This window comes from Coregonus lavaretus (assembly GCF_964263955.1).
Source record: "Coregonus lavaretus genome assembly, contig: HAP1_SCAFFOLD_57, whole genome shotgun sequence".
Taxonomy (NCBI): domain Eukaryota; kingdom Metazoa; phylum Chordata; class Actinopteri; order Salmoniformes; family Salmonidae; genus Coregonus; species Coregonus lavaretus.
In genome coordinates this window covers 58,788-347,145 of record NW_028160194.1, presented here as the reverse complement: position 1 = coordinate 347,145, position 288,358 = coordinate 58,788, and the positions used below count along the sequence as shown (strand labels likewise).

At 43.4% G+C, this 288,358-nt stretch overlaps 1 protein-coding gene across 1 annotated transcript; it reads left to right on the top strand.

Moving 5' to 3' along the window:
* The first annotated feature begins 163,372 nt into the window (after positions 1-163,372).
* LOC311122031 (protein NipSnap homolog 2-like) lies at positions 163,373-164,431 on the top strand. The gene has a single exon (XM_084196454.1). The coding sequence runs from the start codon at positions 163,423-163,425 to the stop codon at positions 164,281-164,283; it is 861 nt and encodes a 286-aa protein (XP_084052580.1). The 5' UTR covers positions 163,373-163,422; the 3' UTR covers positions 164,284-164,431.
* The last annotated feature ends 123,927 nt before the right edge of the window (positions 164,432-288,358 follow it).

Here is a 288,358-nt window from a genome sequence, read left to right as displayed (position 1 = left end):
GTTGGTTGAGAGAATGCCAAGAGTTTGGAAAGCTGTCAAGGCAAAGGGTGGCTACATTGAAGAATCTAAAATACAACAGATGTTTAACACTTTTTTGGGTTACTACATGATTCCATATGTGTTATAGAATAGGTCTGATGTCTTCACTATTACTCTATCAAAGTTAAAAATACACCTACAAATACACACAGGCGAGAATCTGTATTTCTGCACTGATTGTGGGAAGAATTTCACAACATCAAAGGCTCTGACAGTTCATCAGAGAGTGCACACAGGAGAGAAGTCTTACGCCTGCTCTGACTGTGGAAAGAGTTTCTCTCGACTGGCGGACTTAAAAATACATGAACGTATACACACAGGAGAGAAGCCTTACACCTGCTCTTACTGTGGAAAATGTTTCTCTCGACTGGGCGACCTAAAAATACATGATCGTATACATACAGGAGAGAAGCCGTACTCCTGCTCTCTGTGTGGGAAGAGTTTCTCTCAGCTGGGCCACTTGAAAACACATGAACGTATACACACAGGAGAGAAGTCTTACTCCTGCTCAGACTGTGGAAAGAGTTTCTCTCAACCGAGCCACCTAAAACAGCATGAACGTATACATACAGGAGGGAAGCCTTACTCCTGCTCTAATTGTGTAAAATGCTTCACAACATCAGCTGAGCTAAAAGTTCATCAGAGAACACACACAGGAGAGAAGCCTTACTTCTGCTCTGTGTGTGGGAAGAGTTTCTCTCAACTGGGCAACTTAAGACAACATGAACGTATACACACAGGAGAGAAGCCTTACTCCTGCTCTGACTGTGGGGCGAGTTTCTCTCAACCGGGCAACTTAAAACAACATGAACGTATACACACAGGAGAGAAGCCTTACTGCTGCTCTGACTGTAGGAAGACTTTCTCTCAACTTAGCCACTTTAAAAGACACCAAGCTATACATAAGGGAGAGAAGCCTTACTCCTGCTCTGGGTGTGGAAAATGTTTTAAATCATCAGCGGAGCTAAAAGTTCATCAGAAAACACACACAGGAGAGAAGCCTTACTTCTGCTCTGACTGTGGAAAATGTTTTAAATCATCAGCTGAGCTAAAAGTTCATCGGAGAACACACACAGGAGAGAAGCCTTACTCCTGCTCTTACTGTGGAAAGAGTTGTTCTCGACTGGGCGACTTAAAACTACATGAACGTATGCATACAGGAGAGAAGCCTTACTCCTGCTCGGATTGTGTAAAATGCTTCACAACATCAACCAATCTAAAAATTCATCAGAGGGTGCACACAGGAGAGAAACCTTACTACTGCTCTGACTGTGGGAAGAGTTTCTCTCAACACATTAACTTAAAAACACATCAACGTATACATAAAGGAGAGAAGCCTCAGTTGTCTCAGACAAGCTAAAATTAAAGTCACTCCATCACTTAATTCTCACCTCATAAAGGAAGTGGTAACAGTGAATTTGATAACATTAACACTCAATTGTAATCCTATTGTTTCTCACTGTGAGAGAATTGTGACACAATTTTAGTGTGTTTTGTTAGGTTCTACTGTAAAGATATTGAGATGACCATGGATTTGCCCTTAGGGTTGAATACACTCAGTGAGGTCTGATAGATGACTGGGTGGTACTGCTTTCCTCTGCAGTTTTCTGTGGGAATGAGCTAGTTCGGACACTCATCGGTACAACACAAGACATGCAGCAAGAGGTTTCTTCACAGTCCCCAGGTCCAGAACAGACGCTGGGAAACACACAGTATTAAATAGAGCCATGACTACATGGAACTCTCTGCCAGGTAACTCAAACTAGCAATAAAACCAGATTCAAAAAAACATAAAATAAAATAAACCTTATGGCACATTAAAAAAATTACAACAGGAACTTTTAGCTCAGCTTATGTTGTGAATTATTTTACACATCTCATATGTATATACTGTATTCTATAATATTCTATTGTATATGCCGCTCTGTCATTGCTTGTCCATATTCAGTTGAAGTCGGAAGTTTACATACACTTAGGTTGGAGTCATTAAAACTTGTTTTTCAACCACTCCACAAATTTATTTTTAACAAACTATAGTTTTGGCAAGTCGGTTAGGACATCTACTTTGTGCATGACACAAGTCATTTTTCCAACAATTGTTTACAAACAGATTATTTCACTTATGATTCACTGTATCACAATTCCAGTGGGTCAAAAGTTTACATACACTAAGTTGACTGTGCCTTTAAACAGCTTGGAAAATTCCAGAAAATGATGTCATGGCTTTAGAAGCTTCTGATATTCTAATTGACATAATTTGAGTCAATAGGAGGTGTACCTGTGGATGTATTTCAAGGCCTACCTTCAAACTCAATGCCTTTTTGCTTGACATCATGGGAAAATGAAAAGAAATCAGCCAAGACCTCAGAAGAAAATGTGTAGACCTCTACAAGTCTGGTTCATCCTTGGGAGCAATTTCCAAACGCCTGAAGGTACCACGTTCATCTGTGCAAACAATAGTATGCAAGCATAAACACCATGGGACCACGCAGCCGTCATACTGCTCAGGAAGGAGATGCGTTCTGTCTCATAGAGATGAACGTACTTTGGTGCAAATCAATCCTAGAACAACAGCAAAGGACATTGTGAAGATGCTGGAGGAAACGGGTACAAAAGTGTCTATATCCACAGTAAAATGAGGCTTATATCAACATAACCTGAAAGGCCGCTCAGCAAGGAAGAAGCCAAAACCGCCATAAAAAAAGCCAGACTACGGTTTGCAATTGCACATGGGGACAAAGATCGTACTTTTTTGAGAAATGTCCTCTGGTCTGATGAAACAAAAATAGAACTGTTTGGCCATAATGACCATTGTTATGTTTGGAGGAAAATAATGTTATGTTTGCAAGCAGAAGAACACCATCCCAACCGTGAAGCACGGGGGTGGCAGCATCATGCTGTCGGGGTGCTTTGCTGCAGGAGGGATTGGTGCACTTCACAAAATAGATGGCATCATGAGGAAGGAACATTATGTGGATATATTGAAGCAACATCTCAAGACATCAGTCAGGAAGTTAAAGCTTGGTCGCAAATGGGTCTTCCAAATGGACAATGACCCCAAGCATACTTCCAAGTTGTGGCAAAATGGCTTAAGGACAACAAAGTCAAGGTATTGGAGTCGCCATCACAAAGCCCAGACCTCAATCCTATAGAACATTTGTGGGCAGAATTGAAAAAGTGTGTGCGATCAAGGAGGCCTACAAACCTGACTCAGTTACACCAGCCCTGTCAGGAGGAATGGGCCAAAATTCACCCAACTTATTGTGGGAAGCTTGTGGAAGGCTACCCGACACGTTTGACCCAAGTTAAACAATTTAAAGGCAATGCTACCAAATACTAATTGAGTGTATGTAAACTTCTGACCCACTGCGAATGTGATGAAATAAATAAAAGCTGAAATAAATAATTGTCTCTACTATTATTCTGACATTTCACATTCTTAAAATAAAGTGGTGATCCTAACTGACCTAAGACAGGGAATTTTTACTAGGATTAAATGTCAGGAATTGGCTAAGGTGTATGTACACTTCTGACTTCAACTGTATGTGAATAAGGTATTATTGTTTTTAATAAATGTGAAAACATTTCTAAGAACCTGTGTTTGCTGTTGAGGATGATATGGCTCATAATTTTCACGACTTTTGCCCCTTTTTAGCTTTCGACTCTTACCAACTTTTAGAATAGTTTCCCCCCCTTTTGTATTGTTCAGCCTACTGATATGTAAACATATGTCACCTGGTCCAGCCAGAAGAGGACTGGCCACCCCTTTGAGCCTGGTTCCTCTCTATGTTTCTCCCTGGGTTCCTGCTTCATAAGGAGTTTTTAGTAGCCACTATGTTGTCTCTCCTGGCTATCAGAAGATGAATGCACTAGCTGTGGGTCTCTCTGGATGGGAGCATCTGCAACATGACTAAATTGTAAATGTAGTGCATGATGATGTATTTGATGTATTTTTTGTGTTTCCTGTTTGTACCCCAATAAAATACTACATTGTACTGAATGTATCAGATATAGATGATGTGATGATCAGTTTTCACCATTAGTCTGTTTTTGGGCCATTTATGAATGTGTTATTCAATGTGTTTCTATTGGATATAGTAGTAAAGGCCAAATTCATTTTTAAATATATTTTTTTATAACTAAAGGGGTCCTAAAATTCAAAATCAAAGGGAGCGTTCTAGAATGTTAGCCTCTCTTTACTTTACTGATCAGTGTTCACCTGGTCAGTTTTGGTGTGTTTTGTTAGCTTCTACTGTAAAGATATTGAGATGACCTTGGATTTGCCCTTAGGGTTGAATATCCTATTTGAGGCGTCTCACAATGGAGTCTGATGGTTGACTGGGTGGTACTGCTTCCCTCTGCAGTTTTCTGTGGGAAATGAGCTAGTAGACACAACATACACTGAGTGGACAAAACATTAAGGACACCTGCTCTTTCCATTACATAGACTGACCAGGTGAACCCAGGTGAAAGCTATGATCCTTAATGATGTAGTTGTGGTGTATTTATTATGGATCCTCATTAGCTTTCAGCAGAAAACAAGAAACTGCAGTGGGCTAAGGAATGAAAACACTGGACACTGGAGAATTTGAAAAACATTGCCTGGTCTGATGAATCCCGGTTCCTGCTGTTTCATGCTGATGGGAGGACTAAGGTATGGAGGAAACCACGAGTACATGCATCCATGCCGTGTGTCAGCATTGCAGGCTGGTGGTGGTAGTGTGGGCTGTGTTTTCATGGCACACATTGGGCCCCTTGATAAAAGTGGAGCAACGTTTGAATGCCACAGGATATCTAAACATCGTTACCAATCAGGTGCATCCCTTCATGGCAGCAGTTATCCATCTGTAAATAGATTTCTTTCAGCAGGATTATGCCCCATGCAACAAGCCTTGTCCAGGAATGGTTCCAAGAACATGACAGTGAATTCCGCTAACTGCAGTGGCCTGCCGAGTCACCAGATCTCAATCCAATTGTGCATCTGTGGGAGGAGATGGAATGAGCTATTTGGGGTAGAGATCCACTCCCAGCCAACTTGACAGAACTGTGGGAAGCATTGCAGTCAACATGGACCAGCATCCCTGTGGAACGCTCTCAACGCCTTGGACAGTCCATGCCCCGACGAATTGAGACTGTTCTGAGGACAATGGGGTGTGCAACTCAAAATTAGGCAGGTGTTCCTAATGTTTTGCACACTCAGTGTACATCAGATAAAGATGGTGTGATGATCAGTTTGGGTGGATTATTTTATATTACTAAACAACTTTGTTTAATGATAAACAGGCTATGAATTGACTACTTGTGTTTTATAAATTGTCTTTTAAAACTAGATTCATTATTTTATTAATTGATTATGAATGTATTTGAATAACTGTATTGAAGTTAATTGATCTGGCGTGTTGGGCCAGTATCTGAAAGGTCGCTGGTTTGAATCCCGAGCCAACTAGGTGAAAAATCTGTCGTTGTGCCCTTGATCAAGGCAATTAACCTCTATTGGTCCTGTAAGTCGCTCTGGATAAGAGCATCTGCTAAATGACGAAAAATAATGTTTGTACATGAATTTATGCTGGGCAACTTCTTCTCTTGTGTATAATTAAATGAAACAAACTGTTTTAAGTGAAATAGTTAGTGTCTATTTCAATCTTATACCAACCATCCCTATGCCTGGTGTAGGCCTAGAACCATAGAGAGAAGATACGGCCAGATCTGTCATAACAGCCTGGAAGTAAAGCTGCACTGGGAGACACATTTGAAATGGAATACATTGAAAACATGCAGCAGGGTGGAAAAAAATCACAATTTAAATATATTGTCGGAAGGGCTGTGGTCACCATTCATGTAATACATTAAATATATACATCAGACGGTATTGGGGAGCTATTTCATAGGGTTTTCACAAGTACATTATTTTCCCATTTCAATCTTATACCAACCAGATTTAATTTACAATATAGGGGGGTTGGCAACTAGGTTTGGCCTCAAGGCAATGTGTTGCTGAGCTTGTAGCTAGTCTGCGGGCCAGAACATAATTAGCCTATTAACAAATAGCCTATAGCTGCCCAATTCATAGTCCTACACAGTGAAGCTACACTACACATTTAACACGTGGTTAGTGGGCTAATCAATTCAATGACCATAACATAATAATGGGCTAATTATGGATGACTAGACTGAAGAGCCAAGAAGAGACGAAGCACGAAGACTTAGGACGAAAACGCCGTTGATATTCCAGTCATCAACGTCGTCTAAATGAGCACACCGGGAGAATTTCCACCCCCAAAAGCTATTTTCAGAGCTCAGTGCAGATGCACTTCCATGGCGGCCGGTGACCACCATGACTTATGTTTCTTGTGTTTCGGATCCCAGCATGCCAAGGAAGGCGTCTGCAGTCCCCCGAATTGCGCCTCCTGCGCCCTCCTTTCTTTAAAGGAGAGGAAGCAGCGTTGGGCGTTTTTCAGGGAGGACATCCCCCTTGAGGATGTGTTGTCGATACTAGCCTCTGCTTCAGAGGCGTCGTCCGACGGCGCAGACTCGGGGGAAGATGGGGATTTTGAGGAAGGGTCTGGCATTCCAATGGAACAGTCGGACCCCGTCCCTCATACTTTCAAGCCCCCCTTTCCTTTGGAGAGCGAGAGGGCTTGTAGTCCTTATAGCGAAGGGGATACGAGCTCTGAGAGATAAGAAGCTCTCTCTTTCGCTGCAGCCTCTCTGAGAGCGGATTTTCCGGGTCTGATTGAGAGAGCTGCTCAATGGCTGGCAATAGAGCTGCCCCCTCTTCCCTCCGCACCGGAGGTTGATATGATGGAGGGCGGTCCTTATTCCAGGCCAAGGAAGGCGGCAGAGCCAGTGGCTCCTGCCATGCCTTCTTTGGCTAGGTACGTTGGAGGCTCGTGGGAGGCACCTTTAGCGGCGCGTTCGCCTGTAAAAGCTTATCTCCCATTCACGAGAGTGGAAGGAAGGCTTCAGGGTCAGGGAATCCCCAGGTTAGAGAGCGCCATGGCGGCGTATCTCGTACCGGGTTCGAGCCCTTGGCCCTCTTCCAAGAAGGCCACGTTGCCATCCCAGAAGGACCGACTCACAGCGTCGCTGTTAGAGAAGTCTTTTTGGTTGGGAGCCCAAGCTGTAGCAGCAGCTAACAACATTGCCCTCTTGGCGACCTCTCTGTCCCGTTTAACCACGGGTAAGACAGAGATGGCACCGGAGGAGGCGTTCAGAATTTCTGGCGCCATACTCCACCTTACAAAGGCGTCCGCAGTCTGCGCGGGGAGATCCATGGCCACTTCGGTGGTCGGGGAACGACACCTCTGGTTGTCTTTGACTTCCATGAAAGAGGCAGACAGGACGTCTCTCTTGAACGCCCCCCTCTCTGACGACGGCCTCTTTGGGGTCGCAGTCAAAGAGGCGACGGAGCGTTTTTCGAAGTTGGAGGAGGAGAAGAAGCAGTTGGCCAAGCACCTGCCGTTGGCAGGACGACTCGGCCCCCCTCCTCCCCAAAGGCCATCTACAGTGAGGGAAAAAAGTATTTGATCCCCTGCTGATTTTGTACGTTTGCCCACTGACAAAGACATGATCAGTCTATAATTTTTATTTATAAGTTTATTTGAACAGGGAGAGACAGAATAACAAAACAAAAATCCAGAAAAACGCATGTAAAAATTTTTATCAATTGATTTGCATTTTAATGAGGGAAATAAGTATTTGACCCCTCTGCATAACATGACTTAGTACTTGATGGCAAAACCCTTGGTGGCAATCACAGAGGTCAGACGTTTCTTGTAGTTGGCCACCAGGTTTGCACACATCTCAGGAGGGATTTTGTTCCACTCCTCTTTGCAGATCTTCTCCAAGTCATTAAGGTTTCGAGGCTGACGTTTGGCAACTCGAACCTTCAGCTCCCTCCACAGATTTTCTATGGGATTAAGGTCTGGAGACTGGCTAGGCCACTCCAGAACCTTAATGTGCTTCTTCTTGAGCCACTCCTTTGTTGCCTTGGCCGTGTGTTTTGGGTCATTGTCATGCTGGAATACCCATCCACGGCCAATTTTCAAAGCCCTGGCTGAGGGAAGGAGGTTCTCACCCAAGATTTGACGGTACATGGCCCCGTCCATCGTCCCTTTGATGCGGTGAAGTTGTGATGTCCCCATAGCAGAAATAGCATAATGTTTCCACCTCCATGTTTGACGGTGGGGATGGTGTTCTTGAGGTCATAGGCAGCATTCCTCCTCCTCCAAACACGGCGAGTTGAGTTGATGCCAAAGAGCTCCATTTTGGTCTCATCTGACCACAACACTTTCACCCAGTTCTCCTCTGAATCATTCAGATGTTCATTGGCAAACTTCAGATGGGCATGTATATGTGCTTTCTTGAGCACATATACATGTGCTGCAGGATTTCAGTCCTTCACGGCCTTACCAATTGTTTTCTTGGTGACTATGGTCCCAGCTGCCTTGAGGTCATTGACAAGATCCTCCTGTGTAGTTCTGGGCTGATTCCACACCGTTCTCATGATCATTGCAACTCCACGAGGTGAGATCTTGCATGGAGTCCCAGGCCGAGGGAGATTGACAGTTATTTTGTGTTTCTTCCATTTGCGAATAATCGCACCAACTGTTGTCACCTTTTCACCAAGCTGCTTGGCGATGGTCTTGTAGCCCATTCCAGCCTTGTGTAGGTCTACAATCTTGTCCCTGACATCCTTGGAGAGCTCTTTGGTCTTGGCCATGGTGGAGAGTTTGGAATCTGATTGATTGATTGCTTCTGTGGACAGGTATTTTATACAGGTAACAAACTGAGATTAGGAGCACTCCCTTTAAGAGTGTGCTCCTGATCTCAGCTCGTTACCTGTATAAAAGACACCTGGGAGCCAGAAATCTTTCTGATTGTGAGGGGGTCAAATACTTATTTCCCTCAGTAAAATGCAAATCAATTCATAACATTTTTTACATGCGTTTCTCTGGATTTTTTTATTGTTATTCTGTCTCTCACTGTTCAAATAAACCTACCATTAAAATTATAGACTGATCATTTCTTTGTCAGTGGGCAAACGTACAAAATCAGCAGGGGATCAAATACTTTTTTCCCTCACTGTACCTCCGCCCCTCTAAGTAGACCGGGGTCTACGACGAGGCGGCGTAATCGGCGTCATCCGGCGGCCACGAGCAGCAACGGAGCGGGCTCGGCCCTCCCAGCAGCTACGGTAGCCCCACTACAGCCGGCGAGGGAGGTGACGAGGACGCCGACCTGGCCCTCCAAGGGAGGCAAGAGGAGGCGTACGTGACGGGACGCGGGGGAGAGGATGGAGGACGCATCGATGGTGTCGAACACGCCCACTGTTCCCCCCCCACCCTTCGGTTGAAGGGACGGGTGCTGATGTAAATGCTTTTGTTGATGTGTTTAATAAAGAGTTGGCTCCACCTGACTTTGTCAAAAAATAGCCTCTTTTCCATAATACGTCCGAGAGCGTTCAAATCTCACCCTCTCTTCCTTACCACTCTAAGAGCCGTTCAGCCCACCGGGGGTGCGTTGCTGAACAGGCACTAAGAGTAGGTATCCAGAAGACCTCAATCAGGTCGTCACATCACACTTCACGTATAAGAAGTGCTTTACATAGAAGGCAGCAATCCCGGTCAGATTCTGACATGAGGACGCAGCCGCTATTTGGGGATCGCGCACTAGTACAGACTAAGGTCTCCACTAGTACGAGCCAGACCCATGCTACGTTCACCAAGGTGCCCAGAGTATCGCCGCCCCCAGGCATTGTAACACAGCAGCTATCTGGGAACGGCGCATTATCGCAGACCAAGGTCTCGGTTAATGCGATTCAGACCCATGCTACGTTCACGGAGGGCAGGATTACTAGCGTTATGGGTATAACCAAAGTATCAGCTCCCCTGACAGAACGAGCCAGTACTCACCACACTGAGCGTGAATCAACCCACCAGGGGTGCAGAGTTGAACACACACAGAAGGTGAAAGTTAAGAAGGTATCAAGGCGCCGCCTTGTTTTACCTCATAGAGACCTCATACTACAGACTTCTAGGAGTACTGTAGTGAAGGGCTCTGATAGCGAATTGCAGTCACCTAAGATGATGCAATCGCTTGCTGGGGATGGTGCCCTGCCGCAGGCTGTGGCCTCGGTCAGTGCAATTCAGACCCGCGATGCGTTCAAGGAGGGCAGGAATACGACGGTTACGGGTTTAACCGACGTCCCTACTCCTCTTTCTTTCTCAGAACGCATTTCCTCTCCCTTTTACGGGAGGCCCACCTTGGGCTGTTCCACCACTTCAATGTTGGGGAACAGTGGCGGTAAGGGCCATAGAAGAATACAGGTCCTTCCTACTGGATGCACCACAGCTTCGCGCCCAGCCACTTTCTCTACATTGCTGGCAGTGGCGAAGAAGCTGCACCCTCTCACGCTGGCTAGAACAGACGTTGCAGAAGGGTTATGCTCTCCAATTCCACCGGACCCCACCCCCGTTCAGGGGAGTGGTGGAGACGGTGATGAAAACGCCAGACAAAGTGGCCGCTCTGATGACAGAGATTACAGAACTTTTGGCGAAGGAGGCGGTGACAGTAGTTCCCCGGGAGCAAAGGAACAAAGGGCTATATTCGCCTTATTTCCTAGTGCCCAAAAAGACGGGAGTGAGGCCGATTTTGGATTTACGCATTCTCAACGAGAGCATAACCAAACGGCCCTTCCGAATGCTAACGACAAAACATCTGCTGGAATGTGTCCAGAGAGGGGACTTTTGTACGAGCATAGACCTAAAGGATGCGTACTTTCATGTGCCGGTTCAGCCGCGTCACAGGAAGTTTCTGCGGTTCGCCTTTCAAGGGGTGGCGTACGAATACACGAGGATGCCATTTGGGTACGCCCTGGCACCTCGCACATTTTCCAAGTGTGTGGAGGCGGCATTGGAACCGTTGCGTCGTCAGGGAATATGGCTACTAGCCTACCTGGACGACCTACTGGTTCTCGTCCCGTCAGCAGAGCTGGCGATCACTCACACAACACAGACAGTGATGCATCTCACAAGTCTGGGGTTCGCTGTGAATTGGAAAAAGAGCGCGCCCTAGCCCACTCATCAGATTGTCTACCTGGGGATACAGCTAGACACTGTGAGGATGAGGGCTCAAATTTCGGACCCCCGAAGGGTAGCCTTGTTGCTAGCCCTAAGGAAGTGTCGTCCGAATCACACGGTGACGGCGCTGTCGATCATGTCACTTTGGGTCTCATGTCGTCAGCCCACTCTGTGGTTCCGCTGGGACTCCTGCACATGCGCAGGACGCAGCGATGGTTCGCCCAACCAAGACTAGACCCATTGCGTCAACGTCATTGGTTGGTGGTGGTTCCCCTCTCGCTCAGTGCAGACCTAAACTATTGGAGAAACTTGCGCGTTCTCACGCACGGAGTCCCGATAGGAAAGGTGTCCTCTCACATCCCAGTATTCACGGATGCGTCCCTGACGGGATGGGGAGGGACATGTCAGACACAAGCGATAGGAGGTGTGTGGCCTCAATCAGGTCGTCACATCAACCTCCTGGAGTTGGAAACAGTTCGACTGGTTCTGACCCACTTCGCGTCTACCCTTCGGGGTCGCGATGTGCTGGTCTGGTCAGACAACCGGACCACAGTAGCCCACATAAATCGCCAGGGTGGAGTCAGGTCTCCTGCTCTCCATCGGGCGGCAGAGGAATTGTGGCTGTGGGCTCAAGAGCACCTTCGCTCATTGAGAGCAGCACACATTCCGGGCTACTTGAACATAGGAGCAGACCTCATGTCAAGAGGGGGTCCTCGAGACGACGAGTGGTGTCTGCATCCAGACATTGTTCTCCAGATTTGGGAACAATTCGGGAGAGCCGAGGTGGACCTATTCGCGTCACGCGTGAATGCGCAATGTCCTCTGTGGTTCTCTCTGAGGGAACAGGACGAACCGCCACTGGGAAGGGACGCCTTTGCGCACCAACCGTGGCCGAGAGTTCTCCTGTATGCATTCTGGGAGGTAATGCCTTCTTCAGCACAATGGATTTGACGTCAGGGTATTACAACGTGCCCCTGCATGAAGAGGACAAGAAATACACTGCCTTTTCCTCCCCTTTAGGTCTGCACGAGTACAATCGGTTACCTCAGGGCCTCTGCAACAGCCCAGCTACTTTTATGAGAATGATGCTGACCATCTTTGGTGACCAAAAACGTTCTAAGTCTCCTTTGTTACTTGGATGATCTGATGGTTTTTGCTAAGACGGAGGAAGAGAGTCTGCAGAGACTTGAGATGGTTTTTCAGCGGTTGCAGGAGCACAACCTTAAACTGTCTCCATCTAAGTGCAAGTTTCTGAGGAGGTCTGTAAAGTTTTTGGGCCACATCATTTCTCAGGAGGGTGTAGCCACTGACCCTGCTAAAGTTCAAACCATTTTGAATGTGACTGAGAGTGAAGCTGAGAGTGAAGCTGATGGTGTCATACCATCTCCTATCAAAATAGGTTCTTTCCTTGGTATGGTAGTATACTATCAGCACTACATTGAGAATTGTTCCATGGTTGCTAGGCCATTGTTTCAGCTAACTACAGGTCAGAAGAAGCCTAGGAGAGGCAAGGGTAGGAAGAGTGATGTATGCACTCATAATGATGTATGCACTCACTAACTGTAAGTCGCTCTGGATAAGAGCGTCTGCTAAATGACTAAAAATGTAAAATAAAAATGATATCCAGTACATACAGTGGGGAGAACAAGTATTTGATACACTGCCGATTTTGCAGGTTTTCCTACTTACAAAGCATGTAGAGGTCTGTAATTTTTATCATACGTACACTTCAACTGTGAGAGACGGAATGTAAAACAAAAATCCAGAAAATCACATTGTATGATTTTTAAGTAATTAATTTGCATTTTATTGCATGACATAAGTATTTGATACATCAGAAAAGCAGAACTTATTATTTGGTACAGAAACCTTTGTTTGCAATTACAGAGATCATACGTTTCCTGTAGGTCTTGACCAGTTTTGCACACACTGCAGCAGGGATTTTGGCCCGCTCCTCCATACAGACCTTCTCCAGATCCTTCAGGTTTCGGGGCTGAGATCCCCAAAGCCTACAAGAATTCTGATAGTGAAACTCCACTCAGCTGGGATGGTGCTGTGCCTGATGTTGTTAACTTGGTTGAAGATGCTTTGTCAGTCTGGTCTGTGACAATCTACCAGGATTCTGATCAGTCGTCTGACACTACTAGTGTTGAGTCGGAAATTGAAAGTGTGCTGGCTCCGGATATGCTGATCTGTAGTACTCCCCAACCTGAGGTTAGACCTTTGAGCACGGTTGGTGCTGTCCGTGACATTCCTGCTAGGTTTTTGGGTGAGGGTGTTCGGACTAGACTAGGTAGATTTATTAATCCAGTGAATAGGCTAATCCAAACTATGTCTACACAGGAAATGAAAAAATTCTTGGTTTCTCAGTGACGGTAGGATATTGCCTACCTTTTCTTTGTTGTGTGTATGTGGTAATCTAAGTGGGTCTTAGAGTGATTTGTGGGTTTGTATAATATTTTTGACAATTCATGTAACTTTGTGTGTAGTTCATCAGCATAAAATGTATTTGGCATTTTTTGTATAGGGTTGAATAAGGGATTAGCTACCTCTTATTTTTCCTAATCCTTCACGGGATAGCTTTCCAGCTGATCAACCATTTGTGGGTCAAGAATTAAGGGACTACACTGGGTTACTCTGTCGCCCTGTGGGTGTGAATTTATTTTTTTCTTTCTTTGCTTTGTTACCTTCGAGGTAATGTGTGTCACGATCGTCTATGAAGTAGGACCAAAGCGCAGCGTTGGTAGCGAGCATATTTATTATTTTAACGTACACACGAACAAAACAACGAAAACGTGACGTCTATGGTACACAATGAAACCACACTAACAAAATCCCACAAACACAAGGTGAACACAGACAGTTTAAATATGGCTCCCAATCAGAGATAACGAGCCGACAGCTGACACTCGTTACCTCCGATTGGGAGTCATTGACCAAATAAGGGAAACACAAAACCAATGACAACCCAACCAAAACAAAACACAACCAAAACGAACACACCCTGGCTCAAAATACAAAGTCCCGGAGCCAGAGCGTGACAGTGTGTTTTGTTTTGTGTTTATAATCTAGTGTAAAACAGTAGGGGTGAATGTAGTAGTGTGATGTTGTTCCCCTAGATTATGCACCAAGTTGCACACAAGGACAGTTCAACTAGGCCAGGTCAAGAGGGGATGTTAATAAGTTAATAATAATAATAATAATAATAATAATTCAATGTGGTTTTTATTTAATTACAGCTGCATAGCTAATGTAATTTTTTGGTGTACAAACATTTTTATATATATATATTGTAAATACACCTAATTGTAAAAGTTGTGTATATTTTGGTTTGGTCCATCGCGGGTTATCTGTATTTATGTACCCTCTTATTGTTCTCTTTTGCCTGACCTTCAACTAGCAAGGTATGTTGTCCTTGGCACCGTAATTTGTCAACATAAAACTGTGGTAAAGTTACACAAAGTGCTGTTACGCAACTACAGGTTTTGTTACAATGTGGACAATATAAAGATGTATGTTAACAACTTTCACCAAGCTCGCTAATTAGGGTACCTATTGTAACTCGGGAGTATTTGGGGCAGTGTTTGAGTGAGTTTCTATGTGCTCACGCAGGTGCCCGAGAGCTGTGGCTGCACCAAGGGCTAACCTATTGTGTGTTGTCTCTTCGTGTACAGGTATGTCTTTTATTTTGTCAGAATTATGTTGTATATCATTTTACTTGTATTGTATAGTGTGTTGTTAGGCACTGAATGTGTGCATGCAGCACCTGTTCTCTTTTGCCTGACCTTCAACTAGCAAGGTGCCCGAGAGCTGTGGCTGCACCAAGGGCTAACTTCATTTTTTTGTCTCTTCGTGTGCAGGTCGAATAAAAATTATCCAACCATCAGAATTCCAGTTGTGGCAGTGTCCTAATTAAAAGTACACAACGCAGAACGAACCACGCTACATATGCATAATGATGTAGTAAACAACATCGCTCTGCGTGGGAACTTTTGGTGGGGGGGAAGTAGCCTTTATAAGTCTCCATGGTGGGTAAAGACCATCACTTCGTTGTCTTGTTGGGAATAGTAATAATTTGTGACAGTACGCATTGTATTAGTCTAACGATTGTTTTTAATTTAGTTTCTCACATTAAACAGACATTTGAGAAGGATTTGAGAAGCGAATTGCTTGCAGTTGTACCTATGAGACACAGACACACTAAAGCTGTACAGTGTAGTTAGAAAAGTCAATTTACATTATTTGCAGATGTGTTCCCTTTTATTTACAAATCGAAAAATGTAACATTTGAAATGAATGTGGCAGAACAGTTAAGCATAGAGTTCCTGTGGAAGTCTTCTCCTTCAGTCTTTTTGCCTCCTATGCCTCGTTTCCTATTAGATGGTATTTTCCCAATGCCAAGTTAGCTTAGTGGGTAAGAGCGTTGTGCCAGTAACCGAAAGGTCGCTGGTTCTAATCCCCGAGCCGACTAGGTGAAAAATCTGTCGATGTGCCCTTGAGCAAGGCACTTAACCCTAATTGCTCCTGTAAGTCGCTCTGGATAAGAGCGTCTGCTAAATAAAAAAATTAATTAAATTAAAAATTAAGTTCACCTGAGACAGCCGCTATCCAGTGTCATGTGTTGCTGAATTACAGATCTCGCTTTCCCAATGTCGCTGCTGTCCATGGTGCTGAAATATCCAATCTCGGCTATTTGCATACATAGGACCATCCACACTTGACACCACACACACAAGTTAATGCTAATATCACACACACTTTTGAACATTGCACAACCTGCAACAAGACACTGAAACAGCAAGTTTGTTTGTTTCTGAATAAAGATGCGAAGAATGAAATCAATGTGTGGAAGGAGATTGGACAATGTATAGGCATTCCCTATAGCTGTATTTGACTGGAGCATGATCAGATTGCTTTGTTTCATCCAGAATGGAAATTTGGTCTGAGAAACTATGCCCATTATAGCATGACTATTTCAGACAGAATTCACTTAATATTGTCTGTAAAAATATAAATAAGGCAATGTTTATATGACCCCCTTTCAAACATTCACATATTTATCATTTTCTTGCAGATATACAGTGCATTCAGAAAGTATTCATACCCCTTAACTTATTCCACATGTTATTTTCTTACAGCCTGAATTCAAAATGGATTCAATTATAATATTTTCTCTCACACAGCTACATACAATACCCCATAATGACAAAGTGAAAACACGTTTTTGAAATTTTTGCAAATGTATTGGAAATGAAATACAGAAATATCTCATTTACATAAATATTCACACCCCTGAGTCGATTAAAGCTGTGTCTTTCTGGGTAAGTCTCCAAGAGCTTTGCACAACTGGATTGTAAAATATATGCAATATACATTATATAGACAGCCATTTTATTTTTTTTGCCATAAGTTTTCAAGCCGAATTAAGTCAAATCTGTAACTAAGCCACTCAGGAACATTCAATGTCATCTTGGTAAGCAACTCCAGTGAATATTTGGCCTTGTGTTTTAGAGAGTGTGCGGAAAAAGTGTGACACCACTCCGGCCCCCAAGGACAGGAATTGTCCATCCCTGATCTATATGGTAGGAACAGTACCAGACCTGAATGAATGTGTCTGTTTTGAATATTCACGGAGACAGAATGATGTGGTTGATAGCAGAGACGTCATGCCCAAAGGGGGCACAGGGTCACCTGCCCCCTCAGATTTGTGATGTTTAAATTTGTCTTGTTATTTTTTCGCTGTCATACTACTAACCATGAATTTGGCTTTAGCTAGCCCAGATAGGATCCCATTCTCCCAACCTAATAACTACACTGAACAAAAATATTAACGCAATATGTAAAGTGTTGGTCCCATGTTTCATGAGCTGAAATAAAAGCGTGAAATATTTCGTTCGCACAAAAAGCTTATTTTTCTCAAATTGTGTGCACAAATTTGTTTACATCCCTGTAAGCGAGCATTTCTCCTTTGTCAAGATAATCCATCCACCTGACAAATATGGCATATCAAGAAGCTGATTAAACATCATGATAATTACACAGGTGCACCTTGTGCTGAGGACAATAAAATGCCACTCTAAAATGTGCAGTTTTGTCACACAACACAATGCACAGATGTTTCAAGTTTTGAGGCAGCGTGCAATTGGCTTACGGACTACAGGAATGTCCACCAGAGCTGTTAACAGATACGTTTATGTTAGTTTCTCAACCATAAGCCAAGGCGGCTTTAGAGAATTTGGCAGTACTTCTAACTGGCCTCACGACTTCAGACCACTTGTAAAGCAGCGTATGGGCGAGCTGTTGGCTGTTGTCAACTTGTGAATGCTCCATGGTGGCAGTGGGGTTATGGTATGGGCAGGCATAAGCTACAGACAATGAACACAATTGCATTTATCGATGACAATTTGAATGCACAGATATACCGTGGGATAGTGTACGTGCACAAAGTGAGTTTGTAACATGTATATCATTCTTACTTGTTGTTCTTTATATTTACTACCATTGCCTATTGTAAGTTGCCTCTCTGTGTTTTACTGTGTTGTGTAATACTCCGCAGGTAGCATTATGCCATTAATACAGCCCTTCCTTTGTTAATAGCGTTGTTGCTCTACTTGTGCTATCAGTTATTGTGCATATTCATTAGCCCTGTTATCTGTCCATTACAGGACCACTATCATTCCACTACCTTTCCATGTCCATTTCATCCGTGTGTGTCAATAAAGTATCCTTGAATGTAACTCTGAGGTTGCCTTATTCCCCTCTTACCGGGGGAGGTGAAAACGCAACCTGATCTCAGAACATTTCGTATTATTCTGTATGTACAAAGCAGTGATCAAGCAAAGGGTGGCTACTTTGAAGAATCTCAAATCTGAAATATATTTTGATATGTGTAACACGTTTTTGGTTACTACATGATGCCATATGTGTTATTTAATAGTTTTGATGTCTTCACTATTATTCTACAATGTAGAAAATACACAAGACACAGAGGAGGAGAAACTATCCAACACCCTGGGAGAGAGAACGAGTGACCTCAGTCGAACTCACAGCCAGAAAGATGGGTTAGATACAGGAGAGGAGGAGGTTACCCCGGATGCCATCACCCCTGCTCCTGTGAACAAGGAATGAGAGGGGAAGCCTTCTAATAAGGCCAATGGGCAGGCGGAGCGAGAGGTCATAGTGATAGTGATTCACACCCAGAGAGAGACAGACAACCCATACAACCTCTTGGCTGAGATTAACCACACAGAGGTAGAGGCAGAGGGCCTTCAGGGCAAGCCAGTCAGCCTGCCTGCTCTGATCCTCAAGTCAATTGTATTTAAATTCATATTCATTAAAGATTTTTAGTCAAGACTTGAAAAGTGCCATTTATTTCAAATGATAATTATTCAGTGTCTGCAACCCTCAAGAACCAGGATGAGTCTGGGTCCCCCTTTAACTGGGCAAACACAACTTGCATATTGTCATAGACTAGGCCGAAACGTTAATCTTTTAACCTTGCTTAAATAAAACAATGCATTTTTAATAGTGAGCAAGAGTTTTCAATGATGATTAAAGTTTTTTTGTCGCGCCCTCCACTTTTTTGTCAAATAATACATCTAAAAAAATGTAATAAGTTAATTATTAAAAGCATTAAAATTGGGATTGGGATTTTTCCCACCTATTTATACAACCTACTCCACAAAGTTTAGAGAAATGTTCTGAAATTAATTAAGAATTAAACAGAAGAAAATCAGAATTGAAGGCAACTATATTGCAAAGAATTTAATGGCATATGGTTCAATCCTGTTTCTGGTCTAATGAATAATTAATATTGTTCCTCCTCTTCCTTGTGGCAAGCGCAGCAGCACACTGCCCTCCAAAGCCTGCAAAAAAAACGCTGGACTGCCCCTTTCCTCGCCCTGCATGGAACATCCAGGGTCACATCCTTGGTGACGTGTGGAGTGACGTCCAGGGTGACCACAGCAACATCCTCTGGAAAGGGACAAAAGCGGGACAGAATGTAAATAAATGCAAACCGTAGGTTCTAAACACTGGCCAGTTGAATGGGATCTTTTATTTCAGCTCATGAAAAATGGGACCAACACTTTACATGTTATCATGATGAACGGCACCTGTCAGAGTGCTTTCTATAAGTCTTACTCACCTGCTTGGATGTCAGATGGCAGAGTGGCGTAGACGGCCACCATGAGAGGCTTTTCTTCAGGTGTGACGTCCACAATCTCCAAGAGTGAAGAAGCAGGGTATGCATCTGTGTTAGGGGTGAGGTCCACAAGCTCCAGGTGGGAAGAAGCAGGATGTGCCTCTGTGTTTGGGGTGATGTCCACAAACTCCAAGTGGGAAGAAGCAGAATCTGCCTCTGTGTTTGGGGTGATGTCCACAAGCTCCAGGTGGGAAGAAGCCGGGTCTGCCTCTGTTATAGGAGTGATGTTCACAACCTCCAGGTGGGAAGATGCTGGGTCTGCCTCTGTGTTAGTGATGATGTCCACAACCTCCAGGTGGGAAGAAGCTGGCTCTGCCTCTGTGTTAGGGTTGATGTCCACAACCTTCAGGTGGGAAGAAGCCGGGTCTGCCTCTTTGTTAGGGGTGATGTTCACAACCTCCAGGTGGGAAGAAGCCGGGTCTGCCTCTTTGTTAGGGGTGATGTCCACAAGCTCCAGGTGGGAAGAAGCCGGGTCTGTCTCTGTGTTAGGGGTGATGTCCACAAGCTCCAGGTGGGAAGAAGCCGGGTCTGTCTCTGTGTTAGGGGTGGTTTCCACAACCTCCTGATAGGAAGAAGCCGGGTCTAACTCTGTGTTAGGGGTGATGACCACAAACTTCAGGTGGGTAGAAGCCGTCTCAGCCTCTGTGTTAGGGGTGATGTCCACAAGCTCCTTGTGGGAAGAAGCCAGGTGTGCCTCTTTGTTAGGGGTGATGTCCACAACCTCCAGGTGAGAAGAAGCCGGGTCTGCCTCTGTGTTAGGGGTGATGTCCACAACCTCCAGGTGGGAAGATGCTGGGTCTGCCTCTGAGTTATGGGTGATGTCAACAACCATACGGTGGGAAGAAGCAGGGTCTGACTCTGTGTTAGGGGTGATGTCCACAAACTTCAGGTGGGTAGAAGCCGTCTCAGCCTCTGTGTTAGGGGTGATGTCCACAAGCTCCTTGTGGGAAGAAGCCAGGTGTGCCTCTTTGTTAGGGGTGATGTCCACAGCCTCCAGGTGGGAAGAAGCAAGGTGTGCCTCTTTGTTAGGGGTGATGTCCACAACCTCCAGGTGAGAAGAAGCCGGGTCTGCCTCTGTGTTAGGGGTGATGTCAACAACCATATGGTGGGAAGAAGCAGGGTCTGCCTCTGTGTTAGGGGTGATGTCCACAACCTCCAGGTGGGAAGATGCTGGGTCTGCCTCTGAGTTATGGGTGATGTCAACAACCATACGGTGGGAAGAAGCCGGGTCTGACTCTGTGTTAGGGGTGATGTCCACAAACTTCAGGTGGGTAGAAGCCGTCTCAGCCTCTGTGTTAGGGGTGATGTCCACAACCTCCAGGTGGGAAGAAGCAAGGTGTGCCTCTTTGTTAGGGGTGATGTCCACATCCTCCAGGTGAGAAGAAGCCGGGTCTGCCTCTGTGTTAGGGGTGATGTCCACAACCTCCAGGTGGGAAGATGCTGGGTCTGCCTCTGAGTTATGGGTGATGTCAACAACCATACGGTGGGAAGAAGCAGGGTCTGACTCTGTGTTAGGGGTGATGTCCACAAACTTCAGGTGGGTAGAAGCCGTCTCAGCCTCTGTGTTAGGGGTGGTTTCCACAACCTCCTGATAGGAAGAAGCCGGGTCTAACTCTGTGTTAGGGGTGATGTCCACAAACTTCAGGTGGGTAGAAGCCGTCTCAGCCTCTGTGTTTGGGGTGATGTCCACAATCTCCAGGTGGGAAGAAGCCAGGTGTGCCTCTTTGTTAGGGTTGATGACCGCTATCTCTAGGTGGGAAGAAGCCGGGTCTGCCTCTGTGTTTGGGGTGATGTCCACAAGCTCCTGATGGGAAGAAGCCAGGTGTGCCTCTGTGTTAGGGGTGATGTCCTCAACTTCCAGGTGGGAAGATACCGGGTCTGCCTCTGTGCTACGGGTTTTGTCAGCAACCTCCAGGTGGGAAGAAGCCGGGTCTTCCTCTCTGCTACGGGTGATGTCAACAACATCTAGGTGGGGAGAAGCTGGGTCAAACTCTGTGTTAGGGGTGAATCCCTCAACCTCCAGGTGGGCAGAAGCCGGGTCTTTCTCTGTGTTAGGGGTGATGTCCACAACCTCCGGGTGGGAAGAAGCTGGGTCTGCCTCTGTGTTATGGGGGATTTCCACAACCTCCAGGTGGGAAGAAGCCTGGTCTGCATATGTGTTAGGCGTGACAATTAAAATCCTGATTGGCTCTACTACTACAAGGCACCAGGATGTCATGACAAAAGGCATCTGTCAGAGTGCTTTCTATGAGTGCTACTCACCTGCTTGGATATCAGCTGGTAGTGTGGCGGAGAAGGCCACCACTAGGACAGGGGGAACTCGCAGGGTGTCTGCAGTAGGCTGGAAGTAGCTTTTCACCTCGTCCGCCACAAAGGCACAGACAGAGCTCATAAAAAAAGGGGTCTTGAGGTCATCCAGGGAGAAGGACTGGCTGATTCTCCCGAGGATCGACCTCACAGAGTCAAAAGCAGCAGCCCGGGAGAAAGGGGTGTGAGGAGAAGAGGCCTTCAACGTGTTGGAGAGCTTCTCCCCTACGGCCACCACCATACTCACAGCCATCCCGCTTAGGAGGATGGGGTGATCTGAATGGCCTTCCTCTGGCTGAAGCCACAGGGCCAGGAGGATCCTGGGCACCAGCTCCACCACCACCTGGGATGGGCTGAGCAGGTTGCTACAGGGCTTATTGGACAGCTTGTCCAGAATGCTCCTCACAGCTCTCTCCACAATGATGTGGACCTTGGGGTCGCTGAAATCAACAAAAAGCAGCAGAGAAAGCTAAACGATGTGCAATGTTCACACAGAGAACACTGCCCTAGTTATTTTCTGCATAGCTCCAGATGTGTAGATGAATGGAGCAAGCTGTATGCAGGGCAGTACATGGAACTCACATGTCAGCTCCAGCTGGAGAGGTGGTGTGCATAGAGCGGCGGAGCTTGCAGACAGCCTTGTGCTCCATGTCAATCATTTTTAGGCAGGTGTTTACTTCCCAGGTCTGCCGTAGGAAACAGGAAGTCCCATTAGTGTAATTTCACAACAGATATATTCTGCTGTACTGACTAGTTGTTGAAAGGCTAGAAAGGAGCTCACTGACTGATAGTCTAAGTCTCTAACTCTCATTCTCTTACCAGCCGAGCGAGTTCGTTCCCCTCCTCCAGGGTTTCCTTCCACACCCTTCAAATAAAACACAAAGCATTTCAACTTTCCTGGCTTCCTATTTATCTGTTGTTTATTTTACCCACACCTCCTGGAGTGCTGCTGGTGACAGAGAATGGCAGTGAAGGTGAGAGCTGACGTGGTACTCACCTCTCCCTAAGGGATTTTTTGCCCTGAGACACCAGCCAGTCGCTCATGTGCTCCATGGTGACATGGGGCGAGACCTGGCCTCGACTCTGGAGCAGCAGATAGTGGACCATGAACTTCTTCTGCAAGATGAGGTAAGGTGTGAAACCGTGCCACTAAAGACCATATAATGTGCTTTCAGAAGGGCCTCTCGCAACATTTCACAACTGCTCATGTCTCACAATTTGCAAGTGATATTAAAAACTCTTATGACCATCTTCTCTAAACTGTCTTGAAATAAAACTCTTGTTTTGGGATTAAATCTATCTCTTTTTTTCTGTGGTTACTGTTTTTGTGGGATGAATCTTACCTGTTTATTGTAATATGCTTCCTCCCAGCAGGCCTGCAGAGTCTGAAAATAAAGGCTGCTTCTACAGAATTCCTTTGAAGATAATTAAAATAAGTATGCTTTATTAGGTACATTATGCACAGGCATTTACAGTATGCCAAAAGGAATATCTCCTAAGATTACCTTAGTGGGACCATAAGTGAACTCAGGAATGCTCCCAACCCTATCCATGGTCAGAGGGGGACGAAATGCAGCGCTATAAATATACGGGATGCTCTAGAGATAACAGGAATGACTTAAAGTCGCGAATGATCAATGCCTGTGGAGTCGTCCAATATGCTGCGCTGAGAATTGAGTTGTAGGCGATATTTGGTTATGTTTGGCGCAATTTACATGTTTACATTCTATTGCCATGGAGAAATTGAGTTTCTAGAACCTGTTTTCTTCTATGTCTTTATTTCGTGAAATATTAAGATCTTTATTTTGTCATAATGTGTATATGAGGACGTTGGAGCCCGTTCCGATTCATGACGCGGTTATCCAGGTGCATGTTGCATAGACCTACTAATCCAACCTTGGCTTACAAGTTAAATTAAATTAGTATATATGCCTATACAAATCTATTGACCACATCCATTTAAATCAATGATTGTCAATTGAAAATGTGGTAGTTGTGTTATCCTGTTGTGCATGTCAGGGCTCCTCTTAAGCACGTTATTCCAATATTTCCTAGAATTGATGCAGGTTACACTTTTGCAAAACTACTAGGTTAAAAATAAGAGCATGAATGACAATAAAGGTATGACTTGAATTATACGTGTAGTAGTTGTAATATTCATATGTGTCAGCATACTGAATTGTAATTGGATGCATTCTACTGTCATATCATACTGTGCTATGATTGGTTAAGACCACCCAGGTGGTGAGGTCATTCTAAAAGATGATCATGGCCGGAGACACATGGACATGCCAGTTATAGCTAGTTAATAAAGAGCTACGTTTATAAATATCCTGTCGTCCTGCATTTTATTATTTTGTATAAAGCATACAAAACAAGACATGGTGTCAGAGTAAAAGGACTAAAAGATGGATTTTGCTGGAGTTCCTTCACCTCGAATGGATTGGGGGTCTACAAATCTACCCAATGCATGGCGTAAGTTCAAACAGCATGTGGAGCTGATGTTCACGGGTCCTCTGAAGGAAAGAGGAGAAGAGGAAAAGTGCAGCTACCTGCTCCTCTGGATCGGTGAAAAAGGGAGAGACATTTACAACACATGGACACTTACCGAGGCTGAATCAAAGGTACTGAAAACATACTACGATCGTTATGAAGCATATGTTGTGCCAAAGACCAATACAATTTTCGCTAGGTACAAATTCCATGAGAAAGTACAAGGCCCTAGCGAATCGTTTGAACAGTTTGTCACTGAGCTGCGTCTGCTTGTGAAAGACTGTGATTATGCAAACAAGGATGAGATGGTCAGGGACCGTATTGTATTTGGAATACACTCACCGCGAGTGAGAGAGAAACTTTTGAATGTTGGATCAGAGTTAACGCTGGACAAAGCTATCGACATAGCCAGATCTCACGAGCTAGCACAGGTTCAGATGAAAACCATTTCAGGCGGCAGCACGAGCGCATCACGTGAACAAGCAGTGCACGCAGTCAGGCAGACATCAAAGCACACCTCCAGTGCCCAGAGAGCATGTTTCAGAGCGGAGACAGACAGAACTCCAAAACAGAGCGACACAGACTCCAAACGCCCCAAAACATGTGGATATTGTGGATACAAAGTGCATGGCGAACAGGGGAATTGCCCAGCTAAAGGCAAACAGTGTACTAAATGTGGAAAATGGAATCACTTTGCAAAAGTGTGCAGAGTTTACCGTGGAAAAACAGTACATACAGTGAGTGAAGATGAAATGTCAATCAAAGAGTCAAATGCTGATGAACTGTTTATTGATTCAGTGACACAGAAAAGTCAGATATCAGAGACAGAGCAAGCCTTTGCTGACATTGAGATAGGAAGACAAGGCACAGAGCTAAAATTCAAACTAGACACTGGTGCACAAGTAAACATTATTCCTCTGAGTAAGTACAGAAGCTTGACATCTGAGTGTGAGCTACAGCCCACCACGCACAGACTGACTGGTAATGGTGGTGAACAGCTCCCAGTAAAAGGCACATGCACTCTCAAATGCAAATACAAGGAAAGGGACATGATGTTGGACTTTTACGTTGTTGACACTCGAGCACCTGCAGTGCTAGGTCTTAAAGCATGTTTAGACATGGACCTTATCAAGCTAGTTTTATCAGTGACAGCACCAGTAGAGATAGAGAATGTCATGGAGGAGTTTGCTGATGTTTTTACAGGAATAGGACTATTCCCAGGAGAATGTACCATTCACCTTGACCCAGACGCAACCCCTGTGGTCTACCCACCGAGAAAGATTCCACTTGCTCTCCGCGCCCGTCTGAAGAAAGAGTTGGAGAGCATGGAGCAATCTGACATCGTCACCAAGGTTACAGAACCGACGGATTGGGTCAACGCGTTAGTGGTGGTGGAGAAACCACGCACAGGCAAGCTCAGAGTATGTCTCGACCCAAGAGACTTGAACAAGGCTATCAAACGCCCCCATTACCCCTTACCGACGCTAGATGGCATCACACACAAGCTAGCGGGCGCACGCTACTTCAGTGTCATGGACGCCAGATCAGCCTACTGGGCTATCAAGCTCACAGAAGAGTCATCTAAGCTCACAACGTTCAACACACCGTTTGGACGCTACAGGTTCCGTCACCTGCCTTTTGGGATTATCTCAGCTCAAGACGAGTTTCAGCGAAAGATCGACGAGGTGTACGAAGGCCTCGACGGAGTCGTGGCAATTGTGGACGACATCCTTGTCTATGGTCGAACCAAAGAGGAACACGACAGAAACCTCAACGCGATGCTGCAAAGGTCCCGCGAGAGAGGAGTCCGGCTCAACCCCGAGAAGAGCACAGTCGGCGCTACAGAGGTCAGCTACTTCGGACATCTTCTCACAGCGAATGGAATCAAGCCAGATCCGCAGAAGATCTCAGCCATAAAGGAAATGGAGCCACCAAAGAACCGCGCAGAGCTGGAAACAGTGCTTGGCATGGTCAACTACTTAGCCAAGTTCGCACCCAGCCTCTCCAATGCTAATGCACCCCTGCATCAGCTGCTAAAGCAGTCCAGTGAGTTCCTCTGGGACAACCAACACGACATCGCTTTCCAGAAAGTGAAAGACTTGATCACGAGAGAACCAGGACCAATCCTTGCCTACTACGACCCCAACAAAGAGCTCAGACTCCAGGTGGACGCGTCAAAGTATGGACTAGGGGCAGTGCTACTGCAAGAAGGAAAACCCATCGGCTACGCTTCCAAATCTCTCACAGACTGTGAAATCAACTACGCTCAAATTGAAAAGGAGCTGTACGCCATTCTGTTCGGATGTAAGCGTTTCCATCAGTATGTCTATGGACAACAAGTCATTGTGGAATCAGACCACAAGCCCCTCGAGTCAATCATGAGGAAACCGTTAGCCGCAGCCCCGCCAAGGCTACAGACAATGATCCTTCAACTACAAAAATACGACTTCACAATCACTCACCGTCCAGGCAAAGACATCCCTGTTGCAGACACACTCTCCAGGAAGTTTCTTACCTACAAGGACAGCAGCCTCAGTGAAGGCATGGACATGCAGGTGCACACCGTGTACAGCAACTTACCAGTTAGTGACACAAAACTGAAGGAGATCCGAGCAGAAACAGAAAAAGACACACAACTCACACAGCTGAGGAAAGTCATACAGTCAGAATGGCCTGAGGAGAGGAGAAAATGCCCTCAGAGCGTCTCAGAGTTCTGGAACCATCGTGACGAACTATCACAGATCAACGGAATAATTTTCAAAGGAGAGAAAATCATCATTCCTACCAGTCTCAGAGAAGAGATTTTGACAAAGATCCATGCTGGACACATGGGCATGGAAAAGTGCAAACAGAGAGCACGGGACATTTTGTTTTGGCCCGGAATGTGCAAACAAATAGAGAAACATGGTTGGTAAATGCCCCACCTGTCTTGAACGACGCCCCTCAAACACCAAAGAGCCAATGTTACCTCACCGTATCCCAGACCGACCCTGGCAGGTCGTGGCAACAGATCTGTTCACGTGGAACAACGAGGACTACATTATAACAGTGGACTACTACAGCAGATACTTCGAACTCGACAAGCTTCACAGCACCACATCTGCAGCTGTGATACACAAGGTGAAAGCAGCCTTTGCCAGGCATGGCATTGTAGAGACTTTAATATCTGACAATGGGCCCTGTTACAAATCAAATGAGTTTGAATCCTTCACAAAAGCATGGGAGTTCACACACGTCACCACAAGCCCACATTACCCTCAAAGTAATGGCCTTGCTGAAAAATCTGTGCAGATCGCTAAATCACTCATGGACAAAGCAAAAGCAGACAAGAGAGACCCCTACCTCAGTCTCCTTGAATACCGCAACACTCCAGTTGACAACTTCAAATCAACAGCCCAGCTGTTGATGAGCCGCAGACTTCGCTCAATCCTTCCCAGCACCAACCAGCAGCTGCAACCTGAGGTCGTCAGCTACAAGGAAGTGCATGCAAAACGTGCACAGAGACAACAACAGCAAAAGCGATACTACGACAGGTCAGCCAGACCACTGCCACCACTGAACGACGGAGAGTCAGTTAGAATCCAGGAGCATGGCTACTGGAAGCCAGCAGTCGTCATCCAACCAGCTGACACTGAACGTTCATATCTCGTTCGCACCGCAGAAGGAGCGGTGTACCGCCGCAATCGTCGTCACCTACTGAACACAAAAGAACAACACACTGACGATATGAACTGTTCCCCTGAAAGAGAACGGGGTGGACTAAACACAGACACAACACAACATACACCATACTTACCTGCAACACCACAAGAACTGTTGACTGACACAGAAGCATGCCCAGCTTCATATCACACAAGGTCAGGAAGAGAGGTCAAGCCTAGAGCTGTCCTAGACCTGTGAAATGTCAAAGGGTGTAGGCAGATCGCTGCCCTGAAAGAGTTCCAGACTGTAAACTTGTTATTGAAAGTTAACTTGAAATGCTTTGGTATGGTATTTGTTTGATATGTTGAGATGTCATTGCTACAGTGAAAAGCTGAGTTGCTGAGAAATGTTTGTTCTAAAAGTAACAGTATGCTGAATCATTGTTTGTCTGTTATGTTGATGCAGTTGGTGCAGTTTAAATGGTTACTTACCTCGAGTTCAAACTACAGAGCATATATTCAAAAGAAACGCTTTATTGTTCTACATATTTTTTCTTTTTTTTAAAGAAGGGGGATGTAATATTCATATGTGTCAGCATACTGAATTGTAATTGGATGCATTCTACTGTCATATCATACTGTGCTATGATTGGTTAAGACCACCCAGGTGGTGAGGTCATTCTAAAAGATGATCATGGCCGGAGACACATGGACATGCCAGTTATAGCTAGTTAATAAAGAGCTACGTTTATAAATATCCTGTCGTCCTGCATTTTATTATTTTGTACAAAGCATACAAAACAAGACAATAACCTCTATAATACTTATTAGAAACGTTATGAATGTGCCTGTAATGTCCCAAACAGGCTATGACATGCAGTACCTCTGGAAGACTTAAGGGGAATGTTACAAATGTCTCAGTTACGGTCCTTGTTACCTGGGTTGTTGCGATTTTTGTGGGACTGGAGAACAATTTTACATTTACATTTTATGCCAGGAAAGTAAAATAACGTTATTACCTGGATTCCATGCTTTTAAAATGACTGCTATTCCTGAAAAGTATAGAACACTTTAGTTTCCGGTTCTTTTTGACTTTCTTTTTCGGTTGAACAGGTTTCAACCCTAGATTACAGCACATGTAGAAAACTGCTGGACATTACATTCAGGCAGCTTCAAAATAGTAGTGCAACCGTCAACTTCTCTCTCTCTCTAATGCATCCGTACTGTCTGAAGTGAAGTATGTTGATGTAAACGAACTCAGAAATCTCAAATAAATTGATTATTTATTAAATTATCTTGATGAAATTATGTACATTCAATCACACAGACAAACCCAAAGTCTCTAGTTAGCTATGTGACTTGTAAAATAGTTTTTATCACGTTCTTCACTCACTCGGTTTGACACAAAAATAACACGTAGCTAAAACCTTTACCAAACTTGATAATACCTTGACGTATTTGTGACCTAGCATGTTATGAAATGTTCTTTCTAAATTAGAAAGCTGAAACGTGCTATTACATAACTGTAGTAATACATTTGAAACGGACACAACAGCTATTGTCTTGACAGCACAGTTTTAGCTCTTTTTTCTTTATCTGAAGAATGGTGCCCGCCTGACCACTGAGGTATAAGAGGTAGAGACTGTCTCCAAGATGGCCGACCGTTGTTTTCAACGTAATCTACTCACGTTCGCATCAGGCCAGGGTTCTGGTTGGGAAGTAGCCATCCTATGTACCTAGAGGAGACTGGCGCTAGGGTACTAGGGGGTAACTCGCCCCCCCCTAAGAACAATGTCTAATTGCTGACACAAAAAAGCAACATTTGGGGGGGGGGGGGGGGGAATTATGTGGATGAAGGTCATGCTTAGGCTAATAAACTATAAAGGGAAATAAATTGCTACAGTTTACACTTTTTGAGTTATTTAATTAAATGTTTTTTTTTAGAAAAGGGGAGTTTTTTAAAGTCGTGGGGTAAGTGCCCCCCATCAGAATTGTCCATTTAAATAAATGTAGCCTATTTATTCATTACTACATTTAGCTAACATTATATAGTTAATCCAGAGATCCTTACCTTTGCCTCGATTCGGCAGTCTTGTCCAGATCATCATGGCATTTGTAGTTCTTTAGGATAGCCACATTAGCAGCTAATTAGCATTTAATTTTTGGGAGGTAAATGCAGGTGAATATATTTATCAAAGTCACCTTGTCCTAGAGAGATTTACACTGTTATCAAAACGTTACGCCAGGGTAAGCCTATCTTCCACCCTATGTAAAGCTGGGATATATAAGATACCCCGTAAAAAAAAAAAAAACACTCTAAAATGTGAAGTTTTGTCACACAACACAATGCCCAGTGGTGTAAAGTACTGAAGTAAAAATAATTTAAAGTACTACTTAAGTCGTTTTTTGGGGTATCTGTACTTTACTATTTATATTTTGGACAACTTTTACTCGACTACATTCCGAATGAAAAATATTACATTTTAGTCATTTACAGTTAGTGATTGCATACATTTTCATACTATCCCCCCGTGGGAAACGAACCCACAACCCTGGCGTTGCAAACGCCATGCTCTACCAACTGAGCTACACAGGACATACATCCCTGGTCATCCCTACTGCCTCTGATCTGGCGGACTCACTAAACACGTTTAATTTGTAAATGATGTCTGAGTGTTGGAGTGTGCCCCTGGCTATCCATTAATAGAAAATAAAATAAAAAATGGTGTCATCTGGTTTACTTAATATAAGGAATTTGAAATGATTCATACGTTTACTTTTACTTTTGATAGTGAAGTATATTTAAAACCAAATACTTATAGACTTTTACTCAAGTAGTATTTTACTGGGTGACATTCAGTTTTACTTGAGTCATTTTCTATTAAGGTATCTTTACTTTTACTCAAGTATGACAATTGGGTGCTTTTTCTACCACTGACAATGCAACAGATGTCTCAAGTTTTGAGGGAGTATGCAACTGGCATGCTGACTGCAGGAATGTCCACCAGAGCTGTTGCCAGATAATTTAATGGTAATTTGTATACCATAAGCTGCCTCCAACTTTGTTTTAGTAAAACTGGCAGTATGCCCAACCACCCTCACAACTGCAGACCATGTGTATGGTGGTGTTCTTCCGAGTGGCGCAGTGGTCTAAGGCTTTATATATATTTAATGTATGCACTAACTGTAAGTCGCTCTGGATAAGAGTGTCTGCTAAATGACTTAAATGTAAAAATGTGTGTGGGTGAGTGGTTTGCTGATGTCAATGTCGTGAACACAGTACCCCATGTTCGTGTCAGGGTTATGGTATGGGCAGGCATAAGCTACGGAGAAGGAACAAAATTGCATTTTATCAATGGAAAATGTAATGCACAGAGATACCATGACAAGATCCTGAGGCCCATTGTCCTGCCGACATCACGTCATGTTTCAGCATGATAATGCAGGGCCCAATGTCACAAGGATCTGTACACAATTCCTGGAGGCTGAAAATGTCCCAGTGCTTCCATGTCCTGCATACTCACCAGACATGTCACCCATTGAGCATGTTTGGGAGGGTTGGATCGACGTGTACCACAGCTTGTTCCAGTTCCCGTCAATATACAGCAACTTCACACAGCCACTGAAGAGGAATGGGACAACATTCCACAGGCCACAATCAACAGATTGATCAACTCTATGCAAAGTAGAAGTGTCCCGGAGGAGGAGGCAGCGGCAGATACCCTGTTCTCATGTAATGGTGTAGGGCCCAGTGATGCCAACTTAGCTATTTTGTTGCTAGATTTAGCAACTTTTCAGACTACCCTGCAACTTTTTTTTCAAACAGCACCTAGCAACAAATGTAGCTACTTTAAAAAATTTATTTTGAACTTTTAGCAACTTTTGAAAAGTGACTCAAACACTAAAATGCACACGTTTTCCCTCTAAATGACACTAAAACGATTTTATCTGTCACACACTCAGTCACAACACACATGGCTGGCTGCAAAAGTGCATTGTGAGTGACGTCAGCAGCAGGCGCTCAGCTCGTGCACAGGCAGCAGCAGGCCAGCCAAGCAGCACAACAACCTGGAGAGAGCTGGAGAGAGATGCCTAGCGCACACATCATTATTTGAGTTAAGTTGCTTGTTCAATAAAATAGCATATATACCTTGTTATTAGCTTGTACCTATAATTGTTGATCAGTCAGGTAGCATGTTAACGAACTACCAATACGCTGCTTGAAACTATAATTGTAACAGTTCTGTTCCCTGAACCGGTTCCAATCCTAGAGAAATGATGTGGATGAAGGTCATGCTTAGGCTAATAAACTATAAAGGGAAATAAATTGCTACAGTTTACACTTTTTTAGTAATTTAATGAAATGTTGTAATCTGATCTCGGAATGCACGGACCGTTAGTAGTGAGGGAACAGGAAGTTCCGGGCAGGCGGCACCATTCTTCACAATAAAGAAAGCGCCAGAACTGTGCAGTCAAGAAGATAACCTTTGTGTCCGTTTCTATTTATTACTAGAGGTATGTAATAGCACGTTTAAACTTTCTAATGTCGAAAGAACATGTCATACCATGCTAGTTAACACATCCGTTAATGTATTATCACGTTTGGTAAAGGTTTGATGTGTTATTTTTGTGTCAAAACGAGTGAGTGAAAGAACGTGATAAAAACGATTTTACAAGTCACATAGCTAGATATTTTGGGTTTGTCTGAGTGAATGTACATAATTGAATCATGTCAGTTTAATAAATAATCAATTTATTTGAGATTTCTGAGTTCGTTTAGCATATTATTGGTTTTGTGTAAAATTCCCAAGCTGGTAAAATGGCGGCTACTCTCGGTCAGCGTCGACGGACTTCAGTGAGGACAGTGCGGGTGCATCAGATAGAGACAATTTCACGGTCGCACTACTGTTTTGAAGCTGAATGTAATGATTATCAGTTTTCTACATGTGTACTAATATTCAGACACATTCTGTTGTTTCTGTCTTTATCAATAAATGCTGCTATGTTGTGAACAGGAAATACAATTGGTTTTTGATTGAAGTAATACAGTGAAGACAAGGTTCTTCAGGAAATTAGCACATAGTGCTGTCAAAAACAAGCTGTAACCTTGTACTAAATGGATTTTGAGTCATTTATGCATTTATCTACTATAGGTTAGGTATTAGCTCAAAAGTATTGTGGAGCTCCTGCACCTTTAATATAAACAGTACCGGCACCCAAAATGAGTATTGGCACCTATTTCAGTCCAAGTCAAACACTGAATTAGATAATTGAACAAGAAAAAAGTGAAAATATTTTTAGAGAATAAAGAAAGTGCCAGAACTGTCAACACTAACTTTTGTGTCTGTGCTCTCTATATTACTACTGGCCGATTCAGATTAAGTCTGAGGCCTGTAACATCAACAGTGAGGAGAAACCCAGCCTGTCTCTCTCCTTCCACACCTACAGTCCAAACCTACAGTCACTGGGTCCTGATTGTGACAGTGGAGCCCAGTTTACTGCAGGATCCAGAGATGGCATCAGTGAAGCTGGAAGACTGCAGTCAAACACTGGAGCTGAATGTCAACATTAAAGATGAAGAAGAGGAGGAGAAGATTGGGAAATCTGTTTCTCAGGGTAAGAGCAGGTTCTATCTAACTAAGTTTGTTGGACATGATTTGGAAAGGCACACACCTGTCTATATACAGTGCATTCGGAAAGTATTCAGACACCTTGACTTTTTCGACATTTTGTTACGTTACAGCCTTATTGTAAAATTGATTAAATTGTTTTTTTCACTCATCAATCTACACACAACACCCCATAATGACAAAGCAAAAACAACAACAACTGAACAATCATATTTACATTAGTATTCAGACCCTTTACTGGCCATTCAAAACAATAGTATCATATCCACTTCCTGCTACATTGGGAAGCAATATGCAAGAAACTAAAAAGTAGTCTACATGAGAATATGATTTAAATGTTGACGAGTAACATGAATACTCCCTTTTACTCGGGTTCTGAGTCCTCCAAGGTTCATTTTTATTCGTTTTAGAAACACTTAAAATAAGGGCTGTTTTGTGTAGGCTTACCCTGGCGTGACTTTTAGCAATATATTCAGCTCTATATCCTCTCAGATTATAAAACTCTAATTATCATCATAGTAGACATCATGCAAAACAACAAATCACTGCAATCTCCTGCACGTCATCTCTAGCTGACACCTTTGCTAACAGGTATTGTGTCAATTTAAAACTTGCACAAGACAGTTCACAGAATTGACCATTTAAATAAATGTAGCCTATTTATTCATTACTAAATTTAGCTAACATTAGATAGTTAACCCAGAGATCCTTACCTTTGACTCGATTCAGCAATTTTGTCCAGAATATAATGGCATTTGTAGTTCTTTATGATAGCCACATTAGCAGCTAATTACCATTTCAATTTTGTAGGGGTAAATACAGGCAAATATTTTGACAAAAGTCACCTTGTCCTAGAGAGATTTACACAGTTATAAAATCAATAAAAAAAGTGGAATGCGGGATTGCAGTGGGGGATGCACAAACCTTCTGGAAGATCTGATGAAGGAGAAGATGGTGGACATGGACAAAGGAGAAAAGTGGAATATGTTTTGAGTGAATATGGAATGGAAGATCACACAGAACTTTTAGAAGAGCTACAGGAGGAAAGTGAAAGTGATGAGAGTGAGGATGAATTAACTGTGGTGGCAGGTGCAGTGATGACCGCTGAGAAGGAGCTGAGTGTAGAGGGAAGCAGTGTGGTGAGGGAGGTTATCGTCTAGTGTATAAAGAGGGATACGTCCTCCAGTAGCTCAGAGATGGAACCTGGCGAGAGTGAGGATGAATTACCTGCGGTGAGGAACTCAGAGTTCGGGCCTCGTTCCAAGGATGATAAGGATGATTCTGGCCCAGTGGGAGTGAGATTTGTAGTGAGTGGTATCGGTGGAGAAAGTTCTGTGTGTTAGTTGTGGGGGTGCTAACGGGCTGGAGATCTGAGGTGTCAGGTGAGAGAAAGGCAGATTGAGGTTGCCAGGGTTACACTAGTACAGAACGTGTTGTATGCAGAAGCAGTGAAGAGAGTGGTAGAGGAAGATGGGTACAGGGTGAGGGATCTTGAGAGGATTCCTGTGAGTAGGCAGAGACCAAGAGAGAGATGGGAAGAATATGTGCTTCAGTAAGGTGGGAGTTTTAGCATTTATAGCAATGGTTGTCAATTGTACTGCAGAAATCGATCTAAAGTCACAGAAAATAGAGGCAGTGGTGGCAGCGGCAGAGAACTACTTGGGATTGCGAGGATTTACAGCAGAACAGCTGCAGGGGGTGTTGAGTGGTAGTGGTCTGGCGTAGGACTAGATGGGGTTAAATAGTGGAATGGGGTGGTCGGTTTTTGTCGTGGAAAATCGCCACGAAGGGACTGAAAGTCAAACTTAAATGAATAATCATTTTTTATCAGCAAGCTGGAGAGGTTCCAACAAATTTAAAAGCACCATAATACACGTCGGTCGGGAGCTTTGCCGGGGGAGTCCCGTTAGTTGTCCTATATACTGCTTACACAGACAAGTTATATTTGCATGATTTAGCTTATTAATAATTAATTCATCATTAACATTTAGTTCCTGCATGTGACCGACCAATACCTCACAAGGCTTCTTCTCTCCAAGCTGAGACCTTGAAACTGAGATATCCCTTTTGGTTCCCAGAACAATGTTCTGGGCGTACTGCCAATTGGTCTGAGGAGGTCAGTCACCTGCACGAACCAAGAACATTTTCCCTCACATTTTTTAGAGCGGGCTAATACTTGGCAGGGACATTTTGTATTAATTACTGTATCAATGAATTTAATGTATGTAGTCTGTGAATGGCCTCACACACCAGTACAGTAGGTGGTAGTGAGCATTTCTCATTTGCCAAGATAATCCATCCACCTGACAGGTGGGGAAATATCAAGAAGCTGATTAAATAGCATGATCATCATTACACAGGTGCACCTTGTGCTGGGGACAAGAGTAGCTGCATGGCAGCATCTAATGGGGATCCCTAACAAATACAAAAATGCCACTCTAAAATGTGCAGTTTTTCACACAACACAATGCCACAGATGTCTCAAGTTTTGAGGGAGCGTGCAATTGGCATGCTGACTGCAGGAATGTCCACCAGAGCTGTTGCCAGATAATGTTAGGTTAATTTCTCTACCATTAGCTGCCTCCAATGTTGTTTTAGAGAATCTTGCAGTATGCCCAACCAGCCTCACAACTGCTGACCACCGTGTATGGCGTTGTGTGGGCGTGCGGTTTGCTGATGTCAATGTTGTGAACAGAGTGCCACATGGTGGTATCAGGGTTATGGAATGGGATGGCATAAGCTACAGACAACTAACACAATTGCATTTTATCGATGGCAGTTTGAATGCACAGAGATGCAATGACAAGATCCTGAGGCCCATTGTCCTGCCATTAATCCACCTCCATCAATAAAATGTCCCAATTCTTCCATGGCCTGCATACTCACCAGACATGTCACCCTTTGAGCATGTTTGGGAGGGTTGGGTCAACGTGTACCACAGCTTGTTCCAGTTCCCCCCATTATCCAGGAATTTCACACCGCCATTGAAGAGGAGTGGGACAACATTCCACAGTCCACAATCAACAGCCTGATTAACTTTATGCAAAGGAGAAGTGTCCCGGAGGAGGCAGCGGCAGCTACCCACTTCTCCAGTGCTTCATTTGTAAATTGGGTGGTGCCGGAACCAAAAGTGAGTCCGAGAAGGGGGTGACCTGGGGGGCTCTGAGGTACCAGAACGGATAAAAACAAACAACCTTTATAACAAAGCATTGCATGCATTATCATGGCTTTCGCGTACGGGCATAGAGCAGTGGTGTGGAGCCGCTAGCAGAAGTTACACACATGGAGTACATTTTTTGTAGCCTAGAGTCCGGGAAAAATGTGTTCTTTTTATAAATGGATTTCATGCAGTTCTACATCATTTTAGATGACTGGAGACTTTAGCAGAATCTTTTTTAATACCTCACAAATGACCAAAATGACAGGCTACTTTGACACTGAGAATCTGAGATCAATAAAAACGACCTTGTCTTGAATCCATCAATAGCCGAGGCCCCTAAGTGTGCAGAGAAACACATTGTGCAATATGAGGAGGAAGATATAGTCCTAAAAAAGCTTTCCAGTTTCACTGACTCACCCAATGATGTGCAGCTCACTCACCGGCCAAAAGCTTATCTCTCTCTTGCTTTACTTTTTTAAACAATGCTGTTCGTTCAATAGGCCTATTTAGAAGTTGATAACTTGGGAACATACAGACATTAGTATTTTATTTCCAGCAGGATCCATTTGCTTTACAACCTGTGTTTTCCAGCGATTGTATTATAAATATTTGCTAAAGGCCTGTTTTGGCTGCATGCTGTTAACTGACAGATTTGCCACACGTTAGGCATGCCTTGTGATTTGGCTACACACAATCCACAGCTAGGCTATTTTTAAAAATTAGCTATGGATCCTCTGTGGCGAAATTCTAGTCTTACTCCTGGTGTAGTATTGGGAATTATTTAATATCTTTCAGAACAGACTGCAGAGTGCTGCAGCACCTCCAGCACACTTCCCACTGCTATTATTCTATTAGGAGATAAATGATGAAGTGCAATGCTGGAGAGAAGAGAGTTGCCGGCTTATGTCTATAACAGCACAGAGAGGGAGAGAGATCATAGAAAGTGAATGTCATTGTATTTCTGTGAGAGATACAGGCGTGCTTCTCTCTCTCACCACAGCAATGGCCACGCCTTGGTCTAGGCTACAATGTTGCGCAAACCATAAACCCAGGACGGCCCAACATTAACCAATTCTTAGAATATCATGCACGTTTTCACATTATGTTTTTTTAGGGGGCATGACAATTACAGAGGAATCTAAATGTAATTACTCTGATTGCTTTTATTAGGATTTTTACATTGCAAACAGTGGAAATTATTTTTCTTGCCACAAGAGGTAGGCTACCTGATTCTGGCAAATGGGTTCCGGAACCATAGACTACAAAACTGAGAGGTACCGGAGGATCCAGTTCAAATTAAGCACCGCCCTTCTCATATAATGGGGTAGGGCCATCCCAAGGATCCCTGAACGCACGGACGGTTGCACCAATGATTTTTTATAACTAAACCAAGATAGACCACAGCTGGTCGTTTCCAAAGGGAACAGATGAGTCATAGTGGGCAGAGCCAAGCACGAGCTAGCGAGATCCTATTGGCGTGTTCTAGCAAACATCTGCATATTTCTGTTAGGGAACGCCTCCTCTGTGAAGCGCTCGTGTGCAATAACTCAGTTCGCCTTTGCGTTCCTTCAAAATTACGTGATTTTAAGAAACATTTGCAACAATGGGAACACTAAAATAGCACATCCTAGATCTGAATGAATGAAATAATCTTATTAAATACTTTTTTCTTTACATAGTTGAATGTGCTGACAACAAAATAACACAAAAATGGGGAACGGGCGGGCTAGTCCATAGCATCAATGCCTTCCTCTTGCAGGAACTGCTGACACACTCCAGCCACATGAGGTCTAGCATTGTCTTGCATTAGGAGGAACCCAGGGCCAACCGCACCAGCATATGGTCTCACAAGGGGTTTGAGGATCTCATCTCGGTACCTAATGGAAGTCAGGCTACCTCTGGCGAGCACATGGAGGGCTGTGCGGCCCCCCAAAGAAATGCCGCCCCACACCATGACTGACCCACCGCCAAACCGGTCATGCTGGAGGATGTTGCAGGCAGCAGAACGTTCTCCACAGCGTCTCCAGACACTGTCACGTCTGTCACATGTGCTCAGTGTGAACCTGCTTTCATCTGTGAGGAGCACAGGGCGCCAGTGGCGAATTTGCCAATCTTGGTGTTCTCTGGCAAATGCCAAACATCCTGCACGGTGTTGGGCTGTAAGCACAACCCCCACCTGTGGACGTCGGGCCCTCATACCACCCTCATGGAGTCTGTTTCTGACCGTTTGAGCAGACACATGCACATTTGTGGCCTGCTGGAGGTCATTTTGCAGGGCTCTGGCAGTGCTCCTCCTGCTCCTCCTTGCACAAAGGCGGAGGTAGCAGTCCTGCTGCTGGGTTGTTGCCCTCCTACGGCCTCCTCCACGTCTCCTGATGTACTGGCCTGTCTCCTGGTAGCGCCTCCATGCTCTGGACACTACGCTGACAGACATAGCAAACCTTCTTGCCACAGCTCGCATTGATGTGCCATCCTGGATGAGCTGCACTACCTGAGCCACTTGTGTGGGTTGTAGACTCCGTCTCATGCTACCACTAGAGTGAAAGCACCACCAGCATTCAAAAGTGACCAAAACATCAGCCAGGAAGCATAGGAACTGAGAAGTGGTATGTGGTCACCACCTGCAAAACCAGTCATTTTATTGGGGGTGTCTTGCTAATTGCCTATAATTTCCACCTGTTGTTTATTCCATTTGCACAACAGCATGTGAAATGTATTGTCAATCAGTGTTGCTTCCTAAGTGGACAGTTTGATTTCACAGAAGTGTGATTGACTTGGAGTTACATTGTGTTGTTTAAGTGTTCCCTTTATTCTTTTGAGCAGTGTAGTAAAAATAAAGAAAAACCCTGGATTGATTAGGTGTTCTAAAACTTTTAAATGGTACTGTATGTGAATTTGGGAAAATCTGCTATAGGTTAAGTACCGGCACCTCAAATATCTAGTGCTTGAGCTCATGTTCCTCTTATAGAATATTAGCTCAACAGTATTGTGGAGCTCCTGCACCTAAATATAAACAGTACCGGCACCTATTTCAGTCCAAGTCAAGCACTGAATTAGATAATTTAACAAGAAGAAATATAATATATTTTTAGAGAATAAAGAAAGTGCCAGAATTGTGAAGACAATAACTTTATGTGTCTGTTTCTCATTGTTACTACAGGACAACTAGAATTAAATCTGAGGCCGGTAACATCAATAGTGAGAACAAACCCAGCCTGCCTCTCTCCTTCCACACTGAGTCCAAACCTACAGTCACTGGGTCCTGATTGCGACAGTGGAGCCCAGTTTGCACCGCAGGATCTAGAGATGGCATCAGTGAAGCTGGAAGACTGCAGTCAAACACTGGAGCTGAATGTCAACATTAAAGATGAAGAAGAGGAGGAGAAGATTGGGAAATCTGTTTCTCATGGTAAGAGCAGGTTCTATCTAACTAAGTTTGTGTTATTCATTCCAACTTCTCACTGAAAGTTGCAGTTGAACTGTTTCATGATGATCAGTTTGTATGAAAAGGTAGATGTTATTTTGTGCTACTGAGACTTGCATGGTTTGACACCAGTATTGCCAGCATGTGTTTTATTCACTGGGCTATCTGGAGTGCTCAGAGAGTAGACTAAAGAAGTGAAGTAGACAAACTGCCAGTGTTTTAAAGTCTATTAAATTAGTCTGTGTAGTTACTAACCCTTGTGATAGTGAGTGGAGGATGATATGGCTTCTACATCTGCATTGCTTGCTCTTTGGGGTTTTAGGCTGGGTTTCTATAAAGCACTTTGTGACAACTTCTGATGTAAAAAGGGCTTCATAAAATACATTTGATTGACATGTATATCACACCAACTGACTGGTTATTCTGATGTTGTTCACACAGGAGACCATGTTGAGACATTCTCTACATCCAGTGAGCAACAGCAGGAAGATCACAGAGCTAAGAGGTCTCACCATTGCTCACATTGTGAGGAGAGTTTCTCAATTCTATCAAAGTTAGAACTACACCTACAAATACACACAGGAGAGAATATGTATTCCTGTACTAACTGTGCGAAGAATTTCACAACATCAAAGGCTCTGACAATTCATCAGAAAGTTCACACAGGAGAGAAGTCTTACTCCTGCTCGGACTGTGGAAAGAGTTTCTCTCAACTGGGCCACTTAAAAACACATGAACGTATACATACAGGAGAGAAGCCTTACTCCTGCTCTGACTGTGTAAAATGCTTCAAAACATCAACTGAGCTAAAGGTTCATCAGAGAACACACACAGGAGAGAAGCCTTACTCTTGCTCGTACTGTGGGAAGAGTTTCTCTCGACTGGACCACTTAAAACAACATGAACCTATACATACAGGAGAGAAGCCTTACTCCTGCTCTGACTGTGTAAAGTGCTTCAAAACATCAACTGAGCTAAAAGTTCATCAGAGAACACACACAGGAGAGAAGCCTTACTCCTGCTCTGACTGTGTAAAGTGCTTCAGAACATCAACTGAGCTAAAAGTTCATCAGAGAACACACACAGGAGAGAAGCCTTATTCCTGCTCTGACTGTGTAAAGCGCTTCAAAACATCAACTGAGCTAAAACTTCATCGGAGAACACACACAGGAGAGAAGCCTTACTCCTGCTCTGACTGTGGGAAGAATTTCTCTAAACAGGAAAGCTTAAAATCACACCAACGGATACACTCAGGAGAGAAGCCTTACTCCTGCTCTGACTGTGGGGCAAGTTTCTCCCAACTGGGCAACTTAAAAATACATGAACGTATACACACAGGAGAGAAGCCTTATTCCCGCTCTGACTGTTTAAAATGCTTCACAACATCAAATGAGCTAAAAGTTCATCAGAGAACACACACAGGAGAGAAGCCTTACTCCTGCCCTGACTGTGGGAAGAGTTTCTCTCGACTGGGCCACTTAAAACAACATGAACGTATACATACAGGAGAGAAGCCTTACTCCTGCTCTGACTGTGTCAAATGCTTTACTACATCAACTGAGCTAAAAGTTCATCAGAGAACACACACAGGAGAGAAGCCTTACTCCTGCCCTGACTGTGGGAAGAGTTTCTCTCGACTGGGCCACTTAAAACAACATGAACGTATACATACAGGAGAGAAGCCTTACTCCTGCCCTGACTGTGGGGCAAGTTTCTCCCAACTGGGCAACTTAAAAATACATGAACGTATACACACAGGAGAGAAGCCTTATTCCTGCTCTGACTGTTTAAAATGCTTCACAACATCAAATGAGCTAAAAGTTCATCAGAGAACACACACAGGAGAGAAGCCTTACTCCTGCCCTGACTGTGGGAAGAGTTTCTCTCGACTGGGCCACTTAAAACAACATGAACGTATACATACAGGAGAGAAGCCTTACTCCTGCTTTGACTGTGTCAAATGCTTTACTACATCAACTGAGCTAAAAGTTCATCAGAGAACACACACAGGAGAGAAGCCTTACTCCTGCCTTGACTGTGTAAAGTGCTTCAAAACATCAACTGAGCTAAAAATTCATCAAAGAATACACACAGGAGAGAAGCCTTACTCCTGCTCTGACTGTGTAAAGTGCTTCAAAACATCAACTGAGCTAAAAGGTCATCAGAGAACACACACAGGAGAGAAGCCTTACTCCTGCTCTGACTGTGGGATGAATTTCTCTCAAATGGGCCATTTAAAAAGACACCAAGGTAAACATAAAGGAGAGAAGCCTTACCACTGATCTAAAAACAACAGCTAAGCTAAAAGGCCATCAGAGAACACCCACAGGAGAGAAGCCTTACTACTGCTCTTAATGCGGCAAGAAATTCTCCTGATTGGGCAACGTAAAAACACACCAACGGTTACACACTGGAGAGAAGACTTATCACTGCACTGACTGTGAGATGAGATTCTACAGATTGGGCCATTTTAAAAAGACAACAACATATACATAAGAAGTGGTAGTGGATTGGATCAAATGAAGAAAGCATAGAACACTCTATTGTAATCATATTGTTTCTCACTGTGAGAGAACTGTGCAGAGGAAAGGGAGTGTTGTAGAATGTTAGCCTGTCTTGACTTTACTGATCAGTGTTCACCTTGTCAGTTTTGCTGTGCTTAGATAGCTTCTATTGTAAAGATATTGAGAGGACCTTGGATGGGAGGACTAGGGTATGGAGGAAACCCCGAGTACATGCATCCATGCTGTGTGTCAGCATTGCAGGATGGTGGTGGGGGTGTGTTTTTATGGCACGTATTGGGCCCCTTGATAAAAGTGGAGCAACGTTTGAATGCCACAGGATATCTAAACATCGTTACCAATCAGGTGCATCCCTTCATGGCAGCAGTTATCCATCTGCAAATAGATTTTATGCCCCATGCCACAAGGCTTGTCCAGGAATGATTCCACGAATTTGACAGTGATTTCAGGTTACTGCAGTGGCCTTCCGAGTCACCAGATCTCAATCCAATTGTGCATCTGTTGTAGGAGATGGAACGAGCTATTCGGAGTAGGAATCCACTGCCAGTCAACTTGACACAACTGTGGGAAGCATTGCAGTCAACATGGGCCAGCATCCCAGTGGAACGCTTTCGACACCTTGTAGAGTCCATGTCCCGACGAATTGAGGCTGTTCTGATGACAAAGACTATCAGCTGTTCAGAAATGACCGGTCCAGAGAGGGGATGCGAGGAGGGGGCGTGGCTATGTATGTGAATCACAGTATGCAGGCAAAGAGAAGAATAACTGACCTAGAGAAAGAAGAGTTTGAGTGTCTTCAGCTCCGTCCTAAACAACACCCCAGCTCAGTTTCATCTCTGGTAGTGGAGTGCTCTAACATCCACCATGGGCACATGACAAAACACTGCAGCAGAACACTGTGGATTATCTCATAATCACTGTCCATGTGATCAGGATGTCCTCTCCCCAAATGGGTCTCATCCTGTGTGGGGACTTTAATCAACTGCCCATCAAGAAGCTGACAAACTCCCATCCAGACATGAAACAAATGGTCAAAGACAAGACCACAGAGGGGACTCCATCCTAGATCTGATCAACACAACCCACTGTACTTACTCCTCTCGGATCCAGTGATCACAAATGTCTGCTGTTCTCTCCAAACACAACATCAGGAGGGAGAAGAGAGGTGCAGCGGAAAAAAGGACATCTGGTAACCCAGAACAGAAAGGAGACCTTTGCACGATGTATGGCCAGTACTGACTGGTCTGCCATATATGAGGTGGAGACATTCAACTCCTGCATTCAAACTGCACTTGATGTATGCATGTCAATAAGAAATAAGAAAACAACAATACTGGACCAGCCCTGGATGACTGAAAGAATAAAGCTGCCATCAGGAAAATTCAGAATATTTTCAACAGATGGGGAGAAACAATGACATGGAGAAAATACAGAAACACAGTGCAAATGATTATCAAGGAAGCAAAGACAATCTTCTACAAAACTGAAATCCAGGACCTAAAGAAGAAAAACCCTAAGGAATGGTGGGACTTCATTAACAATGGACTGGGACCAAAGAAAACATCAGGAGGGAGAATACAGGTCGAGGGAATTGAAGACGACGACGTGGCTGATGTTTTGAATGGCTTCTTTGCTGAGGCATGGACAAGCACCACACCTCTTGCCATCTTCCCCCTGCCCATGTCTACAAGGCAGGTTGAGCTGTGCAGCATTGGCCAGTTAAAGCAAGCTCTGAACAGACTCAGAGCACGTAAAGCATGTGGGCCTGATGGAATTCCAGCCTGGCTACTAAAGAGCATGCAGAAGATCTAGCCCCTGTCATCAAACACATTGTTAACACTGTCCCCTGCCAGTAGGAGGTGTTATCTGAGTGCACGATTCAGTATGACTACCTCCCAAAGTCCAGCACTACTACCGCCCTTGTGAAAGCCACACACTCCTGGCTGACATCTACAGACTCCATAAACCCAACAATGGTGAGGGTGTTACTTGCTGATGTGTCCAAAGCCTTTGATGGAGTAGATCACGCATAGTTCCTGCAACATCTGTCTGACATTGAACTGTGTCCAAGGTTACTAGCCTGGCTCCACAGCTACACCACCGAAAGAGGGCAGAGGGTGATGGCAACTGGCACATTTAGCCCTTGGTCAGAGGACCATCCACAACCTGCACCACTAATCCTAGGAAGACAGGAAGTACCAGTGGTAACAACAACCAAGTATCTTGATTTTAATCTAGACTCTAACCTCAGTGGTGACATGTGGAGCAGACAGTGAGAAAGGTCTCGAAACGCCTTTTTGACTGTTCTGGAATACGGTGGAGTGCTGTTAGTTGGATGAAGTAAAAAGCAGCAGGCCCAACTAGACAGGGTGCAGAGGAGGGCCTTGAGGATCATCTCCAGAGGTGGAGCAGTCCAACCACAGCTCCAGTCACTGCAGAGCAGGCGAGAACAGGCTGCAGTGCACCTGGTGAAGGACATGCACACTCTTGACCATCCACTGAATGACCTGCTCCCTCCAAGAAGAGGTAACTGCACCACCAGGCTCCTGAGAAACAGCCACAAACTGTCCTGTATAACTGCCCGTACAAACCGCCTGCGAAACGCCACTCTACCCACTGCTTTTTTTAAATCACATTTTAATATTTAAATTTCCATCATGAAAAATGGCCTGTAATGTTTCAAGTGTTCTGTATTCTACTTATGTCACATATTGTGTTATGTATTTAACAGGTAGCCTAGCGGTTTAGAGTGTTGGGCCAGTAACTGAAAGGTCGCTGGTTTGAATCCCGAGCCAACTAGGTCAAAAAGCTGTCATTGTGGCCTTGAGCAAGGCAATTAACCCCAATTGGTCCTATAAGTCGCTCTAGATAAGAGCATCTGCTAAATTACAAATATGTAATGAAAAATCATGTTTGTACATTAATTTGTGCTGGGCAACCTTTTCTCTTGTGCATAAATATAACAGTGTTTAAAGTGAAATAGTTAGTCTATACAGTGCATTCTGAAAGTATTCAGACCCCTTGACTTTTTCAACAAAAAAATAAGTTACAGCCTTATTGTAAAAATTATTTTATTTTTTTACAAACAACAACAACAACAAAAATCCCTCATCAATCTACACACAATACCCCATAATGACAAAGTGGAAACAGGTTTAGACATTTTTGCAAAACCTTATTTACATTTGTATTCCAGACCCTTTGCTATGAATCTCGAAATTTAGCTCAGGTGCATCCTGTTTCCATTGATATTCCTTGAGATGTTTCTACAACTTGATTGGAGTCCACCTGAGATAAATTCAATTGATTGGATATGGTTTGAAAAGGCACACACCTGTCTATATAACATCCCACAGTTGACATTGCATGTCAGAGCAAAAACCAAGCCATGAGGTTGAAGGAATTGTCCGTAGAGCTCCGAGACAGGATTGTGATGAGGCACAGATCTGGGGAAGGGTACCAAAAAATGTCTGCAGCATTGAAGGTCCCCAAGAACACCGTGGCCTCCATTCTTAAATGGAAGAAGTTTGGAATCACCAAGATTCTTCCTAGAGCTGTCTGCCCGGCCAACTGCGCAATCGGAGGAGAAGGGCCTTGGTCAGGGAGGTAACCAAGAACCCGATGATCACTTTCACAGAGCTCCAGAGTTCAGCCCGCTTGGAGTTTGCCAAGAGGCACCTAAAGGACTCTGACCATGAAACAAGATTCTCTGGTCTGTTGTTACCAAGATTGAACTCTTTGGCCTGAATACCAAGCGTCACTTCTGGAGGAAACCTGGCACCATGCCTACGGTGAAGCATGGTCGTGGCACTATCATGCTGTGCGGATGTTTTTTCAGAGGCAGGGACTGGGGAGACTAGTCAGGATCGAGGGAATAATGAACGGAGCAAAGTACAGAGAGATCCTTGATGAAAACCTGCTCCAGAGCGCTCAGGACTTCAGACTGGGGCGAAGGTTCACCTGGCCCAGCCAGAGCCCAGACTTGAACCCGATTGAACATCTCCGGAGAGACCAGAAAATAGCTGTGCAGCAACGCTCCCCATCCAACCTGATAGAGTTTGAGAGGATCTGCAGAGAAGAATGAATGAAACTCCCCAAATGCAGGTGTGCCAAGCTTGTAGCATCATACCCAAGAAGACTCGATGCTGTAATCGCTGCCAAAGGTGAAAAATGTCTAAAAACCTGTCTTTTGCTTTGACATTATGGGGTATTGTGTGTAGATTGATGAGGGGAAAAAATGATTTAACCAACATTAGAATATGGCTGTAACGTAATAAAATGTGGAAAAAGTCAAGGGCTCTGAATACTTTCAGATTGCACTGTATATAGCCAAGCTATCATTGACTAGGTATTGGCACCCCATGTATATAGCCAAGCTATCATTGACTATGTATTGGCACCCCATGTATATAGCCAAGCTACCATTGCTCATCGTGTATTAATTCCTTGTGCTACAATCTTTTTCCTATTATTATAATTGTTGTATTGTGTTCTCCATCGTTGGTCAACATTTCACTGTTAGTCTACACCTGTTGTTTACCAAACATGTGACAAAATGAAATGACTACGTATTTAGTGAATTGTCTTCTAAAACTATACTGAAAAAATATATAAACTTGACATGTAAAGTGTTGGTCCCATGTTTCATGAGCTGAAATAAATGATGATGTCTACATTTTGAGGGAGTGCGCAATTGGCATGCTGACTGCAGGAATGTTCACAAGCTGTTGCCAGAGAATTGAATGTACATTTCTCTACCGAGAATTTGGCAGAACGTCCAACTGGCTTCACAGCCGCAGACCACGTGTAACCGTGCAAGCCCAGGACCTCCACATCTGGCTTCTTCACCTGCAGGATTATCTGAGATCAGCCACCCGGACAGCTGATGAAACTGAGGAGTATTTCTATCTGTAATAAAGCCCTTTTAGTGGGGAAAATTATTCTTATTGGCTGATGGGTGGGCCCCTGTCATGTGAAATCCATAGATTAGGGCCTAATGAATGTATTTCAATTGTCTGATTTCCTTATATGAACTGTACCCCAGTAAAATTGTTGAATGTTGTGTTTATATTTTTGTTCAGTTAGTTAAAATCTTACAAAACAACTGATGATGATTATGTTTGGAAAACTGCATTGATCTGCCAATGAAAAATAATGTTTGTACATTAATTTGTACTGGTCAACCTCTCCTTCTCTTTTGTATTCAGTTCTTCCATATTAGATCTGACAGTATGAATGGTTCTTATGGTTGTATTCAGTTCTTCCATATTAGATCTAGTGTATAAACCTCTAGTTAGTTACTTACAAGCCACAACACGCATGTAAAGTTGCTGTAGAACTGTTTCATGGGGTGTGAAAATATATGTAATCAAAACTACTGGATATCTTTAGAAGGAAAATTGTTCTACAATTTTCTTACACTGAAAATGTGGGATAGTTTTTGTAGGTCGGCAGGATAAAAACTATATTGAATCTCTATTAAGATTTAAGCTAGCAAAATGTAAAGGGGTGTGTAGACTTTCACTGTGACTGTACCTTGCAAAAGTATTCATCCCACTTGGCGTTTTTCCTATTTTGCTGCATTACAACCTGTAATTTAAATGGATCTTTATTTGGATTTCATGTAATGGACATACACAAAATAGTCCAAATTGGTGAAGTGAATAGTTATGCACGCTCAAGTGCGTTGTTTCACAATAAAAACAATTATGAATCTTCAAAGTGGTAGGCATGTTGTGTAAATGAAATGATACAAACCCCACCCAAGAAATCAATTTTAATTCCAGGTTGTAAGGCAACAAAATAAGAAAAATGCCAAGGGGGGTGAATACTTTCGCAAGCCACTGTATATGTACAGTGGGGGAAAACATTATTTAGTCAGCCACTAATTGTGCAAGTTCTCCCACTTAAAAAGATGAGAGAGGCCTGTAATTTTCATCATAGGTACACGTCAACTATGACAGACAAAATCAGGAAAAAAAATCCAGAAAATCACATTGTAGGATTTTTAATGAATTTATTTGCAAATTATGGTGGAAAATAAGTATTTGGTCAATAACAAAAGTTTCTCAATACTTTGTTATATTCCCTTTGTTGGCAATGACACAGGTCAAACGTTTTCTGTAAGTCTTCACAAGGTTTTCACACACTGTTGCTGGTATTTTGACCCATTCCTCCATGCAGATCTCCTCTAGAGCAGTGATGTTTTGGGGCTGTCGCTGGGCAACACAGACTTTCAACTCCCTCCAAAGATTTTCTATGGGGTTGAGATCTGGAGACTGGCTAGGCCACTCCAGGACCTTGAAATGCTTCTTACGAAGCCACTCCTTCGTTGCCCGGGCGGTGTGTTTGGGATCATTGTCATGCTGAAAGACCCAGCCACGTTTCATCTTCAATGCCCTTGCTGATGGAAGGAGGTTTTCACTCAAAATCTCACGATACATGGCCCCATTCATTCTTTCCTTTACACGGATCAGTCGTCCTGGTCCCTTTGCAGAAAAACAGCCCCAAAGCATGATGTTTCCACCCCCATGCTTCACAGTAGGTATGGTGTTCTTTGGATGCAACTCAGCATTCTTTGTCCTCCAAACACGACGAGTTGAGTTTTTACCAAAAAGTTCTATTTTGGTTTCATCTGACCATATGACATTCTCCCAATCCTCTTCTGGATCATCCAAATGCACTCTAGCAAACTTCAGATGGGCCTGGACATGTACTGGCTTAAGCAGGGGGACACGTCTGGCACTGCAGGATTTGAGTCCCTGGCGGCGTAGTGTGTCACAGATGGTAGGCTTTGTTACTTTGGTCCCAGCTCTCTGCAGGTCATTCACTAGGTCCCCCCGTGTGGTTCTGGGATTTTTGCTTACCGTTCTTGTGATCATTTTGACCCCACGGGGTGAGATCTTGCGTGGAGCCCCAGATCAAGGGGGATTATCAGTGGTCTTGTATGTCTTCCATTTCCTAATAATTGCTCCCGCAGTTGATTTCTTCAAACCAAGCTGCTTACCTATTGCAGATTCAGTCTTCCCAGCCTGGTGCAAGTCTACAATTTTGTTTCTGGTGTCCTTTGACAGCTCTTTGGTCTTGGCCATAGTGGAGTTATGAGTGTGACTGTTTGAGGTTGTGGACAGGTGTCTTTTATACTGATAACAAGTTCAAACAGGTGCCATTAATGCAGGTAACAAGTGGAGGACAGAGGAGCCTCTTAAAGAAGAAGTTACAGGTCTGTGAGAGCCAGAAATTTTGCTTGTTTGTAGGTGACCAAATACTTATTTTCCACCATAATTTGCAAATAAATTCATTAAAAATCCTACAATGTGATTTTCAGGATTTTTTTTCTTCTCAATTTGTCTGTCATAGTTGATGTGTACCTATGATGAAAATTACAGGCCTCTCTCATCTTTTTAAGTGGGAGAACTTTCACAATTGGTGGCTGACTAAATATTTTTTCCCCCACTGTATATGAATTTGTACTAGTCAAGCTCTTCTCTTTTGTGTAATGAATTACCAAAAAACTATGTTTCAAGTGACATATTTACTGTTGTTCTGAAGCTGAACAAGACAGGAAGTTTAAATGAGCATCACGAAGCTAAATCTGACCTATTCACTAACATGTTTTGTCAGCATAAGCAGCTGTGAGACATGCTAGAGTACTGTAACATTACTGATCTACTGAATCATTGTAGTTGTTGGGGGTTATCTTTACAGTAAATATAATGGTGGTGGATAAGCCTTCAATGCAAGCTGCAGGGGTTGCCTTTCAACAAGATGATCCTGACATTTTAAAGGTTAAAAAGGTGGACTTTGTGGCCTTTATCGCAATGGTGATTAACGGCACTGCCAAGGTGGAGAAAAGATCTAGGAAGATAGAAATCATTGTGGTTGCGGCAGAACGGTTCCTGGGGCTGAAAGATTTATTGGCAAAAGAGTTACATGGAATATTGTCAAAAGCCGTACCACCATCTCAGGTCTAGAGACTGAGAAGGGAGATATGGAGATTTAAAGGAAGGAAGAAATGGGAGTTTTGTTTGTTTTTGCAATGTACTATTTTTATTAGGGTGGAGTAAGTTAGTATCACTATTAAGTATGGATGTATTTTTTATTTCATTTATTTTGTGGTTTCAAACCGTCCAGTTGGTGGCGGCAATGCAACTTTTGGAAGTAGTCTGCCATAAAACCCACAGAAGAAGAAGAAGAAGATGGCGCTGTTGCATTGTGGTAGTTGGGGAACAGGAACTTCCGGGGGGTCGCGCAACATTCTTCAGAACAAAGAAAATGACAGGACTGTGCTTTCCGTTTCTCTTTATTACTACAGGTATGTAAAAGCACTTTTAAACTGTCTAATATCGAAATAACGTCATAACATGTTAGATAACAAATCAGTCAATGTATTATCACGTTTTGGAAAGGTTTTGTGTAATTTTTGTGTCAATCCGAGGGGTTGAAGAACGTGAATATTTTAAAGCACACTGCGCGGAGTCCATTACATGTTTTCATTTGTGAGGCTTTTCAGGTTCGTATATAGGTCAGTGCGTTTCGCCTGGGCATGTTCAGTACAAAAACGTTTTGGAAAGTTGCAGATAGAAATACCCTGAATAGAATTGACATGATTAATTAGAATCAGAGGCTTGTTTTCTCTACATAATACATTTGTATCTGATCGTGGCCAACGTCTCCGTCCTCCTGCTGGACGCAGCCCTGGTACCCGCTTGTCCCTACGTATGTGAAGCTAGTCATAATAATGATTAGCCACAATAGTGGAATTTGCGGTTCGCCCTCAAAATAAAAGTCCCTAATTGAAAGTGATGCAAACTGATAAAATAGTGGAATCATGTCATATTTGGACTAGATAACGCTAAACATGGTTTTATTAGTGTCTTAGCTCTTATTGCAGGACTTTAACTGTGAAAAATCACCTTCCCAGTCAATCTATTGTAGTGCAGCGGTCTAAGGCACTGCATCCCAGTGCTATAGGCGTCACTACAGACCCCCAGGTTCGATTCCAGGCTGTATCACAACAGCCTTCGACTGTTGAATAGCTTTCAGTGTTGACCCCATTTAGTCGACTGGTCAATTGTTTGGTCAATAGATGGGCTGTTGGTCAACCAATATTTTTTTAGTCAAGCAGTGGCAAATATACAGTACCAGTCAAAAGTTTGGACACACCTACTCATTCAAGGGTTTTTCTTAATTTTTACTATTTTCTACATTGTAGAGTAATAGTGAAGACATCTAAACTATAAAATAACACATGGAATCATGTAGTAACCAAAAAAGTGTTAAACAAATCAAAATATATTTTAGATTTTAGATTCTTCAAAGTAGCCACCCTTTGCCTTGATGACAGCTTTGCACACTCTTGGCATTCTCTCAACCAGCTTCACCTGGAATGCTTTTCCAATAGTCTTGAAGCAGTTCACACACATGATGAGCACTTGTTGGCTGCTTTTCCTTCACTCTGCGGTCCAACTCATCCCAAACAATCTCAATTGGGTTGAGGTCGGTTGATTGTGGAGGCCAGGTCATCTGATGCAGCACTCCATCACTCTCCTTCTTGGTCAAATAGCCCTTACACAGCCTGGAGGTATGTTGGGTCATTGTCCTGTTGAAAAACAAAGGTTGCCTACTTTGAAGAATCTCACAACAAATATATTTTGATTTGTTTAACAATTTGTTGGTTACTACATGATTCCATATGTGTTATTTCATAGTTGTGATGTCTTCACTATTATTATCCTATGTAGAAAATAGTAAAAATAAAGAAAACCTCTGGAATGAGTAGGTGTACTAAAACCTTTGACTGGTACTGTATGTGAATTTGGGAAAATCTACTATAGGTTAAGTACCGGCACCTCAAATATCTAGGGCTTGATCTCATATTCCTCTTATAGAATGTTAGCTCAACAGTATTGTGGAGCTCCTGCACCTAAATATGAACAGTACCAGCACCCAAAATGAGTACCGGCACCTATTTCAGTCCAAGTCAAGCACTGAATTAGATGATTGAACAAGAAGAAATATAATATATTTTTAGAGAATAAAGAAAGTGCCAGAACTGTCAAGACAATAACTTTTTGTGTCTGTTTTTCATTGCTACTACAGGACGACTACAATTAAATCTGAGGCCGGTAACATCAATAGTGAGGGCAAACCCAGCGAGCCTCTCTCCTTCCACACTGAGTCCAAACCTACAGTCACTGGGTCCTGATTGTGACAGTGGAGCCCAGTTTACTGCAGGATCCAGAGATGGCATCAGTGAAGCTGGAAGACTGCAGTCAAACACTGGAGTTGAATGTCATCATTAAAGATGAAGAAGAGGAGGAAAATATTGGGAAATCTGTTTCTCATGGTAAGAGCAGGTTCTATCAAACTAAGTTTGTTGTTCGTTCCAACTTCCCACTGTGCATGAAAAGTTGCAGTAGAACTGTTTCTTGATGAACTGTTTCAATAAGATGGTATGTTATTCCATGCTACTCAGACTTGCATGGTTTGACACCAATTTTGTCAGCATTTGTTTTATTTACTGGGCTATCTGGAGTGATCAGAGAGTAGACTAAAGAAGAGAAGTAGACAAACTGCCAGTGTTTTAAAGTTCTAGGAAATGAGTCTGTGTAGTGTCTAACCCCTGTTATAGTGAGTGGAGGATGTAGCTCAGTTGGTAGAGCATGGCGCTTGCAACGCCAGGGTTGTGCGTTCGTTTCCCACGGGGGGCCAGTATGAAAATGTATGCACTCACTAACTGTAAGTCGCTCTGGATAAGCGCGTCTGCTAAATGACTAAAATGTAAATGTAAATATATAATTTTCATGACTGATGAGCCTTTCAATTGTTTAACTTGGATCAAACATTTCGGGTAGCCTTCCACAAGCTTCCCACAATAAGTTGGGTGAATTTTGGCCCATTCCTCCTGACAGACCTGGTGTACCTGAGTCAGGTTTGTAGGATTCCTTGCTCGCACACACTTTTTCAGTTCTGCCCACACATTTTCTACAGGATTGAGGTCAGGGCTTTGTGATGGCCACTCCAATACCTTGACTTTGTTGTCCTTAAGCCATTTTGCCACAACTTTGGAAGTATGCTTGGGGTCATTGTCCATTTGGAAGACCCATTTGCGACCAAGCTTTAACTTCCTGACTGATGTCTTGAGATGTCGCTTCAATATATCCACATAATCTTCCTTACTCATGATGCCATCTAATATGTGAAGTGCACCAGTCCCTCCTGCTGCAAATACCCCCCTTTTTCCTCCAAACATAACGATGGTCATTATGGCCAAACAGTTCTATTTTAGTTTCATCAGACCAAGGACATTTCTCTAAAAAGTACGATCTTTGTCCCCATGTGCAGTTGCAATCCGTAGTCTGGCTTTTTTATGGCGGTTTTGGAGCAGTGGCTTCTTCCTTGCTGAGCAGCCTTTCAGGTTATGTCAATATAGGACTTGTTTTACTGTGGATATAGATACTTTTGTACCTGTTTCCTCCAGCATTTTCACAAGGTCCCTTGCTGTTTTTCTGGGATTGACTTGCACTTTTCACACAAGTACGTTCATCTCTAGGAGACAGAACGCCTCTTCTTCCTGAGCGATATGACTGCTGCATGGTCCCATGGTGTACTTGCGTACTATTGTTTGTACAGATGAACGTGGTACCTTCAGGCATTTGGAAATTGCTCCCAAGGATGAACCAGACTTGTGGAGGTCTACGATTTTTTTCCCGGAGGTCTTGGCTTATTTCTTTTGACTTTCCCATGATGTCAAGCAAAGAGGCACTGAGTTTGAAGGTAGGCCTTGAAATACATCCACAGGTACATCTCCAATTGACTCAAATTATGTCAATTAGCCTATCAGAAGCTTCTAAAGCCATGACATCCTTTTTTGGAATTTTCCAAGCTGTTTAAAAGCAACAGTCAACTTAGTGTATGTAAACTTCTGACCCACTGAAATTGTGATACAGTGAATTATGTGAAATAATCTGTCTTTAAACAATTGTTGGAAAAATTACTTGTGTCATGCACAAAGTAGATGTCCTAACCGACTTGCCAAAACTATAGTTTGTTAACAAGAAATGTGTGGAGTGGTTGAAAAACAAGTTTTAATGACTCCAACCTAAGTGTATGTAAACATCCGACTTCAACTGTAAATATTCAGACTCACCATTGAGCTCAGGTGGATCCTGTTTCCATTGATCATCCTTGAGATGTTTCTACAACTTGATTGGAGTCCACCTGTGGTATATTCAATTGATTGGACGTGATTTGGAAAGGCACACCTGTATATATGAGGTCCCACATTTGACAGTGCATGTCAGAGCAAAAACCAAGCCATGAGGTCGAATGAATTGTCCGTAGAGCTCCATGAAAGGATTTTGTCGAGGCACAGAACTGCAGGAGGGTACCAAAACGTTTTTGCAGCGTTGCAGGTCCCCAAGAACACAGTAGGACAATCAACAATTACAGAAATACAATTGTTCTCATTATCCAATTGTATTGCAACAATCTCAGGCGGGTGTTTATGGTCTGTATCTGAGCTCTCGAGCATATCATACCCCAGTCCTCTGCTGAAATATTTATTGTATCCACTGAAGTCTCTTACTATCAGAGTTGTCTTCATGAGTAGCTACCATTTTCCAATATAATGATGTAATTTGACCTCTCCCATAACGCATATTAACAGAGAGCATTTCTAAAGTGGTCAAAGTAGGTTGTAGGGCAGATTGTTTTAGACTGGAAAAAATAAAGCTTCTCAATTGTAAGTATTTGAAGTAGTAGTTAAATCTTCCCTTTAGTTCTTCAAATGACATTAGCCCTTTTTTTATTGTATAAGTCCATTACTTTAAAAATACCTTTTCTTCGAAGTTTTTTAAACCCCAAGTCATTTTTACCAGGTATGAAATTGTCATTTCCCCAAATTGGTGTAAAACTGGATAATACAGGGGATTCACCCAGATATTGCTGTACTTCCTGCCATATAGTTGGTGTTTTTAACAAAGGGATTAGTAGTCTTCTTCTTTAGTTTCTTAAAGGGAGCAGAGTACAAATATCCATCCAAAGTGAAGCCTTTTGTTGTTTCTTGGAGAACCAAAACATTGCAGCCCAGTAATACCACTGTAGGTTTGGAAGTTGCATCCCCCCTCTGTCATGGGGCAAATAAAGAAGAGAAAGTCTAAGCCTTGGTTTTCTGTTGCTCCAGATAACATTTGAGAGTATCTTTCAGATATTTTGGGAAAATAAAGGTGGTGGAGCCAGAGGAATTGATTGAAATGGATAAAGACATTTGGACAGAATATTCATCTTAATGATATTTATTCTACCAGTAATAGATATAGACAATGATGTCCATCTGTTGATGGATTCTGTTACACTCGTCACCATGGGGACATCATTTTCTTGAGCTCAAGGAGCTAAATTCTGGTGTGATTTTAATACCAAGATATGTGAAACCTTGTTCTGTATTCACAAATGGATGCTGTACAATTGGATTCAGTCTCTCTTGTTTGTTTAGGAAAAGTTTTTAACTTTAAACCCCAAAAACGGACATGTTATTAATGAAATTGGAGAGGGAAGAGATCATTATTTAGATCTGTTAGGAATAAGAGGGTATCATCTGCATACAGGGCCAATAGCTAAAAGAAGGATGTCCGGCCAGTCCAGGACTTTCTCGTGCCCCAGAAAAGCTTAAAAGGTTGTGAAATCAAGTTGTTACTGGCAACTTCTGCAGTGGGGTATATCATATCTTAATCCATTTTTACAGAAGTAGTTCCCAAACCCTAATTTCACATTTTGTTGGGGATTTATCAGGCTTCAGAATAAGAGTGATTAAAGCCCTCCTTAGAGAGGAGGAGAAGCAACCTTGCTGAAAGGATACAGTGCATTGGGAAATTATTCAGAACCCTTGACTTTTTCCACATTTTGTTACGTTACATCCTTATTCTAAAATAGATTACATTGTTTGTTAACCTCATCAATCTACACACAATACCCCATAATGACAAAGCAAAAACAGGTTTTTAGAAATTGTACCTATTTTTCTTTATACGGAAATATCACATTTACATAAGTATTCAGACCCTATACTCAGTACTTTTGTTAAAGCACCTTTGGCAGCGATTACAGCCTCAAGTCTTCTTTGGTATGACCCTACAAGCTTGGCACACCTGTATTTGGGGAGTTTCTACCATTCTTCTTTGCAGATCCTCTCAATCTCTGTCAGATTGGATGGGGAGCGTCGGTGCACAGCTATTTTCTGGTCTCTCCAGAGATGTTAGATCGGGTTAAAATCCGGCCTCTGGCTGGGCCACTCAAGGACGTTCAGAGACTTGTCCTGAAGCCACTCCTGCGTTGTCTTGGCTGTGTGCTTAGGGTTGTTGTCCTGTTGAAAGGTGAACCTTCGCCCCAGTCTGAGGTCCTGAGCGCTCTGGAGAAGGTTTTCATCAATGATCTCTCTATACTTTGCTCTGTTCATCTTTCCCTCGATCCTGACTAGTCTCCCAGTCCCTGCCGCTGAAAAACATCCCCACAGTATGATGCTGCCACCACCATGCTTCACCGTAGGGATGGTGCCAGGTTTCCTCCAGATGTGATGCTTGGCATTCAGGCCAAAGAGTTCAATATTGGTTTCATCAGACCAGATAATCTTGCTTCTCATGGTCTGAGAGTCTTTAGGTGCCTTTTGGCAAACTTCAATCAGGCTGTCGTGCCTTTTACTGAGGAGTGGCTTCCGTCTGGCCACTAACATAAAGGCCTGATTGGTGGAGTGCTGCAGAGATGGTCGTTCTTTTGGAAGTTTCTCCTATCTCTACCGTGGAACTATGGAGCTCTGTCAGAGGGACCATCGGCTTGTTGTCACCAACGCCCTTCTCCCCCGATGGCTCACTTTAGCCAGGCGTCCAGCTCTAGGAAGAGTCTTGGTGGTGTGTGTGTATATATATATGTGTGTGTGTGTGTGTGTGTGTGTGTGTGTGTGTGTGTGTGTGTGTGTGTGTGTGTGTGTGTGTGTGTGTGTGTGTGTATATATATACACACACACTATGGTAGTGGGGGAATAGGATGTTCCGGGCAGGTATTCTTCAGAATAAAGAAAGCGCCAAAACTGTGCAGTCAAGAAGATAACCTTTGTGTCTGTTTCTGTTTATTACTAGAGGTATGTAATAGCACGTTTATTTGATATTTCTGAGTTCATTTAGCATGTTATTGGTTTTGTGTAAAATTCACGAGGTAAAATGGCGGTGCCCTCTCGTTCTGCTTCAACGTACTTCAGTGAGGACAGTGCCGGTGCAGAGAGAAAATGTCACGGTCACACTACAGATTTGAAGCTGAATGTAATGATTAGCAGTTTTCTACATGTGTACTAATATTCAGACACATTCAGTAGTTTCTGTCTTTATCAATAAATGTTGCTATGGTGTGAACAGGAAATACAATTGGTTTTTGAGTGAAATAATACAGTGAAGACAACGTTATTCAGGTACATATTACATAGTACTGCCTAAAACAAACTGTAACCTTGGACTAAATGGTTTTTGAGTCAATTGTGCATTTATGTGAATTTGGGAAACCACCTATAGGTTAAGTGCACTTTAGCAGCAGCACATTTTAGCAGACGCTCTTATCCAGAGCGACTTACAATTAGTGAGTGCATACATTTTTCATACTGGCCCCCCGTGGGAAACGAACCCACAACCCTTGCGTTGCAAGCGCCATGCTCTACCAATTGAGCATGGCGCTCAGTTGGTGTACCTGCACCTATGTCAGTCCAAGGCAAACACTGAATTAGATAATTGAACAACAAAAAATATAATCTATATTTTAGAGAATAAAGAAAGTGCCAGAACTGTCAAGACAATAACTCTTTGTGTCCGTTTCTCTTTATTACTACAGGCCGACTAGAATTAAATCTGAGGCCGGTAACATCAACAGTGAGGACAAACCCAGCCTGCCTCTCTCCTTCCACACTGAGTCCAAACCTACAGTTACTGGGTCCTGATTGTGACAGTGGAGCCCAGTTTGCACTGCAGGATCCAGAGATGGCATCAGTGAAGCTGGAAGACTGCAGTCAAAAACTGGAGCTGAATGTCATCATTAAAGATGAAGAAGAGGAGGAGAAGATTGGGGAATCTGTTTCTCATGGTAAGAGCAGGTTCTATCTAACTAAGTTTTTGTTTATTCCAACGTCTCACTGTGTATGAAAAGTTGCAGTAGACCTGTTTTATGATGAACTGTTTGTATGAAAAGGTAGATGTTATTTCGTGCTACAGAGACTTGCATGGTTTGACACCAGTATTGCCAGCATGTGTTTTATTCACAGGGCTATCTGGAGTGATCAGAGAGTAGACTAAAGAAGTGAAGTAGACAAACTGCCAGTGTTTTAAAGTTCTATGAAATGAGTCTGTGTAGTTACTAACCCTTGTGATAGTGAGTGGAGGATGATATGGCTCATCATTTTAATGACTTTTGCCCCTTTTTAGCTTTTGACTCTTACCCACTTTTAGAATAGTTTTTGATCCCTTTTGTATTGTACAGCCTACTGATATGAATACATATGTCACCTGGTACAGCCAGAATATTTTTAGTAGCCACTGTGCTTCTACACCTGCATTGCTTGCTCTTTCGTGATTTTAGGAAGGGTTTCTGTAAAGCACTTTGTGACTTTGCCGATTTGTAAAAAGGACTTCGTAAAATAAATGTATATGTACATTACCAGTCCAAAGTCTGGACACACCTACTCATTCCAGGGTTTTTCTTTATTTTTACTATTTTCTATGTTGTAGAATAATAGTGACGACATTTAAAACTATTCAATAACACATATGGAATCACGTAGTAACCAAAAAAAGTGTTAAACAAATCAAAATATATTTTAAGTAGCCACCCTTTGCCAGCTTTGCACACTCTTGGCATTCTGTCAACCAGCTTCATGAGGTAGTCACCTGGAATGCATTTCAATTAACAGGTGTGCCTTGTTAAAAGTTAATTTGTGGAATTTCTTTCTCAACATCAACTTTTCAGAGGAGACTGCGTGAATCAGGCCTTCATGGTCGAATTGCTGCAAAGAAACCACTACTGAAGAACACCAATAAGAAGAAGAGACTTGCTTGGGCAAAGAAACACGAGCAATGGATATTAGACCGGTGGTAATCTGTCTTTTTGTCTGATGAGTCCAAATTTCAGATTTTTGGTTCCATCAGCCTTGTCTTTGTGAGACGCAGAGTAGGTGAACGGATGATCTCCACATGTGTAGTTTCCACCATGAAGCATGGAGGAGATGGTGTGGGGGTGCTTTGCTGGTGACACTGTCTGTGATTTATTTAGAATTCAAGGCACACTTACCAGCATGGCTACCACAGCATTCGGCAGCGATATGCCATCCCATCTGGTTTGCACTTAGTGGGACTACCATTTGTTTTTCAACAGGACAATGACCCAACACACCTACCTACAGGCTGTGTAAGGGCTATTTGACCAAGAAGGAGAGTGATGGAGTGCTGCATCAGATGACCTGGCCTCCACAATCACCCGACCTCAACCCAATTGAGATGATTTGGGATGAGTTGGACCGCAGAGTGAAGGAAAAGCAGCCAACAAGTGCTCAGTATGTGTGGGAACTCCTTCAAGACTGTTGGAAAAGCATTCTAGGTGAAGCTGGTTGATAGAATGCCAAGCGTGTGCAACGCTGTCAAGGCAAAGGGTGGCTACTTTGAAGAGTCTAAAATATCAAATATATTTTGATTTGTATAACACTTTTTTTTGGTTACTACATGATTAAATTTGTGTTATTGAATTGAATGTCTTCACTATTAATCTAGGTAGAAAATAGTAAAAATAAATAAAACCCTTGAATGAGTAGGTGTGTCAACTTATGACTGGTACTGTATATTACACCAACTGACTGGTTCTTCTGATGTTGTTCACACAGGAGACAATGTTAAGACATTCTCTACATCCATAGAGCAACAGCAGGAAGATCACAGAGCTAAGATGTCTCACCATTGCCCACATTGTGAGGAGATTTTCCCAATTCTATCACAGTTAAAAATACACCTAAAAATACACACTGGAGAGAAGCCTTACTCCTGCTCTGATTGTGTAAAATGCTTCACAACACCAGCTAAGCTAAAACGGCACCAGAGAACACACACAGGAGAGAAGCCTTACTCCTGCTCTGACTGTGGAAATAGTTTCTCTCAACTAGGCCACTTAAAAACACATGAACGTATACACACAGGAGAGAAGCCTTACTCCTGCTCTAATTGTGTAAAATGCTTCACAACATCAGCTGAAATAAAACGTCATCAGAGAACACACACAGGAGAGAAGCCTTACTCCTGCTCTGACTGTGGAAAGAGTTTCTCTCAACCGAGCCACCTAAAACAGCATGAACGTATACATACACGAGAGAAGCCTTACTCCTGCTCTAATTGTGTAAAATGCTTCACAACATCAACTATGCTAAAGGTTCATCAAAGAACACACACAGGAGAGAAGCCTTACGTCTGCTCTGACTGTGGGGCGAGTTTCTCTCAACCTGTTAACTTAAAACAACATGAACGTATACACACAGGGGAGAAGCCTTACTCCTGCGCTGACTGTGCTGTGAGTTTCTCTCAACCTGGCAACTTAAAACAACATGAACGTATACACACAGGAGAGAAGCCTTACTGCTGCTTTGACTGTAGGAAGAGTTTCTCTCAACTTAGCCACTTTAAAAGACACCAAGGTATACATAACGGAGAGAAGCCTTACTCCTGCTCTGACTGTGGAAAATGTTTTAAATCATCAGCGGAGCTAAAAGTTCACCAGAGAACACACACAGGAGAGAAGCCTTACTTCTGCTCTGACTGTGGAAAATGTTTTAAATCATCAACTGAACTAAAAGTTCACCAGAGAACACACACTGGAGAGAAGCCATACTCCTGCTCTTACTGTGGAAAGAGTTGTTCTCGACTGGGCGACTTAAAACTACATGAACGTATACATACAGGAGAGAAGCCTTACTCCTGCTCAGATTGTGTAAAATGCTTCACAACATCAGCTAAGCTAAAAGTTCATCAGAGAACACACACAGGAGAGAAGCCTTACTTCTGCTCTGACTGTGGGGCGAGTTTCTCTCAACCTGGCAACTTAAAACTACATGAACGTATACATACAGGAGAGAAGCCTTACTGCTGCTCAGGTTGTGGAAAATGCTTCACAACATCAGCTAAGCTAAAAGTTCATCTGAGAACACACACAGGAGAGAAGCCTTACTCCTGCTCTGACTGTGGAAAATGTTTTAAATCATCAACTGATCTTAAAGTTCATCAGAGAACACACACAGGAGAGAAGCCTTACTCCTGTAATTACTGTGGAAAGAGTTTCTCTCGACTGGGCGAATTAAAACAACACAAACATATACACAAAGGAGAGAAGCCTTACTACTGCTCTGATTGTGGAAAATGTTTTAAAACATCAGTTGAGCTAAAAGGTCATCGGAGAACACACACAGGAGAAAACACTTACTTATAAACACATCAACGTATGCATTAAGGAGAAAAGCCTCAACAGTTGTCTCAGACCAGTTAAGAGTAAAGTCACTCCATCACTTCATTCTCACCTCATAAAGGAAGTGGTAACAGTGCATTTGATAACATTAAGAAAGAGTAACACTCTATTGTAATCCTATTGTTTCTCTCTGTGAGAGAACTGTGCAGAGGAAAGGGAGCGTTATAGAATGTTAGCCTGTCTTTACTTTACTGATCAGTGTTCACCTGGTCAGTTTTGGTGTGTTTTGTTAGCTTCTACTGTAATGATATTGAGATGACCTTGGATTTGCCCTTAGGGTTGAATACACTCAGTGAGGTCTGATAGATGACTGGGTGGTACTGCTTTCCTCTGCAGTTTTCTGTGGGAATGAGCTAGTTCGGACACTCATCGGTACAACACAAGACATGCAGCAAGAGGTTTCTTCACAGTCCCCAGGTCCAGAACAGACGCTGGGAAACGCACAGTATTAAATAGAGCCATGACTACATGGAACTCTCTGCCAGGTAACTCAAACTAGCAATAAAACCAGATTCAAAAATCAATAAAATAAAATAAACCTATGACACATTTAAAAAATAACAACAGGAACTTTTAGCTCAGCTGATGTTGTGAAGCATTTTACACATCTCATATGTATATACTGTATTCTATAATATTCTACTGTATCTTAGTCCATGCCGCTCTGTCATTGGTTGTCCATATATATACTGTATTCTATAATATTCTACTGTATCTTAGTCCATGCCGCTCTGTCATTGGTTGTCCATATATGTATATATTCTTAAATTCCATTCCTTACTTAGACTTGTGTGTATTGGGTATATGTTGTGAAATTGTTAGATATTACTTGTTAGATATTACTGCACTGTCAGAGCTAGAAGCACAAGCATTTCGCTACACCTGCTATAACATCTGCTAAACACGTGTATGTGACAAATAACATTTGATTTGATTTGAAGAGACAGATTTTTTTCAGATGTATTTTATATTGTATTTTGCATTGTATTATGCTTGTGATACGTGGTTGGAATACCACTGTGATATGTGGATGTCTCTCCTGGCTATCATAAGATGAATGCACTAGCTTTCTGGACGGGAGCATCTGCGACATTACTAAATTGTAAATGTAGTGCTTGATGATGTATTTTATGTATTTTTTGTGTTTCCTGTTTGTACCCCAGGAAGAGTAGCCGCTGGGGATCCTAATAAAATACTACATTGTACTGAATGTATCAGATAGAGATGATGTGATGATCAGTTTTCACCATTAGTCTGTTGTTGGGCCATTTATGAATGTGTTATTCAATGTGTTTCTATTGGATATAGTAGTAAAGGCCAAATTCATTTTTAAATATATATTTTTATAACTAAAGGGGTCCTAAAATTCAAAATCAAAGGGAGCGTTATAGAATGTTAGCCTCTCTTTACTTTACTGATCAGTGTTCACCTTGTCAGTTTTGGTGTGTTTTGTTTGCTTCTACTGTAAAGATATTGAGATGACCTTGGATTTGCCCTTAGGGTTGAATATCCTCTGTGAGGCGTCTCACAATGGAGTCTGATGGTTGACTGGGTGGTACTGCTTCCCTCTGCAGTTTTCTGTGGGAATGAGCTAGTAGACACAACATACACTGCTAAGGACACCTGTTCTTTCCATGACATAGACTGACCAGGTGAAAGCTATGATCCTTAAAGATGTAGTTGTGGTGTATTTATTATGGATCCCCATTAGCTTTCAGCAGAAAACAAGAAACTGCAGTGGGCTAAGGAATGAAAACACTGGACACTGGAGAATTTGAAAAACATTGCCTGGTCTGATGAATCCCGGTTCCTGCTGTTTCATGCTGATGGGAGGACTAAGGTATGGAGAAAACCATGAGTACATGCATCCATGCTGTGTGTCAGCATTGCAGGCTGGTGGTGGTGGTGTGGGGTGGGATTTCATGGCACACATTGGGCCCCTTGATAAAAGTGGAGCAATGTTTGAATGCCACAGGATATCTAAACATCGTTACCAATCAGGTGCATCCCATCTGCAAAATATATTTTTTCAGCAGGATTATGCCCCATGCAACAAGCCTTGTCCAGGAATGGTTCCAAGAACATGACAGTGAATTCAGCTTACTGCAGTGGCCTGCCGAGTCACCAGATCTCAATCCAATTGTGCATCTGTGGGAGGAGATGGAACGAGCTATTCGGAGTAGAAATCCACTACCAGTCAACTTGACACAACTGTGGGAAGCATTGCAGTCAACATGGACCAGCATCCCTGTGGAATGCTCTCAACACCTTGGACAGTCCATGCCCCGACGAATTGAGGCTATTCTGAGGACAAAGGGGGGTACAACTCAATATTAGGAAGGTGTTCCTAATGTTTTGTACACTCAGTGTATATCAGATAAAGATGGTGTGATGATCAGTTTTCAGCATTAGTTTGTGTGGATTATTTTATATTACTAAACAACTTTTATTAATTATAAAAAGGCTATGAATCGACTACTTGTGTTTTTTAAATTGTCTTTTAAAATTAGATTCATTATTTTATTCATTGATTATGAATGTATTTGGATAACTGTATTGAAGTTAATTGATCTGGCCGCAGGTAGCCTAGCGGTTAAGAGTGTTGGACCAGTAACTGAAAAGTCGCTGGTTTGAATCCCGAGCCAACTAGGTGAAAAATCTGTTGTTGTGCCCTTGATCAACTCAATTAACCCTAATTGGTCCTGTAAGTTGCTCTGGATAAGAGCATCTGCTAAATGACTCAAATGTAATGAAAAACACTGTTTGTAGATTAATTTGATCTGGGCAACATCTTTTTGTGTATAATTAAATGAAACAAACTGTTTTAAATCAAATAGTTAGTGTCTATATATGAACCAAATGTTATCCCATTCACATTCTCTCAAACAAATGACCTATACTGTATATACAAGACACAACATTACCTCTTTGTTTACCCTGGCCAGAGGGACAGGGCCATAGTAGGCTAGACTATGTAGCTGCTGTTGTTAGTAGCCTGCAGTTTCCATGCAATACAGCATGTCAGATCGCTAGTGTTTAGGTGTATAGGCTTCTACATTAATGCAAGAGTTTTTGCTTGTGTCTGTCGGGAGTGATGTGTTATCAGGCTTGCTAAATAACTACAGGAGGGAAGTGGAGAGCGCTCCTTGAGCTTTGTGCCCGGTCCACGCGACATGGTCAAGAGACGCAAAGAGCCAGCATTAGCACTCCGATGTGAAGGACAGCTCTTACAAAAATGTACCATCGTAGTACAATGAACAACAACATTCCATGGTACTATGATGTTTTTTGGGACACTACCAAGGCAGGAAAATACTATGGCACTGGTGCAAATACCATGGCATTTTCCTGCCACTGTAGTGACCCAATAAACATGATAGTACCGTGGTATCTTTTTCATTGTAATACCATGTCAGGGAAATACCATGGTAGCTGCACTAGTACCATGGTATTTTCCTGACATGGTACTGAACAAAAAACACAGATTTTTGTAAAAAAAGATACTGGGCCAAGAAACATGGAGAGAAGAAACTGCCAGATGTGTCATAATAGGACACACATTTGATATGGAACATTGGATACATTCAGCAGGGTGGGAAAAAACACAGGAAAACACGTTTTAAATGGATTGTCGGAAGGGCTGTGGTCACCATTCATGTAATACATTAAATATATACATCAGACGGTATTGGGGAGCTATTTCATAGGGTGTTCACAGGTACATTATTTTCCCATTTCAATCTTATACCAACCAGATTGAATTTACAATATAGGGGGGTTGGCAACTAGGTTTGGCCTCCAGTCAATGTGTTGCTGAGCTTGTAGCTAGTCTGCAGGCCAGAACATAATTAGCCTATTAACAAATAGCCTATAGCTGCCCAATTCATAGTCCTACACAGTGAAGCTACACTACACATTTAACACGTGGTTAGTGGGCTAATCAATTCAATGACCATAACATAATAATGTCCATCTGATTACAGTGGTAAAATCACCAATGTCTATATTAATAGTCCTAACTGTTCTATTAAAATATATTTATCATATTTCTCCAGTATCAAACCAGTATGTCTTGTTTGCAACGAAACTGTCGCTGTTTGCGAAGAGTTCAATCTGAGATGTTATTATGCATCTAAGCATGGTACTTTCAGAAGTAGATTTTCCACCCAAGACATGAGGCCGAAGTCCGACGCAGAAAGGAAGGTAGGCCTAAGGAGTGAACACCCTATGTGTTTTACTAAACTTTTTCGCTGCCAGACTAAGCTCCGGTGGCTGATAGCCAGGTGTAGCAGTGGTAAGGATTCACTCCATGGTGTTGAAAGGAAAGCTCAAACTTTATGCTGGACTAACAATAATTATGTTACAAATGGTTTAAGCGTTCCGATATTGTCACTAATCTGTATTTAGACTGTCTGCTACTTCAGGTCTAAATAGGGGTATAATCTATACCTTTTGACCGTGTAGGACTACTGAAACCATTGTAAGACAGACTTTTTGTTAGCCTTTAAGGCGTCAGCATGCTTTCCAGCCGGAAGAGTTTGTGCATATATTATGACAACATTTTGTGAGGTTTTCGTTTTGGACTTTCGGTAAGGGTTTTTTCGGCTTTTCGGGAACACAACATATTTTCCTCGAGGCAAGTCGGTAGCCGAAGTCTACGCCCCTTCGTTGGTGATTGGTCAACAGTAGGGATTCTTCATTAAAGTCTCTGTTGTCATTAAACTTGAGAAGACTTGTTTTCATGCAGGTTTTTTCATTGAGAAATACTGAAGCAAACATGTTAGTTAGATGTAAAATTGCACGACTAAGATTTCCTCTGCAAAAACATCAACATTAAAGACAGATTTCTTGAGTTTTCTGACTATTTTGAGGAAGTGGCTATAGACCCTTTTCCAGGACATGACACACTGACGTCACAAACAGATGCGTGCGACTCTTGGAGGCAGTAGTCTAGATTTACATTTGTATTTCTTCTAAACAAAATAACTTTTTTGGGTTCTCATAGGCTTAGAATTATGTTTTGATAATTGCTTGAACAATCGCTAAAATTATATTTGGTTGTGATCTTTGCAAAATAACAATTTTGGATGCAGCAGTTGTTAGCTACAATGCTAACGATGATTGATATAGGCTATAGCAAAAGCTAGCCAAAGAGTCATTTTACTGGTTGAAGTGTTTTTTAAGTATAATGCAGTTGATTTGTGATGATGCCACAAACATTATATTAAGCAGGGCATTCATACGAGCCTTAAAATCCAATTATAATCCAAAGTAGTGTGAAATACACTCATAAGCAACATGTAAATAGAGGCTTTTTTTGCTGGCGTTCTATAAGAACTCCCCCTTGTTCTGCCACCAACTCGCGCCCATGCCCCTCTTGCAGCAATGTTTGTAGACACAGAAAGGGGTCTATGGTGTCTCAAAATGGACAAACCGTACTACTGCCACTATTTTCTCGTTTTTCAAGCAAAGGTCTTTTAAGGGAGTATGCGAGCACAGTCGTTCAGTTGGCCTATCCTTCTTAAGAGATGACAAAATAAGTTTTCTTTATAAAATAAAATAATGTTTATTTATAGCACATGCTTAGAGAAAATGCACCTCTGACTAAGTGTAACTCCAAAATAACTCTAATTAAAGGGATAGTTCAATCAAATTACAAATGTACACATTGGTTTCCTCACCATGTATACAATCCCCAAAAATGTGCACGTCAGCAGTGAAGTTCTCAAGATGGAGGACTTTCAGTACAGCAGTGTTCCCCAATCCTGGTCCCAAAGGGGTGTACTTGTTTGTTTTTGCCCTAACACTCACATACCTTATTCCATTCAAAGGCTGGAGTTGCTTAGTTGAATCCACTGTGTGAGTGTTAGGGCAAAAACTAAAAAGCGCACCCCTTTGTGTCCCCTGGACCAGGATTGGGAAACACTGTAGTACATTGCAACAAGTGTGATGATGCAAATTGTATGTTATTATTATTTTCCTCATTTGCATCATCACACTTGTTTCTCTGTACTGAAAGTGCTCTATCTTGAAAACTTGATTTCTAACATGCAACATTTTTGGCGTTGTATTAACAGTGGACTAATGAACAAAATACAACATTATCGTTTTTTTTTTAAACATCCCTTTCATAGCACCTACCACTCCATTAAAGGAGTAGTTCACTATTTTACAACTTGAAGTCCTATATGTAAGGTTTGTATAAAGGGGACGTCGGTGTGTACCCAAGATTCAAAGGTATGAAGGAGAAGAATCTCTGATTTTAGCAGCGCCATTTTTATGCCTTCGCGGCATTGAACTGTGGTTTTTCAATGTTTTCCTTCCCCTGTCGAACGGATAAAATATTTGTGGATCTTTAGAAAATGTCTCCTGTATCTGCCGTTTCCATCACGTTGCAATGATTTCTTTGCTAAATGTTTTTTTTTGTCAAATAAACCTAGGCCAATGGAAACCTGTCTACTGATGCCATCTCTAGATCCTGCAATGCAAACTAGGCTCCACTGTCACAATCAGGACTAGGTGACTATAGGTTTAGAATCAGTGTGGAAGGAGAGAGGCAGGCTGGGTTTGTAATCTGTCAACTCTGGATAGGATCCCAGTCCTAAATAGAAGTCTGAGATCAACTTCCTGGTCCCCTGTGAATGCCACACCCCCTCCCATTGTACCGTATATATGAACACATTTTGAACAATGGCTGCCTAATATGCTGTGGTCCTTACTAACACAATTGGAAAGGTTGTGGTTGATGTGGGCCATCACAGGTGAGTACTCAGGTCTTTCACTCTGAGCATAAATATCAATGACTCACCCTCAAATGGACCATCAATACCAGAGTTCCACAATACTATTTACATAATCAACTGGACATCACAACAGCCTGAACCTCAATATAGTCCAGGGCATATATTGAACTCTAACAATGGGGGATGGAAAGGGTCTGTTGAAATGAATACTGTAGTGGTGTGAGAAAGGTAACACAAGCTTCCTCTCTGTCTCCACTCCCCAATAGTAAGTGGGTCATTTTAAAACACATAAAAATGAGAAAAAAAAGACAAATAATATATTTTTTGTTTTATTCATTTTATATATCATTGTATATATCATTTTGATATTGATGTTTTAATTTTCATGTGTTGCTTTGCAAAAGATACTGGTTGGTGTTTTCTTTTCTTCCAGAAGTATGGGGGGATGTGTAGAGGGGATTCAAATACTCAAACATGGACAATATGAATGAACTGGAGGAAGTGGAACAAGGAAGGTGTGGAAATGTTCAGATTCCATCATCAACGTTGCATTAAAAGTCGACACTGCTGTGGAGATGCAGTGTAGTGGACTACATTCCAGTGTCTGCAATTATATATAGACATATTTGTATGTGTAATACATAATTTGTGTCATATTCTTTCTGTATTAATTTTTGAAGAATTATGTTTTCTGTTGTTGGGTACATGTGGGGACCTCAGATGTTTTTGTTTTTTTCATGGATGCTTAGGGATATTGGGTCTAGGCAGGGACAGAGAGAATCCACAGGAGGGTCCGATGGGTCGACCAGCCTGAATATGGACATTTTTTATTGTACTTTGTTTTCTGAGGCTTTCATGTGTATTAAATTGCATCATAGTTTAAAATGCATTGATAAAGATGTATGAATTGATCTGGAGTACTTAGGTGGTCGCCTGGGGCAGAGGGGCCATGAGAGAATTTTACTGTCTTGATTGATTGATGGATATTTGGAAAGAAAGCTGCCAGACAGGTTTTTCGCTCTTACACTCCATAACGATTTGTTTACACTTCATAAAAATGTGTCACACTACATACATTTTGTTTTATTGTTAAAGTTACACAAGATTTGTCATAATCCTATTATTTTTGTTTTCGAGACTTAATTAGTCTTGAAGGGGGGAAATATGTAGTATCTGAACATTCCAGAATTTGGCTCTGCTTGCGGAGACATCTGGAAAACATTACTATAGGGGCCCCCTAAGACAGAGGAGAGTATGTTATGTAAAGGCCAGGGATTGGTCTATAGAAAACCACCCATATTATGTTACATATTATAAATACCATGGTTGGAACAAAGGACGGGGAGAGAATAACATATTAGAGATTGGGTCAGTTGTTCTCCAGATGTCTGCAGGAGTCTGTAAATTGATACTGAAATCTTTGATGTAATAAACCATTATAATCAAGGACAGTATCAACGTATTTCTTGTCATCACAGCATGTCAGCATCGTTGTCTCGGACACTACATTACCTAAGAAGAAAACCTGTCTAAGTCCTTTATGCTGAAAATAATCTATTCATATGCATTATAGAAAATAATGGGGACTAGCAAATTGGATTGTCCCAATGGTGATGTGTAGAGGTGTAGTGACATGTTTTGACTAGATACATAATATAGAAGAGAAATTGGCTCAGTTAAAAATGTTTCTAGTCAAAAATGTATATTTGGGTGCCGTGTTCAAAAGGCATATTTTGTATTTATATTGCTTTTTTTTATTTTACTTTTATATGAACATTTTCCCCAGTGATACAACACAGTGCTAAAGGTTTTAAAACAGAGGCAGCCGTATGACTGTAGATTACATCACCATAATCAAGCACTGGGAGAAGCGTTGCTTGAACAATCTTCCTTCTACTTTCCAAAGTGAAGCAGGATTTATTTCTGTAAAATAGTTTTTTGGGCAACTGAGCAAATTGTAGGTCTTATGAGCGTAAACTTGAACGCTGTGAGACTTTTGCGCAACTTCCCGCGCGCGTTTCCAGTGAACACTGAGGCTGTACCCTTACAGTTTTAGATAGCTTTTTATTTCTATGATATAGCCTACAGTAGCCTATATGTGGTGTTCAATGCAGGCCCACATTGCATTATACTTTTAAAAACGTTTTTACATTATGAAGGGCTTGACATGAATTCTTGATTTTTTTACTTGGTTTGTAACACCATGGGCCAAATAGGTGACTGTAAATTGTATTGTGTTGTATGATGCAAGAAACCACTTTACAAAATAATATTAATTATTATTCCCATACAGAGAATTAGACAATGTAGGCTTATTGGCTTATTTGCATATTCAAGCCTGTCTCAAAATACAACACTGCCTCTTTAATTAAGACATAAGCTTTTTATCTGACTGGCTTTTCAAAGACAGCTTGAAATGTAGCCTACACGTTTTGTTCTCTTGTAGGAAGCAGTAATTCCCCATTGCTGACCTATACTTATGTATAATTGGGCTAATAACTCGCTAACTAACAAAGAATATCAAAAAATGTGCAGACGCGCGGCTCTGCTGTCTGATCTGAACTGCGCATTCACTCGCGGGTGATTGAAAGACCGCTCCTGGGCTACTCCCGTCAATAGAATTCTACTCGGTTCGGACTGGCTCTGCCTACAACAAAATCACAGACTCAATCTTGCAAAGTTATATATGTTTCAATCTCTTGCGTCTCTGCGCGGCATGGCTTCTCTGCAGTCCTGGAGGAAGTGCGCGCAGTTTAGATGGAATATTGCCTGCAGCACACCTTTCATATTATTGATTAATCTAGATTTGATAACGTCATTAAGCAAGCACACATTGTGTCCGTTAGATAGTTATTGAGCCAACTACAAGATGCCTGATCTAGGCTTATTTTCAGACAACCTTAGAAAAAGTAAGAAATGATCAACTGTATCAAATGCCTTCGACAGGTCAATAAATAAAGCAGCACAATGATTTTTATGGTCTAAACCACAGGTGTCAAACTCATTCCACGGAGGACCGAGTGGCTGCGGGTTTTCACTCCTCCCTTGTACTTGATTGATCATTTAAGGTCACTAATTTGTAAGGAACTCCCAAACCTGGTTGTCTAGGTTTTAATTGTAAGGAAAAACCAAAAACCTGCAGATCCAAGGCCCTCCATGGAATGAGTTTGACACCCCTAAACAATATAGCACCTCATCTAGTGTAGCCGCTGAAAAATATGTCCAGGTCTAAAACCAGATTGGAAGAAATGAAAACCACACTCTGTGGAATATTCTTTCAGGTTTAATGTCTTCTTTTTTAGCAGCAGAGGTCAAAACAAATGGAGGCGGCCTTCCTCAGTGTTTGGAGAACAACAGGCATCCACCATATTGATAGATGATGTCATATTGTTGTACTGATTATTTATTTCTTTACAATCAATCATTATTTACATTCATTATTTACAATCATTTACATGCATCCCAATCATCATTCACAATCATTATTTACAATCATTATTTACAATCATTATTTACAATCATTATTCAAAATCATTATTTACAATCATTATTCACAATCATTATTCAAAATCATTATTTACATTAATTATTAATTATTTTCTAGAAGAAAAAGATAATAAACAAAGAAAAGCCTGAAACCTAACAGGAGTTCATCATTAAGGCCTCTAGGACTCTCTGTTGATCACAGGAAGAAACCTAACAGGAGTTCATCATTAAGGCCTCTAGGACTCTCTGTTTGTAGCCTTGTAGGAACCATCCTGATCTCACTGATACATTTAACTTAACAGAATGCAAGCTCAAGAGATCAGGACGGCTCGTACGAGGCTACTCTGTTTGTAAGTCATGGATATAATATTTATCTCTCTGTTTGCATGTCATGGATATAATATTTCTCTCTCTGTTTGTAAGTCATGGATATAATATTTATCTCTCTGTTTGTAAGTCATGGATATAATATTTATCTCTCTGTTTGTAAGTCATGGATATAATATGTCTCTCTCTGTTTGTAAGTCATGGATATAATATGTCTCTCTCTGTTTGTAAGTCATGGATATAATATTTCTCTCTCTGTTTGAAAGTCATGGATATTAAATCAAATCAAATGTTATTTGTCATATGCGCCGAATACAATAGGTGTAGACTTACTTACAAGCCCTTAACCAACAATGCAGTTTTAAGAAAACAGAGTTAAGAAAAATATTAACTAAATAACCCCCCCCCCCAAAAAAAAAGACAAAATATATAAAAGTAACACTGTAAAATAACAATAACGAGGCTATATACAGTGGGCACCGGTACCTAGTCAATGTGCGGGGGTACAGGTTAGTCCAGGTAATTTGTACATGTAGGTAGGGGTACAGTGATAATAAACAGCGAGTAGCAGCAGTGTAGAAGCTGTTAAGGAGCCTTTTGGATCTAGACTTGGTGCTCCGGTACCGTGTGCCGTGTGGTAGCACAGAGAACAGTCTATGACTTTGTCACGATCATTTTGTTATCTCAGGGTGTTGAAGTCAACTACTTCTCAAGCTTTGAATAATTCCCAGAGGTTGTAAGGCTCTAGTTAATAATGAATTAAACAAAGTCCCATTTCTGCATTAGATCAGTATTTTATTCATGAGAGCTCTGAAAATCATCCAATGCACAATGTTTTTTATACCTCTACTACGCCCCTAAGTGGGCCAATGAGAAAGCTCCTAGCCCATATTTAGACAGCTATCATATTTCTCTGTTAGCTTGCACAGCAACCTATTGTTTCTTCCTGGATCTATTTCACACTCCAGCTGTGTTCGTGTGGTTGCTTTTCTGGTTCCTCCAGTATCAGGTCACACATACACAGACTTCCTTTACTGGTTTCACAAGACACAAATACTCTGTTGCTGGGCAAATATGCATCTTATACAAGCACATATGATTAACTCTCTAAGCTCTCTCACTGTCCTCACCCTAGGTAGGGGACATGTTTTTCAGTGTCTAGTTTCACATCCTGTTTTCTGTTATTGGTTTCACAGTGGCACTCTGCTTGCATAGATATAAAAATGAGTCAATGCCCTAGTTGTACTTCTAACTAAGCTAAACACTATCAGATTATTGTCTTATGATTCTAACACATTTCACACAGTTTCGGGGTGGAATACTTTAGTCATTACCTTAAACATACAAATGCTTCTATCAGACTTGGGTGACTGGAGTCTTTGACAATTTTTTGGGCCTTCCTCTGACACCGCCTAGTATATAGGTCCTGGATGGCAGGAATCTTGGCCCCAGTGATGTACTGGGCCATACGCACTACTCTCTGTAGCGCCTTACGGTCGGATGCAACTGCCAAGCAGTTGCAATACCAGGCGGTGATGCAACCGGTCAGGATGCTCTCGATGGTGCAGCTGTTTAACATTTTGATGATCTGGGACCCATGCCAAATCTTTTCAGTCTCCTGAGGGGGAAAAGGCATTGTCGGGCCCTCTTCACGACTGTCTTGGTGTGTTTGGACCATGATAGTTTGTTGGTGATGTGGACACCAAGGAACTTCAAACTTTTGTGTTCGGCCCTCCTTTTCCTGTAGTCCACAATCATCTCATTTGTCTTGCTCACATAATAAAATGTAATTGTTCAATAATGTGTAATGTGTAATTGTTAAATAATTAAATGTGTTGTGTTTTTAAATTACATTTACAAATAAAAAATATGTGATAATAAACAAACAAATCTAAACTAACAAATGTCAAATCATATTTGTCGCCGAGACGCCAGTCAATTTGAATTACGTTATTGTGTATTCTACGTAATGACGCAGTTTTATGTTATAATGAAACATTTATGCACTCACTAACTGTAAGTCGCTCTGGATAAGAGCATCTGCTAAATGACTAAAATGTAAAATGTAAATGTAATGATGTCATCACGCAATGACATCACAACGTCATTTAGCAACTTTTAGCAACAAATTGACCTGCCTCTAACAACTTCCCCTGAAAATTAGTTGGCAACACTGCAGGGGAGTTGCTCTTTCAACTTTCAAATTTCTCTTTCCAACATACAGTGGGGAAAAAAAGTATTTAGTCAGCCACCAATTGTGCAAGTTCTCCCACTTAAAAAGATGAGAGAGGCCTGTAATTTTCATCATAGGTACACGTCAACTATGACAGACAAAATGAGAAAAAAAATCTGAAAATCACATTGTAGGATTTTTTATGAATTTATTTGCAAATTATGGTGGAAAATAAGTATTTGTTTTTAAAATAAGTTTTTATTTTATTTATTTTTTCTCTTAGACTTTCCAACATAATAATAGCCACATGGGCACATCAGGAAATATACCACACATTTTGTTTTACAGGAAATTCTACCCATGACATACATTTTATTTCCAGTATGAGGGTAAAGAAAGAAATCCCCCTTGGTCATCGCATTACAGTTCTCACAATGATTTGAGGGGAGAGTGGAAAGGAAATGCTGAGGGGGAACATATTCATCTGCTCTTACTAGGCTGTCCTTTAGGTTTCTAGCATGTTTAAAAGAGAATCAAGAGATATTCTGAAAAGACCGGCCCACAGAGGGATCCCAGTCCTAAATAGAAGTCAGAGATCAAACTCCTGGTTCTCCCCTGTTCCTTCCACACGCCCTCCCATTGTACTGTATGTATGAACACATTTTGAACAATGGCTGCCTAAAATGCTGTGGTGCTTACAAACACAAAAGGAAAGGTTGTGGTAGACGTGGGCCATCACAGGTGAGTTCACAGCTCTTTTACTCTGAGCATTCATATCAATGACTCACCCTCAGATGGACCATCAATGCCAGAGTTCTATAAGACTGTTTACATAATCAACTGGGCATTTCAACAGTCTGTCCCTCAATATAGTCCTGGGCATATATTGTTTATCTTACTATTGTTTAAAATGCTAACTTTTTAGCATTTGTGGCACAAATCCACTGCAAGGCAATGGTACGTATACAGTCACAGTGAAAGTCTACACACCCCTTTACATTTTGCAAGCTTAAATATTAATAGAGATTAAATATTGTTTTTATCCTGCCGACCTACAAAAACTATTCCACATTTTCAAAGTGTAAGAAAATAGTAGAACAATTTTCCTTCTAAAGATATCCAGTAGTTGTCACGCCCTGGCTCGGGGGACTCTCGTATGTTGAGCCAGGGTGTTAGTTTCTATGTTTTGTTGTGGGTCTAGGTTATTGTATTTCTTTGTTTGAGTGACTCCCAATCAGAGGTAACGAGTGTCAGCTGTTGGCTCGTTGTCTCTGATTGGGAGCCATATTTAAACTGTATGTTTTCACTTTGTGTTTTGTGGTTTCTTGTTCCTTTTGGTTTGTGTATCGAAGGACTTCACGTTTCGTTCATTGTTTTGATCGTGTGATCTAGTCAATAAATAAATATGTTCACCCGCAACGCTGCGCCTTGGTCTCCCTCCTTAAGCGATCGTGACAGAAGTTTTGATTACATATATTTTCACACCCCATTAAACAGTTCTACAGCAACTTTACATCTGTGTTGTGGCTTGTAACTTGCTAGGTAGCAGTTTAAGACATGGTTTGAATCCTAATCAACCCATCCAATGTGAGTACATGTTGAAGTACAGTAGATTAATAAAGCTACAGTACTGCAGCTGGTGACAAAGCTGCGTATATTGAAAAAGCTTGTTAGTGCATAGGTCAAATGTATCTTTGTGATGCTCATTTCAGGTCTTTTTTCCAGCTTCAGACAAACACTAAATATTTCACTTAAAACATAGTTTTGTTGTATTTAATGATAGAGAAGAGAAGAGTTTGACCAACACAGATTCATGTCCAATCTTTGAGGATGTATCTACATTGTTAGAGTGGTCACATGCCAATCTGTTCCATATAATAGACAATATTTGGAACAGTGGAAAGCTGCATGTCCCCTTGGTTGTTGCTAAGCAGGCATTCTTCTTCTATGGTGTTTATTGGTGGTGTTCAGACCAATTTTAAAGGTACATCACTGCCACCTTCTGGGCTGGAGTGAGATAGACACATGTGGTTCTGTCCTGGTGAGATCACAGGGTCAAAGAAAACTTGGTATGACTGTAGTCACTCCAGGCACTCAGCCCATGAGAACCATTCATACTGTCAGATCTAATATGGAAGAACTGAATACAACCATAAGAACCATTCATACTGTCAGATCTAATATGGAAGAACTGAATACAACCATAAGAACCATTCATACTGTCAGATCTAATATGGAAGAACTGAATACAACCATAAGAACCATTCATACAGACAGATCTAATATAGAATAACTGAATACAACCATAAGAACCATTCATACTGTCAGATATAATATGGAAGAACTGAATACAACCATAAGAACCATTCATACTGTCAGATATAATATGGAAGAACTGAATACAACCATAAGAACCATTCATACTGTCAGATCTAATATGGAAGAACTGAATACAACCATAAGAACCATTCATACTGTCAGATCTAATATGGAATAACTGAATACAAAAGAGAAGGAGAGGTTGACCAGTACAAATTCATGTACTAATGTTATTTTTTCATTGGCAGATCAATGCAGTTTTCCAAACATAATCATCATCAGTTGTTTTGTAAGATTTTAACTAACTGAACAAAAATATAAACACAACATTCAACAATTTTACTGGGGTACAGTTCATATAAGGTAATCAGACAATTGAAATACATTAATTAGACCCTAATCTATGGATTTCACATGACAGGGGCCCACCCATCAGCCAATAAGAATGATTTTCCCCCACTAAAGGGCTTTATTACAGATATAAATACTCCTCAGTTTCATCAGCTGTCCGGGTGGCTGGTCTCAGATTATCCTGCAGGTGAAGAAGCCAGATGTGGAGGTCCTGGGCTTGCACGGTGACACATGGTCTGCGGCTGTGAAGCCAGTTGGAAGTTCTGCCAAATTCTCGGTAGAGAAATGTACATTAAATTCTCTGGCAACAGCTCTGGTGAACATTCCTGCCGTCAGCATGCCAATTGTGCACTCCCTCAAAATGTAGACATATGTGGCATTGTGTTGTGTGACAAAACTGCACATTTCAGAGTGGCCTTTTATTGTACCCAGCACAAGGTGCACCTGTGTAATGATCATGCAGTTTAATCAGCTTCTTGATATGCCACAACTCGCAGGTGGATTGATTATCTTGGCAAAGGAGAAATGCTCACTAACAGAAATGGAAACAAATTTGTACACCAAATTTGAGAGAAATAAGCTTTTTGTGCGTATGGAAAATATCCGGGATCTTTTATTTCAGCTCATGAAACATGGGACCAACACTTTACATGTCCAGTTTAAATATATTTTCAGTATAGTTTTAGAAGACAATTAACTAAACACGTAGTCATTTCATTTTGTCACATGTTTGGTAAACAGTAGGTGTAGACTAACAGTGAAATGTTGACCAACAATGGAGAATACAATACAACAATTATAATAATAGGAAAAAAGATTGTAGCACAAGGAATTAATACACAATGACCAATGATAGCTTGGCTATATACATGGGGTGCCAATACCTAGTCAATGGTAGCTTGGATATATACATGGGGTGCCAATACTAGTCAATGGTAGCTTGGCTATATACAGTGGGGAAAAAAGTATTTAGTCAGCCACCAATTGTGCAAGTTCTCCCACTTAAAAAGATGAGAGAGGCCTATAATTTTCATCATAGGTACACGTCAACTATGACAGACAAAATGAGATTTTTTTTCTCCAGAAAATCACATTGTAGGATTTGTAATGAATTTATTAGCAAATTATGGTAGAAAATAAGTATTTGGTCAATAACAAAAGTTTCTCAATACTTTGTTATATACCCTTTGTTGGCAATGACACAGGTCAAATGTTTTCTGTAAGTCTTCACAAGGTTTTCACACACTGTTGCTGGTATTTTGGCCCATTCCTCCATGCAGATCTCCTCTAGAGCAGTGATGTTTTGGGGCTGTCGCTGGGTAACACGGACTTTCAACTCCCTCCAAAGATTTTCTATGGGGTTGAGATCTGGACTCTGGTTAGGCCACTCCAGGACCTTGAAATGCTTCTTACGAAGCCACTCCTTCGTTGCCCGGGCGGTGTGTTTGGGATCATTGTCATGCTGAAAGACCCAGCCACGTTTCATCTTCAATGCCCTTGCTGATGGAAGGAAGTTTTCATTCAAAATCTCACGATACATGGCCCCATTCATTCTTTCCTTTACACGGATCAGTCGTCCTGGTCCCTTTGCAGAAAAACAGCCCCAAAGCATGATGTTTCCACCCCCATGCTTCACAGTAGGTATGGTGTTCTTTGGATGCAACTCAGCATTCTTTGTCCTCCAAACACGACGAGTGGAGTTTTTACCAAAAAGTTATATTTTGGGTTCATATGACCATATGACATTCTCCCAATCCTCTTCTGGATCATCCAAATGCACTCTAGCAAACTTCAGACGGGCCTGGACATGTACTGGCTTAAGCAGGGGGACACGTCTGGCACTGCAGGATTTCAGTCCCTGGCGGCGTAGTGTGTTACTGATGGTAGGCTTTGTTACTTTGGTCCCAGCTCTCTGCAGGTCATTCACTAGGTCCCTCCGTGTGGTTCTGGAATTTTTGCTCACCGTTCTTGTGATAATTTTGACCCCACGGGGTGAGATCTTGCGTGGAGCCCCAGATCGAGGGAGATTATCAGTGGTCTTGTATGTCTTCCATTTCCTAATAATTGCTCCCACAGTTGATTTCTTCAAACCAAGCTGCTTACCTATTGCAGATTCAGTCTTCCCAGCCTGGTGCAGGTCTACAATTTTGTTTCTGGTGTCCTTTGACAGCTCTTTGGTCTTGGCCATAGTGGAGTTTGGAGTGTGACTGTTTGAGGTTGTGGAGCCTCTTAAAGAAGAAGTTACAGGTCTGTGAGAGCCAGAAATCTTGCTTGTTTGTAGGTGACCAAATACTTATTTTCCACCATAATTTGCAAATAAATTCATAAAAAATCCTACAATGTGATTTTCTGGAAATGTTTTTCTCAATTTGTCTGTCATAGTTGACGTGTACCTATGATGAAAATTACAGGCCTCTCTCATCTTTTTAAGTGGGAGAACTTGCACAATTGGTGGCTGACTAAATACTTTTTCCCCCCACTGTACATGGGGTGCCAATACCTAGTCAATGGTAGCTTGGCTATATACATGGGGTGCCAATACCTAGTCAATGATAGCTTGGCTATATACATGGGGTGCCAATACCTAGTCAATGATAGCTTGGCTATATACATGGGGTGCCAATACATAGTCAATGGTAGCTTGGCAATATACATGGGGTGCCAATACCTAGTCAATGGTAGCTTGGCTATATGCAGTGCAATCTGAAAGTATTCAGATCCCTTGACTTTTTCCACATTTTATTATGTTACAGTCATATTCTAAAGTTCGTTAAATCTTTTTTCCCCCTCATTAATCTACACACAATACCCCAATAATGTCAAAGCAAAAGACAGGTTTTTAGACATTTTTCCTAATTTATTAATAAAAAACGGAAATATCTAAGTATTCAGACCCTTTACTCAGTACTTTCTTGAAGCACCGTTGGCAGCGATTACACCATTGAGTCTTCTTGGGTATGATGCTACAAGCTTAGCACACCTGTATTTGGGGAGTTTCATTCATTCTTCTCTGCAGATCCTCTCAAACTCTATCAGGTTGGATGGGGAGCGTTGCTGCACAGCTATTTTCTGGTCTCTCCGGAGATCTTCAATCGGGTTCAAGTCTGGGCTCTGGCTGGGCCAGGTGAACCTTCGCCCCAGTCTGAAGTCCTAAGCGCTCTGGAGCAGGTTTTCATCAAGGATCTCTCTGTACTTTGCTCCGTTCATTATTCCCTCGATCCTGACTAGTCTCCCAGTCCCTGCCTCTGAAAAACATCCGCACAGCATGATACTGCCACGACCATGCTTCACCGTAGGCATGGTGCCAGTTTTCCTCCAGACGTGACGCTTGGCATTCAGGCAAAATAGTTCAATCTTGGTAACATCAGACCAGAGAGTCTTGTTTCTCATGGTCAGAGTCTTTTAGGTGCCTCTTGGCAAACTCCAAGCGGGCTGAACTCTGGAGCTCTGTCAATGTGATCATCGGGTTCTTGGTCACCTCCATGACTAAGGCCCTTCTCCTCCGATTGCGCAGTTGGCCGGGCGAACAGCTCTAGGAAGAATCTTGGTGATTCCAAACTTCTTCAATTTAAGAATGGAGGAGGCCACGGTGTTCTTGGGGACCTTCAATGCTGCAGACATTTTTTGGTACCCTTCCCCAGATCTGTGCCTCGACACAATCCTGTCTCTGAGCTCTCTACGGACAATTCCTTCGACCTCATGGCTTGGTTTTTGCTCTGACATGCAATGTCAACTGTGGGATGTTATATAGACAGGTGTGTGCCTTTTCAAACCATGTCCAATCAATTGAATTTATCTCAGGTGGACTCCAATCAAGTTCTAGAAACATCTCAAGGAAGATCAATGGAAACAGGATGCACCTGAGCAAAATTTCGAGATTCATAGCAAAGAGTCTGGAATACTAATGTAAATAAGGTTTTGCAAAAATGTCTAAACCTGTTTCCACTTTGTCATTGTGGGGTATTGTGTGTAGATTGATGAGGGATTTTTGTTGTTGTTTGTAAAACAAATAATCATTTTTACAATAAGGCTGTAACTTATTTTTTGTTGAAAAGGTCAAGGGGTCTGAATACTTTCAGAATGCACTGTATAGACTAACTATTTCACTTTAAACACTTTGTTATATTTATGCACAAGAGAAGAAGAAGAGGTTGCCCAGCACAAATTAATGTACTAACATGATTTTTCATTACATATTTGTAATTTAGCAGATGCTCTTATCTAGAGCGACTTATAGGACCAATTGGGGTTAATTGCCTTGCTCAAGGCCACAATGACACATTTTTGACCTAGTTGACACTCTTAACCGCTAGGCTACCTGTTAAATACATAACACAATACGTGACATAAGTAGAATACAGAACACTGAAAACATTACAGGACATTTTTCATGATGGAAATTGAAATATTAAAATGTTATTGGGAAAAAAAAGAGTTTTTGGGAAAACCATTTAAGAGCTGGAGTTATTATGCAGTCTGATAGCAGTGGGTAGAGTGGCGTTTCACAGGCGGTTTGTACGGGCAGTTATACAGGACAGTTTGTGGCTGTTTCTCAGGAGCCTGGTGGTGCAGTTACCTCTTTTTGGAGGGAGCAGGTAATTCAGTGGATGGTCAAGAGTGTGCATGTCCTTCACCAGGTGCACTGCAGCCTGTTCTCGCCTGCTCTGCAGTGACGGGAGCTGTGGTTGGACTGCTCCACCTCTGGAGATGATCCTCAAGGCCCTCCTCTGCACCCTGTCTAGTTGGGCCTGCTGCTTTTTACTGCATCCAACTAACTGCACTCCACCGTATTCCAGAACAGTCAAAAAGGCGTTTCGAGGCCTTTCTCACTGGCTGCTCCACATGTCACCACTGAGGTTAGAGTCTAGATTAAAATCAAGATACTTGGTTGTTGTTACCACTGGTACTTCCTGTCTTCCTAGGATTAGTGGTGCAGGTTGTGGATGGTCCTCTGACCAAGGGCTAAATGTGCCAGTTGCCATCACCCTCTGCCCTCTTTCGGTGGTGTAGCTGTGGAGCCAGGCTAGTAACCTTGGACACAGTTCAATGTCAGACAGATGTTGCAGGAACTTTGCGTGATCTACTCGATAAAAGGCTTTGGACACATCAGCAAGTAAATCACTCACCATTGTTGGTTTTATGGAGTCTGTAGCTGTCAGCCAGGAGTATGTGGCTTTCACAAGGGCGGTAGTAGTGCTGGACTTTGGGAGGTAGTCATACTGATTCGTGCACTCAGATAACACCTCCTACAGGCAGGGGACAGTTTTAACAATGTGTTTGATGACAGGGGCTAGATCTTCTGCATGCTCTTTAGTAGCCAGGCTGGAATGCCATCAGACCCACATGCTTTACGTGCTCTGAGTCTGTTCAGAGCTTGCTTTAACTGGCCAATGCTGCACAGCTCAACCTGCCTTGTAGACATGGGCAGGGGGAAGATGGCAAGAGGTGTGGTCCTTGTCCATGCCTCAGCAAAGAAGCCATTCAAAACATCAGCCACGTCGTCGTCTTCAATTCCCTCGACCTGTATTCTCCCTCCTGATGTTTTCTTTGGTCCCAGTCCTTTGTTAATGAAGTCCCACCATTCCTTAGGGTTTTTCTTCTTTAGGTCCTGGATTTCAGTTTTGTAGTAGCTTGTCTTTGCTTCCTTTATAATCATTTGCACTGTGTTTCTGTATTTTCTCCATGTCATTGTTTCTCCCCATCTGTTGAAAATATTCTGTATTTTCCTGATGGCAGCCTTTATTCGTTCAGTCATCCAGGGCTTGTCCAGTGTTGTTGTTTTCTTATTTCTTATTGGCATGCATACACCAAGTGCAGTTTGAATGCAGGAGTTGAACGTCTCCACTGGGATGCTGGCCTATGTTGACTGCAATGCTTCCCACAGTTTTGTCAAGTTGACTGGCAGTGGATTTCTACTCCGAATAGCTCGTTCCATCTCCTACAACAGATGTACAATTGGAATGAGATTTGGTGCCTCGGAAGGCCACTGCAGTAACCTGAATTCACTGTCATGTTCGTGGAACCATTCCTGGACAAGCCTTGTGGAATGGGACATAATCCTGCTGAAAAAATGTATTTGAAGATGGATAACTGCTGCCATGAAGGGATGCACCTGATTGGTAACGATGTTTAGATATCCTGTGGCATTGAAACGTTGCTCCACTTATATCAAGGGGCCCAATATGTGCCATGAAAACACAGCCCACACCATCACCATCAGCCTGCAATATTGACACATGGCATGGATGCATGTACTCGTGGTTTCCTCAATACCCTAGTCCTCTCAATATCTTTACAGTAGGAGCTATCTAAGCACTGCAAAACTGACAAGGTGCACACTGATCAGTAAAGAGATGCTAACATTCTACAACGTTCCCATTCCTCTGCACAGTTCTCTCACAGTGAGAAACAATAGGATTACAATAGTGTTCTACGCTTTCTTCATTTGATCCAATCCACTACCACTTCTTATGTATACGTTGGTGTCTTTTTAAATTGCCCAATATGTAGAATCTCATTTCACAGTCAGAGCAGGAGTAAGGCTTCTCTCCTGTGTGTAAACGTTCATGTATTTTTAAGTTGCCCAGTTGAGAGAAACTTGCCGCACAGTCAGAGCAGGAGTAAGGCTTCTCTCCTGTGTGTATACGTTCATGTTGTGTTAAGGTGCCCAGTTGAGAGAAACTATTCCCACAATCAGAGCAGGAGTAAGGCTTCTCTCCTGTATGTATACGTTCATGTATTTTTAAGAGGCCCATTTGAGAGAAACTCTTCCCACAGTCAGAGCAGGAGTAAGGCTTCTCTCCTGTGTGTGTTCTCTGATGACGTTTTAGCTTATCTGATGTTGTGAAGCATTTTACACAGTCAGAGCAGGAGTAAGGCTTCTCTCCTGTGTGTATACGTTCATGTATTTTTAAGTTGCCCAGTTGAGAGAAACTCTTCCCACAATCAGAGCAGGAGTAAGGCTTTTCTCCTGTGTGTTTACGTTCATGTGTTTTTAAGTGGCCCAGTTGAGAGAAACTTGCCCCACAGTCAGAGCAGGAGTAAGGCTTCTCTCCTGTGTGTGTTCTCTGGTGAAGTTTTAGCTCAGTTGATGTTGTGAAGCATTTTACACAGTCAGAGCAGGAGTAAGGCTTCTCTCCTGTGTGTGTTCTCTGATGAAGTCTTAGCTCAGTTGATGTTGTGAAGCATTTTACACAGTCAGAGCAGGAGTAAGAATTCTCTCCTGTATGTATACGTTCATGTGATTTTAAGTGGTCCAGTTGAGAGAAACTTGCCCCACAGTCAGAGCAGGAGTAAGGCTTCTCTCCTATGTGCACTCTCTGATGAACTGTCAGAGTCTTTGATATCATGACATTCTTCCCACAGTCAGTACAGGAATACAGATTCTCTCCTGTGTGTATTTGTAGGTGTATTTTTAACTTTGATAGAACTGAGAAACTCTCCTCACAATGTGGGCAGTGGTGAGACCTCTTAGCTCTGTGATCTTCCTGCTGTTGCTCTCTGGATGTAGAGAATGTCGCAATGTCACCTGTGAGAACAACATCAGAAGAATAAGTCAGTTGGTGTGATATACATGTCAATCAAATGTACTGTGGGGAAAAAAAGTATTTAGTCAGCCACCAATTGTGCATGTTCTCCCACTTAAAAAGATGAGAGAGGCCTGTAATTTTCATCATAGGTACACGTCAACCATGACAGACAAAATGAGGGAAAAAAATCCAGAACATCACATTGTAGGATTTTTTATGAATTTATTTGCAAATTATGGTGGAAAATAAGTATTTGGTCAATAACAAAAGTTTCTCAATACTATATACTATATTATACCTATGATAAAAATTACAGGCCTCTCTCATCTTTTTAAGTGGGAGAACTTGCACAATTGGTGGCTGACTAAATACTTTTTTCCCCCACTGTATGTCTTCCATTTCCTAATAATTGCTCCCACAGTTGATTTCTTCAAACCAAGCTGCTTACCTATTGCAGATTCAGTCTTCCCAGCCTGGTGCAGGTCTACAATTTTGTTTCTGGTGTCCTTTGACAGCTCTTTGGTCTTGGCCATAGTGGAGTTTGGAGTGTGACTGTTTGAGGTTGTGGACAGGTGTCTTTTATACTGATAACAAGTTCAAACAGGTGCCATTAATACAGGTAACGAGTGGAGGACAGAGGAGCCTCTTAAATAAGAAGTTACAGGTCTGTGAGAGCCAGAAATCTTGCTTGTTTGTAGGTGACCAAATACTTATTTTCCACCATAATTTGCAAATAAATTCATTAAAAATCCTACAATGTGATTTTCTGGGGGGAAAATTATCCATTTTTCTGTCATAGTTGTTGTGTACCTATGATGAAAATTACAGGCCTCTCATCTTTTTAAGTGGGAGAACTTGCACAATTGGTGGCTGACTAAATACTTTTTTCCCCCACTGTGTTCTTTTTACATCAGATGATGTCACAAAGTGCTTTACAGAAACCCAGCCTAAAACCCCAAAGAGCAAGCAATGCAGATGTAGAAGCCATATCATCCTCCACTCACTATCACAAGGGTTAGTAACTACACAGACTCATTTCGTAGAACTTTAAAACATTGGCAGTTTGTCTACTTCAAAAGTTTTATTCTACAATGTAGAAAATAGTACAAATTAAGAAAAACCCTTGAATGAGTAGGTGTGTCCAAACTTTTGACTGGTACTGTAAATGCATAAATGACAAAAGCCATTTAGTACAAGGTATTTCTGTATTTCTATTGATAGTCTCCATTCCTGGTAAGGTCCTAATGGCAAGGGACTTTAATTGCACTCTTGATCCTCATCTAGATTGCTCCTCTGGTTTAGACACTTCCCACTCGCAGAGTAGAAAGAAATTACAGCATTTCATTAAGGATTTAAATCTATGTGAACCTTGGAGGACTCAGAACCCGAGTAAAAGGGAGTATTCACTTTACTTGTCAACATTTAAATCATATTCTCATGTAGACTACTTTTTAGTTTCCTGCTTATTGCTTCCCAATGTAGCAGGAAGTGGATATGATAGTTTTGTTCTGAGTGACCATTCCCCTGTGTCATTATTCTATAGGGATACAAAACTAGTAAAAGGATCCTCTAGATGGCGTTTGCATCCCAGATGGTTACAGGACCCAGACTTCTTACATTACGTTGGAGTGCATATAGATGTTTATTTGACATTAAACACTGACCAAACATCAGCGAGTACCAGATGGGAGGCTTTCAAAGCACATATTTAGGGGCAAAGTATACGTTTTACCAGTTTAAAATCAAATAAAAATCAGAAAATGAGAGATGGACAGCAAAATCAGAGAATTGGAGAGGGAAGCTTTTTTGGATAACTCAGTAGAAGTAAACAAGGAATGATTTGGTCTTAAAGCTCAGTATGAAGAACTTCCCACCTCAAAGGCTGCAAACAGCTTAACTAGGCTGAAACAGTCCTTCTATGATCAAGGTGAAAAACCTGGTAAATTGCTGGCCTGGCACAGTAAGAAGTAAAATTCAGCCTTTAATGCAATTCATAATTTACAAGGACAATTATCAATGGATCCTGTAGAAATAAACCAAACATTTGCTTCCTACTACAACACACTTTACAACTCTGAATCTCCTGAGAACTGAATTAGTCAGGTCTTGATTTTCCCTCTACTTCAGAAGACACTAAATTGGATCTGGAAAAGGAATTGGATGGTGTTGAAATATCTGATGCTATTTTCGATATGAAGGGAGGTTAAGCGGAAGGTCCAGATGGGCTCCCAATAGATATTTAAGGACAAACTTCTAGGTCCACTTTTGGATATGTACAGTGCATTAGGAAAGTACTCAGACCCCTTGATTTTTTCCACAATTTGTTACGTTACAGCCTTCTTCTGAAATGAATTAAATAAAACAATTCCTCATCAATCTACACACAATACCCCATAATGAAAAAGTGAAAAGAAGTTCTTAGACATTTTTGCAAATGTATTAAAAACTACAAAAATATATTGTTTACATAAGTATTATAATAAACACCCTTTGCAATGAGACTGAGATGAATGAGATCAAGGTGATCATGGTTTAGACCAGGGTTCTTCAATTCCGCTCCTGGAGGGTCGAAACATTTCTGTTTTTTATTTCTACTTGGTAGTTAATTGCACTCACCTGGTGTCCAAGGTCTGAATTAGCCCCTGATTAGAAGGAGAGGATGAAAAACAGAGGTGTTTCGGCCCTCCAGGACCGGAATTGAAGAGCCCTGGTTTAGACACTCGCAGAGTAGAAAGACATTTTGTAAATGTGATCGTTCAGATGTTGTTTTTGCAACAATTGAACAAAAACCAGTTTTGGCTTTATCATTATGGGGTATTGTGAGTAGATTGATGAGGGAAAAAAACTATTTAATCTATTTTACAATAAGGCTGTAACGTAACAAAATTTCAAAAAAGTCAAGGGGTCTGAATACTTTCCGAATGCACTGTATATAGACAGGCGTGTGCCTTTCCAAATCATGTCCAACAAACTTAATTGGATAGAATCTGCTCTTACCCTGAGAAACAGATTTCCCAATCTTCTCCTCCTCTTCTTCATCTTTAATGTTGACATTAAGCTCCAGTGTTTGACTGCAATCTTCCAGCTTCACTGATGCCATCTCTGGATCCTGCAGTAAACTGGGCTCCACTGTCACAATCAGGACCCAGTGACTGTATGTTTGGACTCAGTGTGGAAGGAGAGAGGCAGGCTGGGTTTGTCCTCACTGTTGATGTTACCGGCCTCAGACTGAATCGACCAGTAGTAATATGGAGAGCACAGACACAAAAGTTAGTGTTGACAGTTCTGGAACTTTCTTTATTCTCTAGAAATATAATTTTTTCTTGTTAAATTATCTAATTCAGTGCTTTACTTGGACTGAAATAGGTGCCAATACTCATTTTGGGTGCCGGTACTGTTTATATTAAGGTGCAGGAGCTCCACAATACTTTTGAGCTAATACCTAATCTATAGTAGATAAATGCATACATGACTCAAAATCCATTTAGTACAAGGTTACAGTTTGTTTTAGACAGCACTGTGTGCTAATTTCCTGAAGAACCTTGTTTTCACTGTATTACTTCAATCAAAAACCAATTGTATTTCCTGTTCACACCATAGCAACATTTATTGATAAAGACTGAAACTAGTGAATGTGTCTGAATATTAGTACACATGTACATTACATTTACATTTTAGTCATTTAGCAGACGCTCTTATCCAGAGCGACTTACAGTTAGCACATACATTATTTTATCAAACCCACAACCCTGGTGTTGCAAACGCCATGCTCTACCAACTGAGCTACATCCCCTGCCGGCCATTCCCTCCCCTACCCTGGACGACGCTGGGCCAATTGTGCGCCGCCCCATGGGTCTCCCGGTCGCGGCCGGCTACGACAGAGCCTGGATGTAGAAAACTGATAATCATTACATTCAGCTTCAAAACAGTAGAGCTGAGCGCCTGCTGCTGACGTCACTCACAATGCACTTTTGCAGCCAGCCATGTGTGTTGTGACTGAGTGTGTGACAGATAAAATAGTTTTAGTGTCATTTAGAGGTAAAATGTGTGCATTTTAGTGTTTGAGTCACTTTTCAAAAGTTGCTAAAAGTTCCAAATAAGTTTTTTAAAGTAGCTACATTTGTTGCTAGGTGCTGTTTGAAAAAAAAGTTGCCAGGGTAGTCTGAAAAGTTGCTAAATCTGGCAACAAAATTGATAAGTTGGCATCACTGGGCCCTACCCCATTACATGAGAACGGGGTGTCTGCCACTGCCTCCTTCTCCTCCGGGACACTTCTACTTTGCATAGAGTTGATAAATCTGTTGATTGTGGCCTGTGGAATGTTGTCCCATTCCTCTTCAGTAGTTGTGTGAAGTTGCTGTATATTGGTGGGAATTGGAACAAGCTGTGGTACACGTCGATCCAGCCCTCCCAAACATGCTCAATGGTTGACATGTCTTGTGAGTATGCAGGACATGGAAGAACTGGGACATTTTCAGCTTCCTGGAATTGTGTACAGATCCTTGCGACATTGGGCCCTGCATTATCATGCTGAAACATGTCGTGATGTCGGCAGGACAATGGGCCTCAGGATCTTGTCATGGTATCTCTGTGCATTACATTTGCCATTAAGAAAATGCAATTTTGTTCCTTCTCTGTAGCTTATGCCTGCCCATACCATAACCTGGACATGAACACGGGGTACTCTGTTCATGACATTGACATTAGCAAACCGCTCGCCCACACACCACCATACACTTGGTCTGCAGTTGTGAGGGTGGTTGGGCATACTGCCAAATTCTCTAAAACAAAGTTGGAGGCAGCTTATGGTAGAGAAATTACCATTAAATTATCTGGCAACAGCTCTGGTGGACATTCCTGCAGTCATCATGCCAGTTGCATGCGCCCTCAAAACTTGAGACATCTGTGGCATTGTCATTGGTAGAAATAGCACCCAGTTGTCATACTTGAGAAAAGTATAGATACCTTAATAGAAAATGACTCAAGTAAAAGTGAAAGTCACCCAGTAAAATACTACTTGAGTAAAAGTCTAAAAGTATTTGGTTTTAAATATACTTAAGTATCAAAAGTAAATGTAATTGCTCAAATATACTTCACTATCAAAAGTAAAAGTAAATGCAGAAATCGTTTCAAATTCCTTATATTATGTAAACCAGACGACACCATTTTATCTTTTAAATTGTATTTATGGATAGCCAGGGGCACACTCCAACACTCAGACATCATTTACAAACTAAATGTGTGTGTCTAAAGGAAAGTAGTGGGCGTGTGGAAAGGAGTGGGTGTGTCTAAAGGAAAGTAGTGGGCGTCTGCAAAGGAGTGGGTGTGTCTAAAGGAAAGTAGTGGGCGTCTGGAAAGGAGTGGGTGTGTCTAAAGGAAAGTAGTGGGCGTGTGGAAAGGAGTGGGTGTGTCTAAAGGAAAGTAGTGGGCGTCTGGAAAGGAGTGGGTGTGTCTAAAGGAAAGTAGTGGGCGTCTGGAAAGGAGTGGGTGTGTCTAAAGGAAAGTAGTGGGCGTGTGGAAAGGAGTGGGTGTGTCTAAAGGAAAGTAGTGGGCGTCTGCAAAGGAGTGGGTGTGTCTAAAGGAAAGTAGTGGGCGTCTGGAAAGGAGTGGGTGTGTCTAAAGGAAAGTAGTGGGCGTGTGGAAAGGAGTGGGTGTGTCTAAAGGAAAGTAGTGGGCGTGTGGAAAGGAGTGGGTGTGTCTAAAGGAAAGTAGTGGGCGTCTGGAAAGGAGTGGGTGTGTCTAAATGAAAGTAGTGGGCGTGTGGAAAGGAGTGGGTGTGTCTAAAGGAAAGTAGTGGGCGTGTGGAAAGGAGTGGGTGTGTCTAAAGGAAAGTAGTGGGCGTGTGGAAAGGAGTGGGTGTGTCTAAAGGAAAGTAGTGGGCGTCTGGAAAGGAGTGGGTGTGTCTAAAGGAAAGTAGTGGGCGTCTGCAAAGGAGTGGGTGTGTCTAAAGGAAAGTAGTGGGCGTCTGGAAAGGAGTGGGTGTGTCTAAAGGAAAGTAGTGGGCGTGTGGAAAGGAGTGGGTGTGTCTAAAGGAAAGTAGTGGGCGTGTGGAAAGGAGTGGGTGTGTCTAAAGGAAAGTAGTGGGCGTCTGGAAAGGAGTGGGTGTGTCTAAAGGAAAGTAGTGGGCGTGTGGAAAGGAGTGGGTGTGTCTAAAGGAAAGTAGTGGGCGTGTGGAAAGGAGTGGGTGTGTCTAAAGGAAAGTAGTGGGCGTGTGGAAAGGAGTGGGTGTGTCTAAAGGAAAGTAGTGGGCGTCTGGAAAGGAGTGGGTGTGTCTAAAGGAAAGTAGTGGGCGTGTGGAAAGGAGTGGGTGTGTCTAAAGGAAAGTAGTGGGCGTCTGGAAAGGAGTGGGTGTGTCTAAAGGAAAGTAGTGGGCGTCTGGAAAGGAGTGGGTGTGTCTAAAGGAAAGTAGTGGGCGTCTGGAAAGGAGTGGGTGTGTCTAAAGGAAAGTAGTGGGCGTGTGGAAAGGAGTGGGTGTGTCTAAAGGAAAGTAGTAGGCGTCTGGAAAGGAGTGGGTGTGTCTAAAGCGCTATAGGTTAGATGGTTTTGATTGAGCTGTGTTTTTCTCGTCCATTTCTTACCATGCAACTACTGTATTTTTTCTTATAATGTCATTGATTGGCTAAATGGAAGGCAGTACCCATACAACATGATGATTACATCACCAGGTAGGTACCTAGCCAGTAGCCACATTGCAACATGGTGGACTCCCAGCAAAGGACTAGCTAGCTAGCTAGATAATTCAGCCTAATGCTATTTCAACATGTTTTTGATGACATCATTTATGTAAAGATTTGCCAGTGGATATCTGTATTGGTAGACTCATTAATTCCTGTTAAGCTATAAACCTTTTTCTGAAGTGATGTCATTCTTCAGATTTCATCACTCAATTATCTAAGGTTAGCTAATGTCACCCATATAGCTACTAATGTCACACATTGCATTCATCCTAGCTACTGTACTATCAACTGGCTTGCTATATTAGATAGCTCTAGATGCGAGGGGAAACTTAATATATTTGTATTATCTATAAAGATTATAAAAAGGCCATTAGGTAGCTAGCTAGGTTGAAACTGCTGGGGAATAGCTATCTAGATAGCTAACTCCCACTATCAACTGAGTTCATCAATGTATCTAAGGATATATTTCTAGAAATAAACAATATATGTTCTAGTCATATTTTAAAGACGTAAGCACATAACACCCAGACAGATGTAGAACTTCAGAGACCCGAGCATCAGAAAAATCTCCCTGTTCTTCAGGTTTATTCTGGAGTTTATTCAGGAAGGCACACATGTTAGATAAAAATACAGGTAACTAGGGTCTCCTGAGTGGCGCAGCGGTCTAAGGCACTGCATCGCAGTGCTTGAGGCGTAACTACAGACGCAGGTTCGATCCCAGGCTGTGTCACAACCAGCCGTGACCAGGAGTCCCATAGGGCGGTGCACAATTGGCCCAGCGACGTCCGGGTTAGGTTTGTCCCAGGGGAGCGTTACTTGGCTCATCACGCTCTTGCAACTCCTTGTGGCGGGCTGGGCGCCTGCAGGCTGACTTCAGTCGTCAGTTGAACAGTGTTTCCTCCGACACATTGGTATGGCTAGCTTCCGGGTTATGGGCGTTATGAAGCGCTGTTTGGCAGGTCATGTTTCGGAGGACGAATGACTCGACCTTCGCCTCTTCCGAGCCCATTGGGGAGGTGCAGCGATGAGAAAAGATCGTAATTGGACATCAAGAAATTGGGGAGAAAAAGGGGCAAAACAATTTAAACACTTGAGTAAATGAGGGGTACAAAGTATATTGAAAGCAGGTGCTTCTACACAGGTGTGGTTCCTGAGTTAATTAAGCAATTAACATCGCATCATGCTTAGGGTCATGCATACAAAAATTTGCCCCCATATGATGACAATGCCCCCATCCACAGGGCATGAGTGCCTGAATCGTTTGATGAAAACTATACAAACCATATGCCATGGCCGTCACAGTCACCAGATCTCAACCAAATTGAACACTTATGGGAGATTCTGGAGCGGCTCCTGACACAGAATTTTCCACTACCATCAACAAAACACCAAAGGATGGAATTTCTTGAGGAAGACTGGTGTCGCTTCCCTCCAATAGAGTTCAGACACTTGTAGAATCTATGCCAAGGTGCATTGAAACTATTCTGCCTCATGGTGGCTCAACGCCCTATTAAAAGACACTATGTTGGTGTTTCCTTTATTTTGGCAATTACATGTAGATCCACACATGTTATTGTCTATATCATGCAGAATTGTCATCTCATTTTCCTTAGGAAGCTCGTTCTATAATACAGACGTTGGTGATTTCTGTCAGGTAGTTGCAAAAATCTGGTAACTTTCCCCAAATTCCCTTTTTTTCCGGAAAATCCGGTTGGAAGGTTTCCTGAATCAGGAGGGAATAAACAGTAAATCTGGAATCTTCAAACAGGATTTCTGGAAAACCTGGGGATTATGGGAAAGTTTTTTTGCAAACAGGATTTTTGCAACTCTAGTCCCAGGAGACTGAACTGTGGGCACGTTTTTATTCCTGCCTAGCACAAACATCTCATTCAACTAATCATGGTCTTCCATTTAGACCACAATTAGTTGAGTGAAGTGTTAGTAGAGTGCTGGAACCTGGACACTCCTGTGTAAACTGTGGCTGTCTGACTACAATTGTCTAAATACAGGTGCCATGTTTTCTTTTGTTAATCCATGCAGGTTTGTCATCTCATAAAGAGTGGAGAAGCCCTATGCACCATAAACCTTAATACTGGAGTAACTTCCTGTCAGAGAAACTGTGATTAGAGGGTTAGACAGGAGGCCCTGGACCAATGGGAGGTCACGGGTGAGGGCTTGGGGGTCAGAGAGAGTGGGCTAGTATGTTTAACATGGCCCAGTGCCCCGGGTGGGTGGAGTTTGCACATTTTAGACCATTCCATTGGTCCTTATGTGAAATCTCCACCAATCTGGGCCACCGAGCCATGCAAAATGAACTGGCCCAGTAAGAGGGGACATTGCAGACATGAAGATAGAACTCCCCCAACACTCCTCACATTGAGTTGCTGCATCTGATTTAAAGGCCCCCTTATAGTCCTCAATAATCAACAATGTAATACTTATTACAGGTTAACTCTCTTGCTTTCTTTCAAGCACACTCAGTACTTCTATCCATCCCTCTCCAGGTGCTAGAGACAGAACATTCCAAGGACCTCCAGAGCCTTCTGACCAATTACCTGCCATCTCTCCAGAGCACAGAGAAGTAGGCTCCATTTGTAATAGTATACTGATGCAACGTCACTAGTGCTGTCTGTGTAATACAGCAGATAATCAAGGCCTTCACTAGTGCTGTCTGTGTGATATAGCAGATAATCAAGGCCTTCACTAGTGCTGTCTGTGTAATATAGCAGATAATCAAGGTCTTCACTAGTGCTGTCTGTGTGATATAGCAGATAATCAAGGTCTTCACTAGTGCTGTCTGTGTGATATAGCAGATAATCAAGGTCTTCACTAGTGCTGTCTGTGTGATATAGCAGATAATCAAGGTCTTCACTAGTGCTGTCTGTGTAATATAGCAGATAATCAAGGTCTTCACTAGTGCTGTCTGTGTGATATAGCAGATAATCAAGGTCTTCACTAGTGCTGTCTGTGTGATATAGCAGATAATCAAGGCCTTCACTAGTGCTGTCTGTGTAATATAGCAGATAATCAAGGTCTTCACTAGTGCTGTCTGTGTGATATAGCAGATAATCAAGGTCTTCACTAGTGCTGTCTGTGTAATATAGCAGATAATCAAGGTCTTCACTAGTGCTGTCTGTGTGATATAGCAGATAATCAAGGGTCCCTGGTTGGGTTTACTGTACTTCAGAACTCATGCTCTCTCCCTCTAAAAGTCTCTCAGACTTGAATAAAAATGTGTTCTTCCCCCTGTCCCCAAGTGTGTCTGCTTGGCCATGGAACTCCAGAGCAGCATATCAAAAAACATGCCACCCTGATGTCAGCAGGCCGTTCCCTGAGGAAGGATGCAACGGTCAAGGCTTTCAATGGTCACATTTGGGGGATGACTAAATGCAAAATAACTTTTTCATAGCATATTGGTCTTCACATTTTTACTATGGTAACTTAAACAACATGCATACTTTATCAACCAAGACAACACTTAGAGCTTATAATTCAAAAGTTCAGAAATCAAATCTCATGTCCAAGGGTGAATAACAATTTTATTCATGTATATCAGACATGACATGCGTCAACTAAAAAAATACACTGAATGTACAAAACATTAGGAACACCTGCTCTTTCCATGACAGACCGACCAGGTGAATGCTTTGATGTCTTATTGATGTTACCTGTTAATTCCACTTTAAATCACTGTAGATGAAGGGGAAAAGACAGGTTAAATAAGGTTTTTTAAGCCTTGAGACAATTGAGACATGGGTTGTGTATGTGTGCCATTCAGAGGGTGAACCGGCAAGAAAATATTTAAGTGCCTTTGAAAGGGGTATGGCCTTTAATGTAAAACCGTGTGTTTTAATAAATTATTCTAAAGATGATACTTTTAAAATGTTTCACTATTTTAATTTTTTATGAAATTCACTGAGGGGGATGGTCCTCCCCTTCCTCCTCTAATGAGTTTCCACTGATTGCAGGGAATACTGACTGGAGATGTTCCGCCCTCCAAGGCCCCTGAGCCTGTGTAGGGATGTGATCTGGATTGGACTGTGACTTTTTATATATTTTTATTTTGTGTGACGTAGTTTGTCCCCCTTTTCCGCAATGGACAGTTATTTTTTCTCTGGTTTACTAACCGAACAGTAGGTGGAGGCATACACATTACGTTAACGTCATTATACTAGATAAGAAGAAGAGGCAGTTAGTCCATCAGTCCAATAGATGGCGATGTTGCACTGTGGTAGTGGGGGAACAGGAAGTTCCGGGTTGGCGCGCCCCATTGTTCAGAATAAAGAATGCGCCAGACCTGTGTTGTCAAGACGACAACTTTGTGTCCGTTTCAAATATATTACTACAGGTATGTAATAGCACGTTTAAACTTTCTAATATTGAAAGAACATGTCATAACATACTAGTTAACACATACGTCAAGGTATTCTCCCATTTGGTAAAGTTATGGGTTATTTTTGTGTCAAACCGAGTGAGTGAAAGAACGTGATAAAAACTATTTTACAAGTCACATAGCTAGAGATTTGGGATTTGTCTGAGTGAATCTACATCATTTCGTCAATGTAATTTAATAAAGGATCAGTTTGATATTTCTGTGTTCGTTTTTCATGTTATTGGTTTTTGTGTAAAAATGTATAGTCTTACGAGCTGTTAAAATGGCGTCGTCCGTTCTGATGTTCGTTTAAAGTCCACGTAGAAGATAATGGCCCCTATCAGATATTTATGTAGTTGGTGCAGTATATTATTTTGCTGTAGTAAATATACATTGTGTGGTCGGGGTTGTTCGAGCCCTGAATGCTGATTGGCCGAAAGCCGTGGTATATCAGACCTACGCATATGTTGGTAACCAGTTTTATAATAGCAATTAGGCGACTCAGGCATTGCATCGTGCCTAACAGCCCTTAGCCGTGGTATATTGGCCATATACCACACCTCCTCGGGCCTTATTGCATAAATATTCATGAGTTCTAATTTAGAAAAGTATTTATTAGCTTACAATTGTACAATTTATGCTTCCCGCATAAACCCACGAAGACGGCCAGAAAGGCCCTAAAGTAAGATCGTAATTTTGATGACTCAAACAGTTAGCCTACTGTAGCCTACAGTCCATGGTAAACTGGTCCGAACCAAGTTGTACTATACGTTTTAGTATTTGATTTGGAGAACCTCAAACCCAACTTTTAGAACAATATTACAGTATTATAAAAATGGATTTATGAGTTTGTAATTTGGGAATGTTTTCTGGGGGTGCTCTAAGTTACTATTATATGCGTTTCAAGCATTGAGAAATAGCTGCTATATGCCCTTTAACAGACTTCAGTGCAGTAGCTCTCTAAATCCCTTCTCCGTATGTAGAGTTTTCAGCCATTACATTCGTCCACATTTGGCTCTGTGTAAACTACAATTCCGATGCTCTGTTTTAACGTTGAGAAACGTCAATAATCATCGCTTTCACAAACGTATGCTAATATGCCCCTTATCTTTCATGTCAGCGAGAACTAATCTTTCAAATAAAGATAACACTTACTGTAGCAGTTTTACACAGATCCGTACACTGTGTGTGCCTCCAGTTGACAAACTACACTTCCTCCCCAGTTAGCTTACATACAGGTGTTGGGAGCACGCTAGATAGCTAATTAGCACAGGGCCTATGGCTTACATCTGTCTTCCGTAAACAAGTGCTGTAACATGGAGATAGGACCATGTGGGAACACTAACCCTATAAAGGTGTGTAGTAATTTAACCTTTTTGTTTTTCAAAAATTATATTTAGCTGATATGAAAGATACGTTCCTTATGTTTCCAAAAACGTACCGCAAGCAATTTTCCAGTTAAGCATAGTTAATTACATCATGACAAGCTAACAATGTATGGTTAAATAGTTAATCACAACATGAGAAGAAGAGGCCTGAAACAGAGCAAGGAAATAGCTCAGGGAACTATGAAACAGAGCAAGGAAATGACTCTGTTAGTTTTTAACCATATGATGAGGATTTTTCAGTGGACTATGGGATGGACATGGTTAATCAACAAACATGGAGCCAGGGTTAAACATTGATAAATCCCTGTTCCTAGGCAAGAACGTAATTCGTTTCTCATTGTGTTTATGTGTTTGTTCTCTGGTCATCTGACCTGTCTTCGGTTGTCTTCTCTTATCAGTGACTGAAACCAGGCTGAACCCTTTGTCTCTCCTTGAGTGTCTTCCTGATTAAATTACAGCCTGACGGGGTGGGACAGAGGGATTAGGCTTGGGTATGTTTGAGAGATTGATTGTGGGCCTGCCATGTCCATAATCAATCTCCAGGTCAAGAAAGGGTGAGCCAGGGTTGAACAAAGTTCAACCTGAAAATGATAATTTTTACATGACAGGGCGGTTAGTTGTGCAGTGGTCTAAGACACTGCATCGCAGTGCTAGCTGTGCCAATAGAGATCCTGGTTCGAATCCAGGCACTGTCGTAGCCGGCTGCGACCGGGAGACCCATGGGGCGGCACACAATTGGCCCAGCGTCGTCCAGGATAGGGGAGGGAATGGCCAGCAGGGATGTAGCTCAGTTGGTAGAGCATGGCGTTTGCAACGCCAGGGTTGTGGGTTCGATTCCCACGGGGGGCCAGTATGAAAAATTAAATAAAAATAATGTATGCACTCACTAACTGTAAGTCGTTCTGGATAAAAGCGTCTGCTAAATGACTAAAATGTATGTAAATGTAAAATGTAATGACAAAGCTTGATTGGTCACACCACCATTGGTTCCAAACTGAATACATAGAGGAGAAGTCAGATTTCGCCTCTATCATAAACTAAGGAAGTGGGCGGAGCGGTCAAGAGGTGGAAACTGGAGACAGTGGTGGAGGAACCCAGGAGGGAGGGGTTGAGCTAAAATGTATGTAAAATGACTATATAAACTGAGAGCTGGGAGATGGAAAATCAGATGCTTTGCAAACGACCTTGGCTCTATTGCTTATGTAATAAAGTCTATCCTAATTCAACAAAAACTCTGAAATACTTTGGTTCTTTGATCAGTATAAGGATGAATTTGCCACAACAATGTTTATCAGTTTTCTACATGTGTACTAATATTCAGACACATTCAGTAGTTTCTACCTGTATCTATAATTGTTGCTATGGTGTGAACGGGAAATACAGTTGGCAGTGGTGTAAAGTAACTAAGTAGTCCTGTGTGGCTCAGTTAGTAGAGCATGGCGCTTGCAACGCCAGGGTTGTGGGTTCGATTCCCACTGGGGACCAGTATGAAAAATGTGTGCACTCACTACTGTAAGTCACTCTGGATAAGAGCTTCTGCTAAATGACTGAAATGTAAAAGTAAAAAGGCTTTGAAGTACTACTGAAGTAGTTTTGGGGGTATTTGTACATTACTATTTATATTTTCTGGCAACTTTTACTCCACTTAATTCCTAAAGAAAAGTTGTACTTTTTACTCCCATACATTTTCCCTGACACCCAAAAGTACTCGTTACATTTATAATGCTGAGGCAGGACAGCAATATGGTCCAATTCACTCACCTATCAATATCACGCATTGTCACCCCTACTGCCCCTGATCTGGCGGACTCACTAAACACAAATACTGTGTTTGTAAATGACGTTTGAGTGTTGGAGTGTGTCCCTGGCCGTCCGTGAATATTATTATTTTTGAGTGAAAAAATACAGTGAAGATAAGGTTATTAAGGAAAATAGCTCATAGTGCTGTCTAAAACAAACTGTAACCTTGTCCTAAATAGTTTTTGAGTCATTTATTAATATCTGCAGTTGCTTTGTGTAATTTTTGTGCCCTTGTCTAATGTGAATGAATGTTGTTTTGTCATTGTTTAGTTACCTGATCTGTTGAAATCAGGTAATTGAACAAGAAGAAATATAATATATTTTTTGAGGATAAAGAAAGTTCCAGAACTGTCAAGACTGTTGCCTGTTTCTCTTTATTACTACAGGCCGACTAGAATTAAATCTGAGGCTGGTAACATCAACAGTGAGGACAAACCCAGCCTGCCTCTCTCCTTCCACACTGAGTCCAAACCTACAGTCACTGGGTCCTGATTGACAGTCGAGTCCAGTTTGCACCGCTGGATCCAGAGATGGCATCAGTGAAGCTGGAAGACTGCAGTCAAACACTGGAGCTGAATGTCAACATTAAAGATGAAGAAGAGGATGAGAAGATTGGGAAATCTGTTTCTCATGGTAAGAGCAGGTTCATTCCAACTTTCCACTGTGCATGAAAAGTTGCAGTAGAACTGTTTCATGATGAACTGTTTCAATGAGAAGGTAGATATTATTTCATGCTACTGAGACTTGCATGGATGACACCAGTATAGTCTGTTTTGGAATGGGTGGCCAGTAATAAACTGACCCTGAACATCTAAAACTAAGAGCACTGTATTTGGTACAAATCATTTCCTAAGTTCTAGACCTCAGCTGAATCTGGTAATGAATGGTGTGGTTGTTGAACAAGTTGAGGAGACTAAATTACTTGGCATTACCTTTGATTGTAAACTGTCATGGTCAAAACATATACAGTGGGGAAACAAAGTATTTAGTCAGCTACCAATTGTGCAAGTTCTCCCACTTAAAAAGATGAGAGAGGTCTGTCATTTTCATCATAGGTACATGTCAACTATGACAGACAAATTGAGAAAACAAAATCCAGAAAATCACATTGTAGGATTTCTAATGAATTTATTTGCAAATTATGGTGGAAAATAAGTATTTGGTCACCTACAAACAAGCAAGATTTCTGGCTCTCACAGACCTGTAACTTCTTCTTTAAGAGGCTCCTCTGTCCTCCACTCGTTACCTGTATTAATGGCACCTGTTTGAACTTGTTATCAGTATAAAAGACACCTTTCCACCACCTCAAACAGTCACACTCCAAACTCCACTATGGCCAAGACCAAAGAGCTGTCAAAGGACACCAGAAACAAAATTGTAGACCTGCACCAGGCTGGGAAGACTGAATCTGCAATAGGTAAGCAGCTTGGTTTGAAGAAATCAACTGTGGGAGCAATTATTAGGAAATGGAAGACATACAAGACCACTGATAATCTCCCTCGATCTGGGGCTCCACGCAAGATCTCACCCCGTGGGGTCAAAATTATCACAAGAACGGTGAGCAAAAATTCCAGAACCACACGGAGGGACCTAGTGAATGACCTGCAGAGAGCTGGGACCAAAGTAACAAAGCCTACCATCAGTAACACACTACGCCGCCAGGGACTGAAATCCTGCAGTGCCAGACGTGTCCCCCTGCTTAAGCCAGTACATGTCCAGGCCCGTCTGAAGTTTGCTAGAGTGCATTTGGATGATCCAGAAGAGGATTTTATCTGTCACACACTCAGTCACAACACACATGGCTGGCTGCAAAAGTGCATTGTGAGTGACGTCAGCAGCAGGCGCTCAGCTCGTGCACAGGCAGCAGCAGGCCAGCCAAGCAGCACAACAACCTGGAGAGAGCTGGAGAGAGATGCCTAGCGCACACATCATTATTTGAGTTGAATTGCTTGTTCAATAAGATAGCATATATACCTTGTTATTAGCTTGTACCTATACTTGTTGATCAGTTAGGTAGCATGTTTACTAACTACCAATACAGTACTAGTTAATAAGAAAATAAATCAAATGTAATTGTTCAATAATTCAATGTGTTGTGTTAATAAATAAAAATATCTGATCATATAAATGTTATGTGTTTATATTACTTTTACAAATACAAATATGTGATAATAAACAAACAAATCTAAACTAACAAATGCCAAATCATATTTGTCGCCGAGATGGCCAGTCAATTTGATTTTGTTTTGATTAACGTTATTGTGTATTCTATGTAATTATGCAGTTTTACGTTTTTACATAATGACTTCATCACGCAAAGACATCACAACGTTTTGAGCAACTTTTAGCAACAAATCGACTGAAAATGAGTTGGCAACACTTGTAGGGCCGTCCCAAGGATCCCGAAATGCACAGACCATTGCACCGTTGTAGTGGGGAAACAGGAAGTTCCGGCAGGCGCGCCCATCCCACGTTCTTCACAATAAAGAAAGCGCCAGAACTGTGCAGTCAAGAAGATAACCTTTGTGTCCGTTTCTATTTATTACTGCAGGTATGTAATAGCACGTTTAAACTTTCTAATGTCGAAAGAACATGTCATACCATGCTAGGTAACACATCCGTTAAGGTATTATCACGTTTGGTAAAGGTTTGATGTGTTATTTTTGTGTCAAACCGAGTAAGTGAAAGAACGTGATAAAAGCTATTTTACAAGTCACATAACTAGAGATTTTGGGTTTGTCTGAGTGGATGTACATAATTTTCTCATTTTTGTTTAATAAATAATCATTTTATTTGAGATTTCTGAGTTCGTTTAGCATATTATTGCTTTTGTGTAAAATTCCCATGCTGGTAAAATGGCGGCTACTCTTGGTCAGCAGCGACGGACTTCAGTGAGGACAGTGCGGGTGCATCAGAGAGACAATTTCACGGTCGCACTACTGTTTTGAAGCAGAATGTAATGATTATCAGTTTTCTACATGTGTACTAATATTCAGACACATTCTGTTGTTTCTGTCTTTATCAATAAATGTTGCTGTGGTGTGAACAGGAAAACCAATTGTGTTTTGATTGAAGTAATACAATGAAGACAAGGTTATTCAGGAAATTAGCACACAGTGCTGTCTAAAACAAACTGTAACCTTGTACTAAATGGATTTTGAGTAATGTATGCATTTATCTACTATAGGTTAGGTATTAGCTCAAAAGTATTGTGGAGCTCCTGCTCCTTAATATAAACAGTACTGGCACCCAAAATGAGTATTGGCACCTATTTCAGTCCAAGTAAAGCACTGAATTAGATAATTGAACAATAAAAAATTATATTTTTAGAGAATAAAGATATTGCCAGAACTGTCAACACTAACTTTTGTGTCTGTGCTCTCTATATTACTACTGGCAGATTCAGATAAGTCTGAGGCCGGTAACATCAACAGTGAGGACAAACCCAGCCTGCCTCTCTCCTTCCACACTGAGTCCAAACCTACAGTCATTGGGTCCTGATTGACAGTCGAGCCAAGTTTGCACCGCAGGTACCAGAGATGGCATCAGTGAAGCTGGAAGACTGCAGTCAAACACTGGAGCTGAATGTCAACTTTAAAGATGAAGAAGAGGAGGAGAAGATTGGGAAATCTGTTTCTCAGGGTAAGAGCAGGTTCTATCTAATTAAGTTTGTTGGACATGATTTGGAAAGGCACACATCTGTCTATATACAGTGCATTCGGAAAGTATTCAGACCTCTTGACTTTTTTGAGATTTTGTTACGTTACAGCCTTATTGTAAAATAGATTAAATAGTTTTTTCCCCTCATCAATCCCAAAAATGTCTAAGAACCTGTTTTCACTTTGTCATTATGAGGTATTGTGTATAGATTGATGACGATTTTTTTTATTTAATCCATTTTAGAATAAGGCTGTAACGTAACAAATTGTGGAAAATGTCAAGGGGTCTGAATACTTTCCTAATGCACTGTACATATCCAAAAGTGGACCTAGAAGTTTGTCCTTAAATATCTATTGGGAGCCCATCTGGACCTTCCGCTTTACCTCCCTTCAGATTGAAAATAGCATCAGATATTTCAACACTATCAAATTCCTTTTCCAGATCCAATTTAGTGTCTTCTGAAGTAGAGGGAAAATCAAGACCTGACTAGTTCAGTTCTCAGGAGATTCAGAGTTGTAAAGTGTGTTGTAGTAGGAAGCAAATGTTTGGTTCATTTCTACAGGATCCATTGATAATTGTCCTTGTAAATTATGAATTGCATTAAAGGCTGAATTTTACTTCTTAATGTGCCAGGCCAGCAATTTACCAGGTTTTTCACCTTGATCATATGACTGTTTCAGCCTAGTTAAGCTGTTTGCAGCCTTTGAGGTGGGAAGTTCTTCATACTGAGCTTTAAGACCAAATCATTCCTTGTTTACTTCGACTGAGTTATCCAAAAAAGCTTCTCTCCAATTCTCTGATTTTGCTGTCCATCGCTCTCATTTTCTGATTTATTTGATTTTAAACTGGTAAAACGTATAATTTGCCCTCAAATATGTGCTTTGAAAGCCTCTCATCTGGTACTCGCTGAAGTTTGGTCAGTGTTCAATGTCAAATAAACATCTATATGCACTCCAACGTAATGTAAGAAGTCTGGGTCCTTTAACCATCTGGGATGCAAACGCCTTCTAGAGGATCCTTTTACTAGTTTTGTATCCCTATAGAATAATCACACAAGGGAATGGTCATTCAAAACAATAGTATCATATCCACTTCTAGCTACATTGGGAAGCAATAAGCAAGAAACTAAAAAGTAGTCTACATCAGAATATGATTTAAATGTTGACGAGTAACATGAATTCTCCCTTTTACTCGGGTTCTGAGTCCTCCAACGTTCACATAGATTTAAGTCCTGAATTAAATGCTGTAATTTCTTTCTACTCTGCGAGTGGGAAGTGTCTAAACCAGAGGAGCGATCTAGATGAGGATCAAGAGTGCAATTAAAGTCCCCTGCCATTAGGACCTTACCAGGAATGGAGGCTATCAATAGAAATACATTCTCAAAGAATTTGGGATTATCATCATTAGGTCCATAAACATTAACCAGATTAATATGCTCATTCAAAAGAGTTCCCTGTATCTACCAGCTGTATCAGTTATAATAGTATCCACTTGAAACGGAACAGATTAGTGAATTAAAACCATAACACCATGAGAATGAGAGGAGAAACAGGATGCTATTACTGGCCCTTGTCATCTCCTGCATACTTTAAGTAGCTCATCCTTCAACAAGTGAGTTTCTTGTAGGAACACAATAGATAAAGTTGTTTAAGCCTAGTAATAACCTGTTTTAAGCTTGGATAGTTTACAAACTCCACTGACATTCCACAAAATAAATTTACGTTTTGCATTTGAAGTCATTTAACCAAAGATGTAAACATGGAATAAGCTATAGCATAAAGGCATATCTAAAATCTGTTTAGTAACCACAAGGACCGCAGGAATACAGTGGGGGAAAAAAAGTATTTAGTCAGCCACCAATTGTGCAAGTTCTCCCACTTAAAAAGATGAGAGAGGCCTGTTATTTTCATCATAGATATACGTCAACTATGACAGACAAATTTAGAAAACAAAATCCAGAAAATCACATTGTAGGATTTCTAATGAATTTATTTGCAAATTATGGTGGAAAATAAGTATTTGGTCACCTACAAACAAGCAAGATTTCTGGCTCTCACAGACCTGTAACTTCTTCTTTAAGAGGCTCCTCTGTCCTCCACTCGTTACCTGTATTAATGGCACCTGTTTGAACTTGTTATCAGTATAAAAGACACCTGTCCACCACCTCAAACAGTCACACTCCAAACTCCACTATGGCCAAGACCAAAGAGCTGTCAAAGGACACCAGAAACAAAATTGTAGACCTGCACCAGGCTGGGAAGACTGAATCTGCAATAGGTAAGCAGCTTGGTTTGAAGAAATCAACTGTGGGAGCAATTATTAGGAAATGGAAGACATACAAGACCACTGATAATCTCCCTCGATCTGGGGCTCCATGCAAGATCTCAACCCGTGGGGTCAAAATGATCAGAAGAACGGTGAGCAAAAATCCCAGAACCACACGGGGGGACCTAGTGAATGACCTGCAGAGAGCTGGGACCAAAGTAACAAAGCCTACCATCAGTAACACACTACGCCAGCAGGGACTCAAATCCTGCAGTGCCAGACATGTCGCCCTGCTTAAGTCAGTACATGTCCAGGCCCATTTGAAGTTTGCTAGAGTGCATTTGGATGATCCAGAAGAGGATTGGGAGAATGTCATATGGTCAGATGAAACCAAAATATAACTTTTTGGTAAAAACTCAACTCGTCGTGTTTGGAGGACAAAGAATGCTGAGTTGCATCCAAAGAACACCAAAGCTACTGTGAAGCATGGGGGTGGAAACATCATGCGTTGGGGCTGTTTTTCTGCAAAGGGACCAGGACGACTGATCCGTGTAAAGGAAAGAATGAATGGGGCCATGTATCGTGAGATTTTGAGTGAAAACCTCCTTCCATCAGCAAGGGCATTGAAGATGAAATGTGGCTGGGTCTTTCAGCATGACAATGATCCCAAACACACCGCCCGGGCAACGAAGGAGTGGCTTCGTAAGAAGCATTTCAAGGTCCTGGAGTGGCCTAGCCAGTCTCCAGATCTCTACCCCATAGAAAATCTTTGGAGGGAGTTGAAAGTCAGTGTTGCCCAGCGACAGCCCCAAAACATCACTGCTCTAAAGGATCTGCATGGAGGAATGGGCCAAAATACCAGCAACAGTGTGTGAAAACCTTGTGAAGACTTACAGAAAACGTTTGACCTGTGTCATTGCCAACAAAGGGTATATAACAAAGTATTGAGAAACTTTTGTTATTGACCAAATACTTATTTTCCACCATAATTTGCAAATAAATTCATGAAAAATCCTACAATGTGATTTTCTGGAGAAAAAAAATTCTCATTTTGTCTGTCATAGTAACGTGTACCTATGATGAAAATTACAGGCCTCTCTCATCTTTTTAAGTGGGAAAACTTGCACAATTGGTGGCTGACTAATTACTTTTCCCCCCACTGTATATATATATATGTGGGAAAAAATGGGGGATTGGAAGTGATGCAGACAATTAGATTGAAGGAAGTTACAATCTATCTGCAATATTAAAGCTGATCTACCCCCCCATAAAATAAAAATGGTATACAAATAAATAAATAAAAATACCTATTTAAGCTGCAGCTGGCCCAGAACAGAGCGTCACGTCCTGCTCTTCATTGTCATCAGAGGGACAATGCATGCCAAATTGTTTGCATAGTCAACTTACACACAGCTCTGACTCACACACTTACCCCACCAGACATGCCACCAGGGGTCTTTTCACACTCCCCAAATCCAGAACAAATTCAAGAAAGTGTACAGTATTATATAGAGCCGCTATTGCATGGAACTCCGTTCCATCTCATATTGCTCAAATAAACAGCAAACCTGCTTTCAAAAACAGATAAAGCAACACCTCACGGCACAACGCCTCTCCCCTATTTGACCTAGATAGTTTTTGTATGTATTGACATGTAGGCTACGTGTGCCTTTTAAAATGTTTTTATGTAGTTCTGTCCTTGAGCTGTTCTTGTCTATTATTTTTTTGTATTATGTCATGTTTCATGTTTTGTGTGGACCCCAGGAAGAGTAGCTGATGCTTTTGCAACAGCTTATTGGGATCCTAATAAAATACCAAAGAACCAAAATACACAAATACCAGTATTGCCAGCATGTGTTTTATTAACTGGGCTATCTGGAATGCTCAGAGAGTAGACTAAAGAAGGGACGTAGACAAACTAACAGTAATTAGAACTTCTATAAAATGAGTCTGTGTAGTTACTAGGCTTGGGTGGTATACTGGATACCAGGTTATTTGGAAAAAGCCACTGGGTGGGTTTTCAGTACAGTTGAAACTATTTCTTTGAAGTATTTTTTTTTATTAATTTGAATCTTTGTAGCTACTTTTTAAGTAAATACCTGCAGTCAACTTGTGCAATACGTTACGAGATAAAGAACATTACGTCCCATTATTATGTAGCTTACGGTAGTCCCCAGTCAACGAGAAGAGAGCGGAGCCTTGTGAGTCACTCTCTGTCCTGCAGCATGCGCCAGGGGATCTAATTACAGTATGGAATTCACAACTAAATGTTTGCCAGCTAGATATGTTATAACTATTAAGGTAACAGTCTACAATGTGCTAAATGCTCTGCAGTTGCCCATTTGTTTTGCTAATTTAGTAGTTAGTTAGCTATCTAGCTAAGTGGATAGCTTCTTCCAAAATCAAGTATTCGCTTGGTAACAACCGAGAATCCCCTCCTGGATCAAGAGCCTTGCTAACAGCAGAGAATCCCCTCCTGGATCAAGAGCCTTGCTAACAGCAGAGAATTCCCTCTTGGATCAAGAGCCTTGCTGGATAATATTAGGTTTGTGCGTGCAGCAAACTGTGAGAAGCGTTTGAGTTACTTGTATAGTTGAGGTCAGAAACTGTACAAAATGTTAGCAATGCACTCGTTAGCATTTAGTTAGCATTCTCTATGATGATTCCTTAGTACTAGTTAGCATTTTGTTAGCATTCTGCTTAGTGACGTTTTTTGGGCTTTGAATATTAGTACTATTTAAAGAAAGGCCTGTAGTCAACTTGTGCACTAGGTAATAGATAAAGCACATCGCGTACATAATTTTGCCCGTTAGATAATATTTTGTTATGAACCTTTTTCATAATTAAGCATTCTGTTAGGTTCTGAACAAACAGAGTAAAAACTCAAATGGACATCTAGGAAAACCTCAAACTAAGTTTATTCACCCAAAGGGTCAAACAGCTGCAAAGACAAAGCATGATTACACAAGCACATATATTTATAACCTCCTACTAGCCGGGGTCAACGCCTTACACATCTAGACAGCCAATACATCTCTGTTGCTAGTCAGGAACTTAATTGGTTCTTCTCACTGGTGTAGTCATGGCCCTGCCTGATGCTAGAACCTTCGTGGGCGTGAAAGTGTATGCGTGTGAGATAGGACTGTAGTAGGAGGGTCGTTGTGGTGGGCCCCTCTGGCCCCCCTCCCAGAGGTTTCTTCTCACTTCATCTGTTGACATGACCTCGACCCGGATTCCTTGCTCCTCCCTAGTTCTGCAACTGGCCTGCCTTATCATTTACATTACATTTACATTTTAGTCATTTAGCAGACGCTCTTATCCAGAGCGACTTACAGGAGCAATCAGGGTTAAAGTGCCTTGCTCAAGGGCACATTTACGTCATTTAGCAGACGCTCTTAACCAGAGCGACTCACCAATTAGTGCATTCACCCTATAGCCAGTGGGATAACCACTTTACAATTTTTGGGGGGGGGGGGGGGGGGTAGAAGGATTACTTTATCCTATCCCAGGTATTCCTTAAAGAGGTGGGGTTTCAAATGTCTCCGGAAGGTGGTGAGTGACTCCGCTGTCCTGGCGTCATGAGGGAGCTTGTTCCACCATTGGGGTGCCAGAGCAGCGAACAGTTTTGTCTGGGCTGAGCGGGAACTATGCTTCCGCAGTGGAAGGGGAGCCAGCAGGCCAGAGGTGGATGAACGCAATGCCCTCGTTTGGGTGTAGGGACTGATCAGAGCCCGAAGGTACAGAGGTGCCGTTCCCCTCACTGCTCCATAGGCAAGCACCATGGTCTTGTAACGGATGCGAGCTTCAACCGGAAGCCAGTGGAGTGTGCGGAGGAGGGGGGTGACGTGAGAGAACTTGGGAAGGTTGAACACCAGACGGGCTGCGGCATTCTGGATGAGTTGTAGGGGTTTAATGGCACAGGCAGGGAGGCCAGCCAACAGCGAGTTGCAGTAGTCCAGACGGGAGATGACAAGTGCCTGGATTAGGACCTGTGCCGCTTCCTGTGTAAGGCAGGGTCGTACTCTCCGAATGTTGTAGAGCATGAACCTGCAGGAGCGGGTCACCGCCTTGATGTTGGCGGAGAACGACAGGGTGTTGTCCAGGGTCACGCCAAGGCTCTTCGCACTCTGGGAGGAGGACACAGCGGAGTTGTCAACCGTGATGGCGAGATCATGGAACGGGCAGTCCTTCCCCGGGAGGAAGAGCAGCTCCGTCTTGCCAGGGTTCAGCTTGAGGTGGTGATCCGTCATCCATACTGATATGTCTGCCAGACATGCAGAGATGCGATTCGCCACCTGGTAATCAGAAGGGGAAAGGAGAAGATTAGTTGTGTATCGTCAGCGTAGCAATGATAGGAGAGGCCATGTGAGGATATGACAGAGCCAAGTGACTTGGTGTATAGGGAGAAAAGGAGAGGGCCTAGAACTGAGCCCTGGGGGACACCAGTGGTGAGAGCACGTGGTGCGGAGACAGCTTCTCGCCACGCCACTTGGTAGGAGCGACCGGTCAGGTAGGACGCAATCCAGGAGTGAGCCGCGCCGGAGATGCCCAGCTCGGAGAGGGTGGAGAGGAGGATCTGATGGTTCACAGTATCAAAGGCAGCAGACAGGTCTATTATCAGGAACTGAAACTAGACTGTTGCCCTTTGCCTCCCTCCTTAGCAACAGAATATGAATTCTGCACTTCCCCTTGTCTCCCTCAGTAACTTTCCATGCACCAAGTTCCTATCCACCCTTCATTGACCCCAACATATACAGTGCCTTCGGAAAGTATTCAGACCCCTTTACTTTTTCCATATTTTGTTGTGTCACAGCCTTATTCTAAAAATGATTAAATAGTTTTTTTGCCCTTGTCAATCTACACTACCCCATAATGACAAAGCAAAAACAGGTTTTTAGACATTTTAGCTAAATTATAAAAAATAAAAAATGGATTCAGTACTTTGTTGAAGCATCTTTGGCAGCGATTATAGAGTATTTTGTGGTATGACGCTACATGATTGACACATCTGTATTTGGAGAGTTTCTCCCATTCTTCTCTGCAGATCCTCTCAAGCTCTGTCAGGTTGGATGGGGAGCGCTGCTGCACAGCTATTTTCAGGTTTCTCCAGAGATGTTCGATCGGGTTCAAGTCCGGGCTCTGGCTGGGCTGCTCAAGAACATTGAGACTTTTCCCGAAGCCACTCCTGCGTTGTCTTGGCTGTGTGCTTAGGGTCGTTGTCCTGTTGGAAGGTGAACCTTTGTCCCAGTCTGAGGTCCTGAGCGCTCGGGAGCAGCTTTTCATCAAGGATGTCTCTCTGTACTTTGCTCAACTCATCTTTGCCTTGATCCTGACTAGTCTCCCAGTCCCTGACGCTGAAAACAACCCGACAGCATGATCCTGCCATCACCATGCTTCACCGTAGGGATGGTGCCAGGTTTCCTCCAGACATGGCGCTTGGCATTCAGGCCAAAGAGTTCAATCTTGGTTTCATCCAACCAGAGAATCTTGTTTCTCATGGTCTGAGAGACTTTAGGTGCCTTTTGGCAAACTCCAAGTGGGCTGTCATGTGCCTTTTACTGAAGATTGGCTTCCATCTGGCCACTCTACCATAAAGGCTTGATTGCTGGAGTACTGCAGAGATGGTTGACCTTCTGGAAGGTTCTCCCATCTCCAGAGGAACTCTAGAGCTCTGTTAGTGACAATCGTGTTCTTGGTCACATCCCTGACCATGGCCCTTCTCCCCGATTTCTCAGTTTGGCCGGGCGGCCGCTCTAGGAAGAGTCTTGGGGGTTCCAAACTTCTTCCATTTAAGAATGATGGAGGCCACTGTGTTCTTGGGGACCTTCAATGCTGCAGACGTTTTTTGGTACCCTTGCCCAGATCTGTGCCATGACACAATCCTGTCTCGGGGCTCTACGGACAACTCCTTCGACCTCATGGCTTGGTTTTTACTCTGACATGCTCTGTCAACTGTGGGACCTTATATAAACAGGTGTGTGCCTTACCAAATCATGTCCAATCAATTGAATTTACCAAGGATTGGCTACAATCAAGTTGTAGAAACATCTCAAGGATGATGAATGGAAACAGGTTGCACCTGGGCTCAATTTCGAGTCATAGTAAATGTTCTGAATACTTATGTAATTAGGGTACATATTAGCAACATAAAAAAAAAAACTGTTTTGGCTTTGTCATTATGGGGTTTTGTGTGTAGATTGCTGAGGATTATTTGTTTTTTTAATCCATTTTAGAATAAGGCTGCAACGTAACAAAATGTGGAAAAAGTCAAGGGGGTCTGAATTGTTTCTGAATGCACTTGTTAGCAGTTGATGTTATTCTTCAATAACACAGACCCCAAAGCAAATCAGGGGGAGAAAAATATATTTATTAAAAGAGAACCAATCATTGTTATGCTGGAAAGTAGATTGTAGATGTTTATTCTTCCCTGTCCTCAGTGTTTTCTCCACTGAACAAAGAGACAAGATGTAGTTTATACCCAAGCCTTGCCTGTGGTTGACCAATTAGAATTCCTTGCAATAAAATTGGGCTAATAGCCAAAACCAAGTATCCCATTTCAGGCTCAATGTATAGACCATTTGGACCAATGTGAACTTGCCACATGTAGCTATGAGTCCCGGACTCGAACCCCTACATAGATACTAAACAGATGTTGAACTGAAAAACAACTGTTTCCATTGATCGTTAATTCCCTGTGTTGTATATTTATCTTGGAATACTCTTGCACACTGTATATAGGCTACTGTATCAATCATTCATTTGTTAATGTCATCACACAGCATGCAAGCCATTGAAATGCAATCAAGCATTTTTGGTTTCAAAATAACAAAGCAACTCTTGATTCATTAGCGTAAACAATAAATAAACCGTTCCATTTCGGAAATTGCATTCACGAATCAATGCAACTGTTTTTAGTCTTTGCTGTAATAAAGGCTTAACAATAAAACGTTACAACAGACTCTCTGGTACGCTTATCATTTATTTACTATTTAGTAGGGGTGTAACGATTCGTTTTAACAACGATTCGATTTGTATCACGATTCGTGGTTGTCGATACGATTCAAGGACGATATTGGTTCATTTAGAACGATACGATCCGAAACGATTCAGTGACTTGAAATCGATTCAGTAACCTTTTAGCCAAAAATTTAACCAGTGTGACTGAAATAAATACCTGGATACTGGACAGTGCAGGTGAAGTTTCCTAGATTCCTGTTTCTTGTAAGGACCGCAATGGTGGCTCGTAACTCCCCGCTGATAGTGTGAGCGATGCTCTGCATGATCCGTGTGCCCCCTTCACGTGAATGATATGCACCTCCGACATTTACTCATAGCAGCTTCAGTAAAGGAACATCCTCAGAATAGGAAGACATGGGACGTGCGTGTTTAGCTTTATGGAAAGAGAAAAATATTAAACAGAGCTTGCCGCTGTTCTTCATTCAGCTTGTCTCGCCATCTGGCAAGTGGGCGACTGGACATTTATTCTCGGCTAGCTTTTGGCAATGGCTTGCGCCACATTCGTGTGCTCCTTGCTCTTTTCATGTTTGTCAAATAAAGGATGGTTGAAATTCTTTGAGCCTTTATAAAATGCACCTGTTTTGTTTGCTAGATGTGGATTTGAGCGGCAAATCTTGCACCACATTTCTGTGCACTCATCGTTAGCTTCAAGCCACTGCACATCTTGGAAAAAAGTATTTTCTTCGGCTCTGGCTCCAGTTGGCGTTTCTTTGTAGGTGGCGAAACGCCAAAGAAACTGCTTAATGTCTGTTGCTTTTTGGACATCCCTGACAGTAGTTGACAAGCGTAGTAACACAAGTGGCATTACGCATTCCTGATTTTTGTCGCGCTTGCGTATCTGCGTACCAGTTATGTGCACCCCTGCATATAAAGTCTGACGTGCTTAAATCCAATGGGTTATTTCCTAGTATCGATAAAATCGATTTATTACATTTTAAAACGATGTTAGATCGATATATGTTGTCCAAAAGGCCAACTCGCAGAGCACAGATCGATGTAGTTGGATCATATGAATATAAATCGATATATCGATGTAATAGATGGATCGTTACACCCCTACTATTTAGTGCGCTTCAACCTGTCAGACAAGCTCAGTGCATATGGTGGATTTGATTACCTGGATGTGCGTATATTCTTCAGCTTTTGTATTTGATTTGATTAAAACACACCATTCACCCTCTGAATGGCACACATACACAATCCATGTCTCAATTGTCTCAAGGCTTAAAAGCCCTTCATTAATCTGTCTCCTCCCCTTCATCGACACTGATCTGAAGTGGATTTAACAAGTGGCATCAGAGATCATAGCTCTCACCTGGTCATGTCCTGGAAAGAGTTCATAATGTTTTGTACACTCAGTGCATATCACACCAATTGACTTTTTTAAAATGCTTTTCACACAGGTGACGTTGAGACACCCTCTACATCCAGAGAGAAACAGCAGGAAGATCGCAGAGCTAAGAGGTCTCACCACTGCCCACATTGTGAGGAGATTTTCCCAATTCTATCAAAGCTAAAACTACACCTAAAAATACACACAGGAGAGAATCTGTATTCCTGCACTGACTGTGGGAAGAGCTTCACAACATCACAGGCTCTGACAGTTCATCAGAGAGTGCACACAGGAAAGAAGCCTTACTCCTGCTCTGACTGTGGGACGAGTTTCTCTCGACTGGGCAACTTAAAAACACATGAACGTATACATACGGGAGAGAAGCCTTACTACTGCTCTGACTGTGGGGCAAGTTTCTCACAACTGGGCACCTTAAAACAACATGAACGTATACATACAGGAGAAAAGCCTTACTCCTGCTCTGACTGTGTAAAATGCTTCACGTCATCAGCTCAGCTAAAAGTTCATCAGAGAACACACACAGGAGAGAAGCCTTACTCCTGCTCTAACTGTGGGAAGAGTTTCTCTCGACTGGACCACTTAAAACAACATGAACGTATACATACAGGAGAGAAGCCTTACTCCTGCTCTGACTGTGTAAAATGCTTCACAACATCAGCTCAGCTAAAAGTTCATCAGAGAACACACACAGGAGAGAAGCCTTATTTCTGCTCTGACTGTGGCCAGAGGTTCTCTGTACATGACAAGTTAAAATCACACCAACGTATACATACAGGAGAGAAGCCGTATTCCTGCTCTGACTGTGTGAAATGCTTCACAACATCATCTAAGCTAACAGTTCATCAGAGAACACACACAGGAGAGAAGCCTTACTCCTGCTCTGACTGTGGGGCAAGTTTCTCTCAATTGGGCAGCTTAAAAACACATGAACGTATACACACAGGAGAGAAGCCTTACTCCTGCTTTGCCTGTGGTAAGAGCTTCACAACAGCAGGGGCTCTGACAACTCATCAGAGAGTGCACACAGGAGAGAAGCCTTACTCCTGCTCTGACTGTGGAAAATGCTTCACAATATCAACTGAGCTAAAACTTCATCAGAGAACACACACAGGAGAGAAGCCTTACTCCTGCTCTGATTGTGGGAAGAGTTTCTCTCAACTGGGCCACTTAAAAAAACATGAACGTATACATACAGGAGAAAAGCCTTACTCCTGCTCTGACTGTGTAAAATGCTTCACAACATCAACTGAGCTAAAAGTTCATCAGAGAACACACACAGGAGAGAAGCCTTACTCCTGCTCTGATTGTGTAAAATGCTTCACGACATCATCTCAGCTAACAGTTCATCAGAGAACACACACAGGATAGAAGCCGTTTTCCTGCTCTGACTGTGGAAAGAGTTTCTTTTAAATGGGCCATTTAAAAAGACACCAAGGTAAACATAAAGGAGAGAAGTAGAAAATGTTTTAAAACAACAGCTGAGCTAAAAGGTCATCAGAGAACACACACAGGAGAGAATCCTTACTTCTGTTCTTAATATGGCAAGAGTTTCTCCCGATTGGGCAACGTAAAAACACACCAACGGTTACACACTGGAGAGAAGACGTATCACTGCACTGACTGTGAGACGAGATTCTACATATTGGGCAATTTAAAAAGACACCAACAGATACATAAGAAGTGGTAGTGGATTGGATCAAATGAAGAAAGCGTAGAACACTATTGTAATCCTATTTTTTCTCACTGTGAGAGAACTGTGCAGAGCATTGTAGAATGTTGGCATCTCTTTACTTTACTGATCAGTGTGCACCTTGTCAGTTTTGCTGTGTTTAGGTAGCTTCTATTGTAAAGATATTGAGATTACTTTGGATTTGCCCTTAGGGTTGAATATCCTCTGTGAGGCGTCTCACAATGGGGTCTGTTGGTTGACTGGGATGTAGTGCTTCCCTCTGCAGTTTTCTGTGGGAATGATCTATTAGACACAACACACTGAGTGGACAAAACATTAAGGACACCTGCTCTTTCCATGACATAGACTGACCAGGTGAACCCAGGTGAAAGCTATGATCCTTAATGATGTAGTTGTGGTGTATTTGTTATGGATCCCCTTTAGCCTCCAGCAGAAAACAATAAACTGCAGTTGCAGTGGGCTAAGAAATGAACACTGGACACTGGAGAATTGGAAAAACATTGCCTGGTTTGATGAATCCCGCTGCTATTTCACACTGATGGGAGGTCAAGGGTATGGAAGAAACCACGAGTACATGCATCCATGCTGTGTGTCAGCATTGCAGGCTGGTGGTGGTGGAATGGGGTGTGTTTTCATGGCACACATTGGGCCCCTTGATAAAAGTGGAGCAACGTTTGAATGCCACAGGATATCTAAACATCATTGCCAATCAGGTGCATCCCTTCATGGCAGCAGTTATCCATCTGCAAATATATTTTTTCAGCAGGATTATGTCCCATGCCCCAAGGCTTGTCCAGGATTGGTTCCACGAACATGACAGTGAATTCAGGTTACTGCAGTGGCCTTCCGAGGCACCAGATCTCAATCCAATTGTGCATCTGTTGTAGGAGATGGAACTAGCTATTCGGAGTAGAAATCCACTACCAGTCAACTTGACACAACTGTGGGAAGCATTGCAGTCAACATGGGCCAGCATCCCAGTGGAACGCTTTCGACACCATGTAGAGTCCATGCCCTGACAAATTGAGGCTGTTCTGATGACAAAGACTATCAGCTGTTCAGAAATGACAGGTCCAGAGAGGGGATGCGAGGAGGGGGCGTGGCTATATTTGTGAATCACAGTATGCAGGCAAAGAGAAGAATAACTGACCTAGAGAAAGAAGAGTTTGTGTGTCTTCAGCTCCGTCCTAAACAACACCCCAGCTCAGTTTCATCTCTGGTAGTGGAGTGCTCTAACATCCACCATGGGCACATGACAAAACACTGCAGCAGAACACTGTGGATTATCTCATAATCACTGTCCATGTGATCAGGATGTCCTCTCCCCAAATGGGTATCATCCTGTGTGGAGACTTTAATCACCTGCCCATCAAGATGCTGACAAACTCCCATCCAGACATGAAAAAAGTGGCCAAAGACAAGACCACAGAGGGGACTCCATCCTAGATCTGATCAACACAACCCACTGTCCTTGCCCCTCTCGGATCCAGTGATCACAAATGTCTGCTGTTCTCTCCAAACACAACATCAGGAGGGAGAAGAGAGGTGCAGCGGAAAAAAGGACATCTGGTAACTCAGAACAGAAAGGAGACCTTTGCACGATGTATGGCCAGTACTGACTGGTCTGCCATATATGAGGTGGAGACATTCAACTCCTGCATTCAAACTGCACTTGATGTATGCATGTCAATAAGAAATAAGAAAACAACAATACTGGACCAGCCCTGGATGACTGAAAGAAGAAAGGCTGCCATCAGGAAAAGACAGAATATTTTCAACAGATGGGGAGAAACAATGACATGGAGAAAATACAGAAACACAGTGCAAATGATTATCAAGGAAGCAAAGACAATCTTCTACAAAACTGAAATCCAGGACCTAAAGAAGAAAAACCCTAAGGAATGGTGGGACTTCATTAACAATGGACTGGGACAAAGAAAACATCAGGAGGGAGAATACAGGTCAAGGGAATTGAAGACGACGACGTGGCTGATGTTTTGAATGGCTTCTTTGTTGAGGCATGGACAAGCACCACACCTCTTGCCATCTTCCCCCTGCCCATGTCTACAAGGCAGGTTGAGCTGTGCAGCATTGGCCAGGTAAAGCAAGCTCTGAACAGACTCAGAGCACGTAAAGCATGTGGGCCTGATGGCATTCCAGCCTGGCTACTAAAGAGCATGCAGAAGATCTAGCCCCTGTCATCAAACACATTGTTAAAACTGTCCCCTGCCAGTAGGAGGTGTTATCTGAGTGCACGATTCAGTATGACTACCTCCCAAAGTCCAGCACTACTACCGCCCTTGTGAAAGCCACATACTCCTGGCTGACAGCTACAGACTCCATAAACCCAACAATGGTGAGGGTGTTACTTGCTGATGTGTCCAAAGCCTTTGATCGAGTAGATCACGCAAAGTTCCTGCAACATCTGACTGACATTGAACTGTGTCCAAGGTTACTAGCCTGGCTCCACAGCTACACCACCGAAAGAGGGCGGAGGGTGATGGCAACTGGCACATTTAGCCCTTACATTTTACATTTACATTTACATTTTAGTCATTTAGCAGACGCTCTTATCCAGAGCGACTTACATATTTATTTATTTTTATACTGGCCCCCTGTGGGAATTGAACCCACAACCCTGGCGTTGCAAACGCCATGCTCTATCAACTGAGCTACATCCCTGCCGGCCATTCCCTCCCCTACCCTGGACGACGCTGGGCCAATTGTGCGCCGCCCATGAGTCTCCCGGTCGCGGCCGGCTGCGACAGAGCCTGGATTCGAACCAGGTTCTCTAGTGACACAGTTAGCACTGCGATGCAGTGCCTTAGACCACTGCGCCACTCAGGAGACACTGAGGAGGCCCTTGGTCAGTGGACCATACACAACCTGCACCACTAATCCTAGGAAGACAGGAAGTACCAGTGGTAACAACAACCAAGTGTCTTGGTTTTCATCACTCTAACCTCAGTGGTGACACGTGGAGCAGCCAGTGAGAAAGGCCTCAAAACGCCTTTTTGACATTTCTTGCCAGTAATGTCCTACTGAAGATCTGGTCACAGTCTATACTACACTGGCCAGGCCTTGTCTGGAATACAGTGGAGTGCTGTTAGTTGGATGCAGTTAAAAAAGCAGCAGGCCCAACTAGACAGGGTGCAGAGGAGGGCCTTGAGGATCATCTCCAGAGGTGGAGCAGTCCAACCACAGCTCCCGTCACTGCAGAGCAGGCGAGAACAGGCTGCAGTGCACCTGGTGAAGGACATGCACACTCTTGACCGTCCACTGAATGACCTGCTCCCTCCAAAAAGAGGTAACTGCACCACCAGGCTCCTGAGAAACAGCCACAAACTGTCCTGTATAACTGCCTGTACAAACCGCCTTTGAAACGCGACTCTACCCACTGCTATCAGACTGCATAATAACTCCAGCTCCTCAATGGTTTTCCCAAAAACTCTTTTTTTTTTAAATCACATTTTTATATTTCAATTTCCATCATGAAAAATGTCCTGTAATGTTTCAAGTGTTCTGTATTCTACTTATGTCACGTATTGTGTTATGTATTTAACACATAGTCTAGTGGTTAAGAGTGTTGGGCCAGTAACTGAAAGGTCGCAGGTTTGAATCCCGAGCCAACTAGGTCAAAAATCTGTCGTTGTGGCCTTGAGCAAGGCAATTAACCCCAATTGGTCCTATAAGTCGCTCTGGATAAGAGCATCTGCTAAATTACAAATATGTAATGAAAAATCATGTTTGTACATGAATTTGTGCTGGGCAACCTCTTCTTCTCTTGTGTATAAATATAACAAAGTGTTTAAAGTGAAATAGTTAGTGTCTATACAGTGCATTCTGAAAGTATTCAGACCCCTTTACTTTTTCAACAAGAAAAATAGATTTTTTTTAAATTAAAAAATCCCTCATCAATCTACACACAATACCCCATAATGACAAAGCGAAAACAGGTTTAGATATTTTTGCAAATGTATTAGAAATAAAAAACAGATACCTTATTTACATAAGTATTCCAGACCCTTTGCTATGAATCTCGAAATTTTGATCAGGTGAATCCTGTTTCCATTGATCTTCCTTGAGATGTTTATGCAACTTGATTGGAGTCCACCTGAGATAAATTCAATTGATTGGACATGGTTTGAAAAGGCACACACCTGTCTATATAACATCCCACAGTTGACAGTGCATGTCAGAGCAAAAACCAAGCCATGAGGTCGAAGGAATTGTCCGTAGAGCTCCGAGACAGGATTGTGTCGAGGCACAGATCTGGGGAAGGATACCAAAAAATGTCTGCAGCATTGAAGGTCCCCAAGAACACAGTGGCCTCCTCCATTCTTAAATGGAAGAAGTTTGGAATCACCAAGACTCTTCCTAGAGCTGTCTGCCCGGCCAAACTGAGCAATCGGGGGAGAAGGGCCTTGGTCAGGGAGGTGACCAAGAACCCGATGATCACTTTGACAGAGCTCCAGAGTTCAGCCCGCTTGGAGTTTGCCAAGAGGCACCTAAAGGACTCTGACCATGAGAAACAACATTCTCTGGTCTGTTGTTACCAAGATTGAACTCTTTGGCCTGAATGCCAAGCGTCACATCTGGAGGAAACCTGGCACCAAGCCTACGGTGAAGCATGGTTGTGGCAGTGTCATGCTGTGCGGATGTTTTTCAGAGGCAGGGACTGGGAGACTAGTCAGGATCGAGGGAATAATGTACGGAGCAAAGTACAGAGAGATCCTTGATGAAAACCTGCTCCAGAGTGCTCAGGACTTCAGACTGGGGCGAAGGTTCACCTGGCCCAGCCAGAGCCCAGACTTGAACCTGATTTAACATCTCTAGAGAGACCAGAAAATAGCTGTGCAGCAACGCTCCCCATCCAACCTGACAGAGCTTGCGAGGATCTGCAGAGAAGAATGGATGAAACTCCCCAAATACAGGTGTGCCAAGCTTGTAGCGTCATACCCAAGAAGACTTGATGCTGTAATCGCTGCCAAAGGTGCTTCAAGAAAGTACTGAGTAAAGGGTCTGAATACTTATGAAAATTTGATTTCTGTTTTTTATCAATAAATTTGGAAAAACTTCTAAAAGCCTGTCTTTTGCTTTGACATTATGTGGTATTGTGTGTAGATTGATGAGGGGGGAAAAACTATTTAATCCATTTTAGAATATGGATGTAACATAATAATATATGGAAAAAGTCAAGGGGTCTAAATACTTTCCGAATGCACTGTATATAACTATCATTGACTAGGTATTGGCACCCCATGTATATAGCCAAGCTATCATTGACCAGGTATTGGCATCCTATGGATATAGCCAAGCTACCATTGACTAGGTATTGGCACCCCATGTATATAGCCAAGCTATCATTGCTCATCGTGTATTAATTCCTTGTGCTACAATTTTTCTTCCTATAATTGTAATTGTTGTATTGTGTTCTCCATTTTTGGTCAACATTTCACTGTTAGTCTACAGCTGTTGTTTACCAAACATGTGACAATTCAAATGAAATGACTATGTGTTTAGTGAATTGTCTTCTAAAACTATACAGAAAAAATACGTAAACTTGACATGTAAAGTGTTGGTCCCATGTTTCATGAGCTGAAATAAAAGATCCCAGAAAGTTTCCATACGCACAAAAAGCTTATTTCTCTCAAATTTGGTGCACAAATTTGTTCACATCTCTGTTAGTGAGCATTTCTCCTTTGCCAAGATAATCAATCCCACCTGGCAGGTGTGGCATATCAAGAAGCTGATTAAACAGCATGATCATTACACAGGTGCACCTTGTGCTGGGTACAATAAAAGGCCACTCTGAAATGTGCAGTTTTGTCACAACACAATGCCACAGATGTCTACATTTTGAGGGAGTGCGTAATTGGCATGCTGACCAGAGCTGTTGCCAGAGAGTTGAATGTAAATTTCTCTACCGAGAATTTGGCATAACGTCCAACTGGCTTCACAGCCACAGACCACGTGTAACCGTGCAAGCCCAGGACCTCCACATCTGGCTTCTTCACCTGCAGGATCATCTGAGATCAGCCACCCGGACAGCTGATGAAACTGAGGAGTGTTTATATTTGTAATAAAGCCCTTTAGTGGGAAAAATGTATTCTGATTGGCTGATGGGTGGGCCCCTGTCATGTGAAATCCATAGATTAGGGCCTAATGAATGTATTTCAATTGACATATTTCCTTGTATGAACTGTACCCCAGTAAAATTGTTGAATGTTGTGTTTATATTTTTGTTCAGTTAGTTAAAATCTTACCAAAAAAACTGATGATGAATATGTTTGGAAAACTGCATTGATCTGCCAATGAAAAATAACATTAGTACATGAATTTGTACTGGTCAACCTCTCCTTCTCTTTTGTATTCAGTTCTTCCATATTAGATCTGACAGTATGAATGGTTCTTATGGTTGTATTCAGTTCTTCCATATTAGATCTGACAGTATGAATGGTTCTTATGGTTGTATTCAGTTCTTCCATATTAGATCTGACAGTATGAATGGTTCTTATGGTTGTATTCAGTTCTTCCATATTAGATCTGACAGTATGAATGGTTCTCATGGACTGAGTGCCTGGAGTGACTACAGTCATACCAAGTTTTCTTTGACCCTGTGAAGGACAGAACCACATGTCTCTATCACACTCCAGCCCAGAAGGTGGCAGTGATGTACCTTTAACGTTGGTCTGAACACCACCAATAAACACCATAGAAGAAGAATGCCTGCTTAGCAACAACCAAGGGGCCATGCAGCTTTCCACTGTCCCAAAGACTGTCTATTATATGGAACAGATTGGCATGTGACCACTCTAACAATGTAGACACGTCCTCAAAGATTGGACATGAATCTGTGTTGGTCAAACTCTTCTCTTCTCTATCATTAAATAAAACAAAACTATGTTTTAAGTGAAATATTTAATGTTTGAAGCTGGAAAAAAGACTTGAAATGAGCATCACAAAGATACATTTGACCTATGCACTAACAAGCTTTTTCAATATACGCAGCTTTGTCACCAGCTGCAGTACTGTAGCTTTATTAATCTACTGTACTTCAACATGTACTCACATTGGATGGATTGATTAGGATTCAACCCATGTCTTAAACTGCTACCTAGCAAGTTACAAGCCACAACACAGATGTAAAGTTGCTGTAGAACTGTTTCATGGGGTGTGAAAATATATGTAATCAAAACTACTGGATATCTTTAGAAGTAAAATTGTTCTACAATTTTCTTACACTTTGAAAATGTGGGATAGTTTTTGTAGGTCGGCAGGATAAAAACAATATTTAATCTCTATTATTATTTAAGCTAGCAAAATGTAAAGGGGTGTGTAGACTTTCATTGTGACTGTATACGTACCATTGACTTGCAATGGATTTGTGCCACAAATGCTAAAAAGTTAGCATTTATAACAATAGTAAGATAAACAATATATGCCCAGGACTATATTGAGGGACAGACTGTTGAAATGCCCAGTTGATTATGTAAACAGTCTTGTAGAACTCTGGCATTGATGGTCCATCTGAGGGTGAGTTATTGATATGAATGCTCAGAGTAAAAGAGCTGTGAACTCACCTGTGATGGCCCACGTCTACCACAACCTTTCCTATTGTGTTTGTAAGCACCACAGCATTTTAGGCAGCCATTGTTCAAAATGTGTTCATACATACAGTACAATGGGAGGGCGTGTGGAAGGAACAGGGGAGAACCAGGAGTTTGATCTCTGACTTCTATTTAGGACTGGGATCCCTCTGTGGGCCGGCCTTTTCAGAATATCTCTCGATTCTCTTTTAAACATGCTAGAAACCTAAAGAACAGCCTAGTAAGAGCAGATGAATATGTTCCCCCTCAGCATTTCCTATCCACCCTCCCCTCAAATCATTGTGAGAACTGTAATGCGATGACCAAGGGGGATTAATTTCTTTACCCTCATACTGGAAATAAAAAGTATGTCCTGGGTAGAATTTCCTGTAAAACAAAATGTGTGGTATATTTCCTGATGTGCCCATGTGGCTATTATTATGTTGGAAAGTCTAAGAGAAATTTGAAAGTTGAAAGAGCAACTCCCCTGCAGGGTTGCCAACTAATTTTCAGGGGAAGTTGTTAGAGGCAGGTCAATGTGTTGCTAAAAGTTGCTAAATGACGTTGTGATGTCATTACGTGATGACATCATTACATTTACATTTTAGTCATTTAGCAGACGCTCTTATCCAGAGCGATTTACAGTTAGTGAGTGTATACATTTTTCGTTATAACATAAAACCGCGTCATTACGTAGAATACACAATAACGTTACTCAAATTGACTGGCGTCTCGGTGACAAATATGATTTGACATTTGTTAGTTTAGATTTGTTTGTTTATTATCACATATATGTATTTGTAAAGGTAATATAAACACATAACATTTTATATGATCAGATATTTTTATTTTTAAACACAACACATTTAATTATTGAACAATTACACATGACACATTATTGAAGAATTACATTTGATTTATTTTCTTAACTAGTAAACCTACACATTCTGAACAATTATAGTTTCAAGCAGTTTATTGGTTGTTAGTTAACATGCTACCTGACTGATCAACAATTATAGGTACAAGCTAATAACAAGGTATATATGCTATCTTATTGAACAAGCAACTTAACTCAAATAATGATGTGTGCGCTAGGCATCTCTCTCCAGCTCTCTCCAGGTTGTTGTGCTGCTTGGCTGGCCTGCTGCTGCCTGTGCACGAGCTGAGCGCCTGCTGCTGACGTCACTCACGATGCACTTTTGCAGCCAGCCATGTGTGTTGTGACTGAGTGTGTGACAGAGAAAATCGTTTTAGTGTCATTTAGAGGGAAAATGTGTGCATTTTAGTGTGTGAGTGTCACTTTTCAAAAGTAGCTAAAAGTTCCAAATACGTTTTTTAAAGTAGCAAAAAAATTTGCTAGGTGCTGTTTGAATTTTTTTTTGCCAGGGTAGTCTGAAAAGTTGCTAAATCTATCAACAAAATAGCTAGCTAAGTTGGCATCACTGGGCCCTACCCCATTACATGAGAACAGGGTATCTGCTCCTGCCTCCTCCTCCTCCAGGACACTTCTACTTTGCATAGAGTTGATCAATCTGTTGATTGTGGCCTGTGGAATGTTGTCCCATTCCTCTTCAGTGGCTGTGTGAAGTTGCTGTATATTGACAGGAACTGGAACAAGCTGTGGTACACGTCGATCCAGCCCTCCCAAACATGCTCAATGGGTGACATGTCTTGTGAGTATGCAGGACAAGGAAGAACTGGGACATTTTCAGCTTCCTGGAATTGTGTACAGATCCTTGCGACATTGGGCCGTGCATTATCATGCTGGACAATGGGCCTCAGGATCTTGTCATGGTATCTCTGTGCATTACATTTTCCATTGATAAAATGCAATTTTGTTCCTTCTCCGTAGCTTATGCCTGCCCATACCATAACCCTGACACGAACATGTGGTACTGTGTTCACGACATTGACATCAGCAAACCACACGCCCACACACCACCATACACATGGTCTGCAGTTGTGAGGGTGGTTGGGCATACTGCCTAATTCTCTAAAACAAAGTTGGAGGTGGCTTATGGTAGAGAAATTACCATTAAATTATCTGGCAACAGCTCTGGTGGACATTCCTGCAGTCAGCATGCCAGTTGCATGCTCCCTCGAAACTTGAGACATCTGTGGCATTGTCAGTGGTAGAAAAAGCACCCAATTGTCATACTTGAGTAAAAGTAAAGATACCTTAATAGAAAATGACTCAAGTAAAACTGAAAGTCACCCAGTAAAATACTACTTGAGTAAAATTCTATAAGTATTTGGTTTTAAATATACTTAATTATCAAAAGTAAATGTAATTGTTAAAATATACTTCACTATCAAAAGTAAACGTATTAATCATTTCAAATTCCTTATTAAGTAAACCAGATGATTTAATTTTTTATTTTAAATTGTATTTATGGATAGCTGTCACGATTGTTATGAGAAGCGGACCAAGGCGCAGCGTGGTAAGCGTACATCTTTATTAATTAACGTACTTAACACACACGAACAAAACAACAAACCAAACGATACGTGAAGTCCTAGGTTATACACCAAAACAAACCTTACGGAACAAGATCCCACAATAAACAGTGCTAAACAGGCTGCCTAAGTATGTTCCCCAATCAGAGACAACAAGCTACAGCTGCCTCTGATTGGGAACCACCCTGGCCAACATAGAAATACACGAACTAGATCAACAACATAGAAAATACAACATAGACACTACACACCCTGGCTCAACATTTAAGAGACCCCAGAGCCAGGGCGTGACAATAGCCAGGGGCACACTCCAACACTCAGATATCATTTACGAACTAAACGTGTTTAGTGAGTCCGCCAGATCAGAGGCAGTAGGGATGACCAGGGATGTTCCGTTGATAATTGCGTGAATTTGACAATTTTTCTGTCCTAAGCATTCAAAATTTAACGAGTACTTTTGGGTGTCAGGGAAAATGTATGGAGTAAAAAGTATATATTTTTCTTTCGGAATGTAGTCGAGTAAAAGTTGTCAAAAATATAAATTGTAAAGTACAGATACCCCAAAAAACGACTTAAGTAGTACTTTAAAGTATTTTTACTTAAGTACTTTACACCACTGGGCATTGTGTTGTGTGACAAAACTTCACATTTTAGAGTGTCTCCCTTATGGGGTATCTCATATATCCCAGCTTTACATAGGATGGAAGATAGGCTTACCCTGGTGTAACGTTTTGATAACAATTGTCACACTCTGGCTCCGGGACTTGTATTTGAGCCAGGGTGTATTCGTTTTGTTGGGGTTTTGTTTTGGTTAGGTTGGGAATAGGGTGTGTTCATTTGGGTGTGTGTGGCTTTGGTTAGTTCTTGTGTAGTCATGTGACTCCCAATCGGAGGTAACGAGTGTCAGCTGTCGGCTCGTTATCTCTGATTGGGAGCCATATTTAATCTGTATGTTTTCCTTTGGGTGTTGTGGGTTTTTGTTTCCGTTTCGGTCAGTGTAACCGTGGACTTCATGAGTCGTCTTTTTGTTTGTAGTTCGAAACTTTAATTAATAAAGTCATGTTTCTTGGACACGCTGCGCCTTGGTCTCCTTCGCTCCTAGACGACCGTGACAACAATGTAAATCTCTCTAGGACAAGGTGACTTTGATCAATATATTCGCCTGCATTTACCCCGCAACTTAAAAAACGGCCCTTTTCTAAAAATAACATTTCATGAAATAACTCTAAAAGTGTAAACTGTAGCAATTTATTTCCCTTTATAGCTTATTAGCCTAAGCATGACCTTCATCCATGCTGGAATACCCATCCACGACCCATTTTCAATGCCCTGGCTGAGGGAAGGAGGTTCTCACCCAAGATTTGACGGTACATGGCCCCGTCCATCGTCCCTTTGATGCGGTGAAGTTGTCCTGTCCCCTTAGCAGAAAAACACCCCCAAAGCATAATGTTTCCACCTCCATGTTTGACGGTGGGGATGGTGTTCTTGGGGTCATAGGCAGCATTCCTCCACCTCCAAACACGGTGAGTTGAGTTGATGCCAAAGAGCTCCATTTTTGTCTCATCTGACCACAACACTTTCACCCAGTTCTCCTCTGAATCATTCAGATGTTCATTGGCAAACTTCAGACGGCCCTGTATATGTGCTTTCTTGAGCAGGGGGACCTTGCGGGTGCTGCAGGATTTCAGTCCTTCACGGCGTAGTGTGTTACCAAATGTTTTCTTGGTGACTATGGTCCCAGCTGCCTTGAGATCATTGACAATATCCTCCCGTGTAGTTCTGGGCTGATTCCTCACCGTTCTCATGATCATTATAACTCCACGAGGTGAGATCTTGCATGGAGCCCAAGAGTCCCAGGCCGAGGGAGATTGACAGATATTTTGTGTTTCTTCCATTTGCGAATAATCGCACCAACTGTTGTCACCTTCTCACCAAGCTGCTTGCCGATGGTCTTGTAGCCCATTCCAGCCTTGTGTAGGTCTACAATATTGTCCCTGACATCCTTTGGGAGCTCTCTGGTCTTGGCCATGGTGGAGAGTTTGGAATCTGATTGATTGATTGCTTCTGTGGACAGGTGTCTTTTATACAGGTAACAAGCTGAGATTAGGAGCACTCCCTTTGAGAGTGAGCTCCTAATCTCAGCTCGTTACCTGTATAAAAGACACCTGGGAGCCAGAAGTCTTTCTGATTGAGAGGGGGTCAAATACTTATTTCCCAATTTATAACATTTTTGACATGCGTTTTTCTGGATTTATTTTGTTATTCTGTCTCTCACTGTTCAAATAAACCTACCATTAAAATTAGACTGATCATTTCTTTGTCAGTGGGCAAACGTACAAAATCAGCAGGGGATCAAATACTTTTTTCCCTCACTGTATGTTTGTGAAAGTGATGAGTATTGACTTTTCTCAATGTTAAAACAGAGCATAGGAATTGTAGTTTACACAGAGCCAAATGTGGACGAATGTAATGGCTGAAAAACCTACATAGGGAGAAGGGATTTTGAGAGCTACTGCACTGAAGTCCGTTAATGGGCATATAGCAGCTATTTCTCAATGCTTGAAATGCATATAATATTAACTTGAGCACCCCCAGAAAACATTCACAAATTACAAACTCATAAATCCATTTTTATAATACTGTAATATTGTTCTAAAAGTTGGGATTGAGGTTCTCCAAATCAAATACTAAAACGTATAGTGCAACTTGGTTCGCACCAGTTTACCATGGACTGTAGGCTACAGCAGGCTCACCATTTACGATCTTGCTTTAGGGCCTTTCCGGCCGTCTTCGTGGTTATATGCAGGAAGCATAAATTGTACAATTGTAAGCTAATAAATACTTTTCCAAGATAGAACTCATGAATATTTATGCAATAAGGCCCGAAGAGGTATGTTATGGTCAATATACCACGGCTAAGGGCTGTTAGGCACGATGCACTGCCTGAGTCGCCTAATTGCTATTATAAACTGGTTACCAACATATGTAGAACAGTAAAAAATATATATATATATTTAGTCATACCTGTGGTGTACGTCTGATATACCACGGCTTTCAGCCAATCAGCATTCAGGGCTCTAACAACCCCGACCACCTAATGTATATTTACTACAGTAAAATAATATACTGCACCAACTACATAAATATCTGATAGGGGCCATTATCTTCTATGTGGACTTTAAACGAACATCAAAATGGAGGACGCCATGTTAACAGCTCGTAAGATTATACATGTTTACACAAAACCAATAACATGAAAAACGAACACACACTGTTTTACATTAAAGGTCATACCCTGTTCAAAGGCACTTCAATATTTTCTTGCCGGTTCACCCTCTGAATGGCACACATACACAACCCATGTCTCAATTGTCTCAAGGCTTAAACATCCTTATTTAACCTGTCTCTTCCCCTTCATCTACACTGATATAAAGTGGATTTAACAGGTAACATCAATAAGGCATCATAGCATTCACCTGGTCAGTCTGTCATGGAAAGAGCAGGTGTTCCTAATGTTTTGTACATTCAGTGTATATTTTAGTTGACGCATGTCATGTCTGATATACATGAATAAAAGTGTTATTCACCCTGGACATGAGACTTGATTTCTGAACTTTTGAATTATAAGCTCTAAGTGTTGTTTTGATCGATAAAGTCTGCAAGTTGTTTAAGTTACCATGGTAAAAATGTGAAGACCAACATGCTATGAAAAAGTTATTTTTCATTTAGTCATCCCCCAAATGTGACCATTGAAAGCCTTGACCGTTGCATCCTTCCTCAGGGAACGGCCTGCTGGCATCAGGGTGGCATGTTTTTTGATGTGCTGCTCTGGAGTTCCATGGCCAAGCAGACACACTTGGGGACAGGGGGAAGAACAGATTTTTATTCAAGTCTGAGAGACTTTTAGAGGGAGAGAGCATGAGTTCTGAAGTACAATAAACCCAACCAGGGACCCTGGATTATCTGCTATATCACACAGACAGCACTAGTGAAGGCCTTGATTATCTGCTATATTACACAGACAGCACTAGTGAAGACCTTGATTATCTGCTATATCACACAGACAGCACTAGTGAAGGCCTTGATTATCTGCTATATTACACAGACAGCACTAGTGAAGACCTTGATTATCTGCTCTATCACACAGACAGCACTAGTGAAGACCTTGATTATCTGCTATATCACACAGACAGCACTAGTGAAGACCTTGATTATCTGCTATATCACACAGACAGCACTAGTGAAGACCTTGATTATCTGCTATATCACACAGACAGCACTAGTGAAGACCTTGATTATCTGCTATATCACACAGACAGCACTAGTGAAGACCTTGATTATCTGCTATATCACACAGACAGCACTAGTGAAGACCTTGATTATCTGCTATATCACACAGACAGCACTAGTGAAGGCCTTGATTATCTGCTCTATCACACAGACAGCACTAGTGAAGGCCTTGATTATCTGCTCTATTACACAGACAGCACTAGTGAAGACCTTGATTATCTGCTGTATCACACAGACAGCACTAGTGAAGGCCTTGATTATCTGCTATATCACACAGACAGCACTAGTGAAGACCTTGATTATCTGCTATATCACACAGACAGCACTAGTGAAGTTGCATCAGTATACTATTACAAATGGAGCCTACTTCTCTGTGCTCTGGAGAGATGGCAGGTAATTGGTCAGAAGGCTCTGGAGGTCCTTGGAATGTTCTGTCTCTGGCACCTGGAGAGGGATGGATAGAAGTACTGAGTGTGCTTGAAAGAAAGCAAGAGCGTTAACCTGTAATAAGTATTACATTGTTGATTATTGAGGACTATAAGGGGGCCTTTAAATCTGATGCAGCAACTCAATGTGAGGAGTGTTGGGGGAGTTCTATCTTCATGTCTGTAATGTCCCCTCTTACTGGGCCAGTTCATTTTGCATGGCCCTTTGCCCCAAATTGGTGGAGATTTCACATAAGGACCAATGGAATGGTCTAACATACTAGCCCACTCTCTCTGACCCCCAAGCCCTCACCTGTGACCTCCCATTGGTCCAGGGCCTCCTGTCTAACCCTCTAATCACAGTTTCTCTGACAGGAAGTTACTCCAGTATTAAGGTTTATGGTGCATAGGGCTTCTCCACTCCTTATGAGATGACAAACCTGCATGGATTAGCAAAAGAAAACATGACACCTGTATTTAGACAATTGTAGTCAGAGTGTCCAGGTTCCAGCACTCTACTAACACTTCACTCAACTAATTGTGGTCTAAATGGAAGACCATGATTAGTTGAATGAGATGTTTGTGCTAGGCAGGAATAAAAACGTGCCCACAGTTCAGTCTCCTGGGACTAGAGTTGCAAAAATCCACCAACTTTCCCATAATCCCCAGGTTTTCCAGAAATCCTGTGACACTCTGGCTCCAGGACTTTTGTATTTGAGCCAGGGTGTATTTTGTTTTGTTGGGTTTTGGGTGATTTTTTATGTTTGCATTTCTGTCACGTTTATTTCTATGTTGGGAGTTCTGTTGTGTCTATTTCTAGGTTGTTGATTGTTGTATTGAGTGACTCCCAATCGGAGGTAACGAGTGTCAGCTGTCGGCTCGTTATCTCTGATTGGGAGCCATATTTATACTGTGTGTTTTCACCTTGGGGTTGTGGGTTTTTGTTTCCGTTTGAGTCGTTGTACTGTGGACTTCACGAGTCGTCTTTTGTTTTGTATTTCTGTGCTTATTCTATTAAAGTCATGTTCGCTCAACGCGCTGCGCTTTGGTCCGCTTCCTCATTGGTAGACGATCGTGACAGAAAAACCCACCATCAAAGGACCAAGCAGCGTGTCCAGGAGCCTAGGGTCTGGACATGGGAAGAGATTTTGGAAGGTAAAGGGTCCTGGACTTGGGAGGAGATCCTGGATGGGATGGATCGCCGCTTATGGAGCGAAACTGTGGAGAGGCGACGGAGAGAGGAGCAACGGCGTCGGCAGAGCCATCGTCGGAAGGACGAGAGGCAACCCCAAGAAATTTTTTTGGGGGGGCACATGGCTTGGGCGACTGAGCAGCAGGAGGCTGCCACAAGGCAGATTCAGAAGGCTACCAGGTTAAGGGGGCTGACGGAGGCAGAGAAGGGGCGGATTCAGGAGGCTACCAGGTTAAGGGGGCTACTGGGAAAAGCAGGGAAGGAAGGTGTAGAGGCACGGCGAGAGGTACTGGGGTGTGTAACCAGTCCGGTCCGGCCCGTTCCTAATCCCGAGGTACAGCCAGTAGTGTGTGTCCCCAGTACGGTACGGCCTGTTCCGGCCCCTCGCACTAAGTGTACGGTGCGCGTCGCCAGCCCGGTTCGGCCTGTTCCTGCCACCCGCACCAAGTGTACGGTGCGCGTCGCCAGCCCAGCCCGGCCTGTTCCTGAGCCTCGTACGAAGCCTACGGTGCGCGTCGCCAGCCCGACCCGGCCTGTTGCTGCTCTCCGCACTAGGCCTTATGTGCGTCCCCAGGGTCCAGCATGCCCTGTTGCTGCTCTCCGCACTAGACCTTATATGCGTTCCCAGGGTCCAGCATGCCCTGTTGCTTCTCCCCGCACTAGGCCTTATGTGCGTCCCCAGGGTCCAGCATGCCCTGTTCCTTCTCCCCGCACTAGGCTTTATGTGCGTTCCCAGGGTCCAGCATGCCCTGTTGCTTCTCCCCGCACTAGCCCTGAGATGCGTGTCCTCAGCCCGGGACCTCCAGTTCCGGCACCACGCACTAGGCCTTGTGTGCGTACCCAGGATCCGTCAGCCAGCCATGAGCAGCCAGATCCGTCAGCCAGCCATGAGCAGCCAGATCCGTCAGCCAGCCATGAGCAGCCAGATCCGTCAGCCAGCCATGAGCAGCCAGATCCGTCAGCCAGCCATGAGCAGCCAGATCCGTCAGCCAGCCATGAGCAGCCAGATCCGTCAGCCAGCCATGAGCAGCCAGATCCGTCAGCCAGCCATGAGCCGTCCAGCCAGGATCCGCCAGAGCCGTCCAGCCAGGATCCGCCAGAGCCGTCCAGCCGGGATCCGCCAGAGCCGTCCAGCCGGGATCCGCCAGAGCCGTCCAGCCGGGATCCGCCAGAGCCGTCCAACCGGGATCCGCCAGAGCCGTCCAGCCGGGATCCGCCAGAGCCGTCCAGCCGGGATCCGCCAGAGCCGTCCAGCCGGGATCCGCCAGAGCCGTCCAGCCGGGATCCGCCAGAGCCGTCCAGCCGGGATCCGCCAGAGCCGTCCAGCCGGGATCCGCCAGAGCCGTCCAGCCGGGATCCGCCAGAGCCGACCAGCCAGGATCCGCCAGAAACGTCCTGCCGGGAGCCGCCAGAGCCGTCCAGCCAGTATCCGCCATTCAGCCTGGTACTGCCCCTTAGTCCGGTACTGCCCCTTAGTCCGGTACTGCCCCTTAGTCCGGTGCTGCCCCTTAGTCCGGTGCCGCCCCTTAACCCAGTGGGGTTTAGTTGGGGGGTGGTCATGTGGAGGAGGCTAGGGAAGCGGGTGGTGACTAAGGTGGGGTGGGGACCACGACCAGGGGCAGAACCGCCACCGTGGACAGACGCCCACCCAGACCCTCCCCTAGACTGTATGCTGGTGCGCCCGGAGTTCGCACCTTTAGGGGGTTTATGGTGCATAGGGCTTCTCCACTCCTTATGAGATGACAAACCTGCATGGATTAGCAAAAGAAAACATGACACCTGTATTTAGACAATTGTAGTCAGAGTGTCCAGGTTCCAGCACTCTACTAACACTTCACTCAACTAATTGTGGTCTAAATGGAAGACCATGATTAGTTGAATGAGATGTTTGTGCTAGGCAGGAATAAAAACGTGCCCACAGTTCAGTCTCCTGGGACTAGAGTTGCAAAAATCCACCAACTTTCCCATAATCCCCAGGTTTTCCAGAAATCCTGTGACACTCTGGCTCCAGGACTTTTGTATTTGAGCCAGGGTGTATTTTGTTTTGTTGGGTTTTGGGTGATTTTTTATGTTTGCATTTCTGTCACGTTTATTTCTATGTTGGGAGTTCTGTTGTGTCTATTTCTAGGTTGTTGATTGTTGTATTGAGTGACTCCCAATCGGAGGTAACGAGTGTCAGCTGTCGGCTCGTTATCTCTGATTGGGAGCCATATTTATACTGTGTGTTTTCACCTTGGGGTTGTGGGTTTTTGTTTCCGTTTGAGTCGTTGTACTGTGGACTTCACGAGTCGTCTTTTGTTTTGTATTTCTGTGCTTATTCTATTAAAGTCATGTTCGCTCAACGCGCTGCGCTTTGGTCCGCTTCCTCATTGGTAGACGATCGTGACAAATCCTATTTGAAAGATTCCAGATTTCCTGTTTATTCCCTCCTGATTCAGGAAACCTTACAACCGGGTTTTCTGGAAAACAAGGGAATTTGGGGAAAGTTACCAGAGTTTTGCAACATCACGTCATGTTTCAGCATGATAATGCATGGCCCAATGTCGCAAGGATCTGTACACAATTCCAGGAAGCTGAAAATGTCCCAGTTCTTCCATGTCCTGCATACTCACAAGACATGTCAACCATTGAGCATGTTTGGGAGGGCTGGATCTACGTGTACCACAGCTTGTTCCAGTTCCCACCAATATACAGGAACTTCGCACAACTACTGAAGAGGAATGGGACAACATTCCACAGGCCACAATCAACAGATTAATCAACTCTATGCAAAGTAGAAGTGTCCCGGAGGAGGAGGAGGCAGCGGCAGATACCCCGTTCTCATGTAATGGGGTAGGGCCCAGTGATGCCAACTTAGCAATTTTGTTGCCAGATTTAGCAACTTTTCAGACTACCCTGGCAACTTTTTTTTTCAAACAGCACCTAGCAACAAATGTAGCTACTTTTAAAAAACTTATTTGGAACTTTTAGCAACTTTTGAAAAGTGAATCAAACACTAAAATGCACACATTTTACCTCTAAATGACACTAAAACGATTTTATCTGTCACACACTCAGTCACAACACACATGGCTGGCTGCAAAAGTGCATTGTGAGTGACGTCAGCAGCAGGCGCTCAGCTCGTGCACAGGCAGCAGCAGGCCAGCCAAGCAGCACAACAACCTGGAGAGAGCTGGAGAGAGATGCCTAGCGCACACATCATTATTTGAGTTGAATTGCTTGTTCAATAAGATAGCATATATACCTTGTTATTAGCTTGTACCTATACTTGTTGATCAGTTAGGTAGCATGTTTACTAACTACCAATACAGTACTAGTTAATAAGAAAATAAATCAAATGTAATTGTTCAATAATTCAATGTGTTGTGTTAATAAATAAAAATATCTGATCATATAAATGTTATGTGTTTATATTACTTTTACAAATACAAATATGTGATAATAAACAAACAAATCTAAACTAACAAATGCCAAATCATATTTGTCGCCGAGATGGCCAGTCAATTTGATTAACGTTATTGTGTATTCTATGTAATTATGCAGTTTTACGTTTTTACATAATGACTTCATCACGCAAAGACATCACAACGTTTTGAGCAACTTTTAGCAACAAATCGACTGAAAATGAGTTGGCAACACTTGTAGGGCCGTCCCAAGGATCCCGAAATGCACAGACCATTGCACCGTTGTAGTGGGGAAACAGGAAGTTCCGGCAGGCGCGCCCATCCCACGTTCTTCACAATAAAGAAAGCGCCAGAACTGTGCAGTCAAGAAGATAACCTTTGTGTCCGTTTCTATTTATTACTGCAGGTATGTAATAGCACGTTTAAACTTTCTAATGTCGAAAGAACATGTCATACCATGCTAGGTAACACATCCGTTAAGGTATTATCACGTTTGGTAAAGGTTTGATGTGTTATTTTTGTGTCAAACCGAGTAAGTGAAAGAACGTGATAAAAGCTATTTTACAAGTCACATAACTAGAGATTTTGGGTTTGTCTGAGTGGATGTACATAATTTTCTCATTTTTGTTTAATAAATAATCATTTTATTTGAGATTTCTGAGTTCGTTTAGCATATTATTGCTTTTGTGTAAAATTCCCATGCTGGTAAAATGGCGGCTACTCTTGGTCAGCAGCGACGGACTTCAGTGAGGACAGTGCGGGTGCATCAGAGAGACAATTTCACGGTCGCACTACTGTTTTGAAGCAGAATGTAATGATTATCAGTTTTCTACATGTGTACTAATATTCAGACACATTCTGTTGTTTCTGTCTTTATCAATAAATGTTGCTGTGGTGTGAACAGGAAAACCAATTGTGTTTTGATTGAAGTAATACAATGAAGACAAGGTTATTCAGGAAATTAGCACACAGTGCTGTCTAAAACAAACTGTAACCTTGTACTAAATGGATTTTGAGTAATGTATGCATTTATCTACTATAGGTTAGGTATTAGCTCAAAAGTATTGTGGAGCTCCTGCTCCTTAATATAAACAGTACTGGCACCCAAAATGAGTATTGGCACCTATTTCAGTCCAAGTAAAGCACTGAATTAGATAATTGAACAATAAAAAATTATATTTTTAGAGAATAAAGATATTGCCAGAACTGTCAACACTAACTTTTGTGTCTGTGCTCTCTATATTACTACTGGCAGATTCAGATAAGTCTGAGGCCGGTAACATCAACAGTGAGGACAAACCCAGCCTGCCTCTCTCCTTCCACACTGAGTCCAAACCTACAGTCATTGGGTCCTGATTGACAGTCGAGCCAAGTTTGCACCGCAGGTACCAGAGATGGCATCAGTGAAGCTGGAAGACTGCAGTCAAACACTGGAGCTGAATGTCAACTTTAAAGATGAAGAAGAGGAGGAGAAGATTGGGAAATCTGTTTCTCAGGGTAAGAGCAGGTTCTATCTAATTAAGTTTGTTGGACATGATTTGGAAAGGCACACATCTGTCTATATACAGTGCATTCGGAAAGTATTCAGACCTCTTGACTTTTTTGAGATTTTGTTACGTTACAGCCTTATTGTAAAATAGATTAAATAGTTTTTTCCCCTCATCAATCCCAAAAATGTCTAAGAACCTGTTTTCACTTTGTCATTATGAGGTATTGTGTATAGATTGATGACGATTTTTTTTATTTAATCCATTTTAGAATAAGGCTGTAACGTAACAAATTGTGGAAAATGTCAAGGGGTCTGAATACTTTCCTAATGCACTGTACATATCCAAAAGTGGACCTAGAAGTTTGTCCTTAAATATCTATTGGGAGCCCATCTGGACCTTCCGCTTTACCTCCCTTCAGATTGAAAATAGCATCAGATATTTCAACACTATCAAATTCCTTTTCCAGATCCAATTTAGTGTCTTCTGAAGTAGAGGGAAAATCAAGACCTGACTAGTTCAGTTCTCAGGAGATTCAGAGTTGTAAAGTGTGTTGTAGTAGGAAGCAAATGTTTGGTTCATTTCTACAGGATCCATTGATAATTGTCCTTGTAAATTATGAATTGCATTAAAGGCTGAATTTTACTTCTTAATGTGCCAGGCCAGCAATTTACCAGGTTTTTCACCTTGATCATATGACTGTTTCAGCCTAGTTAAGCTGTTTGCAGCCTTTGAGGTGGGAAGTTCTTCATACTGAGCTTTAAGACCAAATCATTCCTTGTTTACTTCGACTGAGTTATCCAAAAAAGCTTCTCTCCAATTCTCTGATTTTGCTGTCCATCGCTCTCATTTTCTGATTTATTTGATTTTAAACTGGTAAAACGTATAATTTGCCCTCAAATATGTGCTTTGAAAGCCTCTCATCTGGTACTCGCTGAAGTTTGGTCAGTGTTCAATGTCAAATAAACATCTATATGCACTCCAACGTAATGTAAGAAGTCTGGGTCCTTTAACCATCTGGGATGCAAACGCCTTCTAGAGGATCCTTTTACTAGTTTTGTATCCCTATAGAATAATCACACAAGGGAATGGTCATTCAAAACAATAGTATCATATCCACTTCTAGCTACATTGGGAAGCAATAAGCAAGAAACTAAAAAGTAGTCTACATCAGAATATGATTTAAATGTTGACGAGTAACATGAATTCTCCCTTTTACTCGGGTTCTGAGTCCTCCAACGTTCACATAGATTTAAGTCCTGAATTAAATGCTGTAATTTCTTTCTACTCTGCGAGTGGGAAGTGTCTAAACCAGAGGAGCGATCTAGATGAGGATCAAGAGTGCAATTAAAGTCCCCTGCCATTAGGACCTTACCAGGAATGGAGGCTATCAATAGAAATACATTCTCAAAGAATTTGGGATTATCATCATTAGGTCCATAAACATTAACCAGATTAATATGCTCATTCAAAAGAGTTCCCTGTATCTACCAGCTGTATCAGTTATAATAGTATCCACTTGAAACGGAACAGATTAGTGAATTAAAACCATAACACCATGAGAATGAGAGGAGAAACAGGATGCTATTACTGGCCCTTGTCATCTCCTGCATACTTTAAGTAGCTCATCCTTCAACAAGTGAGTTTCTTGTAGGAACACAATAGATAAAGTTGTTTAAGCCTAGTAATAACCTGTTTTAAGCTTGGATAGTTTACAAACTCCACTGACATTCCACAAAATAAATTTACGTTTTGCATTTGAAGTCATTTAACCAAAGATGTAAACATGGAATAAGCTATAGCATAAAGGCATATCTAAAATCTGTTTAGTAACCACAAGGACCGCAGGAATACAGTGGGGGAAAAAAAGTATTTAGTCAGCCACCAATTGTGCAAGTTCTCCCACTTAAAAAGATGAGAGAGGCCTGTTATTTTCATCATAGGTATACGTCAACTATGACAGACAAATTTAGAAAACAAAATCCAGAAAATCACATTGTAGGATTTTTTATGAATTTATTTGCAAATTATGGTGGAAAATAAGTATTTGGTCACCTACAAACAAGCAAGATTTCTGGCTCTCACAGACCTGTAACTTCTTCTTTAAGAGGCTCCTCTGTCCTCCACTCGTTACCTGTATTAATGGCACCTGTTTGAACTTGTTATCAGTATAAAAGACACCTGTCCACAACCTCAAACAGTCACACTACAAACTCCACTATGGCCAAGACCAAAGAGCTGTCAAAGGACACCAGAAACAAAATTGTAGACCTGCAACAGGCTGGGAAGACTGAATCTGCAATAGGTAAGCAGCTTGGTTTGAAGAAATCAACTGTGGGAGCAATTATTAGGAAATGGAAGACATACAAGACCACTGATAAACTCCCTCGATCTGAGGCTCCACGCAAGATCTCACCCCGTGGGGTCAAAATGATCACAAGAACGGTGAGCAAAAATCCCAGAACCACACGGGGGGACGTAGTGAATGACCTGCAGAGAGCTGGGACCAAAGTAACAAAGCCTACCATCAGTAACACACTACGCCGCCAGGGACTCAAATCCTGCTGCGCCAGACGTGTCCCCCTGCTTAAGCCAGTACATGTCCAGGCCCGTCTGAAGTGTGCTAGAGTGCATTTGGATGATCCAGAAGAGGATTGGGAGAATATCATATGGTCAGATGAAACCAAAATAGAACTTTTTGGTAAAAACTCAACTCGTCGTGTTTGGAGGACAAAGAATGCTGAGTTGCATCCAAAGATCACCATACCTACTGTGAAGCATGGGGGTGGAAACATCATGCTTTGGGGCTGTTTTTCTGCAAAGGGACCAGGACGACTGATCCGTGTAAAGGAAAGAATGAATGGGGCCATGTATCGTGAATTTTTAAGTGAAAACCTCCTTCCATCAGCAAGGGCATTGAAGATGAAACGTGGCTGGATCTTTCAGCATGACAATGATCACAAACACACCGCCCGGGCAACGAAGGAGTGGCTTCGTAAGAAGTATGTCAAGGTCCTGGAGTGGCCTAGCCAGTCTCCAGATCTCAACCCCATAGAAAATCTTTGGAGGGAGTTGAAAGTCTGTGTTGCCCAGCGACAGCCCCAAAACATCACTGCTCTAGAGGAGATCTGCATGGAGGAATGGGCCAAAATTGGGCCAGCAACAGTGTGTGAAAACCTTGTGAAGACTTACAGAAAACGTTTGACCTGTGTCATTGCCAACAAAGGGTATATAACAAATTATTGAGAAACTTTTGTTATTGACCAAATACTTATTTTCCACCATAATTTGCAAATAAATTCATTAAAAATCCTACAATGTGATTTTCTGGATTTTTTTCTCTCTCATTTTGTCTCTCATAGTTGACGTGTACCTATGATGAAAATTACAGGCCTCTCTCATCTTTTTAAGTGGGAGAACTTGCACAATTGGTGGCTGACTAAATACTTTTTTCCCCCACTGTATTTGTAGTGAGGAAAATATGTAAAGATCTGTTGGAAGAAACAAACATAAATCTATCCTAACAACACAGGGTATTTTGCTAGTAGCCTATATAGTAGCCTAAATATCACAACAAAAGGCCTCTCTAGCAAGATGATATGTGAAATATCACGTAGTATTTGTTTGAAAAATAGCAAAGAATAGCTCCACCTAAAACAGTAACGCTAGTTAGTGAAGCCTGAGACTAACGTTAACGTTACAGTATGGACCGTCCAAAATAGTGGTAGATGATCCACAACACAGGGTCTGCTGCTAGTAGCTACCAAGTAACAATATGGCCCATACGTATAGCGTTAATGTAGTATACCATGATACGTTTATAAACCAAAAAAAGTATCAAAGATCAGAAATGAACAGCCTACGTGAGAAAAAGAGATATCATTGAATATGTGCAATGTTACCCAAAGGCCCTTTGCATGTGATGTTAGGCTTGCACCTGAGTGTCAATCATTTTAGTCCAAGGATATGATCGAAAGGCCTCCATCATTCTTAAATGGAAAAAGTGTGGGACCATCAATCATTTTTCTAGAGCTGGCAGCCCAGACAAACTAAGCAATCGGGGGAAAAGGGCCTTGGTCAGGGAGGTCATCAAGAAGCCAGTGGTCACTCTGACAGAGCTCCAGAGTTCTGTGGCGATAGGAGAACCTTCCAGAAGGACAACCATCTCTGCAGAACTCCACCAATCAGGCCTTTAAGGTAGAGTGGCTAGACGGAAGCCACTCCTCATGAAAAGACACATGACTGCCCACTGGGAGTTTGCCAAAAGACACCTAAAGGACTCTCAGACCATGAGAAACAAGATTCTCTGGTGTGATGAAGCCAAGATTGAACTCTTTGGCCTGAATGCCAAGCGTCACGTCTGGAGGAATCCAGGCACCATCCCAACGGTGAAGCATGGTGGTGGCAGCATCATGCTGTGGGGATGTTTTTCAGTGGCAGGGACTGGAAGACTAGTCAGGATCGAGGGAAAGATGAACGGAGCAAAGTACAGAGAGAACTGAAAATAGCTGTGCGGCGACGCTACCCATTTTACCTGACAAGCTTGAGAGGATCTGCAGAGAAACTCCCCAAATACAGGTATGCCAAGCTTGTGTCACGATCGTCTGAAGGATTGGACCAATGCGCAGCGTTGCGAGTGAACATGATGACTTTATTAATCCAAAGAAACCACGAAAAAACAACAAAAGACGATACGTGAAGTACTATACTGAAACACACTAACAGCAACACAGAAACAATAACCCACAAAACAAAGGTGAAAACACACAGAATATATATGGCTCCCAATCAGAGATAACGAGCCGACAGCTGAGACTCGTTACCTCCGATTGGGAGTCATTAACCAATCACAACTAGACACAAACAAAATGAAACTCACCCATCCCCAACACCACCAAATGAAATACACCCGAACACATGAAAATGAACAACCCTGGCTCAATTCTCAAAGTCCATAGAGCCAGAGTGTCACAGTACCCCCCCCTAAAGGTGCGAACTCCGGGCGCACCAACATCAGGACTAGGGGAGGGTCTGGGTGGGCGTCTGTCCATGGTGGCGGCTCTGGCCCCGGTCGTAATCCCCACCCCACCACAGTCACAACCTGCTTCGGTAGCCTCCCCCCAATGACCACCCTCCAACTAACCCCACCTGGACTAAGGGGCAACACCGGACTAAGGGGCAGCACCAGGATAAGGGGCAGCACCGGGCTAAGGGACAGCACCGGACTAAGGGGCTGCACCGGACTACGGGGCAGTACCGGACTAAAGGGCAGTACAGGACTAAGGGGCAGTACCGGACTACGGGGCAGCACCGGGCTAAGGGGCGGCACCGGACTCAGGGGCAGCACCGGACTAAGGGGCATCACCTGACTAGATGGCGGATCCTGGCTGGCTGGCTCTGGCGGATCCTGGCGGGACGGCTCTGGCGGATCCTGGCGGGATGGCTCTGGCGGATCCTGGCTGGACGGCTCTGGCGGATCCTGGCTGGACGGCTCTGGCGGATCCTGGCTGGACGGCTCTGGCGGATCCTGGCTGGACGGCTCTGGCGGATCCTGGCTGGACGGCTCTGGCGGATCCTGGCTGGACGGCTCTGGCGGATCCTGGCTAGACGGCTCTGGCGGATCCTGGCTGGACGGCTCTGGCGGATCCTGGCTAGACGGCTCTGGCGGCTCCTGGCTGGACGGCTCTGGCGGATCCTGGCTGGACGGCTCTGGCGGATCCTGGCTAGACGGCTCTGGCGGATACAGGCTGGACGGCTCTGGCGGATCCCGGCCGGACGGCTCTGGCGGATCCTGGCTAGACGGCTCATGGCTGGCTGACGGATCTGGCTGCTCATGGCTGGCTGACGGATCTGGCTGCTCATGGCTGGCTGACGGATCCGGCTGCTCATGGCTGGCTGACGGATCTGGCTGCTCATGGCTGGCTGACGGATCCGGCTGCTCATGGCTGGCTGACGGGTCTGGCTGCTCATGGCTGGCTGACGGGTCTGGCTGCTCATGGCTGGCTGACGGATCTGGCTGCTCATGGCTGGCTGACGGATCTGGCTGCTCATGGCTGGCTGACGGATCTGGCTGCTCATGGCTGGCTGACGGATCTGGCTGCTCATGGCTGGCTGACGGGTCTGGCTGCTCATGGCTGGCTGACGGGTCTGGCTGCTCATGGCTGGCTGACGGATCTGGCTGCTCATGGCTGGCTGACGGATCTGGCTGCTCATGGCTGGCTGACGGGTCTGGCTGCTCATGGCTGGCTGACGGGTCTGGCTGCTCATGGCTGGCTGACGGATCTGGCTGCTCATGGCTGGCTGACGGATCTGGCTGCTCATGGCTGGCTGACGGATCTGGCTGCTCATGGCTGGCTGACGGATCTGGCTGCTCATAGCTGGCTGATGGTGCTGGCTGGGAGACTGGCGGTGGAGGCGGACCCCAGCCTCGGATTGCAGTCAACATCTCCAGCAGGGCGGCTCCCATCTGCAGGATCTGCTCTTCCTGGTCCCGAACCCGAGCTTCCAGTCTAGTATGGGCTGCGTCGGCTCCTGCTGATTCCATAGCAGATGTATGATTCTGTCTGGCGGAAGGCTCTAGCGGCTCCTGTCTGGCGGAAGGCTCTGAAGGCTCATGGCAGACGGACGGCTTTGCAGGCTCAGTACAGACGGGCGGCTTATGCAGCGCTTGGCAGACGGGCAGTTCAGACGCCATAGGGCCGACGGGCAGTTCAGGCGCCGTTGGGCAGACGGCAGACTCTGGCCGACTGGTGACGCACCCCGTAGGATTCGTGCGTGGAGCAGGAACAGGCCGGGCTGGGCTGGCGACGCGCACCTTATCCCTGGTGCGAGTGGCCGGAACAGGCCGGGCCGGGCTGGCGACGCACATCGTGGACCTGGTGCGTGGAGTAGGAACAGACCGGTCCGTACCGGGAACACCCACCACTGGCCTTAACTGGGGATCAAGAACGGACCGGACCAGACTGGGAACACACTTCAGTCTCTCATGCCGTGCCACAACAACTTCCTTCCCTCTACTCGCCAATGGCTCCCGTAATCCGATAGCCTTTTCTCCAGCTCTACCTGTGGCAGCCTCCTGCTGCCCAGCTGCCCAAGCCATGTGCCCCCCCCAAAAAATTTCTTGGGGTTGCCTCTCTTCCACGGGCTTCCAGCCTCGCCTTCGCGCTGCCTCCTCGTACCACCTCCTCTCGGCTTTGGCTGCCTCCAGCTCTTCACGAGGGAGGCGATATTCTCCCGGTTGTGCCCAAGGATCCTTTCCGTCCAATAACTCTTCCCATGTCCAGACCTTAGGAGGCGTCCATAACTCCTGTGTAGGTAGGTCCTGTTGCCGCTTGTTACGCTGCTTGGTCCTTTTGTGGTGGGTTATTCTGTCACGATCGTCTGAAGGATTGGACCAATGCGCAGCGTTGCGAGTGAACATGATGACTTTATTAATCCAAAGAAACCACGAAAAAACAACAAAAGACGATACGTGAAGTACTATACTGAAACACACTAACAGCAACACAGAAACAATAACCCACAAAACAAAGGTGAAAACACACAGAATATATATGGCTCCCAATCAGAGATAACGAGCCGACAGCTGAGACTCGTTACCTCCGATTGGGAGTCATTAACCAATCACAACTAGACACAAACAAAATGAAACTCACCCATCCCCAACACCACCAAATGAAATACACCCGAACACATGAAAATGAACAACCCTGGCTCAATTCTCAAAGTCCATAGAGCCAGAGTGTCACAGCTTGTAGCGTTATACCCAAGAAGACTTGAGGCTGTAATCACTGCCAAAGGAGCTTCAACAAAGTACTGAGTAAAGTCTGAATACTGTTTTTTTTTTTTTTTTTTTTTTGCAAAAATGGTGTCATAAAACGTAGCGGTCAATCAGGGAAATGGTTCCAATCATTTTTCCTTTTTATTCATTTTAGAAACACTTAGAATAATGGCTGTGTTTCGTGTAGGCTTACCCTGGAGTGACTTTTAGCAATATTCGGCTCTATTTCCTCTCAGATTATAAAACTCAAATTATCATCAAAGTAGACATCATGCAAAACAACAAATCACTGCAAGCTCCTGCACGTCATCTCTAGCTGTAACCTTTGATAACAGGTATTGTGTCAATTTAAAACTAAATAACTGTGGTGGCAGGTGCAGTGATGAACGCCGAGAAGGAGCTGAGTGTATAGGGAAGCAGTGTGGTGAGGGAGGTTATCGTCTAGTGTATAAAGAAGGATACGTCCTCCAGTAGCTCAGAGATGGAACCTGGCGAGAGTGAGGATGAATTACCTGCTGTGAGGAACTCCGAGTTCGGGCCTCGTTCCAAGGATGATAAGGATGATTCTGGCCCAGTGGTAGTGAGATTTGTAGAGAGAATGGATCCATATGTGGTGTCAGGTTAGGTGGAGAAGAGGTTGGGGACTGTTGAGTTGGTGAAGGTAACTGAGTGGACTCGTGATGATTTATTGTTTCTCCTCTGCTCAGAGGGAGCGGGTGCTGCGGATTACGTGATTAGAGACAGGAATTGTGACTTGAATTGCTCTCCGGAACAGGGTGGCATTGAAAGGAGTGATAACGGGGTTAGGTTTAAGTGTTGAGGATGAGCAGTTGAAATGGAAGATTCCAGGTGTCTGTGACACCCTCCGTTTGGTGAGACGTAGATCCGGTGTAGAGCGTGGGGAAACAGATAATACATTATCTGTCATGCTGGGTTTTGATGCATAGTCTCTGCCAGATAAGGTCAAGGTAGGAAGTGTCAGTTATCCCGTGAGAGATTCTGTTCTGTAAATACTACAGTGTTTTAGGGGTGAAGTTTATGGGCCTGTTGCAGCAGTGTGTAGGCGTGAGATGCCTAGATTTGACAAGTCTGCAGGAGGGCATGAGATGAAGAAATGTGTGGTATCGGTGGAGAAAGTTCTGTGTGTTAGTTGTGGGGGTGCTAACGGGCTGGAGATCTGAGGTGTCAGGTGAGAGAAAGGCAGATTGAGGTTGCCAGGGTTACAGTAATACAGAAAGTGTTGTATGCAGAAGCAGTGAAGAGAGTGGTAGAGGAAGATGGGTACAGGTTGAGGGATCTTGAGAGGATTCCTGTGAGTAGGCAGAGACCAAGAGAGAGTGACTTTGTTGTGACCAAGTGTTGGTACTAAACGGTGTGTTATTGTTATTGGATGCTAGCTTGCTAGTTAGCTATGGTGTCATAGTTGGCTAGCTGAATAAAGTGGGTTGAGTCTATTCCTTTAAACATTGAACCGCTGTGGTTCACAACAATTCTGATTTCTAAAGGCGGATGTTGGGAGAGTTTTTGTTCGGGTGGTTCAGTGAAACAATTTTAGTTTCTGAGGTAGAAGTTTTTGGTGAGGGAGGCCCTGCTCTCTCCGCTCCCAGATGCTTAGCTCATTTCATTCCGATCTCCTCTGCATTTTTGTAGCCATTTGCTACAGCCTGTCAACTATGCCTCTGCCTATCCCTGTTCTCTCCTCTCTGCACAGGCTACACAAACGCACCACACCGCGTGGCTGCTGCCTCTCTAACCTGGTGGTCCCTGCACGCACCACCCACGTGGAGTTCCAGGTTGCAGGCAGCCTCTGGAACTGCCGTTCTGCTGCCAACAAAGCTGACTTCATCCCAGCCTATGCCAACCTCCAGTCCCTCGACTTCCTGGCGCTGACGGAAACATGGATCACCACTGAAAACACAGCAACTCCTACTGCTCTCTCCTCGTCTGACCATGTGTTCTCGCATACCCCGAGAGCATCTGGTCAGAGGGGTGGTGGTACAGGAATCCTCATCTCTCCCAAGTGGACATTCTCAATTTTTCCCCTAACCCATCTGTCTATCTCCTCATTTGAATTCCATGCTGTCACAGTCACTAGCCCATTTAAGCTTAATATCCTTGTCATCTATCGCCCTCCAGGTTCCCTTGGAGAGTTCATCAATGAGCTTGACGCCTTGATAAGTTCCTTCCCTGAGGATGGCTCACCCCTCACAGTTTTGGGGGATTTCAACCTCCCTATGTCCACATTTGACTCATTTCTCTCTGCCTCCTTCTTTCCACTCCTCTCCTCTTTTGACCTCACCCTCTCACCGTCCCCCCCTACTCACAAGGCAGGCAATACGCTTGACCTCATCTTCACTAGATGCTGCTCCTCTACTAATCTCACTGCAACTCCCCTCCATGTCTCCGACCACTACTTTGTTTCCTTTTCTCTCTCGCTCTCCTCCCACACTACTCACTCTGCCCCTACACAGATGGTAATGCGCCGCCGCAACCTTCGCTCTCTCTCTCCCACTACTCTCTCCTCTTCCATCCTATCATCTCTTCCCTCTGCTCAATCCTTCTCCCTCCAATCTCCTGATTCTGCCTCCTCAACCCTCCTCTCCTCCCTTTCTGCATCCTTTGACTCTCTGTGTCCCCTATCCTCCCGGCTGGCTCGGTCCTCCCCTCCAGCTCCGTGGCTTGATGACTCATTGCGAGCTCACAGAACAGAGCTCCGGGCCGCGGAGCGGAAATGGAAGAAAACTAAACTCCCTGCCGACTTGGCATCTTTTCACTCCCTCCTCTCTACATTTTCTTCATCTGTTTCTGCTGCTAAGGCCACCTTCTACCACTCAAAATTCCAAGCATCTGCCTCTAACCCTAGGAAGCTCTTTGCCACATTTTCCTCCCTCCTGAATCCCCCCCCCCCCCCCCTCCTCTCTCTCTGTCGATGACTTCGTCAACCACTTTGAAAAGAAGGTTGACGACATCCGATCCTCGTTTGTTAAGTCTAATGACACTGCTGGTCCTGCTCACACTGCCCTACCCTATGCTTTGACTTCTTTCTCCCCTCTCTCTCCAGATAAAATCCTGCGACTTGTGACTGCAGGCCGCCCAACAACCTGCCCGCTTGACCCCATCCCCTCCTCCCTTCTCCAGACCATCTCCGGTGACCTTCTCCCCTACCTCACCTCGCTGATCAACTCATCCCTGACCACTGGCCATGTCCCTTCCGTCTTCAAGAGAGCGAGAGTTGCTCCCCTTCTCAAAAAACCAACACTCGACCCCACTGATGTCAACAACTACAGACCAGTATCCCTTCTTTCTTTTCTTTCCAAAACTATTGAGCGTGCCGTCTTTAGCCAACTCTCTTGCTATCTCTCTCAGAATGACCTTCTTGATCCACACCAATCAGGTTTCAGGACTGGTCATTCAACTGAGACTGCTCTTCTCTGTGTCACGGAGACTCTCCGCACTGCTAAAGCTAACTCTCTCTCCTCTGCTCTTGTCCTTCTAGACCTGTCTGCTGCCTTTGATACTGTGAACCATCAGATCCTCCTCTCCACCCTCTCCGAGCTGGGCATCTCCGGCGCGGCTCACTCCTGGATTGCGTCCTACCTGACCGGTCGCTCCTACCAAGTGGCGTGGCGAGAAGCTGTCTCCGCACCACGTGCTCTCACCACTGGTGTCCCCCAGGGCTCAGTTCTAGGCCCTCTCCTTTTCTCCCTATACACCAAGTCACTTGGCTCTGTCATATCCTCACATGGCCTTTCCTATCATTGCTACGCTGACGATACACAACTAATCTTCTCCTTTCCCCCTTCTGATAACCAGGTGGCGAATCGCATCTCTGCATGTCTGGCAGACATATCAGTATGGATGACGGATCACCACCTCAAGCTGAACCCTGGCAAGACGGAGCTGCTCTTCCTCCCGGGGAAGGACTGCCCGTTCCATGATCTCGCCATCCCGGTTGACAACTCTGCTGTGTCCTCCTCCCAGAGTGCGAAGAGCCTAGGCGTGACACTGGACAACACCCTGTCGTTCTCCGCCAACATCAAGGCGGTGACCCGCTCCTGCAGGTTCATGCTCTACAACATTCGGAGAGTTCGACCCTGCCTTACACAGGAAGCGGCACAGGTCCTAATCCAGGCACTTGTCATCTCCCGTCTGGACTACTGCAACTCGCTGTTGGCTGGCCTCCCTGCCTGTGCCATTAAACCCCTACAACTCATCCAGAACGCCACAGCCCGTCTGGTGTTCAACCTTCCCAAGTTCTCTCACGTCACCCCCCTCCTCCGCACACTCCACTGGCTTCCAGTTGAAGCTCGCATCCGCTACAAGACCATGGTGCTTGCCTATGGAGCAGTGAGGGGAACGGCACCTCTGTACCTTCAGGCTCTGATCAGTCCCTACACCCAAACGAGGGCATTGCGTTCATCCACCTCTGGCCTGCTGGCTCCCCTTCCTCTGCGGAAGCATAGCTCCCGCTCAGCCCAGTCAAAACTGTTCGCTGCTCTGGCACCCCAATGGTGGAACAAGCTCCCTCACGACGCCAGGACAGCGGAGTCACTCACCACCTTCCGGAGACACTTGAAACCCCACCTCTTTAAGGAATACCTGGGATAGGATAAAGTATTCCTTCTAACCCCCCCCCCTAACCCCCCCCCCAAAATTGTAAAGTGGTTATCCCACTGGCTATAGGGTGAACGCACCAATTTGTGAGTCGCTCTGGCTAAGAGCGTCTGCTAAATGACGTTAATGTGCCCTTGAGCAAGGCACTTAACCCTAATTGCTCCTGTAAGTCGCTCTGGATAAGAGCGTCTGCTAAATGACTAAAATGTCAATGTAAAAATGGGAAGAATATTTCTTCAGTAAGGTGGGCTTTTTAGCATTTAGAGCAATGGTTGTCAATTGTACTGCAGAAATGGATCAAAAGTACCAGAAAATAGAGGCTGTGGTGGCAGCGTCAGAGAAGTACTTGGGATTGCGAGGATCTACTGCAGAACAGCTGCAAGGGGTGTTGAGTGGTAGTGGTCTGGCGTAGGACTAGATGGTGTTAAATAGTGGAATGGGGTTTGGGGGGTTTTGTCGTGGAAAATCGCCACGAAGGGACTCAAAGTCAAATGAGTCCCTTGTTGGAGAGGTTCCAACAAACGTAAAAGCACCATAGTACACGTCGGTCGGGAGCTCTGCCGGGGCAGTCCCGTTAGTTGTCCTATATACTGCTTACACAGACAAGTTATATTTGCATGATTTTAGCTTTATTAATAATTAATTAATCGTTAACATTTGGTTCCTGCATGTGACCGACCAATACCTCACAAGGCTTCTTCTCTCCAAGCTGAGACCTTGAAACTGAGATATCCCTTTTGGATCCCAGAACAATGTTCTGGGCGTACTGCCAATTGGTCTGAGGAGGTCAGTCATCTGCACGAACCAAGAACATTTACCCTCACATTTTTTAGAGCAGGCTAATACTTGGCAGGTGCAATTTTGTATTAATTACTGTATCAATGAATTTAATGTATATAGGCTGTGAATGGCCTCACACACCAGTACAGTAGGTGCCGGTGTATGCACCTAAAAGTTGAATGCGCTCCGCCAACCAAATCCCGAAGAAGAAGGATGCAAATGCACGTATCTTTATTATTGATGTTTGATGAACAGTATCTACCACCCTATGTAAAGCTGGGATATATAATATACCCCATAAGAGAGTTTGTGTAAAACCTGGTGCAATGCAAGAAATGTAAAAAGTTTGGCCACATGTTTGCAGATGGAAGGAATATGTTATTGAAGAGCATGTGAATGTAAAATGTAACTGTGGTGGGGGTCATATTCCTGAATTCCCAGAATGCCCTGTTAGGGTGAAAGAGGTTGAGGTCTCAAGGATCAGGGCTGTACAGCAAATCTCCTATGTGGTGGCGGTGAAGAGAGTTATAGTAGCAAGTTCTGAAGAAGATATGGAGGTGGATGCACTGCAACCAGTTGCAAATGTTGTACGTCAATCAAGTGATCTGGATACACTTATTTTGAAGGTGGATTTTTTAGTATTTACAGCCACAGTTATTAATTGTACTGCACAAGAAGTCCAAGATGCTGGACATCATTATATCTGTAGCTGAGAAGTTTTTGGGCCTCCAAGACTTCACGGCAGAAGCCCTGCAAGGTCTACTGTAGCCAGAAAATGTACCGCCCTCACAGGATCCTTCTGAGCCTGTGTAGGGACCTGATTAGAACAGAAAAGCAGGCTGATTTAATTTCAATGTTGTTATTGATAGTTTGTATGATTTTTTTGAAATACTGTATACACTGAACAAACATATAAACACAACATGTAAAGTGTTGGTCCCATGTTTCATGAGGTGAAATAAAAGATCCCAGAAATGTTCCAGACACAAACGTATTTCTAAAATGTTGTGGACAAATTTGTTTACATCCCTGTTAGTGAGCATTTCTCCTTTGCCAAGATAATCCATCCACCTGACAGGTGTGGTATATCAAGAAGCTGATTAAATAGCATGATCATCATTACACAGGTGCACCTTGTGCTGGGGACAAGAGTAGCTGAATAGGTTCTTGGCAGCATCTAATGGGGATCCCTAACAAATACAAAAATGCCACTCTAAAATGTGCAGTTTTTTCACACAACACAATGCCACAGATGTCTCAAGTTTTGAGGGAGCATGCAATTGGCATGCTGACTGCAGGAATGTCCACCAGAGCTGTTGCCAGAGAATGTTAGGTTAATTTCTCTACCATTAGCTGCCTCCAATGTTGTTTTAGAGAATTTGGCCCAACCAGCCTCACAACTGCTGACGACCGTGTAATGGTGTTGTGCGGTTTGCTGATGTCAATGTTGTGAACAGAGTACCCCATGGTGGTATCGGGGTTATGGCATGGCATAAGCTACAGACAACTAATACAATTGCATTTTATCGATGGCAGTTTGAATGCACAGAGATGCCATGACAAGATCCTGAGGCCCGTTGTCCTGCCATTCATCCACCTCCATCACCTTGTGTTTCCACCATGAGTACCCCATGGTGGTATCAGGGTTATGGTACAGTGTGGAAAAAAAGTATTTAGTCAGCCACCAATTGTGCAAGTTCTCCCACTTGAAAAGATGAGAGAGGCCTGTAATTTTCATCATAGGTACACGTCAACTATGGCAGACAAAATGAGAATTTTTTTCTCCAGAAAATCACATTGTAGGATTTTTTATGAATTTATTTGCAAATTATGGTGGAAAATAAGTATTTGGTCAATAACAAAAGTTTCTCAATACTTTGTTATATAACCTTTGTTTGCAATGACACAGGTAAAACGTTTTCTGTAATTCTTCACAAGGTTTTCACACACTGTTGCTGGTATTTTGGCCCATTCCTCCATGCAGATCTCCTCTAGAGCAGTGACGTTTTGGGGCTGTCGCTGGGCAACACGGACTTTCAACTCCCTCCAAAGATTTTCTATGGGGTTGAGATCTGGAGACTGGCTAGGCCACTCCAGGACCTTGATATGCTTCTTACGAAGCCACTCCTTCGTTGCCCAGGCAGTGTGTTTGGGATCATTGTCATGCTGAAAGACCCAGCCACGTTTCATTTTCAATGCCCTTGCTGATGGAAGGAGGTTTTCCCTCAATCTCACGATACATGGCCCCATTCATTCTTTCCTTTACACGGATCAGTCGTCCTGGTCCCTTTGCAGAAAAACAGCCCCAAAGCATGATGTTTCCACCCCCATGCTTCACAGTAGATATGGTTTTCTTTGGATGCAACTCAGCATTCTTTGTCCTCCAAACACGACGAGTTGAGTTTTTACCAAAAAGTTATATTTTGGTTTCATCTGACCATATGACATTCTCCCAATCCTCTTCTGGATCATCCAAATGCACTCTAGCAAACTTCAGACGGGCCTGGACATGTACTGGCTTAAGCAGGGGGACACGTCTGGCACTGCAGGATTTGAGTCCCTGGCGGCGTAGTGTGTTACTGATGGTAGGCTTTGTTACTTTGGTCCCAGTTCTCTGCAGGTCATTCACTAGGTCCCCCCGTGTGGTTCTGGGATTTTTGCTCACCGTTCTTGTGATCATTTTGACCCCACGGGGTGAGATCTTGCGTGGAGCCCCAGATCGAGGGAGATAATCAGTGGTCTTGTATGTCTTCCATTTCCTAATAATTGCTCCCACAGTTGACTTCTTTAAACCAAGCTGCTTACCTATTGCAGATTCAGTCTTCCCAGCCTGGTGCAGGTCTACAATTTTGTTTCTGGTGTCCTTTGACAGCTCTTTGGTCTTGGCCATAGTGGAGTTTGGAGTGTGACTGTTTGAGGTTGTGGACAGGTGTCTTTTATACTGATAACAAGTTCAAACAGGTGCCATTAATACAGGTAACGAGTGGAGGACAGAGGAGCCTCTTAAAGAAGAAGTTACAGGTCTGTGATAGCCAGAAATCTTGCTTGTTTGTAGGTGACCAAATACTTATTTTCCACCATAATTTGCTAATCAATTCATAAAAAATCCTACAATGTGATTTCCTGGAGAGAAAAAATGCTCAATTTGTCTGTCATAGTTGACGTGTACCTATGATGAAAATTACAGGCCTCTCATCTTTTTAAGTGGGAGAACTTGCACAATTGGTGGCTGACAACACTTTGTTTCCCCACTGTATGGCATGGCATAAGCTACAGATAACTAATACAATTGCATTTTACCGATGGCAGTTTGAATGCACAGAGATGCCATGACAAGTATGGAGGACTAAAAGTGCCACAATTAAATAAATAAATACACCATTAAATAATTACTTAAATGTGTCATTAATTAATTAAAATTAGAATTAAATACATAAATGTGTAATTAAATGTATCATTAATTAATTCAAATACCGATTCATTTTATGTAAAATACATATATAATCATTTCACTATTTACATTTACATTTCATGATCCTGCATTGCAGTGATTCATGAATTACTTAAAACTGTCAAACTGACCCATCAAAAGTTGGTAGGCGGAACCTAACGCCTGATTGGTTACCCTCTGCATCAAGCCAAGACAAATCAATTCCGGATAATGGATTGATGCAGAGCTACTGAACACATTCCAATACACTGGGTGGCGCTATTCACCTTCAATAAGTTCCTCTGCTTTACTAGCTACATGCTCTGGGTCAGCAGGTCCTGCTTCTACATCCTCTGCTAAGTTTAAAATGTCTCTAACCAACTCCCTGGAAAGTTCACGGAGATCCTCCATTGTCTCTATCCAGGTTGGCCTACTCTACTTCAGACCAAAGCAATGGATCAGACTAGATTCGCGTTAGCCCCGCCCACTGACTTTGATGGGTCAGTTTGACAGTTTTAAGTAATTCATGAATCACTGCAATGCAGGATCATGAAATGTAAATAGTGAAATAATTATATATGTATTTTACATAAAATGAATCGGTATTTGAATTAATTAATGATACATTTAATTACACATTTATGTATTTAATTCTAATTTTAATTAATTAATGACACATTTAAGTAATTATTTAATGGTGTATTTATTTATTTAATTGTGGCACTTTTAGTCCTCCATAGACAAGATCCTGAGGCCCATTAAATACTTATTTCCCTCATTAAAATGCAAATCAATTTATAAAATTTTTGACATGCGTTTTTTCTGGATTTCTTTGTTGTTATTCTGTCTCTCACTGTTCAAATAAACCTACCATTAAAATTATAGACTGATCATATCTTTGTCAGTGGGCAAACGTACAAAATCAGCAGGGGATCAAATACTTTTTTCCCTCACTGTACATGGTTTGACACCAGTAATGCCAGCATTTTGTTTTATTCACTGGGCTATCTAGAGTGATCAGAGAGTAGACTAAAGAAGTGAAGTAGACAAACTGCCAATGTTTTAAAGTTCTATTAAATGAGTCTGTGTAGTTACGAACCCTTGTGATAGTGAGTGGAGGATGATATGGCTTCTTCATCTGCATTGCTTGCTCTTTGGGGTTTTTGGCTTGGTTTCTATAAAGCACTTTGTGACAACTTCTGATGTAAGAAGGGCTTCATTAAATACATTTGATTGACATGTATATCACACCAACTGACTGGTTCTTCTGATGTTGTTCACACAGGAGACCATGTTGAGACATTCTCTACATCCAGAGAGCAACAGCAGGAAGATCACAGAGCTAAGAGGTCTCACCACTGCCCACATTGTGAGGAGATTTTCTCAATTCTATCAAAGTTAAAAATACACCTACAAGTACACACAGGAGAGAATATGTATTCCTGTACTGACTGTGTGAAAGATTTCACAACATCAGAGGCTCTGACAGTTCATCAGAGATTGCACACAGGAGAGAAGCCTTACTCCTGCTCTGACTGTGGAAAGAGTTTCTCTCAACTGGGCCACTTAAAAACACATGAACGTATACATACAGGAGAGAAGCCTTACTCCTGCTCTTACTGTGGGAAGAGTTTCTCTCAACTGGACACCTTAAAACAACATAAACGTATACACACAGGAGAGAAGCCTTACTCCTGCTCTTACTGTGTAAAGTGCTTCAAAACATCATTTGAGCTAAAAGTTCATCAGAGAATACACACAGGAGAGAAGCCGTACTCCTGCTCTGACTGTGGGAAGAATTTCTCTCGACAGGAAAGCTTAAAATCGCACCAAAGGATACACACAGGAGAGAAGCCTTACTCCTGCTCTGACTGTGGGGCAAGTTTCTCTCAACTGGGCCACTTAAAACAACATGGACCTATACATACAGGAGAAAAGCCTTACTCCTGCTTTGACTGTGGGGCAAGTTTCTCTCGACTGGGCAACTTAAAACAACATCAACATATACATACAGGAGAGAAGCCTTACTCCTGCTCTGACTGTGTAAAACGCTTCACAACATCAACTGATCTAAAAGCTCATCAGAGAACACACACAGGAGAGAAGCCTTACTCCTGCTCAGACTGTGGAAAGAGTTTCTCTCTTAGAAACTTAAAAACACATGAACGTATACATACAGGAGAGAAGCCTTACTCCTGCTCTGACTGTGGGGCAAGTTTCTCTCAACTGGGCCACTTAAAAACACATGAACGTATACATACAGGAGAGAAGCCTTACTCCTGCTCTGACTGTGGGAAGAGTTTCTCTCAACTGGACACCTTAAAACAACATAAACGTATACACACAGGAGAGAAGCCTTACTCCTGCTCTGACTGTGGGGCAAGTTTCTCTCAACTGGGCCACTTAAAAACACATGAACGTATACACAGAGGAGAAAAGCCTTACTCCTGCTTTGACTGTGGGGCAAGTTTCTCTCAACTGGGCACATTAAAAAAACATGAACGTATACACACAGGAGAAAAGCCTTACTCCTGCTTTGACTGTGGGGCAAGTTTCTCTCAACCTGGCAACTTAAAACAACATCAACGTATACATACAGGAGAGAAGCCTTACTCCTGCTCTGACTGTGAGATGAGATTCTACATATCTGGCAATTTAAAAAGACACCAACGTATACATAAGAAGTGGTAGTGGATTGGATACACTCTATTGTAATCCTATTGTTTCTCACTGTGAGAGAACTGTGCAGAGGAACGGGAAAGTTGTAGAATTTTAGCATCTCTTTACGGATCAGTGTGCACCTTGTCAGTTTTGCAGTGCTTAGATTGCTCCTACTGTAAATATAATGCGAGGTCTAGGACATTGAGGAAACCACGTGTACATGCATCCATGCCGTGTGTCAGCATTTCAGGATGGTGGTGGTGTGGGGTGTGTTTTCATGGCAGACATTGGGCCCCTTGATAAAAGTGGAGCAACATTTGAATGCCACAGGATATCTAAAAATCATTGTCAATCAGGTGCATCCCTTCATGGCAGCAGTTATCCATCTGCAAATATATTTTTTCAGCAGGATTATGCCCCATGCCACAAGACTTGTCCAGAAAAGGTTCCACGAACATGACAGTGAATTCAGGTTACTGCAGTGGCCTTCCGAGGCACCAGATCTCAATCCAATTGTGCATCTGTTGTAGGAGATGGAACAAGCTATTCTGAGTAGAAATCCACTGCCAGACAACTTGACACAACTGTGGGAAGCATTGCAGTCAACATGGGCCAGCATCCCAGTGGAACGCTTTCGACACCTTGTAGAGTCCATGCCCTGACAAATTGAGGCTGTTCTGATGACAAAGACTATCAGCTGTTCAGAAATGACAGGTACAGAGAGGGGATGCGAGGAGGGGGTGTGGCTATGTATGTGAATCACAGTATGCAGGCAAAGAGAAGAATAACTGACCTAGAGAAAGAAGAGTTTGAGTGTCTTCAGCTCCGTCCTAAACAACACCCCAGCTCAGTTTCATCTCTGGTAGTGGAGTGCTCTAACATCCACCAGGGGCACATGACAAAACACTGCAGCAGAACACTGTGGATTATCTCATAATCACTGTCAATGTGATCAGGATGTCCTCTCCCCAAATGGGTCTCATCCTGTGTGGAGACTTTAATCACCTGCCCATCAAGATGCTGACAAACTCCCATCCAGACATGAAACAAGTGACCAAAGACAAGACCACAGAGGGGACTCCATCCTAGATCTGATCAACACAACCCACTGTCCTTGCCCCTCTCGGATCCAGTGATCACAAATGTCTGCTGTTCTCTCCAAAAACAACATCAGGAGGGAGAAGAGAGGTGCAGCGGAAAAAAGGACATCTGGTAACCCAGAACAGAAAGGAGACCTTTGCACGATGTATGGCCAGTACTGACTGTTCTGCCATATATGAGGTGGAGAGCATCGATGCAAAGGTGGAGATGTTCAACTCCTGCATTCAAACTACACTTGATGTATACATGCCAATAAGAAAACAACAACAACACTGGACAAGCCCTGGATGACTGAAAGAATAAAGGCTGCCATCGGGAAAATACAGAATATTTTCAACAGATGGGGAGAAACAATGACATGGAGAAAATACAGAAACACAGTGCAAATGATTATCAAGGAAGCAAAGACAATCTTCTACAAAACTGAAATCCAGGACCTAAAGAAGAAAAACCCTAAGGAATGGTGGGACTTCATTAACAAAGGACCGGGACCAAAGAAAACATCAGGAGGGAGAATACTGGTCGAGGGAATTGAATACGACAACGTGGCTGATGTTTTGAATGGCTTCTTTGCTGAGGCATGGACAAGCACCACACCTCTTGCCATCTTCCCCCTGCCCATGTCTACAAAGCAGGTTGAGCTGTGCAGCATTGGCCAGTTAAAGCAAGCTCTGAACAGACTCAGAGCACGTAAAGCATGTGGGCCTGATGGCATTCCAGCCTGGCTACTAAAGAGCATGCAGAAGATCTAGCCCCTGTCATCAAACACATTGTTAAAACTGTCCCCTGCCAGTAGGAGGTGTTATCTGAGTGCACGATTCAGTATGACTACCTCCCAAAGTCCAGCACTACTACCGCCCTTGTGAAAGCCACATACTCCTGGCTGACAGCTACAGACTCCATAAACCCAACAATGGTGAGGGTGTTACTTGCTGATGTGTCCAAAGCCTTTGATCGGGTAGATCACCCATAGTTCCTGCAACATCTGTCTGCCATTGAACTGTGTTCAAGGTTACTAGCCTGACTCCACCGCTACACCACCAAAAGAGGGCAGAGGGTGATGGCAACTGGTACATTTAGCCGTTGGTCAGAGGACCATCCACAACCTGCACCACTAATCCTAGGAAGACAGGAAGTACCAGTGGTAACAACAACCAAGTATCTTGATTTTAATCTAGACTAACCTTAGTGGTGACATGTGGAGCAGCCAGTGAGAAAGGCCTCGAAACGCCTTTTTGACTGTTCTGGAATACGGTGGAGTGCTGTTAGTTGGATGCAGTAAAAAGCAGCAGGCCCAACTAGACAGGGTGCAGAGGAGGGCCTTGAGGATCATCTCCAGAGGTGGAGCAGTCCAACCACAGCTCCCGTCACTGCAGAGCAGGCGAGAACAGGCTGCAGTGCACCTGGTGAAGGACATGCACACTCTTGACCATCCACTGAATGACCTGCTCCCTCCAAGAAGAGGTAACTGCACCACCAGGCTCCTTAGAAACAGCCACAAGCTGTCCTGTATAACTGCCTGTACAAACCGCCTGCGAAACGCCACTCTACCCACTGCTTTTCTTAAATAACATTTTAATATTTCAATTTTCATCATGGAAAATGTCCTGTAATGTTTAATAAATAATAAATAAATAAATTGGTCATTTAGCAGACGCTCTTATCCAGAGCGACTTACAAGAGCAATTAGGGTTAAGTGCCTTGCTCAAGTGCACGTCGACAGATTTTTCACCTAGTCGGCTCGGGGATTAGAACCAGCGACCTTTCGGTTACTGGCACAACGCTCTTAACCACTAAGCTACCTGCCGCCCAAGTGTTCTGTATTCTACTTATGTCACGTATTGTGTTATGTATTTAACAGGTAGCCTAGCGGTTAAGAGTGTTGGGCCAGTAACTGAAAGGTCGCTGGTTTGAATCCCGAGCCAACTAGGTCAAAAATCTGTCATTGTGGCCTTGAGCAAGGCAATTAACCCCAATTGGTCCTATAAGTCGCTCTGGATAAGAGCATCTGCTAAATTACAAATATGTAATGAAAAATCATGTTTGTACATGAGTTTGTGCTGGGCAACCTCTTCTTCTCTTGTGCATAAATATAACAAAGTGTTTAAAGTGAAATAGTTAGTGTCTATACAGTGCATTCTGAAAGTATTCAGACCCCTTGACTTTTTCAACAAAAAAATAAGTTACAGCCTTATTGTAAAAATGATTTTTTTTTTTACAAACAACAAAAGCAACAAAAATCCCTCATCAATCTACAAGCAATACCCCATAATGACAAAGTGGAAACAGGTTTAGACATTTTTGCAAAACCTTATTTACATTAGTATTCCAGACCCTTTGCTATGAATCTCGAAATGTATAATCCTGTTTCCATTGACATTCCTTGAGATGTTTCTACAACTTGATTGGAGTCCACCTGAGATAAATTCAATTGATTGGACATGGTTTGTCTGTCGATATAACATCCCACAGTTGACATTGCATGTCAGAGCAAAAACCAAGCCATGAGGTTGAAGGAATTGTCCGTAGAGCTCCGAGACAGGATTGTGATGAGGCACAGATCTGGGGAAGGGTACCAAAAAATGTCTGCAGCATTGAAGGTCCCCAAGAACACCGTGGCCTCCTCTATTCTTAAATGGAAGAAGTTTTGAATCGCCAAGACTCTTCCTAGAGCTGTCCGCCCGGCCAACTGCGCAATCGGAGGAGAAGGGCCTTGGTCAGGGAGGTGACCGAGAACCCGATGATCACTTTGACAGAGCTCCAGAGTTCAGCCCGCTTGGAGTTTGCCAAGAGGCACCTAAAGGACTCTGACCATGAGAAACAAGATTCTCTGGTCTGTTGTTACCAAGATTGAACTCTTTGGCCTGAATACCAAGTGTCACTTCTGGAGGAAACCTGGCACCATGCCTACGGTGAAGCATGGTCGTGGCAGTATCATGCTGTGCGGATGTTTTTCAGAGGCAGGGACTGGGAGACTAGTCAGGATCGAGGGAATAATGAAGGGAGCAAAGTACAGAGAGATCCTTGATGAACACCTGCTCCAGAGCCCTCAGGACTTCAGACTGGTGCGAAGGTTCACCTGGCCCAGCCAGAGCCCAGACTTGAACCCGATTGAACATCTCCGGAGAGACCAGAAAATAGCTGTGCAGCAACGCTCCCCATCCAACCTGATAGAGTTTGAGAGGATCTGCAGAGAAGAATGAATGAAACTCCCCAAATACTGGTGTGCCAAGCTTGTAGCATCATACCCAAGAAGACTCTGCTGTAATCGCTGCCAAAGGTTCTTCAAGAAAGTACTGAGTAAAGGGTCTGAATACTTAGATATTTCCATTTTTTTATTAATAAATTAGGAAAAATGTCTAAACCTGTGTTTTGCTTTGACATTATGGGGTATTGTGTGTAGATTGATGAGGGGAAAAAATGATTTAACCAACTTTAGAATATGTCTGTAACGTAATAAAATGTGGAAAAAGTTAAGGGGTCTGAAATACTTTCAGATTGCATTGTTCCAAAGACTGTCTATTATATGGAACAGATTGGCATGTGACCACTCTAACAATGTAGACACGTCCTCAAAGATTGGACATGAATCTGTGTTGGTCAAACTCTTCTCTTCCCTATCATTAAATACAACAAAACTATGTTTTAAGTGAAATATTTAGTGTTTGTCTGAAGCTGGAAAAAATACTTGAAATGAGCATCACAAAGATACATTTTACCTATGAACTAACAAGCTTTTTCAAGAGACAGAATCATTAGATAATTTGTTTTGGTTCTGTCCATTTGTAGCTTGTTGTTGGACACAGGTCCAGGAATGGCTAAAGGATTGCAATATTTACCTGGAGCTAACCTTGCAGATAGCATTACTGGGTGATCTGAAAAGTCATAGTCAATCGATCAATAATATAATAATACTTTTAGCAAAAATGTTTATTTTTAATTCACAATCTGTAGAAGCAATGAGAATAGAAAGATTCAGAACTTTTGTAAAACATCACAGTACGGTTGAAATATATATGGCAAATAGAAATCCTATATGGATGGTGTTAAGAGATAGATGGGAGGTATTGAATGGAGTTGAAGGATGGGACTAATAACAAATAACAACAAATAATAACAAAGATAGCTATTAATGTAAGAATACTGTGTCCATAATAAGTATATAGGTTGTATGTTGGGAGCTTTTGGGAAAGAGCACAGTCAGAAAGACATGGCATATAGAAGCAAACCGGATGGACATCATGGAAATGATCAGAGAGGTTGAGAGTAGAAGTAGTTCAGGAGCAAAAAAATGTTTATACAGTGAGGGAAAAAAGTATTTGATCCCCTGCTGATTTTGTACGTTTGCCCACTGACAAAGAAATGATCAGTCTATCATTTTAATGGTAGGCTTATTTGAACAGTGAGAGACAGAATAACAACAAAAAAATCCAGTAAAACGCATGTCAAAAATGTTATAAATTGATTTGCATTTTAATGAGGGAAATAAGTATTTGACCCCCTCTCAATCAGAAAGATTTCTGGCTCCCAGGTGTCTTTTATACAGGTAACGAGCTGAGATTAGGAGCACACTCTTAAAGGGAGTGCTCCTAATCCCAGCTTGTTACCTGTATAAAAGACACCTGTCCACAGAAGCAATCAATCAATCAGATTCCAAACTCTCCACCATGGCCAAGACCAAAGAGCTCTCCAAGGATGTCAGGGACAAGATTGTAGACCTACACAATGCTGGAATGGGCTACAAGACCATCGCCAAGCAGCTTGGTGAGAAGGTGACAACAGTTGGTGCGATTATTCGCAAATGGAAGAAACACAAAATAACTGTCAATCTCCCTCGGCCTGGGGCTCCATGCAAGATCTCACCTCATGGAGTTGCAATGATCATGAGAACGGTGAGGAATCAGCCCAGAACTACACGAGAGGATCTTGTCAATGATCTCAAGGCAGCTGGGACCATAGTCACCAAGAAAACAATTGGTAACACACTACGCCGTGAAGGACTGAAATCCTGCAGCGCCCGCAAGGTCCCTCTGCTCAAGAAAGCACATATACACGCCCGTCTGAAGTTTGCTAATGAACATCTGAATGATTCAGAGGAGAACTGGGTGAAAGTGTTGTGGTCAGAGACCAAAATGGAGCTCTTTGGCATCAACTCAACTCGCCGTGTTTGGAGGAGGAGGAATGCTGCCTATGACCCCAAGAACACCATCCCCACCGTCAAACATGGAGGTGGAAACATTATGCTTTGGGGGTGTTTTTCTGCTAAGGGGACAGAACAACTTCACCGCATCAAAGGGACGATGGACGGGGCCATGTACCGTCAAATCTTGAGTGAGAACCTCCTTCCCTCAACCAGGGCATTGAAAATGGGTCGTGGATGGGTATTCCAGCATGACAATGACCCAAAACACACGGCCAAAGCAACAAAGGAGTGGCTCAAGAAGAAGCACATTAAGGTCTTGGAGTGGCCTAGCCAGTCTCCAGACCTTAATCCCATAGAAAATCTGTGGAGGGAGCTGAAGGTTCAAGTTGCCAAACATCAGCCTCGAAACATTAATGACTTGGAGAAGATCTGCAAAGAGGAGTGGGACAAAATCCCTCCTGAGATGTGTGCAAACCTGGTGGCTTTTTTGCCACCAAGTACTAAGTCATGTTTTGCAGAGGGGTCAAATACTTATTTCCCTCATTAAAATGCAAATCAATTTATAACATTTTTGACATGCGTTTTTCTGGATTATTTTGTTGTTATTCTGTCTCTCACTGTTCAAATAAACCTACCATTAAAATGATGGACTGATCATTTCTTTGTCAGTGGGCAAACGTACAAAATCAGCAGGGGATCAAATACTTTTTTCCCTCACTGTATAATAGAATTATTGTAAAATTGACTGTGTCCATAAGGTGTAGATAGTAAGTATAGGCCGGAGGTAGAGGCCTGGGCATTGTTGTTCACTAATTTACTCCAAGTAGGGAAAGGATGGCGGGGTTGAAAAGTAATAAAGGGGAGTATATATATTAAAAAAAACATGGGGGATTGGAAGTGATGCAGACAATTACATTGATAGAAGTTAAAATCTATCTGCAATATTAAGCTGATCCATGCCCCCCCCCCCCCCCCCCCACAAAAAAAGCTTTTTCAATATACGCAGCTTTGTCACCAGCTGCAGTACTGTAGCTTTATTAATCTACTGTACTTCAACATGTACTCACATTGGATGGGTTGATTAGGATTCAAACCATGTCTTAAACTGCTACCTAGCAAGTTACAAGCCACAACACACATGTACAGATGCTGTAGAACTGTTTCATGGGGTGTGAAAATATATGTAATCAAAACTACTGGATATCTTTAGAAGTAAAATTGTTCTACAATTTTCTTACACTTTGAAAATGTGGAATAGTTTTTGTAGGTCGGCAGGATAAAAACTATATTGAATCTCTATTAATATTTAAGCTAGCAAAATGTAAAGGGGTGTCTAGACTTTCACTGTGACTGTATACGTACCATTGACTTGCATTGGATTTGTGCCACAAATGCTAAAAAGTTAGCAGTTATAACAATAGTAAGATAAACAATATATGCCCAGGACTATATTGAGGGACAGACTGTTGAAATGCCCAGTTGATTATGTAAACAGTCTTGTAGAACTCTGGCATTGATGGTCCATCTGAGGGTGAGTCATTGATATGAATGCTCAGAGTAAAAGAGCTGTGAACTCACCTGTGATGGCCCACGTCTACCACAACCTTTCCTATAAAAAACAAAACGAAATACGCAACCTGCTGGAGAAGACAGTTATGGCCCCAGTTATCCCCGCTGAGGTATAATAATGGCGCGTTCGGATGCTGGTCGGAGCTAGGAAACTCGGAAATGTCCGACTTGTTGATTCGTTGAACCAGCCGGTAAGCAACTTGAGCATTTCCGGGTTTCCTAGTTCCGACTAGCATGTGAACGCGGCATAAGAACGAGTTGTCCCTCTCGGTTCGCCTCCTCTTCTCTGGCAAGTACTCAATCAGGCCAGGGAAAGATGGCGACCCGAGTCCTTCAGAATGTGGGAAACTGCCTAAAACAGACGAGAAACGGAGTCCGGACGAACGGACAAGTCATACTTTCAATCAGGAGTCTATCAGCATCCACCAATAGGAACCGTGAGGACAGCTGGTTCAAGTCTCTGTTCGTCAGGAAGGTCGACCCCAGAAAGGATGCCCACTCTCAACTACTGGCTAAGAAGGAAGACACCAACCTCTACAAAATACAGTTTCACAATGTCAAGCCCGAGTGCCTTGATGCTTACAACAAACTTTGTGAGGAGGTTCTGCCCTCCATCAACGCTGACTCTCACTACCCCTGTGAGCTGCTTGGCACCTGGAACACATGGTATGGCGAGCAGGACCAGGCAGTTCACCTGTGGAGATATCGGGGAGGCTACCCAGCCCTGACAGAGGTCATGAACAAACTCCGGCAAAATAAGGAGTTCATGGAGTACAGGAATGAGCGGGGGAAGATGTTGCTGTCTCGTCGTAACCAGCTGCTGCTGGAGTTCAGCTTCTGGAACGAGCCCACCCCCCGCCCAGGACCCAACATCTATGAGCTCCGCTCATACCAACTCAGGCCTGGAACTATGATTGAGTGGGGAAACTACTGGGCTCGGGCCATAGAGTTCCGGCAGCAGAACAGTGAGGCTGTGGGAGGGTTCTTCTCGCAGATCGGCAGCCTCTACATGGTGCATCACCTCTGGGCCTACAAAGACCTCCAGTCGAGAGAAGACACCAGAAACGCAGCTTGGCAACATGACGGCTGGGATGAGGTTGTCTATTACACAGTTCCGCTGATTCAGCACATGGAGTCCAGAATAATGATCCCCATGAAGACCTCCCCTCTGAAGTAAGACCTCCCCTCTGAAGTAACCCCTACCCCTGCCAGCACCCAGGGGAGATCCCGACTACCAAGCCCACCACCACACTGATACATAGAGAACGTAACTGACCAACAGAGTGTGCTCTCACTGTACTTCCAGGAGTTTCAGCAATGACATCAACATGTCTCCCGAGTGGCGCAGTGGTCTAAGGCACTGCATCGCAGTGCTAGCTGTGCCACTAGAGATCCTGGTTCGAATCCAGGCTCTGTCGTAGCCGGCCGCGACCGGGAGACCCATGGGGCGGCGCACAATTGGCCCAGCGTCGTCCAGGGTAGGGGAGGGAATGGCCGGCAGGGGATGTAGCTCAGTTGGTAGAGCATGGCGTTTGCAACGCCAGGGTTGTGGGTTCGATAAAAATAATGTATGTGCTAACTGTAAGTCGCTCTGGATAAGAGCGTCTGCTAAATGACTAAAATGTAAATGTAAATGTAAATGTAAGCACCACAGCATTTTAGGCAGCCATTGTTCAAAATGTGTTCATACATACAGTACAATGGGAGGGCGTGTGGAAGGAACAGGGGAGAACCAGGAGTTTGATCTCTGACTTCTATTTAGGACTGGGATCCCTCTGTGGGCCGGCCTTTTCAGAATATCTCTCGATTCTCTTTTAAACATGCTAGAAACCTAAAGGACAGCCTAGTAAGAGCAGATGAATATGTTCCCCCTCAGCATTTCCTATCCACCCTCCCCTCAAATCATTGTGAGAACTGTAATGTGATGACCAAGGGGGACTTCTTTCTTCACCCTCATACTGGAAATAAAATGTATGTCCTGGGTAGAATTTCCTGTAAAACAAAATGTGTGGTATATTTCCTGATGTGCCCATGTGGCTATTATTATGTTGGAAAGTCTAAGAGAAAATTGAAAGCTGAAAGAGCAACATCAGAACTGGTGACTAGAAATCCCCTGTAGCCAGAAGCTTTAATGTGGTCGGTTATGTTGTGTGCCAACTTGAGGTTCAAGGGCTTAGAAGTTGTACAGCCAATTTAAGACAGGAGGTGAGAGAGAATAATTGTTGTTACAGAGAGAGACATATTATATCCATGACTTACAAACAGAGAGAGACATATTATATCCATGACTTACAAACAGATAGAGACATATTATATCCATGACTTACAAACAGAGAGAGACATATTATATCCATGACTTACAAACAGAGAGAGACATATTATATCCATGACTTACAAACAGAGAGAGACATATTATATCCATGACTTACAAACAGAGAGAGACATATTATATCCATGACTTACAAACAGAGAGAGACATATTATATCCATGACTTACAAACAGAGAGGGACATATTATATCCATGACTTACAAACAGAGAGAGACATATTATATCCATGACTTACACACAGAGAGAGACATATTATATCCATAACTTACAAACAGAGAGAGGCATATTATATCCATGACTTACAAACAGAGACCAACTGGCAGGTGTCTTCACTGACATTTTCAACATCTCCCTGACCGTGTCCATAATACCTACATGTTTCAAGCAGACTGTCACGGTTTCGGCCGAGGCTGCTCCTTCTCCTTGTTCGGGCAGGCTTCGGCGGTCGTCGTCTCCGGAGTACTAGCTGCCACCGTTCTATGTTTCATGTTCGTTTGGTTTTGTCTGTTTGTAACACCTGTCCCTTGTTTGTGTTTAATTGTGTTCCCTATTTAGTTTCGTGTGTTTGGGTCAGGTGTTATGCGTGATTGTTTATTGTCAGCCTGCCTCTAAGGAGTTTGATTCTCTCGTCGTTGTATTTTCGAGAGTTCGCACTGCGTGCGCTTTTCTTGTTTTTCCGCACTGTGTTCGTGCGTAATTGTTTGCGCCGCCCGGTTGGGTTGGCGACTCATTTATTGTGTTGGACCTTACTAAAGTCTGTTGAAGTCATCCTGGTTCCTGCGCTTGATTCCTTTCACTCATCCACACACACCACTCTGACAGAATCACGCATCTTTCCATGGAATCAGCAGGAGCGGCCGCGCAAACAGCAGGTTTGGAGGAACGTCTTCGTGGGCAGGAGGACCGGATAAACCAGGTCTGTCATGCCCTGGAGGGGGTGATGAACACTCTCCACCGATGGGAAACCAGCGGGGTACCCACGACCCCACCTACCGAACCATCCCCATCGGTCAGTCCTCCTGTCCCATCTCCGGGAACCAGTGGGATTCGGCTCTCGCTCCCGAGGGCGTACGACGGCTCCGCTGCCGGGTGTCAAGGGTTCCTGCTGCAAGTGGAGCTCTACCTCGCCACCGTACACCCGGCGCCCTCGGGACACGAGAGCGTCTCAGCCCTCATCTCCTGTCTCACCGGCAAGGCGTTGGAGTGGGCCAACGCCGAATGGAGGAGAATGGACGCCGCTACCACGACCTATGCGGAGTTCTCCCGCCGCTTCTGTGCTGTGTTTGACCATCCACCAGAGGGGAAGGCGGCGGGGGAGCGTCTGTTCTACCTCCGACAGGGGATGAGGAGCGCCCAGGACTTTGCCTTGGAATTCCGGACTCTAGCGGCCGATGCAGGGTGGAATGAGCGGGCCCTTATAGACCACTTCCGTTGCAGCCTCCGGGAGGATGTCCAGCGAGAGTTGGCGTGCAGGGACACCTCGTTGACCTTTGACCAACTTGTCAACATGGCCATTCGGCTGGATACCCTGCTCGCCACCCGTGGACGTCCCGGGTGGGGTTCGCCCATTCCACTCTCCAGCACCTCCGAGCCGAGCCCTATGGAGCTCGGGGGTGCTGGCGCTAGAGAACGGAGGAGTAGGAACCCGAGGGGGGCCGTTCCCTGCACTAACTGTGGCCGTGGAGGGCACACCGCGGCTAGGTGTTGGGGAGGGTCCCCCGGTGGAGGAGAAGGCAGGTCACGCATTGGGGGGTCCCCCCAGGTGAGTAGGCGCCCTACTCACCCAGAGCTTTCTGTCGTTCACTTAACCTTGCCTGTTTGTTTCCCCCAGGTTGCACCTCGTTCCCAGCATAAGGCGCTGGTAGATTCAGGCGCAGCTGGGAATTTTGTAGATCGCCAGTTTTGTATAGAGTTAGGGATTCCCCTCCTTCCAGTTGATAAGCCTTTCCCTGTTCATGCCCTAGATAGCCGTCCGTTAGGGTCTGGGTTGATTAGGGAGGTCACAGCACCCCTTCAGATGATGGCGCAGGAGGGTCATGAGGAGACGATTCAGCTCTATCTGATTGACTCTCCTGCCTATCCGGTAGTGCTGGGCCTTCCCTGGTTAATGGACCCTATTATTATGTGGCGAGAGAAAGCTCTAAAAGGGTGGTCTGCCCAGTGTGAGGGGCGGTGTCTGGGTGTTTCCATTGGGGCGACCTCGGTGGAAAGTCCGAATCTAATGTCAGCACTGCATATTCCCCCCCGAGTATGAGGATTTGAAACTAGTGTTTAGTAAAACTAGGGCGGCGCAGCTGCCGCCTCATAGACGGTGGGATTGTGCGATAGATCTCCAGTCAGGAGCAGCTCTCCCGCGGAGCCATGTGTATCCCTTGTCTCAAGAGGAGAGGAAGGCGATGGAGACGTACATCGCTGAGTCTCTGAGACAGGGATACATACGGGCCTCCACTTCACCCGCTTCCTCAAGTTTCTTTTTTGTAAAGAAAAAGGATGGAGGTCTGCGCCCGTGTATTGATTACCGCGGTCTCAATCAGATTACGGTGAAGTACAGCTATCCACTTCCTCTGATTGCGACTATGACGGAGTCACTGCACGGTGCGCAGTTCTTTACTAAATTGGATCTCAGGAGCGCATATAACTTGGTGCGCATTAGAGAGGGCGATGAATGGAAGACAGCGTTTAGCACGACTTCCGGACACTACGAGTATCTAGTCATGCCATATGGGTTAATGAATGCTCCCTCAGTCTTCCAATCCTTCGTCGATGAGATTTTCCGGGACATGCAGGGACAGGGAGTAGTCGTGTACATCGACGACATTCTGGTGTACAGTCCTACCCGAGCAGAGCATGTAGCCCTGGTATGCCGAGTATTGAGGAGGCTGTTGGAGCATGACCTATATGTCAAGGCAGAGAAATGTCTGTTTTTTCAGAAGTCGGTCTCCTTTCTGGGTTACCAGTTGTCTGCGTCAGGGGTGAAGGTGGAGGTAGACCGGGTGTCCGCTGTGCATAATTGGCAGACCCCAACCACTGTGAAGGAGGTGCAACAGTTCTTGGGGTTTGCAAATTATTACCGGAGGTTTATCCGGGATTTTGGACAGGTGGCAGCTCCCATAACGTCTCTGTTAAAGGGGGGTCCGGTGCGCTTGCGGTGGTCAGCGGAGGCGGACAGGGCTTTTGGGAGACTGAAGGACCTGTTTACCTCGGCGCCGGTGTTGGCGCATCCGGATCCCTCTTTACCTTTCCAGGTAGAGGTGGACGCGTCAGAGGCCGGTATAGGGGACGTTCTTTCCCAACGGTCTGGCACAGCACCTAAACTCCGTCCCTGTGCGTTTTATTCTAAAAAGCTCAGTCCGGCGGAGCGGAATTATGACGTAGGAGACAGGGAGCTGTTAGCCGTGGTACAGGCCCTAAAGGTGTGGCGGCATTGGCTCGAGGGGGCTCAACACCCTTTCCTCATTCTAACTGACCACCGTAACCTGGAGTACATCCGGGCAGCTAGGAGACTGAATCCTCGCCAGGCACGCTGGACTATGTTTCTAGCCCGGTTTGTGTTTAAAATCACGTATATCCCTGGGTCCCAGAACGGGAAGGCAGATGCTCTGTCTCGGCGGTATGACGCGGAGGAGAGGTCCGTTGAGCCCACGCCCATACTACCGGAGTCTTGTCTGGTTGCACCGGTGGTGTGGGAGGTTGATGCCGAGATCGAGCGGGCGTTACGCACCGACCCAAGTCCTCCACAGTGTCCAGTGGGTCGGACGTACGTTCCGCTCGAGGTACGCGATCGCCTCATTTGTTGGGCTCATACGTCCCCCTCCTCTGGCCATCCGGGTATCGGCCGGACAGTGCACTGCCTTAGCACGAAGTACTGGTGGCCAACGTTAGCTAGGGATGTGAGGATTTATGTCTCCTCCTGTTCGGTGTGTGCCCAGTGTAAGGCACCCAGACATTTGCGCAGGGGTAAGCTACAACCCCTGCCTATTCCCCAACGACCCTGGTCCCACCTCTTGGTGGATTTTGTTACCGACCTTCCCCCCTCACAGGGGAATACTACCATCCTGGTCATTGTGGATCGGTTCTCGAAGGCCTGTCGTCTCCTTCCCATGCCGGGTCTACCCACTGCCCTACAGACCGCTGAGGCTCTGTTTACCCATGTCTTCCGGCATTACGGGGTACCCGAGGATATAGTGTCTGACCGAGGCCCCCAGTTCACCTCCAGAGTGTGGAGAGCGTTTATGGAACGGTTGGGGGTTTCAGTAAGCCTTACCTCGGGTTACCACCCGGAGAGTAATGGGCAGGTTGAACGTGTGAACCAGGAGGTGGGTAGGTTTCTGAGGTCTTATTGCCAGGGCCGGCCGGAGGAGTGGGCGAGATACGTTCCGTGGGCCGAAATGGCACAGAACTCTCTCCGCCACTCCTCCACCCAACTAACCCCTTTCCAGTGTGTGTTAGGGTACCAGCCGGTTCTGGCACCTTGGCACGAGAGCCAGATCGAGGCCCCTGCGGTGGATGAATGGGTACGGCACTCGGAGGAGACATGGAACGCTGCCCACGTACATCTGCAGCGGGCCATCCGTCGGCAGAAAACGAGCGCCGATCTCCACCGCAGTGAGGGGCCTGTATACGCACCTGGAGATCGAGTCTGGCTCTCGACCAGAAACCTGCCCCTCCGCCTGCCCTGCCGGAAGCTGGGTCGGCGGTTTGTGGGGCCATTCAAAGTCCTGAGGAGGTTGAACGAGGTGTGTTACAGGTTAGAACTGCCTATTGACTATAGGAATATTAACCCCTCGTTCCATGTGTCTCTCCTCAGGCCGGTGGTAGCTGGTCCACTCCAGGAGTATGAGATAGAGGAGACTCCTCCGCCCCCGTTGGACATCGAGGGGGCTCCGGCGTACACCGTGAGGTCCATCCTGGATTCGAGACGCCGGATGGGGGGTCTTCAATATCTCGTGGAGTGGGAGGGGTACGGTCCGGAGGAGCGGTGCTGGGTACCAAGGAGGGACATATTGGACCAGTCCCTGCTGACCGAGTTCCATCGGGGTCATCCTGCGCGCCCTGCTCCGCGTCGTCCGGGTCGTCCCCGAGCCCCGGGTCGGCGCACGGCTGGAGCCGCGCGTCAAGGGGGGGGTACTGTCACGGTTTCGGCCGAGGCTGCTCCTTATCCTTGTTCGGGCAGGCTTCGGCGGTCGTCGTCTCCGGAGTACTAGCTGCCACCGTTCTATGTTTCATGTTCGTTTGGTTTTGTCTGTTTGTAACACCTGTCCCTTGTTTGTGTTTAATTGTGTTCCCTATTTAGTTTCGTGTGTTTGGGTCAGGTGTTATGCGTGATTGTTTATTGTCAGCCTGCCTCTAAGGAGTTTGATTCTCTCGTCGTTGTATTTTCGAGAGTTCGCACTGCGTGCGCTTTTCTTGTTTTTCCGCACTGTGTTCGTGCGTAATTGTTTGCGCCGCCCGGTTGGGTTGGCGACTCATTTATTGTGTTGGACCTTACTAAAGTCTGTTGAAGTCATCCTGGTTCCTGCGCTTGATTCCTTTCACTCATCCACACACACCACTCTGACACAGACCACCATTGTCCCTGTGCCCAAGAAAGCGAAGATAACCTGCCTAAATGGCTTCCGCCCAGTAGCACTCACGTCGGTAGCCATGAAGCGCTTCGAAAGACTGATCATGGCTCACATCAACACCATCATCCCGGAAACCCTAGACCCACTCCAAATCCCAGTGCTTGATTATGGTGATGTAATCTATAGTCATACGGGATTTAAAACATTTTAAATGAGCCAATTTCTCTTCTATATTATTTATCTAGTCAAAACATGTCACTACACCTCTACACATCACCATTGGGACAATCCAATTTGCTAGTCCCCATTATTTTCTATATTGCATATGAATAGATGTTTTCAGTAATGAGACAGTAGGACTTAGACAGGTTTTCTTCTTTGGTTACAATTAAATAAAACAACAAATATATTATTTGTATTTTTTTCATTTTTATGTGTTTTAAAATGACCCACTTACTATTGGGGAGCGGAACCAGAGAGGAAGCTTGTGTTACCTTTCTCACACCACTATAGTATTCATTTCAACAGACCCTTTCCATCCCCCATTGTTAGAGTTCAATATATGCCCAGGACTATATTGAGGTTCAGGCTGTTGTAATGTCCAGTTGATTATGTAAATAGTATTGTAGAACTCTGGTATTGATGGTCCATTTGAGGGTGAGTCATTGATTTGAATATTCAGAATGAAAGAGCTGAGAATTCATGTAACACAATATTTCCTGTTGTGTTAGTAAGCACCACAGCATTTTAGGCAGCAATTGTTCAAATCTGTCCAGAGTTTACAGACGCCAGGACAGCGGAGTCACTGACCACCTTCCAGAGACACTTGAAACCCCACCTCTTTAAGGAATACCTGGAATAGTAAAAAGTAATCCATCTACCCCCCCCCCCCCCAAAAAAAAGTGGTTGTCCCACTGGCTATCATAAGTTGAATGCACCAATTTGTATGTCGCTCTGGATAAGAGTGTCTGCTAAATGATGTAAATGTAAATGTAAATGTAATTAACAGTGAGTACAAACCCAGCCTGCCTCTCTCCTTCCCCACTGAGTCCAAACCTACAGTCACTGGGTCCTGATTGTGACAGTGGAGCCCAGTTTGCACTGCAGGATCCAGAGATGGCATCAGTGAAGCTGGAAGACTGCAGTCAAACACTGGAGCTGAATGTCAACATTAAAGATGAAGAAGAGTAGGAGAAGATTGGGAAATCTGTTTCTCATGGTAAGAGTAGGTTCTTTAGTGATCATATGTACAGTACACCTCACCTGCGACTCATGAAAATACTTCAATTTATGTATTAACAAAGTCTACGAAAATGTTTATCTGACACCATAAAGATGATTAAAATATGCAAGAAAGCATTAGGCAATGAGTTGATATTGACTAGCAAGAATTGGTCTGATAGTGGAATACTAAAGGTAAATAGATTTAATGACATTGTAAAATTAACGATTCACTTATATTTCTTTATTTTTAGAGGAACTCGGGTTATGTGCTTTGCTCAAGGGCACATCGACAGATGTTTCACCTAGTCGGCTCGGGGATTCGAACCAGCAACCTTTCAGTTACCTTCCGCCCAAGGCGTAAAGCCTAAATTACAAGTCAGTACTGACATTAACAAAACATTAAGTATCTAAACATGATCAGACAGGAAGAAAAAGACAAAGAATCCATAGCTTGTGTCATGGCCCATAGCTCATGGGATAGAGAGAATCCATAGCTTGCTGGCATTAAGATTGCACTGAATGAGTTGTACAAGGCCATTAATCAACAGGAAAACGCTCATCCAGATGCAGCGCTCCTAGTGGCCGGGGACTTTAATGCAGGGAAACTTAAATCCGTTCTACCTAATTTCTACCAGCATGTTAAATGTGCAACCAGAGGAAAAAAAACTCTAGACCACCTTTACTCCACACACAGAGACGCATACAAAGCTCTCCCTCGCCCTCCATTTGGCAAATCTGACCATAACTCTATCCTCCTGATTCCTGCTTATAAGCAAAAACTAAAGCAGGAAGCACCAGTGACTCGGTTATTAAAAAAGTGGTCAGATGAAGCAGATGCTAAGCTACAGGACTGTTTTGCTAGCACAGACTGGAACATGTTCCGGGATTCTTCAGACAGCATTGAGGAGTACACCACATCAGTCACTGGCTTCATCAATAAGTGCATCGATGATGTCGTCCCCACAGTGACCGTACGTACATACCCCAACCAGAAGCCATGGATTACAGGAAACATCCGCACTGAGCTAAAGGGTAGAGCTGCCGCTTTCAAGGAACAGGACTCTAACCTGGACGCTTATAAAAAATCCCGCTATGACCTCCGATGAACCATCAAACAGGCAAAGAGGTAATACAGGACTAAGATTGAATCGTACTACACTGGCTCTGACGCTCGTCGGATGTGGCAGGGCTTGAAAACGATTACAGACTACAAAGGGAAGCACAGCCGTGAGCTGCCCAGTGACACAAGCCTACCAGACGAGCTAAACCACTTCTATGCTCACTTCGAGGCAAGCAACACTGAAGCATGCATGAGAGCACCAGCTGTTCCGGATGACTATGTGATCACGCTCTCCGTAGCCAATGTGAGTAAGACTTTTAAGCAGGTCAACATTCACAAGGCCGCAGGGCCAGACGGATTACCAGGACGTGTACTCTGAGCATGTGCTGACCAACTGGCAAGTGTCTTCACTGACATTTTCAACATGTCCCTGACTGAGTCTGTAATACCAACATGTTTCAAGCAGACCACCATAGTCCCCGTGCCCAAGGACTCTAAGATAACATGCCTAAATGACTACCGACCCGTAGCACTGACGTCTGTAGCCATGAAGTGCTTTGAAAGGCTGGTCATGGCTCACATCAACGGCATTATCCCAGAAACCCTAGTCCCACTCCAATTTGCATACCGCCCCAACAGATCCACAGATGATGCAATCTCTATTGCACTCCACACTGCCCTTTCCCACCTGGACAAGAGGAACACCTACGTGAGAATGCTATTCATTGACTACAGCTCAGCATTCAACACCATAGTGCCCTCTAAGCTCATCACTAAGCTAAGGATCCTGGGACTAAACACCTCCCTCTGCAACTGGATCCTGAACTTCCTGACGGGCCGCCCCCAGGTGGTAAGGGTAGGTAACAACACATCTGCCACACTGATCCTTAACACGGGGGCCCCTCAGGGGTGCGTGCTCAGTCCCCTCCTGTACTCTCTGTTCACCCATGACTGCATGGCCAGGCACGATTCCAACACCATCATTAAGTTTGCCGACGACACAACAGTGGTAGGCCTGATCACTGACAACGATGAGACAGCCTATAGGGAGGAGGTCAGAGATCTGGCCGTGTGGTGCCAGGACAACAACCTCTCCCTCAACGTGACCAAGACAAAGGAGATGATTGTGGACTACAGGAAAAAGAAGAGGACTGGGCACGCCCCCATTCTCATCGACGGGGCTGTAGTGGAACAGGTTGAGAGCTTCAAGTTCCTTGGTGTCCACATCACCAACGAACTATCATGATCCAAACACACCAAGACAGTCGTGAAGAGGGCACGACAAAGCCTATTCCCCCTCAGGAGACTGAAAAGATTTGGCATGGGTCCTCAGATCCTCAAAAAATTCTACAGCTGCACCATCGAGAGCATGTATGGCAACTGCTTGGCCTCCGACCGCAAGGCACTACAGAGGGTAGTGCGTACGGCCCAGTACATCACTGGGGCAAAGCTTCCTGACATCCAGGACCTCTATACCAGGCGGTGTCAGAGGGAGGCCCTCAAAATTGTCAAAGACTCCAGCCACCATTGTCATAGACTGTTCTCTCTGCTACCGCACGGCAAGCGGTACCGGAGTGCCAAGTCTAGGTCCAAAAGACTTCTCAACAGCTTCTACCCCCAAGCCATAAGACTCCTGAACAGCTAATCATGGCTACCCAGACTATTTGCACTGCCCCCCCACCCCATCCTTTTTACGCTGCTGCTACTCTGTTAAGTTAAGTATTTATGCATAGTCACTTTAACTCTACCCACATGTACATATTACCTCAACTACCTCAACTAGCCGGTGCCCCCGCACATTGACTCTGCACCGGTACCCCCCTGTATATATAGCCTCCCTACTGTCACTTTATTTTACTTCTGCTCTTTTTTTCTCAACACTTTTTTTTTTGTTGTTGTTTTATTTTGTTTTGTTTTTGTTTTTATCTTTTTTTGTTTAAAATAAATGCACTACTGGTTAAGGGCTGTAAGTAAGCATTTCACTGTAATGTCTGCACCTGTTGTATTCGGCGCATGTGACCAATAAAATTTGATTTGATTTGATTTGTGTCATGGTCCATAGCTCATGGGAGAGGGGTAGAGAGAAAGACAGTGAGTGTATTAAACATTAGGAACATATGCTTCTTTCCCTGCCATAGACTGACCAGGTGAAAGCTATGATCCCTTATCGATGTCTCTTGTTAAATCCACTTCAGTGTAGATGAAGGGGAGGAGACGGGTGAAATATTTTTTTGTGTATGTGTTTCATTCAGAGCGTGAACAGGGTATGGTAGTAGGTACCAGACGTACCCGTTTTAGTGTGTCAAGAACTGCAACACAGTTTCCCGCAGTTTCAACAGTTTGCCGTGGGTATCAAGAACTTGACACAACAGTGGAAAGCATTGCAATCAACATGGAACAGCATCCCTGTGGAAGGCTTTCAACACCTTGTAGAGTCCATGCCCTGACAAAGTTAGGCTTTTCTGAGGGCAGAAGGGGGTGCAACTCAATATTAGGAAGGTGTTCCTAATGTTTTGTTCACTCAGTATATATCTCACCACAGCAGGTCAAGAACAAAAGAGAAAGACACATTGAAGCTAAGACCATTTTATAACCATTTGACCATCTTTGGATTCAACATCGGAGTTGTTGATCAATGGCATTACTGTTGAGTTAACTTCCAATCAGATATCAGACCTACAGCATGTTATCACAACAGAAGCTCAGAGGTGTGACAGAATGGGGGATGGTGAGATAATGCATCATTCAGAATGGGGGATGGTGAGATAATGCATCATTCAGAATGGGGGATGGTGAGATAATGCATCATTCAGAATGGGGGATGGTGAGATAATGCATCATTCAGAATGGGGGATGGTGAGATAATGCATCATTCAGAATGGGAGATGGTGAGATAATGCATCATTCAGAATGGGGGATGGTGAGATAATGCATCATTCAGAATGGGGGATGGTGAGATAATGCATCATTAATAATGGGGGATGGTGAGATAATGCACCATTCAGAATGGGGGATGGTGAGATAATGCATCATTCAGAATAGGGGGATGGGGGAGCAACACAGAGAAGGCTGAATTCCTGAGAAGACAGTAAAACCTTTGGGTTGATAAAAGAGAAGTCTGGGGTTGGGCCCGCCACTATAGTACTATCTACATCTAGGAGTTATCTCCAATAGTAAGACCTCCATAAGTTCATTCTGTCATTCTGACACCCCTGAAGAACTCTACACAACAAAGCTTGTTTTATCGTTGTGCATGAAAAATTGTTATAGAACTGTTTCGATGATAAGATAGATGTTATTTCATGCTACTGAGACTTGCATGGATGACACCAGTATTGTCAGCATTTGTTTTATTAACTGGGCTATCTGGAGTGATCAGAGAGTAGACTAAAGAAGTGAAGTAGAGATACTGCCAGTGTTTTGAAGTTCTATGAAATGAGTCTGTGTAGTTGCCAGGGTTGGTGTCAATTCCATTTAAATTCCAGTCAATTCAGGAAGTACACTGTCATTCTAATTCCAATTCTATTCAATGTTTTTCAATCAGGAAAATTGGTTTACCTGGAAACACCTTTCCTCTTTTGACCTCACCCTTTCCCAGTCCCCTCCCACAGCGTGACCCCATCTTCACTAGAGGCTGTTCTCCTACTAATCTCACTGCAACCCCCCTCCAAGTCTCTGATCCCTACTTTGTTTCCTTTTCTCTCCATCTCTCCTCCAACCTACCCACTCAGCCCTAACCCAGATGGTCACGCTCCTCCCACTCAGCCCTAACCCAGATGGTCATGCTCCTCCCACTCAGCCCTAACCCAGATGGTAATGCTCCTCCCACTCAGCCCTAACCCAGATGGTCATGCTCCTCCCACTCAGCCCTAACCCAGATGGTCATGCTCCTCCCACTCAGCCCTAACCCAGATGGTCATGCTCCTCCCACTCAGCCCTAACCCAGATGGTCATGCTCCTCCCACTCAGCCCTAACCCAGATGGTCATGCTCCTCCCACTCAGCCCTAACCCAGATGGTCATGCTCCTCCCACTCAGCCCTAACCCAGATGGTCATGCTCCTCCCACTCAGCCCTAACCCAGATAGTCATGCTCCTCCCACTCAGCCCTAACCCAGATGGTCATGCTCCTCCCACTCAGCCCTAACCCAGATGGTCATGCTCCTCCCACTCAGCCCTAACCCAGATGGTCATGCTCCTCCCACTCAGCCCTAACCCAGATGGTAATGCACCGCCCCAATCTTCACTCTCTCTCTCCCTCTTCTCTCGCCTATTTTATCCTATCCTCTCTCATGACTCTGACTTTGCCTCCTGGACCCTACTCTACTCCCTTTCTGTACCCTAGAAAATCTAATTGATACGATTGTGATGCGTTGTTGTCTCACCTAGCTATCTGAAGATGAATGCACTATTGTAAGTCACTCTGGATAAGAGTGTCTGCTGAATTAGTCAAATTTAAAAATGTGAATTGATATGGAATTGACCCCAGCCCTGATGGTTACTAACCCTTGTGATAGTGAGTGGAGGATGATATGGCTCGTAACACTTTAGAATAGTTTTGTTCCCCTGTATTGTACAGCATACTTATATTAAGTCATTTGTTACCCAGTACAGCCAGAAGAGGACTGGCCACTGCTCAGAGCCTGGTTCCTCTCTAGGTTTCTTCCTAGGTTCCTTCCTTCTAGGGAGTTTTTCCTAGCCACTGTGCTCCTGCATTGCTTGCTCTTTGGGGTTTTAGTCTCGGTACCTGCACCCTCAGCGGAGTCAACAAACACCGGAAGCATCCGTGTTTCAGGGAAAAGGCAGAGAGGAAGGCAAAGCCTGAAAACCGGAAGCTTCTGGTTTCTGTGGACCTCGTTTAGGCATTTCTTTTACACCTGATACGTTAGGTTAGGGTATCTGTAAAGCACTCTGTGACAACGGCTGATGTAAAATGGGCTTTATAAAAGAAATGTGATTGATGTAAATCACACCAACTGGCTGGTTCTTCTGATGTTGTTCACACTGGAGACCATGTTGAGACATTCTCTACATCCAGAGAACAACAGCAGGAAGATCACAGAGCTAAGAGGTCTCACCACTGCCCACATTGTGAGGAGATTTTCCCAATTCTATCAAAGCTAAAAAAATTCACCTAAAAATACACACAGGAGAGAATCTGTTTCCCTGCTCTGATTGTGGGAAGAGCTGTAAAATATCAAGGGATCTGGTACTCCTGCTCTGACTGTTGGAAGAGTTTCTCTCAACATGGCCACATAAATGTGAGAATCCTCATCAGTTGTCTGACTAGCTAAGATTAAAATCATTCCATCACTTAATTCTCAAGAAATCGTAGCACACTCTTATTGTAATCCTATTGTTTCTCACTGTGAGAGAACTGTGCAGAGGAAAGGGAGCGTTATAGAATGTTAGCCCCTCTTTACTTTACTTTACAGTGTTCACCTTGTCAGTTTTGGTGTGATTTGTTAGCTTCTATTGTAAAGATATTGAGATTACCTTGGATTTGCCCATAGGGTTGAATATCCTCTGTGAGGCTGGTTGACTGGGTGGTACTGATTCCCTCTGCAGTTTTCTGTGGGAATGAGCTAGTAGACACAACATGTATCAGACAGAGATGGTGTGATGATCAGTTTTCACCATTAGTTTGGGTGGATACTTTTTGTTTATTAAATTGTATTTTAAAACTAGATAAGTTATTTTAGTAATGAATAGTCATTAAGGCTTAATTCTGTTTAATTTATCTACCAATGAAAAATAGTATGCATATGAATTTGTTCTAGTCAAGCTCTTCTCTTTTGTGTAATGAATTACCAAAAAACTATGTTTCAAGTGACATATTTACTGTTGTTCTGAAGCTGAACAAGACAGGAAGTTTAAATGAGCATCACAAAGCTAAATCTGACCTATTCACTAACATGTTTTGTCAGCATAAGCAGCTGTGAGACATGCTAGAGTACTGTAACATTACTGATCTACTGAATCATTGTAGTTGTTGGGGGTTATCTTTACAGTAAATATAATGGTGGTGGATAAGCCTTCAATGCAAGCTGCAGGGGTTGCCTTTCAACAAGATGATCCTGACATTTTAAAGGTTAAAAAGGTGGACTTTGTGGCCTTCATTGCAATGGTGATTAATGGCACTGCCAAGGTGGAGAAAATATATAGGAAGATAGAAATCATTGTGGTTGCGGCAGAACAGTTCCTTGGGCTGAAAGATTTATTGGCAAAAGAGTTACATGGAATATTGGCAAAAGTCGTACCTCCATCTCAGGTCCTAGAGACTGAGAAGGGAGATATGGAGATTTAAAGGAAGGAAGAAATGGGAGTTTTGTTTGTTTTGGCAATGTACTATTTTTATTAGGGTGGAGTAAGTTGGTATCACTATTAAGTATGGATGTATTTTTTATTTAATTTATTTTGTGGTTTCAAACCGTCCAGTTGGTGGCGGCAATACAACTTTTGGATGTAGTCTGCCATAAAAACCACAGAAGAAGAAGAAGATGGCTGTTGCATTGTGGTAGTTGGGGAACAGGAACTTCCGGCGAGGCGCGCAACATTCTTCAGAACAAAGAAAACGACAGGACTGTGCTTTCCGTTTCTCTTTATTACTTCAGGTATGTAATAGCACTTTTAAACGGTCTAATATCGAAATAACGTCATAACATGTTAGATAACAAATCAGTCAAGGTATTATCACGTTTGGCAAAGGTTTTGTGTAATGTTTGTGTCAATCCGAGTGATTGAAGAACGTGATAAAAAATATTTTACCAGCACACGGCGCGGCGTCCATTACACGTTTTCATTTGTGAGGCTTTCCAGGTTCGTATATAGGTCAGTGCGTTTCACCTGGGCATGTTCAGTACAAACACGTTTTGGAAAGTTGCAGATAGAAATACCCTGAATAATAGTGACATGATTCATTAGAATCAGAGCCATGTTTGCTCTACATAATACATTTGTATCTGATCGTGGCCAACATCTCCGTCCTCCTGCTGGACGCAGCCCTGGTACCCGCTTGTCCCTACGTATGTGAAGCTAGTCATAATAATGATTAGTCACAATAGTGGAATTTGCGGTTTGCCCTCAAAATAAAAGGCCTTCATTGAAAGTGATGCAAACTGATATAAAATATTGGAATCATGTCAAATGTTGTTACTTAATTTAAAATGAATTACAAAAACTAATTATTTTGAAAATAAACAGAAAGAAACGGTTGAAATCCCACTGTGGAGGTATTAGACCACATAATTGCATTGGGGGCATTCTTATATGCACTTATGAAACGGGTTGGATTGTGCTCCCATGGAACGGGTGACACCCACAGAAAACAATTCTCAAGAGTTTATACAAATATTAGCGTCTTAGCTCTTATTGCAGGACTTTGACTGTGAAAAATCACCTTCCCAGTCAGTCTATTGCAGGGGAACTCCAGTACTATTTGAGAAGGTCCGATCAAACAAATTTCCTAGGTGGCAAAGGTCCGGATGGATATTGTCATTTATTGGCGTAGTAACAAACCCCCAACTTGCGACCCCAAACTGTTCACAACCCTCTTGTTGGCGGAGAGAACATTTAGCAGTTTTAAAGCTAATATCCCGCAATCCTACACATTTTACGACAGGGCTGAGATTATTTGTTGTTGCTGTTTTTAAGCAATTCTACATGTTTCCATGTCTTATGTGTGTTTATATGATACCAGGGGTTGAAGCCCAACCAAAACAGTATTATTATATAATTATTTTGTGACCCGTGGTCCATATTGACCCCGTTCTTGGTCCTTACCGCGTTACGCCAGTTGAGTATGCTGTTTCTTTTGTTTGTATTGGACATTCATATTGCACTGTACAGCCCTACCTATGTATTGTTCAGCCTACTCAGTGACACCCACAGAACACAACTATGTAGAGTTTACACAAATATTAGCGTCTTCACTCTATTGCAGGACTCTGAAACCACTGTTGTCCGGGAGTGTAACCTTGTCAGCTAAATTGTCATGATAATCAGTGGTTTCAAGTTTGTCTCTGTAAATTTTTGACAAGATGATCATAGCAAAAAATTAAATACTTCTGCATTTCCCGCTGTGCAAATGCATTGTTTCTCATTGCAAAGAGGATCAGGATAACTCCTGATAAAGTTGGGTAGCTGATAGGCCTTTTCAGAGTTTAAATAGCCAAAATGATTAGTCACAGGGCTCCCGAGTGGCGCAGCGGTCTAAGGCACTGCATCTGTCACTACAGACCCTGGTTGGATTCCAGGCTGTATCACAATACGGCCGTGATTGGGAGTCGCATAGGGCGGTGCAAAATTGGCCCAGCGTCGGCCAGGTTTGGCCAGGGTAAGCCATTATTGTAAATAAGAATTTGTTCTTAACTGACTTGGCCCAAACATTAGACCGGACCAAATCTGAACCAATCACTCAGACATCATTAGGCAGGTTTCCATTGAACCAGGTGCATTCGACAAAAGCAATGTTGCAAAAAAAAATCTTTGCACCGTGTGTAATGGAAACGGCAGATATAGGAGAAATGTTCTAAAGCTCGACAACCATTTTTAATCATTGGACGGGTGGGTTTTTCTTTTGTCAAAGTTTCTTTATTCTGACAAGTGAGGATTGAAACAGTGTTTTAAATAAATGATGATTGCCAAACCATTTTGACGGTACAGGGTGAGTCATTACGTCCAGCTGTTTTTATCGACACAAGATAGTTACATGGAAACACACCCTAGAGGGCAATTGTCGTATCTATTTTCTATGCAAACCTTTTCTAAATGTCCAGAAAAAAATCAATGGACAAGTTATTGGAAACATATCTACTGTTTCACAAGATTGGAAAGTACAGTACAGCAGAGTACAGGAAAGAAAAGTTTAGTTCAGTACAGTACAATAGTACAGTATAACGTAATGTACTCTGTTAGGGCGGGGCGATATGGACTACAAATCATACAGCTGTATCTTGAGTTTTTTCAAACGTATGGGTGATTCAAGATTTCTCAATTTTGTTTTTCTCTAAGTAAGTGTTGTACAATTAAAGGTAAAATACACTGCATTTCAAACAGTCAGCTATAATCTAATGAATTCAGGGCTTGTGAAGTTATACCTAGGCTAAATATAAGCCATCCACAACCAATAAGACCCACTAATTATTGTATTATTTTATAAAAAATAGTTTAACCTGCTTTTTTTGTTGCAATAATCACTGATCTGACTTTCAAGTCTGTCTATGAAAATGCAATTTCTTGTTACAAATTGACTAACTTATTGTATCAGTCATTAGGCTATAGACAATTAACACAGGTCTCATCAACAATCTCTCAAGTGCTAGTGATTAACCAGCTAATCTTTGTTTCAAGTTTAGCCAACTTGGATCTGTTTTCTAACAAGGTTGAACCGTTTAGTTGTTATGAACACACCATTCTGTCTGTCTCCAACTGTTTGAAAAGCATGTTAGCCTGTCCACTTTGTTCAGATGTTGAAATCAAGTGGCCTACCTTATTTCTCAGAATGAGAACGAGTTGCCAATTCCTTACAGTGGATTCAGAAAGTATTCAGACCCCTCCCCTTTTTCCATATATTCAGACACATTCAGTTGTTTCTGTCTTTATCTATAAATGTTATTATGGTGTGAACAGGAAATACAATTGGTTTTTGATTGAAATAATACAGTGAAGACAATGTTATTCAGGAAAATATTACATAGTGCTGCCTAAAACAAACTGCAACCTTGTACTAAATGGTTTTTCAGTCATTTATGTGAATTTCTGAAATCTACTATAGGTTAAGTGCACTTATGTTGTTTAATTTAAAGTGTGCAATTTGTGTCTAATGTGAAATTAATAAATGGTTTGTTGTAAATGCTTAGCTACCTGATCTAATATATTTTTAGAGAATAAAGAAAGTGCCAGAACTGTCAAGACTAACTTTTGTGTCCATTTCTCTATATTACTACAGGACGACTATAATTAAATCTGAGGCCGGTAACATCAACAGTGAGGACAAACCCAGCCTGCCTCTCTCCTTCCACACTGAGTCCAAACCTACAGTCACTGGGTCCTGATTGTGACAGTGGAGCCCAGTTTGCACTGCAGGATCCAGAGATGGCATCAGTGAAGCTGGAAGACTGCAGTCAAACACTGGAGCTGAATGTCAACATTAAAGATGAAGAAGAGGAGGAGAAGATTGGGAAATCTGTTTCTCATGGTAAGAGAAGGTTATATCTAACTATGTTATCTTGATAAGTTAGACCTCTATAAGTTATCACCCAGTCTTTTGCTAGGTTGAATTCTGTAATTCTGACATCACACATCCCTGAACAACTGGGCTATGACTGGGTTATTTCATGCCACTGAGACTTGCATGGTTTGACACCAGTATTGTCAGCATTTGTTTTATTGACTGGGCTATCTGGAGTGATCAGAGAGTAGACTAAAGAATGGACATTGACAAACTGCCAGTGTTTTAAAGTTCTATGAAATGAGTCTGTGTAGTTACTATCCCTTGTGATAGTGAGTGGAGGATGATATGGCTCATAATTTTCACTCATTTTTGCCTTCAACTGTTGAATAGCTTTCAGGGCTGACCCCATTTAGTTGACTGGTCAATTGTTTGGTCAATAGATAGGCTGTTGGTCGACCAATATTTTTTTAGTCAAGCAGTGGCAAATATACCAGTCAAAAGTTTGGGCACACATTTACATTTACGTCATTTAGCAGACGCTCATATCCAGAGTGACTTACAAATTGGTGCATTCACCTTATAGCCAGTGGGATAACCACTTTACAATATATATTTTTTTTGGGGGGGGGGGGGGGGGTAGAAGGATTACTTTATCCTATCCCAGGTATTCCTTAAAGAGGTGGGGTTTCAAGGGGTTTTCTTAATGTTTTACTATTTTCTACATTGTAGAATAATAGTGAAGGCATCTAAACTATGAAATAACACATATGGAGTCATGTAGTAACCAAAAAAAGTGTTAAACAAATCAAAATATATTTTAGATGTTAGATTCTTCAAAGTAGCCACCCTTTACCTTGATGACAGCTTTGCACACTCTGGGCATTCTCTCAACCAGCTTCACCTGGAATGCTTTTCCAACAGTCTTGAAGTGTTGTGGAAAATAATCACTATACTTTATTACAAATCAAAATACTTCCAGAGTTTTTGTAGAATTAAGAATGACTTTATTATAATTTCAACAAAGCCGATGCCAGTTTGCAGAGTAGCACCTCCTCTTCCTCTCTCTCCATCTTATATAGTGCCCTCCACACACCCTAGCTTTAAAATACCTCCCTCTTCAGTTTTATTGCTCTGCCCACTCCCATTGTCTATGGTGGCGGCTAAATTCGACTTTCATTCAGTTCAGAATCACATAGTACTACAATCAATCACTCCCCTGTCTTGCAAAAACACTCATGTTTAGTTTAAACTCTGTTCAACCCTGGCGCTGAGAGAGACAAAATGCCACAGGCTAGTTTCAGTCTTTGATAAGATAGGACAGCCATGGATTTAAGTAAGAGCAATCAATTAGACCCTAAGTCAGATTCCCACATTACCCACACACACAGTGAAATGACCCAATTAAGTTCCTGGCCCAGCAACAAAGAATTCTAACTATGTTTGTGATTAACCCAGTTTTATCTCTTAGTCCACTAAAAAATATCCATCAGAAGCAGTTCACACACATGCTGAGCACTTGTTGGCTGCTTTTCCTTCACTCTGGAGTCCAACTCATCCCAAACCATCTCAATTGGGTTGAGATCGGAGGATTGTAGAGGCCAGGTCATCTGATGCAGCACTCCATCACTCTCCTTATTGGTCAAATAGCCCTTACACAGCCTGGAGGTGTGTTGTGTCATTGTCCTGTTGAAAAACAAATTATAATCCCACTATGCCCAAACCAGATGGGATGGCGTATCGCTGCAGAATGCTGTTGTAGCCATGCTGGGTAAGTGTGCCTTGAATTCTAAATAAATCACCAGCAAAGCACCATCACACCTCCTCCTCCTCCATGCTTCACGGTGGGAACCAAACATGTAGAGATCATCCGTTCACCTACTCTGCGTCTCACAAAGACACTGCGGTTGGAACCAAAAATCTCAAATTTGGACACATCAGACAAAAGGACAGATTTCCACCAGTCTAATGTCCATTGCTCATGTTGTTTGGCCCAAGCAAGTCTCTTCTACTTGTTGGTGTCCTTTAGTAGTGGTTTCCTTGCAGCAATTCGACCATGAAGGCCTGATTCACGCAGTCTCCTCTGAACAGTTGATGTTGAGATGTGTCTGTTACTTGAAGTCTGTGAAGCATTTATTTGGGCTGCAATTTCTGAGGCTGGTAACTCTAATGAACTTATCCCCTGCAGCAGAGGTAACTCTGGGTCTTCCTTTCCTGTGGCGGTCCTCATGAGAGCCAGTTTCATCATAGCGTTTGATGGTTTTTGCGAATGCACTTGAAGAAACTTTCAAAGTTCTTGAAATGTTCCATATTGACTGACCTTCATGTCTTAAAGTAATGATGGACTGTTGTTTCTCTGCTTATTTGAGCTGTTCTTGCAATAATATGGACTTGGTCTTTTACCAAATAGGCCTATCTTCTGGATACCACCCCTACCTTGTCAAAACACAACTGATTGGCTCAAGCACATTAAGAAATTCCACAAATTAACTTTTAACAAGGGACACCTGTTAATTGAAATGCATTCCAGGTGACTACATCGAAGCTGGTTAAGAAAATGCCAAGAGTGTACAAAGCTGTCATCAAGGCAAAGGTTGCCTACTTTGAAGAATCTCAAATATAAAATATATATTTTGATTGGTTTAACACTTTTTTGGTTACTACATGATTCCATATGTGTTATTTCATAGTTGTGATGCTTTCACTATTATTATAAAATGTAGAAAATAGTAACAATAAAGAAAACCCCTGGAAAGAGTAGGTGTTCTAGAACTTTTGACTGGTACTGTATGTGAATTTGGGAATATCTACTATAGGTTAAGTACCGGCACCTCAAATATCTAGTGCTTGAGCTCCTGTTCCTCTTATAGAATGTTAGCTCAAAAGTATTGTGGAGCTCCTGCACCTAAATATAAACAGTACCAGCACCCAAAATGAGTACAGGCACCTATTTCAGTCCAAGTCAAGCACTGAATTAGATGATTTAACAAGAAGAAACATAATATGTTTTTAGAGAATAAAGAAAGTGCCAGAACTGTCAAGACAATAACTTTTTGTGTCTGTTTCTCATTGTTACTACAGGACGACTACAATTAAATCTGAGGCCGGTAACATCAATAGTGAGGGCAAACCCAGCGAGCCTATCTCCTTCCACACTGAGTCCAAACCTACAGTCAGTGGGTCCTGATTGTGACAGTGGATCCCAGTTTGCACTGCAGGATCCAGAGACAGCATCAGTGAAGCTGGAAGACTGCAGTCAAACACTGGAGCTGAATGTCAACATTAAAGATGAAGAAGAGGAGGAGAAGATTGGGAAATCTGTTTCTCATGGTAAGAGCAGGTTCTATCAAACTAAGTTTGTTGTTCGTTCCAACTTCCCACTGTGCATGAAAAGTTGCAGTAGAACTGTTTCTTGATGAACTGTTTCAATAAGATGGTATGTTATTCCATGCTACTCAGACTTGCAGGGTTTGACACCAATTTTGTCAGCATTTGTTTTATTCACTGGGCTATCTGGAGTGATCAGAGAGTAGACTAAAGAAGTGAAGTAGACAAACTGCCAGTGTTTTAAAGTTCTAGGAAATGAGTCTGTGTAGTGTCTAACCCCTGTTATAGTGAGTGGAGGATGTAGCTCAGTTGGTAGAGCATGGCGCTTGCAACGCCAGGGTTGTGGGTTCGTTTCCCACGGGGGGCCAGTATGAAAATGGATGCACTCACTAACTGTAAGTCGCTCTGGATAAGCGCGTCTGCTAAATGACTAAAATGTAAATGTAAATATATAATTTTCATGACTGATGAGCATACACTCAATTAGTATTTGGTAGCATTGCCTTTAAATTGTTTAACTTGGATCAAACATTTCGGGTAGCCTTCCACAAGCTTCCCACAATAAGTTGGGTGAATTTTGGCCCATTCCTCCTGACAGACCTGGTGTAACTGAGTCAGGTTTGTAGGCCTCCTTGCTCGCACACACTTTTTCAGTTCTGCCCACACATTTTCTACAGGATTGAGGTCAGGGCTTTGTGATGGCCACTCCAATACCTTGACTTTGTTGTCCTTAAGCCATTTTGCCACAACTTTGGAAGTATGCTTGGGGTCATTGTCCATTTGGAAGACCCATTTGCGACCAAGCTTTAACTTCCTGACTGATGTCTTGAGATGTCGCTTCAATATATCCACATAACCTTCCTTACTCATGATGCCATCTAATATGTGAAGTGCACCAGTCCCTCCTGCTGCAAATACCCCCCTTTTTCCTCCAAACATAACGATAGTCATTATGGCCAAACAGTTCTATTTTAGTTTCATCAGACCAAGGGCATTTCTCTAAAAAGTACGATCTTAAAATAAATAAAAAATAATAAAAATTGTCCCCATGTGCAGTTGCAATCCGTAGTCTGGCTTTTTTATGGCGGTTTTGGAGCAGTGGCTTCTTCCTTGCTGAGCAGCCTTTCAGGTTATGTCAATATAGGTCTTGTTTTACTGTGGATATAGATACTTTTGTACCTGTTTCCTCCAGCATCTTCACAAGGTCCCTTGCTGTTTTTCTGGGATTGACTTGCACTTTTCACACCAAAGTACGTTCATCTCTAGGAGACAGAACGCCTCTCCTTCCTGAGCGATATGACGGCTGCATGGTCCCATGGTGTACTTGCGTACTATTGTTTGTACAGATGAACGTGGTACCTTCAGGCATTTGGAAATTGCTCCCAAGGATGAACCAGACTTGTGGAGGTCTACGATTTTTTTTCCTGAGGTCTTGGCTTATTTCTTTTGACTTTCCCATGATGTCAAGCAAAGAGGCACTGAGTTTGAAGGTAGGCCTTGAAATACATCCACAGGTACATCTCCAATTGACTCAAATGATGTCAATTAGCCTATCAGAAGCTTCTAAAGCCATGACATCCTTTTTTGGAATTTTCCAAGCTGTTTAAAAGGCACGGTCAACTTAGTGTATGTAAACTTCTGACCCACTGAAATTGTGATACAGTGAATTATGTGAAATAATCTGTCTTTAAACAATTGTTGGAAAAATTACTTGTGTCATGCACAAAGTAGATGTCCTAACCGACTTGCCAAAACTATAGTTTGTTAACAAGAAATGTGTGGAGTGGTTGAAAAACGAGTTTTAATGACTCCAACCTAAGTGTATGTAAACATCCGACTTCAACTGTAAATATTCAGACTCACCATTGAGCTCAGGTGGATCCTGTTTCCATTGATCATCCTTGAGATGGTTCTACAACTTGATTGGAGTCCACCTGTGGTACATTCAATTGATTGGACGTGATTTGGAAAGGCACACCTGTATATATGAGGTCCCACATTTGACAGTGCATGTCAGAGCAAAAGCCAAGCCATGAGGTCGAATGAATTGTCCGTAGAGCTCCATGAAAGGATTTTGTCGAGGCACAGAACTGCGGGAGGGTACCAAAACATTTTTGCAGCGTTGCAGGTCCCCAAGAACACAGTAGGACAATCAACAATTACAGAAATACAATTGTTCTCATTATCCAATTGTATTGCAACAATCTCAGGCGGGTGTTTATGGTCTGTATCTGTGCTTTCGAGCATATCATACCCAGTCCTCTGCTGAAATATCTTCCTGCATATCTTGTATCCACTGAAGTCTCTTACTATCAGAGTTGTCTTCATCAGTAGCTACCATTTTCCTATATAATGATGTAATTTGACCTCTCCCATAACACATATTAACAGAGAGCATTTCTAACGTGGTCAAAGTAGGATGTAGGGCAGATTGTTTTAGACTGGAAAAAATAAAGCTTCTCAATTGTAAGTATTTGAAGTAGTAGTTAAATCTTCCCTTTAGTTCTTCAAATGACATTAGCCCTTTTTTTTATTGTATAAGTCCATTACTTTAACAATACCTTTTCTTCGAAGTTCTTTAAACCCCAAGTCATTTTTACCAGGTTTGAAATTGTCATTTTCCCAAATTGGTGTAAAACTGGATAATACAGGGGATTCACCCAGATATTGCTGTACTTCCTGCCATATAGTTGGTGTTTTTAACAAAGGGATTAGTAGTCTTCTTCTTTAGTTTCTTAAAGGGAGCAGAGTACAAATATCCATCCAAAGTGAAGCCTTTTGTTGTTTCTTGGAGAACCAAAACATTGCAGCCCAGTAATACCACTGTAGGTTTGGAAGTTGCATCCCCCCTCTGTCATAGGGCAAATAAAGAAGAGAAAGCCTTGGTTTTCTGTTGCTCCAGATAACATTTGAGAGTATCTTTCAGATCTTTGGGGAAAATAAAGGTGGTGGAGCCAGAGGAATTGATTGAAATAGATAAAGAAATTTGGGCAGAATATTCATCTTAATGATATTTATTCTACCAGTAATAGATATAGACAATGATGTCCATCTGTTGATGGATTCTGTTACACTCGTCACCATGGGGACATCATTTGTTGAGCTCAAGGAGCTCATTTCTGGTGTGATTTTAATACCAAGATATGTGAAACCTTGTTCTGTATTCACAAATGGATGCTGTACAATTGGATTCAGTCTCTCGTTTGTTTAGGGAAAGTTTTAAACTTTAAACCCAAAAAACTGACAAGTTATTAATTAAATTGGAGAGGAAAGAGAATTATTTAGATCTGTTAGGAATAAGAGGGTATCATCTGCATACAGGGCCACTCAATGTGCAAAATCTATTTTTATTCCTCTAATTGACGGGTGGGCCCTTACTGCAATGGCAAAGGGTTCTATAGCTAAAAGAAGGATGTCTGGCCAGTCCAGGACTCTTTCTCGTGCCCCGGAAAAGCTTAAAAGGTTGTGAAATCAAGTTGTTAGTGGCAACTTCTGCAGTGGGGTTGGTATATCATATCTTAATCCATTTACAGAAGTAGTTCCCAAACCCAAATTTCACATTTTGTTGGGTATTTATCAGGCTTCAGAATAAGATGAAAGCCTCCTTAGAGAGGAGGGGAAGCAACCTTGCTAAAAGGATTCAACATACTGTGCATTGGGAAATTATTCAGACCCCTTGACTTTTTCCACATTTTGTTACGTTACATCCTTATTCTAAAATAGATTACATTGTTTGTTAACCTCATCAATCTACACACAATATCCCATAATGACAAAGCAAAAACAGGTTTGTAGAAATTTTACCAATTTGTAATTTTTTATTATTTTTCTTTATACGTAAATATCACATTTACATAAGTATTCAGACCCTATACTCAGTACTTTTCTTTAAGCACCTTTGGCAGCGAATACAGCCTCAAGTTTTCTTTGGTATGACGCTACAAGCTTGGCACACCTGTATTTGGGGAGTTTCTCCCATTCTTCTCTGCAGATCCTCTCAAGCTCTGTCAGATTGGATGGGGAGCGTCGGTGCACAGCTATTTTCTGGTCTCTCCAGAGATGTTAGATCGGATTAAAATCCGGGCTCTGGCTGGGCCACTCAAGGACGTTCAGAGACTTGTCCTGAAGCCACTCCTGTGTTGTCTTAGCTGTGTGCTTAGGGTTGTTGTCCTGTTGGAAGGTGAACCTTCGCCCCAGTCTGAGGTCCTGAGCGCTCTGGAGAAGGTTTTCATCAAGGATCTCTCTGTACTTTGCTCTGTTCATCTTTCCCTCGATCCTGACTAGTCTCCCAGTCCCTGCCGCTGAAAGACATCCCACAGCATGATGCTGCCACCACCATGCTTCATCGTAGGGATGGTGCCAGGTTTCCTCCAGATGTGATGATTGGCATTCAGGCCAAGGAGTTCAATATTGGTTTCATCAGACCAGATAATCTTGCTTCTCATGGTCTGAGAGTCTTTAGGTGCCTTTTGGCAAATTCCAATTAGGCTGTCGTGCCTTTTACTGAGGAGTGGCTTCCGTCTAGCCACTAACATAAAGGCCTGATTGGTGGAGTGCTGCAGAGATGGTTGTCCTTCTGGAAGTTTCTCCTATCTCTACCGTGGAACTATGGAGCTCTGTCAGAGTGACCATCGGCTTGTTGTCACCAACGCCCTTCTCCCCCGATGGCTCACTTTAGCCAGGCGGCCAGCTCTAGGAAGAGTCTTGGTGGTGTGTGTGTATATATATATATATATATATATATGTGTGTGTGTATATATATATATATATATACACACACACTATGGTAGTGGGGGAATAGGATGTTCCGGGCAGGTATTCTTCAGAAAAAAGAAAGCGCCAAAACTGTGCAGTCAAGAAGATAACCTTTGTGTCTGTTTCTGTTTATTACTAGAGGTATGTAATAGCACGTTTATTTGATATTTCTGAGTTCATTTAGCATGTTATTGGTTTTGTGTAAAATTCACGAGGTAAAATGGCGGTGCCCTCTCGTTCTGCTTCAACGGACTTCAGTGAGGACAGTGCCGGTGCAGAGAGAAAATGTCACGGTCACACTACAGATTTGAAGCTGAATGTAATGATTATCAGTTTTCTACATGTGTACTAATATTCAGACACATTCAGTAGTTTCTGTCTTTATCAATAAATGTTGCTATGGTGTGAACAGGAAATACAATTGGTTTTTGAGTGAAATAATACAGTGAAGACAACGTTATTCAGGTACATATTACATAGTACTGCCTAAAACAAACTGTAACCTTGGACTAAATGGTTTTTGAGTCAATTGTGCATTTATGTGAATTTGGGAAACCACCTATAGGTTAAGTGCACTTTAGCAGCAGCACATTTTAGCAGACGCTCTTATCCAGAGCGACTTACAATTAGTGAGTGCATACATTTTTCATACTGGCCCCCCGTGGGAAACGAACCCACAACCCTTGCGTTGCAAGCGCCATGCTCTACCAACTGAGCATGGCGCTCAGTTGGTGTACCTGCATCTATGTCAGTCCAAGGCAAACACTGAATTAGATAATTGAACAACAAAAAATATAATCTATATTTTAGAGAATAAAGAAAGTGCCAGAACTGTCAAGACAAAAACTCTTTGTGTCCGTTTCTCTTTATTACTACAGGCCGACTAGAATTAAATCTGAGGCCGGTAACATCAACAGTGAGGACAAACCCAGCCTGCCTCTCTCCTTCCACACTTAGTCCAAACCTACAGTTACTGGGTCCTGATTGTGACAGTGGAGCCCAGTTTGCACTGCAGGATCCAGAGATGGCATCAGTGAAGCTGGAAGACTGCAGTCAAAAACTGGAGCTGAATGTCATCATTAAAGATGAAGAAGAGGAGGAGAAGATTGGGGAATCTGTTTCTCATGGTAAGAGCAGGTTCGATCTAACTAAGTTTGTGTTTATTCCAACGTCTCACTGTGCATGAAAAGTTGCAGTAGACCTGTTTTATGATGAACTGTTTGTATGAAAAGGTAGATGTTATTTCGTGCTACAGAGACTTGCATGGTTTGACACCAGTATTGCCAGCATGTGTTTTATTCACAGGGCTATCTGGAGTGATCAGAGAGTAGACTAAAGAAGTGAAGTAGACAAACTGCCAGTGTTTTAAAGTTCTATGAAATGAGTCTGTGTAGTTACTAACCCTTGTGATAGTGAGTGGAGGATGATATGGCTCATCATTTTAATGACTTTTGCCCCTTTTTAGCTTTTGACTCTTACCCACTTTTCAAATAGTTTTTTTCGAATAGTTTTTTCCCCCTTTTGTATTGTACAGCCTACTGATATGAATACATATGTCACCTGGTACAGCCAGAAGATTGTTAGTAGCCACGGTGCTTCTACACCTGCATTGCTTGCTCTTTCGTGATTTTAGGAAGGGTTTCTGTAAAGCACTTTGTGGCTTTGCCGATTTGTAAAAAGGACTTCGTAAAATAAATGTATATGTACATTACCAGTCCAAAGTCTGGACACACCTCCTCATTCCAGGGTTTTTCTTTATTTTTACTATTTTCTATGTTGTCGAATAATAGTGACGACATTTAAAACTATTCAATAACACATATGGAATCACGTAGTAACCAAAAAAAGTGTTAAACAAATCAAAATATATTTTAAGTAGCCACCCTTTGCCAGCTTTGCACACTCTTGGCTTTCTGTCAACCAGCTTCATGAGGTAGTCACCTGGAATGCATTTCAATTAACAGGTGTGCCTTGTTAAAAGTTAATTTGTGGAATTTCTTTCTCAACATCAACTTTTCAGAGGAGACTGCATGAATCAGGCCTTCATGGTCGAATTGCTGCAAAGAAACCACTACTGAAGGACACCAATAAGAAGAAGAGACTTGCTTGGGCAAAGAAACACGAGCAATGGATATTAGACCGGTGGTAATCTGTCTTTTTGTCTGATGAGTCCAAATTTCAGATTTTTGGTTCCATCAGCCTTGTCTTTGTGAGACGCAGAGTAGGTGAACGGATGATCTCCACATGTGTAGTTTCCACCGTGAAGCATGGAGGAGATGGTGTGGGGGTGCTTTGCTGGTGACACTGTCTGTGATTCATTTAGAATTCAAGGCACACTTACCAGCATGGCTACCACAGCATTCGGCAGCGATATGCCATCCCATCTGGTTTGCACTTAGTGGGACTACCATTTGTTTTTCAACAGGACAATGACCCAACACACCTACCTACAGGCTGTGTAAGGGCTATTTGACCAAGAAGGAGAGTGATGGAGTGCTGCATCAGATGACCTGGCCTCCACAATCACCCGACCTCAACCCAATTGAGATGATTTGGGATGAGTTGGACCGCAGAGTGAAGGAAAAGCAGCCAACAAGTGCTCAGTATGTGTGGGAACACCTTCAAGACTGTTGGAAAAGCATTCTAGGTGAAGCTGGTTGATAGAATGCCAAGTGTGTGCAACGCTGTCAAGGCAAAGGGTGGCTACTTTGAAGAGTCTAAAATATAAAATATATTTTGATTTGTATAACACTTTTTTTTGGTTACTACATGATTAAATGTGTGTTATTGAATTGAATGTCTTCACTATTATTCTAGGTAGAAAATAGTAAAAATAAATAAAACCCTTGAATGAGTAGGTGTGTCAACTTTTGACTGGTGCTGTATATTACACCAACTGACTCGTTCTTCTGATGTTGTTCACACAGGAGACCATGTTAAGACATTCTCTACATCCAGAGAGCAACAGCAGGAAGATCACAGAGCTAAGAGGTCTCACCATTGCCCACATTGTGAGGAGATTTTCCCAATTCTATCACAGCTAAAAATACACCTAAAAATACACACTGGAGAGAAGCCTTACTCCTGCTCTGATTGTGTAAAATGCTTCACAACACCAGCTAAGCTAAAACGGCACCAGAGAACACACACAGGAGAGAAGCCTTACTCCTGCTCTGACTGTGGAAATAGTTTCTCTCAACTGGGCCACTTAAAAACACATGAACGTATACACACAGGAGAGAAGCCTTACTCCTGCTCTAATTGTGTAAAATGCTTCACAACATCAGCTGAAATAAAACGTCATCAGAGAACACACACAGGAGAGAAGCCTTACTCCTGCTCTGACTGTGAAAAGAGTTTCTCTCAACAGAGCCACCTAAAACAGCATGAACGTATACATACAGGAGAGAAGCCTTACTCCTGCTCTAATTGTGTAAAATGCTTCACAACATCAACTATGCTAAAGGTTCATCAAAGAACACACACAGGAGAGAAGCCTTACTTCTGCTCTGACTGTGGGGCGAGTTTCTCTCAACCTGTTAACTTAAAACAACATGAACGTATACACACAGGGGAGAAGCCTTACTCCTGCGCTGACTGTGCTGCGAGTTTCTCTCAACCTGGCAACTTAAAACAACATGAACGTACACACACAGGAGAGAAGCCTTACTGCTGCTCTGATTGTGGAAAATGTTTTAAAACATCAGTTGAGCTAAAAGGTCATCGGAGAACACACACAGGAGAAAACACTTACTTATAAACACATCAACGTATACATTAAGGAGAGAAGCCTCAACAGTTGTCTCAGACCAGTTAAGAGTAAAGTCACTCATCACTTCATTCTCACCTCATAAAGGAAGTGGTAACAGTGCATTTGATAACAGTATGAAAGCGTAACACTCTATTGTAATCCTATTGTTTCTCACTGTGAGAGAACTGTGCAGAGGAAAGGGAGCGTTATAGAATGTTAACCTCTCTTGACTTTACTGATCAGTGTTCACCCTGTCAGTTTTGGTGTGTTTTGTTATCTTCTACTGTAAAGATATTGAGATGACATTGGATTTGCCCTTAGGGTTGAATACACTCAGTAAGGTCTGATAGATGACTGGGTGGTACTGCTTTCCTCTGCATAGTGAGTGGAGGATGATATGGCTCATAATTTTCACTCATTTTTGCCTTCAACTGTTGAATAGCTTTCAGGGCTGACCCCATTTAGTTGACTGGTCAATTGTTTGGTCAATAGATAGGCTGTTGGTCGACCAATATTTTTTTAGTCAAGCAGTGGCAAATATACCAGTCAAAAGTTTGGGCACACATTTACATTTACGTCATTTAGCAGACGCTCATATCCAGAGTGACTTACAAATTGGTGCATTCACCTTATAGCCAGTGGGATAACCACTTTACAATATATATTTTTTTTTGGGGGGGGGGGGGGGGGGTAGAAGGATTACTTTATCCTATCCCAGGTATTCCTTAAAGAGGTGGGGTTTCAAGGGGTTTTCTTAATGTTTTACTATTTTCTACATTGTAGAATAATAGTGAAGGCATCTAAACTATGAAATAACACATATGGAGTCATGTAGTAACCAAAAAAAGTGTTAAACAAATCAAAATATATTTTAGATGTTAGATTCTTCAAAGTAGCCACCCTTTACCTTGATGACAGCTTTGCACACTCTGGGCATTCTCTCAACCAGCTTCACCTGGAATGCTTTTCCAACAGTCTTGAAGTGTTGTGGAAAATAATCACTATACTTTATTACAAATCAAAATACTTCCAGAGTTTTTGTAGAATTAAGAATGACTTTATTATAATTTCAACAAAGCCGATGCCAGTTTGCAGAGTAGCACCTCCTCTTCCTCTCTCTCCATCTTATATAGTGCCCTCCACACACCCTAGCTTTAAAATACCTCCCTCTTCAGTTTTATTGCTCTGCCCACTCCCATTGTCTATGGTGGCGGCTAAATTCGACTTTCATTCAGTTCAGAATCACATAGTACTACAATCAATCACTCCCCTGTCTTGCAAAAACACTCATGTTTAGTTTAAACTCTGTTCAACCCTGGCGCTGAGAGAGACAAAATGCCACAGGCTAGTTTCAGTCTTTGATAAGATAGGACAGCCATGGATTTAAGTAAGAGCAATCAATTAGACCCTAAGTCAGATTCCCACATTACCCACACACACAGTGAAATGACCCAATTAAGTTCCTGGCCCAGCAACAAAGAATTCTAACTATGTTTGTGATTAACCCAGTTTTATCTCTTAGTCCACTAAAAAATATCCATCAGAAGCAGTTCACACACATGCTGAGCACTTGTTGGCTGCTTTTCCTTCACTCTGGAGTCCAACTCATCCCAAACCATCTCAATTGGGTTGAGATCGGAGGATTGTAGAGGCCAGGTCATCTGATGCAGCACTCCATCACTCTCCTTATTGGTCAAATAGCCCTTACACAGCCTGGAGGTGTGTTGTGTCATTGTCCTGTTGAAAAACAAATTATAATCCCACTATGCCCAAACCAGATGGGATGGCGTATCGCTGCAGAATGCTGTTGTAGCCATGCTGGGTAAGTGTGCCTTGAATTCTAAATAAATCACCAGCAAAGCACCATCACACCTCCTCCTCCTCCATGCTTCACGGTGGGAACCAAACATGTAGAGATCATCCGTTCACCTACTCTGCGTCTCACAAAGACACTGCGGTTGGAACCAAAAATCTCAAATTTGGACACATCAGACAAAAGGACAGATTTCCACCAGTCTAATGTCCATTGCTCATGTTGTTTGGCCCAAGCAAGTCTCTTCTACTTGTTGGTGTCCTTTAGTAGTGGTTTCCTTGCAGCAATTCGACCATGAAGGCCTGATTCACGCAGTCTCCTCTGAACAGTTGATGTTGAGATGTGTCTGTTACTTGAAGTCTGTGAAGCATTTATTTGGGCTGCAATTTCTGAGGCTGGTAACTCTAATGAACTTATCCCCTGCAGCAGAGGTAACTCTGGGTCTTCCTTTCCTGTGGCGGTCCTCATGAGAGCCAGTTTCATCATAGCGTTTGATGGTTTTTGCGAATGCACTTGAAGAAACTTTCAAAGTTCTTGAAATGTTCCATATTGACTGACCTTCATGTCTTAAAGTAATGATGGACTGTTGTTTCTCTGCTTATTTGAGCTGTTCTTGCAATAATATGGACTTGGTCTTTTACCAAATAGGCCTATCTTCTGGATACCACCCCTACCTTGTCAAAACACAACTGATTGGCTCAAGCACATTAAGAAATTCCACAAATTAACTTTTAACAAGGGACACCTGTTAATTGAAATGCATTCCAGGTGACTACATCGAAGCTGGTTAAGAAAATGCCAAGAGTGTACAAAGCTGTCATCAAGGCAAAGGTTGCCTACTTTGAAGAATCTCAAATATAAAATATATATTTTGATTGGTTTAACACTTTTTTGGTTACTACATGATTCCATATGTGTTATTTCATAGTTGTGATGCTTTCACTATTATTATAAAATGTAGAAAATAGTAACAATAAAGAAAACCCCTGGAAAGAGTAGGTGTTCTAGAACTTTTGACTGGTACTGTATGTGAATTTGGGAATATCTACTATAGGTTAAGTACCGGCACCTCAAATATCTAGTGCTTGAGCTCCTGTTCCTCTTATAGAATGTTAGCTCAAAAGTATTGTGGAGCTCCTGCACCTAAATATAAACAGTACCAGCACCCAAAATGAGTACAGGCACCTATTTCAGTCCAAGTCAAGCACTGAATTAGATGATTTAACAAGAAGAAACATAATATGTTTTTAGAGAATAAAGAAAGTGCCAGAACTGTCAAGACAATAACTTTTTGTGTCTGTTTCTCATTGTTACTACAGGACGACTACAATTAAATCTGAGGCCGGTAACATCAATAGTGAGGGCAAACCCAGCGAGCCTATCTCCTTCCACACTGAGTCCAAACCTACAGTCAGTGGGTCCTGATTGTGACAGTGGATCCCAGTTTGCACTGCAGGATCCAGAGACAGCATCAGTGAAGCTGGAAGACTGCAGTCAAACACTGGAGCTGAATGTCAACATTAAAGATGAAGAAGAGGAGGAGAAGATTGGGAAATCTGTTTCTCATGGTAAGAGCAGGTTCTATCAAACTAAGTTTGTTGTTCGTTCCAACTTCCCACTGTGCATGAAAAGTTGCAGTAGAACTGTTTCTTGATGAACTGTTTCAATAAGATGGTATGTTATTCCATGCTACTCAGACTTGCAGGGTTTGACACCAATTTTGTCAGCATTTGTTTTATTCACTGGGCTATCTGGAGTGATCAGAGAGTAGACTAAAGAAGTGAAGTAGACAAACTGCCAGTGTTTTAAAGTTCTAGGAAATGAGTCTGTGTAGTGTCTAACCCCTGTTATAGTGAGTGGAGGATGTAGCTCAGTTGGTAGAGCATGGCGCTTGCAACGCCAGGGTTGTGGGTTCGTTTCCCACGGGGGGCCAGTATGAAAATGGATGCACTCACTAACTGTAAGTCGCTCTGGATAAGCGCGTCTGCTAAATGACTAAAATGTAAATGTAAATATATAATTTTCATGACTGATGAGCATACACTCAATTAGTATTTGGTAGCATTGCCTTTAAATTGTTTAACTTGGATCAAACATTTCGGGTAGCCTTCCACAAGCTTCCCACAATAAGTTGGGTGAATTTTGGCCCATTCCTCCTGACAGACCTGGTGTAACTGAGTCAGGTTTGTAGGCCTCCTTGCTCGCACACACTTTTTCAGTTCTGCCCACACATTTTCTACAGGATTGAGGTCAGGGCTTTGTGATGGCCACTCCAATACCTTGACTTTGTTGTCCTTAAGCCATTTTGCCACAACTTTGGAAGTATGCTTGGGGTCATTGTCCATTTGGAAGACCCATTTGCGACCAAGCTTTAACTTCCTGACTGATGTCTTGAGATGTCGCTTCAATATATCCACATAACCTTCCTTACTCATGATGCCATCTAATATGTGAAGTGCACCAGTCCCTCCTGCTGCAAATACCCCCCTTTTTCCTCCAAACATAACGATAGTCATTATGGCCAAACAGTTCTATTTTAGTTTCATCAGACCAAGGGCATTTCTCTAAAAAGTACGATCTTAAAATAAATAAAAAATAATAAAAATTGTCCCCATGTGCAGTTGCAATCCGTAGTCTGGCTTTTTTATGGCGGTTTTGGAGCAGTGGCTTCTTCCTTGCTGAGCAGCCTTTCAGGTTATGTCAATATAGGTCTTGTTTTACTGTGGATATAGATACTTTTGTACCTGTTTCCTCCAGCATCTTCACAAGGTCCCTTGCTGTTTTTCTGGGATTGACTTGCACTTTTCACACCAAAGTACGTTCATCTCTAGGAGACAGAACGCCTCTCCTTCCTGAGCGATATGACGGCTGCATGGTCCCATGGTGTACTTGCGTACTATTGTTTGTACAGATGAACGTGGTACCTTCAGGCATTTGGAAATTGCTCCCAAGGATGAACCAGACTTGTGGAGGTCTACGATTTTTTTTCCTGAGGTCTTGGCTTATTTCTTTTGACTTTCCCATGATGTCAAGCAAAGAGGCACTGAGTTTGAAGGTAGGCCTTGAAATACATCCACAGGTACATCTCCAATTGACTCAAATGATGTCAATTAGCCTATCAGAAGCTTCTAAAGCCATGACATCCTTTTTTGGAATTTTCCAAGCTGTTTAAAAGGCACGGTCAACTTAGTGTATGTAAACTTCTGACCCACTGAAATTGTGATACAGTGAATTATGTGAAATAATCTGTCTTTAAACAATTGTTGGAAAAATTACTTGTGTCATGCACAAAGTAGATGTCCTAACCGACTTGCCAAAACTATAGTTTGTTAACAAGAAATGTGTGGAGTGGTTGAAAAACGAGTTTTAATGACTCCAACCTAAGTGTATGTAAACATCCGACTTCAACTGTAAATATTCAGACTCACCATTGAGCTCAGGTGGATCCTGTTTCCATTGATCATCCTTGAGATGGTTCTACAACTTGATTGGAGTCCACCTGTGGTACATTCAATTGATTGGACGTGATTTGGAAAGGCACACCTGTATATATGAGGTCCCACATTTGACAGTGCATGTCAGAGCAAAAGCCAAGCCATGAGGTCGAATGAATTGTCCGTAGAGCTCCATGAAAGGATTTTGTCGAGGCACAGAACTGCGGGAGGGTACCAAAACATTTTTGCAGCGTTGCAGGTCCCCAAGAACACAGTAGGACAATCAACAATTACAGAAATACAATTGTTCTCATTATCCAATTGTATTGCAACAATCTCAGGCGGGTGTTTATGGTCTGTATCTGTGCTTTCGAGCATATCATACCCAGTCCTCTGCTGAAATATCTTCCTGCATATCTTGTATCCACTGAAGTCTCTTACTATCAGAGTTGTCTTCATCAGTAGCTACCATTTTCCTATATAATGATGTAATTTGACCTCTCCCATAACACATATTAACAGAGAGCATTTCTAACGTGGTCAAAGTAGGATGTAGGGCAGATTGTTTTAGACTGGAAAAAATAAAGCTTCTCAATTGTAAGTATTTGAAGTAGTAGTTAAATCTTCCCTTTAGTTCTTCAAATGACATTAGCCCTTTTTTTTATTGTATAAGTCCATTACTTTAACAATACCTTTTCTTCGAAGTTCTTTAAACCCCAAGTCATTTTTACCAGGTTTGAAATTGTCATTTTCCCAAATTGGTGTAAAACTGGATAATACAGGGGATTCACCCAGATATTGCTGTACTTCCTGCCATATAGTTGGTGTTTTTAACAAAGGGATTAGTAGTCTTCTTCTTTAGTTTCTTAAAGGGAGCAGAGTACAAATATCCATCCAAAGTGAAGCCTTTTGTTGTTTCTTGGAGAACCAAAACATTGCAGCCCAGTAATACCACTGTAGGTTTGGAAGTTGCATCCCCCCTCTGTCATAGGGCAAATAAAGAAGAGAAAGCCTTGGTTTTCTGTTGCTCCAGATAACATTTGAGAGTATCTTTCAGATCTTTGGGGAAAATAAAGGTGGTGGAGCCAGAGGAATTGATTGAAATAGATAAAGAAATTTGGGCAGAATATTCATCTTAATGATATTTATTCTACCAGTAATAGATATAGACAATGATGTCCATCTGTTGATGGATTCTGTTACACTCGTCACCATGGGGACATCATTTGTTGAGCTCAAGGAGCTCATTTCTGGTGTGATTTTAATACCAAGATATGTGAAACCTTGTTCTGTATTCACAAATGGATGCTGTACAATTGGATTCAGTCTCTCGTTTGTTTAGGGAAAGTTTTAAACTTTAAACCCAAAAAACTGACAAGTTATTAATTAAATTGGAGAGGAAAGAGAATTATTTAGATCTGTTAGGAATAAGAGGGTATCATCTGCATACAGGGCCACTCAATGTGCAAAATCTATTTTTATTCCTCTAATTGACGGGTGGGCCCTTACTGCAATGGCAAAGGGTTCTATAGCTAAAAGAAGGATGTCTGGCCAGTCCAGGACTCTTTCTCGTGCCCCGGAAAAGCTTAAAAGGTTGTGAAATCAAGTTGTTAGTGGCAACTTCTGCAGTGGGGTTGGTATATCATATCTTAATCCATTTACAGAAGTAGTTCCCAAACCCAAATTTCACATTTTGTTGGGTATTTATCAGGCTTCAGAATAAGATGAAAGCCTCCTTAGAGAGGAGGGGAAGCAACCTTGCTAAAAGGATTCAACATACTGTGCATTGGGAAATTATTCAGACCCCTTGACTTTTTCCACATTTTGTTACGTTACATCCTTATTCTAAAATAGATTACATTGTTTGTTAACCTCATCAATCTACACACAATATCCCATAATGACAAAGCAAAAACAGGTTTGTAGAAATTTTACCAATTTGTAATTTTTTATTATTTTTCTTTATACGTAAATATCACATTTACATAAGTATTCAGACCCTATACTCAGTACTTTTCTTTAAGCACCTTTGGCAGCGAATACAGCCTCAAGTTTTCTTTGGTATGACGCTACAAGCTTGGCACACCTGTATTTGGGGAGTTTCTCCCATTCTTCTCTGCAGATCCTCTCAAGCTCTGTCAGATTGGATGGGGAGCGTCGGTGCACAGCTATTTTCTGGTCTCTCCAGAGATGTTAGATCGGATTAAAATCCGGGCTCTGGCTGGGCCACTCAAGGACGTTCAGAGACTTGTCCTGAAGCCACTCCTGTGTTGTCTTAGCTGTGTGCTTAGGGTTGTTGTCCTGTTGGAAGGTGAACCTTCGCCCCAGTCTGAGGTCCTGAGCGCTCTGGAGAAGGTTTTCATCAAGGATCTCTCTGTACTTTGCTCTGTTCATCTTTCCCTCGATCCTGACTAGTCTCCCAGTCCCTGCCGCTGAAAGACATCCCACAGCATGATGCTGCCACCACCATGCTTCATCGTAGGGATGGTGCCAGGTTTCCTCCAGATGTGATGATTGGCATTCAGGCCAAGGAGTTCAATATTGGTTTCATCAGACCAGATAATCTTGCTTCTCATGGTCTGAGAGTCTTTAGGTGCCTTTTGGCAAATTCCAATTAGGCTGTCGTGCCTTTTACTGAGGAGTGGCTTCCGTCTAGCCACTAACATAAAGGCCTGATTGGTGGAGTGCTGCAGAGATGGTTGTCCTTCTGGAAGTTTCTCCTATCTCTACCGTGGAACTATGGAGCTCTGTCAGAGTGACCATCGGCTTGTTGTCACCAACGCCCTTCTCCCCCGATGGCTCACTTTAGCCAGGCGGCCAGCTCTAGGAAGAGTCTTGGTGGTGTGTGTGTATATATATATATATATATATGTGTGTGTGTATATATATATATATATATACACACACACTATGGTAGTGGGGGAATAGGATGTTCCGGGCAGGTATTCTTCAGAAAAAAGAAAGCGCCAAAACTGTGCAGTCAAGAAGATAACCTTTGTGTCTGTTTCTGTTTATTACTAGAGGTATGTAATAGCACGTTTATTTGATATTTCTGAGTTCATTTAGCATGTTATTGGTTTTGTGTAAAATTCACGAGGTAAAATGGCGGTGCCCTCTCGTTCTGCTTCAACGGACTTCAGTGAGGACAGTGCCGGTGCAGAGAGAAAATGTCACGGTCACACTACAGATTTGAAGCTGAATGTAATGATTATCAGTTTTCTACATGTGTACTAATATTCAGACACATTCAGTAGTTTCTGTCTTTATCAATAAATGTTGCTATGGTGTGAACAGGAAATACAATTGGTTTTTGAGTGAAATAATACAGTGAAGACAACGTTATTCAGGTACATATTACATAGTACTGCCTAAAACAAACTGTAACCTTGGACTAAATGGTTTTTGAGTCAATTGTGCATTTATGTGAATTTGGGAAACCACCTATAGGTTAAGTGCACTTTAGCAGCAGCACATTTTAGCAGACGCTCTTATCCAGAGCGACTTACAATTAGTGAGTGCATACATTTTTCATACTGGCCCCCCGTGGGAAACGAACCCACAACCCTTGCGTTGCAAGCGCCATGCTCTACCAACTGAGCATGGCGCTCAGTTGGTGTACCTGCATCTATGTCAGTCCAAGGCAAACACTGAATTAGATAATTGAACAACAAAAAATATAATCTATATTTTAGAGAATAAAGAAAGTGCCAGAACTGTCAAGACAAAAACTCTTTGTGTCCGTTTCTCTTTATTACTACAGGCCGACTAGAATTAAATCTGAGGCCGGTAACATCAACAGTGAGGACAAACCCAGCCTGCCTCTCTCCTTCCACACTTAGTCCAAACCTACAGTTACTGGGTCCTGATTGTGACAGTGGAGCCCAGTTTGCACTGCAGGATCCAGAGATGGCATCAGTGAAGCTGGAAGACTGCAGTCAAAAACTGGAGCTGAATGTCATCATTAAAGATGAAGAAGAGGAGGAGAAGATTGGGGAATCTGTTTCTCATGGTAAGAGCAGGTTCGATCTAACTAAGTTTGTGTTTATTCCAACGTCTCACTGTGCATGAAAAGTTGCAGTAGACCTGTTTTATGATGAACTGTTTGTATGAAAAGGTAGATGTTATTTCGTGCTACAGAGACTTGCATGGTTTGACACCAGTATTGCCAGCATGTGTTTTATTCACAGGGCTATCTGGAGTGATCAGAGAGTAGACTAAAGAAGTGAAGTAGACAAACTGCCAGTGTTTTAAAGTTCTATGAAATGAGTCTGTGTAGTTACTAACCCTTGTGATAGTGAGTGGAGGATGATATGGCTCATCATTTTAATGACTTTTGCCCCTTTTTAGCTTTTGACTCTTACCCACTTTTCAAATAGTTTTTTTCGAATAGTTTTTTCCCCCTTTTGTATTGTACAGCCTACTGATATGAATACATATGTCACCTGGTACAGCCAGAAGATTGTTAGTAGCCACGGTGCTTCTACACCTGCATTGCTTGCTCTTTCGTGATTTTAGGAAGGGTTTCTGTAAAGCACTTTGTGGCTTTGCCGATTTGTAAAAAGGACTTCGTAAAATAAATGTATATGTACATTACCAGTCCAAAGTCTGGACACACCTCCTCATTCCAGGGTTTTTCTTTATTTTTACTATTTTCTATGTTGTCGAATAATAGTGACGACATTTAAAACTATTCAATAACACATATGGAATCACGTAGTAACCAAAAAAAGTGTTAAACAAATCAAAATATATTTTAAGTAGCCACCCTTTGCCAGCTTTGCACACTCTTGGCTTTCTGTCAACCAGCTTCATGAGGTAGTCACCTGGAATGCATTTCAATTAACAGGTGTGCCTTGTTAAAAGTTAATTTGTGGAATTTCTTTCTCAACATCAACTTTTCAGAGGAGACTGCATGAATCAGGCCTTCATGGTCGAATTGCTGCAAAGAAACCACTACTGAAGGACACCAATAAGAAGAAGAGACTTGCTTGGGCAAAGAAACACGAGCAATGGATATTAGACCGGTGGTAATCTGTCTTTTTGTCTGATGAGTCCAAATTTCAGATTTTTGGTTCCATCAGCCTTGTCTTTGTGAGACGCAGAGTAGGTGAACGGATGATCTCCACATGTGTAGTTTCCACCGTGAAGCATGGAGGAGATGGTGTGGGGGTGCTTTGCTGGTGACACTGTCTGTGATTCATTTAGAATTCAAGGCACACTTACCAGCATGGCTACCACAGCATTCGGCAGCGATATGCCATCCCATCTGGTTTGCACTTAGTGGGACTACCATTTGTTTTTCAACAGGACAATGACCCAACACACCTACCTACAGGCTGTGTAAGGGCTATTTGACCAAGAAGGAGAGTGATGGAGTGCTGCATCAGATGACCTGGCCTCCACAATCACCCGACCTCAACCCAATTGAGATGATTTGGGATGAGTTGGACCGCAGAGTGAAGGAAAAGCAGCCAACAAGTGCTCAGTATGTGTGGGAACACCTTCAAGACTGTTGGAAAAGCATTCTAGGTGAAGCTGGTTGATAGAATGCCAAGTGTGTGCAACGCTGTCAAGGCAAAGGGTGGCTACTTTGAAGAGTCTAAAATATAAAATATATTTTGATTTGTATAACACTTTTTTTTGGTTACTACATGATTAAATTTGTGTTATTGAATTGAATGTCTTCACTATTATTCTAGGTAGAAAATAGTAAAAATAAATAAAACCCTTGAATGAGTAGGTGTGTCAACTTTTGACTGGTGCTGTATATTACACCAACTGACTCGTTCTTCTGATGTTGTTCACACAGGAGACCATGTTAAGACATTCTCTACATCCAGAGAGCAACAGCAGGAAGATCACAGAGCTAAGAGGTCTCACCATTGCCCACATTGTGAGGAGATTTTCCCAATTCTATCACAGCTAAAAATACACCTAAAAATACACACTGGAGAGAAGCCTTACTCCTGCTCTGATTGTGTAAAATGCTTCACAACACCAGCTAAGCTAAAACGGCACCAGAGAACACACACAGGAGAGAAGCCTTACTCCTGCTCTGACTGTGGAAATAGTTTCTCTCAACTGGGCCACTTAAAAACACATGAACGTATACACACAGGAGAGAAGCCTTACTCCTGCTCTAATTGTGTAAAATGCTTCACAACATCAGCTGAAATAAAACGTCATCAGAGAACACACACAGGAGAGAAGCCTTACTCCTGCTCTGACTGTGAAAAGAGTTTCTCTCAACAGAGCCACCTAAAACAGCATGAACGTATACATACAGGAGAGAAGCCTTACTCCTGCTCTAATTGTGTAAAATGCTTCACAACATCAACTATGCTAAAGGTTCATCAAAGAACACACACAGGAGAGAAGCCTTACTTCTGCTCTGACTGTGGGGCGAGTTTCTCTCAACCTGTTAACTTAAAACAACATGAACGTATACACACAGGGGAGAAGCCTTACTCCTGCGCTGACTGTGCTGCGAGTTTCTCTCAACCTGGCAACTTAAAACAACATGAACGTACACACACAGGAGAGAAGCCTTACTGCTGCTCTGATTGTGGAAAATGTTTTAAAACATCAGTTGAGCTAAAAGGTCATCGGAGAACACACACAGGAGAAAACACTTACTTATAAACACATCAACGTATACATTAAGGAGAGAAGCCTCAACAGTTGTCTCAGACCAGTTAAGAGTAAAGTCACTCATCACTTCATTCTCACCTCATAAAGGAAGTGGTAACAGTGCATTTGATAACAGTATGAAAGCGTAACACTCTATTGTAATCCTATTGTTTCTCACTGTGAGAGAACTGTGCAGAGGAAAGGGAGCGTTATAGAATGTTAACCTCTCTTGACTTTACTGATCAGTGTTCACCCTGTCAGTTTTGGTGTGTTTTGTTATCTTCTACTGTAAAGATATTGAGATGACATTGGATTTGCCCTTAGGGTTGAATACACTCAGTAAGGTCTGATAGATGACTGGGTGGTACTGCTTTCCTCTGCATTTTTCTGTGGGAATGAGCTAGTTCGGACACTCATCGGTACAACACAAGACATGCAGCATGATCTTTCTTCACAGTCCCCAGGTCCAGAACAGACGCTGGGAAACTCACAGTATTAAATAGAGCCATGACTACATGGAACTGCCAGGTAACTCAAGCTAGCAATAAGACAAGATTAAAAAAAACATAAAATAACACCTTATGGCACAACAGGAACTTTTAGCTCAGCTGATGCTGATGCTGGCTTCCAGTTGAAGCTTGCATCTGTTACAAGACCATGGTGCTTGCCTACGGAGCTGTGAGGGGAACGGCACCTCCGTACCTTCAGGCTCTCATTAGTCCCTACACTCAAACGAGGGCATTGCGTTCATCCACCTCTGGCCTGCTGCACAGTTCCTGCTCAGCCCAGATAAAACTGTTCGCTGCTCTGGCACCCCAATGGTGGAACAAACTCCCTCACGACGCCAGGACAGCGGAGTCACTCACCACCTTCCAGAGACACTTGAAACCCCACCTCTTTAAGGAATACCTGGGATAGGATAAAGTAATCCTTCTACCCCCCCTTACCCCACCACACCCAAAAAAATGTATATAATATTGTAAAGTGGTTATCCCACTGGCTATAAAGTGAATGCACCAATTTGTAAGTCGCTCTGGATAAGAGTGTCTGCTAAATGACGTAAATGTAAATGTGAAGCATTTTACACATCTCATATGTGTATATACTGTATTCTATAACATTCTACTGTATCTTAGTCCATGCCGCTCTGTCATTGCTTGTCCATATACAGTGAGGGAAAAAAGTATTTGATCCCCTGCTGATTTTGTACGTTTGCCCACTGACAAAGAAATGATTAGCCTATAATTTTAATGGTAGGTTTATTTGAACAGTGAGAGACAGAACAACAAAAAAACATCCAGAAAAACTAATGTCAAAAATGTTATAAATTGATTTGCATTTTAATGAGGGAAGTAAGTATTTGACCCCCTCTCAATCAGAAAGATTTCTGGCTCCCAGGTTTATTTTATACAGGTAACGAGCTGAGATTAGGAGCACTCCCTTTAAGAGTCCACAGAAGCAATCAATCAATCAGATTCCAAACTCTCCACCATGGCCAAGACCAAAGAGCTCTCCAAGGATGTCAGGGACAAGATTGTAGACCTACACAAGGCTGGAATGGGCTACAAGACCATCGCCAAGCAGCTTGGTGAGAAGGTGACAACAGTTGGTGCGATTATTCGCAAATGGAAGAAACACAAAATAACTGTCAATCTCCCTCGGCCTGGGGCTCCATGCAAGATCTCACCTCGTGGAGTTGCAATGATCATGAGAACGGTGAGGAATCAGCCCAGAACTACACGGGAGGATCTTGTCAATGATCTCAAGGCAACTGGGACCATAGTCACCAAGAAAACAATTGGTAACACACTACGCCGTGAAGGACTGAAATCATGCAGCGCGCGCAAGGTCCCCCTGCTCAAGAAAGCACATATACAGGGCCGTCTGAAGTTTGCCAATGAACATCTGAATGTTTCAGAGGAGAACTGGGTGAAAGTGTTGTGGTCAGATGAGACCAAAATGGAGCTCTTTGGCATCAACTCACCTCGCCGTGTTTGGAAGAGGAGGAATGCTGCCTATGACCCCAAGAACACCATCCCCACCGTCAAACATGGAGGTGGAAACATTATGCTTTGGGGGTGTTTTTCTGCTAAGGGGACAGGACAACTTCACCGCATCAAAGGGATGATGGATGGGACCATGTACTGTCAAATCTTGGGTGAGAACCTCCTTCCCTCAGCCAGGGCATTGAAAATGGGTCGTGGATGGGTATTCCAGCATGACAATGACCCAAAACACACGGCCAAGGCAACAAAGGAGTGGCTCAAGAAGAAGCACATTAAGGTCCTGGAGTGGCCTAGCCAGTCTCCAGACCTTAATCCCATAGAAAATCTGTGGAAGGAGCTGAAGGTTCGAGTTGCCAAACGTCAGCCTCGAAACCTTAATGACTTCGAGAAGATCTGCAAAGAGGAGTGGGACAAAATCCCTCCTGAGATGTGTGCAAACCTGGTGGTCAAGTACAAGAAACATCTGACCTCTGTGATTGCCAACAAGGGTTTTGCCACCAAGTACTAAGTCATGTTTTGCAGAGGGGTCAAATACTTATTTCCCTCATTAAAATGCAAATAAATTTATAAAATTTTTGATATGCGTTTTTCTGGATTTTTTTGTTGTTATTCTGTCTCTCACTGTTCAAATAAACCTCCCATTAAATGTATAGACTGATCATGTCTTTGTCAGTGGGCAAACTAATAAAATCAGCAGGTGATCAAATAGTTTTTTCCCTCACTGTATGTATCTATATTCTTAAATTCCATTCCTTGCTTAGATTTGTGTGTATTGGGGTATATGTTGTGAAATTGTTAGATATTACTGCACTGTCGGAGCTAGAAGCACAAGCATTTCGCTACACCTGCAATAACATCTGCTAAACACGTGTATGTGACAAATAAAATTTGATTTGAAGAGACAGATTTTTTCAAATGTATTTTGCATTGTATTATGCTTGTGATACGTGGATGTCTCTCCTGGCTATCATAAGATGAATGCACTAGATTTCTGGATGGGAGCATCTGCAACATGACTAAATTGTAAATGTAGTGCTTGATGATGTATTTTTTGTGTTTCCTGTTTGTACCCCAGGAAGAGTAGCCGCTGGGGATCCTGAATGTATCAGATAGAGATGATGTGATGATCAGTTTTCACCATTAGTCTGTTTTTGGGCCATTTATGAATGTGTTTCTATTAGTTTCTATTAGTCTTATTTTATTTTTTTACCATTCAATGTGTTTCTATGGGATGAAATAGTAAAGGCCAAATTCAATATTTGATCAAATCATTTTAAAATATATATTTTTGTAACTAAAGGGGTCCTAAAATTCAAAATCAAAGGGAGCGTTATAAATAATATAATAAATAATATGCCATTTAGCAGACGCTTTTATCCAAAGCGACTTACAGTCATGCTTGCATACATTTTTGTGTATGGGTGGTCCCGTTATAGAATGTTAACCTCTCTTTACTTCACTGATCAGTGTTCACCTTGTCAGTTTTGGTGTGTTTTGTTAGCTTCTACTGTAATGATATTGAGATGACCTTGGATTTGCCCTTAGGGTTGAATATCCTCTGTGATGCGTCTCATAATGGAGTCTGATGGTTGACTGGGTGGTACTGCTTCCCTCTGCAGTTTTCTGTGGGAAATGAGCTAGTAGACACAACATACACTGAGTGTACAAAACATTAAGGACACCTGCTCTTTCCATGACATAGACTGACCAGGTGAACCCAGGTGAAAGCTATGATCCTTAATGATGTAGTTGTGGTGTATTTATTATGGATCCCCATTAGCTTTCAGCAGAAAACAAGAAACTGCAGTTGCAGTGGGCTAAGGAAGAATTAGAAAAACATTGCCTAGTCTGATGAATCCCCCCATTCCTGCTGTTTCTTGCTGATGGGAGGACAAGGGTATGGAGAAAACCATGAGTACATGCATCCATGCCATGTGTCAACATTTGAATGCCACAGGATATCTAAACATCATTACCAATCAGGTGCATCCCTTCATGGCAGCAGTTATCCATCTGCAAAATACACTGCTCAAAAAAATTAAGGGAACACTTAAACAACCCATCCTAGATCTGAATGAATGAAATAATCTTATTAAATACTTTTTTCTTTACATAGTTGAATGTGCTGACAACAAAATCACACAAAAATTATCAATGGAAATCAAATGTATCAACCCATGGAGGTCTGGATTTGGAGTCACCCTCAAAATTAAAGTGGAAAACCACACTACAGGCTGATCCAACTTTGATGTAAAGTCCTTAAAACAAGTCAAAATGAGGCTCAGTAGTGTGAGTCGCCTCCACGTGCCTGTATGACCTCCCTACAAAGCCTGGGCATGCTCCTGATGAGGTGGTGGATGGTCTCCTGAGGGATCTCTTCCCAGACCTGGACTAAAGCATCCGCCAACTCCTGGACAGTCTGTGGTGCAACGTGGCGTTGGTGGATGGAGCGAGACATATTGTCCCAGATGTGCTCAATTGGATTCAGGTCTGGGGAACGGGCGGGCCAGTCCATAGCATCAATGCCTTCCTCTTGCAGGAACTGCTGACACACTCCAGCCACATGAGGTCTAGCATTGTCTTGCATTAGGAGGAACCCAGGGCCAACCGCACCAGCATATGGTCTCACAAGGGGTCTGAGGATCTCATCTCTGTACCTAATGGCAGTCAGGCTACCTCTGGCGAGCACATGGAGGGCTGTGCGGCCCCCCAAAGAAATGCCACCCCACACCATAACTGACCCACCGCCAAACCGGTCATGCTGGAGGATGTTGCAGGCAGCAGCACGTTCTCCACGGCGTCTCCAGACTCTGTCACGTGCTCAGTGTGAACCTGCTTTCATCTGTGAAGAGCACAGGGCGCCAGTGGCGAATTTGCCAATCTTGGTGTTCTCTGGCAAATGCCAAACGTCCTGCACGGTGTTGGGCTGTAAGCACAACCCCCACCTGTGGACGTCGGGCCCTCATACCACCCTCATGGAGTCTGTTTCTGACCGTTTGAGCAGACACATGCACATTTGTGGCCTGCTGGAAGTCATTTTGCAGGGCTCTGGCAGTGCTCCTCCTGCTCATCCTTGCACAAAGGCGGAGGTAGCGGTCCTGCTGCTGGGTTGTTGCCCTCCTACGGCCTCCTCCACGTCTCCTGATGTACTGGCATGTCTACTGGCAACATCTTTTTGTGTATAATTAAATTAAACAAACTGTTTTAAATCAAATAGTTAGTGTCTATATATGAACCAAATGTTATCCCATTCACATTCTCTCAAACAAATGACCTATACTGTATATAGAAGACACAACATTACCTCTTTGTTTACCCTGGACAGAGGGACAGGGCCATAGTAAGCTAGACTATGTAGCTGCTGTTGTTAGTAGCCTGCAGTTTCCATGCAATACAGCATGTCAGATCGCTAGTGTTTAGGTGTATAGGCTTCTACATTTATGCAAGAGTTTTTGCTTGTGTCTGTCGGGGGTGATGTGTTATCAGGCTTGCTAAATAACTACCGGAGGGAAGTGGAGAGCGCTCCTTGAGCTTTGTGCCCGGTCCGCGCGACATGGTCAAGAGATGCAAAGAGCCAGCATTGGCACTCCGATGTGAAGGACAGCTCTTACAAAAATGTACCATCGTAGTACAATGAACAACAACATTCCATTGTACTATGATGTTTTTTGGGTCACTACCAAGGCAGGAAAATACTATGGCACTGGTGCAAATACCATGGCATTTTCCTGCCACTGTAGTGACCCCAATAAACATGATAGTACCGTGGTATTGTTTTCATTGTAATACCATGTCAGGGAAATACCATGGGAGTTGCACCAGTACCATGGTATTTTCCTGACATGGTAGTGACCAAAAAACACAGATAAAAAATAAATAAAATGATACTAGGCCAAGAAAGATGGAGAGAAGAAACTGCCAGATGTGTCATAATAGGACACACATTTGATATGGAACATTGGATACATTCAGCAGGGTGGGAAAAAACACAGTCAAACACGTTTTAAATGTATTGTCGGAAGGGCTGTGGTCACCATTCATGTAATACATTAAATATATACATCAGACGGTATTGGGGAGCTATTTCATAGGGTGTTCACAGGTACATTATTTTCCCATTTCAATCTTATACCAACCAGATTGAATTTACAATATAGGGGGGTTGGCAACTAGGTTTGGCCTCCAGTCAATTTGTTGCTGAGCTTGTAGCTAGTCTGCAGGCCAGAACATAATTAGCCTATTAACAAATAGCCTATAGCTGCCCAATTCATAGTCCTACACAGTGAAGCTACACTACACATTTAACACGTGGTTAGTGGGCTAATCAATTCAATGACCATAACATAATAATGTCCATCTGATTACAGTGGTAAAATCACCAATGTCTGTATTAATAGTCCTACCTGTTCTATTAAAATATATTCATTGTATTTCTCCAATATCAAACTAGTGTGTCTTGTTTGCAACGAAACTGTCGCTGTTTGGGAAGAGTTCAATCTGAGATGTTATTATGAATCTAAGCATGGTACTTTCAGAAGTAGATTCAGAAGTCTGACGCAGAAAGGAAGGTAGGCCTAAGGAGAGAACACCCTGTGTGTTTTACAGTGGCCATTTTATTATGGACATATTGTATTATTATTGAAACTTTATTTAACTAGGCAGTTCTTATCGAATTACACAAATCTACAAGGAGTCAGTAGAAACCATATTTAATAAGAGCGTCTGCTAAATGACTCAAATGTAAATGTAAAAATGTGTACATGTGTGTTTTTGCCCTAGCCCTCACATACCTTATTCCATTCAAAGGCTGGAGTTGCTTAGTTGAATCCACTGTGTGAGTGTTAGGGCAAAAACTAAAAAGTGCACCCCTTTGTGTCCCCTGGACCAGGATTGGGAAACACTGTAGCACATTGCAACAAGTGTGAGGATGCAAATTGTATGCAATTATCATTTTCCTCATTTGCATCATCACACTTGTTTCTCTGTACTGAAATCTTGAAAACTTAATTGCTAACATGCAACAGTTTTGCTGTTGTATTAACAGTGGACTAATGAACAAAATACAACATTATCGTTTTTTTTTAAAACATCCCTTTCATAGCACCTACCACTACATTAAAGGAGTGGTTCACTATTTTACAACTTGAAGTCCTATATGTAAGGTTTGTATACAGGGGACGTCGGTGTGTCCTCAAGATTTGAAGGTATGTACTCAGGAGAAGAATCTCTGATTTTAGCAGCGCCATTTTTACACCTTCGCGACATTGCACTGTGGTTCTTCAATGTTTTCCTGCCCCTGTTGGAAAGATAAAACATTTATGGATCTTTAGAAAATGTCTCCTGTATCTGCGTTTCCATCATGTTGCAATGATTTCTTTGCTAAATGTTTTTTTGTCAAATAAACCTAGGCCAATGGAAAACTGTCTACTGATGCCATCTCTAGATCCTGCAATGCAAACTAGGCTCCACTGTCACAATCAGGACTAGGTGACTGTAGGTTTAGAATCAGTGTGGAAGGAGAGAGGCAGGCTGGGTTTGTCCTCACTGTTAATTTGTCAAATCTGGATAGGATCCCAGTCCTAAATAGAAGTCTGAGATCAACTTCCTGGTCCCCTGTGAATGCCACACCCCCTCCCATTGTACCGTATGTATGAACACATTTTGAACGATGGCTGCCGAATATGCTGTGGTCCTTACTAACACAATAGGAAAGGTTGTGGTTTATGTGGGCCATCACATGTGAGTACTCAGGTCTTTCACTCTGAGCATTCATATCAATGAAAGGTACATCACTGCCACCATCTGGTGGTTCTGTCCTGGTGAGATCACAGGGTCAAAGAAAACTTGGTATGACTGTAGTCACTCCAGGCACTCAGCCCATAAGAACCATTAATACGGTCAGATCTAATATGGAAGAACTGAATACAACCATAAGAACCATTCATACTGTCAGATCTAATATGGAAGAACTGAATACAACCATAAGAACCATTCATACTGTCAGATCTAATATTGAAGAACTGAATACAAAAGAGGAGGAGAGGTTGACCAGTACAAATTCATGTACAAACATTATTTTTCATTGGCAGATCAATGCAGTTTTCCAAACATATTCATCATCAGTTTTTTGGTAAGATTTTAACTGAACAAAAATATAAACACAACATTCAACAATTTTACTGGGGTACAGTGCATATAAGGAAATCAGTCAATTGAAATACATTCATTAGGCCCTAATCTATGGATTTCACATGACAGGGGCCCACCCATCAGCCAATAAGAATGATTTTTCCCCACTAAAAGGGCTTTATTACAGATATAAATACTCCTCAGTTTCATCAGCTGTCCGGGTGGCTGGTCTCAGATTATCCTGCAGGTGAAGAAGACCGATGTGGAGGTCCTGGGCTCTTGTGAACATTCCTGCAGTCAGAATGCCAATTGCGCACTCCCTCAAAATGTAGACATTTGTGGCATTGTGTTGTGTGACAAAACTGCACATTTCAGAGTGGCCTTTTATTGTACCCAGCACAAGGTGCACCTGTGTAATGATCATGCGGTTTAATCAGCTTCTTGATATGCCACAACTCGCAGGTGGATTGATAATCTTGGCAAAGAAAAAATGCTCACTAACAGAACTGGAAACAAATTTGTGCACCAAGTTGGAGAGAAATAAGCTTTTTGTGGGTATGGAAAATATCCAGTATCTTTTATTTCAGCTCATGAAACATGGGACCAACACTTTACATGTCAAGTTTATATATTTTTTCAGCATAGTTTTAGAAGACAATTCACTAAACACGTAGTCATTTCATTTTGTCACATGTTTGGTAAACAACATGTGTAGACTAACAGTGAAATGTTGACCAACAATGGAGAACACAATACAACAATTATAATAATAGGAAAAAAGATTGTAGCACAAGGAATTAATACACGATGAGCAATGATAGCTTGGCTATATACATGGGGTGCCAATACCTAGTCAATGGTAGCTTGGCTATATACATGGGGTGCCAATACCTAGTCAATGATAGCATGGCTATATACATGGGGTGCCAATACCTAGTCAATGATAGCTTGGCTATATACAGTGCAATCTGAAAGTATTCAGACCCCTTGACTTTTTCCACATTTTATTACGTTACAGCCATATTCTAAAGTTGGTTAAATTGTTTTTCCCCCTCATCAATCTACACACAATACCCCATAATGTCAAAGCAAAAGACAGGTTTAGACATTTTTCCTAATTTATTAATAAAAAAACGGAAATATCTAAGTATTCAGACCCTTTACTCAGTACTTTCTTGAAGCACCTTTGGCAGCACTTACACCATCGAGTCTTCTTGGGTATGATGCTACAAGCTTGGCACACCTGTATTTGGGGAGTTTCATTCATTCTTCTCTGCAGATCCTCTCAAACTCTGTCAGGTTGGATGGGGAGCGTTGCTGCAAAGCTATTTTCTGGTCTCTCCGGAGATGTTAAATCGGGTTCAAGTCTGGCTGGGCCAGGTGAACCTTCGCCCAAGTCTGAAGTCCTGAGCGCTCTGGAGCAGGTTTTCATCAAGGATCTCTCTGTACTTTGCTCCGTTCATTATTCCCTCGATCCTGACTAGTCACCCAGTCCCTGCCTCTGAAAAACATCCGCACAGCATGATACTGCCACGACCATGCTTCACCGTAGGCATGGTGCCAGGTTTCCTCCAGAAGTGACGCTTGGTATTCAGGCCAAAGAGTTCAATCTTGGTAACAACAGACCAGAGAATCTTGTTTCTCATGATCAGAGTCCTTTAGGTGCCTCTTGGCAAACTCCAAGCGGGCTGAACTCTGGAGCTCTGTCAAAGTGATCATCGGGTTCTTGGTCACCTCCCTGACCAAGGCCCTTCTCCTCCGATTGCGCAGTTGGCCGGGCGGACAGCTCTAGGAAGAATCTTGTTGATTCCAAACTTCTTCCATTTAAGAATGGAGGAGGCCACGGTGTTCTTGGGGACCTTCAATGCTGCAGAAATTTTTTGGTACCCTTCCCCAGATCTGTGCCTCATCACAATCCTGTCTCGGAGCTCTACGGACAATTCCTTCAACCTCATGGCTTGGTTTTTGCTCTGACATGCAATGTCAACTGTGGGATGTTATATAGACAGGTGTGTGCCTTTTCAAACCATGTCCAATCAATTGAATTTATCTCAGGTGGACTCCAATCAAGTTGTAGAAACATCTCAAGGAATATCAATGGAAACAGGATGCACCTGAGCTAAATTTCGAGGTTCATAGCAAAGGGTCTGGAATACTAATGTAAATAAGGTTTTGCAAAAATGTCTAAACCTGTTTCCACTTTGTCATTATGGGGTATTGTGTGTAGATTGATGAGGGATTTTTGTTGTTGTTTGTAAAAAAATAAATAACATTTTTACAATAAGGCTGTAACTTATTTTTTTGTTGAAGAAGTCAAGGGGTCTGAATACTTTCAGAATGCACTGTATAGACTAACTATTTCACTTTAAACACTTTGTTATATTTATGCACAAGAGAAAAGGTTGCCCAGCACAAATTAATGTACAAACATTATTTTTCATTACATATTTGTAATTTAGCAGATGCTCTTATCTAGAGCGACTTATAGCAGCAATTGGGGTTAATTGCCTTGCTCAAGGCCACAATGACAGATTTTTGACCTAGTTGGCTCTGGATTCAAACCCGCGACCTTTCAGTTACTGGCCCAACACTCTTAACCGCTAGGCTACCTGTTAAATACATAACACAATATGTGACATAAGTAGAATACAGAACACTTGAAACATTACAGGACATTTTTCATGATGGAAATTGAAATATTAAAATGTTATTTAAAAAAAGCAGTGGGTAGAGTGGCGTTTCGCAGGCGGTTTGTACGGGCAGTTATACAGGACAGTTTGTGGCTGTTTCTCAGGAGCCTGGTGGTGCAGTTACCTCTTCTTGGAGGGAGCAGGTCATTCAGTGGAAGGTCAAGAGTGTGCATGTCCTTCACCAGGTGCACTGCAGCCTGTTCTCGCCTGCTCTGCAGTGACGGGAGCTGTGGTTGGACTGCTCCACCTCTGGAGATGATCCTCAAGGCCCTCCTCTGCACCCTGTCTAGCTGGGCCTGCTGCTTTTTACTGCATCCAACTAACAGCACTCCACCGTATTCCAGACAAGGCCTGGCCAGTATAGTATAGACTGTGACCAGATCTTCAGTAGGACATTACTGGCAAGAACAGTCAAAAAGGCGTTTCGAGGCCTTTCTCACTGGCTGCTCCAGGTGTCACCACTGAGGTTAGAGTCTAGATGAAAACCAAGATACTTGGTTGTTGTTACCACTGGTACTTCCTGTCCTCCTAGGATTAGTGGTGCAGTTTGTGGATGGTCCTCTGACCAAGGGCTAAATGTGCCAGTTGCCATCACCCTCTGCCCTCTTTCGGTGGTGTAGCTGTGGAGCCAGGCTAGTAACCTTGGACACAGTTCAATGTCAGACAGATGTTGCAGGAACTATGGGTGATCTACTCGATCAAAGGCTTTGGACACATCAGCAAGTAACACCCTCACCATTGTTGGGTTTATGGAGTCTGTAGCTGTCAGCCAGGAGTATGTGGCTTTCACAAGGGCGGTAGTAGTGCTGGACTTTGGGAGGTAGTCATACTGAATCGTGCACTAAGATAACACCTCCTACTGGCAGGGGACAGTTTTAACAATGTGTTTGATGACAGGGGCTAGATCTTCTGCATGCTCTTTAGTAGCCAGGCTGGAATTCCATCAGGCCCACATGCTTTACGTGCTCTGAGTCTGTTCAGAGCTTGCTTTAACTAGCCAATGCTGCACAGCTCAACCTGCTTTGTAGGCATGGGCAGGGGGAAGATGGCAAGAGGTGTGGTGCTTGTCCACGCCTCAGAAAAGAAGGCATTCAAAAACATCAGCCACGTCGTCGTCTTCAATTCCCTCGACCTGTATTCTCCCTCCTGATGTTTTCTTTGGTCCCAGTCCATTGTTAATGAAGTCCCACCATTCCTTAGGGTTTTTCTTGTTTAGGTCCTGGATTTCAGTTTTGTAGAAGATTGTCTTTGCTTCCTTGATAATCATTTGCACTGTGTTTCTGTATTTTCTCCATGTCATTGTTTCTCCCCATCTGTTGAAAATATTCTGCATTTTCCTGATGGCAGCCTTTATTCTTTCAGTCATCCAGGGCTGGTCCAGTATTGTTGTTTTCTTATTTCTTATTGACATGCATACATCAAGTGCAGTTTGAAATCAGGAGTTGAATGTCTCCACCTCATATATGGCATACCAGTCAGTACTGGCCATATATCGTGCAAAGGTCTACTTTCTGTTCTGAGTTACCAGATGTCATTTTTTCCGCTGCACCTCTCTTCTACATTTACATTTACATTTTAGTCATTTAGCAGACGCTCTTATCCAGAGCGACTTACAGGAGCAATTGGGGTTAAGTGCCTTGCTCAAGGGCACATTAACGTCATTTAGCAGACGCTCTTAGCCAGAGCGACTCACAAATTGGTGCGTTTACCCTATAGCCAGTGGGATAAGCACTTTACAATTTTGGGGGGGGGGGGGGGGGGTAGAAGGATTACTTTATCCTATCACAGGTATTCCTTAAAAAGGTGGGGTTTCAAATGACTCCGGAAGGTGGTGAGTGACTCCGCTGTGGGGTGGGGGGGGGGTAGAAGGATTACTTTATCCTATCCCAGGTATTCCTTAAAGAGGTGGGGTTTCAAATGTCTCCGGAAGGTGGTGAGCGACTCCGCTGTGTGTGTGTGGGGGGGGGGGGGGGGGGGGGGGGGGGGGGGTAGAAGGATTACTTCTCCCTCCTGATGTTGTGTTTGGAGAGAACAGCAGACATTTGTGATCACTGGATCCGAGAGGAGCAAGCACAGTGGGTTGTGTTGATCAGATCTAGGATGGAGTCCCCTCTGTGGTCTTGTCTTTGGCCACTTGTTTCATGTCTGGATGGGAGTTTGTCAGCATCTTGATGGGCAGGTGATTAAAGTCTCCACACAGGATGAGACTTATGAGATAATCCACAGTGTTCTGCTGCAGTGTTTTGTCATGTGCCCATGGTGGATGTTAGAGCACTCCACTACCAGAGATGAAACTGAGCTGGGGTGTTGTTTAGGACGGAGCTGAAGACACTCAAACTTTCTCTAGGTCAGTTATTCTTCTCTTTGCCTGCATACTGTGATTCACATACATAGCCACGCCCCCTCCTCGCATCCCCTCTCTGGACCTGTCATTTCTGAACAGCTGATAGTCTTTGTCATCAGAACAGCCTCAATTTGTCGGGGCATGGACTCTACAAGGTGTCGAAAGCGTTCCACTGGGATGCTGGGCCATGTTGACTGCAATGCTTCCCACAGTGTCAAGTTGTCTGGTAGTGTATTTCTACTCAGAATAGCTTGTTCCATCTCCTACAACAGATGCACAATTGGATTGAGATCTGGTGCCTCGGAAGGCCACTGCAGTAAGCTGAATTCACTGTCATGTTCGTGGAACCTTTTCTGGACAAGCCTTGTGGCATGGGGCATAATCCAGCTGAAAAAATATATTTGCAGATGGATAACTTCTGCCATGAAGGGATGCACCTGATTGACAATGATTTCTAGATATCCTGTGGCATTCAAACGTTGCTCCACTTTTATCAAGGGGCCCAATGTCTGCCATGAAAACACACCCCACACCACCACCACCATCCTGCAATGCTGACACACGGCATGGATGCATGTACTCATGGTTTCCTCAATATCCTAGACCTCTCATTATCTTTACAGTAGGAGCTATCTAAGCACTGCAAAACTGACAAGGTGCACACTGATCAGTTAAGAGATTCTAACATTCTACAACTTTCCCGTACCTCTGCACAGTTCTCTCACAGTGAGAAACAATAGGATTACAATAGAGTGTATCCAATCCACTACCACTTCTTATGTATACGTTGGTGTCTTTTTAAATTGCCAGATATGTAGAATCTCATCTCACAGTCAGAGCAGGAGTATGGTTTCTCTCCTGTGTGTATACGTTCATGTATTTTTAAGGGACACAGTTGAGAGAAACTTTTCCCACAGTCTGAACAGGAGTAAGGCTTCTCTCCTGTGTGTTCTCTGATGAAGTCTTAGCTTAGTTGATGTTGTGAAGCATTTTACACAGTCGGAGCAGGAGTAAGGCTTCTCTCCTGTGTGTATACGTTCATGTATTTTTAAGGGGCCCAGTCGAGAGAAACTTTTCCCACAGTCAGAACAGGAGTAAGGCTTCTCTCCTGTGTGTGTTCTCTGATGAAGTCTTAGCTTAGTTGATGTTGTGAAGCATTTTACACAGTTAGAGCAGGAGTAAGGCTTCTCTCCTGTGTGTATACGTTCGTGTATTTTCAAGGGGCCCAGTTGAGAGAAACGCTTCCCACAGTCAGAACAGGAGTAAGGCTTCTCTCCTGTATGTATACGTTCATGTATTTTTAATTTGCCAGATTGAGAGAAACTTGACCCACAGTCAGAGCAGGAGTATGGCTTCTCTCCTGTGTGTATACGTTCATGTATTTTTAATTTGCCAGATTGAGAGAAACTTTTCCCACAGTCAGAGCAGGAATAAGGCTTCTCTCCTGTGTGTATACGTTCATGTATTTTTAATTTGCCAGATTGAGAGAAACTTTTCCCACAGTCAGAGCAGGAATATGGCTTCTCTCCTGTGTGTGTTCTCTGATGAAGTCTTAGATTAGTTGATGTTGTGAAGCATTTTACACAGTCAGAGCAGGAGTAAGGCTTCTCTCCTGTGTGTATCCGTTGGTGTGATTTCAAGCTTTCCTGCTGAGAGAAACCCTTCCCACAGTCAGAGCAGGAGTATGGCTTCTCTCCTGTATGTATACGTTCATGTATTTTTAAGGGGCCCAGTCGAGAGAAACTCTTCCCACAGTCAGAGCAGGAGTATGGCTTCTCTCCTGTATGTATACGTTCATGTATTTTTAAGTCGCACAGTCGAGAGAAACTTTTCCCACAGTCAGAACAGGAGTAAGGCTTCTCTCCTGTGTGTGTTCTCTGATGAAGTCTTAGCTCAGTTGATGTTGTGAAGCATTTTACACAGTCAAAGCAGGAGTAAGGCTTCTCTCCTGTGTGTATACGTTCATGTATTTTTAAGGGGCCCAGTCGAGAGAAACTTTTCCCACAGTCAGAACAGGAGTAAGGCTTCTCTCCTGTGTGTGTTCTCTGATGAAGTCTTAGCTCAGTTGATGTTGTGAAGCATTTTACACAGTCGGAGCAGGAGTAAGGCTTCTCTCCTGTGTGTATACGTTCATGTATTTTTAAGGGGCCCAGTCGAGAGAAACTTTTCCCACAGTCAGAACAGGAGTAAGGCTTCTCTCCTGTGTGTGTTCTCTGATGAAGACTTAGCTTAGTTGATGTTGTGAAGCATTTTACACAGTTAGAGCAGGAGTAAGGCTTCTCTCCTGTGTGTATACGTTCGTGTATTTTTAAGGGGCCCAGTCGAGAGAAACGCTTCCCACAGTCAGAACAGGAGTAAGGCTTCTCTCCTGTGTGTATACGTTCATGTATTTTTAAGGGGCCCAGTCGAGAGAAACGCTTCCCACAGTCAGAACAGGAGTAAGGCTTCTCTCCTATGTACACTCTCTGATGACCTGTCAGAGCCGTTGATATTGTGAAATTCTTCCCACAGTCAGTACAGGAATTCAGATTCTCTCCTGTGTGTATTTGTAGGTGTATTTTTAACTTTGATAGAATTGAGAAACTCGCCTCACAATGTGGGCAGTGGTGAGACCTCTTAGCTCTGTGATCTTCTGCTGTTGCTCTCTGGATGTAGAGAATGTCTCAACATGGTCTCCTGTGTGAACAACAACAGAAGAACCAGTCAGTTGGTGTGATATACATGTCAATCAAATGTATTTTATGAAGCCCGTTGTACATCAGAAGTTGTCACAAAGTGCTTTATAGAAACCCAGCCAAAAACTGAAAAACGCATGTCAAAAATGTTATTAATTGATTTGCATTTTAATGACTTAGTAATTGGTGGCAAAACCCTTGTTGGCAATCACAGAGGTCAGACGTTTCTTGTAGTTGGCCACCAGGTTTGCACACATCTCAGGAGGGATTTTGTTCCAATCTTCTTTGCAGATCTTCTCCAATACATTAAGGTTTCGAGGCTGACGTTTGGCAACTCGAACCTTCAGCTCCCTCCACAGATTTTCTATGGGATTAAGGTCTGGAGACTGGCTAGGCCACTCCAGGACCTTAATGTGCTTCTTCTTGAGCCACTCCTTTGGTGCTTTGGCTGTGTGTTTTGGGTCACTGTCATGCTGGAATACCCATCCACAACCCATTTTCAATGCCCTGGCTGAGGGAAGGAGGTTCTCACCCAAGATTTGACGGTACATGGCCCCGTCCATCGTCCCTGTGATGCGGTGAAGTTGTCCTGTCCCCTTAGCAGAAAAACACCCCCAAAGCATAATGTTTCCACCTCCATGTTTGACGGTGTGGATGGTGTTCTTCGGGTCATAGGCAGCATTCCTCCTCCTCCAAACACGGCGAGTTGAGTTGATGCCAAAGAGCTCCATTTTGGTCTCATCTGACCACAACACTTTCAACCAGTTCTCCTCTGAATCATTCAGATGTTCATTGGCAAACTTCAGACAGCCCTGTATATGTGCTTTCTTGAGCAGGGAGACCTTGCGGGCGCTGCAGGTTTTCAGTCCTTCGCGGCGTAGTGTGTTACCAATTGTTTTCTTGGTGACTATGGTCCCAGCTGCCTTGAGATCAATGACAAGATCCTCCGGTGGGTCAAATACTTATTTCCCTCATTAAAATGCAAATAAATTTATAACATTTTTGATATGCGTTTTTCTGGATTTCTATGTTATTATTCTGTCTCTCACTGTTCAAATAAACCTACCATTAAAATTATAGACTGATCATGTCTTTGTCAGTGGGCAAACATACAAAATCAGCAGGGGATCAAATACTTTTTTCCTCACTGTAGGGGCCTAAGCTATTGATGGATTCAAGATAAGGTCGTGGTTATTGATCTCAGATTCTCAGTGTCAAAGTAGCCTTTCATTTTGGTCATTTGTGAGGTATTAAAAAAGATTCTGCGAAAGTCTCCAGTCATCTAAAAGGATATAGAATTGCATGAAATCCATTAATAAAATAACACATTTTTCCCTGACTCTAGGCTTCTAGGAAATTCCTGGATATTGGCGGGAACTGGAAGAAGCTGTGGTACACATTGATCCAGACCATCCCAAACATGCTCAAAGTGTGACATGTCTGGTGAGTATGCAGGCCATGGAAGAATTGGGACATTTTCAGCATGTTCAATTGTGTACAGATCCTTGCGACATGGGGGCGTGCATTATCATGCTGAAACACGAGGTGGATGAATGGCAGGACAACAGGCCTCAGGATCTTGTCATGGCATCTCTGTGCATTCAAACTGCCATCGATAAAATGCATTTGTATTAGTTGTCTGTAGCTTATGCCATGCCATACCATAACCCCGATACCACCATGGGGTACTCTGTTCACAACATTGACATCAGCAAACCACACGCCCACACAACGCCATACACGGTGGTCAGCAGTTGTGAGGCTGGTTGGGCATACTGCAAAATTCTCTAAAACAACATTGGAGGCAGCTAATGGTAGAGAAATTAACCTAACATTCTCTGGCAACAGCTCTGGTGGACATTCCTGCAGTCAGCATGCCAATTGCATGCTCCCTCAAAACTTGAGACATCTGTGGCATTGTGTTGTATGTATGCGTGGCATTTTTGTATTTGTTAGGGATCCCCATTAGATGCTGCCAAGCACATACTCAGCTACTCTTGTCCCCAGCACAAGGTGCACCTGTGTAATGATGATCATGCTATTTAATCAGCTTCATGATATGCCACACCTGTCAGGTAGATGGATTATGTTGGCAAAGGAGAAATGCTCACTAACAGGGATGTAAACAAATTTGTGCACAACATTTTAGAAATACGTTTGTGTCTGGAACATTTCTGGGATCTTTTATTTCACCTCATGAAACATGGGACCAACACTTTACATGTTGCGTTTATATGTTTGTTCAGTGTATACAGTATTTCTAAAAAAAAAAATCATACAAACTATCAATAACAACATTTAAATTAAATCAGCCTGCTTTTCTGTTCTAATCAGGTCCATTCACAGGCTCAGAAGGATCCTGTGAGGGTGGAACATTTTCTGGCAACAGTAGTCCTTGCAGGGCTTCTGCCGTGAAGTCTTGGAGGCCCAAACACTTCTCAGCTGCAGATATAATTATGTCCAGCTTCTTGGACTTATTGTGCAGTAAAATTAATAACTGTGGCTATAAATACAAAAAAATCCACCTTCAAAATAAGTGTATCCAGATCACTTGATTGACGTACAACATTTGCAACTGGTTGCAGTGCATCCACCGCCATATCTTCTTCAGAACTGTGGCCTCTTGCTACTATAACTCTCTTCACCGCCTCCACATAGGAGATTTGCTGTACAGCCCTGATCCTTGACACCTCAACCTCTTTCACCCTAACAGGGCACTCTGGGAATTCAGGAATATGACCCCCACCATAGTTACAACATTATACATTCACATGCTCTTCAATAACATATTCCTTCCGTCTGCAAACACTTGACATGTGGCCAAACATTTTACATTTCTTGCATTGCATCAGGTTTTACACAAACTCTCTTATGGGGTATATTATATATCCCAGCTTTACATAGGGTGGTAGATACTCTTCATCAAACATCAATAATAAAGATGAACGCTGATCCTTTTTCACATTCTCCATCCTTCTTCTTCGGGATTTGGTTGGCGGAGCGCATTCAACTTTTAGGTGCATACACTGCCACCTACTGTACTGGTGTGTGAGGCCATTCAGAGCCTATATACATTAAATTCATTGATACGGTAATTAATACATAATTGCAGTATTAGCCTGCTCTACAAAATGTGAGGCTAAATGTTCTTGGTTCGTGCAGATGACCGACCTCCTCAGACCAATTGGCAGTACGCCCAGAACATTGTTCTGGGATCCAAAAGGGATATCTCAGTTTCAAGGTCTCAGCTTGGAGAGAAGAAGCCTTGTGCGGTATTGGTCGGTCACATGCAGGAACCAAATGTTAACGATTAATTAATTATTAATAAAGCTAAAATCATGCAAATATAACTTGTCTGTGTAAGCAGTATATAGGACAACTAACGGGACTGCCCCGGCAGAGCTCCCGACCGACGTGTACTATGGTGCTTTTACGTTTGTTGGAACCTCTCCAACAAGGGACTCATTTGACTTTGAGTCCCTTCGTGGCGATTGTCCACGACAAAAACCCACCACCCCATTCCACTATTTAACACCATCTAGTCCTACGCCAGACCACTACCACTCAACACCCCCTGCAGCTGTTCTGCAGTAAATCCTCGCAATCCCAAGTACTTCTCTGCCACTGCCACCACAGCCTCTATTTTCTGGGACTTTTTGATCCATTTCTGCAGTACAATTGACAACCATTGCTATAAATGCTAAAATGTCCACCTTACTGAAGCACATATTCTTCCCATCACTCTCTCTTGGTCTCGGTCTACTCACAGGAATCCTCTCAAGATCCCTCACCCTGTACCCATCTTCCTCTACCACTCCCTTCACTGCTTCTGCATACAACACTTTCTGTACTACTGTAACCCTGGCAACCTCAATCTGCCTTTCTCTCACCTGACACCTCAGATCTCCAGCCCGTTAGCACGCCCACAACTAACACACAGAACTTTCTCCACCGATACCACACATTTCTTCATCTCATGCCCTCCTGCACACTTGTCACATCTAGGCATCTCACACCTACACACTGCTGCAACAGGCCCATAAACTTCACCCCTAAAACACTGTAGTATTTACGGAACAAAATCGCTCACGGGATAACTGACACTTCCTACCTTGACCTTATCGGGCAGAGACTATCTATCAAAATCCAGCATGACAGATAATGTATTCTCTGTTTCCCCACGCTCTACACCGGATCTACGTCTCACCAAACGGAATCTTCCATTTCAACTGCATATCCTCAACACTTAAACCTAACCCCGTTATCACTCCTTTCAATGCCACCCTGTTCCGTAGAGCAATTCAAGTCACAATTCCTGTCTCTAATCAAGTAATCCGCAGCGCCCGCTCCCTCTGGACAGAGAAGAAACAATAAATAATCACGAGTCCACTCCGAGTTACCTTCACTAACATTTACATTTTAGTCATTTAGCAGACGCGCTTATCCAGAGCGACTTACAGTTAGTGAGTGCATACATTATTATGAATATATTTTTTTTATACTGGCCCCCTGTGGGAATCGAACCCACAACCCTGGCGTTGCAAACGCCATGCTCTACCAACTGAGCTACATCCCTGCCGGCCATTCCCTCCCCTACCCTGGACGACGCTGGGCCAATTGTGCGCCGCCCCATGGGTCTCCCGGTCGCGGCCGGCTACGACCAACTCAACAGTCCCCAACCTCTTCTCCACCTAACCTGACACCACATATGGATCCATTCTCTCTACAAATCTCAGTCCCACTGGGCCAGAATCATCCTGGGAACGAGGCCCGAACTCGGAGTTCCTCACCGCAGGTCCTTCATCCTCACTCTCACCAGGTTCCATCTCTGAGCTACTGGAGGACGTATCCCTCTTTATACACTAGACGATAACCTCCCTCACCACACTGCTTCCCTCTACACTCAGCTCCTTCTCAGCGGTCATCACTGCACCTGCCACCACAGTTAATTCATCCTCACTCTCATCACGTTCACTTTCCTCCTGTAGCTCTTCTAAAAGTTCTGTGTGATCTTCCATTCCATATTCACTCAAAACATATTCCACTTTTCTCCTTTGTCCTTGTCCACCATCTTCTCCTTCATCAGATCTTCCAGAAGGTTTGTGCATCCCCCACTCCACGTTTTTTCTTGTCCGCCATCTTACCACGTGTCTCAGCTCATCCACACTCCACTAGCTTTGGGTAGCTGCACACCAATGGAGTACCACAGTATAAATGATAATAGCCATAAAACCTAGCAGTCAAACAAGGAAATGGTTCCAATTATTTTTTACACCATTCATTTTTCTCATAGGGGATTTTAGAAACACTTAAAATAAGGGCTGTGTTTCATGTAGGCTTACCCTGGCGTGGCGTTTTGATAACCGTGTAAATCTCTCTAGGACAAGGTGACTTTTATCAATATATTTGCCTATATTTACCCCCACAAAAATAAAATGGTAATTAGCTGCTAATGTGGCTATCATAAAGAACTACAAATGCCATGATGATCTGGACAAAATTGCCGAATCGAGTCAAAGGTAAAGATCTCTGGGTTAACTATATAATGTTAGCTAAATTTAGTAATGAATAAATAGGCTACATTTATTTAAATGGACAAATCTGTGAACTGTCTTGTGCAAGTTTTAAATTGACACAACACCTGTAGCAAAGGTGCAGGAGTTTGCAGTGATTTGTTGTTTTGCATGATGTCTACTTTTATGATAATTAGCGTTTTAAAATCTGAGAGGAAATAGAGCAGAATATATTGCTAATAGTCACGCCAGGGTAAGCCTACACGAAACACAGCCCTTATTTTAAGTGTTTCTCAAATGAATAATATACTCCTGAGTGGCACAGTGGTCTAAGGCACTGCATCGCAGTGCTAACTGTGCCACTAGAGATCCTGGTTCGAATCCAGGCTCTGTCGCAGCCGGGAGACTCATGGGCGGCGCACAATTGGCCCAGGGTCGTCCAGGGTAGGGGAGGGAATGGCTGGCAGGGATGTAGCTCAGTTGGTAGAGCATGGCGTTTGCAACGCCAGGGTTGTGGGTTCGATTCCCACGGGGGGGCCAGTATAAAAAAAATTAAAAAATGTATTCACTAACTGTAAGTCGCTCTGGATAAGAGCGTCTGCTAAATGACTAAAATGTAAATGTAAAATGAATAAAAAGGAAAAATGAATGGAACCATTTCCCTGTTTGACCGCTAGGTTTTATGACACCATTTTTGCAAACATAATAATAATAAAAACTGTATTCAGACTTTACTCAGTACTTTGTTGAAGCACCTTTGGCAGTGATTACAGCCTCAAGTCTTCTTGGGTATGACGCTACAAGCTTGGCATACCTGTATTTGGGGAGTTTCTCAGCAGATCCTCTCAAGCTTGTCAGGTTAGATGGGTAGTGTCGCCACACAGCTATTTTCAGGTCTCTCTGTACTTTGCTCCGTTCATCTTTCCCTCGATCCTGACTAGTCTCCCAGTCCTTGCCACTGAAAAACATCCCCACAGCATGATGCTGCCACCACCATGCTTCACCGTTGGAATGGTGCCAGGATTCCTCCAGACGTGACGCTTGGCATTCAGGCCAAAGAGTTCAATCTTGGTTTCATCAGACCAGAGAATCTTGTTTCTCATGGTCTGAGAGTCCTTTAGGTGTCTTTTGCCAAACCCCCAGCGGGCAGTCATGTGCCTTTTCATGAGGAGTGGCTTCCGTCTAGCCACTCTACCATAAAGGCCTGATTGGTGGAGTTCTGCAGAGATGGTTGTCCTTCTGGAAGGTTCTCCTATCGCCACAGAACTCTGGAGCTCTGTCAGAGTGACCACCGGCTTCTCGGTGACCTCCCTGACCAAGGCCTTTCTCCCCCGATTGCTTAGTTTGTCCGGGCAGCCAGCTCTAGAAAAAGTATTGGTGATTCCACACTTCTTCCATTTAAGAATGATGGAGGCCTTTCGATCATGTCCTTGTACTAAAATGATTGACACTCAGGTGCAAGCCTAACATCATGTGCATAGGGCCTTTGGGTAACGTAGCACATATTCAACGATCTCTTTTTCTCACGTAGGCTGTTCATTTCTGGTCTTTGAAACTTTTTTTGGTTTATAAACGTATCATGATATACTACGTTAACACCCGTTCGTCGGGTGAGGTTGTGTCTCTCTCTGGCGGGAGGTAAGCTTGGCTTATATGGCTTATATGGTGTAGAGTAAAGCTTAAACTATGTAGTTAGATTGTAGTTAGGTATTGTAGGTAGTTATCGTGGGTTGTTGTATGTAATTATTGTAGGTAAGTATTGTATTCGACTGAGCCCGGTGAAGCACGAGGCTAGCTAGCTACCCACTACCTGGACTAGCTAGCGGGTAGCTACTGGTAACTATTAGCAACTGTGGATAGTTGTTTCACGCTTAAGAGTGCCTGTAATTACGCCAACTAGCTGCCTACAATAATTACATACAATAATGCCTACCATTCAGCTGTTTTTCTAACCTCATTGTCTGAAGCGTTAACGTTAACGTTAGGTAGTAAGTAGCTACTGTGCTCGAAATGTAGTTAGCTTGTTGCTACCTGGATAGCTACTAAACAATAGCTGGAACGACCTAGCGAACAGACGCGAACTGGCTCTGAGTCGATTCAGTGGCTAGCTTTGCACTTGGCTAGCTAACAGTAGCTGCTAGGGGTAAGTTATAACCTACATTTGTGTTTTGTTTTTACATACTGGTAGCCAGAGTCGTTAAAGGGAATTCGGGACATGGGTGACTAGTTAACGTTAGCTTCGCTCTCTCTGTGTGTTCGTGCCGTGGGTGGAGGGGTTTTTTCGTTGGCAGAAAGCAATGGCTAGCTAGTATGCTAACTATTCTAGCTAACTAACTGGCTGAATAAGTTGACGACGGACTCGCTCAAGCTGTCGGGACTAACCCACACCGTTAGACACGGACACGAATGATCTGCACTAGTGGTTTGTTGTGGCCGAGTATTGGTGCTAAACCGTGTTGTTGGAGGCTGGCATGCTAGTTGGCTGTGGCGTCATAGGACTAGGTGCCCTGGACGGTTTTCACGGAAGAATACTGTACCAAGTTAGCTAGCTGAATAAACTAAGTTAGTCTATTCCTAGAAAACATTGAACTGCTGTAGTTTACAACAATTATAGTTTCTGAGGTGGAAGTTGGGAGAGTTATATTTGGGTGTTTCAGTGAAACGTAAGTGAGGGAGGCCCCGCTCTCTCGCTTTCCCAGATGTTTAGTTCATTTCATTCCGATCTCCTTTGCATTTTCTGTAGCCTGTCAACTATGCCTCTGTCTATCCCTGTTCTCTCCTCTCCGCACAGGCTATACAAACGCCTTACACCGCGTGGCTGCTGCCTCTCTAACCTGGTGGTCCCTGCACGCACGACCCCCGTGGAGTTCCAGGTCTCAAGAGTTCATCTCAGCCTATGCTACCCTCCAGTCCCTCGACTTCTTGGCGCTGACGGAAACATGGATTACCACTGAAAACACTGCTACTCCTACTGCTCTCTCCTCGTCTGACCATGTGTTCTCGGATACCCCGAGAGCATCTGGTCAGCGGGGTGGTGGCACAGGAATCCTCATCTCTCCCAAGTGGACATTCTCTCTTTTTCCCCTGACCCATCTGTCTATCTCCTCATTTGAATTTCATGCTGTCACAGTCACTAGCCCATTCAAGCTTAACATCCTTGTCATTTATCGCCCTCCAGGTTCCCTTGGAGAGTTCATCAATGAGCTTGACGCCTTGATAAGTTCCTTTCCTGAGGATGGCTCACCCCTCACAGTTCTGGGTGACTTTAACCTCCCTACATCTACCTTTGACTCATTTCTCTCTGCCTCCTTCTTTCCACTCCTCTCCTCTTTTGACATGACCCTCTCACCATCCCCCCCTACTCACAAGGCAGGCAATACGCTTGACCTAATCTTTACTAGATGCTGTTCTTCTACTAATCTCACTGCAACTCCCCTCCATGTATCCGACCACTACTTTGTATCCTTTTCTCTCTCGCTCTCCTCCAACACTACTCACTCTGCCCGTACTCAGATGGTAATGCGCCGCCACAACCTTCGCTCTCTCTCTCCCGCTACTCTCTCCTCTTCCATCCTATCATCTCTTCCCTCTGCTCAATCCTTCTCCCTCCAATCTCCTGATTCTGCCTCCTCAACCCTCCTCTCCTCCCTTTCTGCATCCTTTGACTCTCTATGTCCCCTATCCTCCCGGCCGGCTCGGTCCTCCCCTCCTGCTCTGTGGCTTGACGACTCATTACGAGCTCACAGAACAGGGCTCCGGGCAGCCGAGCAGAAATTGAGGAAAACTAGACTCCCTGCGGACCTGGCATCTTTTCACTCCCTCCTCTCTACATTTTCTTCCTCTGTTTCTGCTGCTAAAGCCACTTTATACCACTCTAAATTCCAAGCATCTGCCTCTAACCCTAGGAAGCTCTTTGCCACCTTCTCCTCCCTGCTGAATCCCCCCCCCCCCCCCCTCTCTCTCTGTGGATGACTTCGTCAACCATTTTGAAAAGAAGGTTGACGACATCCGATCCTCGTTTGTTAAGTCAAATGACACTGCTGGTCCTGCTCACACTGCCCTACCCTATGCTTTGACTTCTTTCTCCCCTCTCTCTCCAGATGAAATCTTGCGACTTGTGGCGGCCGGCCTCCCAACAACCTGCCCGCTTGACCCTATCCCCTCCTCTCTTCTCCAGAGCATCTCCGGTGACCTTCTCTCCCTTACCTCATCTCGCTCATCAACTCATCCTTGACCGCTGGCTATGTCCCTTTCGTCTTCAAGAGAGCGAGAGTTGCACCCCTTCTCAAAAAACCTACACTCGATCCCTCCGATGTCAACAACTACAGACCAGTATCTCTTCTTTATTTTCTCTCCAAAACTCTTGAGCGTGCCGTCTCTAGCCAACTCTCTTGCTATCTCTCTCAGAATGACCTTCTTGATCCAAACCAGTCAGGTTTCAAGACTGGTCATTCAACTGAGACTGCTCTTCTCTGTGTCACAGAGGCTCTCCGCACTGCTAAAGCTAACTCTCTCTCCTCTGCTCTTGTCCTTCTAGACCTGTCTGCTGCCTTTGATACTGTGAACCATCAGATCCTCCTCTCCACCCTCTCCGAGTTGGGCATCTCCGGCGCGGCTCACTCTTGGATTGCGTCCTACCTGTCTGGTCGCTCCAGCAAGTGGCGTGGCGAGAATCTGTCTCCGCACCACGTGCTCTCACCACTCGTGTCCCCCAGGGCTCAGTTATAGGCCCTCTCCTATTCTCGCTACACACCAAGTCACTTGGCTCTGTCATATCCTCACATGGCCTCTCCTATCATTGCTACGCAGACAACACACAACTAATCTTCTCCTTTCCCCCTTCTGATAACCAGGTAGCGAATCACATCTCTGCATGTCTGGCAGACATATCAGTGTGGATGACGGATCACTACCTCAAGCTGAACCTCGGCAAGACGGAGCTGCTCTTCCTCCCGGGGAAGGACTGCCCGTTCCATGATCTCGCCATCACAGTTGACAACTCTGTTGTGTCCTCCTCCCAGAGTGCAAAGAGCCTTGGCGTGACCCTGGACAACACCCTGTCTTTCTCCGCTAACATCAAGGCGGTAATCCGATCCTGTAGGTTCATGCTCTACAACAGGGGTGTCAAACGTACGGCCCGCGGGCCGGATCCGGCCCGCAAACGGGTTTAATCCGGCCCGCGAGATGATTTTGAAATATATTTTTAAAAAAATATTTATTTTTTTATTTTTTTATACAAATGCGCTGCAATTTTTCAATAAAACAAACTGCTGTTCCAATTGCGGCCACTGGATGGCGCAATAGCAATTGCGTTAAGCAAGCAAACTGTTTATACCAGGGCAGAGCAAGTAGGTCAAGCACGTGCAGCCAATGAGCTACTTTGTTTTGCCCGCGATATTTATTACGGCTTCTACTTTTAACATTATGTGCTTTGGCACCCTCATTGCCCCAATATGTCTCTGTCAAAAAATAGAAAAGTGGACGCAGAGTGCAGAGTGTTCCAAGAAAAATGGTCATCCTATTTAATCACGGAATTGAATGGGAAAGCTGTATGTTTGGTGTGTTCAGAGCATGTTGCAGTGCTGAAAGAATATAAGCTTCGTCGCCACTATGTGAGTCTTCATGCCGACAAATATGACAACTTTCAAGGACAGCGGAGATGAGAGAAGGTGAATGAACTGTTGGCGGGTCTGAAGAAACAGCAGTCTGTGTTTACTCACAGCCGAGACATCAGTGACGCTGCAGTGAAAGCTAGCTACCTCATTGCTAATGAAATCGCAGTGGCTTCAAAACCATTTAGTGAGGGTGAATTTGTAAAAACATGCATGATGAAGGCAGCAGAGATTGTGTGCCCTGAAAAGCGGCAGGCTTTTGCAAATATCAGCCTGACAAGAAAAACCGTTGCAGACAGGATTTCCGATCTTTCAGTGGATTTGGACAGCCAGTTGAAGCAAAAAGTAAAGTCATTTATTGCGTTTTCGGTTGCAATTGATGAAAGCACGGACATTACAGATGTTGCACAACTGGCCATTTTTTCATCCGCGGAGTTGATGACACATTGGCCGTCACCGAGGAGTTCGTGGAGTTGGTGCCGATGACAGATACAACGACAGCAGCTGATATTTTTACCGCACTCGTCGGCGCGCTAGACAGGGTCGGAGTGAACTGGTCCCGCACTGTCAGCCTGGCTACAGATGGTGCGCCCTCAATGATCGGGAAAAAAGCAGGCGTTGTGACAAAGTTCAGAGAGAAAGTGCAATCTGCAAATGGAGGACGTGATTTTTTGACTTTTCACTGTATTTTGCACCAGGAGGCTTTGTGTTGCAAGTCATTAAAGATGGATAACGTCATGAAGGTGGTCATCCAAACTGTTAATTTCATCCGATCCAGAAGCCTGAATCACTGTCAGTTTGACAGCCTCCTCAGAGAGAAAGACCACATCTATGGCCTGCCATACCACACTGAGGTAAGATGGTTAAGCCGAGGTGCTGTGCTGAGGCGTTTCTTTGATTTACGAGAAGAAATTGAACAGTTCATGGAAGAAAAGGGCAAACCAGTGTTAGAATTTCATTCCGCAGAATGGATGCCGGACCTTGCATTTATGGTGGATGTTACAGAGCACCTGAATAACTTGAACAAACAGCTGCAAGGGCGCAACAAAGTTGTCACGCAGTATTATGACAGCATACGTTCTTTCAAGTTGAAGCTGTCATTGTGGGAGACGCAACTTGCCGGTGGTGATGCAGCTCACTTCCCCTGTCTGAAAAATGTGTGCGCGACCCAACATGTGGCAGACATGAAGCGGTTCAAAGATAAAATAACTGGACTGTTACGGGAGTTTGAGCAACGCTTTCAGATTTATGTTCATATGTTTTTATGTTGATGTGCTATTGTTTTTAATTGATTTTATTTTATTTGTATATTTAACCTATTCTTGACTCTGTGGTTCTTGCACTTGTTTGGGGAACAGGATTTCATTATTTGTATCTACATTTCTGCCTGAGAAATGACACCCTGATATAGTTCTGTGATCTGTGAAACAGTTCTGTTAATCACTGAGGCATTGTGTGTTTGTGTGTTCTTTTTCTTTAGAATTTTCAAATAAACTTGAGGTGTTTTATGATTAATAGTGATGTTGTGCTTGTACTATTTTGGACACACTGTCCTCAGGCTCCAGCTTTATGTTGTATGTAATCGTATTAAAACAAAGAAAACAATCTGAAGTTGTTGTTTTTAAGTTATATATACCATGATTTTTCCGGTCCGGCCCACTTGGGAATAGATTTTCCTCCATGTGGCCCCTGAGCTAAAATGAGTTTGACACCCCTGATTTAAATAAATGTAGCCTATTTATTAATTACTACATTTAGCTAACATTATATAGTTAATCCAGAGATCCTTACCTTTGCCTCGATTCGGCAGTCTTGTCCAGATCATCATGGCATTTGTAGTTATTGGCCCAGCGTTGTCCAGGGTAGGGGAGGGAATGGCCGGCAGGGAGGTAGCTCAGTTGGTAGAGCATGGTGTTTGCAACGCCAGGGTTGTGGGTTCGATTCCCATGGGGTATGAAAATTAAAAAAGAATAATGTATGCACTAACTGTAAGTCGCTCTGGATAAGAGTGTCTGCTAAATGACGTAAAATGTAAATGTAGTTTTTTTAGGATAGCCACATTAGCAGTTAATTTGTGTTTCTTTTTGGGGGGTAAATGCAGGTGAATATATTGATCAAAGTCACCTTGTCCTAGAGAGATTTACACTGTTATCAAAATGTTACGCCAGGGTAAGCCTATCTTCCACCCTATGGACATATAAGATACCCCGTAAAAATAAAAATAAACACTCTAAAATGTGAAGTTTTGTCACACAACACAATGCCCAGTGGTGTAAAGTACTTAAGTAAAAATACTTTAAAGTACTACTTAAGTCTTTTTTTGGGGTATCTGTACTTTACTATTTATATTTTTGACAACTTTTACTTCACTACATTCCGAAAGAAAAATATGTACTTTTTACTCCATACATTTTCCCTGACACCCAAAAGTACTCATTACATTTTGAATGCTTAGGACAGAAAGAATGGTCAAATTCACGCAATTATCAAGAGAACATCCCAGGTTATCCCTACTGCCTCTGATCTGGTGGACTCACTAAACACATGTTTAGTTTGTAAATGATGTCTGAGTGTTGGAGTGTGCCCCTGGCTATCCATAAATAAATAAATAAATAAATAAAAAATGGTGTCATATGGTTTACTTAATAAGGAATTTGAAATTATTTATATGTTTACTTTTACTTTTGATAGTGAAGTATATTTTAGCAATTACATTTACTTTTGATAATTAAGTATATTTAAATCCAAATACTTTTAGACTTTTACTCAAGTAGTATTTTACTGGGTGACATTCACTTTTACTTGAGTCATTTTCTATTAAGGTATCTTTACTTTTTCTCAAGTATGACAATTGGGTGCTTTTTCTACCACTGACAATGCCCCAGATGTCTCAAGTTTTGAGGGAGCATGCAACTGGCATGCTGACTGCAGGAATGACCACCAGAGCTGTTGCCAGATAATTTAATGGTAATTTCTATATCATAAGCCACCTCCAACTTTGTTTTTGTGAAATTGGCAGTATGCCCAACCACAACTGCAGACCATGTGTATGGTGGTGTGTGGGCGAGCGGTTTGCTGATGTCAATGTTGTGAACAGAGTACTCCATGTTCGTGTCAGGGTTATGGTATGGGCAGGCATAAGCTACGGAAAAGGAACAAAATTTCATTTTATCAATGGCAAATTGAATTCACAGAGATACCATCACTAGATCCTGAGGCCCATTGTCCTGCCGACATCACGTCATGTTTCAGCATGATAAGGCACGGCCCAATGTCGCAAGGATCTGTACACAATTCATGGAGGCTGAAAATATCCCAGTTCTTCCATGTCCTGCATACTCACCAGACATGTCACCCATTGAGCATGTTTGGGAGGGCTGGATCGACGTGTACCACAGCTTGTTCCAGTTCCCGTCAATATACAGCAACTTCACACAGCCACTGAAGAGGAATGGGACAACATTCCACAGGCCACAAGCAACAGATTGATCAACTCTATGCAAAGTAGAAGTGTCCTGGAGTAGGAGGAGGCAGCAGCAGATACCCTGTTCTCATGTAATGGGGTAGGGCCCAGTGATGCCAACTTAGCTATTTTGTTGCTAGATTTAGCAACTTTTTTTTCAAACAGCACCTAGCAACAAATTTAGCTACTTTGGAAATTTTAGCAACATTTGAAAATTGACTCAAACACTAAAATGCACACAATTTCTCTCAAAATGACACTAAAACGATTTTCTCTGTCACACACTCAGTCACAACACACTCAGTCACAACACACATGGCTGGCTGCAAAAGTGCATTGTGAGTGACTTCAGCAGCAGGCGCTCAGCTCGTACAGGCAGCAGCAGGACAGCCAAGCAGCGCAACAACCTGGAGAGAGATGCCTAGCACACACATCATTATTTGAGTTAAGTTTCTTGTTCAATAAGATAGCATATATATTACATTTTAGTCATTTAGCAGACGCTCTTATCCAGAGCGACTTACAGTTAGTGAATACATTTTTTTTTTTTTTTTTTATACTGGCCCCCCCTGGGAATCGAACCCACAACCCTGGCGTTGCAAACGCCATGCTCTATCAACTGAGCTACACCCTGCCGGCCATTCCCTCCCCTACCCTGGACGACGCTGGGCTGCGACAGAGCCTGGATTCGAACCAGGATCTCTAGTGGCACAGTTAGCACTGCGATGCAGTGCCTTAGACCACTGCACCACTCAGTAGGGTTATTAGCTTGTACCTATAATTGTTGATCAGTTAGGTAGCATGTTTACAAACTACCAATACACTACTAGTTAATAAGAAAATAAATCAAATGTAATTGTTCAATAATTCAATGTGTAACTAAAAATATCTGATCATATAAAATGTTATGTGTTTATATTACTTTTGCAAATACAAATATGTGATAATAAACAAACAATAAACAAATCTAAACTAACTAATGTCAAATCATATTTGTCGCCGAGATGGCCAGTCAATTTGATTAAGGTTATTGTTTATTCTACGTAATGTTGCAGTTTTACGTTATTACGTAATGACTGGTAGGGCCGTCCCAGGGATCCCGGAATGCACGGACCGTTGCACTGTGGTGGGAAACAGGAAGTTCCGGCAGGCGCGCCCATGCCACGTTCTTCAGAATAAAAAAAGCGCCAGAACTGTGTAGTCAAGAGGATAACCTTTTGTGTCCGTTTCTATTTATTACTAGAGGTATGTAATAGCACGTTTAAACTTTCTAATGTCGAAATAACATGTCATACCATGTTAGGTATCACATCCGTTAAGGTATTATCACGTTTGGTAAAGGTTTGATGTGTTATTTTTGTGTCAAACCGATTGAGTGAAAGAACGTGGTAAAAACTATTTTACAAGTCACATAGCTAGATACTTTGGGTTTGTCTGAGTGGATGTACATAATTTTCTCATGTTAGTTCAATAAATAATCAATTTATTTTAGATTTCTGAGTTCGTTTAGCATATTATTGTTTTTGTGTTAAATTCACGAGTTGGTAAAATGGCGGCTACTCTCCGTCAGCCTTCAACGGGACTTCAGTGAGGACAGTGCGGGTGCATCAGATAGAGACAATTTCACGGTCGCACTACTGTTTTGAAGATGAATGTAATGATTATCAGTTTTCTACATGTGTACTACTTTTCAGACATATTCTGTTGTTATCAATAAATGTTGCTATGGTGTGAACAGGAAATACAATTGGTTTTTGATTGAAGTAATACAGTGAAGACAAGGTTATTAAGGAAATTAGACACTTAACTTAAATTAACACCCAAAATGAGTATTAGCACCTATTTCAGTCCAAGTCAAGCACTGAATTAGATAATTGAACAAGAAAAAAGTGAAAATATTTTTAGAGAATAAAGAAAGTGCCAGAACTGTCAAGACAATAACTTTTGTGTCTGTTTCTCTTTATTACTACTGGCCGATTCAGATAAGTCTGAGGCCGGTAACATCAACAGTGAGGACAAAACCCAGCCTGCCTCTCTCCTTCCACACTGAGTCCAAACCTACAGTCACTGGGTCCTGATTGTGACAGTGGAGCCCAGTTTACTGCAGGATCCAGAGATGGCATCAGTGAAGCTGGAAGACTGCAGTCAAACATTGGAGCTGAATGTCAACATTAAAGATGAAGAAGAGGAGGAGAAGAATGGGAAATCTGTTTGTCACGGTAAGAGTAGGTTCTAGATAACTAAGTTTGTTGGACATGATTTGGAAAGGCACACACACACCAGTGCATTCGGAAAGTATTCAGACCCCTTGACTTTTTCGACATTTTGTTACGTTTCAGCCTTATTGTAAAATTGATTAAATTGTTTTTTTTCCTTAATCAATCTATACACAATACCCCATAATGACAAAGCAAAAACTGGTTTTTATCAGTTGTTGCAAAAACAACAACAACTGAACAATTACATTTACATAAGTATTCAGACCCTTTACTCAGTACTTTGTTTAAGCACCTTTGGCAGTGATTACAGCCAAAGTCTTAATGTGTATGACGCTACAAGCTTGGCACACCTGTATTTGGGGAGTTTCTCCCATTCCTCTCAGCAGATCCTCTCAAGCTCTGTCAGGTTGGATGGGGCGCGTCGCTGCACAGCTATTTTCAGGTCTCCAGAGATGTTCGATTGGGTTTAAGTCCCGGCTCTGGCTGGGCCACTCAAGGACATTCAGAGACTTGTCCCGAAGCCACTCCTGCGTTGTCTTGGCTGTGTGCTTAGGGTCGTTGTCCTGTTGGAAGGTGAACCTTCGCCCCGGTCTTGAGGTCCTGAGCGCACTGGAGCAGGTTTTCATCAAGGATCTCTCTGTACTTTGCTCCAATCATCTTTCCCTCGATCCTGACTAGGCTCCCAGTCCCTGCCGCTGAACAACATCACAGCAGCATGATGCTTCCACTGCCATGCTTCACCATAAGGATGGTGCCAGGTTTCCTCCAGACGTGATGCTTGTCATTCAGGCCAAGAAGTTCAATCTTGGTTTCATCAGACCAAATAATCTTGTTTCTCATGGTCCGAGTCCTTTAGGTGCCTTTTGGCAAACTCGAAGCGGGCTGTCATGTGCTTTTTGCTGAGGAGTGGCTTCCGTCTGGCCACTCTACCATAAAGGCCTGATTGGTGGAGTGCTGCAGAGATGGTTGTCCTTCTGGAAGGTTCTCACATTTCCATAGAGGAACTCTGGAGCTCTGTCAGAGTGACCATCATGTTCTTGGTCACCTATATAGACAGTTGTGACTTTCCAAATCATCTCCAATCAATTGAATTTACCACAGTTGGACTCCAATTAAGTTTTAGAAACATCTCAAGGATGATCAATGGAAACAGTATCCACCTGAGAAAAATGTCGAGGTTCATAGTCTCATAGCAAAGGGTGTGAATACTTATGTAAACAAGGTATTTCTGCTGTTTTTTTTTTAATACATTTGCAAAAATGTCTAAGAACCTGTTTTCACTTTGTCATTATGAGGTATTGTGTGTAGATTGAGGAGGATTTTTTTTATTTAATCCATTTCAGAATAAGGCTGTAATGAATCAAATTGTGGAAAAAGTAAAGGGGTCTGAGTACTTTCCTAATGCACTGTACATATCCAAAAGTTGACCTAGAAGTTTGTCCTTAAATATCTATTGGGAGCCCATCTGGACCTTCCGCTTAACCTCCCTTCATATCGAAAATAGCATCAGATATTTCAACACCATCCAATGTCTTTTCCAGATCCAATTTAGTGTCTTCTGAAGTAGAGGGAAAATCAAGACCTGACTAGTTCAGTTCTCAGGAGATTCAGAGTTGTAAAGTGTGTTGTAGTAGGAAGCAAATGTTTGGTTTATTTCTACAGGATCCATTGATAATTGTCCTTGTAAATTATGAATTGCATTAAATGCTGAATTTTACTTCTTAATGTGCCAGGCCAGCAATTTACCAGGTTTTTCACCTTGATCATTGGACTGTTTCAGCCTAGTTAAGCTGTTTGCAGCCTTATAGGTGGGAAGTTCTTCATACTGAGCTTTAAGACCAAATCATTCCTTGTTTACTTCTACTGAATTATCCAAAAAAGCTTCCCTCTCCAATTCTCTCATTTTCTGATTTATTTTATTTGAAACTGGTAAAACGTATAATTTGCCCCCAAATATGTGCTTTGAAAGCCTCCCATCTGGTACTCGCTGACGTTTGGTCAGTGTTCAATGTCAAATAAACATCTATATGCACGCCAACGTAATGTAAGAAGTCTGGGTCCTGTAACCATCTGGGATGCAAACGCCATCTAGAGGATCCTTTTACTAGTTTTGTATCCCTATAGAATAATCACACAAGGGAATGGTCATTCAAAACAATAGTATCATATCCACTTCCTGCTACATTGGGAAGCAATGAGCAAGAAACTAAAAAGTAGTCTACATGAGAATATGATTTAAATGTTGACGAGTAACATGAGTACTCCCTTTTACTCGGGTACTGAGTCCTCCAATGTTCACATAGATTTAAATCCTTAATGAAATGCTGTAATTTCTTTCTACTCTGCGAGTGGGAAGTGTCTAAACCAGAGATGAGGATCAAGAGTGCAATTAAAGTCCCCTGCCATTAGGACTTTACTAGGAATGGAGGCTATCAATAGAAATACATTCTCAAAGAATTTGGGATGATCATCATTAGGACCATAAACATTAACCAGATTAATATGCTCATTCAAAAGAGTTCCCTGTATCAAAATGATCTACCAGCTGTATCAGTTATAATAGTATCCACTTGAAACAGAACAGATTAGTGAATTAAACCATAACACCATGATAATGAGAGGAGAAACAGGATGCTACTACTTGCCCTTGTCATCTCCTGCATACTTTAAGTAGCTCATCCTTCAACAAGTGAGTTTCTTGTAGGAACACAATAGATGAATGAAGTTGTTTAAGCCTAGTAATAACCTGTTTTAAGCTTGGATAGTTTACAAACTCCACAGACATTCCACAAAATAAATTAAAGTTTTGCATTTGAAGTCATTTAATCAAAGATGTAAACATGCAATAAGCTATAGAATAAAGGCATATCTAAAATCTGTTTAGTAACCACAAGGACCACATTAATATTTTGTAGTGAGGAAAATATGTAAAGATCTGTTGAAACAAACATAAATATTTCCTAACAGTAAAACACTGAACTCCATTCCACTGTCTCCCTAACCGAGACAACCAACGCTTCCTCTCCCACCTCCCCCTAATCGTAGAGTGTAGCTTGGTGGACGACTGATCCATTAAAGGGAGCAGTCTAACCTAAGCGACGCTAAACAAAACAAAGTATCTCCTGCCTTCTCTCGGCCATTACTTCTCACAAACAAAACAAAAGGCCTATCTAGCAAGATGATATGTGAAATATCACGTAGTATTTGTTTGAAAAGTAGCAAAGAATAGCTCCACCTAAAACAGTTATGCTAGTTAGTGAAACAAGAGACTAACTTTACAGTATGGACCGTCCAAAATAGTCGTAGATGATCCACAACACAGGGTCTTTTGCTAGTAGCTACCAAGTAACAAAATGGCGGATACATATAGCGTTAACGGACTACATTTACATTTACGTCATTTAGCAGACGCTCTTATCCAGAGCGACTTACAAATTGGTGCATTCACCTTATAGCCAGTGGGATAACCACTTTACAATATGTTTTTCTTTTTTTCTTTCTTTGGGGTGGGGTAAGGGGGGACAGAAGGATTACTTTATCCTATCCCAGGTATTCCTTAAAGAGGTGGGGTTTCAAGTGTCTCCGGAAGGTGGTGAGTGACTCCGCTGTCCTGGCGTTGTGAGGGAGCTTGTTCCACCATTGGGGTGCCAGAGCAGCGAACAGTTTTGACTGGGCTGAGCGGGAACTGTGCTTCCGCAGCGGTAGGGGGACCAGCAGGCCATATGTGGAAGAACGCAATGCCCTTGTTTGGGTGTAGGGACTGATCAGAGCCTGAAGGTACAGAGGTGCCGTTCCCCTCACAGCTCCGTAGGCAAGCACCATGGTCTTGTAGCAGATGCGAGCTTCAACTGGAAGCCAGTGGAGTGTGCGGAGGAGCGGGGTGACGTTGGAGAACTTGGGAAGGTTGAACACCAGACGGGCTGCGGCATTCTGGATGAGTTGTAGGGGTTTAATGGCACAGGCAGGGAGCCCAGCCAACAGCGAGTTGCAGTAATCCAGACAGGAGATGACAAGTGCCTGGATTAGGACCTGTGCCGCTTCCTGTGTAAGGCAGGGTCGTACTCTCCAAATGTTGTAGAGCAGGGGTGTCAAACTCATTTTAGCTCAGGGGCCACATGGAGGAAAATCTATTCCCAAGTGGGCCGGACCGGAAAAATCATGGTATATATAACTTAAAAACAACAACTTCAGATTGTTTTCTTTGTTTTAATACGATCAACATACAACATAAAGCTGGAGCCTGAGGACAGTGTGTCCAAAATAGTACAAGCACAACATCACTATTAATCATAAAACACCTCAAGTTTATTTGAAAATTCTAAAGAAAAAGAACACACAAACACACAATGCCTCAGTGATTAACAGAACTGTTTCACAGATCACAGAACTATATCAGGGTGTCATTTCTCAGGCAGAAATGTAGATAAAAATAATGAAATCCTGTTCCCCAAACAAGTGCAAGAACCACAGAGTCAAGAATAGGTTAAATATACAAATAAAATAAAATCAATTAAAAACAATAGCACATCAACATAAAAACATATGAACATAAATCTGAAAGCGTTGCTCAAACTCCCGTAACAGTCCAGTTATTTTATCTTTGAACCGCTTCATGTCTGCCACATGTTGGGTCGCGCACACATTTTTCAGACAGGGGAAGTGAGCTGCATCACCACCGGCAAGTTGCGTCTCCCACAATGACAGCTTCAACTTGAAAGAACGTATGCTGTCATAATACTGCGTGACAACTTTGTTGCGCCCTTGCAGCTGTTTGTTCAAGTTATTCAGGTGCTCTGTAACATCCACCATAAATGCAAGGTCCGGCATCCATTCTGCGGAATGAAATTCTAACACTGGTTTGCCCTTTTCTTCCATGAACTGTTCAATTTCTTCTCGTAAATCAAAGAAACGCCTCAGCACAGCACCTCGGCTTAACCATCTTACCTCAGTGTGGTATGGCAGGCCATAGATGTGGTCTTTCTCTCTGAGGAGGCTGTCAAACTGACGGTGATTCAGGCTTCTGGATCGGATGAAATTAACAGTTTGGATGACCACCTTCATGACGTTATCCATCTTTAATGACTTGCAACACAAAGCCTCCTGGTGCAAAATACAGTGAAAAGTCAAAAAATCACGTCCTCCATTTGCAGATTGCACTTTCTCTCTGAACTTTGTCACAACGCCTGCTTTTTTCCCGATCATTTTTATTTATTTTTTTATTTCACCTTTATTTAACCAGGTAAGCCAGTTGAGAACAAGTTCTCATTTACAACTGCGACCTGGCCAAGATAAAGCAAAGTAGTGCAATAAAAACAACAGAGTTACATATGGGGTAAAAAAAACAAAGTCAGAAAATACAACAGAAAATATATATACAGTGTGTGCAAATGTAGCAAGTTATGGAGGTAAGGCAATAAATAGGCTATAGTGCAGAATAATTACAATAGTATTAACACTGGAATGCTAGATGTGCAAGAGATTATGTGCAAATAGAGATACTGGGGTGCAAAAGAGCAAAATAAATAATATAGGGATGAGGTAGTTGGGTGGGCTAATTTCGGATGGGCTGTGTACAGGTGCAGTGATCGGTAAGGTGCTCTGACAACTGATGCTTAAAGTTATTAAGGGAGATAAGAGTCTCCAGCTTCAGAGATTTTTGCAATTCGTTCCAGTCATTGGCAGCAGAGAACTGGAAGGAATGGCGGCCAAAGGAGGTGTTGGCTTTGGGAATGACCAGTGAGATATACCTGCTGGAGCGTAGACTACGGGTGGGTGCTGCTATGGTGACCAATGAGCTAAGATAAGGCGGGGATTTGCCTAGCAGTGATTTATAGATGGCCTGGAGCCAGTGGGTTTGACGACGAACATGTAGTGAGGACCAGCCAACAAGAGCGTACAGGTCACAGTGGTGGGTAGTGTATGGGGCTTTGGAGACAAAACGGATGGCACTGTGATAGACTACATCCAATTTGCTGAGTAGAGTGTTGGAGGCTATTTTGTAAATTACATCGCCGAAGTCAAGGATCGGTAGGATAGTCAGTTTTACGAGGGCATGTTTGGCAGCATGAGTGAAGGAGGCTTTATTGCGAAATAGGAAGCCGATTCTAGATTTAACTTTGGATTGGAGATTCTTTATGTGAGTCTGGAAGTTGAGTTTACAGTCTAACCAGACACCTAGGTATTTGTAGTTGTCCACATACTCTAGGTCAGACCCGTCGAGAGTGGTGATTCTAGTCGGGTGGGCGGGTGCCAGCAGCGTTCGATTGAAAAGCATGCATTTAGTTTTACTAGTGTTTAAGAGCAGTTGGAGGCTACTGAAGGATTGTTGTATGGCATTGAAGCTCGTTTGGAGGTTTGTTAACACAGTGTCCAATGAAGGGCCAGATGTATACAAAATGGTGTCGTCTGCGTAGAGGTGGATCAGAGAGTCACCAGCAGCAAGAGCGACATCATTGATATACACGGAGAAAAGTGTCGGCCCAAGAATTGAACCCTGTGGCACCCCCATAGAGACTGCCATAGGTCCAGACAACAGGCCCTCCGATTTGACACACTGAACTCTATCTGAGAAGTAGTTGGTGAACCAGGCGAGGCAGTCATTTGAGAAACCAAGGCTATTTAGTCTGCCAATAAGAATGCGGTGGTTGACAGAGTCGAAAGCCTTGGCCAGGTCGATGAAGACAGCTGCACAGTACTGTCTATTATCAATCGCGGTTATAATATCGTTTAGGACCTTGAGCGTGGCTGAAGTGCACCCGTGACCAGCTCGGAAACCGGATTATATAGCGGAGAAGGTACGGTGGTATTCGAAATGGTCGATGATCTGTTTGTTAACTTGGCTTTCGAATACTTTCGAAAGGCAGGGCAGGATGGATATAGGTCTGTAGCAGTTTGGATCTAGAGTGTCACCCCCTTTGAAGAGGGGGATGACCGCGGCAGCTTTCCAATCTCTGGGGATCTCAGACATTATGAAAGAGAGGTTAAACAGACTAGTAATAGGGTTAGCGACAATTTTAGTGGCTAGTTTTAGAAAGAAAGGGTCCAGATTGTCTAGCCCAGCTGATTTGTAGGGGTCCAGATTTTGCAGCGCTTTCAAAACATCAGCTGTCTGAATTTGTGTGAAGGAGAAGCGGGGGGGGCATGGGCAAGTTGCAGCAGAGGGTGCAGAGTTGGTGGCCGGGTTAGTGGTAGCCAGATGGAAAGCATGGCCAGCTGTAGCAAAATGCTTGTTGAAATTCTCGATTATTGTAGATTTATCGGTGGTGATAGTGTTTCCTAGCCTCAGTGCAGTGGGCAGCTGGGAGGAAGTGCTCTTATTCTCCATGGACTTTACAGTGTCCCAAAACTTTTTGGAGTTAGTGCTACAGGATGCAAATTTCTGTTTGAAAAAGTTAGCCTTTGCTTTCCTGACTGCTTGTGTATATTGGTTCCTAACTTCCCTGAAAAGTTGCATATCGCGGGGGCTATTTGATGCTAATGCTGTACGCCACAGGATGTTTTTGTGCTGGTCAAGGGCAGTCAAGTCTGAGGAGAACCAGGGGCTATATCGGTTCTTAGTTCTGTATTTTTTGAATGGGGCATGTTTATTTAAGATTGAGAGGAAATTACTTTTAAGGAACAACCAGGCATCCTCTACTGACGGAATGAGATCTATATCCATCCAGGATACCTGGGCCAGGTCAATTAGGAAGGCCTCCTCGCAAAAGTGTTTTAGGGAGCGTTTGACAGTGATGAGGGGTGGTCGTTTGACCGCGGACCCGTTACGGACGCAGGCAATAAGGCAGTGATCGCTGAGATCCTGGTTGAAGACAGCTGAGGTGTATTTAGAGGGTATGTTAGTCAGGATGATATCTATGAGGGTACCCATGTTTACGGATTTTGGGTTGTACCTGGTAGGTTCGTTGATAATTTGCGTGAGGTTGAGGGCATCTAGCTTGGATTGTAGGATGGCTGGGGTATTAAGCATATCCCAATTTAGGTCACCAAGCAGTACAAACTCTGAGGATAAATGGGGGGCGATCAATTCACATATGGTGTCCAGGGCACAGCTGGGGGCTGAGGGGGGTCTGTAGCAAGCGGCAACAGTGAGAGACTTATTTCTGGAAAGGTGGATTTTTAAAAGTAGAAGCTCAAACTGTTTGGGCACAGACCTGGATAGTATGATAGAGCTCTGCAGGCTATCTCTACAGTAGATTGCAACTCCACCCCCTTTGGCAGTTCTATCTAGACGGAAAATGTTATAGTTGGGGATGGAAATTTCAGAATTTATGGTGGCCTTCCTGAGCCAGGATTCAGACACTGCTAGAACATCAGGGTTGGCAGAGTGTGCTAACGCAGTGAATAACTCAAACTTAGGAAGTAGACTTTTGATATTTATGTGCAAGAAACCAAGACTTTTGCGATTACAGAAGTCATCAAATTGAGGGCGCACCATCTGTAGCCAGGCTGACAGTGCGGGACCAGTTCACTCCGACCCTGTCCAGCGCGCCGACGAGTGCGGTAAAAATATCAGCTGCTGTCGTTGTATCTGTCATCGGCACCAACTCCACGAACTCCTCGGTGACGGTCAATGTGTCATCAACTCCGCGGATGAAAAAATGGCCAGTTGTGCAACATCTGTAATGTCCGTGCTTTCATCAATTGCAACCGAAAACGCAATAAATGACTTTACTTTTTGCTTCAACTGGCTGTCCAAATCCACTGAAAGATCGGAAATCCTGTCTGCAACGGTTTTTCTTGTCAGGCTGATATTTGCAAAAGCCTGCCGCTTTTCAGGGCACACAATCTCTGCTGCCTTCATCATGCATGTTTTTACAAATTCACCCTCACTAAATGGTTTTGAAGCCACTGCGATTTCATTAGCAATGAGGTAGCTAGCTTTCACTGCAGCGTCACTGATGTCTCGGCTGTGAGTAAACACAGACTGCTGTTTCTTCAGACCCGCCAACAGTTCATTCACCTTCTCTCATCTCCGCTGTCCTTGAAAGTTGTCATATTTGTCGGCATGAAGACTCACATAGTGGCGACGAAGCTTATATTCTTTCAGCACTGCAACATGCTCTGAACACACCAAACATACAGCTTTCCCATTCAATTCCGTGATTAAATAGGATGACCATTTTTCTTGGAACACTCTGCACTCTGCGTCCACTTTTCTATTTTTTGACAGAGACATATTGGGGCAATGAGGGTGCCAAAGCACATAATGTTAAAAGTAGAAGCCGTAATAAATATCGCGGGCAAAACAAAGTAGCTCATTGGCTGCACGTGCTTGACCTACTTGCTCTGCCCTGGTATAAACAGTTTGCTTGCTTAACGCAATTGCTATTGCGCCATCCAGTGGCCGCAATTGGAACAGCAGTTTGTTTTATTGAAAAATTGCAGCGCTTTTGTATAAAAAAAAAAAAATATATATATTTTTTTTAAATATATTTCAAAATCATCTCGCGGGTCGGATTAAACCCGTTTGCGGGCCGGATCCGGCCCGCGGGCCGTACGTTTGACACCCCTGTTGTAGAGCATGAACCTACAGGATCGGATTACCGCCTTGATGTTAGCGGAGAAAGACAGGGTGTTGTCCAGGGTCACGCCAAGGCTCTTTGCACTCTGGGAGGAGGACACAACAGAGTTGTCAACTGTGATGGCGAGATCATGGAACGGGCAGTCCTTCCCCGGGAGGAAGAGCAGCTCTGTCTTGCCGAGGTTCAGCTTGAGGTAGTGATCCGTCATCCACACTGATATGTCTGCCAGACATGCAGAGATGTGATTCGCCACCTGGTTATCAGAAGGGGGAAAGGAGAAGATTAGTTGTGTGTTGTCTGCGTAGCAATGATAGGAGAGGCCATGTGAGGATATGACAGAGCCAAGTGACTTGGTGTGTAGCGAGAATAGGAGAGGGCCTATAACTGAGCCCTGGGGGACACGAGTGGTGAGAGCACGTGGTGCGGAGACAGATTCTCGCCACGCCACTTGCTGGAGCGACCAGACAGGTAGGACGCAATCCAAGAGTGAGCCGCGCCGGAGATGCCCAACTCGGAGAGGGTGGAGAGGAGGATCTGATGGTTCACAGTATCAAAGGCAGCAGACAGGTCTAGAAGGACAAGAGCAGAGGAGAGAGAGTTAGCTTTAGCAGTGCAGAGAGCCTCTGTGACACAGAGAAGAGCAGTCTCAGTTGAATGACCAGTCTTGAAACCTGACTGGTTTGGATCAAGAAGGTCATTCTGAGAGAGATAGCAAGAGAGTTGGCTAGAGACGGCACGCTCAAGAGTTTTGGAGAGAAAATAAAGAAGAGATACTGGTCTGTAGTTGTTGACATCGGAGGGATCGAGTGTAGGTTTTTTGAGAAGGGGTGCAACTCTCGCTCTCTTGAAGACGAAAGGGACATAGCCAGCGGTCAAGGATGAGTTGATGAGCGAGATGAGGTAAGGGAGAGAAGGTCACCGGAGATGCTCTGGAGAAGAGAGGAGGGGATAGGGTCAAGCGGGCAGGTTGTTGGGAGGCCGGCCGCCACAAGTCGCAAGATTTCATCTGGAGAGAGAGGGGAGAAAGAAGTCAAAGCATAGGGTAGGGCAGTGTGAGCAGGACCAGCAGTGTCATTTGACTTAACAAACGAGGATCGGATGTCGTCAACCTTCTTTTCAAAATGGTTGACGAAGTCATCCACAGAGAGAGAGGGGGGGGGGGGGGGGATTCAGCAGGGAGGAGAAGGTGGCAAAGAGCTTCCTAGGGTTAGAGGCAGATGCTTGGAATTTAGAGTGGTATAAAGTGGCTTTAGCAGCAGAAACAGAGGAAGAAAATGTAGAGAGGAGGGAGTGAAAAGATGCCAGGTCCGCAGGGAGTCTAGTTTTCCTCAATTTCTGCTCGGCTGCCCGGAGCCCTGTTCTGTGAGCTCGTAATGAGTCGTCAAGCCACAGAGCAGGAGGGGAGGACCGAGCCGGCCGGGAGGATAGGGGACATAGAGAGTCAAAGGATGCAGAAAGGGAGGAGAGGAGGGTTGAGGAGGCAGAATCAGGAGATTGGAGGGAGAAGGATTGAGCAGAGGGAAGAGATGATAGGATGGAAGAGGAGAGAGTAGCGGGAGAGAGAGAGCGAAGGTTGTGGCGGCGCATTACCATCTGAGTACGGGCAGAGTGAGTAGTGTTGGAGGAGAGCGAGAGAGAAAAGGATACAAAGTAGTGGTCGGATACATGGAGGGGAGTTGCAGTGAGATTAGTAGAAGAACAGCATCTAGTAAAGATTAGGTCAAGCGTATTGCCTGCCTTGTGAGTAGGGGGGGATGGTGAGAGGGTCATGTCAAAAGAGGAGAGGAGTGGAAAGAAGGAGGCAGAGAGAAATGAGTCAAAGGTAGATGTAGGGAGGTTAAAGTCACCCAGAACTGTGAGGGGTGAGCCATCCTCAGGAAAGGAACTTATCAAGGCGTCAAGCTCATTGATGAACTCTCCAAGGGAACCTGGAGGGCGATAAATGACAAGGATGTTAAGCTTGAATGGGCTAGTGACTGTGACAGCATGAAATTCAAATGAGGAGATAGACAGATGGGTCAGGGGAAAAAGAGAGAATGTCCACTTGGGAGAGATGAGGATTCCTGTGCCACCACCCCGCTGACCAGATGCTCTCGGGGTATCCGAGAACACATGGTCAGACGAGGAGAGAGCAGTAGGAGTAGCAGTGTTTTCAGTGGTAATCCATGTTTCCGTCAGCGCCAAGAAGTCGAGGGACTGGAGGGTAGCATAGGCTGAGATGAACTCTTGAGACCTGGAACTCCACGGGGGTCGTGCGTGCAGGGACCACCAGGTTAGAGAGGCAGCAGCCACGCGGTGTAAGGCGTTTGTATAGCCTGTGCGGAGAGGAGAGAACAGGGATAGACAGAGGCATAGTTGACAGGCTACAGAAAATGCAAAGGAGATCGGAATGAAATGAACTAAACATCTGGGAAAGCGAGAGAGCGGGGCCTCCCTCACTTACGTTTCACTGAAACACCCAAATATAACTCTCCCAACTTCCACCTCAGAAACTATAATTGTTGTAAACTACAGCAGTTCAATGTTTTCTAGGAATAGACTAACTTAGTTTATTCAGCTAGCTAACTTGGTACAGTATTCTTCCGTGAAAACCGTCCAGGGCACCTAGTCCTATGACGCCACAGCCAACTAGCATGCCAGCCTCCAACAACACGGTTTAGCACCAATACTCGGCCACAACAAACCACTAGTGCAGATCATTCGTGTCCGTGTCTAACGGTGTGGGTTAGTCCCGACAGCTTGAGCGAGTCCGTCGTCAACTTATTCAGCCAGTTAGTTAGCTAGAATAGTTAGCATACTAGCTAGCCATTGCTTTCTGCCAACGAAAAAACCCCTCCACCCACGGCACGAACACACAGAGAGAGCGAAGCTAACGTTAACTAGTCACCCATGTCCCGAATTCCCTTTAACGACTCTGGCTACCAGTATGTAAAAACAAAACACAAATGTAGGTTATAACTTACCCCTAGCAGCTACTGTTAGCTAGCCAAGTGCAAAGCTAGCCACTGAATCGACTCAGAGCCAGTTCGCGTCTGTTCGCTAGGTCGTTCCAGCTATTGTTTAGTAGCTATCCAGGTAGCAACAAGCTAACTACATTTCGAGCACAGTAGCTACTTACTACCTAACGTTAACGTTAACGCTTCAGACAATGAGGTTAGAAAAACAGCTGAATGGTAGGCATTATTGTATGTAATTATTGTAGGCAGCTAGTTGGCGTAATTACAGGCACTCTTAAGCGTGAAACAACTATCCACAGTTGCTAATAGTTACCAGTAGCTACCCGCTAGCTAGTCCAGGTAGTGGGTAGCTAGCTAGCCTCGTGCTTCACCGGGCTCAGTCGAATACAATACTTACCTACAATAATTACATACAACAACCCACGATAACTACCTACAATACCTAACTACAATCTAACTACATAGTTTAAGCTTTACTCTACACCATATAAGCCATATAAGCCAAGCTTACCTCCCGCCAGAGAGAGACACAACCTCACCCGACGAACGGGTGTTAACGTAGTATATCATGATACGTTTATAAACCAAAAAAAGTTTCAAAGACCAGAAATGAACAGCCTACGTGAGAAAAAGAGATCGTTGAATATGTGCTACGTTACCCAAAGGCCCTATGCACATGATGTTAGGCTTGCACCTGAGTGTCAATCATTTTAGTACAAGGACATGATCGAAAGGCCTCCATCATTCTTAAATGTAAGAAGTGTGGAACCACCAATACTTTTTCTAGAGCTGGCTGCCCGGACAAACTAAGCAATCGGGGGAGAAAGGCCTTGGTCAGGGAGGTCACCGAGAAGCCGGTGGTCACTCTGACAGAGCTCCAGAGTTCTGTGGCGATAGGAGAACCTTCCAGAAGGACAACCATCTCTGCAGAACTCCACCAATCAGGCCTTTATGGTAGAGTGGCTAGACGGAAGCCACTCCTCATGAAAAGGCACATGACTGCCCGCTGGGGGTTTGGCAAAAGACACCTAAAGGACTCTCAGACCATGAGAAACAAGATTCTCTGGTCTGATGAAACCAAGATTGAACTCTTTGGCCTGAATGCCAAGCGTCACGTCTGGAGGAATCCTGGCACCATTCCAACGGTGAAGCATGGTGGTGGCAGCATCATGCTGTGGGGATGTTTTTCAGTGGCAAGGACTGGGAGACTAGTCAGGATCGAGGGAAAGATGAACGGAGCAAAGTACAGAGAGACCTGAAAATAGCTGTGTGGCGACACTACCCATCTAACCTGACAAGCTTGAGAGGATCTGCTGAGAAACTCCCCAAATACAGGTATGCCAAGCTTGTAGCGTCATACCCAAGAAGACTTGAGGCTGTAATCACTGCCAAAGGTGCTTCAACAAAGTACTGAGTAAAGTCTGAATACAGTTTTTATTATTATTATGTTTGCAAAAATGGTGTCATAAAACCTAGCGGTCAAACAGGGAAATGGTTCCATTCATTTTTCCTTTTTATTCATTTTACATTTACATTTTAGTCATTTAGCAGACGCTCTTATCCAGAGCGACTTACAGTTAGTGAATACATTTTTTAAATTTTTTTATACTGGCCCCCCCGTGGGAATCGAACCCACAACCCTGGCGTTGCAAACGCCATGCTCTACCAACTGAGCTACATCCCTGCCAGCCATTCCCTCCCCTACCCTGGACGACCCTGGGCCAATTGTGCGCCGCCCATGAGTCTCCCGGCTGCGACAGAGCCTGGATTCGAACCAGGATCTCTAGTGGCACAGTTAGCACTGCGATGCAGTGCCTTAGACCACTGTGCCACTCAGGAGTATATTATTCATTTGAGAAACACTTAAAATAAGGGCTGTGTTTCGTGTAGGCTTACCCTGGCGTGACTATTAGCAATATATTCTGCTCTATTTCCTCTGATTTTAAAACGCTAATTATCATAAAAGTAGACATCATGCAAAACAACAAATCACTGCAAACTCCTGCACCTTTGCTACAGGTGTTGTGTCAATTTAAAACTTGCACAAGACAGTTCACAGATTTGTCCATTTAAATAAATGTAGCCTATTTATTCATTACTAAATTTAGCTAACATTATATAGTTAACCCAGAGATCTTTACCTTTGACTCGATTCGGCAATTTTGTCCAGATCATCATGGCATTTGTAGTTCTTTATGATAGCCACATTAGCAGCTAATTACCATTTTATTTTTGTGGGGGTAAATATAGGCAAATATATTGATAAAAGTCACCTTGTCCTAGAGAGATTTACACGGTTATCAAAACGCCACGCCAGGGTAAGCCTACATGAAACACAGCCCTTATTTTAAGTGTTTCTAAAATCCCCTATGAGAAAAATGAATGGTGTAAAAAATAATTGGAACCATTTCCTTGTTTGACTGCTAGGTTTTATGGCTATTATCATTTATACTGTGGTACTCCATTGGTGTGCAGCTACCCAAAGCTAGTGGAGTGTGGATGAGCTGAGACACGTGGTAAGATGGCGGACAAGAAAAAACGTGGAGTGGGGGATGCACAAACCTTCTGGAAGATCTGATGAAGGAGAAGATGGTGGACAAGGACAAAGGAGAAAAGTGGAATATGTTTTGAGTGAATATGGAATGGAAGATCACACAGAACTTTTAGAAGAGCTACAGGAGGAAAGTGAACGTGATGAGAGTGAGGATGAATTAACTGTGGTGGCAGGTGCAGTGATGACCGCTGAGAAGGAGCTGAGTGTAGAGGGAAGCAGTGTGGTGAGGGAGGTTATCGTCTAGTGTATAAAGAGGGATACGTCCTCCAGTAGCTCAGAGATGGAACCTGGTGAGAGTGAGGATGAAGGACCTGCGGTGAGGAACTCCGAGTTCGGGCCTCGTTCCCAGGATGATTCTGGCCCAGTGGGACTGAGATTTGTAGAGAGAATGGATCCATATGTGGTGTCAGGTTAGGTGGAGAAGAGGTTGGGGACTGTTGAGTTGGTCGTAGCCGGCCGCGACCGGGAGACCCATGGGGCGGCGCACAATTGGCCCAGCGTCGTCCAGGGTAGGGGAGGGAATGGCCGGCAGGGATGTAGCTCAGTTGGTAGAGCATGGCGTTTGCAACGCCAGGGTTGTGGGTTCGATTCCCACAGGGGGCCAGTATAAAAAAAATATATTCATAATAATGTATGCACTCACTAACTGTAAGTCGCTCTGGATAAGCGCGTCTGCTAAATGACTAAAATGTAAATGTTAGTGAAGGTAACTCGGAGTGGACTCGTGATTATTTATTGTTTCTTCTCTGTCCAGAGGGAGCGGGCGCTGCGGATTACTTGATTAGAGACAGGAATTGTGACTTGAATTGCTCTACGGAACAGGGTGGCATTGAAAGGAGTGATAACGGGGTTAGGTTTAAGTGTTGAGGATATGCAGTTGAAATGGAAGATTCCGTTTGGTGAGACGTAGATCCGGTGTAGAGCGTGGGGAAACAGAGAATACATTATCTGTCATGCTGGATTTTGATAGATAGTCTCTGCCCGATAAGGTCAAGGTAGGAAGTGTCAGTTATCCCGTGAGCGATTTTGTTCCGTAAATACTACAGTGTTTTAGGGGTGAAGTTTATGGGCCTGTTGCAGCAGTGTGTAGGTGTGAGATGCCTAGATGTGACAAGTGTGCAGGAGGGCATGAGATGAAGAAATGTGTGGTATCGGTGGAGAAAGTTCTGTGTGTTAGTTGTGGGCGTGCTAACGGGCTGGAGATCTGAGGTGTCAGGTGAGAGAAAGGCAGATTGAGGTTGCCAGGGTTACAGTAGTACAGAAAGTGTTGTATGCAGAAGCAGTGAAGGGAGTGGTAGAGGAAGATGGGTACAGGGTGAGGGATCTTGAGAGGATTCCTGTGAGTAGACCGAGACCAAGAGAGAGTGATGGGAAGAATATGTGCTTCAGTAAGGTGGACATTTTAGCATTTATAGCAATGGTTGTCAATTGTACTGCAGAAATGGATCAAAAAGTCCCAGAAAATAGAGGCTGTGGTGGCAGTGGCAGAGAAGTACTTGGGATTGCGAGGATTTACTGCAGAACAGCTGCAGGGGGTGTTGAGTGGTAGTGGTCTGGCGTAGGACTAGATGGTGTTAAATAGTGGAATGGGGTGGTGGGTTTTTGTCGTGGACAATCGCCACGAAGGGACTCAAAGTCAAATGAGTCCCTTGTTGGAGAGGTTCCAACAAACGTAAAAGCACCATAGTACACGTCGGTCGGGAGCTCTGCCGGGGCAGTCCCGTTAGTTGTCCTATATACTGCTTACACAGACAAGTTATATTTGCATGATTTTAGCTTTATTAATAATTAATTAATCGTTAACATTTGGTTCCTGCATGTGACTGACCAATACCGCACAAGGCTTCTTCTCTCCAAGCTGAGACCTTGAAACTGAGATATCCCTTTTGGATCCCAGAACAATGTTCTGGGCGTACTGCCAATTGGTCTGAGGAGGTCGGTCATCTGCACGAACCAAGAACATTTAGCCTCACATTTTGTAGAGCAGGCTAATACTGCAATTATGTATTAATTACCGTATCAATGAATTTAATGTATATAGGCTCTGAATGGCCTCACACACCAGTACAGTAGGTGGCAGTGTATGCACCTAAAAGTTGAATGCGCTCCGCCAACCAAATCCCGAAGAAGAAGGATGGAGAATGTGAAAAAGGATCAGCGTTCATCTTTATTATTGATGTTTGATGAAGAGTATCTACCACCCTATGTAAAGCTGGGATATATAATATACCCCATAAGAGAGTTTGTGTAAAACCTGATGCAATGCAAGAAATGTAAAATGTTTGGCCACATGTCAAGTGTTTGCAGACGGAAGGAATATGTTATTGAAGAGCATGTGAATGTATAATGTTGTAACTATAGTGGGGGTCATATTCCTGAATTCCCAGAGTGCCCTGTTAGGGTGAAAGAGGTTGAGGTGTCAAGGATCAGGGCTGTACAGCAAATCTCCTATGTGGAGGCGGTGAAGAGAGTTATAGTAGCAAGAGGCCACAGTTCTGAAGAAGATATGGCGGTGGATGCACTGCAACCAGTTGCAAATGTTGTACGTCAATCAAGTGATCTGGATACACTTATTTTGAAGGTGGATTTTTTAGTATTTATAGCCACAGTTATTAATTTTACTGCACAATAAGTCCAAGAAGCTGGACATCATTATATCTGCAGCTGAGAAGTGTTTGGGCCTCCAAGACTTCACGGCAGAAGCCCTGCAAGGACTACTGTTGCCAGAAAATGTTCCACCCTCACAGGATCCTTCTGAGCCTGTGAATGGACCTGATTAGAACAGAAAAGCAGGCTGATTTAATTTAAATGTTGTTATTGATAGTTTGTATGATTTTTTTTTTTTGAAATACTGTATACACTGAACAAACATATAAACGCAACATGTAAAGTGTTGGTCCCATGTTTCATGAGGTGAAATAAAAGATCCCAGAAATGTTCCAGACACAAACGTATTTCTAAAATGTTGTGCACAAATTTGTTTACATCCCTGTTAGTGAGCATTTCTCCTTTGCCAACATAATCCATCTACCTGACAGGTGTGGCATATCATGAAGCTGATTAAATAGCATGATCATCATTACACAGGTGCACCTTGTGCTGGGGACAAGAGTAGCTGAGTATGTGCTTGGCAGCATCTAATGTGGATCCCTAACAAATACAAAAATGCCACGCATACATACAACACAATGCCACAGATGTCTCAAGTTTTGAGGGAGCATGCAATTGGCATGCTGACTGCAGGAATGTCCACCAGAGCTGTTGCCAGAGAATGTTAGGTTAATTTCTCTACCATTAGCTGCCTCCAATGTTGTTTTAGAGAATTTTGCAGTATGCCCAACCAGCCTCACAACTGCTGACCACCGTGTATGGCGTTGTGTGGGCGTGTGGTTTGCTGATGTCAATGTTGTGAACAGAGTACCCCATGGTGGTATCGGGGTTATGGTATGGCATGGCATAAGCTACAGACAACTAATACAAATGCATTTTATCGATGGCAGTTTGAATGCATAGAGATGCCATGACAAGATCCTGAGGCCTGTTGTCCTGCCATTCATCCACCTCGTGTTTCAGCATGATAATGCACGCCCCCATGTCGCAAGGATCTGTACACAATTGAACATGCTGAAAATGTCCCAATTCTTCCATGGCCTGCATACTCACCAGACATGTCACACTTTGAGCATGTTTGGGATGGTCTGGATCAATGTGTACCACAGCTTCTTCCAGTTCCCGCCAATATCCAGGAATTTCCTAGAAGCCTAGAGTCAGGGAAAAATGTGTTATTTTATTAATGGATTTCATGCAATTCTATATCCTTTTAGATGACTGGAGACTTTCGCAGAATCTTTTTTAATACCTCACAAATGACCAAAATGAAAGGCTACTTTGACACTGAGAATCTGAGATCAATAACCACGACCTTATCTTGAATCCATCAATAGCTTAGGCCCCTACAGTGAGGAAAAAAGTATTTGATCCCCTGCTGATTTTGTATGTTTGCCCACTGACAAAGACATGATCAGTCTATAATTTTAATGGTAGGTTTATTTGAACAGTGAGAGACAGAATAATAACATAGAAATCCAGAAAAACGCATATCAAAAATGTTATAAATTTATTTGCATTTTAATGAGGGAAATAAGTATTTGACCCACCGGAGGATCTTGTCATTGATCTCAAGGCAGCTGGGACCATAGTCACCAAGAAAACAATTGGTAACACACTACGCCGCGAAGGACTGAAAACCTGCAGCGCCCGCAAGGTCTCCCTGCTCAAGAAAGCACATATACAGGGCTGTCTGAAGTTTGCCAATGAACATCTGAATGATTCAGAGGAGAACTGGTTGAAAGTGTTGTGGTCAGATGAGACCAAAATGGAGCTCTTTGGCATCAACTCAACTCGCCGTGTTTGGAGGAGGAGGAATGCTGCCTATGACCCGAAGAACACCATCCACACCGTCAAACATGGAGGTGGAAACATTATGCTTTGGGGGTGTTTTTCTGCTAAGGGGACAGGACAACTTCACCGCATCACAGGGACGATGGACGGGGCCATGTACCGTCAAATCTTGGGTGAGAACCTCCTTCCCTCAGCCAGGGCATTGAAAATGGGTTGTGGATGGGTATTCCAGCATGACAGTGACCCAAAACACACAGCCAAAGCACCAAAGGAGTGGCTCAAGAAGAAGCACATTAAGGTCCTGGAGTGGCCTAGCCAGTCTCCAGACCTTAATCCCATAGAAAATCTGTGGAGGGAGCTGAAGGTTCGAGTTGCCAAACGTCAGCCTCGAAACCTTAATGTATTGGAGAAGATCTGCAAAGAAGATTGGAACAAAATCCCTCCTGAGATGTGTGCAAACCTGGTGGCCAACTACAAGAAACGTCTGACCTCTGTGATTGCCAACAAGGGTTTTGCCACCAATTACTAAGTCATTAAAATGCAAATCAATTAATAACATTTTTGACATGCGTTTTTCAGTTTTTGGCTGGGTTTCTATAAAGCACTTTGTGACAACTTCTGATGTACAACGGGCTTCATAAAATACATTTGATTGACATGTATATCACACCAACTGACTGGTTCTTCTGTTGTTGTTCACACAGGAGACCATGTTGAGACATTCTCTACATCCAGAGAGCAACAGCAGAAGATCACAGAGCTAAGAGGTCTCACCACTGCCCACATTGTGAGGCGAGTTTCTCAATTCTATCAAAGTTAAAAATACACCTACAAATACACACAGGAGAGAATCTGAATTCCTGTACTGACTGTGCGAAGAATTTCACAATATCAACGGCTCTGACAGGTCATCAGAGAGTGTACATAGGAGAGAAGCCTTACTCCTGTTCTGACTGTGGGAAGCGTTTCTCTCGACTGGGCCCCTTAAAAATACATGAACGTATACACACAGGAGAGAAGCCTTACTCCTGTTCTGACTGTGGGAAGCGTTTCTCTCGACTGGGCCCCTTAAAAATACACGAACGTATACACACAGGAGAGAAGCCTTACTCCTGCTCCGACTGTGTAAAATGCTTCACAACATCAACTGAGCTAAGACTTCATCAGAGAACACACACAGGAGAGAAGCCTTACTCCTGCTCTGGCTGTGGGAAGAGTTTCTCTCAACTGGGCAACTTAAAACGACATGAACATACACACACAGGAGAGAAGCCTTACTCCTGTTCTGACTGTGGGAAGCGTTTCTCTCGACTGGGCCCCTTAAAAATACACGAACGTATACACACAGGAGAGAAGCCTTACTCCTGCTCTAACTGTGTAAAATGCTTCACAACATCAACTAAGCTAAGTCTTCATCAGAGAACACACACAGGAGAGAAGCCTTACTCCTGTTCTGACTGTGGGAAGCGTTTCTCTCGACTGGGCCCCTTAAAAATACACGAACGTATACACACAGGAGAGAAGCCTTACTCCTGCTCTAACTGTGTAAAATGCTTCACAACATCAACTAAGCTAAGTCTTCATCAGAGAACACACACAGGAGAGAAGCCTTACTCCTGTTCTGACTGTGGGAAAAGTTTCTCTCAACTGGGCCCCTTAAAAATACATGAACGTATACACACAGGAGAGAAGCCTTACTCCTGCTCCGACTGTGTAAAATGCTTCACAACATCAACTGAGCTAAGACTTCATCAGAGAACACACACAGGAGAGAAGCCTTACTCCTGTTCTGACTGTGGGAAAAGTTTCTCTCGACTGGGCCCCTTAAAAATACATGAACGTATACACACAGGAGAGAAGCCTTACTCCTGCTTTGACTGTGTAAAATGCTTCACAACATCAACTGAGCTAAGACTTCATCAGAGAACACACACAGGAGAGAAGCCTTACTCCTGTTCTGACTGTGGGAAAAGTTTCTCTCGACTGTGCGACTTAAAAATACATGAACGTATACATACAGGAGAGAAGCCATACTCCTGCTCTGACTGTGGGAAGAGTTTCTCTCGACTGGGCCCCTTAAAAATACATGAACGTATACATTAAGGAGAGAAGCCATACTCCTGCTCTGACTGTGGGAAGGGTTTCTCTCAGCAGGAAAGCTTGAAATCACACCAACGGATACACACAGGAGAGAAGCCTTACTCCTGCTCTGACTGTGTAAAATGCTTCACAACATCAACTAATCTAAGACTTCATCAGAGAACACACACAGGAGAGAAGCCTTATTCCTGCTCTGACTGTGGGAAAAGTTTCTCTCAATCTGGCAAATTAAAAATACATGAACGTATACACACAGGAGAGAAGCCTTATTCCTGCTCTGACTGTGGGAAAAGTTTCTCTCAATCTGGCAAATTAAAAATACATGAACGTATACACACAGGCGAGAAGCCATACTCCTGCTCTGACTGTGGGTCAAGTTTCTCTCAATCTGGCCAATTAAAAATACATGAACGTATACATACAGGAGAGAAGCCTTACTCCTGTTCTGACTGTGGGAAGCGTTTCTCTCAACTGGGCCCCTTGAAAATACACGAACGTATACACACAGGAGAGAAGCCTTACTCCTGCTCTAACTGTGTAAAATGCTTCACAACATCAACTAAGCTAAGACTTCATCAGAGAACACACACAGGAGAGAAGCCTTACTCCTGTTCTGACTGTGGGAAAAGTTTCTCTCGACTGGGCCCCTTAAAAATACATGAACGTATACACACAGGAGAGAAGCCTTACTCCTGCTCCGACTGTGTAAAATGCTTCACAACATCAACTAAGCTAAGACTTCATCAGAGAACACACACAGGAGAGAAGCCTTACTCCTGTTCTGACTGTGGGAAAAGTTTCTCTCAACTGGGCCCCTTAAAAATACATGAACGTATACACACAGGAGAAAAGCCTTACTCCTGCTCCGACTGTGTAAAATGCTTCACAACATCAACTGAGCTAAGACTTCATCAGAGAACACACACAGGAGAGAAGCCTTACTCCTGTTCTGACTGTGGGAAAAGTTTCTCTCGACTGGGCCCCTTAAAAATACATGAACGTATACACACAGGAGAGAAGCCTTACTCCTGCTTTGACTGTGTAAAATGCTTCACAACATCAACTGAGCTAAGACTTCATCAGAGAACACACACAGGAGAGAAGCCTTACTCCTGTTCTGACTGTGGGAAAAGTTTCTCTCGACTGTGCGACTTAAAAATACATGAACGTATACATACAGGAGAGAAGCCATACTCCTGCTCTGACTGTGGGAAGAGTTTCTCTCGACTGGGCCCCTTAAAAATACATGAACGTATACATACAGGAGAGAAGCCATACTCCTGCTCTGACTGTGGGAAGGGTTTCTCTCAGCAGGAAAGCTTGAAATCACACCAACGGATACACACAGGAGAGAAGCCTTACTCCTGCTCTGACTGTGTAAAATGCTTCACAACATCAACTAATCTAAGACTTCATCAGAGAACACACACAGGAGAGAAGCCTTATTCCTGCTCTGACTGTGGGAAAAGTTTCTCTCAATCTGGCAAATTAAAAATACATGAACGTATACACACAGGAGAGAAGCCTTATTCCTGCTCTGACTGTGGGAAAAGTTTCTCTCAATCTGGCAAATTAAAAATACATGAACGTATACACACAGGAGAGAAGCCATACTCCTGCTCTGACTGTGGGTCAAGTTTCTCTCAATCTGGCCAATTAAAAATACATGAACGTATACATACAGGAGAGAAGCCTTACTCCTGTTCTGACTGTGGGAAGCGTTTCTCTCAACTGGGCCCCTTGAAAATACACGAACGTATACACACAGGAGAGAAGCCTTACTCCTGCTCTAACTGTGTAAAATGCTTCACAACATCAACTAAGCTAAGACTTCATCAGAGAACACACACAGGAGAGAAGCCTTACTCCTGTTCTGACTGTGGGAAAAGTTTCTCTCGACTGGGCCCCTTAAAAATACATGAACGTATACACACAGGAGAGAAGCCTTACTCCTGCTCCGACTGTGTAAAATGCTTCACAACATCAACTAAGCTAAGACTTCATCAGAGAACACACACAGGAGAGAAGCCTTACTCCTGTTCTGACTGTGGGAAAAGTTTCTCTCAACTGTGTCCCTTAAAAATACATGAACGTATACACACAGGAGAGAAACCATACTCCTGCTCTGACTGTGAGATGAGATTCTACATATCTGGCAATTTAAAAAGACACCAACGTATACATAAGAAGTGGTAGTGGATTGGATACACTCTATTGTAATCCTATTGTTTCTCACTGTGAGAGAACTGTGCAGAGGTACGGGAAAGTTGTAGAATGTTAGAATCTCTTAACTGATCAGTGTGCACCTTGTCAGTTTTGCAGTGCTTAGATAGCTCCTACTGTAAAGATAATGAGAGGTCTAGGATATAGAGGAAACCACGAGTACATGCATCCATGCCGTGTGTCAGCATTGCAGGATGGTGGTGGTGGTGTGGGGTGTGTTTTCATGGCAGACATTGGGCCCCTTGATAAAAGTGGAGCAACGTTTGAATGCCACAGGATATCTAGAAATCATTGTCAATCAGGTGCATCCCTTCATGGCAGAAGTTATCCATCTGCAAATATATTTTTTCAGCTGGATTATGCCCCATGCCACAAGGCTTGTCCAGAAAAGGTTCCACGAACATGACAGTGAATTCAGCTTACTGCAGTGGCCTTCCGAGGCACCAGATCTCAATCCAATTGTGCATCTGTTGTAGGAGATGGAACAAGCTATTCTGAGTAGAAATACACTACCAGACAACTTGACACTGTGGGAAGCATTGCAGTCAACATGGCCCAGCATCCCAGTGGAACGCTTTCGACACCTTGTAGAGTCCATGCCCCGACAAATTGAGGCTGTTCTGATGACAAAGACTATCAGCTGTTCAGAAATGACAGGTCTAGAGAGGGGATGCGAGGAGGGGGCGTGGCTATGTATGTGAATCACAGTATGCAGGCAAAGAGAAGAATAACTGACCTAGAGAAAGTTTGAGTGTCTTCAGCTCCGTCCTAAACAACACCCCAGCTCAGTTTCATCTCTGGTAGTGGAGTGCTCTAACATCCACCATGGGCACATGACAAAACACTGCAGCAGAACACTGTGGATTATCTCATAAGTCTCATCCTGTGTGGAGACTTTAATCACCTGCCCATCAAGATGCTGACAAACTCCCATCCAGACATGAAACAAGTGGCCAAAGACAAGACCACAGAGGGGACTCCATCCTAGATCTGATCAACACAACCCACTGTGCTTGCTCCTCTCGGATCCAGTGATCACAAATGTCTGCTGTTCTCTCCAAACACAACATCAGGAGGGAGAAGAGAGGTGCAGCGGAAAAAATGACATCTGGTAACTCAGAACAGAAAGGAGACCTTTGCACGATATATGGCCAGTACTGACTGGTATGCCATATATGAGGTGGAGACATTCAACTCCTGCATTCAAACTGCACTTGATGTATGCATGTCAATAAGAAATAAGAAAACAACAATACTGGACCAGCCCTGGATGACTGAAAGAATAAAGGCTGCCATCAGGAAAATGCAGAATATTTTCAACAGATGGGGAGAAACAATGACATGGAGAAAATACAGAAACACAGTGCAAATGATTATCAAGGAAGCAAAGACAATCTTCTACAAAACTGAAATCCAGGACCTAAACAAGAAAAACCCTAAGGAATGGTGGGACTTCATTAACAATGGACTGGGACCAAAGAAAACATCAGGAGGGAGAATACAGGTCGAGGGAATTGAAGACGACGACGTGGCTGATGTTTTTGAATGCCTTCTTTTCTGAGGCGTGGACAAGCACCACACCTCTTGCCATCTTCCCCCTGCCCATGCCTACAAAGCAGGTTGAGCTGTGCAGCATTGGCTAGTTAAAGCAAGCTCTGAACAGACTCAGAGCACGTAAAGCATGTGGGCCTGATGGAATTCCAGCCTGGCTACTAAAGAGCATGCAGAAGATCTAGCCCCTGTCATCAAACACATTGTTAAAACTGTCCACTGCCAGTAGGAGGTGTTATCTTAGTGCACGATTCAGTATGACTACCTCCCAAAGTCCAGCACTACTACCGCCCTTGTGAAAGCCACATACTCCTGGCTGACAGCTACAGACTCCATAAACCCAACAATGGTGAGGGTGTTACTTGCTGATGTGTCCAAAGCCTTTGATCGAGTAGATCACCCATAGTTCCTGCAACATCTGTCTGACATTGAACTGTGTCCAAGGTTACTAGCCTGGCTCCACAGCTACACCACCGAAAGAGGGCAGAGGGTGATGGCAACTGGCACATTTAGCCCTTGGTCAGAGGACCATCCACAACCTGCACCACTAATCCTAGGAGGACAGGAAGTACCAGTGGTAACAACAACCAAGTATCTTGGTTTTCATCTAGACTCTAACCTCAGTGGTGACACCTGGAGCAGCCAGTGAGAAAGGTCTCGAAACGCCTTTTTGACTGTTCTTGCCAGTAATGTCCTACTGAAGATCTGGTCAGAGTCTATACTATACTGGCCAGGCCTTGTCTGGAATACGGTGGAGTGCTGTTAGTTGGATGCAGTAAAAAGCAGCAGGCCCAGCTAGACAGGGTGCAGAGGAGGGCCTTGAGGATCATCTCCAGAGGTGGAGCAGTCCAACCACAGCTCCCGTCACTGCAGAGCAGGCGAGAACAGGCTGCAGTGCACCTGGTGAAGGACATGCACACTCTTGACCTTCCACTGAATGACCTGCTCCCTCCAAGAAGAGGTAACTGCACCACCAGGCTCCTGAGAAACAGCCACAAACTGTCCTGTATAACTGCCCGTACAAACCGCCTGCGAAACGCCACTCTACCCACTGCTTTTTTTAAATAACATTTTAATATTTCAATTTCCATCATGAAAAATGTCCTGTAATGTTTCAAGTGTTCTGTATTCTACTTATGTCACGTATTGTGTTATGTATTTAACAGGTAGCCTAGCGGTTAAGAGTGTTGGGCCAGTAACTGAAAGGTCGCTGGTTTGAATCCAGAGCCAACTAGGTCAAAAATCTGTCATTGTGGCCTTGAGCAAGGCAATTAACCCCAATTGCTGCTATAAGTCGCTCTAGATAAGAGCATCTGCTAAATTACAAATATGTAATGAAAAATAATGTTTGTACATTAATTTGTGCTGGGCAACCTTTTCTCTTGTGCATAAATATAACAAAGTGTTTAAAGTGAAATAGTTAGTCTATACAGTGCATTCTGAAAGTATTCAGACCCCTTGACTTCTTCAACAAAAAAATAAGTTACAGCCTTATTGTAAAAATGTTATTTATTTTTTTACAAACAACAACAAAAATCCCTCATCAATCTACACACAATACCCCATAATGACAAAGTGGAAACAGGTTTAGACATTTTTGCAAAACCTTATTTACATTAGTATTCCAGACCCTTTGCTATGAACCTCGAAATTTAGCTCAGGTGCATCCTGTTTCCATTGATATTCCTTGAGATGTTTCTACAACTTGATTGGAGTCCACCTGAGATAAATTCAATTGATTGGACATGGTTTGAAAAGGCACACACCTGTCTATATAACATCCCACAGTTGACATTGCATGTCAGAGCAAAAACCAAGCCATGAGGTTGAAGGAATTGTCCGTAGAGCTCCGAGACAGGATTGTGATGAGGCACAGATCTGGGGAAGGGTACCAAAAAATTTCTGCAGCATTGAAGGTCCCCAAGAACACCGTGGCCTCCTCCATTCTTAAATGGAAGAAGTTTGGAATCAACAAGATTCTTCCTAGAGCTGTCCGCCCGGCCAACTGCGCAATCGGAGGAGAAGGGCCTTGGTCAGGGAGGTGACCAAGAACCCGATGATCACTTTGACAGAGCTCCAGAGTTCAGCCCACTTGGAGTTTGCCAAGAGGCACCTAAAGGACTCTGATCATGAGAAACAAGATTCTCTGGTCTGTTGTTACCAAGATTGAACTCTTTGGCCTGAATACCAAGCGTCACTTCTGGAGGAAACCTGGCACCATGCCTACGGTGAAGCATGGTCGTGGCAGTATCATGCTGTGCGGATGTTTTTCAGAGGCAGGGACTGGGTGACTAGTCAGGATCGAGGGAATAATGAACGGAGCAAAGTACAGAGAGATCCTTGATGAAAACCTGCTCCAGAGCGCTCAGGACTTCAGACTTGGGCGAAGGTTCACCTGGCCCAGCCAGAGCCCAGACTTGAACCCGATTTAACATCTCCGGAGAGACCAGAAAATAGCTTTGCAGCAACGCTCCCCATCCAACCTGACAGAGTTTGAGAGGATCTGCAGAGAAGAATGAATGAAACTCCCCAAATACAGGTGTGCCAAGCTTGTAGCATCATACCCAAGAAGACTCGATGGTGTAAGTGCTGCCAAAGGTGCTTCAAGAAAGTACTGAGTAAAGGGTCTGAATACTTAGATATTTCCGTTTTTTTATTAATAAATTAGGAAAAATGTCTAAACCTGTCTTTTGCTTTGACATTATGGGGTATTGTGTGTAGATTGATGAGGGGGAAAAACAATTTAACCAACTTTAGAATATGGCTGTAACGTAATAAAATGTGGAAAAAGTCAAGGGGTCTGAATACTTTCAGATTGCACTGTATATAGCCAAGCTATCATTGACTAGGTATTGGCACCCCATGTATATAGCCATGCTATCATTGACTAGGTATTGGCACCCCATGTATATAGCCAAGCTACCATTGACTAGGTATTGGCACCCCATGTATATAGCCAAGCTATCATTGCTCATCGTGTATTAATTCCTTGTGCTACAATCTTTTTTCCTATTATTATAATTGTTGTATTGTGTTCTCCATTGTTGGTCAACATTTCACTGTTAGTCTACACATGTTGTTTACCAAACATGTGACAAAATGAAATGACTACGTGTTTAGTGAATTGTCTTCTAAAACTATGCTGAAAAAATATATAAACTTGACATGTAAAGTGTTGGTCCCATGTTTCATGAGCTGAAATAAAAGATACTGGATATTTTCCATACCCACAAAAAGCTTATTTCTCTCCAACTTGGTGCACAAATTTGTTTCCAGTTCTGTTAGTGAGCATTTTTTCTTTGCCAAGATTATCAATCCACCTGCGAGTTGTGGCATATCAAGAAGCTGATTAAACCGCATGATCATTACACAGGTGCACCTTGTGCTGGGTACAATAAAAGGCCACTCTGAAATGTGCAGTTTTGTCACACAACACAATGCCACAAATGTCTACATTTTGAGGGAGTGCGCAATTGGCATTCTGACTGCAGGAATGTTCACAAGAGCCCAGGACCTCCACATCGGTCTTCTTCACCTGCAGGATAATCTGAGACCAGCCACCCGGACAGCTGATGAAACTGAGGAGTATTTATATCTGTAATAAAGCCCTTTTAGTGGGGAAAAATCATTCTTATTGGCTGATGGGTGGGCCCCTGTCATGTGAAATCCATAGATTAGGGCCTAATGAATGTATTTCAATTGACTGATTTCCTTATATGCACTGTACCCCAGTAAAATTGTTGAATGTTGTGTTTATATTTTTGTTCAGTTAAAATCTTACCAAAAAACTGATGATGAATATGTTTGGAAAACTGCATTGATCTGCCAATGAAAAATAATGTTTGTACATGAATTTGTACTGGTCAACCTCTCCTCCTCTTTTGTATTCAGTTCTTCAATATTAGATCTGACAGTATGAATGGTTCTTATGGTTGTATTCAGTTCTTCCATATTAGATCTGACAGTATGAATGGTTCTTATGGTTGTATTCAGTTCTTCCATATTAGATCTGACCGTATTAATGGTTCTTATGGGCTGAGTGCCTGGAGTGACTACAGTCATACCAAGTTTTCTTTGACCCTGTGATCTCACCAGGACAGAACCACCAGATGGTGGCAGTGATGTACCTTTCATTGATATGAATGCTCAGAGTGAAAGACCTGAGTACTCACATGTGATGGCCCACATAAACCACAACCTTTCCTATTGTGTTAGTAAGGACCACAGCATATTCGGCAGCCATCGTTCAAAATGTGTTCATACATACGGTACAATGGGAGGGGGTGTGGCATTCACAGGGGACCAGGAAGTTGATCTCAGACTTCTATTTAGGACTGGGATCCTATCCAGATTTGACAAATTAACAGTGAGGACAAACCCAGCCTGCCTCTCTCCTTCCACACTGATTCTAAACCTACAGTCACCTAGTCCTGATTGTGACAGTGGAGCCTAGTTTGCATTGCAGGATCTAGAGATGGCATCAGTAGACAGTTTTCCATTGGCCTAGGTTTATTTGACAAAAAAACATTTAGCAAAGAAATCATTGCAACATGATGGAAACGCAGATACAGGAGACATTTTCTAAATATCCATAAATGTTTTATCTTTCCAACAGGGGCAGGAAAACATTGAAGAACCACAGTGCAATGTCGCGAAGGTGTAAAAATGGCGCTGCTAAAATCAGAGATTCTTCTCCTGAGTACATACCTTCAAATCTTGAGGACACACCGACGTCCCCTGTATACAAACCTTACATATAGGACTTCAAGTTGTAAAATAGTGAACCACTCCTTTAATGTAGTGGTAGGTGCTATGAAAGGGATGTTTTAAAAAAAAACGATAATGTTGTATTTTGTTCATTAGTCCACTGTTAATACAACAGCAAAACTGTTGCATGTTAGCAATTACGTTTTCAAGATTTCAGTACAGAGAAACAAGTGTGATGATGCAAATGAGGAAAATGATAATTGCATACAATTTGCATCCTCACACTTGTTGCAATGTGCTACAGTGTTTCCCAATCCTGGTCCAGGGGACACAAAGGGGTGCACTTTTTAGTTTTTGCCCTAACACTCACACAGTGGATTCAACTAAGCAACTCCAGCCTTTGAATGGAATAAGGTATGTGAGGGCTAGGGCAAAAACACACATGTACACATTTTTACATTTACATTTGAGTCATTTAGCAGACGCTCTTATTAAATATGGTTTCTACTGACTCCTTGTAGATTTGTGTAATTCGATAAGAACTGCCTAGTTAAATAAAGTTTCAATAATAATACAATATGTCCATAATAAAATGGCCACTGTAAAACACACAGGGTGTTCTCTCCTTAGGCCTACCTTCCTTTCTGCGTCAGACTTCTGAATCTACTTCTGAAAGTACCATGCTTAGATTCATAATAACATCTCAGATTGAACTCTTCCCAAACAGCGACAGTTTCGTTGCAAACAAGACACACTAGTTTGATATTGGAGAAATACAATGAATATATTTTAATAGAACAGGTAGGACTATTAATACAGACATTGGTGATTTTACCACTGTAATCAGATGGACATTATTATGTTATGGTCATTGAATTGATTAGCCCACTAACCACGTGTTAAATGTGTAGTGTAGCTTCACTGTGTAGGACTATGAATTGGGCAGCTATAGGCTATTTGTTAATAGGCTAATTATGTTCTGGCCTGCAGACTAGCTACAAGCTCAGCAACAAATTGACTGGAGGCCAAACCTAGTTGCCAACCCCCCTATATTGTAAATTCAATCTGGTTGGTATAAGATTGAAATGGGAAAATAATGTACCTGTGAACACCCTATGAAATAGCTCCCCAATACCGTCTGATGTATATATTTAATGTATTACATGAATGGTGACCACAGCCCTTCCGACAATACATTTAAAACGTGTTTGACTGTGTTTTTTCCCACCCTGCTGAATGTATCCAATGTTCCATATCAAATGTGTGTCCTATTATGACACATCTGGCAGTTTCTTCTCTCCATCTTTCTTGGCCTAGTATCATTTTATTTATTTTTTATCTGTGTTTTTTGGTCACTACCATGTCAGGAAAATACCATGGTACTGGTGCAACTCCCATGGTATTTCCCTGACATGGTATTACAATGAAAACAATACCACGGTACTATCATGTTTATTGGGGTCACTACAGTGGCAGGAAAATGCCATGGTATTTGCACCAGTGCCATAGTATTTTCCTGCCTTGGTAGTGACCCAAAACACATCATAGTACCATGGAATGTTGTTGTTCGTTGTACTACGATGGTACATTTTTGTAAGGGCTGTCCTTTACATCGGAGTGCTAATGCTGGCTCTTTGCGTCTCTTGACCATGTTGCGTGGACCGGGCACAAAGCTCAAGGAGCGCTCTCCACTTCCCTCCGGTAGTTATTTAGCAAGCCTGATAACACATCACTCCCGACAGACACAAGCAAAAACTCTTGCATAAATGTAGAAGCCTATACACCTAAACACTAGCGATCTGACATGCTGTATTGCATGGAAACTGCAGGCTACTAACAACAGCAGCTACATAGTCTAGCCTACTATGGCCCTGTCCCTCTGTCCAGGGTAAACAAAGAGGTCATGTTGTGTCTTGTATATACAGTATAGGTCATTTGTTTGAGAGAATGTGAATGGGATAACATTTGGTTCATATATAGACACTAACTATTTGATTTAAAACAGTTTGTTTAATTTAATTATACACACAATATGTCTCGCTCCATCCACCAACGCCACGTTGCACCACAGACTGTCCAGGAGTTGGCGGATGCTTTAGTCCAGGTCTGGGAAGAGATCCCTCAGGAGACCATCCACCACCTCATCAGGAGCATGCCCAGGCTTTGTAGGGAGGTCATACAGGCACGTGGAGGCCACTCACACTACTGAGCCTCATTTTGACTTGTTTTAAGGACTTTACATCAAAGTTGGATCAGCCTGTAGTGTGGTTTTCCACTTTAATTTTGAGGGTGACTCCAAATCCAGACCTCCATGGGTTGATACATTTGATTTCCATTGATAATTTTTGTGTGATTTTGTTGTCAGCACATTCAACTATGTAAAGAAAAAAGTATTTAATAAGATTATTTCATTCATTCAGATCTAGGATGGGTTGTTTAAGTGTTCCCTTAATTTTTTTGAGCAGTGTATTTTGCAGATGGATAACTGCTGCCATGAAGGGATGCACCTGATTGGTAATGATGTTTAGATATCCTGTGGCATTCAAATGTTGACACATGGCATGGATGCATGTACTCATGGTTTTCTCCATACCCTTGTCCTCCCATCAGCAAGAAACAGCAGGAATGGGGGGATTCATCAGACTAGGCAATGTTTTTCTAATTCTTCCTTAGCCCACTGCAACTGCAGTTTCTTGTTTTCTGCTGAAAGCTAATGGGGATCCATAATAAATACACCACAACTACATCATTAAGGATCATAGCTTTCACCTGGGTTCACCTGGTCAGTCTATGTCATGGAAAGAGCAGGTGTCCTTAATGTTTTGTACACTCAGTGTATGTTGTGTCTACTAGCTCATTCCCACAGAAAACTGCAGAGGGAAGCAGTACCACCCAGTCAACCATCAGACTCCATTGTGAGATGCCTCACAGAGGATATTCAACCCTAAGGGCAAATCCAAGGTCATCTCAATATCATTACAGTAGAAGCAAACAAAACACACCAAAACTGACAGGGTGAACACTGATCAGTAAAGTAAAGAGAGGTTAACATTCTATAACGCTCCCTTTGATTTTGAATTTTAGGACCCCTTTAGTTATAAAAATATATATTTTAAAATGATTTGATCAAATATTGAATTTGGCCTTTACTATCTCATCCCATAGAAACACATTGAATGGTAAAAAAATAAAATAAGACTAATAGAAACTAATAGAAACACATTCATAAATGGCCCAAAAACAGACTAATGGTGAAAACTGATCATCACATCATCTCTATCTGATACATTCAGTACAATGGAGTATTTTATTAGGATCCCCAGCGGCTACTCTTCCTGGGGTACAAACAGGAAACACAAAAAATACATCATCAAGCACTACATTTACAATTTAGTCATGTTGCAGATACTCCCATCCAGAAAGCTAGTGCATTCATCTTATGATAGCCAGGAGAGACATCCACGTATCACAAGCATAATACAATGCAAAATACATTTGAAAAAATCTGTCTCTTCAAATCAAATTTTATTTGTCACATACACGTGTTTAGCAGATGTTATTGCAGGTGTAGCGAAATGCTTGTGCTTCTAGCTCCGACAGTGCAGTAATATCTAACAATTTCACAACATATACCCCAATACACACAAATCTAAGCAAGGAATGGAATTTAAGAATATAGATACATACAGTGAGGGAAAAAAGTATTTGATCACCTGCTGATTATATTAGTTTGCCCACTGACAAAGACATGATCAGTCTATACATTTAATGGGAGGTTTATTTGAACAGTGAGAGACAGAAGAACAACAAAAAAATCCAGAAAAACGCATATCAAAAATGTTATAAATTTATTTGCATTTTAATGAGGGAAATAAGTATTTGACCCCTCTGCAAAACATGACTTAGTACTTGGTGGCAAAACCCTTGTTGGCAATCACAGAGGTCAGATGTTTCTTGTACTTGACCACCAGGTTTGCACACATCTCAGGAGGGATTTTGTCCCACTCCTCTTTGCAGATCTTCTCCAAGTCATTAAGGTTTCGAGGCTGACGTTTGGCAACTCGAACCTTCAGCTCCCTCCACAGATTTTCTATGGGATTAAGGTCTGGAGACTGGCTAGGCCACTCCAGGACCTTAATGTGCTTCTTCTTGAGCCACTCCTTTGTTGCCTTGGCCGTGTGTTTTGGGTCATTGTCATGCTGGAATACCCATCCACGACCCATTTTCAATGCCCTGGCTGAGGGAAGGAGGTTCTCACCCAAGATTTGACAGTACATGGCCCCGTCCATCATCCCTTTGATGCGGTGAAGTTGTCCTGTCCCCTTAGCAGAAAAACACCCCCAAAGCATAATGTTTCCACCTCCATGTTTGACGGTGGGGATGGTGTTCTTGGGGTCATAGGCAGCATTCCTCCTCTTCCAAACACGGCGAGGTGAGTTGATGCCAAAGAGCTCCATTTTGGTCTCATCTGACCACAACACTTTCACCCAGTTCTCCTCTGAAACATTCAGATGTTCATTGGCAAACTTCAGACGGCCCTGTATATGTGCTTTCTTGAGCAGGGGGACCTTGCGCGCGCTGCATGATTTCAGTCCTTCACGGCGTAGTGTGTTACCAATTGTTTTCTTGGTGACTATGGTCCCAGTTGCCTTGAGATCATTGACAAGATCCTCCCGTGTAGTTCTGGGCTGATTCCTCACCGTTCTCATGATCATTGCAACTCCACGAGGTGAGATCTTGCATGGAGCCCCAGGCAGAGGGAGATTGACAGTTATTTTGTGTTTCTTCCATTTGCGAATAATCGCACCAACTGTTGTCACCTTCTCACCAAGCTGCTTGGCGATGGTCTTGTAGCCCATTCCAGCCTTGTGTAGGTCTACAATCTTGTCCCTGACATCCTTGGAGAGCTCTTTGGTCTTGGCCATGGTGGAGAGTTTGGAATCTGATTGATTGATTGCTTCTGTGGACTCTTAAAGGGAGTGCTCCTAATCTCAGCTCATTACCTGTATAAAATAAACCTGGGAGCCAGAAATCTTTCTGATTGAGAGGGGGTCAAATACTTACTTCCCTCATTAAAATGCAAATCAATTTATAACATTTTTGACATTAGTTTTTCTGGATGTTTTTTTGTTGTTCTGTCTCTCACTGTTCAAATAAACCTACCATTAAAATTATAGACTAATAATTTCTTTGTCAGTGGGCAAACGTACAAAATCAGCAGGGGATCAAATACTTTTTTCCCTCACTGTATATGGACAAGCAATGACAGAGCGGCATGGACTAAGATACAGTAGAATGTTATAGAATACAGTATATACACATATGAGATGTGTAAAATGCTTCACATTTACATTTACGTCATTTAGCAGACACTCTTATCCAGAGCGACTTACAAATTGGTGCATTCACTTTATAGCCAGTGGGATAACCACTTTACAATATTATATACATTTTTTTTTGGGTGTGGTGGGGTAAGGGGGGGTAGAAGGATTACTTTATCCTATGCCAGGTATTCCTTAAAGAGGTGGGGTTTCAAGTGTCTCTGGAAGGTGGTGAGTGACTCCGCTGTCCTGGCGTCGTGAGGGAGCTTGTTCCACCATTGGGGTGCCAGAGCAGCGAACAGTTTTGACTGGGCTGAGCGGGAACTGTGCAGCAGGCCAGAGGTGGATGAACGCAATGCCCTCGTTTGTGTGTAGGGACTGATGAGAGCCTGAAGGTACGGAGGTGCCGTTCCCCTCACAGCTCCGTAGGCAAGCACCATGGTCTTGTAACAGATGCAAGCTTCAACTGGAAGCCAGCATCAGCTGAGCTAAAAGTTCCTGTTGTGCCATAAGGTGTTATTTTATGTTTTTTTTAATCTTGTCTTATTGCTAGCTTGAGTTACCTGGCAGAGTTCCATGTAGTCATGGCTCTATTTAATACTGTGAGTTTCCCAGCGTCTGTTCTGGACCTGGGGACTGTGAAGAAAGATCTTGCTGCATGTCTTGTGTTGTACCGATGAGTGTCCGAACTAGCTCATTCCCACAGAAAAATGCAGAGGAAAGCAGTACCACCCAGTCATCTATCAGACCTTACTGAGTGTATTCAACCCTAAGGGCAAATCCAAGGTCATCTCAATATCTTTACAGTAGAAGATAACAAAACACACCAAAACTGACAAGGTGAACACTGATCAGTAAAGTCAAGAGAGGTTAACATTCTATAACGCTCCCTTTCCTCTGCACAGTTCTCTCACAGTGAGAAACAATAGGATTACAATAGAGTGTTACGCTTTCTTACTGTTATCAAATGCACTGTTACCACTTCCTTTATGAGGTGAGAATGAAGTGATGAGTGACTTTACTCTTAACTGGTCTGAGACAACTGTTGAGGCTTCTCTCCTTAATGTATACGTTGATGTGTTTATAAGTAAGTGTTTTCTCCTGTGTGTGTTCTCCGATGACCTTTTAGCTCAACTGATGTTTTAAAACATTTTCCACAATCAGAGCAGCGGTAAGGCTTCTCTCCTGTGTGTGTACGTTCATGTTGTTTTAAGTTGCCCAGTTGAGAGAAACTCGCAGCACAGTCAGCGCAGGAGTAAGGCTTCTCCCCTGTGTGTATACGTTCATGTTGTTTTAAGTTAACAGGTTGAGAGAAACTCGCCCCACAGTCAGAGCAGAAGTAAGGCTTCTCTCCTGTGTGTGTTCTTTGATGAACCTTTAGCATAGTTGATGTTGTGAAGCATTTTACACAATTAGAGCAGGAGTAAGGCTTCTCTCCTGTATGTATACGTTCATGCTGTTTTAGGTGGCTCTGTTGAGAGAAACTCTTTTCACAGTCAGAGCAGGAGTAAGGCTTCTCTCCTGTGTGTGTTCTCTGATGACGTTTTATTTCAGCTGATGTTGTGAAGCATTTTACACAATTAGAGCAGGAGTAAGGCTTCTCTCCTGTGTGTATACGTTCATGTGTTTTTAAGTGGCCCAGTTGAGAGAAACTATTTCCACAGTCAGAGCAGGAGTAAGGCTTCTCTCCTGTGTGTGTTCTCTGGTGCCGTTTTAGCTTAGCTGGTGTTGTGAAGCATTTTACACAATCAGAGCAGGAGTAAGGCTTCTCTCCAGTGTGTATTTTTAGGTGTATTTTTAACTGTGATAGAATTGGGAAAATCTCCTCACAATGTGGGCAGTGGTGAGACCTCTTAGCTCTGTGATCTTCCTGCTGTTGCTCTCTGGATGTAGAGAATGTCTCAACATGGTCTCCTGTGTGAACAACATCAGAAGAACCAGTCAGTTGGTATAATATACAGCACCAGTCAAAAGTTGACACACCTACTCATTCAAGGGTTTTATTTATTTTTACTATTTTCTACCTAGATTAATAGTAAAGACATTCAATTCAATAACACAAATTCAATCATGTAGTAACCAAAAAAAAGTGTTATACAAATCAAAATATATTTGATATTTTAGACTCTTCAAAGTAGCCACCCTTTGCCTTGACAGCGTTGCACACGCTTGGCATTCTATCAACCAGCTTCACCTAGAATGCTTTTCCAACAGTCTTGAAGGAGTTCCCACACATACTGAGCACTTGTTGGCTGCTTTTCCTTCACTCTGCGGTCCAACTCATCCCAAATCATCTCAATTGGGTTGAGGTCGGGTGATTGTGGAGGCCAGGTCATCTGATGCAGCACTCTATCACTCTCCTTCTTGGTCAAATAGCCCTTATACAGCCTGTAGGTAGGTGTGTTGGGTCATTGTCCTGTTGAAAAACAAATGGTAGTCCCACTAAGTGCAAACCAGATGGGATGGCATATCGCTGCCGAATGCTGTGGTAGCCATGCTGGTAAGTGTGCCTTGAATTCTAAATAAATCACAGACAGTGTCACCAGCAAAGCACCCCCACACCATCTCCTCCATGCTTCACGGTGGAAACTACACATGTGGAGATCATCCATTCACCTACTCTGCGTCTCACAAAGACAAGGCTGATGGAACCAAAAATCTGAAATTTGGACTCATCAGACAAAAAGACAGATTACCACCGGTCTAATATCCATTGCTCGTGTTTCTTTGCCCAAGCAAGTCTCTTCTTCTTATTGGTGTCCTTCAGTAGTGGTTTCTTTGCAGCAATTCGACCATGAAGGCCTGATTCACGCAGTCTCCTCTGAAAAGTTGATGTTGAGAAAGAAATTCCACAAATTAACTTTTAACAAGGCACACCTGTTAATTGAAATGCATTCCAGGTGACTACCTCATGAAGCTGGTTGACAGAATGCCAAGAGTGTGCAAAGCTGGCAAAGGGTGGCTACTTAAAATATATTTTGATTTGTTTAACACTTTTTTTGGTTACTACGTGATTCCATATGTGTTATTGAATAGTTTTAAATGTCGTCACTATTATTCGACAACATAGAAAATAGTAAAAATAAAGAAAAACCCTGGAATGAGTAGGTATGTCCAGACTTTGGACTGGTAATGTACATATACATTTATTTTACGAAGTCCTTTTTACAAATCGGCAAAGTCACAAAGTGCTTTACAGAAACCCTTCCTAAAATCACGAAAGAGCAAGCAATGCAGGTGTAGAAGCACCGTGGCTACTAAAAATCTTCTGGCTGTACCAGGTGACATATGTATTCATATCAGTAGGCTGTACAATACAAAAGGGGGAAAAAACTATTCGAAAAAAACTATTCGAAAAGTGGGTAAGAGTCAAAAGCTAAAAAGGGGCAAAAGTCATTAAAATGATGAGCCATATCATCCTCCACTCACTATCACAAGGGTTAGTAACTACACAGACTCATTTCATAGAACTTTAAAACATTGGCAGTTTGTCTACTTCACTTCTTTAGTCTACTCTCTGATGACTCCAGATAGCCCTGTGAATAAAACACATGCTGGCAATACTGGTGTCAAACCATGCAAGTCTCTGTTGCACGAAATAACATCTACCTTTTCATACAAACAGTTCATCATAAAACAGGTCTACTGCAACTTTTCATGCACAGTGAGACGTTGGAATAAACACAAACTTAGTTAGATCGAACCTGCTCTTACCATGAGAAACAGATTCCCCAATCTTCTCCTCCTCTTCTTCATCTTTAATGATGACATTCAGCTCCAGTTTTTGACTGCAGTCTTCCAGCTTCACTGATGCCATCTCTGGATCCTGCAGTGCAAACTGGGCTCCACTGTCACAATCAGGACCCAGTGACTGTAGGTTTGGACTCAGTGTGGAAGGAGAGAGGCAGGCTGGGTTTGTCCTCACTGTTGATGTTACCGGCCTCAGATTTAATTCTAGTCGGCCTGTAGTAATAAAGAGAAACGGACACAAAGAGTTATTGTCTTGACAGTTCTGGCACTTTCTTTATTCTCTAAAATATATATTATATTTTTTGTTGTTCAATGATCTAATTCAGTGTTTGCCTTGGACTGACATAGGTGCAGGTACACCTTAGACACAAAGTACACACTACACAACGTAAGTGCCCTTAACCTAAAGGTGGTTTCCCAAATTCACATAAATGCACAATTGACTCAAAAACCATTTAGTCCAAGGTTACAGTTTGTTTTAGGCAGTACTATGTAATATGTTCCCGAATAACGTTGTCTTCACTGTATTATTTCAATCAAAAAACAATTGTATTTCCTGTTCACACCATAGCAACATTTATTGATAAAGACAGAAACTACTGAATGTGTCTGAATATTAGTACACATGTAGAAAACTGCTAATCATTACATTCAGCTTCAAATCTGTAGTGTGACCGTGACATTTTCTCTCTGCACCGGCACTGTCCTCACTGAAGTCCGTTGAAGCAGAACGAGAGGGCACCGCCATTTTACCTCGTGAATTTTACACAAAACCAATAACATGCTAAATGAACTCAGAAATATAAAATAAATGTGCTATTACATACCTCTAGTAATAAACAGAAACAGACACAAAGGTTATCTTCTTGACTGCACAGTTCTGGCGCTTTCCTGCCCGGAAAATCCTATTCCCCCACTACCATAGTATGTATGTATGTATGTATGTATGTATGTATGTATGTATGTATGTATGTGTGTATGTGTGTGTGTGTGTGTGTATACACACACACACACACACACACACACACACACACACACACACACATATATATATACACACACACACACCACCAAGACTCTTCCTAGAGCTGGCCGCCTGGCTAAAGTGAGCCATCGGGGGAGAAGGGCGTTGGTGACAACAAGCCGATGGTCACTCTGACAGAGCTCCATAGTTCCACGGTAGAGATAGGAGAAACTTCCAGAAGGACAACCATCTCTGCAGCACTCCACCAATCAGGCCTTTATGTTAGTGGCTAGACGAAAGCCACTCCTCAGTAAAAGGCACGACAGCCTGATTGGAATTTGCCAAAGGCACCTAAAGACTCTCAGACCATGAGAAGCAAGATTATCTGGTCTGATGAAACCAATATTGAAATCAAGGATGAACTCTTTGGCCTGAATGCCAAGCATCACATCTGGAGGAAACCTGGCACCATCCCTACGGTGAAGCATGGTGGTGGCAGCATCATGCTGTGGGATGTCTTTCAGCGGCAGGGACTGGGAGACTAGTCAGGATCGAGGGAAAGATGAACGGAGCAAAGTACAGAGAGATCCTTGATGAAAACCTTCTCCAGAGCGCTCAGGACCTCAGACTGGGGCGAAGGTTCACCTTTCAACAGGACAACTACCCTAAGCACACAGCCAAGACAACGCAGGAGTGGCTTCAGGACAAGTCTCTGAACGTCCTTGAGTGGCCCAGCCAGAGCCCGGATTTTAATCCGATCTAACATCTCTGGAGAGACCAGAAAATAGCTGTGCACCGACGCTCCCCATCCAATCTGACAGAGCTTGAGGATCTGCAGAGAAGAATGGGAGAAACTCCCCAAATACAGGTGTGTCAAGCTTGTAGCGTCATACCAAAGAAAACTTGAGGCTGTATTCGCTGCCAAAGGTGCTTAAACAAAAGTACTGAGTATAGGGTCTGAATACTTATGTAAATGTGATATTTACGTATAAAGAAAAATAATAAAAAATTAAAAATTGGTACAATTTCTACAAACATGTTTTTGCTTTGTCATTATGGGGTATTGTGTGTAGATTGATGAGGTTAACAAACAATGTAATCTATTTTAGAATAAGGATGTAACGTAACAAAATGTGGAAAAAGTCAAGGGGTCTGAATAATTTCCCAATGCACTGTATGTTGAATCCTTTCAGCAAGGTTGCTTCCCCTCCTCTCTAAGGAGGGCTTTAATCACTCTTATTCTGAAGCCTGATAAATCCCCAACAAAATGTGAAATTTGGGTTTGGGAACTACTTTTGTAAATGGATTAATATGATATACCGACCCCACTGCAGAAGTTGCCACTAACAACTTGATTTCACAACCTTTTAAGCTTTTCCGGGGCACGAGAAAGAGTCCTGGACTGGCCGGACATCCTTCTTTTAGCTATAGAACCCTTTGCCATTGCAGTAAGGGCCCACCCGTCAATTAGAGGAATAAAAATAGATTTTGCACATTGAGTGGCCCTGTATGCAGATGATACCCTCTTATTCCTAACAGATCTAAATAATTATCTCTTCCCTCTCCAATTTAATTAATAACTTGTCAGTTCTATATCGTGGAGCTCCGCCCCATAGGGGAGCTCTGCTCCTAGTGGTTTACCCTCTGCCCTAAGGCAGCAGCAGCCTGAGACAAAATTATGCACACACCTACAGCCAATAGGAGTACAGGTGTCCCTATAAGAGGGGACGCTTCCCCTCAATCAGCCTCCCTTTTTCTTCAGCGACTGGATGACTAGACTGAAGAGCCAAGAAGAGTCGAAGCATGAAGACTCAGGACGAAAAAAAGCCGTTGATATTCCAGTCATCAACTTCGTCTAAATGAGCACACCGGGAGATTTTCCACCCCAAAAAGCTATTTTCAGAGCTCAGTGCAGATGCACTTCCATGGCGGCCGGTGACCACCACGACCTATGTTTCGTGTGTTTGGGACCCCCGCATGCCAAGGAAGGCGTCTGCAGTCCCCCGAATTGCGCCTCCTGCGCCCTCCTTTCTTTAAAGGAGAGGAAGCAGCGTTGGCCGTTTTTCAGGGAGGACATCCCCCTTGAGGATGTGTTGTCGATACTAGCCTCTGCTTCAGAGGCGTCGTCCGACGGCGCAGACTCGGGGGAAGATAGGGATTTTGAGGAAGGGTCTGGCATTCCAATGGAACAGTCGGACCCCGTCCCTCATACTTTCAAGCCCCCCTTTCCTTTGGAGAGCGAGAGGGTACAAGCCCAAGTCCCTATAGCGAAGGGGATACGAGCTCTGAGAGATCAGAAGCTCTCTCTTTCGCTGCAGCCTCTCTGAGAGCGGATTTTCCGGGTCTCATTGAGAGAGCTGCTTAACGGCTGGCAATAAGGCTGCCCCCTCTTCCCTCCGCACCGGAGGTTGATATGATGGAGGGCGGTCCTTATTCCAGGCCAAGGAAGGCAGCAGAGCCAGTGGCTCCTGCCATGCCTTCTTTGGCTAGGTACGTTGAGGGCTCGTGGGAGGCACCTTTAGCGGTGCGTTCGCCTGTAAAAGCGTATATCCCATTCACGAGAGTGGAAGGAAGGTTTCAGGGTCAGGGAATCCCCAGGTTAGAGAGCGCCATGGCGGCGTATCTCGTACCGGGTTCGAGCCCTTGGCCCTCTTCCAAGAAGGCCACGTTGCCATCCCAGAAGGACCGACTCACAGCGTCGCTGTTAGAGAAGTCTTTTGGGTTGGGAGCCCAAGCTGTAGCAGCAGCTAACAACATTGCCCTCTTGGCGGCCTCTCTGTCCCGTTTAACCACGGGTAAGACAGAGATGGCACCGGAGGAGGTGGAGGAGGCGTCCAGAATTTCTGGTGCCATACTCCACCTTACACAGGTGTCCGCAGTCTGCGCGGGGAGATCCATGGCCACTTCGGTGGTCGGGGAACGACACCTCTGGTTGTCATTGACATCCATGAAAGAGGCAGACAGGACGTCTCTCTTGAACGCCCCCCTCTCTGACGACGGCCTCTTTGGGGTCGCAGTCAAAGAGGCGACGGAGCGTTTTTCAAAGTTAGAGGAGGAGAAGAAGCAGCTGGCCAAGCACCTGCCGTTGGCAGGACGACTCGGCCCCCCTCCTCCCCAAAGGCCATCTACCTCCGCCCCTCTAAGTAGACCGGGGTCTACGACGAGGCGGCGTCATCCGGCGGCCACGAGCAGCAAGGGAGCGGGTTCGGCCCTCCCAGCAGCTACGGTAGCCCCACTACACCCGGCGAGGGAGGTGACGAGGACGCCGACCTGGCCCTCCAAGGGATGCAAGAGGAGGCGTACGTGACGGGACGCGAGGGAGAGGATGGAGGACGCATCGATGGTGTCGAACGTGCCCACTGTTCCCCCCCCACCCTTCAGTTGAAGGGATGGGTGTTGATGTAAATGCCTTTGTTGATGTGTTTAATAAAGAGTTGGCTCCACCTGACTTTGTCAAAAAAGAGCCTCTTTTCCATAATACGTCCGAGAGCGTTCAAATCTCACCCTCTCTTCCTTACCACTCTAAGAGCCGTTCAGCCCACCGAGGGTGCGTTGCTGAACAGGCACTAAGAGTAGGTATCCAGAAGACCTCAATCAGGTCGTCACATCACACTTCACGTTTAAGAAGTGCTTTACATAGAAGGCAGCAGTCCCGGTCAGATTCTGACATGAGGACGCAGCCGCTATTTGGGGATGGCGCACTAGCACAGACTAAGGTCTCCACTAGTACGAGCCAGACCCATGCTGCGTTCACGGAGGGCCCGATTACCGCGGTCACCAAGGTGCCCAGAGTATCGGCGCCCCCAGGCATTGTAACACAGCAGCTATCTGGGGACGGCGCATTATCGCAGACCAAGGTCTCGGTTAATGCGATTCAGACCCATGCTACGTTCACGGAGGGCAGGATTACTAGCGTTATGGGTATAACCAAAGTATCAGCTCCCCTGACAGAACGAGCCAGTACTCACCACACTGAGCGTGAATCAACCTACCAGGGGTGCAGAGTTGAACACACACAGAAGGTGAAAGTTAAGAAGGTATCAAGGCGCCGCCTTGTTTTACCTCATAGAGACCTCATACTACAGACTTCTAGGAGTACTGTAGTGAAGGGCTCTGATAGCGAATTGCAGTCACCTAAGATGACGCAATCGCTTGCTGGGGATGGTGCCCTGCCGCAGGCTGTGGCCTCGGTCAGCGCAATTCAGACCCGCGATGCGTTCAAGGAGGGCAGGAATACGATGGTTACGGGTTTAACCGACGTCCCTACTCCTCTTTCTTTCTCAGAACGCATTTCCTCTCCCTTTCACGGGAGGCCCACCTTGGGCTGTTCCACCACTTCAATGTTGGGGAACAGTGGCGGTAAGGGCCATAGAGGAATAGAGGTCCTTCCTACTGGATGCACCACAGCTTCGCGCCCAGCCACTTTCTCTGCATTGCTGGCAGTGGCGAAGAAGCTGCACCCTCTCACGCTGGCTAGAACAGACGTTGCAGAAGGGTTATGCTCTCCAATTCCACCGGACCCCACCCCCGTTCAGGGGAGTGGTGGAGACGGTGATGAAAACGCCAGACAAAATGGCCGCTCTGATGACAGAGATTACGGAACATTTGGCGAAGGAGGCGGTGACAGTAGTTCCCCGGGAGCAAAGGAACAAAGGGCTATATTCTCCTTATTTCCTAGTGCCCAAAAAGACGGGGGGAGTGAGGCCGATTTTGGATTTACGCATTCTCAACGAGAGCATAACCAAACGTCCCTTCCGAATGCTAACGACAAAACGTCTGCTGGAATGTGTCCAGAGAGGGGACTTTTGTACGAGCATAGACCTAAAGGACGCGTACTTTCATGTGCCAGTTCAGCCGCGTCACAGGAAGTTTCTGCGGTTCGCCTTTCAAGGGGTGGCGTACGAATACACGAGGATGCCATTTGGGTACGCCCTGGCACCTCGCACATTTTCCAAGTGTGTGGAGGCGGCATTAGAACCGTTGCGTCGTCAGGGAATATGGCTACTAGCCTACCTGGACGACCTACTGGTTCTCGCCCCGTCAGCAGAGCTGGCGATCACTCACACAACACAGACAGTGATGCATCTCACAAGTCTGGGGTTTGCTGTGAATTGGAAAAAGAGCACGCCCTGGCCCACTCATCAGATTGTCTACCTGGGAATACAGCTAGACACTGTGAGGATGAGGGCTCGAATTTCGGACCCCCGAAGGGTAGCCTTGTTGCTAGCCCTAAGGAAGTGCCGTCCGAATCACACGGTGACGGTGCTGTCGATCATGTCACTTTTGGGTCTCATGTCGTCAGCGCACTCTGTGGTTCCGCTGGGACTCCTGCATATGCGCAGGACGCAGCGATGGTTCGTCCAACTAAGACTAGACCCATTGCGTCAACGTCATCGGTTGGTGGTGGTTCCCCTCTCGCTCAGTGCAGACCTAAACTATTGGAGAAACTTGCGCGTTCTCACGCACGGAGTCCCGATAGGAAAGGTGTCCTCTCACATCCCAGTATTCACGGATGCGTCAGACAACCGGACCACAGTAGCCCACATAAATCGCCAGGGAGGAGTCAGATCTCCTGCTCTCCATCGGGCGGCAGAGGAATTGTGGCTGTGGGCTCACGAGCACCTTCGCTCATTGAGAGCAGCACACATTCCGGGCTACTTGAACGTAGGAGCAGACCTCATGTCAAGAGGGGGTCCTCGAGACGACGAGTGGTGTCTGCATCCAGACATTGTTCTCCAGATTTGGGAACAATTCGGGAGAGCCGAGGTGGACCTATTCGCGTCACGCGTGAACGCGCAATGTCCTCTGTGGTTCTCTCTGAGGGAACAGGACGAACCGCCACTGGGAAGGACGCCTTTGCGCACCAACCGTGGCCGAGAGTTCTCCTGTATGCATTCCCTCCGCTGTCCTGCATTCTCCCACTGCTAGCCAGGGTGAGGTCAGGGGGGCTGTCAGTGATACTGATAGCGCCCGATCGCCCGGGGGCTCCGTGGTTTGCGGAGATGAGTCAGATGTTGATTGCGCCACCTTGGCCAATTCCACATCGACGGGACGCGTTGTCTCAGGCGGCTGGCACGATAGGGAAATTGCCCATAATCGGCCAACCACTGAAGGCCTGGCTGCTGAGAGGGACAGGCTAGAGCACCGTGGGTTATCTGATGCAGTGATCAGGACCATACTGGGTTCACGTGCCAGTTCCACTTCTAAGATGTATGCCAGTAGATGGAACGTGTTTTCACGATGGTGTGTCACACAAGGTGTAGACCCCATGAGCTGTCAGGTGGAGAGTATTCTCTATTTTCTACAGCTCATGTTTGATAAGCAAAAATCGCCTGCCACGATTAGAGTGTTTGCAGCAGCGATTTCAGCTTGTCATGAGGGTTTTGGCAGAGACAATGTCTTTAGCCACCCTCTAGTGAAACGCTTCCTATTAGGAACGCGGCGACTTAGGCCAACACCTAGAGTCACGCTTCCTCAGTGGGATTTGGCTTTGGTCCTCGAAGCGCTATGTAAGTCGCCATTCGAGCCATTGAATCAAATACCCCTCAAGATGCTGTCTATAAAGACAGCATTGTTGCTCGCTTTGACTACAGCTAAGCGGGTCAGTGATTTGTGTGCTCTTTCGACGAGACCTGACTGCTTGGCCATCAATGGTGACATGAGCAGAGCAGTGTTACGTCCTAACCCGGCATTTGTGCCGAAGGTTATTAAGAGTTCATATAGGTCACAGACCGTGGAGCTGTGGGCTTTTTCTCCTCCTCCTCATAGAGAGAGGAGTGAGGAAAAGCTCCATCGCCTGTGCCCGGTACGCGCTTTGGCGTGTTACGTCGAGCGCACACCAGCGATTAGGTCATCGCCTCAGTTGTTTGTGTGTCACGGTGCGGCTGCACTAGGTAGACCACTTTCAAAACAGAGGTTGTCTCACTGGCTTTGTGAAGGCATTGAGACAGCTTATGAGGTAGCAGGGCGGCAATTGCCTCAGGGTATCAGAGCTCACTCCACTCGTGGAGTAGCGGCTTCTACTGCCCTTTTCAGAGGAACAGGAGTAGAGGATATCTGTAGAGCAGCATCCTGGTCGACGCCGTCTCCATTTATCCGTTTCTATCTCTTAGATATGTCTTCTAATTCTCTGGCTCGATCTGTACTCAGCGTGGCTGAAGGGAGATATTGAGCAAGAAAGAGAGGAGAAGCAGGACTGTGGACACAGGTTTCCATCAGGTCCGCTTTGGTTAGGAAGACGTGTTTTTGACAGATGTGTTTTCTAACTCTTTGGCTCGGTCTGTACTCCGCATAGCTGAAGGGAGATCTTGAGCTAGGAAGAGAGGGAAAAGCAGGACTATGGACAGGGTTTCCACCAGGTCCGCTTTGGATAAGAAAACATATTTTGTGGCATGAATCCTGACTGACAGGGTCAGTACAGTAGAGGCATGCGTTGATTACAGAATGTGAGGTCATCTATCTGCTTGTTCAGTTAGTATGACTCATGTTTTTGTTCCTGCCCACTAATCTCTGGGATTCCATTGAGTGAGTGAGGCGGTCTACCGCGTTTACAATGTAGAGTGACATTTGGTGTCATTCCATTAGTGGTCGGTAGTGTTTTCACAGGATATTGAGGCACATCTATCTGCTAGTACAGGTTAGTATGGCTTCTATTCTGGTGATCTGCCCACTAGTCATTGGCATTGCCATTGGACTAGGTGGGGTGGGTCTTTAACCGATGACGCGGTATATTGTGACGCCCGTAGTTTTTTTTTAGTTGCAGTACTGCGGGACTCGGTTGCAGCCATTGCTAGGCCTGACTTTCTCGTTTCGATGGGAAGTGTTAGGCTCGGCAGGGAGTACATTTTGGAGCGCTACGCTCCGCCTTAAACCACTAGGAGCAGAGCTCCCCTATGGGGCGGAGCTCCACGATATAGAACGATTAGTTACCGGAGTGTAACTCCAGTTCTATGAGTGGAGCGGAGCCCCATAGGACTTAAGGCCCTGCCGACCCTCTCTAGTCTCGCTGAAGAAAAATATCTCGGGAGGCTGATTGAGGGGAGGCATCCCCTCTTATAGGGACACCTGTACTCCTATTGGCTGTAGGTGTGTGCATAATTTTGTCTCAGGCTGCTGCTGCCTTAGGGCAGAGGGTAAACCACTAGGAGCAGAGCTCCCCTATGGGGCTCCGCTCCACTCATAGAACTGGAGTTACACTCCGGTAACTAATCGTTTTTGGGGTTTAAGGTTAAAAACTTTCCCTAAACAAACAAGAGAGACTGAATCCAATTGTACAGCATCCATTTGTGAATACAGAACAAGGTTTCACATATCTTGGTATTAAAATCACACCAGAAATTAGCTCCTTGAGCTCAACAAATGATGTCCCCATGGTAACGAGTGTAACAGAATCCAACAGATGGACATCATTGTCTATATCTATTACTGGTAGAATAAATATCATTAAGATGAATATTCTGCCCAAATTTCTTTATCCATTTCAATCAATTCCTCTG

Coding starts and splice junctions, on each gene's coding strand:
- LOC311122031 (XM_084196454.1), top strand. CDS start 163,423: ATGGCGACCCGAGTCCTTCAGAATGTGGGAAACTGCCTAAAACAGACG.